Below are 284161 nucleotides of genomic sequence, written 5' to 3'. Positions count from 1 at the left end.
TGGGAGGGTTCTTGTCCTTGGGTACCACCTGCACGTTGTTGGCGGCGTACCACTCCATGGCCTTTTTACCGTAATAGCAAGATGCCAAATCCGGCCAAAACAGTACGGAACAACCGTGTTTCTTCAGGAAAGGCAGCAGACGTTTATTCAAACACTCTTTCACGTAAATTTCTTGGTTGACAGTCCCGGAAGCTATGAAAATGCTGCTTGCACAGGTACAGATGGCTTCCCAAACCAGATATTTCTTCACGAACTTTGACAGTTCCATGTGCTTGAAAATATCTGCTACCTTTCCCCTTCCTTTTTCCGTATAAAACTTCTGTGCCGGAAGCTGCTTGTAGTCGGCTTTGACGTAGGTTTCGTCGTCCATTACCACGCAGTCAAACTTCGTCAGCATCGTCGTGTACAGCCTCCGGGATCGCGCTTTGGCCGTCGTATTTTGTTTATCATCGCGATTTGGAGTCACTACCTTCTTGTAAGTCGATAGCCCGGCTCGTTTTTTGGCTCGATACACGGTTGTAGACGATACACCCAGCTTATTTGCGGCATCTCGGAGAGAGAGGTTAGGGTTTCGCTTGAAACTACCGGCAACTCTCTTTGACTCCAGACTTCCTGGCTGTCGACAAACGTTTCCCAAACACTTTTATTGCATTTGTAACGGTTGATTTGGCAACTTTTAGCGATTTTTCCAGCTTTGCGTGCGAGTAGCTTGGATTATCGCGATGCGCAAGCAAAATTTTGATATGCTGCTCTTCTTCCTTGGACGGCATTTTGACAACTGAAGAGAGAATTCCAAAATCAAAATAGGAGCAACATTCTACACACACACACCTTCAAAATGAGGGGTGTTCAGGTTTTTTAAATGCAAAATTGAAAGAAATACGTCAAGTTGATATTGACCAAATTTTGACCGTATCACCCTTTATTGAATTTCTTCGCGGTTTATAAACTGTTTTCTTCATTGTGCGCCGTCTTAGCGGATTAAGGCTTTACGGATTGAATAAATTATTGAAAACTTCTTAGCTATTCGAAAACAAAGTTTGAAACTAAAATTTTATATTTTTATCCAGTTTAGTAGAAGATGACCGGACTGTTTCCAAATTTTGTATTAAATATTCTGGTAAACCCTGATAAAACTGGGCGATCTGGCAACCTTACTATAGACCCAGTGTTATAGTAAAGTGAATACCGAAACGAATATGTAACAACAACAATGTATAAAAGTTTTAAATTTAATTTCATGAACTTCAAATTTAATTTGTTCTATATGTACAGTGAATGAAAAATAATCAAACTTAGTAGTAGAGAAAATTTTTACTCAATAATAATTGATTTTTTAAGCTCTTTCTTTCAACAGAAATCTGTCAGGAGATGAAACTAATTCCCTAAAAAACGTTCATTTTCTTAGAATGCAAACTACTATTGATAAATTATTAAAGACAATCTATCTGCTTGACCCTATAAAAGTTTTCTCACGGCATCTTTTGTGTTGTTTCATATTTCTTGAGAAACTTGAGCACCATAAACAAAATCATAGAGGTAGAACTCGAGGTAGAACAAGATTTAAAGCAGATTAAAACGAGAAAGATGTAGATTAAGCTCCTCTGTGCCGTAAACAAATTTCTGGATTATGAAAATTAGATTAGAGTTTTTATGGATGATTGAAATTTTTCCGAAATTGAGGGATCTGAATAAATAAATATTAATTCAGTTTCAAATATTTTTTTTTTACTTTAAAAGCTCAATCAACATTTTTCTATAAACGTCAATCTAAAAGCTAAGAATATTCGCCTTCATTTTATCCACTTCAGCATACATACTCACAAATGGTCGAGACCAATTTACCTGGCAGGAATTAAGCTAACAAGCTGCAGAAAGCGATCGCATTTAGGTGGTGCTCCTGTTTCTAAGTAGGTATGCAGAATCAGCTCAAGAATATTGCCTTCGGAATGAGGTAGTTGGACAGTGAGCAAATCTATATTGGATTTTTGCAAAAAGAAGTTATTTTAATCAACATTACTCATAATCAGCTACATTTTCTTTTGTATGTAATTCATGATTCATGATAATTAAAGTCAATATCCAACAGTACTCACATTGCAAGATTTAGACATAAACTTGAACGTATAATCAGTAAGAAACCAGAAAGAATACCCGACAAGATACAATTTTGTTTTGAATTTCGATACATACAAAAAGTAGAAGAAACAATTAAACGACAAGAAAAAATTTCAGCTTACCAACTGTGAAGCATTTTCTGGCAGCAACACGATCGGGAAGAATCTTATCTGGATGAAGATATGCTAATACCCACTCACGGCGTGCTCGTGCCAAATGAAATACGTGATTTTCGCATGAAACTCCAACCGGCGGCAGCCATCGGCTTTTTTTTTTTTTGTCTAAGAAGACTTTTCCCAAATCAGTGAACGGAGTCAAGGAAAGCGGAAGCTTCCTATTTTTGGGTGGCGAGGTAAATTTAGAGGTGAAATACTACAAAAGCCCACCCTTTTTCTCGAGGAATTTCTTCCAATGTTAGGAATGAGAGCCAACCTTTTAAGCGAAAAGTTCCGGCACGGTTCTCGGTTGGATTTTCCGGGGCTCCTAGCTGAAGGGGTCCGTTCTGGAGTGTAATCACTATCGAGTGGATTGGTGTAAACGTCTTGATAATTGTGTGCATCTCAACCGTTTTTGTTTTTGCTGTTGCTGTTGATGGTACCCTCGCTTTACCGGAAGAAGTTTGGAATAATTAATAACTGAATGAGAATGCACACAAATCTTTCGACAATTTTGGATCGTGATAAAGGATGGAATTTGTTCGAGAGTAGATTCTTGGGGAGAGATTTTCAGATCCAAAGCTCAGCTGGAGAAGATGACTAATGGATCCTGTAGTTGTAGTTAAAATTCACTTGAAACTGATGAAGACTGACACCGAAACTTGAAGCCATAAACTTTTGAAATTAAAATAATAAGATAAATAGATAAGAAGAAAATTTTTGGTTCTAAAACAAAGAATGATGTTTCTGATAAGTGATTCGAAAGGAAACAAGTTTTTTTTTCAAATATTCCCATATGATTTGGAATTCAAAATATTCCGAAGAATTAAAACGCAGGGGAACATCATTTTGTGCCAGTGTCCAAAATCTTCCTGGACTCTTTGAGTACCCCAACTTTTCGCCAGATCAACTTCTGCTTCATAAACTCTGCTAGACCTCTGCTTCATAAACGAAAGCTACAGGAATCTGATTATAAATTTAGCCCCTGCTCCTCTCGTTAAAGTAGGTTCTCATCACCTAGCTTTAGTGGTTTCACTCGACGATGTCACTAGAACTAAGGCTCCCAAAGAGGAAACCGTTCCCTTGTACCAGGACTTCAAAATCGTCAACTACGAAGATATCTCCCTTGTCCTGGATTCTATCGAATGAGAGAACGAGCTCGTTATATCAAATCTCGATGCAGCCGCTGCGCCTTTTTAAAAGATACCGAACTACAAAATCGACCACTATGTTCCGAAAAGAAGCTTACCTGACAACCCACGAGCTCGCTGGGTGAGCAACTTTGACAACTTCGAAACTATAGTAAGCACCAGTCCCTCTGCATAATAGAAAAATACCGCAAGCTGAACACGGCATACAAAAAAAAACAGTAGGCGTTGCTAAAAGAACTATCTCCACCGGCTTCAGTGCAATTTCAAGACCAATCGGAGATTTATCTGCAAGTACGTCAAAAGTCAGCGGACAGAATTCGGGCTTCCGTTTCAAATGTGTTCGCTACACTGCGAACACCCATCCCGAAATATGCTATCTTTTTGCTAAGAAATTTTATAGCGTTTTCACAACTTGGTCGATTTCCTCAGAGCAACTGGATATGGCCGTAGGAATTATCTCACCTCTAGATTCTTCATTAACACGTTCGTCGCTACGCTCATTTCGGTAGTTTTACTAGCCGGGCCCTAAGATTTCTTCGGAGCGAGATAGTAAAGAGGGAGAAATCCAAGAATTGTAACATTTGGCTAAACTAAGCGGTTAACTTGAGTAAGAGAGCGTTACACGTTTTTGATGTGACGGGGCCTCCCAGGAAATACACCCCCCCACCCGGGTGGGACCCGTGGCGACGAACGTGTTAAACGGTATTCCCTTCGATGACGCAGCCATTTTAAAGGTGACAGCAAAGCTCAAAAAGCTATCTTCTTGAAACGTTTTATGCAATATTTGCAAATATGGATGCCGGCAATCCAATCGACACGATATATACCGACATTTACGTGGCATTTGATTCTGTAAACCACGATATTCTTCTGAAAAAATCGCATCGATTGGAGTTTTCCGAACGATTGTGTGTGTGGATCAGAAGCTACGCTAGAAGATCGTCGATTGGCTGTGAAAATTGGTTCAGCTGAATCCTCTGACTTCATTTTAAAGTCTGGGGTACCCCAAGGCAGCAATTTGGGTCCTTTGTTGTTTACGCTGATTTGTTACGACATTAACTTGTTAATGGGTGTGGAGCTCTCCTGTATACGAACAACTTAAGCGTATTTTTGAGAAATAATGGCATGGGCCATCTTTCCCCTTGAATACCAAAATTGGTCGTAATAGTTTGATAGTTTTTTGCTATTTTTTTAATAAATAATATGTTACGATTTTGAATTTTGATTGACTTTTTTTACTCATATGGTTACTTACGTTTGTCTCACTAAAATTTGGCGTTGAAAAATCAAAAATGGGTCAAACACAGGTGTTAACTTTGGTTTTTCAGAAAAGTAATGTCATGGTAGTCTCAAATGACTCAAATAGGATCAGTCTTTGACATTTTGTACATATGTATGACATTCGTGAGCATAATTAATGTGATTTTGTTTTTATTGGGAATGAGTCCATCAGAAGTGGTTAGAATGACAGAGAAGTTAAAGAAAATGAAAAAAAAACTTATTATTTGGAAAATGTTGAAAAAATTGCTGACTGCAATGTACAGGATTTGAACCCGTAATCTTCGGCTTTCTAGGACAACGCATTACCGACTATTTTATATGAGTCTGTATTTTACCCAGTGAATTCGGGGCAGAGCGTCAATCTTGTCCAGCAGAAAAATTTACTGAACAGGAGCAGTCAGTAATTTTTTTGACATTTTCCAAATATTTTATTTTTTATTTTCCTTCCCTTCTCTGTTAACCTTACCTTACCTGATTGATGGGCTCATTCCCAAATGAGAAAATACTAGGACTTTTATTATAGTCGTTAAATAAAATATAGATTTTGTTGAATGTTCATCGTTTCTAACTTTTGTGACTTACTGTACTTTCTTTTTCTCCAAGCTGTCTTTAATTCATCATTAGATAACCCAAGCGGAAAAATTCACCTTCAATCATTCTATAGAGTAGTCGACATTTGAAAATCTTTCATACTTGGATCAACCTTACATAAGGCTATGATCATTTAGAATCCGGGCAGTTAGAAACGTGTGTATTTTAAAAACTATTCATTTGATCGAAAAACTTTCTATGGAGAAAATGAAAGTGTAAATATGATATTTAATGTGGAAATAAAAAAAATTAAATTGTCGTTGATTACAAAATATACTTCTACTTTTTCATTAAATCTCTTTTTTTATCTTTGTACACATTTTTCAGTCATGAACTGAATAATTTTTACCTCAGAAGCAACACTTTTGCAAAATCATAATATTCTACACAAATTTAGTCGGAAAACCCAATTGGAATCTGTTTGGAACCTCTTCATGAGTAGGCATCTCGTAGAATTCGACCTCTTGAATTAGGATTTAACATGAATTTCTTTGTCCATCAGAGCTTTCATTTTCTTTTTTTTTTCTTTTTCTGGGATTTTCATCCTGTGCGGATGATTCATTCCTTATAATAGTGAGCATAATGACGATAGTTATTTACTTGGTATCTACGAGTCTGGCAACACTTTTTAGCTGCCGGAAGCGGATTTACTGCATTGTTAAGACTGGGGTAGGGTCTAACGGGTAAAAAAAACACAATTTTCACGATTTTTTCTAGAGCTATCGTTCAAACTAATGTATTCAAATTTTTGCATTATACAAAGCATTGTTAAAAGAACATTTAGTAATTTTTTCGTAGAAAAATATAGAAAAATGAACCGGTGACGGAGCACTTTCGAGGATGCCTGTTAGAAAACAGGATTTGCGGTGGACACTGTATCTCAGCACAGAATCATCTGAAGTCAAAAAATCAGAGCAATATATTTTTAATAGATGTTTTTCTGGACCCCAACGTTTTTATTTAACTTAAAAAAATTTATGAAATTTTTGTGGCTGTTTGAAGTAAAAACTAAGATTTTTCACGAAAAAATTCGCCATTTCTTATCTGTAAAATCTCCACAAAGTAAAAAAAACAAAAAAGATAAACGTTGGGGTCTGGTATTTTATATGTAGAAAATATGTTCCAAATTTGAAAAGAATCGGATAAGTAGTTTTCAAATGACGATGTCCGCGGACTTTAAAAATGTGCTTTCGAGAAAAACGCGTTTGAAGTTTCTGCTCTTGCTTTCTTGCAGTATTAGATAGGAGGAGATAAAGACCTATAATTTCTACAGTTTTGCTTCAATTGATTTGAAAATTAGACACAACATTCTTGAAATGTTTTACAATAAGAAAATAAAAAAATAAAAAATCGATTTTTTGAAAGTGTTAGATCCTAACCTCCCCCCCCCCCCCTAAAGGAGTCTGCATTCAGTTATCCCCAATAACCATAGATTTTTAACCATAGAGTTGAGATCAAGGGTTCCACTCCGATGCTTGGTTTGAACTTCGTGAGCATTCTAGGGTAGCTCTTTATATTTCTTGATAATTTGGGCAATAATAATTCAGAAAAAAACCAACAGTTCATGATTTTTCAAATCCGACAATAAAAAATTTCCTAGGCGATTGTGCAAAAATATTTTTACCTTGTCTTTTTGCATCGTAAATACCTATCTCAAATACACGTTAATTAAAAAATCTGAAAAAATAGGCAAGACAACACGCTAAAGTTTTGCATATCCGAGGTCTTGTAACGTAGCTATCACCGAAGTAAAGTGCCCGGATACTAAATGATCATAGCCTTAATTGCTGATTTAGCTTAAAAATCGATGCTTTTTCACGAAAACGAGAAATAGATTTATATATCACATGAAACGTGAATGTTCAAAATAAAAGTATTTATTGGTAGCTTGGTAATATGACATATTAAATCCAGTCAAAATTTTGAAAAAAAACCGCTCAACTGGATAACAAAAACAAGTGTCACAATCAGGGAAAATTCATTTGTTAAATTGAATTCCACAAAAGTTGTACAAGTTTAAAGTTGTTCCCGGGAGTAAAGCCATTGATCAGCAACTATCTGTGAATGAAGTGAATGCTGCTGTAATATTTTGTTTTGAAACAAAACTTTACAAAAAAATTCAAAGTCCTTGAATATCTAATTTTTCCAACGTTGTCTAATGGGTATCAAGTTGGAAATTTTACACGCACGCTTCACTGGATGTCAATTTAATCCCCTCAAGTCAATAGGCGAATGAGTTAAGCTTTTCTCGGATGCAATTCCTTATCCCGCACTCGGTTCCGTTCATTGATTCTTTTCCTTTTGCACCAATAACCGTCCGGTGGTACAGTACGAGGTAATGGCCGAACAGCTTTCACAACTCGTGGAAATGAACCTTTTCAAACAGAACAAGTTGCTAAACTAGTTGAGTTCCGGGCAGGAAGTTTTTTGCTGAGCAAAATGGTACTAACTGCAAAATCAATAAAAAAAAAGACTATACGGGAAAAACTATAAACAAGGAGGTCCACATGTGTCCTTTGTTGGTAACTGAGCTGGAAGAACTATCTGTTTCACCTTGCATCCGGAGGAATAAACTATCGGATAACTAGGTGTAGAAGTGGATTTACTTTGCTTTTTTTTGCTCTGCACTCTATCTCTGCTGCTGCCTCTCTAATGCGGAAACCTCTTGCAGGAAAGTTGTTCTTCGGCTGATTGAAATAGTAGAGGACAGGAAATATAAATAAATTATCATCAGGTGTTCGGTTGATGGTCCAGCACCGGATGAAAATGTGAACCGTTTTCTGGTCGATTTATGGGCGTCGTTTTACTTCCATTAAGTAAAAGCGTTTTGTTGTTCCAAGCAAGTTGAGATGGAAGATTTAATGATCCATTTGAAAGAAGAAAAAAAAAGATCGAAAAGAACGAAAAGAACGAAAAAAATGAAAAGAACGAAAAGAACGAAAAGAACGAAAAGAACGAAAAGAACGAAAAGAACGAAAAGAACGAAAAGAACGAAAAGAACGAAAAGAACGAAAAGAACGAAAAGAACGAAAAGAACGAAAAGAACGAAAAGAACGAAAAGAACGAAAAGAACGAAAAGAACGAAAAGAACGAAAAGAACGAAAAGAACGAAAAGAACGAAAAGAACGAAAAGAACGAAAAGAACGAAAAGAACGAAAAGAACGAAAAGAACGAAAAGAACGAAAAGAACGAAAAGAACGAAAAGAACGAAAAGAACGAAAAGAACGAAAAGAACGAAAAGAACGAAAAGAACGAAAAGAACGAAATGAACGAAAAGAACGAAAAGAACGAAAAGAACGAAAAGAACGAAAAGAACGAAAAGAACGAAAAGAACGAAAAGAACGAAAAGAACGAAAAGAACGAAAAGAACGAAAAGAACGAAAAGAACGAAAAGAACGAAAAGAACGAAAAGAACGAAAAGAACGAAAAGAACGAAAAGAACGAAAAGAACGAAAAGAACGAAAAGAACGAAAAGAACGAAAAGAACGAAAAGAACGAAAAGAACGAAAAGAACGAAAAGAACGAAAAGAACGAAAAGAACGAAAAGAACGAAAAGAACGAAAAGAACGAAAAGAACGAAAAGAACGAAAAGAACGAAAAGAACGAAAAGAACGAAAAGAACGAAAAGAACGAAAAGAACGAAAAGAACGAAAAGAACGAAAAGAACGAAAAGAACGGAAAGAATGAAAATAACGAAAAGAACGAAAAGAACGAAAAGAACGAAAAGAACGAAAAGAACGAAAAGAACGAAAAGAACGAAAAGAACGAAAAGAACGAAAAGAACGAAAAGAACGAAAAGAACGAAAAGAACGAAAAGAACGAAAAGAACGAAAAGAACGAAAAGAACGAAAAGAACGAAAAGAACGAAAAGAACGAAAAGAACGAAAAGAACGAAAAGAACGAAAAGAACGAAAAGAACGAAAAGAACGAAAAGAACGAAAAGAACGAAAAGAACGAAAAGAACGAAAAGAACGAAAAGAACGAAAAGAACGAAAAGAACGAAAAGAACGAAAAGAACGAAAAGAACGAAAAGAACGAAAAGAACGAAAAGAACGAAAAGAACGAAAAGAACGAAAAGAACGAAAAGAACGAAAAGATGGAAAAGAACGAAAAGAACGAAAAGAACGAAAAGAACGAAAAGAACGAAAAGAACGAAAAGAACGAAAAGAACGAAAAGAACGAAAAGAACGAAAAGTACGAAAAGAACGAAAAGAACGAAAAGAACGAAAAGAACGAAAAGAACGAAAAGATGGAAAAGAACGAAAAGAACGAAAAGAACGAAAAGAACGAAAAGAACGAAAAGAACGAAAAGAACGAAAAGAACGAAAAGTACGAAAAGAACGAAAAGAACGAAAAGAACGAAAAGAACGAAAAGAATGAAAAGAACGAAAAGAACGAAAAGAACGAAAAGAACGAAAAGAACGAAAAGAACGAAAAGAACGAAAAGAACGAAAAGAACGAAAAGAACGAAAAGAACGAAAAGAACGAAAAGAACGAAAAGAACGAAAAGAACGAAAAGAACGAAAAGAACGAAAAGAACGAAAAGAACGAAAAGAACGAAAAGAACGAAAAGAACGAAAAGAACGAAAAGAACGAAAAGAACGAAAAGAACGAAAAGAACGAAAAGAACGAAAAGAACGAAAAGAACGAAAAGAACGAAAAGAACGAAAAGAACGAAAAGAACGAAAAGAACGAAAAGAACGAAAAGAACGAAAAGAACGAAAAGAACGAAAAGAACGAAAAGAACGAAAAGAACGAAAAGAACGAAAAGAACGAAAAGAACGAAAAGAACGAAAAGAACGAAAAGAACGAAAAGAACGAAAAGAACGAAAAGAACGAAAAGAACGAAAAGAACGAAAAGAACGAAAAGAACGAAAAGAACGAAAAGAACGAAAAGAACGAAAAGAACGAAAAGAACGAAAAGAACGAAAAGAACGAAAAGAACGAAAAGAACGAAAAGAACGAAAAGAACGAAAAGAACGAAAAGAACGAAAAGAACGAAAAGAACGAAAAGAACGAAAAGAACGAAAAGAACGAAAAGAACGAAAAGAACGAAAAGAACGAAAAGAACGAAAAGAACGAAAAGAACGAAAAGAACGAAAAGAACGAAAAGAACGAAAAGAACGAAAAGAACGAAAAGAACGAAAAGAACGAAAAGAACGAAAAGAACGAAAAGAACGAAAAGAATGAAAAGAACGAACCCAAGTAACCAAAAGTTCCATAAAACAGGTTCTTAAAAGCTTACTCAGCTTTGTTAAACGAATGAGTAGCATTCTACTCAGCCTCAAATTTAAGTTCTTATCGATACTTCTAAAGTTCATAATAGAAGCTGAGTAGAAGGCTATTCAGCCTCCACATGAGACCTAAAAAAAGATTAATGAAAAAAGAAAAAAACCCTTTTCTTGCTATGGTTTTTATACCTTTTAATATTAGTCTGATGTTGCTTTGAATGTGAATGAGTTTCATACTTACTTTAAAAATTTTCATGCTTGGAGATTTGAACCTGAACCAGCGGGGTGAAAACTGAACACGCTACCTCTGTACCATGGCCAATGCTTAGATTGCTGTTATTTTAAACATCAATATGAAATAAACTTAGAATTATCGGCTTTTCAAAGCAGGCGATAATTAAAAATGTAAACATTCGTACTTGATCACCAAAGGATGTTTCAACTTTTTCCAAAACAAACTAGGAGGAATTGAAATTGAACGTGAGTATTTTTATGTTTTAAGTTGTTTTTTTTGTGATTAATTTTCTTTCTATATGTTTTCTATTTTAGTTTCAAAAATGGAGAGCGTTTAATTCCTCACCAAGAGTTCTCCCAACCACGATAATGAAACTTTGCGGACCTTGTTCAACTATAAAAAAGGCATACAGAAATTTTGAACCCTGCTTATCCTATTAAAGAATAAATTGCCGCTAGTTGCAAGAGGCTACCGCCGATACAAGCCGGTAATAACGTTGCTCCAGGTGCAAGAAGAAAAATCGAATTGTAAACGAAAAGATGTGTTTTTCGGTTAGTTAAATATGAATATTCTTTAAAATGCAAAACAATGTGAAAAATATATAAGATTTATGTCATTTTTCCATTTTGATTAAAATAGTTGATTTATTTGTGGGTTAAATTCGTTGTTCTTGTAGAGACGAACCAGCTAAAGGCTGAATAATAAAGACAAAAAAATCGTTGCTCGTTCATTCGAAGTTCTGATATTCTGTTATTCACTCTTGTAAAAAATCTCAACGCTAACGTTTGTATTGAAGTTCTATATAAGTTCCTCATGGAACCAAAAAGCTCGTAACAAGTTCTGTTTGGAACCAAAAAGTTCGTAAGAAGTTCTGCATTGAACCAACAAATTCGTAAGAAGTTCGTAACGAAGCACGATGAGCCTTATTGAATTCTGGATTTTTTAAGGTACTTGGAACGCACAAAAATGTTCTATGCTACTTGTTTAGACTTTTTATGTTCGGTCAGAAGTCCAAATAAAGCACCTATTTTTATTTCTCTTGAGTACCTTTTACTCAGCCAAATGTGAACTTCTAATGCACAGGATTAAGTATCTATGTGACTTTTGGTTACTTGGGAAGATTTGAGGAACTGTTTCAAATATAGAAAAGGAACAGAGAAATTTAGAGTCAAGTTCATCCTTTTGAAGAATATATTGCTAACAGCTGCGAAAAGCTACCGTCGATACTAGCTGGTAATAAATTTGCTCTAGATGCTGGAGGTTTTCCAGCTTCAGCTGTTTTTTTCAGTTTGTTAGATATGAATATTGTGAAAATAAAATAAAAGTGAAATATATGTTAGATTTATGCCGTCTATCCATTTTGATTTCAACAGTGGATTTATTTTAGGGTTTAATTCGTTGTTCATATATTCGTAGCTCTGATATTTTGTTATTCACTCTTGGAAAAACCTTAACGCTAACGTTTCCATTGAAGTTCTATAGAAGTTCCTCATGGAACCAAAAAGTTCGTATCAAGTTCTGCATGGACCCAAAAAGTTCGTAAGAAGTTCTCTATGGAACCAAAAAATTCGTTAAAAGTTCGTAACGAAGCACGCTAAGCCAAATTGAATCCTGGATTTTTTAAGGTACTTGCAACGCATACAAATGTTCTATGCTACTTGTTTGAACTTTTTATGTTCGTTAAAAATCCCAAAACCAGCACTTATTTTCATTTCTCTCGAGTACCTTTTATCCAGCCAAATGTGAACTTTTGATGCACAAAATTAAGTATCTATGCGACTTTTGGTTACTTGGGGAAAATACTGATATCCAGTACCAATATCAATTAAATAATTGCAGCCAATTTAAAAATGATGGCTCCTAAAGCAATTTAGCTAACAACATTTTAGCAAAAAAAAAATCCTAATCCTTGCAAAAGCAATTCCATATCGACTTACCAAGTACCCTTAAAAGTTTTTCAATCAAAATCAAACATATTTAGCACATGGAACAACGACGCTGAATAAATTAACACTTGGTCATGTCCACCGGCATCAAAAGTCGGGAAATGGGTTAGGTTTGGCTTTATTTATGATGCAAATCTATATAAACCAGCCAGTAGTAGCAGCAGCATGGCAAAAAGCGAATGAATCGGCTTTGGTACTGGGAAAATGCAATGTGTATCATATGTAAATGCAAATTTGCTCAACCGACTCGAAAACCAATTTTGTAAATTAGCCTCTCCAGCCGGTTGTGAATGGAAGCAGGAAAATAAAACACTGGAAAAGATTTCATAATCAAACACACGCACAACCCTGCTGTGGTGACTATTTATGAATCAAAACAGCGGAAAGAGGCTTAGTTAGTTGGGGGTTTCTGGTGTATGTGTGCTCTATGGGATAATCATGCTGTTTAGTGGTAAGCTTCGGCTCGGAAGTTACTTAGTAGGTTTGTAGAAATTTAAACAGTTTGTGTTTGAAAAAAAAATTATAATTCAAAAAGCAAATCAGTGCATAGGTTTTTGGCTTTGCAGATATTCTTATGATTTTTTCAATCTCCAGTATTCACCATTTTTATCAACTACACTTTATTCGAAGAAATGGTGGTGCCTCACTTGAAGATCAAAAACATCTCGAATAAAATTTTAATTTTAAATTTAATTTCTAGACCTCCTGCAATAGCTGAAAGCCCTATACATCAAGGATCACCATAAAAGATAATTTTCTTTACTTCCAGATTAGTTTCCACAATCTTGGAGGACATTTTAATGGATATATCCCGATTAATCCAACGATAAGTGGACCTAACAATGTTTTGTTAAATGTGTCACCGTTCATGGCAGTTTGAATTGATTGTTTTCCCCCTTCTCATCAAAACCATGCTGATAGAGTTCTTCACCAAATTTCACTTCACTTAAAGACAAGTCTCATAACTATTTGTAGCAAGGCCGTGCAAACGGGGGGGGGGGGGTGGGGTTTAGGGGGGGGACCCCCCCTCCATGAAGATTTTTTTCAAGTAAAATTTTCACCGTAGTATCGGAAAATGACTTGATCTTAAAGTGTAAACAAGCAAGTCAAAAATTTTGCTCGCCTCCGGCGGAATTTAATCTTGAATCACCCTTGGCTTGAGACATTTCATTCTACGACACTTCATGACGTTCACAATTTGAAATTAATTTTTCATAGTAAATTTTGATTTGCGATTCAATTAACCTTTTGTATTGAAACTCTTAACTTGACAAACAAAAACCCTAAACTTCGTCTTAAGAATGGGTTTTTATTAAGAATTGTAACTGTATAAAAAAGAGCTCGAAACGAACCATTTTAACTTTGAAATTAATTTATCGAGTACTACTTTTATACATCGAAAAGTTGAAAACCACAATGATCAACAGAACAAGCAAAAAATAACAATCTTAAATCTAATATTATTTTATTCTAACAATTGCAATTTCAATACCTTTTTTCGGTAGAAAAAAATCACGATTTTTTGTTCAGTGCAAAACGATCTGATTATCTAGAACCAGCCTCGAGCAAAACTCTTTTGAGTCTATATTTTTGTATAAGGTACTTAGGACGGGCACTTCAAAACCTTGACCCTTTTTACTCTTATAGGTGTTTTAAAAATGTTTTAATGGGATTTATTTAACTAATCGTTGTTTTATAACGAAGCCTTGAAGTACCCTTTCAGTTTCCAATAAAACTAAAATTGTTACTTGAGAATATCCTCTACCTTATTACTTAAATTTTGATTTAATAAAATCGTTTATTTCATTAAAAATGTTATGCTGAAATAAAATATTCTTCAAGAAACCAATTTCAGTCTTAATTACATTTTGTATTCCTTGTTCTTGCTCAACATCAGATTTAAAAACGAACACACACATATAGGATCTCCGTGAAACTTTATGTTTCTTTGAAGAGATCTAAATTCTACTTAAGACTTAAGCGTAGATCTTTCAAGGATATAATGGCTAGCATTTTACTAATGCTTACACCACCAACCCACAGAAAAAGTACTATGTTTGCCGTGACCAAGACTTGATCTCATGACCTCTGGCTTAGAAGACTTGAACGCTATCCTCTAGGCCACGGTCGGCGGCTAAAAAAAATTTTTTTTTATTTGAAAAGGTTATGATAAATAACACAAGACCACAAAATCTACATTTTTCCAAGGTAAATGAATTTAAAAAAGTAATTTTGTCTAACTTGAGAACCCTGAATCTAAATATGCAATCTTTTTATCAGTGATCAGCTGTTATTGAAATAATTTTTCGAAATAGGTTAAAATCTTTTAAGGAAGTTCTGGACTTTTTTTGAAAAACTTGAATACAACAAAAAAAAACATATTAAAATTAAAGTTTTAAATGATTAAACAATTTTCTTCAAGACTTTAATTAATTTAGAGTTCTATTTGTTTACTTTTCTCATTTAACGAATTTTTAAAGAAATTTGAACCAATTTTTTTAACTTTTATGCAGCAATGTCAAAAATACTTGTAATGATATCTTTATTTATTTTATTTTAAAAATCATGCATCATCATCATCATCGTCAAATATTATTCCTTAATTGAATGAAGTATTATAAAAGAAATCAGAACCAGATTTTTCTTAAATGTAGGTTTAATAGTTAATCAGTTATCAATGATTGATTTCACTTAAAACTGACACATTTTAAAAACAAAATATGGTAGTTCAAACTTAACAAAAGGTTGGAGTTCAGGGCGCTAAAATCTACCAAATAAATCATTAAAATATAGGCACCAAAATGCTTCTCCCTTGAGTTTTCAATTACATTTCTTAAATAAGTTTAATAATGGTGAGACGTCATTATAGAAAAAAAATCCTTTTTAAACTTATCTTTTTCGTCTTAATATTTTGTTTCAATTTTGTGTTTTAAAACACAAACCTGAATTCTTGTGTTTTAAAACATAAACCTTAAACTTTTTTTCCTAATCAAAATTTCACTTTTTAAAATCTCGATTAATAAAATCATGGATATTTTTTTTACCAGATCTGACATTTATTTATTGGACATTATTCGAATTAGGATTTATTTTCAGAGTAAGGAATTAATTTAAAACTTTGATTGTAATTTGTTTTTAAAAGATTGATTCATTTTATCACTACAACTTTTTATTTTTTGAGTTTGTGTGGAAATAAAGAGTGAGGAAATGATGTTAGAAATCAATTTCCTTCTTCATTGTGAAGCTTGGTATTGATATTATTTATAGCTAAATTTTAATTTCGAAAACCAGTGATGCCAAAACAACACCATGACATGAAATTTAGCGAGTTTTTTATGCTTTGAATAACTTAAATTTATTCAAACAACATAAAGTGAAATGAATTTACACTTGTTTTTACAAAACAAATCAAGGAACGTTTTGAAGAAACAAATAATGTGCAGATTGCTTGATATTTGGATCACAACAATTTTTCCCATTTGTATCCCGATTTACCTATTTGTCCCAATTCACCCCACTTAACGGTATTATATATTTTGTTTTTATTTATTTATTTGAACATCATTTAAGGGGCATCAACACATATTTTTTGATGTACTTAAACCTTTTCTGATAAAAAAAAACCGTTCGATTTCCACAGATGTGCCGAAATCGAACCGTACCAAAATCGAGAGGTAGAAGGCTTTTAAAAGATTGAATCTAATATATGTACCTATGTGTATAGTAATAATTATATAATAATAATTATAATAATAATTTGAAACCATTTAAAAACAAATAATACTTAGAATTTAGAGATGTATATATGTATGTAGAAAATCCACCATGGGTGTACGGGTTCACCGCAGTTTTACCAAAGTATGAACACTTCAGCATTCTTTATTTTCAAAGTTTCTAAACATTTTTTCAATGCAGTGTAGGACATACCCGGTGTGTTATTCGTGTTATCTGTTATGGCGGAGTGTGTTTCTTGAAGCTGTTTGATTGTATATAGGAAGAATGTTTCAATAACTTCCACAACCAGATAAAAATTTATTAAAATAGACAATTTTATAAGTTTACTACAGCTATCTCGGCATTCGTGAATGTACCTGGTCAGCGTGCAGGCGATTGATCATTCGATTTTTGTCATTTATCAATTTAGAAAGCATTTCAAATACACTTGGACCTCTTACCTTGTTACCGTATTTTTCTTTATTTCACTTCCTAAATTCAAATTCGTTTTTGGTTACCTTACTTATTTTACATTTCAGTGACAAACGACTGGTTTCAGTAATACTTCAATCTGCTCACTTTCACAGTCTTAAAAAAAAACTCTTCAATTTCTCACTAACACACAACATACACCTCATTCCACAAATTTGCCACCGCACATAATTTTTATTTGACATTTCAAACACTGTTTGCCTAGCAGAACCTAGAAACACTAATTCCATTTTTCACTTTTTTATTTACAGAAGCGAATCTACCAAGCCTCTCCAATTAAATAAATTGAATTAAATTATTTCACATTCACATTCATTATTTTTCCCTACCACCACTTGCTTTCCCGCACCACATCACAAAAAGTGCCGAAGTGACAAATTTATGTACTTTATAATTTATTTTATTGTTCCTATTCACTCTAAAGGCATGCTGAAATTTTTACTCCATTGATTTTATGTAACCCATCATTTATGTAGCAAACATGAAATCGTATCAGAAATGCTAACTTAAGTCGTTTAAAATAATGTTGCGAATCACAATTCCAACTGCAAAGTGTAGATCGTATAAAATATCATCTGAATTTAGTTTTTATCGGATGTGACATTAAGTCCATTATGTTTGTAAATGATTTTGCTCCCAACCAAGCTTCAAGTGAGAAAATTATCATCATGTTCTCTCTGCAACCAGCAGTGCATCCAGATGGCTGAAAATAAGATTAGAATTGGGTAATATTGACCAAAGAGAGAAGTAGAAAATATTGTCGCTGGCAACGATTTGAAGACTATGAGAGCGAAATCTAGCGCTCTTTTGCACTCTTCCGATAAAGGGTGTTCACGATGAAATTGCCACACATAAAATTGATTCGCAAATTCGAGTTTTCATCCGATTGCCATCAAATTTTCAGGGATTGAAGAATGACTATTAAACTTCATTTTACCATTTTTCTCATATTTTATTCACAGTCCATACGCAAATTCCAGCACATTGGCCTTAACCCCGGCCATAAGATTCTGCACAACCTGTGAATCAACCGTTTTTTTGCATGTAAACTAGAGTGCCCCAAATGACCCGAATTTTGAAAATGTTATGCGCTGCAGGCTAAAATTGATCCAAGGTCAAGTACAAGATCCCATGCCAAATTTGGGCTACATCGAAACACGGGAAGATGTCGCTCAACGAGCCTGAAGTTTGAATGGGATTTTGAGACATTTTGTTCGGGAGAAATATGAAAAACAAGTTTTTCATCAATAACTTTGGTTCCTGTCGGCCTATTTCTTTCAAAAACGGTTTTTCTTAAAGCTTAAACTATGAAAAATATTTCATCCGAAGACTGGCATTTCGATAAGAGTTAAGATAAAACAAGTTATTGGGCTTCAAAAAATGGGATAGCCTGCAGCGCATAACATTTCACAAGTTTTGAATTTCCCATTTGAGGCATTCTAATGTAAACCCATACTTTCCTCCGACTCCTCGACTGTCTTCACTACCGTTTAAGAAAGTGCAGCTTCATATTCGCCCAGTTCCAGAAGGTCAAAACTAAGGGTGGGTTTCGAACGTTCAAGGTACAAAAGGCCCCTAATCGCGACGAAAAGCAGAACAAGTCCGCCAAACCAGGAATTTCTTCGCAAATTTGGAAATCTTCTGAGTGTGGACATGCTACGGAACGCTGAACTTATCCTTGGCCGTAAAAAACAGGTTGCCGGGGATCTGTTTGAAGTCGACCTTCACATATATTTCGTCGTCCATGATGCATCATTCAACTTTCGTCAGCATGCTGAGGTACAACTTCCTGGCACGGGGTTTCTCGGACTTGTTCTGCTTCTCGTCGCGATAAGGGGCCTTTTGTACCTTGAACGTTCGAAGTCCAGCCTTAGTTTTGTCCTTCCGGAACTGGACGATGGACTGGAGGAAGCAGCACCTTCTTAAACGACCTAAGGTAGTGAAGACAGTCGAGGATCTGAAGAAAGTACAAGTTTACATGCAAAAAAAGGGTTGATTCACAGGTTGTGCAGAATATGGCAGGCTAATGTGCTGGCATTTGCGTATGGACTGTGAATAAAATATGAGAAAAATGGTAAAATGAAGTTTAATAGTCATTCTTAAATTCCTGAAAATTTGATGGCAGTCGGATGAAAACTCTAATTTTGCGAATCAATTTTATGTGTGGCAATTTCATCGTGGACACATTGGTGTAGTTTTCATCGCTTTAGAAAGAAATAAAATTCATGTATGATATTGCCCCCACTTTGGTAAGTTAGTGCTGTTTTTTCAATTTTCGTCATTCTATGATGTATGTATATGGAACGTATATTAAAACAGCATAAGAATATAGCTACAAAAATGTAAGCTAAGAACATTCCACGCAGGTATTAATTCTTCGATAAAACATAGAATTTGAAGATTATTATATGATAGATTATTCAAAAAACAAAATTTATTTCAAAATTCAAATAAAAACGATGGATGAAACTGGAAGATTTTTAAAGGGTGCCTAATCAGGATAGTGCATGGCATCTTCGCAAACAAACGAATTTCTAATCAAATCATCATTAAAAATCAATCAAATTCAAAAAATCCAATATCTAATACTGCCTCAAACTTTTTCTTGGCACGACTTGCGTTTCGGTTTCAATTTTGAGTATGTAATGATCATTATTAATGTAAGGTAAAGTGCGCGAGAAATGTCAAAAACAATTTTATTAGGATACATTGACAGTTCTTTAACAAACTACCTTACCGAAAGCCCTTAGCCCTAACTTCTAAACAAGCGTGGAATCGAATAATTTTATGAAAAGGACGATTTTCAAAGACAAAATTGTCGTATTCGTCCCTTCGAGAAACCGGTAGAATTTCCAATGTTTTGATTTTGAATGCTACCCAGTGGAGCCTATTAAAATAATTTTTCAATATTCGACCTGATATTTTTGTTTAATCTCATCTGAATATCATTATGAAAACAGGAACACGAATTGAATCAAAGCAATCGAAAGATTCCTTTTAATTCAACCACGGTAAATGAAAAGTTCATATACCAGTATTTCGATAGCAACTTACTACCTTCTTCAGTGAACGTTTTCGATTGATCAATCGAAAACGTTCACTGAAGGAAGAAGGTAGTAAGTTGCTATCGAAATACTGGTATATGAACTTTTCATTTACCGTGGTTGAATTAAAAGGAATCTTTCGATTGCTTTGATTCAGTTGAATCATTCAACCAAGTAGGCTCATACCACAACAGAGGAACACGAAGTTGCGAGCAGGTAGTCGGTCAGGCAGGAATTAATACCCCCGACATTCTGGTAGTAAAGGGTTACGGAATCTGAATTCACAGGTTGGCGAAGGGGTTCTCCAGCCTGTGAATTCAGATTCCGTAACCCTTTACTACCAGAATGTCGGGGGTATTAATTCCTGCCTGACCGACTACCTGCTCGCAACTTCGTGTTCCTGCTATGACATCATCGCCTTCACGGAAACATGGCTGAATGACCGCACACTATCAAGTCAGATCTTCTGCCCTGATTACGCAGTGTTCCGCTGTGACCGCAGTTCCCGTAACAGCAAAAAGTCCAGTGGAGGCGGGGTGCTACTTGCCGTGAAGTCGAATCTCCCAGCGCAGCTCATCGACAACAAATCCTGGTACGATCTGGAACTTGTGTGGATTCGCATTGACCTCGCTGACCGGAAACTGTACGTATGTGTATTTTACCTGCCACCCGATCGCTCAAGAGATGTTGCCCTCGCTGAGTCGTTTTCTCGCTGCATCGTCGAAGTTAGCTCTTTCTGCGCTCCAGAAGATGACTCACTTGTCATTGGCGACTTCAATATGCCCGGTTTGAAGTGGTGCTCTCACCATGGTAGCTCTCTGTATCCGGACCCTGCCTGCTCTACTTTTTCGGCGCCTTCAAACATCATATTGGACTCCTTGAGTACAGCGACCTTGCGCCAGATTAACGGCGTGGTGAACGAATACGGTCGTACGCTGGACCTTTGCTTTGCCAATGACGGATCTCGATTACCGTTCATCGAACTCGCTCCTGCACCGCTAGTTAAAGTAGTCCCACATCACCCTGCTCTACTGGCATCACTTGAAATAACTACGCCGATCGCTACAGTAGGAAAACCAGCGACCTTCTACCTCGACTTCAAAAACGCCAACTTCGATGACATCTCTCACATTCTTGCAACTATCGACTGGGTATCTGAGCTTGATCTGTCAAATCCTAACGCCGCTGCTGATACCTTCTCACACATTCTGAATTATGTCATCGATCGCCACGTTCCAAAACGCTCTAGCAGCGGAAATACGCGAATCCCCTGGATCACGACTGAACTGCGACAACTGAAGACTGCTAAAAGGTGTGCTCTTCGAAATTACAAGAAGCAAAAATCATCCTACACTAAGGATATATACCGTAAACTTAACTCCGTTTATAAAAAAGCCAGCGAACGTTGTTACCATAACTACCTACGTCGCGTACAACGTAACCTCAAGTCTTGCCCAAAATCTTTTTGGAAACACGTAAAGAGTCAGCGTAAGGAACCTGGTATACCTTCAAACAAGTTTTTGGACGACATCACGGCGAACTCTGATCGTGGTATCTGCGATCTCTTCGCCCAAAAATTTTCCAGTATCTTCACTTCAGCTTTAACATCCCCAGAACATTTAGCTAGTGCTGTCAGGAACGTTTCGCCAGTGGGCTTTTCAATAAATGGTTTTGAAATCGAGAAGGCAGTCATCTCTAAAGCAGCAGCGAAGCTCAAGAATTCCTTTTCTACAGGTCCGGACGGGATACCAGCTGCTTTTTTGAAAAGTTTCATGCCTGTTGTGCTGACCCCTATTCGGCTCATTTTTCAAGCTTCGCTTGATAGAGCCATCTTCCCTCTACTATGGAAGGAAGCTTACATGTTCCCGGTTCATAAAAAAAGGAGATAGGAGAGATATTAACAATTACCGCGGAATCTCTGCTTTATGTTCTATTGCCAAATTATTTGAATTGGTGATCTTGGATCCTTTTTTCACGTCCTGCAAAAATTACATCTCCAATGATCAGCACGGATTCATGCCCAAACGCTCTACAACAAGTAACTTGCTAACGTTTACTTCTGTTGTGCATGAAAGTTTTGCTGCCAAATCTCAAACTGATGCAATCTACACCGATCTGTCCGCTGCATTCGACAAGGTGAACCATGAGATTGCCATCGGAAAACTCGAACGCTTAGGATTCTGTGGCACGCTACTGGGCTGGTTCCGCAGTTACTTAACCGGTTGTAAATTGATTGTTCGAACGGGTGACACCTTTTCCAGGCAGTTCCCAGCCACCTCTGGTGTGCCCCAAGGTAGCCATCTAGGACCGATCATTTTCCTAATTTATTTCAACGATGTGTTGTCACTCCTCGACGTCCCCAAACTCTGCTATGCCGATGACCTAAAACTATTTTACACCATAAACGACCACGACGACATAAATTTTCTGCAATGTCAATTTAACCTCTTCGCTGATTGGTGCGACCTTAACTGTCTGCCATTAAACCGCAACAAATGTGCAGTCATCAGCTTTTCTCGTAAGCGGCAACCTTTAATCGCGGAGTACTTCCTAGGAGACGGACCCATCTCACGTGTGAACCACGTTAACGATCTTGGCGTAATCTTAGATCAGCGCTTGGAATTCAAGGCACACACCAACTACGTGATTGACAAAGCATCTAGAAGTCTCGGTTTCATTTTTAGAGTGGCGAAGGACTTCAAGGATGTGTATTGCCTGAAAAGCCTATACTGCAGCATCGTTCGTTCCATCCTTGAATACGCATCAGTTGTCTGGTGTCCCTACTACCAGAACGGTGTCGATCGGCTCGAGGCTATCCAGCGGCGATTCTTGCGATACGCCCTTAGACACCTGAACTGGCAAGACCATTTTCGCTTACCTAGCTACGAAAATCGATGCCGCCTCATAGATATCGATACTCTTCAAGCTCGCAGACTATTTATTAGAAATGAAAAATAAAGAAAAAAGTATAATTGCAAACAATTGGAAAAACTCTGTTGTAGGGCAACAGGCTAAAAAATTTATCCAACCAAGTATTAAAAAATCAGAAATAGCTCTTAGCTTATCTAAGAAAGACCTTAAAATGTTTAAAGGGCTCGTTACAGGTCACTGTGAATGCAGATATCACATGAAAAAAATTGGCAGATTAAACTCTGACGAGTGTCGTTTCTGCAGTATGGAGAAGGAATCGTCAGAGCATCTTCTTTGCGAATGTCCTTCTCTTATATCGAAACGGATTAAAATAATCGGCTGTGGTATATTAGATCCCTCCGAAGTTTTTTCAATTGGTCCTAAAAAGGTGAACAGCTTCATAAGAGCGGTTATACCAGATTGGGAAAATGCTAAATCTCAAGATAGGGACACTATCTAATATATGAAAGTGATCTTCCTTGACTTAGCATACATTAAACAGGGGACATATTACAATAGATCAACTAACTGGTCGCAGTGATAGGTACCCAACAAAAAAAAAAAAAAAGCTCGCAGACAAGCAACACGTGCCTCATTCGTCGCCGACCTCCTGTCATCGCGAATCGACTGTCCCACGCTACTGGAGGCTATTCCGCTTAGTGTACGACCCCATGGTCTTAGAAATCTGGATCTTCAGTTGTACATTCCCCTTCGAATGAACAATTACGGAGCTAACAGCGCCCTCATCGGCGCAATGAGATCGTTCAACCGTTCTCGGCGCATTTTGACTTCGACGTTTCGAGGGACGTTTTCCGAAGAAAAGTGATACGGGCCTTGAGAACCCCATAGTTAGACTTAATGTTATGTTTTTAATTTTTAATTTTAAGTAATCATTTGGATCAACATGTGATCCGTTGATAAGAAATAAATAACAAATAAAAAATAACAAATAACAAAACCGTAAGTTAAAGCAAATTTTACAACGTTTTGAAAAGTCCTCTTCATAGCTCAGTGCAAGTAATAAATTTAACTTAAAACCTATACATCCCAAGTAACACAGATTAAGTCAACTAAGAGTCGGAATTTTTCTATGGTTTTATTACGGCATTTTTTTGTGCTGCTAGTTTTATTTTAGTCATGAAAAATGCTTATATTCTTGTTTCAACCATTTGATTTCAGGTAGTATATTTTAAAACGCTTATTTACTGAATATACTGTTTAGATTGTTTTAAAAGAGTTATGAATGCTGCTCTGTTTTTATTGCTACTTCTTTACTTGAAACGGCGCATACGCCAAACTCGTTTTTGTTTGTTGCTCTCTAAAAACTACAATAAAACACAAACTTCGAAGTTTGCCCCAAGCTTTCTTCTGCTCTTTTGATAATTGCACTCAATGCTTGATTATTAAATCGCCATGAAACTTAGTGACAATTCTCAATCAAGATATCAATACAGGACACGCTTAGGTTAGATTGCACATATTTGAATTGGTTATCTAATTTTGATCGCCGCTGGGATATATTCTTATTTTAAGTTTATGGCATATCGGCAAATTTTAATTCTAATTAGATAGTAATTAAGACAGAAATGAAAATTGATAGGTGAGAAGGTCAAAGCTAGAGAGCTTTGGGTAAAAGAAACGAATAGATGGTGAAAATGTGAGTTAGGGCACTGTGTTTTCGACAGCTTTAAAATACTTATGTGATTATTGAAAATGATAGGTATGAATATCTCTACAATATGAGTATTGAGTGAAAGGGCCCAACTAGTAGGAAAAAAAATTGTTTCTTGATGCCATCATTAATCCAAGATGGCGGCTTCCACTTTTATTTTCAAAGTTGTAAATAAATGAAAATCTCAATGCTAGAAATCATTGAATATTGCATGAAACGTTCAAAATATTGGTATTAGTTAATTGGGAGCAAGAAGAAGTTAAATTTCGCTATTTGATGCCATCTTGAAATCCTAGATGGCGGCTTAAGCTGAACTTAAAAATACTGTGGATGACTGAAATCTCTCGAAACCCCCAAAATATGGGTATTGTATGGAAGGGCTAAACTAGTTAAAGTCGTATTTCTATACTGAAGCCGTCTTGAAATCCAAGATGGCGGCTTACGTACTCGAAAATGCTGTTAATGACTGAAAATCGCATTAAACAACCACAACGATTGGAAACAAAACAGACGTAGTAAGCATTTAGAAGTAAACGGAAACCTCCATTTTGGATTGACCTGTTTTTTTTTTAATTTTTTACCTTCTTTTATCTTGTATTTTAGTTTTAATCCTGTTTTATTTGGTTTAATATTTTTTATAACTTAATTTTTCTCCAGGGTTGGTCTTGTTAATATTGTTTTATCTTGCTTTTTTTGATTTCACCTTCTTACGTATTTTTTTTTAACTTCGTTTGAACTTCTTTCGTCTTTTTTGATATTGTTTTATTATGTTGTTTTCGTTTTTGGGTTGTTCTATCCGGTACAATTTTGTTTAGTTTGGAAAAATCCAGTTTTTTTTTCATGATGTTCTGTTATGCATTTTATAGTTGTCTATCGTTGTGTAATGTTTTATATTGTTCTTTTTTTATCACTTTATTCAACATTGTAAAAAATTTTATTGGTTGTTCCTGGTTTTTATCCAATTTGATTTAATTTGAATTTTTCTTCAATATTTTGTTATATTTTTTTCTTGCTTCACTTTGTTTCACATTTTTCTGAATAGTTTATTTAATTTCAATGAGATTTTAGAACATTTACAGCGTTTTAAATATCAGCGGAAGTTACCATCTTGGGTGGCGTCAGATAGCTAAATTTGACTTCTACTCGTTGATCCCTTTCAACTTATACCGATATTGTGGGGTTTTGTGCGATTTTTAGTCATTTACAGTATTTTCAAGTTGAGCAGAAGCCGACATCTTGGATTTAAAGATGGCGTCAGACAACACAGTTTTGGTGACCAAAATATTGAAGTATAATGATTTTAGCGAAGCATAACAAATTGATCATGATGACGTTTCTTGGGGATCAAACAGCCAGATTTAAGCTTTATTAGAGTTCTGGTGATGCATTGAATGCGCTTTAGCTTTTTATGAAGATTCTTACTAGAGTCCTATCAGATATCAGGTATCAGAATGGGGGTAGGCTTAATAGCGGCACGTTATCCAAACATACGGGAAAATTGTGCCTAGCCATTTTTTATCCAAGATTTCATCATTTACCTGAGAAACCTGAAAAACCTATAAAAGGAAGAAATAAATTCAATCTGTTTAAGATGGCATAAAGCCTATCCACTAGGGATTATTAGCATTAAAGCTCTTTTCTACATTCAGTAAGGAATGATAGCATGTCTTTTCAGTTGATTTTCTTAAACTCAGATTCGCATATAGCGTAAGATCCCAGAGTACGAAAACATAGACTGGCAAATGAGGGACAGTTACATTTAAGTGTAGAGATAGGCGATTAATAATAAAGAAAATAAAACTGAAATTAAACATAGCACAATAAGACTATGAAGTAGAAGTCATTCGAAAACCCACTAAAATCACACAGATTTATGGCTATATCTCCTTCGTTTGCTTGAATAACTATGTAAATGTTTGTAATTTACAACCCTGTTAATAAGGGATTTACCTAAACGAACAATTCATCACAAAACAAACATTGATTTAAGTGTGATTTTGAAGAAAAGTTTAATTTTGGGTATAAAATTCTTCAAAAGTTGGTTGGTTTCGTAAGAGCTCTGAGATGGTGTTCACTATCACGGACATCTCTTCGATAGTTCATGTCAGAGCACACTTTGGAAGATATTCTTGTGACGGTTTTTCATAACCAGTGATAAAGTGAATAAAGATGGAGACGCAGACGAAGAAGGAAGCCCCGGGTCCCTCTGCCAAAAGGGATAATCCAACCACCATCACCACAACCAAGAAGGAAGCGCCGGGTCGAAGCAGCGGTTCGAAAATCGAACCAAAACTGACAGCTTTGAAGAAGGTGGTTGCCCGCAAGCTGGTCGGGGTCAGAACGTTGCGATAATGGTTCAGCAGTTTTCACTGCTGCCATTAAATCATACAACATCTTGAATTGGCTAAGCAATTGTTACTAAAACGAAATCACCAGGTTACGACAATAAGATGGAAGGAATCTTCCACATCTGATTCACAACTACCACATACTGGAGATTCAGCACGCTGAACGTTGTGCATGTGATAGTTGAGTTTACAATGACCGGAGAGTGCTCTGATCAGGATGCTGCAATAAGATTTACTTAAAGTTAACAAGTAACTCGATATGATTTGGGATGGTTTTTCTAAAAATAATTTAGTTTGACGACAAGTGTCCAACTCTTCCCAGTATCGTTTATGCTGGTTAGAGGACCAAGTTTGAATTTGGTTTCTGAACCAACATGGCGATATTGGGACAGCCGGCTCTTGTCCGTAAAATTCCTTTTCCGATCCAGCTCTAGCGAGTTCGTCAGCGCATTCGTTTCCAAAAATTCCCTTATGTCCGGGTACCCATAGAAGGTTTAATTCATTGCCTTCAGCAAGTTCTTCGATTACTTTCCGGCATGCGATTACCAGTTTTGATCTAGAACTGGAAGCACTAAATGATTTGATAGCTTCTTAGCTTACTGAACAGAAATAAATTGTTCTGAACATAATTTTCTTCTGAAGTGCAATTTGCACTCCATACATAAAAGCATATATGTAGCTCAGCCTGAAAGACTGTGTACAATATTTTCCTAGAGATTGAGCATGTTCTATGTTCATCTCATGACAGTAAATTCCTGCACCTGCACGGCCGTTTGATAATGAACCGTCAGTAAAGCATACAATATGAGAGGACATTTGGTCCTCTACGAGACCTGGTAACCATTCTTGAGGAGAAGGAAATTTGACTTTAAACCCCCTATAAGGAAAACTACTCGAGAGTGTTAAATCATTTGGCGCTAAATTAAACTTGTTTCTAACTAATTCAGGCCACACATTTGTATGACTCGATGATCTTTCGATATTTCCTGACAGCCAGAGACCAACTGCCAGTAGACGAAAAGCACATGAGAAGGCTTCCTGTTTTAGGAACAATTCTAGAGGTTTGTGTAGAGGTTTGAATGCGCTATAGCTTTTTATGGAGATTCTTACTAGAGTCCTAACGATGTAATGCTGATCATAATAAAGCTAAAATTGTTACTTGGGATGTGCAGTAGAAACTTTATTACCCAAGTCTGTATTCAAATTCTTTAGGTTTGTGATCGTTACTTGTTTGAAAACATCCTGCCGCAATTAATTTGAAATATGCACATACTTCTTGTAATTTGTAGTGAATGAACCGTAATATGCATCATTTTCTCCATCACTTACTACTGCCTAAAAACCCAAATTTTACAAGGATATTAGGCTTAGAAATTTCTTTATCTACTGAAATTAAGGTTTTGCATTCGCAAGGTGCGTAGATGACTTTTAAAAATCTGCAAAGTTGTAAACAAATGTGTAGGAAATGTTGTTATTTGAAAATTGAGTTGATATATTCGAGAAATCAAAAGCGAGCAAATATTCATTTTTGTCAAAACAACCTGGCAATTCTGATGAGATCATGTCCAAATCAAGTCTCAAGGTTATGGCTGAGGCCAACCAGCCATCAATACCATCGATCGTATATATTTACCCTTATTGTTTTCTAGTTTTTTTCATATTATCGAAAAAAAAATCGATTCGTAGGTTTTGTGCAATGTAGATAGTATACAATTTGGTAGAATATATCTTTTGTGAAATATATTCCAATTGACATGTTATTATCTTGTGATGTTTGAATTCCGAGTGACAAAAGTAAAATTTCAATTTTTTTTGCGGCCTGATTCTGTATAAAAAATTCCTTTTGTTTTGGTAATTCGTTACAAAATAAAACTCTGATTAACCGTTTACCGATGAATGTTTAAATCATAATAATTTTATAATAATTATTTTTGTAATGTTCACCACTTTAAATTTAAATTCAATTTCAATGGTTTTGCATTGAAAATTCTCGTTTCAGTATTTAAGTTTTTCGAAATTTTTCTTTTTTTAAGCAATTTATGGCGAATCTGCTCTTAACTCGCTTTACGACAAATGACTTATAAGACCTTTTCAAAACTTCACAATTTCAGTAATTTGTGAATACAGCATTACATTGTAATTCAGTGAAATTGAAAAATCGCATATCATCTGTTCAAACTATTTTATGAAAATCTTACTTCACCCAGAGACCAAACAACACACTTTTTTTTGCAAAGATCAATTAATTCTGATGAAACAATGAATGATTAAAAAATAAAGTCATTCAAACTTCACTTGATGCAAAATTTGAGGAATAACACCATAACACCTAGCAACTTGTTTTGTATGACTTTCGAATGACGTTTTTTTAAGAATAACTCAACCAGAACGTAACTTTTCACAAAGGTATCTTCATTTCATGTACTATTACCTACACAAATGTTTTTCTTCGATTTTACACTGCGTTTGGTTTTCAAACTAAGCGTTCATATCACGTCTATTTAAATAAATATTTTAACACAAAACCCTACAAATAACACAAAAAATCACGCAAAGTTTCTTTCAGTGGTTATGTTTCACCACAGTCACAACGGATTCTTTCTTCACCCGTTTGCCCGAACTTTTCCCGCCTCCGTTCTTCGATTTCTGGTTCTGCGACTTTGATTGGTTCGAAGTTTTCTCGACGAACATCGGCTTCTCGATGTACACCGGATATGGTTTGGGTACATGCACAGGGAAGGGTTTCGGCACCTCGACCGCCACTTTATGGAACACCGGCACTTCGATTGGCAGTGGATAGGGAACCGGTCGATCAACCTGAACTGGCACCGGTTTCTCTACGTAGACCGGAATCTTGCGTTCCCAAACGATGGGGATCTTGTTCTGAACCGGAACCGGAACCGGAAACGGGATTTGCACCGGCACGGCCACATGCCTTTCGACCTTCACCGGAAAGGGCACCGGGATTCCTTTGGTAATTGTGACCTCTTTGAAGTGCTTGTTACCGTATTGATTGGTATCCTGTGATTGAGTGTCGAATACGTGAGAGGACTCCAGATGTTCCGTTGTCACCGGAGCCAGATGCCGTTTGAAGTGCCGATGAAACATCAGGGGAATGGGGATGTGCAATTGACCTGCCGCCCATCCAAAGTAAGTGACACACACTGCCAGCGCCACCAGTGCAGCATTCTGTAAGACACTTGGAAGCGATTAGTTGGACCGAACCAAGTCTCCAGAACGTTGTTGAGAACCCTAAACTAGAACACCAATTCACCTTCATATCGCTCCAGCAGATAATTTTCTTCACAGAAAGTAAAAGTGAAAAACTTTTTCCCACTTCAAAGGGTGGCAGGGAAATGATGGTTGCTTAACAGGCTCATGTTGTATTTATATTTTTCGAGCTAACTAATTGAATGAGCTGTTTTGTTTTGAACATCACGTTACACTTACTGTTACTCATCCGTAGCGAAAGCCGAGTCTCGCGCAGCTCGCTTTTGCTTATTTTCTGCACGCTTCAAGCAGTAGATTCATTGACGGTTTGGCAATGAGGGAATAGAAATAATTGTTAACTTATTGGTTTTTAACTTGAAGTGATCATTGAAGGTCTCTGGAGCATAGGTGGTAGCGGGATGTTACGTATTAATTAAACTGTCAAAAACTAATCTGGTAAGCTTGTGGCAGGTTGAGACTAATCACAATTTGTGTACGATTAATATCGATTGGTGCGTGGCAGCAGAACTTAGTCCTACAACGAAAGAAAAGGTTGCAGAATTTCAATGCCAATCAAAGCTAACTACACCCAAAGAAGAGGTTGCTTAATTTCATTGCCGATCGGAATTAACTATGTGCCAAAAATGCATTGAAATATGCGTTGCGCCAAAGATGATATCATTGCTTTCCCGTTATTGGCATAAGGACTCGAGCTCTCGGGCAAAATGATGCAGGAACTCTACATACAAACTATCAAGCGAAACAAGATACACATTTTATGGGATCTTTCCTATTGGTTATCAAATATATCATCCTTGTATCATCCCAGAAACAAGAAAAAAAAATCCAGAATTGAACTTACATCCATTTACTACCTTCATCTTGCGCATCTAATAGCCTAACCATTCTAACCCTCTGAGAAAGACGGAGATCGAGGGTTATTTGTTATATATATACACACTACGACAATAAAATTGTAACATTACATCACATATGATGTAAATATAAAAAGGCATAAAATATGACGTGATTTTCAGTGTGAGTTGAATACAATACGCCTGTAAAAATTGTCAGACTTGTAAAATAAAAGTTATGTAAATTTCCATATCACTGAGGCATGTTAATGATTAAAAAGTCATTCATAATGTTTATGTCATCGAAGAAGAAGAAGTGACATCATCGGATGCTCAATCTTAAAGGCGCCCAAGAAAATACAAAAAGAAAACAATTTGGAAGACATACCCGTAATATACTTGACCGCTTTGTTGAATCGCTCGGCATAGCTGGGGTCCCAGAAAACTAGAATGGTTTGGTAAACGTTCATAAATACCAGGTATTTATGCACTAATTAACTTTAAAAAACCCGAACAAACTTACAGAAAAGATAATTTGCGGCCGCCGAATCAGGGTAGAGAACAAGAAAGAATTCATTGGCAAGCATGATCTCCCAAAATATCGTCAAACGGGGCATCACGCAAAAGCAGGCTTAGATGCAACATTTGAATACCACAACAATCATTCAATTTTTATTTCAATATACTGTAATTAAGTTATCATTGAATGATAACAAACTGATGATGACATAATTTTTAACATCGTGAAAAAGTTTTTAAAAGTTCTTGATTCTCATAAAAAAATTAAAAAATCGAGTAATAGATGAACAAATTTTTACATTTTTCGATGCCGTAAAAAACTGTACCCAGTATGACGGATTGGCTTAATGATATCACCTACAAACTTTATTGCTTTCATTATCCTATACCAACACTGTTGGTGAAAAAATATTTTTCGGACAATCACCAAATTTTTTTTAATAAAAATTTTTATAATTCAGTTACCTGCCTGGGGCAAAATGCAACAAAATGCAAATCAGAACTAAATCCCATAAATCGCGTTTTTCATATGCTGGGATATGATTGTTTTGCATTATGCGTTTGTCAACTAAAATTTCATCCATCCTAAGATTTATTTTCATAATTTAAGCTTATAGAATAGTATGACATCACAAATCTATTAAAAACTATATGTTTTCAAACGTTTTCATTTGATTTTTCATTAATTACAGAGTTTGTTGCAACTTACCCCTTTTTCTTAGTAGGGTGAAAACCGCATGTTTTTGTAAATTTAAAAATAACTGATAAAATCAATAATTTTTCTGATTATGTCAATTTGGTGTCCCATTTACCTTAAAACTTTTGATGTACAAGAGGGATGATTTTCAGTAAGCATTGAGATTATAGAAGCCATTGAAGTTAAAAAGTGTTGCATGTTGCCCCAGTTGACGGTACCTAACAATAAGCCGAACTTTGCTAACTATTTTGTTAACAGGGTCGACAATTGTTGTTATTTCACTTATTTCACTCATAAGGCTCTCATTTTCAATCGATAAAAGTGATGTTAGTCTTCAACCATTTTCTGAAGCTTAATACTTTCTAAAATTCTCATTCGCCGCTATAGGGGAGATAAGGGCATAATGGCCACCTTCAGGAGGACGCTTATTTATCCATAGAAAACAGCTATAATATGTGACTTACATCATTGTTTTGTGTTCAGGCACTAAAAAAGTCTATTTCCAAACTGGATTATACTTGAAAAAGTAGATAAAAACCTTCAAAAATGCCTTTTAAATTTTTTTGCAGAAAGCTGAAAGTCGTCGTCGCAGTCGTCGTAGGGGCAAAATGTGAACCCTCACTGGGGCAGTATAAGCAACATTCATCGGGGCACGATAAGCGTTTTCTGCCGTGGAATCTAGCAGCGAATTTCACTCAATGAAGTCAACTGAATTATAGAGCTACAGCTTGACTAGTTTGGCCTATTAGTTAAAGTCTGCTTCATTTAATATTGGAACAAATTCTTTTGCTCATTGTGGCGCTCCTAGTGGACGGATTTGGAAACTTTTTTCACCCACGTGTCGGGAAATTCATTACCTTTCACCATGTATTTATGTCATAACACCAAACGATAGCATTTTGTAAACAACCGCCATGGAAGCCGAACAGAGAGATCAAATTGTGCACAGTTTTCTTGAAAATCCATTGTTGTCGGCATCGAAGCTAGCTAAACAGCTTAAAATGCCCAGAAATACCGTATGGCGTGTTATCAAGCAGTACAAGGAAACATTGACGACGGCTCGGAAGCCGCATTCGAAGCGTCGGAGTGGAACTGTCGACCGGAAACTGCGTGGGAAAGTCATCAAGGCCGTCAAGAGGAATCCCAATCTTTCAGACCGCGATTTGGCCAATAAGTTCCAGGCCGCTCACAGTACGGTGCGACGAATTCGTCTCCGGGAAGGAATAAGGTCATTCCGAGCCAGCAAACAGCCAAATCGGACGCTGAAGCAGAACAATGTGGCCAGAATCCGTGCTCGAAAGCTGTACGACCAAGTGCTGACCAAGTTCGACGGATGTAAAGTCTGCTTCATTTAATTTTGGAACACAAACAATTGCGTGTAGTTCAGTCATTTATTAACGAATTCATAATTTGTTTTTCATACAAATGAAGCATTTTCTTTCCTACTCTTTCATAAAAAAAAAATTAAAAAAATTATTCATTGCTGTTTCGAAGAAATTCTCGTACTCGTACTCGTAAGAAAACTGTGCACAATTTGATCTCTCCGTTCGGCTTCCATGGCGGTTGTTTACAAAATGCTATCGTTTGGTGTTATGACATAAATACATGGTGAAAGGTAATGAATTTCCCGACACGTGGGTGAAAAAAGTTTCCAAATCCGTTCACTAGGAGCGCCACAATGAGCAAAAGAATTTGTTCCAATATTAAATGAAGCAGACTTTAGATGTCGGAGAGGTAATCAGTAGGCTCGAGTTCGATTCCTGTTCAATGTGATTTTTTTTTCATTTACCATTCATGATCGAACGGTGAGGCGTCGATCCATCAAACAAAGCAATACTAAAACAATGTATTTATGACTTTTTGTAGAATACAAGCAATTCACACACACTCATACATTATGTTATTAGTGCTGTGCATCACCCACCAAGATGCTACTAGTCATGAAATGCAACAATAAGAATAATCGATCATGAAGGGTAAATGAAAAAAAAACTCTCCTTGAACAGGAATCGAACACCAGAACTAATTACCTCTCCGGCATTTAACCAATAGGCCAAATCGTCAGATGTAAACTGGTGAAGCTATAGCTCTATCATTCAGTTGACTAAATCAAGTTGAACTCGCTGCTAGATGCTACGGCAGACAACGCTTATCGTGCCCCGATTCAACAAATTAAAGTAAAAACGCGTTTTTAAATTAATTTAATTGAAAAACCAAAAAATTAATAATGGTAAAAATTGAGAAACTATGTGTATATAATATTGCAGTGCGTATATTATTGAGCAAGATGATTCAAAGATCATTAAAGCTTATTTCCTGGTGCTTGAAAATTATAATATTTTCGTCACGTGAGAACCTAGATGTTTTTGTTAAAATATTTCTGTAAAGATGATAATATGATTTCTTTTTTGGTGAAAAATTAATATTATAGGAAGTAAAGAAACTATTCCTCATGAAAATTTATTTAACCCTCCAAAGCTGTTCGGGTCAATATGACCCGAAACGCAAATTTCAAACATCTTTATCATCATTCCAATATACTGATGAACTGGTAATTTTGACAGATCAAGTATGTTCTATGAAAAGAATGACCAAACTAACGACAAAAAACTAAAATTTGGGTTTTGAAAATCGGTTCATTGGGTAATGAAATACAGCTAAGCAACGCCAAAGTTGGATGTCGTTTTTTTTAAGTAAGATTTTTTTTCTACCTGAAGATCTGTGATAGCGGTCAAAACTTTCATTGGCTCCCAACATATCTATACCTTGTCGAATAGATGGAATCTTGACAATTTCAAACATCAATGAAACACACAAATACAGAAAAGCTGTCAGAAGTTATGAGCATTTTAAAAATAAAATTGATTTTTCGGACTTTTTACATTCTGAACCACTTTCTGATTACTTGGTAATACATATCGACTTTATTTTAAAATGTTGAGTAATTGAAATAAATTACCTACACAATGAATATAATATCATCAAAATCGGACAGCCAGGAGAACGAAATCAAACTACAGCTCAAATTTCCCCGAAACGGATATTTAGCAAACGGCTTTGGAAGGTTAAGAAAATGCATACTTTTGTAGAAAAGAGAATTGTTTACTATGCCCCGGGTGCGCGTTATGCCCTTATCTCCCCTATATCATATTCAATTGACATCAATAATCTATTCCATACTTTTCTTGTGAGAATTTTTTTTCCTGTTGGGGAGAGAGTCCACAGCGACCGTTAAGTTGATCTATTGTGATATTACCCCGCCTTATTATTTTTACTTTGCTATGCTACTTGACACCCCTGAACTTAAAAAAATCCATCTACATGCATGATGCATGTGCTGCATCATTGAGGCGTACAATTCCAAGGTATACCCAGCTAGCATTTTACTAATGCTAAATAAAACCGTCAACCTTCATCATGTGTGCCAGGTTATGTCACGACCGGGATTCGATCTCATGAACGTTGGGTTAGAAGACAAGGGTGCTATCCTCTAGGCCACGATCTGCTGGCTTCTTGTGAGATTAAAGGGCTCCAAATATCATTCATTTCTCTGCACTAAACAGAAGTGAAACCAGAAAAAAAACGAAGAAAAAATATAAATTATTAAATTTGGTCGATTTTATGTAAACGATTTGACAAAATGTTTGGCAATGTAGGGTGTCCTTAGAACAGGCAGCATTTTCTCAGCTGTAAAAGAACACACGCATACTAACGAAAATACGCCGAAGCGATTTAAAAAAAAATTTGCGATTGCTTTGATTGAAATAAAATGTGATAAAATAATCGGCAATAAATGCAGGTAAAAACCTATAGCCCCATTAGCATTTTGCTTATAAAATGCAATAAAAGTAGTGGTGATATTTAAAAAAAAATGTCCTATCGGAACTGGCTCATCCGGGTTTTGATTTTCATTCTCAATCATTCAGCCGCTCGCTTGCTGTGGAACTTCCGTGTTGTAACTTCATAGCACTCGCTCTTCGTAGTACATACCTACTGCTCAGTTTTCTTTCATCAAACCAGATTTTTCTTTTTTCGTTTTGCTAGATTAACTTTGTACTCCCCACACTTATTTTTTCATTCTGTTCCTCACTTATTCACTTCGCATATTTTCTGAATTTTCATAATTTTATTGATATTCACTTATCACACAAAATTATCATTCGACACAGAATACAACTGGCCCCGGGAAAAAATAAATTTCAAAAAGATTCCCCGAACTTCGCCAAAAAGCTTAAAAAAATTCCGTTCAGCCAAGCAATCACATTCGGTAAATCTTCTCGCTGACGGACAGTCATGCGATCGTATGGTAATTGAAAAATAAATTGTAATACCGTTATAAGAAGTTTGGATTGAATTGCAGGAATTTTGCAGGAATTCAACAGTTAAATCTTCCGGAACCTTTCAACGTTTCCATCGCTGAGAGAACTGAAAAACACCAAACGGCATTTTGTAATAGTGGATGATTGTGTTTATTAAAGTGTATTTTATGAATTTAATATAGTTTAGAATGTGAATAAATGTCCTTAATATAAATAAACGTGTTTTTATCATTCATTTCAAACACTTCTTTCTTTCATAAAAGCATCAGTGAAACAAGGTTGAAAATGTAAATATACAGTAAACAATCAACATGAATGAGGCTGAAGATTTACATGCAATGATCAGTATTCATACATCATGTGGTCGGAAAATCGCTCAAGAAAAGCAATCAGGAATGGTTTCTAGCTAGAATGATGCTACCTCCGAGTGCTGTGATACACACGTGGTAAAAGTACCCATTGAATATATGTCGAAAATCAACACTAACTTGATACAAGAAGATATACCATGCCCCACCGGAGGCTACCGTTGCTATTCGTCACGTGGCTAATCGACGGTGATCGACATACTTGGTGATACATTTTGAACGTCGCTCCCTCAATCATTCCCGAACGTCTATCGTCGCATCATTGTTGATAATGCTCGTTATTGATAGACGATCATTAATGTTTCAAAAGGAAAAATCTGAATAAATACCAGGACCACATGTTCAAAAAAGCTGTAGCACATGCTGGACAGTTCATTGCGGTTACCTAGTCATGATTTTGTCCTTCTAGGCAAAACGAAAAATAAAAAATCATCTGATAGCCTACATAGATCGCTCAGAACTGATACATATCAGTTATGATCCTAAAGGTTGAAAGTCGTTAGGGGAAGGAAATCAGCATCGAGACGTTCGTTGCTGATAGTCTGCGTCCTTTTTTACCTCATCATGTATCGCAAAAGTGTTTCAAATACAGAAGCGTCGTTGTCATGCATGATTGTTTGTATGATTTGGTTGAAGAAGGAAAATTTGACTGCTTTGATTTTTTGGCTCTGAGTGTAGTCAAGCATGGCTCAGTGAAAATGATTGATTTTCGGAAGCATACATACATGTAAATACCCAATTCTCTTCTTAATACCCATGCGGTTGCATGCAAAATGCCGTGAATATTTATAAGTGTGCACTTGAACTTTCAGTTAATGGAAACATTATAAGGAATGAGATGCCGATGCCTTCAACACCTTCTTTAGTGGCATAGGACCCCAGCTTGCCTCCACTATTATGAGTCAGCGGAATCCTAATCGATTTGGACCTTGACTCGAAGGAAAGTGCAGGACCTGATGGAATACCAACACACCACATCAAACCCCATTTTAGCTTCTTCTCTAAATTAATGTGGGATGATTTTGTCTATGTACTAGAAAATATCCGGACTGTTCGAAGGCTGCAAAAGTCTTCCCGATCCAAAAAGCGGGATCCAATGTCGATGTGAACAACTTCCGGCCCATCTCAATTCTTTCAGCCTTCAGCAAAATCCTAAAAAAATATTGGTTTCGAGGATTACAACGTTGCTATGTGATTGTCAATATGGATTTCTAGAAGGATCTAGCACAGCATCAGCTACTTGTGAACTTTTTTTAGATGATGTTTACAAACCCTTAGATTAAAAAACCCTGTAAGACTTGTTTTCCTCAACCTTAAAATAGCATTTGACACCATAGACCACGAAATGTTACTCGAAAAATAAGCATTCTATGGCATAGAGGTAAATCACTAGAATTATTGAAAAGTTTCCTTACCAATAGAAGCCAATATGTGTCTATGAACGGAGTTCGAAGCTGATACCAATCGTTGAGAGTTGGAATAATTCAAGGCAGTAGCCTCGATCCACTCATTTTTCTGGTGTACATTAACGAGCTACCTAATCTCTATTTAAATGGTGAACCACGTAAATTCACCGACGAAACTTTTTTGTTTTACTGTGGGAATGATGAGAACCAAATAGCATCCTAGTCACCAACGAATTAACTCATAAACATAGAAAGTCTGTTTTCTTTACAAACGACGCTTTTCAGCATCGAACGTACAACAAGTCAAAAAAGTGAAATAGTTATTAAGATAAAACAAAGGTTAATATAGAAATGTAAGTCTTTAATGTATCTGTATATAGAATTTAATAAATAAATAAAAAAAATAAATAAATGAAAAAAAAAATAAAAAAAATAAAAAAAAACGACGCATACCTAGTTTGTTTTCCTTCCCCTCTTTAGTGATCAGTTATTTTCTGAGTTGCTATCGGTAACCATAAATGAAAACATTGCGCGTAGACGGCGTCTAATTATTCGACATCTACTCGACTCGCTGACGATTATGCTTCGGCGCGAACGCGTCACGAAGCAACACGATTTAATTTTAGGAACGCAAAAGGTGTCCAAAAATCAAATCTATGCCAATATTGGCTTATTTTCCTTCCAAGTTTGGTTAATTATTAATCAAACATGGGTCTTAATCTTTATCCCGGGAGTGATCTTAAAGGCTTAAAGGCCTATAGTAGCATTCTTCCTTAAAGGTCTGAGTCTGGGCATGAATCAGCACCGTCATCAACTCGCGCCGAATCAACTCGACAACGAAGTGATTCAGTTGCAAAGCAAATGATTGCTGGAGTAAACAGAACGAAAAATCAGTGGGGGAGAATGAGGATACTTGATCCCTGGGGATACTTGATTCCTTAGCTATATCTCGTAACTGGAATATCTTACAAGGATCAAATGTTCTAGAAAATGTACCAAATGGAGCAAAACCACAATGCATAAAGCTCAATAAATTCTAACAAAATAATTGTTTGAGTTATTGAACTTTTTTCCTTACATAAAAAAATTATAACAAAAATATTTATTCCAACATATCAATCGTTAGAGTATAATATGAACTTCATTATTTCATATTTTCAAAGCAATGGAAAACTCTCAACTTAAAAAAAAAAGGTTTCTAAAATGTTGATTATGGGTACATTTGATCCCTAGAGTTCAAAATGGTAAATTCTTCTTCTGAATGGATCGTCATCAATGCGGATTACGAGATTACTAATATTTATCCAATAACTAATATTTATCCAACACTGTCTGAAGAAAACGGCCGAAATAATTAATTTTACTCTTAATTATAGAAAATAGCGCCTTTAAGTATGCAATATTGATCTTTTAATCGAAAGAATAAACTCTTTTTTGAGTGCCAATAATGTTCTCTACAATCATCAGTATGGGTTCAAATCGGGTTCAAGTACTCTTACAACTATTTGTGAACTTTTAGATTCAACAATTGATAACATTGACTAGAAAATAAAGTTGGTGGCCTATTTTTAGATCTCAAAAAAGCTTTTGATACTTAAGACCATGAAATACTTCTAAAAAAAACTCGAATGTTATGGCCTCAGAGGTATCACAAAAAAAACTTGATTCGCAGTTATCTATCAGAAAGAAAACAATTTGTCCGCATTGATGAGGTATGAAGTTCCTTAAGGAGAATTGAAGTCGGCGTTCCGCAAGGTAGCAACATTGGAACAATCCTATTTCTTTTGTACATCAATGATATTAGTAACCTGCCATTGCATGGAATACCAAGACTTTTTGTGGACGACACGGCACTTTTTCACCCAGGAAAAAGTCCTAATGTAATTATTAAAAACATGGAAGATGATCTCAACATTCTGCATAAATATTTTAACTCCAATCTTCTCACTTTACACATAATACATGTTATTCCAGTCATCTACAAAAACGATCCAATCCCACAACAGTCTAAAAATAGTAAATAATGATTTGGAAAAAGTATATAATTTCAAGTATTTGGGAATAACACTTAATGATACCCTGTCATGGAAATCGCATATTAATAACTTACACTAAAAGATATTGTCGTTTAGTGGCGTTTTATGGAGAGTGAAACATTTTGTACCGACGCAGTCACAACGAGCAACAAAACACGATCGAAAACGAAGAAACATCAATGAAATACAAATCGAATGAAAAAATATTTAATTACGAATGTAAAGTGAAATAATCATAAGGGAAGAAATGATCTGTAAATAGCATACACAAATCATAAATTTCACCCAACATAATTTCACACGACAGAACACAACACAAAACACATTAAATGAATTTCCAACACTGCACACTCATACATAGATATAAGAAGTGAGAAACATCTGACGAGAAAGTGATACGTGAACTCAAACGCGCTAGAATTTAAGTGACATGTATTTATTTATACTTCAATAAAGATCACTTTGAAAACCTAATCGCGCGCAACGGACGTGTTTTCTGCATCCCGAAAGTTCATCAGTTCTCGGTCTTTGTTCTGCTCCGCCATCGCTGGTCGATTGATGACCATTGTTGCTTCCTGCTCAACCGTTTTCGTCAGCCGTTTGGGACCCAATTCGTGGGACACTAAAAATGGAATCCTGCGTCCGTACACATAGAATATTTGATTTTAACTTGTTTGTCTGTAGTTTAGTTTAATTTTAACTTAGTTTATTTTATTTTAATTTATTTAAATTTTTTTAACTTGTTAATACTCTTGAATTTCTTCAATCTAGAAGTGGATCTCTTAAAAGGAAAACTTTTTTCCACTGAGATTCACTGTATTTGTTTACTTTTTATTACATTCTTCCGCGCTTAAAAGTTAGTATATATTGTGTTCTCAGCATGCGTAAATTTTGTATTTCTGCTGTCAGACATGCTGAGAACTGAAGTGTCCATAACCTAGGGGCTCTTTCGAGCTTTTTGGTGTGACGGAGTGTGACGGGCCAAAAAAATCATTAGGGTTGAGTTAAAGTTACAGAATGTTCTTTTTCAGACAGTTATAAATTGAGAAAAGAGAAACAAACATGAACAAAATAGCCAATTGATACTCTTTTTTGGTGTTTTGTTTGATTTTTTCCAAGCATTTGAGCTTTCTGAATAAAAGATCAAGTCGCCTTCAATAGAGGATTAAATCTCCCTTAACTTAAAAAATATCGCAGTTTTTTTACTCCCACGAAAATGCTTCTAGTTCACAAATTCAAGAATCGTTCTAATTTTTGGATCATAGATACTTGAAGTTACACGCTGTTGGAAAATGTAAAAGGGCGTGAGTTGCTAAATTGTTCCAAAAAGAAATGGTGAAAATAAGAAAAGGGGATCAAGTATCCCCACTCTTCCCTATAGTTCACTAAGACGGTAGCTCTTCTGTTGCCTGTTTTGATTCGTTAGCGAGTAAATGATAAACATGCGTCGTTATTGTAGTTGCATCGGAACGATTGGAAATTTTGAGGCAAACGAAGCGAATATCAGTAAGCCTGATCGTATCAACAATCAACATCCAGGGGATCACACGATGATTTGACTGTTAACTTCATACCAATTAAAAGAGTTAATACTTAACATATCTAGGACTCAACATTGACAATAGACTAAAATGGACGAAGTGCATAGAGAAACTACGTAAAGAAGTTAGTGCAACGTGTGGTTTGTTGTGGAAAATTAAAAGGTTTTGCATCAGCGGATATCCATTTGAAAAAACTCGAAGCTGCGTAAAATCGATGTTTGAAAGCTGTCTACAACCGGTATGTATGTATGTACCCAATACGCCTCCTATACTCAGAAGCTTTGAACTCAACGCTCCCAATAATAGTTTTGTTTCCTTCAGTCATTTGCAATGCGGTTGCGCTGGGAGGCTAATGCCGGCGGTATTAACTCGGATAATCGCCGCTTTTGGGTGTAGATATACCTATAATCTGTTTACTGCACGCAGATCTTAGTCGTGCCACATGTTAAATGCTACGCAAATCTTTTCATGTAAGTTTAATAATTTGAAATTTCTAATTGCCCAGAAAAATGTTAACGACAACATCTTAAATTCATATGAATGGCTAAGTGATTTTATTAGACGGTTCTTTGTTTTTGACACTTCTAGCTCCCATTGTGTAGTTCTTATAAACAAATCTCTAAAACTTTCGCATTGATCAAAAACCTGCCAACCACTTGTCAATGGTAATTCGTGAAATTTGTTGACACAGGATATAAGCACTGGGATTACCGGGCATAATCCCAGCGAATTTTCCGGGGCGGCGCAGTCGAATCATGAAAATGACAGCGCGTGTGTCGTTCTGGATACCCCGGGCGGAAGGAAGGTGCCGATAAAAAATGATGTAGCACGGTGGGAATTTTCATCGAACTCATTCGACAACCACAACGGCCCAAAGCTATGAACTCCCTCTATTATTTTTTTTTCTTTAGTTTAAATCGAACATCACCAGCAGCAGCTGAGCACAAAACTGTTCACCAGGATGCAATTCATCGAGCGGCAACTTTTTGCCGTCATCGGGTGGTTTACACCGAAGGACTTTATGATCTAGGTTTTATTTTCTTTATCCGGTGGAAGTCCTCGGGATTTCCCAATTCCCACCAAAGTGCAATCTAAGAAATGGCACTCAGTTTTGGAGAGGGAAAAATGTGCGAGCAAGGATTTTCTAGTCTCCGCGCCCCGTCCTCGTCTTCAACTGGTTATTGGAAAATTTATCGTTCAAAGTTTGAAATCCTTCTTGGGTGCATCGAGTTCGGGAACAGCTTTGGAACATTTTTATCATTTTTCTTCCGGAATTGGTGTCGTTTTTATCTCCTCCTGATCACAATTCTCTCCTCCGCAGCTGGCTGACTTGCAAAATAGTAAGTTATTTCCACCGTCAACTTTAATATTCTAACCGAATAAATCAGCCGAATCATATCTCTTGTGATGGATACGAGTTTGGAGGGTTTGAAAAAATAATTTCAGATATGATCAAACTGGTGGGGGAAAGGAAAATTGAACGAAAGTTTTAAATAAAAGATGTAATCGTAATAGTAGGTTTTCATTAGTAATTTCAAACAAACTTCTATTTTATAAGTGTTAAACTTACACGGATGCATTCTCGAACTTTTCAACCATTGATTAAACACATGATCCGAAAACTCGAATACCCTAAAGATCTAACAATCATTCTATAACGAAATTGTGGCCGATTGCCATTTTTATTGATAATTTTCGACAGGACAACTTGTGCTTTGAATCCTATCAGCCTTACACAAAATGCGACATTCCTAAATGTGAACCCATCGAATCCTGTTCAACACTCACATTCACCGAGTTTCACAATTTTCCACCATTTCGGTGCTGCACAAATTAAGATATAGTTTATTGGTGGAATTATGGTCGTTTCAATAACAATCGATAATTAATGCCGCATATGAGAGTTGAAAACCAACTTGCAGAAGAGCGACCGAAAATGGGTACCATGAAAGCATGGATGTAATGAATTAAATTAGCTGACATATTTTGCGATTAAAACCGGAATCTGCTCATGTGTGCTGTGTGTGCGCGGGAGGAAGCAGTAAGCTGATGCTAGCTACCGGCTGCTTGCCTGGATTAGAATTAATATTGCCAATAGGCAGGGATTCTCAACCACGATGTAAAGTTGAATTTAATTTTAATTCTTTCGATATTATAAAATAACAACGTTCAAAACCCTAGCACACATTCTTTCAAAGTTTAAGGTACCGTCAAACGGGGCATCATGCAACAGCGGGGTTAGATGCAACATTTATATAACACCACACTGATTCAATTTTTAAATTAATGTAATGTAATGAAGTTATTTTTAATGATTACAAAATGATGTTGACATAATTTCTTGCATCCTAAGATAGTTTTTTTAAGTTTTTGATTTTCATTATGTTTATTTATTTTATTTACATAGTATACCGTCTCACGACATAACTTGACGAACATGATTCCTATAAATCACTCGGTCCATGGCAACCGTTCTCCAATTCCTCGGGCACCCCACGTTCGCCAGATCACGCTCCACTTGGTCTAACCACCTCGCTCGTTGCGCCCCCGCTCGTCTTGTTCTAACCGGATTCGTAGCAAACACCTGTTTTGCAGGACAGTCGTCCGGCATTCTCGCAACATTTCCTGCCCAGCGTATCCGGCCAGCCTTCACCACCTTCTGGATACTGGGTTCGCCGTAGAGTCGCGCGAGCTCGTGGTTCATCCTTCGCCTCCGCACTCCGTCCTCCTGTACGCCGCCAAAGATGGTTCTTAACACTCGTCGCTCGAATACTCCGAGTGTACGCAGGTCCTCCTCGAGCAATATCCATGTCTCATGCCCGTAGAGGACAACCGGTCTAATGAGCGTCATATACAGGTTACAGGTTGGCGGTTTAGATTTTCATATATAATTTGAAAAATCGAACAATAAATGTACAATTTTTAACATTTTTCGATGCCGTAAAAAACTTTATCCAGTACGACGGAGAGGCTTAATAAAATCACCTACAAACTTTATACAGGTTTCCTCATCCTATCTATACCAACACTGTTGATGTAAAAATATTTTTTGAACAATCACTCAACTTTTTAATTCAGTTACCAGACTGGGGTAAAATGCAACAAAATGCAAATCAAAGAAAAACCTTGTAAATCTCATTTCTATATGCTGGAATATGATTGTTTTGCATCACGCTTTTGTCAACATCGAACAAACATTATTTGTTATGATTTCGGCTTTAACTATTTTTAGTATTATTGTTTACCCCTGAATGTATGCAGCACCTTTATTTTCATAAAAAATTGAAAAAAAGTTTTCACAAAACAAAAAATCACTGCAAATGGTGTTTTCTGCGTAATGATCTTAAAGCCGTTGCAAATTTATCAAAAACTATTCATTTTCATACGTTTTCATAAGGTTTTTCGTCAAAATATAGTTTGTTGCAAGTTTCCCCATTTTCTGAGGAGGATGAAAATCGCATGTTTTTAGAAAATTAAAAATAACCAGAAACCAATAACTTTTCTGACTACGTCAATTTGATGTCTCATCAACCTTAAAACTTTTGATGCATAAGGGGTGTGATTAACTGTGAACATAAAGTTTTTAGAAGCCATTGAAATTGAAAATTGTTGCATGTTGCCTTAGTTGACGGTACCAGATATCAGAAAAAGGGTAGGCTTAATATATTGTTCCTACCCTGTTTCGCAAATTTCAATTTGAATCAGGGCCGTAGGAAGAACCGACTCAAAGGGGGGGGGGGGGGGGGGGGTTTCGGTGACTGACTTTTATATATGATTTTTTGCTCAACTATGCACGAATACAAAAAAAATTAGAAGGAAATATGTTTGTAGCTTTATGGTTATTCCTTTTTAAGTACTTTTTCTTAAAAACTTTTCGTCGTAACTTTAGAATATGGGTTCTAAACTTCGAAGTTGAGCAAAATTCGCATTCATCGAAGGTTAAGATCATTGAACTCGTTTAAGAGTCTGGTCAAAATTGATTTGAGCAAAAATAAGCTTTTATAAGGAGAGCCTTCCATTTGTTAGAAAAAAAATTATTCTATACTCGAATCAAACGCAAGTCCAATCTTCCAAACTATTCTGCAAATTCAAAGATTTTAAACTTAGATTAAAATAACTCAAATTAAAAAAAAGTAAGAGGCTCAAATCATCATATTTATGGATCAAATTTGATTGATGCAAACTTGAACCAAACTAAAAAATTTAGTTTGAAATTTGGCTTTAAAACTTCAATATTAACACATTGCGGACCATTCAAAGGCATAATTCATAGTTTTGAATCTTATAATGAAATCTCATTCCATAACATTTAATACTTCCCGTAACTTCCCGTTACTCAAATAAATTAAATTAGCAGAATTTTGTCTATTAGTTTCTGAAATATATAATGCCGAATTTCGGTGTCCTAATTGCAAATGTTTAACAATATACCAAAAAAAATATTGAATTTTGTTTTGAAGTTTTGAAGTTAACATGTTTCTTTAACAGCAAATATTTTTAATCAATTCCAAGAATCAATTCCATAATGAAAATCCTGTAGATGATTTTTTTTTCAAATAAAATGATTTTACCTTTGAAAAAAAAAGCAAAAATAATACTTAGCTCCGAATTTTATTGGACTTCCTAAAGTTTTACAGTTTTATAGACTTTCTTCATCTTAATTCTGCAACTTTTCTTCCGAATGTCTCTTATATGGTTGTTTATTGTTTATTTGTGTAAAAACATCAACGGATCACATGTGGATCCTAATGAGAGCTTAATAGAATAATGAATTACAAACAAGTTAAAAAACTACCTTAATTTACACAGTCCTCGATACCTTTAAAATTTTTCTTCGGAAAGTGGCCCTTGAAACGTCGAAATCGAAGTACTCGGCAAAGCATTGAAAAGTTCTTAAAATTCCTTTTAGAGCGCTGTTGGCTCCGTAGTTGTTCCCTCGGGTTGGGACATAGAGCTGCAGATTTTGGTTCCTTAATCCTCCGGGTGGCACACTGAGGGGAAAATTGACCGGAGAAAGTTGAGATTCATCCTTTTCCGTCAGCATTTTTCTTCAAACAAAAAGTATCCTTTCTCCGGGAATTTTTTTTTAATTATTGATAAGACGAATAACTCAATTTGTTTCAAATTTTTAAACATCTATAATAACTTGCAACTACTACTCTATCATTGTAAAAAAAAGAATTGACTTTTTATCTAAATATCTTAGCAAATACACAGGTCTACTAGTTTAACCTTTTTCATCGACGTAAAGAATTTCAGAGCTGATTTTGGAAAACTAGGAGGTGCTGAATTCAAATATGAAACTAGTTTTTCTCAGACAGTTTATATTTTTGAAAGTCAAGGGTTATTTTTTAAAACAGCAAAACTCGAAAAAACTGATAACATGTTTTCATGAACTGTAGTAAGTTGTAATTGTATTGATGCTAAATTATGGTATGATATCATATGATATGATATGATATAATATGATAATTTATGATAATTTTTGAAGTTGAATGAAAAATTTCAATGTCTGATTTTATGTAAGAATTCTTTTAAATATGAGGAATTTCATTTTTCTTGATAGCTTTGTTTTTAAACCATAACTACTAGATATCATTAAAATACTGGAATTAATTAAAAATAAAACACTACCAAGAATTATAAAACAAATATTGATAGGGTTGATTCTTCTATGAACTCATCATTCATAAAATAAGCAAGGAACAACCTTAAAAGTCAATAACTTTTTATTTAAAAAACGATATTCATAAACGAGAAAACTATAGTGATAGTTTGTTGTAATTCTATTCATTTTTCTTAGAAACCTAAACGTTAAACATAACATAAACTATTTATACGCCATGATTATTTACTACCTTTTTTCAACAACAATTAAATCTCAACTTAGTTTATATACTCGAAAGAACTAAGTCAACACAATTTTCTGATATATTTGTACACTCAGGCAAATTCTCATAAGATGCATCTTATGAACCGCATTTTGAAGCGCAAAATTAGTCAGTTATTAGTTTTCCCTTAAGAGTTGAATGTCATTGTGATCTTTCTGATTAGTAAGTTTGAGTTGATGTTCTTGATGTGTACGCTTAACTTATTTGTAAACTACAACATATTATTTTTTGTTTATTTTTCAGTATGTTGACTGGCAAAAAACGCAAGGTCGAAGAATCGCATGCGGCAAAAAAAAACTTCGTTGGAACCGGGGTATTGATGTGCTGCTGATGACTACCGTCAACTGGGGCAACATGCAACAATTTTCAACTTCAATGGCTTCTAAAAAACTTATGTTCACAATTAATCCTACCCTTTATGCATCAAAAGTTTTAAGGATGCTGGGGTATCAAATTGGCGTAGTTAGAAAAATTATAGGTTTCTTCAGTTTTTTTTTAATTTTCTAAAAACATGCGATTTTCACCCTCCTTAGAAAATGGGGTAACTTGCAACAAACTTTGTTTTTAATGAAAAATCTTATGAACACGTGCGAAAATTTATAGTTTTTAATATATTAGCGATGCCTTAAAGATCATTACGCATGACAACACCAATTGCAGTAGTTTTTGGGTCTGTAATAACTAATTTTCACATTTTTTTTTGAAAATGAAGATGCTGCATACATTTAGGGGTTAAATAATACTACGAAAAATTCTAAAAGCTGAAATCATTAAAATAAATGTTTGTATGAATGAAATTCCAATGTTAACAAACGCGTGATGCAAAACATTCATATTCCAACACATGGAAACGAGATTTACAAGGTATTTGTTTGATTTGTATTTTGTTGCATTTAACCCCAGACACCTAACGTAATTTTAAAAATATTTATTTAAAAAAATTGGGTGATTGTTCGAAAAATATTTTTACACCAACAATGTTGGTATAACATGAGGAAACCAGTAAAAAGTTTGTAGGTAATATTATCAAGCCGTTCCGTCATACTGGGTAAAGTTTTTTTCGGCATAAAAAAATGTTAAAATTTGTACATTTATTGCTCGATTTTTCAAATTTCACATAGAAATAAAAAACTTAAGAAAACTAGCTTAAGATGTGAGAAATTATGTCATCATCATTGTGTGATCATTAAAAGATAACTTTATTACAATACATTAAATAAAAAATTGATTTAATGTAGTGTTATATAAATGTTGCATCGAACCCCGCTGTTGCATGATGCCCCGTTTGACGGTACTACATGCATGATTGATTTCATTTGGAACAAATTCGGAAAACAATAAAGTGAATGTTTTCCACGTGAAATCTTAAATTATTTTTGTTTGAATTGACTTTCTGTTTCCATAAGAGCCTCTTATGAAATGCTACAAACCCTCATTGGATTAGGTATTCATCTTCAGAATTCGTTTGCGTCAGAAGGCAATCTTAGGAATTTCAATGATTTTTCTTATTGCGCCACTTCATAAGAGAATATTATGGCATGCATAATAGTATTTTTCTGGGTGAAATAATTCAAATCTTTGAATGTTACACACTACATGCATGTATTGAAAATCGATATTTTTTTATCTTTAACACAATGTTCCAAATCTGTTATGCAAACGCTAACTGACTTCATCTTAACGAATACTTTTGACCCATTATTCAATAAGACTGAGAGGACTCCTTTTTTTGGATAAAGCCCCTTTACCCATTAAGGAGTACGATTGATAACGCTTGTAGCGGATGAAAACTACCTGTTTTTTTTAAACTCACAGCTGACAGAAATTACCCCTTGTTTCAAACGATCGCACCTATTTGAGAAATATGTCATGCATGGAGTTCTTAAGAAAAATAAAATGAAATATTATCGATTTTATGTATCATTTTTTATAAGATTCGAAAAAAAATCGAATGGTTTATACATAATTACCGGTCCATTTTCTGTAACGTCCCGAATCATTTTGTTCGGTGTTTCCTGCCCAGAAGTCGTATTTTATTTTACAGATTATATCGTATAGAATGTTATTTAAACTCATTCTCGTATATCTGCACCTACAATGTGCGGCCCATGCATATTCTTTATCGTATTTGAATGCATTGCTGGATTTTATTACGACAAGAAGAGAGACTCGTATTTATGTACATATGAACTCGACCTTTGTTTTCGAAAATTCGCAAAAAAAATCTGTGAAACGACCGACGTACGATGATCAGCCGTGATTGACAGATTTTGTCGTGTTATGCATAAAATAATTCTCAAATAAGATTTTTTTAACATGAAATACGATTTATATTATCAAAACAACCATGTGTTAGATCTTAGCAGAATGTACATTTTTCTATTAAACAAGATTGCTAAAATGAGAGATTATATTTTAAAAAGAAAAATATAAAATGTTGGAAGATTGGTATATAGAGTTGATTAGTTCAGCGATACAAAAGTACTAAGGTATCTGCTGGTAATCAAAGTTCTTCCCAGAATGTTCACATTGATCGCGGCAGCGAAACATTTCTAATGTTTCAAAAGCATTACTCACTCTGTGATAGCATAAATGTTTGCTCTAATATTTATTTGACTTTCGTGAATATATTTTTGACTGAAACGATTACATTTTTCTTTATTAAAACAAAACTTGTAAACTGAAAAACAAAAAATAAGCTCGCAACTCTGCTTGCCACTTGGAGATATATGCTATTCAATCGTATATAACTGCATTGATTCGTAATAATGTGCATGCAATCGTATACCTATGCAAATAAATTCGCATGTCTGAATTTCGTAAAACGCTTTTACTGGCAATCGTAAAGAATTCAAGTAAGATCATAAAAATCGTTCATGATAATGAGATATAGATGATTGGAATCGTTATTAAGGAGGTTTCAAAATGTTGGTCTATTTTTAGATCATCGATGACGTGTTCTACGATTTAAAAGATTTTAGTTGTATAAATTTACGATTTGCTTTTGGTTTAATACCTTGGAAGCAAATCCTCTTGAATTTATATATTCCAGATAGCGTCGAGGACCCATCATGAGCTGCAGATCGTATCGTCAGGGGATCAATTCCAGTTACTACAATAACTTCATGAACGTTGAAAAAATTCAGCAAACCGGCAAATAATAAATTGTACGATATAAAATTGAATTTGACAGCAAAAAACGCATTTCTTTGAAATAATCATATTTTTATTCAACTGACGGAAAATGAGAACTCTGCACTTAAGTCGCAGAAGACGACCAAATAAGTCGTCAAACTTTCCATATTGTTTCGAAAAATGTCGTATATGAAGATATTCCCAATCGCATATTGAGCGAAGAACTGCAAGATCACAACCTCAATCATCTATATGATGATGTGAATTGTCATAGTACATTCCAAAAAGAATCAGGGTAGTCGTAAATGATTCGCATGACAAATCGTGCAAATCGTAGTTCAATACAATCCAAATCAAGAATATGTACCTATATGGCCTCCAAAATTATACGTACATACTGGTTTTGCTGCATTATATACGATTTGTTTACACGTATATTTGCACGTATATTTGTGTTGCAAATTCGAAATACCCACCAAATGGTTGTCTGGGTGGACCTTTTCCTTGTCGAATTGCAATGACCAAAACTGAAAAAAGTAAACTTTAGATAACTTGAAACCACTCAATAGATCGATTAAAAAAAAACTTACGATCAAATCCGTCGAAGGTCGCTGAGGGAACTGCCGATTTGAAGCCACCTTTGTGCTACAGAGTAGATTGTGAAATATCAGGACAAAAACTTCCAGAATTATCTGTTCTGAGAATAATTATTTTTGTAACACAATTTCAACGAATATCATTTTAATAATAAAATATAAGGGGTAATATTGATCCGACAAAATTACCCGGAGGTTCTCAATAACGGGACAGTTTTACGTCTTTACACATTTTTTCAAATAAGTTTCCTTGTTCGTAATAAATATTTGTTTTTTCATTATTAAAAAATAACTTTTACCTTTTTTAATCAATTTAGTTGAAGTTTAAATGTTTCAAAACACAATTTTTTGTGTGTTTTTTTTTTATTTTTATTATTTTCTGACATTTTTTTTGGAATTGTTACGGGTGGATTGTTAATCACCGCACCAACACCGTTGTTGCAATTATGCCTTTCGTTCAGTAACGGCTCCGATGACACTACACCAGGGCCAGGAGGAATGACTTTTCGAATCTCTTCAAAGTAGCGATTATCATTTTGCGAGACCCTGTATAACCGAAATCCTGTTTAATGCAAACGATCTAATCTAATCCTGATGTTATATGTCCGGCACTAGGCGGAATGAGTCTCCGGAAATCGGTACCAAATTGTGGCCATTTTTCCGGACATCGACCGCTTCCCCCACGGGAGACTCTGCGTTCCCCAGTGGCTTCCGGTTTGGCTACGGAGCTAACCAATTTCAATCGACTGTGACACAGACACAATGTCTCTATATCTTGCTCACACACACATATGAATATTAGGTATGTGAAACAGAAGTTAAAATGAGGTCCTCCAGCGTGCTAGTCTTTTGATTTTATGACTCGCCCTATAAAATGTTATAAGTGGGATTATAGAATTGGGTGATGTCGGTGCTTGTAGTGAAATAATTTTGCATTCATAATGGCTAACCGTAGCCGTAAGTTGTTTATGTCGATAAGCAGAGTATTATAAAGTACATATTTTATTAAAAATTCTTCAATAGAGTGCCTTTCAATTTTAACGCTTTAAAACTTGGTCAGAAACCGCTCTTCAACAATTTAATTGAGTACATTTTAAAGTCCATTTTACACGTATCGGTGCGTTTAAATAATTACTACAATTATTTATGTTCGTCATCGCGTCGGAACTTGACCGAAGGGTTCCGTGCCTATTTTTCAAGTTTTGGCTTGGAAAGGCTGCACAAATGAACGCACGATGCACCCACGTTGCAGATAGGTATGCCAATCCAATATTGAATGGTAGCAACTAATAATCGATGGTTACGTCTATCGAGCTCAATTAGCAAGAGTTCGAAAGGTATTCGTTAAAAACAAACTGCCGACGCCTACACGCTTGTTGGCCATTTTGTTATAGTTTTGGTTTTAGCGGACTTAACTTAATGTTTTCCTTAAATGATACAGTTAGCACACACATACCTAAGTATGAATATTCCGAGAAAATCAAGTTTTATTATTTGTGTAATCTTTAATTTTATTTTATTTTTGCGATATAGTCTTTTTATTAGTTCGACATTTTATAAGAACAAGCTCTTCTTTAAGAGTTATTTTATGAATCAATGAAGTTGTAAAATAAGTATATCTATGTTGGAAGCTCATTTTTTTAAATGTAGAATTGATTTATGCTTGGTATAAGAATTATTTTGTCAGCTTAGAATATATGAAATATCATCATTATTCAAGATCAAGATTAATTGCAGCACGGTGCTCCGGTTGGGGTGGTCGAACACTACCAGTGCATAATGCAGAAAAAAGTGTATAAACCGCGAAGAAATTCAATATCTTCCCTCCTTCATGAACCATATCTATGAAAATGTCCGGAAAATCTATTGAACAAAGTTTCAAAAACACACGAGAATAAACGGAGATATAGTTCCTTTTGAACCCCTAATTCCCCTATATTTTGTAAACAACCTAGGAAAACACTGATTTAGACTGAATTTGATCAGAAATAGACCTATCTTGTGTGATTTTTTTTTCCAAGGAATCAAATTAAGGTTATTTGAGCTACCACACGCTTCTGAAAATCGAGTTTCAATTAATTATGAAAAAAGTAAGTTAAGACTTGATAATTTTAAAGTTTTTATCTTCGGATCTTCGTTTATTTTCTTGATTTCTTTTATAACTTTTTCACTCAACTTTTGTACATCTGAAGTAAAACGAATCTTTTTCAAATTTCGAATTGAAATTTTTCTCAATGAAAAACGATCTAAACTCCTGGCTTCATGATACTAGGAGGAATAATAAATTTCAAAATTTTTAAATTTTATTCCGAATTTTCTTGCTTTTTCTCATTAATGTTCATGTTTTGGCTTTAGGAATATTTAATTTAATTTTTTTTTACGTTGATTCAATAATTCAATTTTCATTGATATCCATGTACCTATATAAAAATGAATTTCTGACTGTCTGTTCGCTATAGACTCGAAAACTAATGAACCGATTTTCGTGAAACTTGGTCGATGGGGGTATTCGAGGCCGGGGAAGGTTCCTATAAAAGTTTGAGACACTTCCCTACCCCTGGAAGGGGGCGGGGATCTCTCAAATAAATGTAGTAAGTTTCCATATATCGAGAGCTGATCATCAGACTGAGTCGATTTGGAGTCATTTTTGAATTTCTCAACCCCTGGGGTCTAAAATGCTTTTTTTTTGGTTCAAAACTCATCTATGATTTTTTGCAGAGTTTTTAAGTGACGTTTACATTAGAAAATTGTAATGAAATTTGAATATTTTGTTCTGAAAAATGGTTTATGGTTTTTGTGCCAATTTATAAATTTTCCAAAGTAATTTTTTCGCTAAATAACTTTGCCCAAGACCTTAACTTTGTATCTCATTAGCGAAAAAGTTATTAGCTGTTACAGGGGTTTGTCTTTTGGCATTGATAAACAAAAAATGCAATTGACATCACAGTTATCAAATTAATTATGGAACCATATTCGAGTGCGAGAAATGTTTTTTTTTATGTTTCGAGACCCTTCCCTCTCTAACGGGAAGACGGGAAGGAGGAGAGATGTTGTCATACAATATTTTTGGATCTCTCGAAAACTTATTATTCATATAATATAGCAGAAGGTATTTCAGATTTTAAGGCAGGGCCGTAGGAAGAACCGCCTCTCGGGGGGGGTTTAGGCTGCCCATTTTTCTATATGATATTTTTGCTCAAACCATGCATGAATAATACAAATTAAAAAGAGTTGTTTTTATACTCTTTGGAACAAAATAGGAAACTTGAAATATTTGAATTAACTTGGAAATTAGGTAAATTAAGCTTATTCGATTTCAATTTTTTTTTTTAAGAAAGCCTTCATGATGAACCAAGCTTTAAAAAATTGAAGAAATTGATTAACTTTTAAACAAATGACTTTTTTTTCAAAAATGAGAATTGCAGTTAAAAAAACCACGCGTTTTTGAAACATTTGAATTTTGATTAGTGTTGTTTTGAAACAACACTATGCATTAAAGGGTCAAAATTCTACGGTTGAAATCTGATTCTTGCTAAAGTATTCCAAATTCAAATTTTTTTTTTTGAAATTTGGCTTTTGAAAAAACTGGAATATAGACAATGTTAATGATCTCTCGAAAACTTATCATTCATATAATATAGCAGAAGGTATTTCTGATTTTAAGGCAGGGCCGTAGGAAGAACGGCCTTTCGGGGGGGGGGGGGGGGGTGTTTTAGGCTACCCATTTTCTGTATGATTCTACGGTTGAAATCTGATTCTTGCTAAAGTATTCCAAATTCAAATTTATGAAATTTGGCTTTTGAAAATTGGAATATAGACAATGTTAAACAATACACCAACCATTTTGAATCCTTTGCAATTTGTTATACTGAAAAATTTTTAGAAAATATTTGCCATTGAAAATCAATTCCATAATTTAAATCCTGTGGATTATTTTTTTAAATAGGTATACAGCGTGCGCCAACAGGATGTATCCGATTTCAACGTCGAATAACTCTTCCATTTTTCAGCCGATTTTGACAAATGAACACACTGCAGTTTCGAATGAGTCGATACACACTTAAAAATGCGCTTAACCCTCATCCGCATTAGAGTGTCATTTTGACACTATTTCAAGTTTGAATGCTTGTAACTTTTTTCAGAAGCTTTAAAAAACAAAAATTTCTTCGGGGACCCTAAATGAATTCAAAAGTTCTTTAATTTTGCATCTTTACTTTATTTATGGACGAACCCTGGAAGCCTGGACAAAAAAACTCCCTTTTCCGACTTAGAGTGTCATTTTGACACTCCAAAAGTAAAATACATTTTAGTCGTTTGAATTATTATGAACGTCATATAAAACTTATATCATTAGAAACCTTGTAATGTCAGTAAAATATGTATAGAACATTATATATAGCTAAAGCCTGTAGTTTTCTCGTTATTCAGCATGAAAAAAAATCCGAAAAAATATGCCTCAGGAGAACACCTGTAGTTCATATATTACACGTCCAAAAAAAAATTTGCTTTATACATATGAAAGCTGAAGTTAATGTCTACATCATGAAACAAAGAAATATTGTTTTTAATTTTTTTTAATGAAATGGTCACAAAAAGTTCAAAAAAGTGGTCTGAAAAACCTACTTTTCATTCGATTGCTTGTAAATACTGTTTGAGCGATGGTAGAGTGTTTTAAAAAATATTACTACAAACTTTATCGAAATTCAAACATTTTGCTGTCTTTAGATTTTCGATGCAACAAAACTTGAATTTACTGGAATTTTTCAAAGTTGGCTACTTTGCGCGATTTTTTCACTTATTGAAATTTCATCTGTTTTTGTGGTCCTCCGTCAGGTTGTACCCGGATTTTCAGTGCTTTCTCGCCTACAAGCAGCGCGTCCAGCAAAACGTGTTTGTTTGCTCTCCCAGTAGGTACGGTGGGTGGTGATTCGGGCAGAGAGCGGAGCCGACAGATGAAGAATTACACGACACGCATCGTTATGCCGCTAAATGACAGAACAGGTCAGTTATTGACCGATCGAACAGATCAGCTCAAACGATGGACTAAGCACTTCGAACAACTCTTCCGAGTCACGAATAGCGATGGCCAACAGAACCCGCAGCTCGAAGCGCCAACAGTAAGTCGCATTAATGGCGTCAACTCGGGAGCGCCCTTGCGGGCTGAAATAGAAGCGGCAATCAAAGACATGAAATCTGAATAAGTGCCTGGGATCGCTTGCATCCCTTCTGAAATGCTAAAAGCCGAGCCTGCCTTGGCAACACAAGTTTTGGGATCCTGCAACATTCCCGGCCGGCTGGATGCTGGATACCCTCGTAAAGGTCCCGAAGAAAGGAGACCTGACAGAGTGCGGTAACTGGCGAGGCATAACGTTGATCTGTACAACCCTCAAAGTACTCTGCAAAGTGATGCTGAACAGGATCCAGGAGAAAATTGACGCTACATTCCGACAGCAACAAGCTGGATTCCGATCCGGACGATCATGTGTGGACCACATCACAACGCTACGAATCATACTGGAATAGTTGATTTATTCCAGTATGATTCGTAGCGTTGTGATGTGGTCCACTCATGATCGTCCATTCCATGACTCTTCTGCTGGTGCTCATTAATTCTTAAAAAGCATTCGATCGACTGAACCACGAGAACATCTGGGTGGCTCTAAGGCGACGAGGAGTCCCAAAGCAACTAGTCCATCTCATCGAAACACAGTACGAGGCTCTACTGGAGTGAGACAAGGATGTATCTTATCACCGCTACTTTTTCTAATCGTAATGGATGCGATTCTGACTGGATCGATCGACTGTGCACCGAACCGAGGATAGCCGTGGAATCCTTCAACAATAGAACAACTGAGCGACGTTGACCTGTCAGACGATATTGTTTTGCTCCCCAAAGATAACAAGATATGCAGATCAAAATGCAGAACGACCTCACCGAAAGCACCCGAAAGCTCCAAGGCAGCAGGTCTCAAAGTCAATGTCGGAAAGACCAAGTCGATGGAAAGCAATACAGGAAATCGCTCCTGTTTCATGGTAGCTGGGCCACAAGTTGAGAAATTGGAGTGTTTCCAGTATTTTGGTAGCCAGCCAGAGTAAGCCTGATGGTGGTACCAAGAAAGACATCGAAACCCGGATCAGAAAAGCCCGATTTGCGTTGCGAGTCTCTGGAACATCAGGCGCTCACGTCTCTACGATATCTCTACGAACGAAAACTCGAATCTTTAACTCAAACCTCAAATCCGTATTGCTGTACGGGTGCAAAACTTGGGTAAACCGCTGCCAGCGGAATACCATCCACGCTTGGTGGCCTGGCAACTGGATCTCAAATGAGGAACTGCATCGCCGGTGTCATCAAAGGGCGAATCACGAGCGTTTCTTATCACCAGGGATGCTTTTTTCCAGCAATCTAAATCTCTGGAATGAAAAACCCACCTTCCACCTTCATCCAGTCACTTGGGTAGAGATTAAGTTTCCACATTACATCGACTGATGCAAAAACTTCATTCATCGCCGTTCGTATGTCGACATTTTGTACATTTATTTGTCCTCGAGAATTTGCAACTGAATAGTTTTTTCCACAAACAACGAGATTTGTTTCTATTCCGGTGCAGGAAAAATCCCTCCAAACCATCGGTGTGCAGTGTGAAAACCGATAACGCTGTCACCTCTAATCGCATATCAAACTTCATACAGAAACAGAACATAATTTATGGCCCTGGGCTGTGTTGGGACGAAATTACAGAAACAACAACGACAACACGGTGAAGAAACGATGCTGAGAATATGTCACCAGGATACACGCGACCGACCGATGATGTCCTGCAAAATGTTTTCGCCCGGATTAGCCGTTCTTCAGAACTCGTGTCTTTAGCGTGAGGTACAAGTTGGATCGAAGTCTATCAGAAGTTTGATTTATTGCTATCAAGCGCGTTTTTACTCCAGGAACCGGAAGCGGACGATATGGCCGGACATCAGCAGCCATGTGTATCATCCCGGTTTATTGTGAAACACACCGCAGAGTAGTAGAAGTAATCTCTGGAGTTCGTTTGGCATCGACCGGATACCATATCCACCACTGATGACGGACGGAGCTTATTTGACGAAGCGAATAGGTCATTAAATCCATGAATCATTTTCCGTTAGAATAGATGAGCTCGCGCGCGATAATGGTGCGATAAAATCTACCAAACCATCAATGAGAGTGAACATCATGAATCAACGAGCACGATTGCGTCTGGGTCGCATTTTCCAGGATTCGGTTCTAAAACTGAATAGAACATTAAAGTTTTTCGTTGTGCCATGAAATACTTACTGAACAAAAACGATGATGAATTGCATGGTGAGGTTTCGTGGGAAGGACACGTCACAATACAAAAAAAGCACAATAAATAAGGAAACTGATTTCTAAAATCATTTTCATACTCATAACCATCACATAACTCCAAAAAATAATAAACTTTATTTATACGATTCAAAATAAAACAGAAATAAAGTTTCAAATCAATTTTAGTTCCGTTAAGTTATAAATAAATTATTAAAAACGATCATTCTCTGAATTTGAAGAAAATTTTAAATTTGGTCCGAAATCAACAGCGATTCAAAATTGTTAATGACTGGTAATTATCAATTATAGAATGAGCGAAACAAGAAAAGTATTACTTATATTTTGACAAAAATCATGATTATTTCTTAAAATTTGGGGGATAAATTTTTTAACATTACTTGTAAAATTGAAGTTAAAAAACAAACGAAATTTTGCTTTCATTTAATGTTCTAGGGCCCCGCACTATTTCTCTTTAATTTTTTCTTTCAAACTTTACCATTAGATAGGGTTTCGAGTGTTTTGTCCAAGATCGGTTTACTCTTAGAAAACGTCTTATTTTAAAAATATCAATTTACTTCAAAATACAACAAAAACTACACCAAAACTGTAAATTTATTAAGGAAAAAAGTTAAACTGTCACCACATATATCAACCTGCTGACTCTAAACGCTTTGATTTCATCAGGAAAGGTGTTTGTTTGCAAACCTTCGAAAAAGTAGATATTTCAAGATTTTGAAATAATATTTTTAATAACATTTGAAATTTTCAAAAAAAAAACCAAGTTTTTCCCAATTTGAAACTTAAAATGTAGGGTTTTCATCGTGGAAAAAAGTTTTTAGATATTTTTTCTTCAGACTTAGTTATTGATGATTATGTGGAAAAATGTCATGTTGATCAAAGCTACACCGGTGATCAATATTACTCCGTTTTACGGTACTATATTAATTTAACGGTATGTACTGTATTAATTTGAATTTCTTTTCTTCATTCTCAATTGAAGGTTTAATTGAAAATTCTTCAACGCTATCTTAAATTTGAAATAATTTTTATTCATGGAATGTGAATTATCGAGAAGGACAAAAAATATCCTTTTTGAACTTTGGAGAATTAATTCTAAACTAGTTGATGATTATTGAATTTATTTTGAAGAAGAAAGCATTCAATTTTATTTCAAGAGTGCTAGTGGTCAAAGCCTGAGATAAAATTCTTTTATGTTAAATTCTATCAGTTACCAAAATAAACGGCGAAAAAAGTTCATGTTTGAGGGAGGTCACAAAAATTACTTTATATATTTTAAATACATCAAGCTAAATTCATCACCAATGACAAAGTACAGTTTAAAAAAACAGGTGATTTCTAGAATGATAAAACACGAAACTGATTAAAGTAAAAATAAGGAATTTCAAGATGTGTTGTAAATATTTAGATTACACAGGAAATATTAATTAAGGGTTAGTTGCCCTACTTTGGACCCTTTAAGGAGCGGTTTTAAAATAAACATGTTTTCGCAAGGTGTATTTTTTAAAGGAAATTTATTTATAGTTCATGATCTAATCTGCAAGTTTCAATGAAAAATTTTCAACATATGTTTCACCGTTATTGAAAGATTTACAAAGATATGGATGATCGAAATTTCCATCTTTGAACCTACTGTTCCTATTTTGGTACTGAACTGGTTCCTTTCATTGGTCCCAGATCTAAAATTCCTTTAAAAAGTATGATTTTTCGAAAATAAATAAACAAATTCCGAAAATAAATTAACAATTGCCCTAGTTAAAAATTCGCACCATTGTTGATTTGTGGGTATTGAAACAAAGTTTGGTGATTGTCAGGTCTAAAAATTGAACATCAAAGTCAAAAGTCTCCTATTTTTGGACTCTTTACAAATTTTCCGGGTTTTCCATTTTTTACGAAAAATAGATAGTACGGTTCATATTCTTAACAGTGGAAGTGAATTCCCTTTTAAATTTGGCTTCGACAGTAAAACAATATTTTTCCTTATTCAATATGATTTCTGAAACCGCGCCCCACTATGTGAGCTGTCTGATTAACCACTGATTAGAAGGTACATTCTCAAAAACGTTGAAAATTTTATCATGAAGACTTTTTATGGCAAAAAACGGTATGGTAGGATTCGGGAAGAATAAGAGTCCATTGTGTGCATAGGAGTATCTTTATCCTATGCTAGCAATATGAATGATTAACAATTTGCGGCATTTTAGGACTAACATAGGCTCTAGGCCCAAAGTAGGAGCACTAACCCTAGTTTACATTAAGATTGCCAGAATTGTTTCTAGCACGTCTCCGGGCCGCACAAATCCGTGCTATTTTATCTAAAAACAACTGGCAAAATCAGTTGATTTCAAATTTGTCGACCAAAAATCCGGGCAATATCCAGGTAAATTGTTCAAAATCCAAGAATAACTCAACAAAACAAAAAGCTTGAACAATTTTTTTCAGCAGATTTTAAATCTTATTTTAGGCGTCCAAAAAACCTTTCATAGATTTTTTTTTAAACTCGCTCAAAAGTTTCGTGTTAGACGGTTGAATAAAAAACATGCATCAGATTTTTTCGTTTGATTTAGTAAATAAAGTGAATAAATCCGGCATTTTCAATGAAATTCGGGCAACCGGGCTGGACCAGACTTTTCCCTAATTTTGTATAAAATATCTGGGCAAACCTGGATAGAATACATTGCGCTTTCAAGTTAAGCTTCGTTAGGCTTAAGTACTTCGAATCATTTTTTGAATATTTCATAGCATATTTTAAAATCATGATCAATTCAAAAAAATATGAATAAAATTGATAAACAAGTGAAATATTTAGATTCAAATTTTTAAACGCAGTTATAGTTCAAAATCTCACGGTTTAAATATTTTGTCATCTTCAATTGAAATATTGAGTCCTGGAAAGGGCAAAAGCAAGAATCTTTATTTTTCTTATTAAACATTAGGATTTTTTTTCCAAGAGGATTATTTTTTAAGAACACAATAACTTAGAGTTGAAATAAAAAAAAAAAGTTATAATGAAAATATGTTCCAAGACAAACAAATTGATTACATGTGATTAAACTAATTCAAATCTAATTTTAATCGCTCATTTTCAATATCCATTCATTTCTTCTTACTTCCCTATTCCCTTTTATTTTCATAATCTTGAAAAGTTCTTACTATAAGAACATAACTTTCACCAATAAGGTCGAAAATGTGATATGAAGATGAAAAAGATAATTTTTAAACATTTTAGAATGAAACTTTTTTCAACAACAACGTCTTATCATTTAAAACACTTATTAGAATTTAATTGATATTCTATCGACAGCATTTTAGTGCCTTTGTTTTTAAGATTGCTTCAGTAGATTTTTTTTGTCATTAACTCGATTCTTTTGTCAGATTCTGTCTATCACCTCTCGTTTTGGTGATATGGAATTTTTAAGTTTGAAAATTAATCAGTGTTGAGTGAAATCAATCATTGATAACTGATGAACTTACAAATCTACACGAAAGAAGAAAAACTAGTACTGAATTTGTTTTTCATACTCTATTTAATTAATTTTTGATGATGATGATGAATGATTCAATAAAGTCAAATTCCGTAGTTTAAAAAAATGCAAAGACAAGTATTTCTGACATAAATGAAGAAAGTTGGCAAAAACATAAATGTTATTTTATTGAAGAGCAAGTTCACTGGTGTTGGGATAAAGTGGTAGAAATTTTGACACTTACGGCACATTTTGAAAATTTTGCCATGCAAAAACATTTTCAAGATCTGTGGCCTTCTAGTTTTTTTACACTTGTTGTATTTTCGCATGCTGTGATGCAAAAATAGCAATATATCTATCACATACGGCTGGAATAGAAACAGTGTTGTAAAAAAATACAACGCCCTAAGATCTTGAAAATATTTTTGCATGGTAAAATTTTCAAAATGTCAAAATTTCTACCACTTTTTCCCAACACCAGTGTACTTGCTCTAACAGTTTTGTTGAAGTTCTCCTAACCGATTTTATTTTTTCTTTAAAAAATATCTTTAATTCATCAATGTAGTAAATACTTCTTTAAAAATTCGTCCAAAATTTACTATTTTACTGACTTGGGAACATAAAACATCAAAAAAGTTTAAAAAAACTTTTATTTCATTTTTTTTTGTAATATTTAACCTTCCAAAGCTGTTCGGGTCAATATGAGCCGAAGTGCAGATTCAAAACATCATTCCAATATACTGAAGAACTGAGATGTTTTAGAGACCAAGAATGTTCTGTGAAAATGATAATCAAATTAACGAAGGAAAACTAAAACGGAAACAAACTCGTAGACTGTCCCACCAACCGATAAATATCAAATTTAAAAATGACATAAAAATACTTAGCTCATGATAAAATAGATTTTTTGCAAATTCTTGTGCATCTTCAAAATGTCGAAATCTCTGGCGGTATCCATTGGAAAAACGATAGCATTCTCTTCGGCTTCCTTTTAAGATTCTAACGTATGCGGACCGTTTTCAAAACTGATGGAGGGCAGACTGCTACTAATGTGCACTAAACTTTACAGGATCATTGTATTTTTCATATTGTATTACAAAACATTAAACTAATTTTACAAATTTTGGCCGGAGAAATATTTTTTTCGCTGCTGGCTAAACCAAGGCCTACTTCGAACTTATAACAAATCTACTTAATTTAGAATTATTGAAATACTTTGAATATTGAAACACAATGAATCTGATTCATCAAAATCGGTGAATATTTACGCCCTGGAATATCAACAATCTACAAGTCTCATTTCCCCGGAACGGATATTTTGCGAACAGCTTTGGAGGGTTATAAGTTTTCCTCAAATAATTTTCAACCCATTTAAAAAAAATGCACCAAAATTAAACAAAATAAGTTGTTAAATTCTTTTCACCTAGAAAATCTAGTGTTGAGCTTTTAGAAAATCAAGAAAACCTAAATAAAATCGAGGCTGAAATTGGTTTATTGAAGAATATTTCATCGATGCATACATTTGTAATGACAAAAACGATGTTTTTAATCTAAGTGATTTGTAAAACAACAATGGATGAACTTGTTAAATACACTTCCTAATGAAAAATAATATTAAAGATGAGGTAGGGCTTTTGTGTGTCAAGACTTGCGTTTCAATACAAAAAGTTTATTAAATTGCAACTTGAAATTGGCAATTATAAATTAGTTTCAAATTGTGAGCGTCATAGAGTGTCGTAGAATGGAATATCTCAGGTCTAGAGTAGGTCTAAATACCGCCGGAGGTGAGACCATTTTCTGAAACGTTAGCTAACATTTATTTGCTTTCCCCTCTCACGTTACTTCATTTCTTGAACTGGAAATTTTACTTGGGGAAAATCTCCATGAGGGGGGAGGTGGGTTGAAATAGGATATAATGCTCCTATTAATCCTCATTCGTTCAAGAATTTTAACCAATACAAGTTCTAGGAGCCGCATCGTAGCGTCAATGTAATTTTTCCACTAAACCTGGTTTGATATTTCTCTTAATACAAATATATTTCAAAAATCTTGCGTTAAAATACACAAAATCCGTTGCAAATTGAGTTTAGGTGTTAAAGTAATCTGTGAAAATGCAAATTGACAAAAAAAATCCAGAACAGCTAATTAATTTAAACTTTAAATCTTTGTTCTTTTCATGTTCTTTTTAAGATAACGATTGGCATTTGTAAAAAAAACAGCTATGTTAAACGAACATTTGTTTTTGTTTTTGCATGAAAATATAAATCCTCCTCAACACAGCGAATTTGATTCATACATTGGATCCAGAGCAATCTAATTGTAAAACCAATGATTAATAATTGTTCACATTTTTCTGCCATATTAAAACACACGCGAGGTTGAGTGGAATTCGAATAGGTATTATGCCTTTTCGGATGCATTATTCAACCAATGGATATTATATCCAATCACAGACTCACGAAAACGATTAATTCTATCCTAGAAAGTTTTGATGGATTCCACGACATGCGGTGAAATTTTAATGTACTTCAACACTTCCTGCTGGATATTTTATTTTGTTGATGCGAAATTTCGTACATAAAGTACACGTCAGCTCGTAATATGATTTTGAACAATTGTTGCTAACTTAAAATCAACTTATTTCATTCCATTTAATTTCCTCCAATTCATTTTTTTTTTTTTTTTATTGTAGCGGCCCACCACACTCCCCCACACCAAAAGGCTCAATTGAGCCCCCTGGTAATGGACGCTACTGTTCTCAGCATGTCTGGCAGCAAGGAATAATAAAAGTTAACGCGAGCAAATTTTAATCATGCTGAGAACACAAAATTGTTTAATGTCGTGCGAGGAAATGTATTATTTAACTAAATTGACAACAATATGAATCTCAATGGAAAATAATTTCCTTTGAAGAGATTCATTATACTATATTTACTATTACACTAATTATATTTACTAATTTTATCAAGTTATGTTCAATAATTTAATAAGATAAAAATACAAACTACAATTTTTTAAAGAATAATAATATTAGAAATTAACGCTACAAATATGCAAAAGGTAAGCAAAACAAAGACTGGTTGATGATCGACTGTTTTAATGGTTCAATTTTTCTTTCAAAAGCTGTATCACTTTGGTTTTGAACATGGAACGATTGGTTATGTTTTTAATATCAGTTGGTAAGGTGTTGTATTTAGTAGGTCCAATAAACGAAATTCTTTTTTGCCCTAATGATGTTGTGGATCGGCTTCGTTGCAAGAAATCTGACTGGCGAGTGTTATGAGTTCGCAACCCCGTAGTAAAATGGAGGTTTTGAATATTTTCAGTTGAGTGTAGATTATCATAGATATATATAACAGTTTGCAAATCACAGAGTTCAGATATTGGAAGAACGTTATGCGTTCTTAAAGAGTATAGCTGAAAGGTAGGGAATAACAAAGGGAGTTTTAAGATGTTTTTCAAGCATCTATTCTGGAGCGTTTGAAGTTTCTGTAAGTGAGACAAAGAAGCTCTTCCCCATATCATAACAAGGTAGTTCAAATGAGAGTGAATAAGCGCAAAATAAAATTTAAAGAGAACATGTTGGGGAACAAAATTTCTCAGTTTCCAAAGAACACCGCAAAGAGGAGTAATTTTTTTTTCCAGGTGTTCAATTTGACGATTCCATGAAAGAGTTTCATCTAAGTAAATTCCTAAGTATTTGAAACAACTAACTCTCTCAATCGTATTACCATTCATAGCTGGGTCATTAGTACGAGGCAGTTTTTTATGTGAAGAACGAAACAACATGTATTTGGTTTTTGTATAATTAAGTGAAAGTAGGTTTGAATTGAAATATTTTGAAAGCAGTTTTAGGTCGTCTTCAATGTGCTGAATTATAATATCAGGTGAAGTTTCTGAATAAAAAATTGCTGTATCATCGGCAAATAAACGTGCTGTGCCTTTAAGTTGAAGGTTACATAAATCATTTACATATAAGAGGAAAAGTAATGGCCCGATATTACTCCCTTGTGGTACACCGATATCAATATTTCTTAATTCGCTTCTTGTATTTTCAATAGCCACAAACTGCTTGCGATCTTCTAGGTAGCTACGAAGGATATTATTTGCTGTTCCTCTTATCCCGTATTTATGCAATTTGGACAATAATATGTCATGATTTAGAGTGTCGAAAGCTTTTTTGAGATCCAAAAACAATGCCCCAACAACATTTTTTGACTCTATTTTACATATGATAGATTCCACTAATTCTGAGATGGCAATTTGAGTGCTCGAGCCTGATCTAAATCCATATTGCAGTTTATAGAGTATATTGTTCTGATTTAGAAAGTCTACAATCCTATTAACAAGAAGCTTCTCGAACACTTTACTAAAAACGCTTAAGGTCGAGATAGGACGATAGTTATTGACGTCAAGCGAATCGCCAGCCTTAAAAACAGGGATAACTTTCGCAATTTTTAGACAGTTCGGGAAAACTCCTGACTCTAATATTTGGTTAAAATATTGTGTGAGTATGTACGAGAATGTTTCATGGTTGTTTTTTAGGACATTAACAGGGAAGCCATCTGGTCCATGACCCTTTTTATTTTTAAGTGAAAAAATAACTAATCGAACCTCGTTTACATTAGCGGGTCGTAAGAAGATTGTATTTTCTACCTGTGCGATATGAGACAAATGATCATTTTCAGTGTCTATTGGAATCTCTTTAGCCAGGTTCTTTCCAATTGTGGAAAAATGTTTGTTAAATTTCTCACAAATCTGTGTACTATTGGTTATAACACCTCTTTCATCTGAAAGGTTGATTGAGGAAGTCGTTTTAGATTTACCTAAGAGCGTATTTATGTTTTTCCAGAGCTTAGAATGCGGAGAATTATTTAATAAGCGCTCGTAATAGAGCCTTTTACATTCTTGTTTTTTTGCACTCACTTTTTTATTTAAATGAATTAACATCTCTTTCAAATTGTTATCATTAGGATGCTTTTTTGATCGTTTTAAATAATTATCTTTTATTTTGATGAGTGTCCACAGGTCAAATGTCATCCACGGACAGCAATTACCTTTAAGTTTTACCCTTTTATTAAGTGTACGAGTAGAAACTTTCACAAAGCGATTGTAAGTTGATGTGATTTCTTGTAGGCCTTCATCAACACTTTCTGGTAGTTGAATACTGTTTAAATAATTCACAAATAAGCTGTTTAGTTTAGCGTAGTCAACTATCTCTTTTCTTAGAATTGTTACATTTTTATCACCTAATAAATTGAAGGACGTGAGTATTTGTAGATGGTCACTAACATCAGAAAAGATTGTATCATTTTTCAATCGATCTAAGTCAATTTGCTTCGATATTACGTGATCTAGAATATTCCGAGTTGTTGGCCTAGTAGGAAATGTGTTTGTACAAGCGTATCCAAAAGATTCTAAGATAGATCTATATTTTGCTACGGTATTCAAATTAACCAGATTCACAGGAACGTTTAAATCACCTACAATAAAGCAGGAGTGATTATCAGCAACAGACGTTAGAAGAGATTCAATTTGATCACAAAACTTGTTAAACGAAAATGCAGGGGGTCTATATACGCCATGAACACAAATTACTTGACCACTTGTACAGATTTCGACACTTATTCGGTGAAAGCCATCAAAAGTTATATTTTCAGTAGTTTTAAAATTCAAATTTGTTTTTATATACATAGCTAGGCCTCCATATGGTTGATCACGGCAAGAGAAAATAGATGTATATCCCGGAATGTTGTAAATACAACAGTTATCTTTACCAAGCCAAGTTTCACAAATAACAATAACATCGATACAAACATTAAAATGATCAATAGTTTGTAATATGCAATCAAATTTATCTAAATTATTCATACTACGTACATTCCATTGCAAAATTCTAAAGGATCTTGAATCATTATTAAAACTACTTAAATTAAAATCTTCTACATTTTCGTGGTATCTATTAATTAAACTATCCATTGAATAAAATATATAAAAGTTTCAAACAGTTGTAGATTTAAGATCTTATTTTGATCGTGGATCAGCATTGTTCCTTTTTCGTTTGGGTGAAGGACTTTCATTTGGAATCGTAGATGTGTTATTTCCTTGCTGAGTGACATGCATGCTCATATAACGATTCATTTCGAGTTTAGTTTTAATTATATCAGGTTTTGAATTTTCTGTTTGTTTGACCAGAATGGCACCATTTCTTCCGGGCCAGATGTATTTGGCTCCAATTAAATCTTGATATTCGCGCAATTCAGTTAGAATTTCCATAGATAAGGGCGTCAATTCATCCCTTATTGTGACGTTAAGCGCTTTACCATCAACTACTAATAAAGGATCTAATTCCTGCGAAGCCTCTATCGCAGTAGTAACTGATCTCATATCTGTTTTGATTGAGGTCAATTCATGTGAAACCACATTATAAACGGTCGTTTCAATTTTAGTATGGATATTTTCGATAATAGTTTCATGATCTTTCCGTAAACTTATTATTTTGGCGTAAATACATGCACAGTTGGCATCGCAAAAGTATTGCTGCGCTTTCATTTTGCGAGCTGCACTGCCAATCAAATTTTTGCACCGAAGATGAACGCTCTTGAAACAATATGCACAAGTAAGTATTTTATCAAGATTATTTTCAGTATTATTACACTCTATACAGATAACTTCATCATCACATTCCATGTTCGCCATCGCCATAATACAACGATTAAAAGCTAAAAGGAACTAACTCGTTTGATGAAACGCACAACTAAAGCTAGAAATTATTAAAATTAAGAAATAAGAGACTTATAAATTTATTTTTAATAAATGCACAACTAAAACTAGGATTATTTAAGAAAACAACACAATAAATATTAAAAAGGAAAGACTGTTATGAAAAGAGGAACAAAAATTTAATTAAAAAAACCCTAAGCTATCTTAAATTATATGTATGTACGGAGATGAGAACTATTTAATTAAAAGCGTTATTTAAAAGGGTTCAATGTCAAAATCGCAACTCAAATTAAATTTTAAGGACAAAGACAAACCTAAATAATGTGTGTGTACGAAATTAAAGATAATGTAATTTAAAGCGCTTGAAATAAAAAAAAAATTGATTACATAATATTAAACGCACAAAAAAAAAATCTAATAAAAATCTAATTTTAAAACAAAAGAAAAATCATTGCTTTCCAAAAAGAACAATTTTCAAGTTTATGTTGCACTGTGTACGACTATCAAGAATACAAGTGACGAGTCACCATTAAAACCAGCACACGCTAGTTCCAACAATGTGTGCTACTGACGGAAGCAACAATACTTTCGTACCTACTCATGTGCGCTGGCTGCGTTTGCCTAATCTTCACCGCTAGCGATCGAGATTGACTAACAAGCTAGCAAGTGTAAGAAACACAACCCTTTGAAGTGCGCTAATAACAGAGACACACACTTTCGCACTACTTGCAAGTGCCCCGAGGTTGGCCAAATACTACACCGCTCAGCGACGAGATTTACTAACAGCTGAGCAAATGATAGAACCACAAGAAGTTGAACAGCGGCAGTTTTTTTTACTCAGATAGACCGACAAACGGTGGACGCATGCAGATACGGTTGAGATATATGCTTGGTCAACGATTTGTTGCTGTGCAATATACTCTTGAGAATGTTAGTTGTGAAAAGTAATAAGAAAGAAAGTTCACTTTACTCACCAACCTAGAGGAGTGACTTTCAATACACAGCTCACTACACGAATGCTTGGGGTATGTTTTTTTTTACGTGTTACGGCACAAAGGAAAACTCAATTTTAACACATTTAGGACAATTTAAAGTAGAAAATCATAGTACGGTTTTGCACACTGAACACTAAATAACGCCACTTAAACTCATCACAGATTAAAAAATACGTATTTCTAGTAAATATTTCAATAAAACTGCGGGACAATAAAACAAGACGGTCGATCAAAAACCAGCGCTGCCAGAAGGAATGCAAGTGTTTCCCGAACTGAATGATTTCATGAAATCATTAATTTTAATTTCCCAGCCCAACATTAATAAAGACATCGTCGAATAGTTTGAATAACCGAGAAGCTGTTTGAAGTTCCAGAAGACCGAATTCGGTGCTAATGATAGCAAGTAGTTGGCAGCAATATTAGAATGCATAGTTTGGCAAGCACAGAAAAAAACCACACAAGAAAGGATCTCATTAAGTTTTATATTCTTCGGATAGAGAGCTCGTCCCGGGAAATCTACCGCAAACTGTCGGTTCGATTCATTGGTTGTTGGCATCGGTTCCCTGGTCGTTCCCCCAGGAGGAGGGACACAGTCTCATTGAGAGCACCGTCAGTTAAGAGTCTCAGTCGTCGGGACGCGAAGGAGTTGGTTGGCAAACCAGGAGGTTCACCCACCACCTGGGACAGGTGTGCTCTTTAATTAACTTATTGATTTTTAATTAAACTACCAGCATCAGCAGCACTGTCTCCGAACGGGGTTTGGTTCTGGGCTCGGAACATTGACACACATCTACTTCCGGCTATAAATTTGTTTTATAATCCAATTATATTTTATGATTTCCAATTGCCGAAGAGCGACATCGCGTATAATGGTCAATATGTTGGAATGGAACTCTTCCGCCCGCTTCAGGATACCAATGTTAGTTCCATGCATCGGTTATCCAATAACTAGCAGTCCAAAAATTTGAAAAAATATCGAATGGTTTCAAGAGCACTTGTAAGTACAATCCTTTTTTTTAACAAGTTTTGATATTTTTTTTAAAACAGTTGACTGTGTGGTCCTAGAGCCTGTGACTGTGAATATTGTCATTATTTTAAGACTTTAAAGTACAATTAGGAACATAATTACCCAAGTTAATATTTCGGCTATATTATCTGAATCAAAGCAATCGAAAGGTTCCTTTTAATTCAACCACGGTAAATTAAAAGTTCATATACCGGTATTTCGATAACAACTTACTACCTTATCTTTTCCAATTTTGTCCCCCACTGCTTGAAGAAGGTAGGCTGATCTACCCGGCTCGCGTTTACATAAATTTTTAATAGAAAGAAAAAGATTCGCAAATTAGAATTTATTGCAGATTGTACTTTATGGAGATAGAATTTTGAAAACCGATCAAAAGCGTGAATCGGGACAGTTTTTTGAGTATATCCCTAATATTCTGTATTATGAGCACTTCCAGCTCCTGATTAGCTTTAGATGGTGTATTTTATGGAGCTGAAAAAATATAGAAATTTGAAAAAAATCGATGAAAAGGATTTTTTAAAACAACTATCAAACAACTTTTTTTCACAATCCTCGCCATTCGAAGCAGTTTGATTATCTATCCTTTTTGTGCCAAAATTTTGTCAAAAAATGTTTCGCCATGTGCCAACATTACAGCTTGAAATTTTCCCAAACAGCACTTGACATGATATGAAAATTATCAATTTTATATAGTGCAAATTTCTTTTTTTTAAATAAATTTATTCAAGCAAAAAATATAAATATTTAAAAGAAATATCAGCTGCATCACTAAATAAATTTTCAGCGTTTTTTTTATTTTCTCTTTGAAAGTCAAATATGTTCCAAGTCAAATATGTATTCCCTCACTTTTGGTCAATAAAAGTAAATTTATTTCACTGGTACCTTTCACTTATGCAGTCAGTCCCAGGCCCGTGCGAAGGACTTGTCCATGGAGGGGGTTTCGAAATTCAAATTCAGCCAAAATTAAAAACAAACTCAGAAAATAATGAAATTTTGCGAAAAAATTTTAACACCATTTTCAAATGAATCAGAATGAATGTTACAAATCAATCCTATTTCTGTAAGTCATTTATAAATTATTAAAAATGATGTACCTTGTTCTGAGCTAGAAATTTGCTTAGAAATAAATTTTTAGCAGTCTGGTTATAAAATTTGAAATCCATATTTCCGAAACACCAGGAAAAGAATGCAAATCAAAATTTTGAATATAGTTTCGGACATAAGAATTAATGCACAGAAATAGAATACATAAAAGATTTAAAAAACCTCTGAATTCTCCAATAAATGTCCGATCACGTTAAAAATTAACCATGATTAAAAATTGTTAGAAAAATGTAAATGGTTGTTATTTATTATTCATCTTATTTTAAATTTGTTTTCTTCATTATCAATGAGAGGATTGATTAAAAAAAGCGCTGTAGTGTCTTGAATTTGGAAAAAAATTATCACGATTAGAAATTTTAATTCTCGATTAGGAAAAAAAATGAGGTTAGGGGAATTTATTCGATAGTTGATAATTGAATTTTATTTGATAAAGAGAAGAAAATATTTATTTTTATTTCAAGACTGCCAGTGATCAAATTCAAAGATAAATACCTGTTCTATATTAAAATTCCAGTTATTAAAACAAAAGACCAAAAAAGTTCTAAAATTCAAAATAATAACTTTTTATTTATAATACGACATGTTCAATCAAACTGACAAATTACAGCTTGGGAAATAATCTCATAAAATAAAAATGAAAATTATTAATAACAAGTTTAATTGTAAATAGTGAAAGCACACAGATAATTCAAATTATGTTAATAATGCGCATTAAAATTTAACTTTAAAGTTGCTATATGAATTATAGATAAGATAAAAAAAAACATTATTGATTAAAAACACGACTTAATAAACGCTTATAAATTTTCAATCGAAGGTTTCAAAGTTTTAAATTTCAAGATCTGAATACTTTGTCGCAATCAATTGGAATATTAGGTCCTAAAAAGGACAGAAGGTGGAAACTTTGTTTTTCTTATGGAAAAATTATTTTCAAAGGCAGAAGATTATGTTTTCAAAACACAAAAATTCTGAATTGAAAAACAAAGACAAACTTATGAATAGTATTTCATATAATTCAAATAATTTTACTTTAAAATTCGGCAAATTTATTTGAAAATTAAAACAAAATATGACTATGTAAAAGATAAGTTTTTTAATGTTTTAGAAGAATTTTTTTCAATAAACACTTCTAATTATTTTTAAAAAAAGTAAAAAAGAAATTAAATTGATTATTTAAAAGAACAGCATTTTGTTGCATATGATTGAATGATTGATTTGATAGATTAATGCGTTCTGAACTCGAATCTTTTGTCAAATTTTGTCTATCATCTTGCGTTATGGTGATATGGAGTTTATAGTCTTTAAAATAGATCAGTTTTAAGATAAATCAATCATTAATTACTGATGAAGTAACAAATTTACGGTTACAGAAACAAAAACTGATTCTGAATTTGTTTATTATACCTATTTAATTCAATTAAGAAATAATATTTCAAAGATGATGGTGCATGATCTAAAAAAGTTAAATTCTAATAAAATTTTGGAATGATATCGTTACAAGTATTTCTGACATTACTGAATAAAGTATCAAAAATGAACTTATTTAAAAAAAATTGTTCAAATTTGCAAAACGATTGGATTTTTGCTTTAAAAACATCTTAAATTCGATTTGGTTTAAAACTTCATTAAAAATGGGAAAAAATACACAAATCTAATACCTCTATAACTATAAGGAAAGATGATAATTGATTTATATCTTAATTTTTTAATCTTGTGTATTTGTTTTAAAGTTTTGTAGAAAAATGCAGAAATTTTTTAAATGATTATGAAAAATTTGCAAAAGTTATTAAAAAAACAAAAGCTGAATAAAAAATTGTATATTTAGATCCAAGGCCCCCAAATCAGTCAAAATTAGCTTTAAAATTCTTAGCACCACGAAGGATGTTAATTTTGTGGACTTTTGTAATTTAGCAGAACGTTTTTGAATGCAATTTTTGGTGTTTAGAAGAACAAGAAACACAAAATAAAATTTAGACTAAAATAATGTAGAAGATACTGGATTTTAAATTTTGATGTATAAAATTAGTATTCGATGAATTAATTTTGAAATTAAAATGGTTGGTTTTTGAATTTGTTTGGTTACACTTCTGAATAAAAACCTATTCTAAAGGCGAGGTAGGGTTTTTGTATGTCAAGTTTAGAGTTTAAATGCCAAAGGTTGAATGAATTTCAAATCTAAATTTATAATTAAAAATTAGTTTTTTCAATTCGTGAACGGCATAAAGGTAAGTAACAATAAAATACAATAAAATGTCTCTAGCCTTAGGTGATTGAAGAATAATTTCTAACATTCTTGTTACTAACTTTTGAACACCTTTGAAGATCAAGTCATTTCTTTTTACTACTTCAAAAATTTTACTTTGAAAAAATCTTCATCTTCTTAAACCCCAAGAATCCACCACCCCCCCCCCCCCTCCCTCACCCCCTGTTCGCACGGCCTTGGTCAGTCCTATCTCAACTGATTTACAGAAAAGGCTCTTGATCAGTTATATGTGGGATCGGATTTTTTCATCTTCTTTAAATTTAAATGGCGCTTGATAAAACTTCTGTTAAGTACATTTTTTCATGTTCAACAAAATGTTTCCGATCTACCTCTATAGAAAACATCTTATTCATATTTCTGTTATCAATTTGATTCAAAAATAACCATGTAGGCGAAATGGGTTAAAAAATTGTATGTAAATTTTTTACTTTCTGTATATTTTTTTCAATTGTCCGCAAAGTGTCATACCATTATTTCATTAGCATCAGAACTAAATTTATATTTTTTAGATAGCCAATGCTACATACATTAACACGAACTAAATATGGAAGTATTTTTGCAAATCTTTCAATTGGTTATGATTCGATTGATAAAATACTAATCTGTGTCACATCTAGGCGTCATTTATTTCTACGTGCTGTGTACAATTAAGGAAGGTTGCATATCGCCCTCACGTGCATAAGAAATATAGGTACTTGGTTGAGAAACAGGCGCCTAATTAGTAAATTTTTCCAGCGATCAATGAACAGTATGTTTTGGTTACTATCCAATTGCGACGACGTTTGCTTGATCATAGAGACAAAAAACAAACCCCTTCAAAGAAAAGAAAAACTCTAAAAATGTATGCCATGATATCAATTTCAGATTTTGACAAAAAAAAAAGTATACCTATGTTTTATTCGATCGGTAAAATGTCAATCTGGGTCACATCTAGGCATCATTCAGAAACATATGCTGTACAAATGAGTAGAAATAAAATCACATCAAGGCTTCATATCGCCACCCCTTGCATTGAAAATATGCTTGGTTGAGAAATACGCGCCAAAATATTCCCACTGATCAGTAAGCTTTGTCATGGTTATTATCCTCTGGCGACGTTGGCTCGCGACGCCTGGAGACGAAAAACAAATCGCCCAACGGAAAGAAAAACTTGTTTCGAAAAACTACAAATTTTGTATGGAAACCCCTCCTCCCTTAAGTTGGATAGGGTTTTAACTATTATAGAAACCATCTCCGGCCCCAAAAACCCTCAGATGCCAATTTTAACGATGATCGGTTCAGTTGTTTCCGAGTCTATAGGGAGCAGACAGACAGACACACATTCATTTTTATATATATACAGTGAGCGAAATAAGAATAGCACCACTATGTGTTTTGCTTGTAAATATTTGAATGATTGAAAATTACGAAAATTTTCTTCCACAGTTTGTTCTGAATTGCTTAACGGATAAATCAAGAATAAGTTTACTTTTTTTGGACGTAGCAATTGGCGTTGAGGACCAAAAATGTGAAAAAGGGTGCGAAATAAGAATAGCACCACTTAAGTTTTTCAACAAAAACAAGATTATTTTTAAAAATTTACTGTGTAAAAGTGAATAATAGTGCTTCTACGAATTATTTGAATAGATAACTGCATTTTAAGGAGTTTTCCAGAATTCCAAAGGTTTTCAAAGGTTTTAAAAGGGTTTTAAGAGATGCTCCTCTAGCGTTAAGGAATTTGATATTTGAGCTGTAATTCTTTTCCAAACTACTTACTTTCATCATTAAAATGACGAGAAATGGTGAAACAAATATTCTGGATTAACTTTGAATCAGAAAAAATAGTTTGAAAAAAAAACTTTGATTTTGTTAAGTAAACCACACTTTTTCAAGTTTCAAGTCGTAGATAGCAGCACTATCTTGCAGTTAAAACCAAATTGAGTATCAATATTGATTTTTCAGGTTTATTTAGGCCCATATTCATAATTTAGAGGTATTTTCGAATCACAGTTTTGTGGATGTTCACGCTGCAGAAAGCTTTTCCGGATTTGCAAAAGCACAAAAATGTACAACCGCCAAAATTCCTGCTCATCTCAACTTTCGATTCAATTGCAAATAATACCAAGAATACTGCTAGCCGTCTGGTTCATCAAGCTCCATCACAAAGTATAACTATATTCTGATAATCGGTCCAAAAAATTCACTTTTGGGGACCTTTATGCTATTCTTATTTTTTGGATTTAGTGATCTTAGAATTTCCAAAGCGTTCACAAGGTACATGTATTTATTTCTTGACCAAAATCATCCAGCACTCCTTAATTAATCCCGGATATTCAAAAATGGGCAAGAATTTGGTTAAATGGCAAGATAGTGCTGCCATCTATGACTTAAAACTAGAGAAATATGTTGATGTTTGAATGTTTGACTATTAAAAAACATTTGTGTTTTTGAATTCCAACCTGCTTTTTGTATTTAAACTCAGCCTCAAATTTATGTTTCATCATTTTGCATCATACTTATGAATGTTAATAAAGAAATTAAGCAGTTAGATAAAGTTTTATAGCTCAAATATCAAATTCCTTAACGCTAAAGGAGCATCTCTTAAAACCCCCTTTTAAAACCTTTAAAAACCTTTGGAATTCTGGAAAACTCCTAAAATGCAGTTGTCTTTTCAAATAATTCGTAGAAGCGTTTTATTTACTTTTACACAGTAAATTTTTAAAAATAATCTTGTTTTTGTTGAAAAACTCAAGTGGTGCTATTTTTATTTCGCACCCTTTTTTCACATTTTTGGTCCTCATATCTTATTTCGCTCACTGTAGATATATTCGGGAAAAAACATCGTACTTTTAGATTACATACCACTTCAAGTACCTACGTACTTAACATGAAAAAGTGTTTTTGTGCTACATGACTGCATAAAAGAGACTTTTGATCCGCTTCCTTTTTTCTAAAGTGAGACTTTAGAACTGATATTCAACTGGAAGCAAAATTTTTATGAGAAATTTTTAATATACTTTTAAAGTGTTCAAAACAATATTCCCTCCTGTCAACTTACACGGTGGGGCAAACGTCAAACTTTTAAGAAATTCATCTTCAAAATGATTCAATATGTTGGAAAGACCAGAAGAGATATTCCGAATGTTGAAACTGAAGCGGACATTTAAAATTCTTAAATGTTTTTGTAAATGAAGGTCATTTGCTTTGAACAGCATTCGTTAAAAGTGGAGTAACAACCATAAATTTATACTGCAGAAATACTGCAGATATATCAATGGAAATTGATAAAACAAACAAACAGATATACGTATTAAATCCATTTTGAAGCCGTTACTCTGACGCATCTGAAAATAAGCTTTACATTTACACTTACCCCAATATACGAGACAAATGTTAACTTAGAAATTTGTTTTTGCCAACATTTTTGTATATTTGACTTTCAAAAAGAAAATAAAAAACGCGGGGAAATTATTTAGTGATGCAACTGTTATTTTTTGCTTTAATAAATTTATTCAAAAAAAGAAATTTGCACTGTATAAAATCGAAAATTTTCATACCATGATTAGTGTTGTTTGGGAAAACTTCAAGTTATTATGTCTCATGTCCACGATTTTGGCATATGGCGAAACATTTTTTAACATATTTTCGGCGCAAAAAGGATAGATATTCAAACTGCTGCGAAGGGCGAGGATGGTGAAAAAGCTTTTCAAAGAAGGGACCATATTTTAAAAGAAGATTTTTTTTTGCGTACGGATATTTGACATAACTCATAAACAGATATGACAAATGTTTTAATGGACGTTCGTAACTTCCCACTTTGGGAAAAAAAGGTGGAAAATCTATAAATATTGACATTATTTGAGTCATTATGAAGCTTTTTAAAAACAGAGTACAAATTTCAGATCTTGAAAAACAAGTTTAGAGATCAAGCTTCTGTAAATAATATATACATATCATCTTTGAATTGCAATTCGGAACTCCAGCTGCAGCTCTCATTTCAAAGTTGTTGGTTCTAAACTAAGGTTGCCAGATTGCTCGGTTTTATCCGGGTTTGCCCGGATATTTGTTACTAAATTTGAGAACAGTCGGGCCCGGCCCGGTTGCCCGGATTCCATTGAAAAATGCCCGGATTTTGCCCAGATTTATTCACTTTATTTGCAAATTAAACAAAAAAAAAATACCTCCAAAACGAAATTTTTTGAGCAAGTTTTTTAAAAATAATCATGAAAGGTTTTTGGAAGCCTAAAATACGGTTCAATTTTTTTTTGTATTTTTTTCTCGGTTTTTGTTGAGAAATTTCTGAGTTTTGACAAAATTTGCCCGGATATTGCCCGGATTATTGGTCGTCAATTTGAAATCGAATGCTCGGATTTTGCTAGGTTTTTATATAAAAATTGCCTGGTTTGTCCGGCCTGGAAAAATTCTGGCAACCTTATTCTAAACCATGATGAGGTTTGATTAAAAAAATGCTTACAAAAATCTAAATATGAATAAATTTTTACAAATTACATTTATTTTTGCAAGGTCTAGCAATGCACACCGGGTCAGCTAGTATTTTATAAAATTAAATCCGAAAAATCAGATGACCAAAATTATCTCCAAATTTCGAAAATTAACTTCCTTCCAGTCCAAAGTGAAAACCCGAATGACGGAGCTCGGTAAACGGTAAACGGTTGCACCTTTGTACATTGGTTTGAACTTTCCTAGGAAAAGTTGGTTCTAACCTGTCGTCTTGTTGCTGTGGCTGCGACATTCACGCAATCCATCACCTGCAGATGCCCTGAAATGATGTGCAAACATATTTGACCCAGAACGAATCAATTTTGCCAACAGGATGGATGCATTTTGGCGCATTTTCGCAAGTTAGATTCTAATTTTATTATGCACCGAATTGCGCACACCGTAGCGAAAGTTCTCCCTCTTCCGAGAAGCACCTAAATATCTAGCCTAGTAGGTACCTATAGCAGAAATTTATGAAAGAGCCTGCATCTGATTTTGGTTACGCTTTGCAAAATATGATGATGTTGTTGCTGTTGATCATGATGATGGCAACAACTTCAGCCACCTAGTTCTATGTAGGTACTAGGTATGTAGTTATGCTACAATTCAGTCAGACTAGCACAGCACTTGCGATGATGCTCGAATCGACTCTCCTACTCGACTCAACTGAACTGCTGATGCTGATGATGATGATGTTGATGTTGATGGTGCAATACTCCATTAAAATATTGTAAATGCTTTTACAGAGATTGCCAGAGATGCATAAATTCAGGCTGATGCAGGCTGCCACCAGGCTGCACAATTGGAGCGATGAAACTGACAAAGCTGACGATGCTGCTGGGGCAAGATCTATCATGATGGCTCATGGCATGGCAGCCGAGCGAATGTACATACATATATGGGCACATCATATCTAACACCGATGATAAATATTGAGAATTCTTGCTGGCATGGTGTAAAAGTGAAGGTTATGATTTGAATGGTTATTAAAGTTGTTTCGATGAATTTGGAAATGAAAATAATTTTGCCTGCAAAATACCAATATGATTTTTACATGATATCATAAAAGTGATAGAACTATTGAAATATCGTCAAGAGCATTCATTAGATGTAATCAAACGACAAAATCAATCACGATAGATTGCCACATTTATACAATCGAAAAAAAAAATAGAAAAAGGCAATACAGATACAATTGATTAGTTATGGAAATAAAACTAAAAAAAACTTAAAAAAGAACACCAAAAATTTAAACAAACTTATTCCTTAAAGAAATATTGAACAATGATCACTAAATCAAGATTTAAGATTCATATTTCTCGTCAAAAACTATCCCAGTGAATCCAAAGATTCCCCAATAAGCTTCAATATCTATTGCAAATATAATCCACTGATGATTAGATTCGGCAGCACGAATTGTGGCAAAGCGCATTTGGTTTTCCTGTGTGACAGTCAGGAATCGTGTGCCGATGGAAGACCCTTTGAAAGCAATCCTTCTTTCATAAAATGGACAACTACTAGCGAATTTATCTCCATACAAGTGGTATTTAAAATAACTACCTTTTTATGTTCTTGATAAATAACGAATAATTCTATTTATTTTAAAATTTATTTACTCAAATTTAAGAATTTAAAAAAAAATGCAATAAACCTTTCATTTTTTTCCAAATTGTTCAAAAATCTCTCCACACGACGGATTGGAAGTGCTTCTTCGATGTTGTAGCTTCATTAAACTTTTACCCACTTAGCTCCAAGTATATGCAGTGGTGTGCAAAAGCTTCCAGCGCCACTAAATTCTACGCAAGTACTTTTAATCACGTAAATTTAATTCATTAGTATATAATTTGATATGCGTGTGTGTTAGTATGGCGGTCAAATGATTCAGGTCGAATTTCGAAATCCGTCCATATTCATTTTGTAGATTGACCCAAAAAACTGTTAAAATCCTCTATAAATAAACAAAATAGAACAGAATAGACCCAAAAAAAAACTGACCTATGCAAAATTTAAGCACAATCGGATATAATTTGGGGGTACCTCAAAGCGCCCAAAGTTTCGGGTTTTGAACCTCAAAAATCACCAAAGGGGAGACCAAAGTAAAAAAATCGAAATTTTAATTTTTAAGCTATAAGACTTCGAAATGCATGGGATGTCAAAATCTGGTGCTATCTCGAAAAAAAAATTCCACCAAAAAATCTACTTCTGAGACTTTCTGGATTTTTTTCCAAACGATTAAATCATGAAATACTCTCCATACATCCATTGCCACCCTAGTGTGTGCGTGGTAAAAAGAGTAATATTATGGATTTTTATTTTCGAATGGTTATACATTTTTAAATTGTTTTATGAAAAAAAAAATTGTTTACCGGTGTTCGAAATAATTGCAGCGTAGAATAAAAAGGGAACAAAAAATCCAAAAATAATTTGTTTTACATGTGATTGTTGAATAGTGTCTTAGAATGGTTGAAAAAAGCATTGAATAAAAGTTTTGATAAATCCGTCAAAGCATAAAACCATGTTTGTAAAAGCTAGTACAAAATTTTCCTTCATCAAAATTTTGGTACTGTTTTTGTAAAATAACGGGTGTTAAATAAAAAATGAGATTTATTTCAATCACATATAAAAAAATTGTTTTTTTTTCATCGATTTCAGTATTTTTTATTAATAACCTAATGTATTTTCTTCAAAAAAATGTCAGTGAATGTTTGAGTAAGGGCCGTGGTCTGATGTTCGACGCAACTTTGTCGCGATGCTCTCTCAAGAACGTTGTACGGCACTTACGTCCATTTTCCGGATACAATTCCGAATTCTTGTAGTCAGTTGCTTCATGTCCTTGGCCCTCCAATTGTTTGTTACACTATGTTGCACTAGGGCCCTGAGTGAGCCTAAGAAATCCTCTATTGGGCGGCACTGGGGCAAGTTTGTTGGGTTACGATCTTTCGGCACGAACGGTATCTTTTTCTCCTCAAGGTACGCCAGCCAGCCAGAACGAATGACGTCCCGCGGTACTTTTTGGTCATCCACCGACACTGTGATTTAACCGTCTCAATCTGCTCCTCCGTGTACTCCGGCGACCTCGTCTTCTTCCTGCAGACGATTCCTTCCATCTTGAGGGTACGATGGATCAATAAGTGGGAGCAGCCATATTTCCGACCGGCGTCACGCAGGCTGGTTGCGTCCTTGTTGTCAAACAGCTTCTTTAACGATGTCTTCATCTGCTTCGTCATTATTGTCACCGGACCACTTCCGACCTTCCGCTCTACGTTCAGGGAACCCAGGATACGATATACCGTAGGGGAGAGGAAGGCTATATGCGCATATTAAGGAAAGCACTCATTTTCTCCTATACTCCAAACGATAGGAGTCTGAAAACTATATGCACATGAGCGGACATCTGTTTTATATACGTTAGTGAAATTTTTCTGTTAAAATCTGTTACAGTTTTTGTGAAAATAATTTTATAATAAAAAAAGTCAAAATAGCCGATTTCCGAAACTGGCGGGTTAAATGCGCATATTTATGTTTTTAGCTATATTTCATTACCGCTTGCAATACTTTGATAGTATTTAATTGAAAATGGTAGAAACGGATGTTAAGCATACGTCAAGGCCGAAATTTTGGTGAAATTTTTCACATCACTAGTTCTTTTGCATGAAACATAGTTAAGTATGCCATATGGCCATATTTCAGGGTAATATTTTTTCCATATTGTATTTTTATCGGATCAGTAGGAAGTTCTTCTTTTTTCGCTGTAAGATCGTGATTTGAGCGTAGTGTTCATGTTTATATGATAGAAAGTAAAAAATTTATAAGACTAATCTATTTTTCTTGATATAGGCATTTAACCTGCCTTGATATGGGCATTCAGAACCTGTCTCTTATTCCAATATCTTATCATTTACAACTTTGCCAAAAGCTTCGATTTGTTGAATTTCCGATTTCCAGATGAACAAGAAAGAAAAACCACTAAAATTTTTGTTCGCAGTATCTATATGCACAATAATTAAAGCTCAATATATTATAACAAAACTGACAAAAATCTTGTTTGAATTTTTAAATTTTTTCGACTTTATATAATAATTTTTTTTTTTTATGCCATGTGTTAAAAGCGTATTACCCTCCAACTGCACTAATTAGATATGATGAATCTCCAGCCATATCGTCAATCGGCTGTATGCGCATATTACCCAATATGCGCATATAGGAACACTTCCCCCTACTGATAGGTACATTTTCTTCCTGAAAATGTGCCACCGTGAACTTTTTTCCTTGCTGGAAATGCGTTTCGTAGAACCGTACAATGCGTTCGCGGAGCACGTGCTGTTTCGACGCCATCTTTGCTTTGACTAAATTCAAACTAGCAAAACCAAACACGCCTACTGACACGCCTACGGAGCCCAAAAAGCAATTTTCTTGGAGAAAGAAAATTTTACGCTCTTTATTTGAGTTACTGAAAGGTATTGAAAACATTCTCATTTTTTATTCAACACTTGTTGGTGCCAGGTTATTGCACATATTATATTAATTCTTTTATCGGCATTGTTGAACCATTCCAATTTGCGATGATCGACTGAAATTTTGTTTATGCTAAAGGATGTTTAAAAGATTATATAGGAATAATTTATGAAATCATAAAAAAATAGCTTGAAAATTATCCAATACTGTAGGTACATATTTTTTCAAATGAGTAATACAATTCTTAAATTTTATAATTTAAATAAAAAGCGCATCTCAGAGAAATAAAATGTAAATTTATTTCTGAATTTAAAAAAAAAAATCATACAAAATAAGCACTTGTATATCGACTTGAATAAAAAACATGAAGGCTTAAATGGCTCAATTTTTGGCGACATTTTCCTATATTTCCAAGTAATTAAACTTGGAAAAGTTTTTTTTAATATAAAGATTGCAAGCCTATACCATAAAAACCAATAGTGCCGTTAAAACCTTATTTTTCGCACCAATTTTTATCAAACACATTAATTAATTATCTAGTTTCTCAGGAAACAATTTGAAATCCACGAAAAGTTATCATTTTATGGCATTTTGCTAATTTTATTATTTTAAAGTAAGTAGCACAATACATTAAAGTAATTGTTTAAAAGCATTCAGCATTATTCACTAAACTTTGTCACATATGCAAAATAATTGATAAGTATTAACCCTACTATCTCTTGTAACTAAGAAAAATCCCGTCAAGCTGGTGTAACGCAGCGAAAAGGCGAAGCGAATTGAGGATCGGAATGGGGCGATATAACGGTGACGTCTAAGAACTTTCTACGCGGCTACAGGGTCAAAGACCTGCCGAAAATCAGCCATTTTCAGTACCATTGACTTAAAAAGCACATCGTAGACAGCGTGTCGAAAACAGTGTCTAGTAGTGAAGAATAGAATTCCGGAATACACCGATTATCGGAATATCAGTAGAGGTAAACACGAACCCTTACTACCCAAGTAACCATAAGCATTAAGCCATAACCCTTAATCAGCATTAAATCAACATTTCTAATGCATGTTAGCATTATTTCAACATTCATAATGCTTTTTAGTTTTATATAAGCATTATTAATGCATAGAAGCAATAACAAAAATTAGCAATAATGATGGCACTATATGCACATATAAAGCTTTTATAAAGCGTAGAAACGTCAAACCCTCGAAAAGTAAACAAGAGTGATTTTCTCATTTGCTGCATGTGAGCAAGCAAGACAGCAAACTAAAACAATCAGAGCGGGCAGTTGCACTTGTCTTCTCCCGAAATTTTCCAATACATTTCCAAACTTTCTCACACATACATTGTCTATGAAGTTGTGTGACCCGAACAGTGCTTGAAGTTTGGGTTTTTTCACCTACCTTATCAGCATCAAGAATGACCGAAATGGTACAGGCGCAAGGAAAGAAAAAGGCTGCTGCGGGATCCTCGGTTCGAGACTCATCAAAAGTAATTCATAATTCAATTAAAATCACTTTTCATTTCAAAGAACACTTCATTAAGCAAGCATAATCCTTCATTCGGCAGGTTGATTGATGTTGTAGAAAATGATTTTATTTTTTAATTTTTGTTCATTTTAATATATCAAAGAATAATTTCCTATTTTGAATTTCCGTTTCACATCAATCATGATCAATCAATAAAAAGGTGTTCTAAGTATGCATTATTAATGCTTTTATACGGCTGGCTAAAAATGACGTTTTGAAGGTGCTCTAATTCAGCATTTGTAATGCTTATTAAAAGCTATGTCGTGATAGCATTTATTCAGCCCGCTTTTTCGCCTTTTTAGCACTTAATATGCATTATATACGCATATAGTGCAAAACAAGCATTAATTCAGAGTTATATATGGGAATATAGTGCTGATTAAGGGCTATGTTTTAGTGCTTATGGTTACTTGGGTAGGGTTTAGTGCTACAGTCTTAATGCTTGTTAACTTAATATAGTAGCTCTATATGTGCATATAGTGCTATCATTAGTGCTAATTTTTTTATTGCTTCTATGCATTAATAATGCTTATATAAAACTAAAAAGCATTATGAATGTTGATATAATGCTAACTTGCATTAGAAATGTTGATTTAATGCTGATTAAGGATTATGGCTTAATGCTTATGGTTACTTGGGTAGAGTTGTCTTGGGAAACTGCCAGCCGGCAGCCAATTCAGTGCTGAATGATGCAACACCTGTAACCTGCACGATCACCGAGCCACGTTGTGGACGGCTACTATGCAGACGCTATTTATCGCTTAAATACAGATCACCTCGCACGATGCTTGCTGTCAAAACAGTGCAGCACTATCATCAAATTGGAATCTCACCTATGAGCGATGCATTCGGCAAATCATGTTGGTCTAGGATATGGAATGAATGGTTCAGGCAGTAAGTGAGTGATACATGCAACCGATTATTAGCAAATATTGTATGATTTTAAACGTAGCCAATTAATAAATTTATTTGATTTTATAGCGTTATATCACATCAGTAAGAACAAAATCAAATAGTAGGGGAGATGAGGGCATAATGGGCACCTTAAGGAAAATGCTTATTTGACCATAGATAACAGCTGTAATATGTGAATTACATCATTGTTTCGTGTTCCGACACTCAAATAGTCTATTGTCTAATTGGATGAAACTTGAAAAAGTAGATAAAAACGTTTAAAAATGCATTTTAAAAAATTTTGCCGAAAGCTGAAAATCAGTCACTGTAGAGGCATAATGAGAAACCTCCCGAGGCAGTATGAGCACCATTAATGAAGGCATAATGAGCATTTTCTGCCGGGGAATCTAGCAGCGAATTCGACTCGATGAAGTCTATTGACTAATAGAGCTACAGCTCAACTTGTATCGTCTGACGATTTGGCCTATTGGTTAGATGTCGGAGAGATAATCAGTAGGCTCGAGTTCGATTCCTGGTGGAGGTAATTTTTTTTTCTTCATTTATCATTTATGATCATGATTGCACTAAACGGTGAGGCGTAGATTCATCAAACAAAGCAAAAACAAAATAATCTAGGTTTGTTTGTAGAATTCAAAGAATTAACACATGTTCATACATTATGTTTCTGGTGTTTTGTTTGACGGATGATGCTTTGATGCTATTAGCCGTATAATGTATCAATAAAAAAAAATCAATCATGAATGGTATGTGCAAAAAAAAATCCCCTCAGACAGGAATCGAACTCGAGTCTACTGATTATCTCTCCGACATCTAACCAATAGGCCAAATCGTCAGACGATACAAGTTAAGCTGTAGCTCTATTATTCAGTTGACTTCATCGAGTTGAATTCGCTGCTAGATTCTCCGGCAGAAAATGCTCAATATGCCTTCATTGAAAGTGCTCTGTTCGCCTCTAGTGAACAAATTAAAGTAAAAACGCATTTTACAATTGATTAAAGTGAAAAATCAAAAATTTTATGGTGCTGAAAATTTAGAAACAATGTGTAGATCATGTTGCAGTGCATACATTTCAGATCAAGATGATTTAAAGGTCATAAAAGCTTATTTGGTGGTGCTCAAAAATTATAATATTTTCGTCACTTGAGAACCTAGCTGGTTATTATTTAATATTTCTGTAAATATGAAAAGGATATTCCTTTTTTGGTGAAAAATTGATACTATAGGTAGTACGAAGCAAGTCCTCATGAAAATTTGTTTAAGAAAATACGTACTTATGTAGAAAAATGGACTTCTCATTATGCCTCGGGTGCTCGTTATGCCCTCATCTCCCCTAGTTATGTTTGTGAGGGAAAAATGATCACTTTCGTCATGTTTATAATTTTTACAACCTCTTTTAATATATTGTCGTCCGTAACGTTTAAATTATTGGCAATCTATGGTGTCCCGCAAAAAAAAATTGAATTACAAATAATTAAGGCAGATACTGAGTGAGCGAAATTCAGAATAGATCAGTTTGTATCTCACTCATCTCTGATAGGCGATGTTTGCAAAACCGATGATTCTGAATGATGCGACTCGGTTGGCATTACTGACTGGAGCGCTAATCGAGATTGCATTCCAGTCGGGCGAAGCAGTTGCAAGAAGCGCTTTACTATTAGGTATACAATCAGAATGTTTCAAATAAGAAACGTATCCTGAGTGTTTGTTTTGATTGATTTTCGGAACACTGGTTGAACCCCAACCCGTTAACCCTTAGTTGGCGCTAGTGTGATGTCGCCAAAATTTCAGGGAAGCCGATATGATCTGACCAAACAGAGCATGCCTTATCTATAAAACAATAGTTTTGTTGATTTTGTTTGACTCCGGCACGAGCTTCTATCATAAACGATTACAACGCTTTTCAAAAAGTGCTCAGTTTTTTTGCTGAAAAGAAAAAAATGCTGCAGAAAAATTCAATTAGCCCTTGGCCTACTGAACTGAATAAAAAAATAACAAACCTGCGAATGACAGAAATCTCGCTATTAATAAGTTTCGCAAGTAAAACTGTCGCTTTCGGTTCGGTGCTGTACACAAAATACCATCGTCATAACATTCGCAACTTTATATCAACGTTTCGGTTGGTGGATAGTTGTTGAAAAACTTATCCGGTACAACTGTGTTCGATTTTTACTCTTGGGCTCGAACTCGCGGACATTGGCTCAGGAGGAAACTGACTTCCCAACTGAGCTATATCACAAATCCAATTTTTCAAAAATAGTTGTGCTAACTGAGCTACTGGCTGCTAATGTGGAGAGAACACTCCGTTTAGCTCACACACACATTGTTGCCCCACACAATAGTGTTAGTAATTTTTTGGAAAAATACCTTGATATCTTGAAAATAAGTACCTTCGTATCATATCATTAGAAAAAAAGCACAATGGCTTTCTTACTGTCCCCTAGAAAAGTAACAGACCAACCATTTCCGAATGGACCGCACACAAGTCGCGATAATCCGCGTAATCCAGGAACAATCTTTTCCGAGGCCAAATGGCAACAGGCAGCAGCAGTCTCCAGGAGGTTTCTCCAGATCTTGGCTCTTCTTGAGAAGTTTCTGTCACGCGAATATATGAAAACCAAAGAAAATTTCCCTTTCCTCCCCAGCTGCAGAAGTAGTTCTCGGTTGCCCGAATCGCTCCCACCCTCCGGGGACCTATTCGACTTGCGTCCATCGCTTCGACGACGGCAAAATGGAAAAGTGGCATCCCGATGAAATCTGGAACCGGGCGATTCTCATCGGCAACAGAAGGAAAAATCCGTCCTCCCGAATGGAGAAATACATGTATACATTTTCAGTTCCGAAAGCTAATCTCTGAAAGGAGATATTCGCTTAGCCAGGAAGTAGGTATAGTAGAGAAAAGCGGGTATGATTCCGCTCACGAATCCTGTGTAAACTACACCACGTGAAAGTAACGGGGAAGAAGCTTGGCGTATTCAGGAAAACCGGATTTGCACGATTGCTTCTCAAGTTCCGCCCCTTCTTCAGTCCGCATCAAGCAGCGATTGCTTTTAGAGCATTCACACAAAATAGTGGATTTTATTTGCTTCTTTTCAGCATCCCTCCGATGATTTTTTGTTGGCTTTGTGCGAGCTATTTTCTAATATTGCTGTTCGCTTAAGGGTTTCATTCTTTCTTTTCGACTCGTAGTCTTGGAGGCTGAAATACGAATCAATCAGCTGCTAGGTGCATCTTTTGGATGTAAATCATATTCACTTCATCGTTCTTACTCCCTCGAAGTTGAGAGTACATGCACTCATCTCTTTTGAATCATAAATTATCTATGGGATCAACTCACTTCATACTTATTGGATCTTTTTGAGAATTTTACGATTTTATCTTTAAAAAAAATGAAGGCCGATTCGAAGAATTCTAACTCAATAAAGAGAAACCTGTTACAAAAATGCACATCCAATGCTAAATATATTTGAAAGTACATGATTCAACTGTAAAATTATCACATTCCGGTGGTTCGCTTCAACTTTTTTTTATATGCTTTTTGTTCTCGTTTACATTTTATTAAGTGCAATAATCCCCCTAAGTCTAAGTAGTTTCCTAATTGATCCTTGATACTTGTACTTGTGGCTTGTGTTGTTGATATATTTCGATATGTTCCTAGTTTCAGTTTTGGAAATGCTTTTTCACTTGTATTGCTATGATTTTTTGTTTAATTTTGATTTTCTTTTATTTTTGTTAAGATTTCAACAGTACTATCCAGCAGTCTATCGATTAAATCAAACAAAATATTTGCAACAATCATATCAAAACCTGATTCGTTCGAGAAAGGGTGTAGAAAAAAATCTTTAAACATCTTACATTCAAACTGTTTTCAAACGGCAAGTTTTTGGCACTCTATTCACATGCATTTCCTCTAGTTATCTCAAAATATCGACTATAAGACGTGTGATACACCTAATGGAATAAGGAATAAATAGTTGTCTTTATGTAGATTCGTTAACCGCTTCGCATTTTCCGTTTCAGGGACCAGAAGCCGACTATCTTGATGGCCACAAACTGGATCGCCAGCATGATCACGTTGAACTCGTAGTTGGCTGGGGTCATTCCGAGGTCCCGCAGGATCGTGGTCGCTTTGCTAAAAGGTGAAATTATGGAAATTAGTTGAATTTCTCCAAAGAAAGAAGTTTCTACTAAAACATAATAATTATACTGGAAACTTTAGTTTGAAAGATTATTGATCTAAACGAGATTTATTTTATCTCAAACGTGTAAGGTTTTAGTAAATTTCCTAATTTCAGGAGTACAAAAATGGGATTGGCTCAGAAAGACTTATCTTGTTCAAGTGTTGGTCTTTTGTCACTTTTTTTTTGGAATCTAAATCCATAATTGATAATAATATTTATAACAGTTCAACTAAATGAACTAACAAATTTGAAGTCATAATGTTTCCGGCATTGCTTTAAATTGTGTCACATTTGAGATAAAGTTTTTAACGGTACTGATGAATCAAGAAACAGCCGTTTAATTTTGTACCTCAAGAAGGCAAACTTTCGTTAGCCCTCACATCAGCATCACCTATTTATATTTTCCCGAACAAACCACATCAACTCCCACGCCAACCACCCATAAGCAGCAATAATTAAGCAACAACTCACACGTAGTGACAGTACATCTCGTCCTCGGGGCAAACCATATTGGTCCGGCCGTTGTCGTACATGGCCAGCACCAGTCCCTCCAGCCCGTATCGGAGCGTCGAAAGATAGCTGAAGGCCTTCATAACCTCGGACATGTGCGAGAACATAATCAGGAAACCGCAAAACACCAGCATGTAACAGGTGGTGATGGCTCCGATGAAGGTGCCGTTCTGTGGAAAGTAGACGAGAGAAGAAGAAGACGGTGAGAAAATACACAAATTACCTACCTTACAGCTAACGTTTTCTTATCGTAAACACACCATAGTTCCTAAATACCACACGGTGTCTCTTTTGAATAGTTTTATGTTAAAAATTCTTATTTGTGATTTTTTTCTTATTTGAAAAAGTGATTTTCCTCTGTCTGTGTATTGAACTTTTATACGTTTGTATGTATGTATGTTGGTTATCCACCATAGGTGCACGGATTCACCGCAGTTTCTGCCTAAGTATGTGCTCACATGCATTCTTTAGATTATTAAGTTCGACAAATCTCCAATGCAGCGCGTTCACCATACCCGGACCCCATGGCTTCGTATGAACTGTTATGAAATTAATGTATTGTGTTAATGTAAGGCAAAGGGTGATACGGTCAAAATTTGGTCAATATCAACTTGACGTATTTCTTTCAATTTTGCATTTTCCGTTATCAAAATGCCGTCCAAGGAAGAAGAGCAGCGTATCAAAATTTTGCTCGCGCATCGCGAAAATCCGAGCTACTCGCACGCAAAGCTGGCAAAATCGCTAAAAGTTGCCAAATCAACCGTTACAAATGTAATTAAAGTGTTTGGGGAACGTTTGTCGACAGCCTGGGTCGGGGAGAAATCAAAAACCGGAAGCCGCTGAGACGACAAAAAGAGTTGGGGAAAGGTAGCAGATATTTTCAAGCACATGAAACTGTCAAAGTTCGCGAATAAATATCTGGTTTGGCAAGCCATCTGTACCTGTGGCTTGAAAAGCAGCATTTTCATAGCTTCCGGGACTGTCAACCAAGAAATTTACGTGAAAGAGTGTTTGAATAAACGTCAGCTGCTTTTCCTGATAAAAAAAACGGTTGTTCCGTACTTTTTTGGCCGGATTTGGCATCTTGCCATTACGGTAAAAAGGCCATGGAGTGGTACGCCGCCAACAACGTGCAGGTGGTTCCCAAGGACAAGAACCCTCCCAACACGCCAGAGTTCCGCCCAATTGAGAAATACTGGGCTATAGTCAAGCGGAACCTAAAGAAGACCAAAAAAACTGCTAAGGACGAGCAGCAGTTCAAGGAAAACTGGCTTTCTGCGGCGAAGAAGGTGGACAAGGTGGCTGTACAAAATCTGATGGCAGGGGTTAAGCGTAAGGCCCGGCAATTCGGATTTGGAAAAGCGGAAGCATAACTGAATATTTTTCCTGAATTTTATACTAATTAAACTTTAAAAAGAAATTTAATTTGATTTTTTAAAGAAACGATTTCACCGATTTACACGCGTTTTCCTTTGACCAAATTTTGACCGTATTACCCTTTAAAATTGCTTTAAGACAATATACATCCTCAAACTCAACAGTGTTTCTACAAATACAGCCAAAAATGGCAAAGGTTTTTGCGGTTTCTGACGGCTATGTGTTATGAAAAACTTAGTTTCTGATCAAAAATAACTCCGAGATCTTTAATCGAAACTACTCGTTCCATTGCTGTGTGCATTTTGTATGCAAAACGGAGTGGAGTTCTAGCTCTGCAGAAAGTTATACATGGCATTAGCTTCCATCCCATGAGACTTGCACCAGTCCAAAAGTGTCGAAATGTCGACTTGAAGTGCTGCACAGTCCACTGGTGATTCGATTTTCCGGTAAATCTTAAGGTCATCTGAGTACATCAATTTAGAGGATTGCAGTAAACAAGCAAGATCGTTAACAAAAAGGATAAAGATTAGTGGTCCTATGTGGCTGCCCTGGGAAACACCGGAAGGGACGTCAAATGGCTAAGATCTGATTCCTCGTAGATTCACAAATGCTCGTCGGTTCGTAAAGTAGGAGTAAAGCCATTTTGTAGACCATGATGGAAAGCCGTAGCGTTCTATTTTCCTGATGGCGATTTCATGTGGAACTTTATCAAATGCTTTTGAGAAATCTATGTAAATGGCATCTGCTTGTTGCTTTTTGCTGATAGCGGTATGGAGTGTGGCAGAATAGCTCATCAGATTTGAGACCGTTGATCTTTTATTCATGAAACCATGTTGGTGTTCGGTTATTATTGGTTTAGCAGCGTTGTAAAGTCTCTCGTAGATAATTGACTCAAAAACCTTTGACAAGCAACAGAGAATCGAAATAGGTCTGTAGTTCTCCACGCTATGATTGTTTCCCGATTTGTGTATTGGTGTTATAGCGGCCGTCTTCCAAATGCTAGGGAAAATACCTTCGTTAAGTGACCGATTAAAAATGATTTGCAGTGGTTCGGCAAGTGATTCCGCAATGCCCAGTATAAGACACGGCGGGATGCCATCTGGACCTGGTCCTTTCGACGGATCGATAGTTTTCAGAGCTGTCAAGACTTCATGCTGGGTTAGAAGCGGCTGAGGAAGGTTGATGTCAAATGCAGGCAATGTTGCGAAGTTTTCGTTAATAGCAGGTGGCATTTGTGTTGAATAAACGCTGTTAAAAAAATCTGCAAAAAGGTTTGCAGATTCACAGGCAGTTTCGGAGGAGCGCCCGTCAAACGATATTCGCGATGGAAAGCTGCTGGTACGACGTCTAGACTTGATAAATTTCCAGAATTCAGAAGGATTGCCTTTCACTTCCCTCTCCATATCATTGGCGTATCTCCTGAAAAGAGTGTTGCGTAACGCTGAGTAATCAGCTTCCGTTGATGCTAGATCGGCTTTATTTGCTGCTGTTTTATTCAAGAAGTATCGTTTGCGTATCTTGCGTAGTCTGTTTCTTAAACGACGAAGGTCGGCGTTCCACCAAGGTTGCTTGTACGACTGATGTTGGAAAGGTCGTTTCTTTGGAGTGTGAAGCGCGACTATTCTTAGCAACTGTTCGTAGAAGATCGAGACAGCTTCATCGGGATAAAGGCTGCCAATAAGCTGTGACCAATCTATGGATGCTAGTGCTTCTATTACGAGGGGAAAATTACATCTTCTGAAATCGAGGTCGAGATGATATTCGTCTTCGATTACAACATTTTCTTCAAAGCAATCGAGTAAAACAACATGCGGTTGGTGATGGCGGTCAGTTGGCAAGATAGAATTCGGGGGATCCACAATCTCGGCTATCTCAGGTCTGTTTGTAAAGATCAAGTCAAGAACTCTACCGTTTGCGTTTTCTCTTGAGCACATTTGAGATAGTCCAGCAGCTAGAGTCGTCTCGACAACTGTCAACTCTGATTCGGTGGATGCGTTCATAGGAAGATACCCGTTCGTGATTTCATCAAAGCTCCACGTAAGATTCGGAAGATTATAGTCTCCAGCAACGATAACAACATCATTTTCGGACATAATTCTCATAATTCCTTCGATGGCTGTGCAGTGTGTCGCATAAGTAGATACGTCAGTATAAGGACGGAAATAAGCACAGCAGAGATACAAATTTCTTCGGTGTTGTTTGATTTTCACGAGTACTTGCTCTAGGCATTCGCAATTGTCAACAGTAAATGTAGTTGCTTCGATACCTTGCTTGACGGCAATGAGCACTCCACCGCCACGTTGCAAATGACTTGTCTGTGAGTTACGGTCACATCGATAAATATTATAATTATTAGTCAGCTCGGAGTTAGCAATGTCTTCTCGCAACCATGTTTCTGTTATCATTATAATATCGTAATCGGAGGTCATCAGTGCAAGAAGGAAATCATTAGTTTTGGTGCGCATGCCACCAGCGTTCTGATAAAAAACGGTAAATCGGCGGTTCGACTGCTGTTGGTAGGAAGCACTTGATGCCGAAGCTGCGAAGTTTAGTGATTCGGGTATAGCTTGAAATGTGGAACCGGGCGAATTGTTTATTGGGCTGGAGAAGCGTATGGGGTGGATTCTTGTTGAGTGGATATGGTTCGGGAAGACTGCGATAGTGGAGCTGCTCGGTGATTCTGGGGTATAGTAAGTTGTATTTGGGGTGGAGCGAGTTGAGGGGAGAACTTCAGAAAATCCTGCCTAGGTTTCGTATCAATGAATTCGCGAAATCGAATACCAGCGGGCCATGTTTCAGTTGACAGTGCCTTTGGTTTCAAATCCATTGGTATGCCCACTTTATATGACATGAACGATAACGAACGAACGTCTTTTCCCTTGGGAATCAATTTTGCGAGCATCACTTCTTGAACACCCAAATGGGCACGGACCATTGCCAAAACTCGTTCTTCAGGAGCTGAGGGGAGAATGCCAGAGAGATACAAACAGAAAAGTGAGGAATCCTGTATACCTCCCTGAGTCTCACGTGAACGCACTGAAATTTCCAGGTCAGATTGGTTGGTGCCGATTGCGCACAACTTTGGAGTGGGACGAATACTTGCAGAATTTCCAACGATGCTGTCGATTCGACGTCTTTTACTCGTGGAGGATGGGGTCGCTAAGTAACAATTTTCCAGGTTCGGTTTCGGTGTGCTGCAAAGCTTTACAGAATTCAGGCTGGTTCTGATTTCCTGACGAATTTCCTGAAGAATGCTTCCCTTCATTTCCGATTTGAAAGAGTCGATGAGCGCTTCATTCGACGCATTCAAGGACACCATAGCGTTTTGGAACCGGGCTTTAGACAATAAAGTTTTGCAGAACAAGCACAACCAGGTAATATGAGTATTCGAGGCGATCATTTCTTGATAATTTTCTGTCATTCCTGAGCATTGGAGACAGAAAATGGCTCTGTAAAATGACCTTCAAACTCTTTACCGCACTTTTCGCACAAATGTTTAGCCATGATGATTTCTTATACTAGTTTTGTTACCTTAGTGACAAAGAGATGGCGCTGTGATCGGCAAAACGACGAAATAAGAAATCTATTGGCTCGGGATGGCACCACGGTAACGAGATGACGTCTGTTGTTTACCTGCGATGTGTGACGAGGACAGCGATTGTTATCGAGTGTTCTTCGATGATGCCGGGGTTAAAGCGGGACGGGCGATTATGGTGATCGTGATCGGGTCGAAATAATAACACAGCAGAACTGGGCAGATTTATTTCGATGCTTGTGTACAGGAATGGATAATCAAATATCACACAATGGTCGGCAACAACTCGGAGGAAATTAGCTGTTTTATAATCGGCAGCGGGAGTTTGCAGTTGGCGGGAGCTTAGTGGCGAGCGATAGCGGTTTCAGGAAGGTAGGTTGCGGGGCGAGGTGAGATAGCAAATGGAAGCGAACAAATGCTGTGATCAATCACTCTCTAGCCGAGCGCGCAGGTAATTTTATTTCACCTTTACCTGCGTATGCAACGGCAAGCGGTACGGCTCGGTATGTTTCGTGGTCTTGGATGTCGGGAGATGATTGTGCGATGCGATATTGGTGGTTCGGTGTCGGATTGCAGCCTTAAAACGGGTTAAATCTGGGAGCAGAAATCAGGATGTAAACAAACACAGCAGAGTTGCCAAATTATTGATCAACTTCAGTCAGTTTTCTATAGATCGTATGAGCTGCTTAGCATGCTTCGCTGTTGAAGTTTCGTTGAAGTCCATTTTACTGAGACATTATTGGATTGATTTTTTGTGAGTTCATATACGATTACGCCTTTTCGAAAACTGGCCACTTTAAAGTTGATTTGTAACTTTTGAACGGTGCAATAGAGGGCACTGTTTGTATTCAATTTGTAATGCATTTTTTTGGTGATAGCATTTGAAATTTTACACACTTTTTTGTTCGAGCTTGTACGTCCGTTCTCTTTGCTATTTAGACAGATCTGTCGTCTGCATTTGATAAAGTGAACCACGAGATTAATCTCGCAAAGATATGTCGCTTGGGCTTCTGTGCATCTTTATTGGAGTGGTTTCGAAGTAACTCAACGGATCGAGATAGTTCTTTGGTTCTTCCGGAGTGCCGCAAGGAAGCCATTTAGGACCAATAATTTTTGTTATCTATTTAAATAATGTTCTCTCGGTACTCGATGGCCCAAAACTCGCTTATGCCGATGATTTGAAACTTTATCACCCTTCGACACCTGAACTGACAAGGTCCTCTTTGTATACCCCGTTATGAAAATCGTTGACGCCTGATGGACTTGGACACGCTTCAAATCCGAAGAACGTGCGACCGCGAGGATTGAGAAATCAGAATTTACAACTCTACGTCCCCGTTCGGCTGAATAATATATGGGGCTAACAGCGGTCTTATAGGTATCTTAAAAACCTTCAACCGTCTTTCGGAATACTTCGACTTTAGCGTTCCCAGAAATGTCTTCCGTAGAAAAATATTAATCAAGTCAAGATCCATTTGAATTTATGTAAATTTCTATTGGTAACCTAAAGTCTGTTTCACATAGAATCCGGTCAAATCTTTTCATTTACTTCAGCGCCCCTAGTTGTCAAATCGCGAATCTATTGACAGTGTTTTGATCCAGATGGTTTGTTTACTTAGTGGTGAAAATTTCATCAAGATTGAAGCAGAAGCGAAGATTGCAAGGAAAATAAAAAAATGGAAAATTTACCGAGATAGCAAGGTGAATGCTCGCGAAAGCCAAAAAGGTAACTTCTACTTCTTCGAGGTGAAACTCACCTCACAGCGAGGTACAATTTACCTGAATCGAGGTTGGAAAAAAGATACAGTTCACCTAGAAAAAAGGTGAATTAATTATATAATATAATATAATTCACCTAGGAAGAAAGGTAAATCCAAATAAGGTAAAACTTACCTCGTAGCGAGGTGAAGTTGACCTGGATTGAGCTTAACAAAACGGTACAATTCATCTCGAAAAAAGTAACTATCTGCCGAATCCGTTTATTGAGGTTAAGCTGTTTTGTCGTTTAGGAACGAGTTTTGCTTCGTGCCCAATATCGGAAAAAAATGGTAAGTGTTATCTTAGATATCATTTAGTTGTGCTGGTTCTCTTCATAATACTTTGCTTTTGTTTCACATCGGCCCATAGAGTTTCGTGTTGTACGTCAGCCTCCAGATATTATTCCGGAAAAGCCGGACCTCACAAGCTTGGCGAAGAAAGAACTTACCTCAACTTATTGAACACGGTGATATATTTTAAAAAATAAATATTTGGTAACAATCCCTATTTATTTCAAATAAATACCAACTTTTCCATGAATTGTGTTTTTTTTTTAATTCATTTTTATTGAAGAAACCAATCAAACTAACTAGCATTTACCTTTTAAATCAGTGAATGGGAAAACGGTATTATTTACTATTTTGCTAAGTGAATTCGAAAAAGGTAAAATCTACCTTTTTTGCTAAGTGAATTAGAAAAAGGTAGAATTTACCTTTTTGCTAGGTGAATGAAAAAAAGGTAAAATTTACCTCGAAAGAGGGGTGAAAAAAAATCAACTCGCAAAAAGGTAAATTTTACCTTTTTTTAAGATCAATAAAACGGCACGGAAGAGCAATTTGCGTCAACTCACTCACTTTAGAGGAAGCAACGTTTCGTTAACTAATTGTCAGCTGCCGTGCTGAAAATGTAGCAACCGCGAGAAAAGCGATACCAGAAGAAGACAATCAATCCGTTTGAAGTGAATACGGTCCTGGGACAAGTTCCGGATGAAGTAACTCTGGCGGAATAGTTCATAAACATAAAAAAACAGACATCTCCGGTATTTTGCGAGGTGCGTCAAAATAAAAAACTCAAGGCAAACCCAAGAAAGAAATGGTCTGCTAAAACCACCGACAATCACATATGGCCATCCTGGACAATTGTTCCTCGGCGCCGGAAGAGTTATAATTTGACTAATGTTGTGAAGAAAGTTACGTTTACATGCACTCTTCCAAGCGCCAGTAACGAACCCGAAGCAGTTTGCAGAGTTTTTCTTGTACATGCTGGGATGTCGCGAAAACAGTGACACTTTCCCCTCTTTTTATCTCCATGATCCCCTCGACCATCAAGGACACGTATGCCAAGTTTGGTGAAAATCTATTTAGACGTTCCGAAGTTACAATACGTTTATTTCTTGACCGTGACAAATATGCGTCCAATCGTCTCAGTGTGACAGTTATGCGTCCATTTGTCCCATTGTGACAAATGTACTTTGAATTTTTCTTGAAACCTCTAGAATAAACTTTATGTTTCGACAAAGAATTTCAATAATACGTATCAAATTATGACGATTGGCATCAAAAAGTCAAAAACGTCGAAATGTCACATGTGACAGTTATGCATCCAACGGCAGTACACTACTGATATCATTCACAAGATGATAAGCAACAGATTCTTCGTGTGTATAAGGCAAACAGTACATATTAAGCCCAACAGATCCGCAATAATAACTCGTAAGGGGCCGTTCACAAACCACGTGAACAACTTAGGGGGAGGGTTTGGGTCATGGCCACGCGGACATACTTAACTCATGAATGTTTTCGAAAATTTCATAAATATTATGTTTTAACTGAAAAACCAAAATTGCTTGAACTTAAGTAAAAATTAAATGCAAAAAACTAGCACATTTTAAGCAATTTAAAATATAAAATTTCTACTTCAAAAACGAATTCTAGCTAAATGTTCAGGATTCAATGATTTCATTACTTTACACAAAATATGTTCGCTCAAGCAAAACAATAATTTTCGTTTATTTATTTTGAGCAAATTGAAGTTGTTCTTCGTGATTATTTTAAAGTTTATGGAAAATTTGGCACACATTCACCTAAATTTTTTAAAAAGTCTCAAACTCTCGAGGTGTGACTGGAAAATCATGCCCCCCAGGTGACAAGTTTCATCGCTATGTTCAACTGAATGATCGCATTTAACTTTGAAGTTTTTGTTATAATTTTTTTCGGAAACAAGACACCGTGACCTAGCTAGCTTGGCTTAGTGGCGATAAATTCCACCAGGCAAACGTCACACACTTACAATTTGGTTAAGGAAAGTCCCCAGAAACACGCCGTAACCATCGGCCACAATAGTGTTCAGGATCAGGACGGCCAGGAACATCAGAAATCGGTCCGACTCGAGCGGCTGCTGGGTTAGCATGAACACTATCGAGCTGTAAACTATTGCGAAGAAAATCTGCAAACGAAAGATCGGTTAATCATACTTCATTCTTCTCTCACCTACTAGCTACGAGGGTTAGTTAGTGGGTTAGGGCTTCTTTTGTCAACAACAACGACCAGTTTGTTTAACCGGAAGCTGTGTCTTTGGCTGTGCCGATGTGTCTCTCACCTGGACCGGTAGGGCCGTCAACATGGTGGCGATGAAGTACGTGCGGATTTTGTACCAATTGTTGAATGATTCCTTCTTGAGAATTTTCATTTCGGACGGAACTGCAACAGGATGTTAATTACTATTTGACCCATGGAAGGTGAATGTAATTGGTGGCTTTGGTGTGAAGGTGGAAGTGACTTACATTTCAAAACCCCCGGCATCAGGGTCGTGTACCATAGGTAGAGAATGTGCACCACAAACGAGGCCACGTTGGACACACTTTTGGTTCCGTTGACGCCGGAATCACCAAATAGGAGACCAACCACGACGGCACACACGATGTGGAAAAACAGCTTCAGGTGGGTGACGGTCTGGGAGAGTAAATTAGAAAATACGTTAAAACCATTGCGAACTGCATTTCCTATCATTAGAATCGTTACGAGTTCCAACGATTTCCGCTCTGATTTTAGACGGAAATGATTTCTCTAAATACCAAAACTAAAACCAACGAAGAGTGGCGTTGCAAAAATGTGTGCATTCTGATAACATTTCATTGAAAAAACGGTAAAAAAATACTTGAACAGTTAATGATTAACTGCTTCGTACAGCGCTTTAGCTATTTCAGAACACATTATTTAAAATATACCACGCCTTATTTCAACTTAGTTTCGAGGACTGCAAATCTTTGCGAACCTTCAACGTTCCAGATGAAAAAAAAACTAATTTGTCAAGTTCATTTTTAATTTTATCGTTTTTCCTTTCTTGTAGAGCACTGGGACTTGTTCATCAAAGTTGTGTGATAAACAACTTTGTAGACGGTATCGAAGTCGAAAACCAACAATTTTGTGAGCAGTGGTAAAAGATTACTCAAATGCATAATCAAGGCATGAGCAAAATGCCATTTGATATCAGAACGAATTAAAGCACTGCGATTTGAGCGCTCGAAGCGAATTCTGTTTAAGTTGAAGAAGATGATCGTCGTGTTCTCAGGCGAGAAATATTTTTCGATTGATCTAGTATCCAATTCACGTACGGATAGGTATATTTCACCGCTGAAGGCTGAGTTATAAAAGTTTGTTTCTTACACATTAAGCTACCATTTGGAGGTTGAGCCCCCAGAATTCCAGACATAAGGCAATTTTGGGCCACCCTATTGAGTATGTTCCAGAGAACATGAAATTAAATTTCCCGTCTAAGTCATAGTATTTGGAATGGATACTTTTAATGTATTCAAGATGTCCCTGTGTTCAAGGTGCCCATGCCACCTCGAAACAGACCTAAACATGTCTGGAGGAGTATATGAAGTTTTAGCTGAAGGTTCTTTGGATGCGTCGGTCAATCGGCGCCGGACCCTTAGGTAGGTAGGATCTTTGGACTCGGAGCAGTCCAGATTTGAACCCTACTGCCTCTTGGATATGGCCGTATGTGCAAGCGAAGGCCAGTGGATCCTCTCACATCAAGCCCGCAAATTGAGCGAAATCGTCATAATAATCTGCAAACATTGTGGACTTTTCATCATATCCGATTAGAATCGAACAGACTTCAAGTTACCATTTTTACGAAATTTAACCGATTTGGGAGGGATTGTGACTAGCAGTAGCGTTGTTCACGACTTGAGCTATCATTTCTAATGCGATTTCATGTTTGCTGGATTTATTAGATATCATTGTAAATCTCGATGGAAAAATTGACAAAAAAAATAAGGCTTATCTTTGGGATCATGGAGTTAAACTCTAGTCCCAACTCATCTTCGCTGCACAGTTGACAACAGCGTTTCTTCAAACTTTTTATTAAAACTGTTTTTTACGGTATCACACTTACTAATAAACTTTCTAATGAATGAAGGGATCACTTTCAGTAATACCATAATTTACAGAAATTTTTGTGCAAATGCTCAACAGCTTTTTCATTACAAATTCAGCTCTTTTCCAGATAGTCTGGTTTTACACGGATATGCCGGGAACTTGATATAAAGTTTCAGAGAAGCCCGGATTTTGTTGATTAAAGCTTAGATTTTTAACTGATGACTTTGTTTGCGCAAACCAACAAAAAAAAACTTAAATTAATTTATCAGAATTTCAGATAATTCTGGATTTCAATTGAAATTTCAACTATCATGAAGATCACGAAATAAAAAAAAACATACATAGCCTGATGAATCAAAGATCTTGAGTTCGAGTATTAGGGCAAGTTCACTGGTGTTGGGAAAAAGTGGTAGAAATTTTAACATTTTGAAAATATTACCATGCAAAAATGTTTTCAAGATCCTTGGGCTTTGTATTTTTTCACAACACTGTTTCTATTTCAGCCGTTTGTGATAGAAATATTGCTATTTTTGCATCACAGCATGCGAAACTAGGGTAGATACTCTAGATTTCGACAGGAGCTAGTTTTCGACAAAATTTTAATGAAAGGCTTATCTTTCTGTTTGGTGAGTCAAGCTATCTATCTTCATATATTTCTATTTTTGCTCTCCCACTGTAGTATACCTTGAATATACAAATTCCTCTAAATAAGTTATTGAATAGTTGTAAAAAAATAATTTAAAAGTAACATTCTAAATCACCTGTTAAATTCAATTCCAGCGACCAAATAATAATGATTTTGAATCACGAAAACCCCCCTTTTATTTGATTAAAAGCAACATAAAAGGAATCAATGGAAAGGTTAAGGTTCTGAGATCAATCTTTTCGGTAATTTATTGAATTTTTTTGCTAACATTTAATAAATTTCAACTGTTTTTTGAGCTGTCGAAAACTAGCGCTGAAAATTCTCCCAATAATCTATTTTTCGACACCCATCTTCTTCTGTATGTTTATACTGTTTCCATGGTGTATGGGTTTTGGTCAATAAAAAAGGTAAGAATGAAGAAAAAAAATCTGATTCATATAACCAATAACATTTGAAATGAAAAACTTTAGTCAAAAAGTTTATTTACATGGTTTTTCTGACAAATCAAGCCAAAACTGTCGAAATCTAGGTATTTTACCCTACAACACGTGCTGTTAAAAAACTTGAAGGCCACAGATCTTGAAATGTTTTTGCATGGCAAAATTTTCAAAATGTGCAAAAAGTGACAAAATTTCTACCACTTTTTCCCAACACCAGTGAACTTGCTCTTAGCTAGATTTTTTTCTTCATTTTGAAATTGAAAATAATCTATATCTTAAATATCTCTAATTTCAACGACTTTAACTTATGTAAGTCCTAGTATTTTTTTCATGGGAAATAAGTTAATTTTTATTGGAAACTGGCTGATCCGGTATAAACTTCGTTTCGTAAACAATTATTAAAATGTGATAAAATATGGTGATGTTTTTCAAACAAAGTAAAATGTTACTTACACTAAATAAAAAAATACCTTTTCAGTAAGAACTAGTTCACTTGTGTTGGGAAAAAGTGATAGAAATTTTGACACTTGTTGCACATTTTGAAAACTTTACCATGTAGTTATTTTATCGGCTATATCGGTGAAATTTTATATTCTTTGAATAAGAATATTGGTGGTTGGTACAATTCTATCCGCTATCAACCACTGCAAGGTAGTAGACCCGTGAGGACAAAACGATGAAATGTGATGAAAAGTTTTTTAAATCAAAATTACCCTTCCGCTCATTTTCAAATATCTTTCACTTTATTCTAATCTTCTATCCGTCTATAATCTTTTAATTCTTAAATATTTTTTCTCAAAGAATATAAAATTTCACCGATATACACGCTTATTCTCGTTTTCCATCGAACGACATTCGTTCGAAAGTTTCCCCAATTCGTATTCTTGTTTTCGTTCGAACGTGTTAGAATAGTTCGATCTTTCGAACATCGTTCGTTCGAACGAATTGTTGCATTCTCGTTTTCGATCGAAAGTAATTTTACTACCACCTGACAAACGCGAGTCAAATGCTGCTAATCACCAGCGTTTGAATGAAAAGCTCTTAATCGTTGTAAACATATTCTGTGTGAAATTAACAGGAATTTGGAGAAAAAATAAAGAAAGTTCGAAACTAATCAGAGAGAAATTCCGATCCAGTACGATTTGAGCCAATTGTCGCGGGAATTTTCGACAATTTATAAAATTAGGGGTTTGAAATTTTAATTTTCTCGGGATTAATTTTACAATTTTTTCACTTCAAAATCACGAAGTATTGTTGATTAGGATAAATTTTTATTTCTTCATAATCGTAACTTGTCAATAGTGATTTTATTTATGATACTTAAATTTTCCCTTGCGGGGCAACTTTTCGGCGGCACAACAGCAGCAGCAGCGATAGCTTCACCAAAACCGGCTAGTAAATATCGGCTTCGACTCGTTGCTCATCTTACCAATTGGTTTTGTTGGCGATCAGATCCGTTTCGTTGAAAAATGTCCTTTTTCCTTGATCTCCGGTTCGTATGCTGTGATACAAAATCACAAAAGTATGACTTCTGTTTACATTCAATTGGCTGGCGAGTAACGTCATCCGGGCTTCGAAATTTCTAACCCGATCGGGTAACACCAACTTCGAACGTATCGCGTTCGAACGAAAACAAGGATAACCTTTTCGAATTCGTTCGAAAGTATTCGTTCGATCGAAACTCAGATACGCCGTAAACAAGAATAAGGGTTATAGTCGATAAAATAATTTCATAAAAAATAAATTTACGGTGATTAACTCTTCATTTCAAAAATCTTTACCATGTACCTAGGTAAAAAAATTTTCAAGATCTGCGACCTTCAAGTTTTTTTTACAACACGTGTTATATTTTTCGCATGCTGTGATGTAAAACTAGGTAGCTCGATTTCTATCACACACGGCTGAAAAAGAAACAGTGTTGTAAAAAAAATTCAACGGTCAAGGATCTTGACAAAATTTCTGCATTGTAAAGTTTTCAAAATGTGCTACAAGTGTAAAAATTTCTACCACTTTTTCCCAACACGAGTTAACTTGCTCTAAGAGATGGAAAAATACTCCCATTAACAAGTTTCTTTCCAAATTTCGTTTTTCAATTCGTATGTTTATTCGTACAATTCCCACAAAAATGTCACGGAAACTGTTGCTGGTTCGTGAGTATGGCCCTTTTTCGTTGCATGATTATCCGAAATTGAATACTCAAAATTCACGAAAAATAACTATGCAAAAGTTTTTGTCATCGATCCTAAACAAGAAGCATTAAACTTCTATGCCCTTAACTCACAATTCCACAATATGGATTGATTCGTATTACCTGAAAAAACCCCGTATGCTTATTTTTACATTCATATAATTGTATGTCTCTTAAATCCCTGATGTAGAATTTTTAGTTCCAATCCGATGCATTATAACGTCAATATCTAAAAACCATAAACAGTTAGCACAGACACGAATGCCATAAGAACGGTAAAATATATTTTATAAAAATAATAATCATAATGATAATAAACAGTTAATATAGACAACCCCTTGTCAAGACCCTTTACATCAAATTTGATACCTGAAATCGATTTTCCGTCCCTTTAACTTTCTGTTAAGCTATTTTAATCCAAATTTTATGAATAATAACGTCAAAATAGCAAAAAAAAAAACATTGATAAGGTAACATAGTCGCCACTTTTTTCCGACCCCTATCCCGAAATTGGATAATTGGAATCAATTACTCGTGCTTAAAAACTCCCGTGTGCCAACTAACACCTGAATCCGGTGTAAAATAACTTCAATGTCGCAAAAAACAGTGAACAGGTAATATGAACGACCCATTTGGCCGACCGCTTTAACAAAATTTTATTCCTGAAATCGGCTGTCCATCTTTTAAAACCCACGTGCTTGATTTTTCACAGCAATCCTATTTTAAATAACGTCAGTTTGCAACAACAGTCAACGGGTAATATGGACGACCACTTACACCAAATTTGATACCTGAAATCGATTATCCGTTCCTGAAAACTTCCGTGTGCTGAAATAGCAAAACAGTGATTAGGTAATATGGACAACCCCTTTTGCCGAATGCTGATCCAAATTTTTATAATTGGAATCAATTTCTCGTTCCTACAAACCCCCGCGTGCCAACTACCATCTCAATCCGTTGTCAATATTGCTAGAACAGTGAAAAAGTAATATGGACGAGTCTCTTTGCTGACCCTTGACCCAAAGTTAGAAACCTGAAAGCAAATAGAATGTCCATCAAAACTCCTACGTAGAAATTTTCGTCTCAATTTAATGTATAATCACGTCAATATCTCAAAAACATAAAACAGTTGATATGGACGACCCCTTTGGCTGATCCCTGACCTTAAAGTTGATATCTGGAATCGATTGTCCGGCCCTCAAAATATTCATGTGCCAATTTAATAACGTCAATATTGTCAAAACAGTATTTGTGTTTTATGGACGACCCCTTTTGTCGACCTTCGACCCCAAATTTGATTCTTGAAATCAATTACCCGTCCCTTGGACTCTCATGGACAAAGTCCCATCTGAATCCTATGTATTTCAGCATTGATATCGCTTAAATAGTGAATTGTTAATTTGACGTCCACTTTGGTTGACCCCTGCCCCTAAATTTAATACTTTATTTTTTTTGTATTTAATACCTGGAATCAATTGCTCGTCCCTTAAAACACTCATTTGCAATTTTTTATCACAATCCGATGTTAAATAACACCAATATCGATAAACCAATATTTTTGTTGTATCGACGACCCCCTTCAAAAGGGGTCATCCGAAAATCTGAAAATATTTTTCAACATTCCTGGGCCTAATGAGAATCCACGCAAAATTTCAACTCTCTAGATCTTAAGGCGGCTAAGCATATAGAGGACAATCAAACGATCACGAACCGTTCCATGTAGCGTTCATGCCTTATGTCACCCTTACGTCGAAAATGCCCGAAAGGCTCTTGTAATTGTTCGAAAATTCGTTTTTTTTTAACTTGTAGTATAGAGGTAATAAAATTCCCATTTTTGACAGTTTTGTTTTGCTCATATAATTGTAAAAAAATCAATCAATTTATCGAATTTATCGGAATGAAATACTTGAAACTTTATTTAGGACGTTTCAAAAGAAGAAGTTGATATTTGTTCTGGCCTTAATGTTGGTCAACAGTTATCGATTATCCCTTTGAGCTTAAAACAAAGGGATACATTTTTCGGTACCTTTAGCGTATTTAATTGGCAATCGCTAACTTTGAATGAGTTAGCGATTTAATTAGCGGCGCTTATTTTTCGATTAGCGATGCCGAACGCTGTAATTAAGTAATCTAAAGATTTTAAAAGGTTCGTCGCTCTGTTTTTCTATGGAAAATTACTGAAAAATTGAACATGTTTTAAGGAAAGTGTTGCAAGTGCATATTGCTAATTTTTTTTTCTGAAATGGATTCCGGAGAATTATGCATTTAAGCTACTCACCCAATCCCGGTACAGCTGCACGTTGCACCGTTTCATAAGAATCAACAGTTTGGTAAATTCGGACGGGCTTCGTAGCTTTAGTTGTTGTTCCGGCTTCAGTGGTGGTTGGCTAGTCTGCAGAAGCGCGAACTCCAACGGATCTAGCCCGGATGGCTTCCGGTCGTTGCCGGGGTCAGTCTTGTGTGGGAGGGGGGACACAGTAGTTTGATAAACGGGTGTCATCTCACAGCCACCGCCACCGATGTCCGTCGTCGCGGAACCATCGTTATGATTCCGATCATACTGCAGGTAGTGTGGAGCCGTGGTACTGGCCAAAATCCTAGGGAGCGGATCAATCTTCCGCCAGTGGCAATCGATGGCCGCTTTCGAGAGGGCGTTGATGAAATTTCCGTACTCGTTGTTCGCCACTTCAAGTACTGAAAGATAAATATTCAAATAAATTTACTAGTTTTTTTTTAAATTTTATTAAAATTTACAATAATCAGCTGCATTGTGATACTGGGGACACTGCAGCCCGACGCTGCTCAAATAGGGCACCGTATTCAGGGCCGATCCCTGGTACACGCAGTGGCCTCCGGCAAGGGCATACACGTGATCAAACATCTCGTAAACGGTGGCCGAAGGTTGATGGATGGTACAGACGATGGTTCGACCCTCCCTGGCCAGACCCTGAAGCAGTTTGATGGTGTACAGCGATGACGAGCTGTCCAGGCCTCTGTTGGTTGAAGGATGGCAGGAAGTTGGTGGCGGTCCGTTCCAGTTCCCAATTTGACACCGGATGATGATATTTTGGCAATTCGATTCGGCAGTGCAGTTGCCCTCGGGAAGTAATTTAAACATCCACCCATTCGATTCGAGTTGCGATGATGTCATTTGTTTTGGGAAACCGGAAGGACATGCAACAAAATAGTAAAATGTTGTTATTTGATACTTTCAATGATTTAAATGAAAAATGATCATAAATGCGTTCTGATAAAGTTTGAAAATACTGAAGTAAATAAGGTGAGGTTTATATTATTTTTATAAAAATATTTCTAACTGACAAATTAAAACCTAGTAAATTAATCATTTTATTTTTAAACAAGGCTAAACTTGCACAAAAATTACAACTTCTTTCAATTTGAAATCTGATTTAATAGGTACGAATCATATCCAAGAAACATCATTTCAAAATTAAATCAAATTTAAAATCAAAATTTTACAATCTTACATCCTCAAAAAATTCGCTGCAACAATCCATTTATCTTTTATTTTTAAGAATTGTATTGAAAAACGTGTGTAATTTTTTATTTTCTTTAAAATTTTCTATACGAAATCGATCTTCGTTCATCTAGTTCAGCTAGTACTACCATTTTTATCTTATTGCATCACATACTTTCAGGCGTTTACTTCGACCTCAGTTGAGGCTTGCTATAAAAATCCCAATGCGATAACGAGTTTTCCATTTGCATTTTTCAAAGCTTCAATTAACAGTGCGTTTGTGGAAATGGATCGTTATGCACAAGTTTTTTTTCCCACTGGAAACTGGAAGCAAACGCACGAGCTCCACTCAAAAAACAACTGCTTCCAAATGCCAAACAAAGAACACTCTTGGCAAGTTGATTTTTTCCTCCACAGCTTAAATGCGGATGAAACAGGGCAAAGATTTAGAAAGGCCGATCGGTAGCACTTATTCTTGGGCGAACTGGACAATGATGACGTGAATAAACTTGTCCTCTTGACACATTCTCGATAGATAAAGGCTCAGAGAAGCTCTTCTTGGACTTCCAATAACGTCGGCTCATTTTCCTATGGGGCGCTTCTGCCGCTCCGTATTCGAGTAGGTGCAAAACGGTGCTCGAAACTTAACCGTCCGTGAAAACCAATTTTTCACTGCACTGTGGGTTCGAAGAACAAAATTCTAAAAATTTTCAACATAGTTTTTGATTCTAGATAAATCACTTCAGACACATTTCAACGAAATTGTACTACTCACAAGTGATTTTAATTCGTTCTAGAATCTTAAAATTTCAAAATTGAATTGTTTCGATATTTAAAATTACAAAAACCCATCAGAAAAAAAAACTTTTTTTAAACATTTTTTATGTAGTTTGGAATATCATTTTATTTCAAAGATATATTGTAAATTTTGACGACTTTTGCTACATTGTGTACCTACTAAGAAAAAGAGAATTTGTTTATATTCAATGAAGTTGTTTTGAAAAGTGATCAAAACAGTCGCAAATGAGTGGAATCACGTCACAAAAAATAGAAAATTTTTAATTTTACGATGAAACTTTTACATTTTCTAACAAAAATAATATAAATCTCCTTCGAAAAAGACGAGGCGATTCTGAAACACAAAATTTTATAGAAATTCAGGTGAGTTACAACAGGATGAAAAAGTGAACTCACGTCACAAAATTTGATTTTATGTAAAAATTTCTTTGCGAAATATGCCCTGAAAGCTGTCTTGAATCTCCAGATGGCCGGATTTATACAAATCGAACATTATTTGACTTTTTTTTAAATAATTCATAATTTATAGACAAAATTATTTTTTGGGAAAAACAAATAAAAAAAAAATATTGTGAATATTTAAATGTAGATTGTGCAAATCGCAGTAGTTACTTTAACGCATAATTCCTCAATATGTTGTTATGTAAGTGCGAATCAAAATAAGGAAAAAGTTAGAAAAATATAAAATTAAAGATTAAACAAGTTGACATAACATTATATCACTTTAATAAGTGTACACATAATTTTAAGCTTATATAGAATGGTTCAGAACAGCTGCAAATCCCGTGACCATGATGTGTTTAAACTGAGTTAATTCATGTCACAACTACAAAGACTACTACAATATCAAATTATGAGTAATTAATTCGTATACAACTTGTTCTGAAATATTGATATTCTATTTCCTCAGGGAGAACAGGAAATTATGTACTGAAGTCAAAAACGATCAATTCTAACGTGAATTTATGTCACAAAAGTAATCGAGCAGTTGTTTATTAACCAAATCATACTCATTTGAAAAAGAATTTAATTTGCGACGTTTTGCTACTATTTTTTCCATTCTATAGTAAATTGGTAGACTTCAAGAATGATAAAAAATCAGAAAAGTCCGGGAAATTCAATTCACTTCATGGTGGGGCTCTCAACTAAAGTCACATTTACACTTTACGTGTTTATTATCACGTGATCATTAATGAACGTGAAAGATCATATTTCGTCAACAACTCAACAACGCGGCGAAATTAGGTTTTGTAACATAGTGGAATCGATGGGAAACGGTTGAATGATGAAATTCCAGCCGGACTCGATCTTAAAACCTGATTGAACTGTTTTTATTCCGACTCCCCTGCCATGACGAAATTTACGCGGTGAAAACCATGGGAATCAATTCTAGAAAGAACAAGTCTGGCTGGAATTTCATCTTTCAAAAATTCCTCATCGATTCCACCATGTTACACTTGGTAGTTGTTAGCGTTTTTGGGTTATTGATAAAATGAGATTTTTCACGTTTATTTCCAATCGAACTGTAAACCGGGTTTTACAATAACAACAATGTTTTTGGGTAAATGAATGTGAGGCAGTTACACAAAATCAACTTTTTTCTGGCACTTAATTAATAACATTAATAAACAACACCACTCTTGTTGGCTTATTAAAAACGATTTACTCGTGGTTTCAAATGTGATAATACAGTTTCAATTGCATCTGTTAAAATTTCTATAAAAAAATCAAAAGCCTTTTCTTTGTAAAGTCTTACGAGATTCCCTCTTTTTTATTATTTCTAAAAAACAAATTAAAGATGCATTTTTTTTTACACAAATTGAAGTACACCACTCGAGTCAAGGGACATTTTTACATTAAAAAGCATAATTAATTGGACTTATTATATTGAATTTGATTGCTTCAATAGGAAAAACTGTAAACCTGGATAAATTTGATTTGCATCTTTTCTGCCACTAACACTTACACTGCACTATGGGGTTTGAGGCGGCAAAAAGTTAAAAATACACTTTATCGTAATGATATTTGTTATATACCAGTTCGTTGCTTTATATCTAACTAAGAAGGCATCCATTTATTACGTAAAGCTCTTAAGGGGGAGGGGGGGGGGAGCTCTAGCGTCACGAATCGTGACATAGGGAAGGGGGGAGGTATGCCCAACGTTACGTAACAATTTCTTTTATTCAAAGATTCCCTTTCTGCTCGCAGCTATTTTGCAGTAACGCCAATTTCATGCAATGTTAAGCCAATTCTAATAAACCCGAAATGTTGAGCAAACCAAAGTCAGTTATAAAGCTCAAAATTTGAACAACTTTTAAGCTGGTTTGTACTCCAATAATTTTACAAGAGATAAATTTTTCTTCTTTGAAAAATATAACAATTATTTCAATTTTACAAGGTCAACAAAAACTTGTAAAGAATGAGTAATTTTATGGTTTACTACAAGGTTTTAAACATTTTAGTTTCTAGAGCTATGATAAAAACAAAAAATCTTTAAAAAAAAATCTCTAAAACAAAAAACCTCTTAAATATTTCTTGTTTACACATAACTCAAAAATATTCACGCAATTCTGAAATAATTTGATTAAAATTAGTATTGATTCAAAACTACATATATGCAAAACCAGAGTTGAAAATTATTTATATTAGTTGTTCAATGCATACAAACCATATCATCTTCAAAAAAGTTCAGAAAAAGCAAAGATATATTTTTGCGGCCCTTTGTAGGGGGGTTCCCCCATAGTGCACTTATATAAGTATTCGACCTTATATTTATTTATTTATTTATTTATTTATTTATTTATTTATTTATTTATTTATTTATTTATTTATTTATTTATTTATTTATTTATTTATTTATTTATTTATTTTTTAAGTTTCCATTGTTTCTATATCTTAATTCTTGACCTATAAATATTCCAAACTATTCAAGAAATTGTCTCACATGTCTATATGACCCAAACTTTTCCTTCTTGATGCGTTAACGGAACGGAACGGTTGAAACTAGATTAGGGTTGTCAGATTGCCCAGTTTTATCCGGGTTTGCCTAGGTATCTAATACGAAATTCGACAAAGTCCGGTCTGGTCCGTTTCCCAGATTTTATTAAATAAAGCCCAAATTGTGCCCGGATTTTATTCACTTGATTTGCCAAAACAAACAAAAAGAAATTTTTATTCTTGCGTTCAAAACAAAATTTTTGAAAAACATTTATAAAAATAATCATGAAAGGTTTATGAAAACCTAAAATACGATTTATTGTTATATTATTTTAATCGCCGTAATTTGTATGATTATAATTGTAATGGCATGTGCGGCGGAATGAAAACTAGAGAGAATTTATTTTATAAAATTTGAAAGAAAGGTGGATAGACAGGCATTAGTGCGCCAATAGGAGAAAGCTTGATAGGTGTTGAAATTTTAGGCTAGAGGGCATGTTGATGAAAAACTTCCATGAATTGACCCGTCTTTGCTCTACACTAGCTAACTATACATGAGAAACTCAGAAAGAGAATTCCCATGTATAGCGAGCCCAATGGTTTGAGAGCGTGTTTTTACGCACACTTCAAACGAGCCTCAATTTTTTTAGCTTAGCTTAGCTTAGCTTGATTGACTACTCACATCCACCCTAAATCATTGAACTCGAAATGCAACCAGAGAAATGATCAAGACCAATATTTTTTAATGAGCAAAGCAAACTTGGTTGATGGTTTTTTATTTTTTCAATTATGAGAATCTTTTCAAAACACACACATTTCGAATTCCATGATCGCAGGCGTGGCTCAGTAGAATGAATTCCACATCGCCAATGGTTGCTACTCCGTGATTGACCGAGGCCATCAATTTTGCCCAGAGGTGAAAAGAATGGTGTCTGGGATTGACAGCACATTCGCAATGAACAAAATTGATGCTCTCTCTTTAAACATCAATAACGGCGCCGGCCACTTCCTAGTAGTCAATAGATAGATTTTGAAAAAGAGAGAAAGGGATAAAAGAACAATTTTATGCTTTAGGACCGAGGTCACCTCTGCATCCTAGCAAATAATTATTTTTGGAGGATGGGTAAAGGGATATGATCAGGAGACACTTTTGACTAGTGTAAAGATCCGGCAAAACAATTGAAATTAGCTTACGTACCTAAAGATTTTTTAAAAGAATAACAAACCGTTACCAAACTTTAAATGTTTCTTTTATTATTTGCAATCAGAGACACACAAACGGATGAGTTGATTTTTTATTTTTAAATTAATCAGAAATAAAATAACAGAAGGAATTTTACTTTTTGTTATACAACTCATTGTGTTTTATTATTTTATGAAACTAACCAAAACGCATAGGATTTGAAAAAAAAAAGTTTACATTACCAATAGGATGTTTCAATTTATAGTCTTTAAATTTTTACTTTAAACCGACGCTCCATTACTGTTGTGGATTGGCATAACGAATTTAAAAAACGAATTTAAAAAAGATTCCAATCGACTTAAATCAGGCAGTGATTTTTACTTCCACAATGATTGCCAAAATTTAGAATCATATGATGAGAGAGATTTGCTGATCGATAAAGATTAATGAACTTATTGAAAATCGTTGAAAGTTTTTTTTTCGATATGGTTTGATGATAAAAAAGAACCCTTGTGAAATCGATGGGTTTTAATTATACGAATGAATCGTTGCATGTCACATACTCGAATTTTACTTTTCGCTTCGCTCGCTATTTTTCAATAAACTATTATGAAGCTCCAATGTCTCTGTTATGCACCATCAAGGTTAGAAATGATTATTAATTTTTTTGTCAAGCTGGGCTGTGAAAAGGTCCAACTTCAACTTCTTAGTTAACTAAAAATTTAACCATCATTCTTTGAGAGTCTAAATTAAATGGATATTTATCTGTTCTTCTTGAGATTTTCTAAAGATTTAAGTTAAAAATGTTAACAAGGTTATTTCATATGATAATCTGAATTTTTGTACCAATTCTTTCATTTTATACTTTAAAATATTTTATTTTACTCGAAAACGTGTTTGATGTTAACTTATTTCCCTAATTTCATGTAACGTTGGACTTAACATGTTCTAGGATTAATAATATTTCAACCAATCTGTACAGGCTGTACTTGTTGGTAAATGTATATATCCAGAGCTTGGTGTAATGTTAAATTTTAATTTAGGGTTTCAAAAAAGACGTAATGAAATCTTCAAATTTTTATGCAAAGATCCGATAGTATAATAATGAATATTATTGTACATGGAATTGAGGGTTTCTCAATTTTGTTGATTTCATGTTTTAAATTTTTATCATTTTGCCTATTTAGTGCGAGTTTATATTTAGGTAAAATTAAAACAGTGGATACTTTAATGAATACGATCAGGCGATTGTAGGGCAAACGGGAATATTAGCTGTTATGATAGGTCGACACTTGTAAATTTGATCGCACACTAGAGGGGCTAGTCTTTTCGATAAAATTTTATATTTGTGTTCCAATGATTATGTTTCCTTCCATTTATGTGCATTACAAGTGGTAAACTAGACCTCAAATGATTTGTAGAAACTGATAGACTCCTCTAATGAATATGAAAATTTCAATAGAAATCACTGCTTTGGGCAGAGTTGAAACAGGAAAATAAGTTGATACTTAGCTTCGGTCCATTTTCCGTTCAGACCATCCCGGATCCTGAATAATCTTGAGCTACTTCCTACTTGAATACCGGTAAACATTTGTTTTCGCCTTTGTTTTGATCTGCATTTGATCTGGGGCAGTAAGTTTGCTTTCTCGACCCACATTTTCCAGGTTTTTCATAGTAATTTGCCAAAACATTTTCTTCATGTTTACCTGTTACGTTTCACTTCCTACTCACGAAAAACTATTTTCCTTCCCCTCTCACTTCTACACCACCTTAGATTGCCTAGTGCTAGTTTATAAATATTGCGCACCTATGCCAATCAAAATTCATTAATTTCACAATGGCTGGCAAATAGTTCATCATTCTCAAATTCCCTCATTTCACAACGATCATTTTCCAACCCCGTCACTTTAACAGGACCCTTCCCACATAAATTACACATAAAAGAAAGAATCTTCACTAGTTTACGAGTTGGAAGCTTACGACGAGATTTAAATAAACGAAAGTCACTTCTGCATCCTGCACGTGTTTCTTCCAAGAACCATTTTTTTCTATTTTTCCTGAAATTTTCACCGTTTTTAGAACACGAAATTCATGATTTTGTCTGAAAACTGGTGGCGACATTATCACTGGATCCCGGTTATTCGGTAATAACATTTTTTCACTGGTTTTACTTTTATTTATTAATCAAATTCAGAAATTTTGCGGACTCACTTCAAACGAGCCTCAATTTTTTTGCTGAAAAAATCTTGCAACCTCAAGACAGATACATAAAATGTTCTGACTTCTCCTAGAATGAGAAGCTCTACAATTTCTCATTTTAGATATTTGAATAAGGTTACCAGAGCCACCCAGAAAGAAAGGACAACTAGCCGGTTAGGGTCATATGGAACCGGATTGCTGTTTTGAATATAATACAATACTATTGAGCCGATTTTTATAAACTGTACCATTTTGAAATTTTCTTAATTTCTGCAGTCTGCTATCACATACTTTTCAAAAAATTTTGATACTTTCTTTGTTGTTTTCAAAAATCAACCTTAAAGTTAAAACAAACACTAAAAATGGGTGTTTTGCAACAAATATAACTCGTTTTGCATAAGTCGTATTAAAAAAACTTTTGAGTGATATGATTTCAAATACATTAAAAGCTCATATTCAAAAGTATTTGGTTTTACAGACCAAAGCTGGTTTTTCGAAGAGTTCCTGGAAAGTTTTTAAACTATATTTTTATAACTATAATTTTATGAGAATTATGTTATTTTTAATGAAAAATTGATTTTCTTTTCAATTACATTAATTCCTAATCAAAAGTGATAAATTTACTGATGACAAATTTGAGTGCTAAATAAATCATAGAACTTCAACATATTGGGGACCACTTGTGAGGTATATCGATTTTTGCTTTACGCTTTTTGTCACACTGCGCACAGCTTCTCTAAAACTCTAAATTTATTTTTTAAATAATATCATTAGAATTTATAATCGTCCTTTGATTAATTTAAGAATATAAAATCTTCACATTTGGTTCCTTTTATGTTGAAATAAGGCACGGCGTGCTCCGGAAATCTCCCATTGTGTTTTTTTAAATGTGATAAAAAATCACAAAAAAAAAAAGATTTCTAAAAGAAATCCTTTGATTTTTATTTCCATTTATGGCTTATCGCAGGAGCGAGCCTAGGTCAGGCAAATAGAAATTTTGCTGCAGCATTTTTACAGCATTTTTTACTTTTCGATAGAACAATTAGCAAATTAGCAGATGAGGCATTCTCAGTTTGGTGAAACTTGTAAACTTATCCAATGCAAAACTCTCTCAACGACTTGAAAACAAGTTTTAAGAATGGTCATTCTAATGAAACAAAATTTGATCAATGAGACATTTGAGCGCTTTTTTTATTTTCTCTTCTGTTTTCCACCCCTGGGAGCGAGCAACCTTTTGTATCAATAGGCCAATTCTAATTTGAAAACTATCCGGCGGGCCACACTCAAATAAATTTTGCCCCTGGAGTTAGGCATCAAGAGCTAACATTTTTTTCATTGATTTGCTTTTATAATAATAGAAATTACAATGAATGCATTTTCAATGTTGTACAGTTCTCGAGCCAAGTTTCTCAATTAATGAGTAAATGTCACTATTAACCCCCAATGAAAGGAAGGGGGATAAACTAAAATTTCTGTTTAAAATTAGGTAGTAAAAACCTTTGCTACTTTTTCCTTTAATTCAGTTCAGTTCAGGCTCATTAAATATACCATCATAACACATTGCGGACCAACTACGAGATGTCTCGTTTTTTCACTCTTTTTGTGCTCTTTTTTGGAAGCATAACTAGAATGTGATACATTTGATATAGAAACTTCATTCTACAAAATTGGAAAAAATACTAAATTTGTAAAATTTGGAACAGTGGTTTCTGAGAGATAGAACGCCAAATTTTGGTGTTTTCGGGCTTAGATTTCTTTGCGGTCCTTAATGTGTTAAGCAAAAAGAGCTGTTTTTGACAGAAACATTACGAAAATAGTCCAAAAATTGTCCCGATTTACCGCATTTTACAGTTTTGTAATTTTTATGCAAGGTGAATAATATAAACCGAAATTGAATATAGGCATCACTAAATATTGATCAATTTAAAATAATTTAAAATTTTGAATTGATTGAAACTTTCTTTTACCCAGTCTTCATTATTTCAGCTGTCAATATTCCAGAACGAAAATATTTCACTTGTTAACGGGTTTTTGTTTTCTTTTTATTATTCCGAATAAGCCTTTTACAAATTTAATGGAATAATAAAATTTAAATTAAATTACCTGCTCAGCATATTCATCATGCAAGTGTACCTTTTCTTGAAACGAAAAAAAAATTGTTTTTGTTTCGATTATAGTCGTTTTACCATCATTATGGCATTCGCGACTTTATCAACGTTGCAGTTGGCAGATCGTTATTGAAAAACTTATCCGGTTCAACAGTGTTCGATGTTTACTCTTGGGCTCGAACTCGCGGACATCGGCTCAGGAGACAACAGACTTGCCAACTGAGCTATATCACAAGCCACTACGAAAAAAAATGATCTCACTTACGGGTTTAGAAACGCCTTTGACCATATGTAGCCTTCAATTTTTTTTTTGTTTGCTCTCCTGATCCGCTTTTATGAATTTAAATTTTTAAAATGGTAGATAAATAGTAATTAGGAAAAATGTAATCTGACTAAAAAAAACACCAATATTACGTTTTGCTAATCAATAAGAGTGCATGAATGCATTTAAAGAACACATCAAGATTATCAATCTATCGTTAAAGAAAATCGTGCAATAAATTCAATTTAAGAAAAGCTTCGCGGGCCGCACAATCATGCCTAGAGGGGGCTGCTTGTTGCATATCCCTGGCTTATGGTATTGGAAACTAAAAACTTTTGTTACTTTTAATGAATCTTTAAATCAGTTTAAATTTAGTTGACATTGTGAAATATCATTATTCGAAATTATCACGGTTTTTGTTGTAAAAACGTCATCTTTTTTTACCATTTTATTTTTTGACACAATTTTTAGACGCCACCAAAATTAATATGATAATTTCTGCATGAAGAGATAGTGAACACGTGGACGATTACAAAATGGTATAATTTCTGAAAATCTGTTCAGTAGTTTTTAAGATACATTCAAAATAGCAATCCGGGTCTATATGACCCAAATCGGTTTACTGTTTTGTTTTTAACCGTTAAGCATGGTTAAAATAAATGCAAACAATTAACATGGGTCAAATATTTTTGTCCATCAGTGTGTGTGTTCGAAAAATCTTAATAGTCCCGCATAAATTAAATAAAGGGTGAAAATTGTTAACAAAACTTTCCGAAATTTTTAACCGTTTGGAAAGTATCCATTGAAATTTATTTTGGGGATATTTGCTGTAATGAGCTGAATGAATAATCTTAGGATTTGTCAAGAATATATCTATCCACGGCTGAGTTAGAGTACTTAAAACTTAAGGATACCAGTTACCATCGTTACCTAACCGATATCCAACGTAAATTCAAAAATGATCCTTCATCTTTTTGGAGCTATGTAAGAAACAAACAAGGTAATTCTGGTCTTCCTCTGAATCTGTCGTATGGAAATCGTCAATCAACTGACATGACTGAGGCAGTCCAACTGTGCACAGAGTTTTTTAAAACCACTTTCGTTGACCACAACAATATCGTTGGTACTCAACATTTGACTGCAGTAAAATCGTTCAATATCAGCATTCCCGAAATAAAAGTTACCCGAAGCGACGTGACAAAGGCGTTTAAAGAATTAAACGAGCGTAAGGGAGCTGGACCAGATGGTCTGCCCCCGCTATTTATTAAACGATGATGTAACTCTTTGGCACTCCCAGTAAGCATCATTTTTAATAAATCCTTGGAATCATCAACCTTCCCAAAAGCCTGGAAAACTGCTGCAATAACACCTATCCATAAATCTGGGAATATTCACCTCGTAGAGAATTACCGTGGAATTTCTATATTAAATTGCTTGGCAAAGGTTTTCGAACTATTGATCTTTAACGCAATGAGCACAGTTGCATCTCATATCATTGATGAATGTCAGCACGGTTTTAGAAAAAATACAGATCAACATTGTCAAACCTGATGGTTTATGTCCCCTTTGTTAGCAGTTCTTTGGCAAATAAGACGCAAGTGGATGCAATCTACGTGGACTTCTCAAAGCTTTCGATCGACTACCCCACAAGCACCTGATTGATAAACTGGATAAAATGGGATTCCCTACTTGACTGGTGAAATGGCTTGAATCATATCTTCAAGGCAGAACTGCTTTCGTCAGACAAGGTCACATCAAATCCCGAAACATTATGGTTCCATCCGGTGTTCCTCAAGGCAGCCATCTGGGTCCACTTTCGTTCAACCTCTTCATGAACGACCTTTGTGAACTTATCGATTCCGAATTAGTTTTCTATGCAGACGATCTCGAAATGTATCGTTCAATAGCTCTCTACACAGACTGCCTGTCACTACAGCAGGACCTCGATAAGCTTATGCTTTGGTGCAAAGTGAATATGATGGAAGCGAATCTTAAAAAATGTAAGATTATTACGTTCACCAGAAGTAGGGTTGTAATTTCGCATCAATACACGTGGCTATTGAAAAAGTTGAGTCTATTCGAGATATCGGTGTTATTGTGGATAAGTCCCTATCATTCAAGGAACATTTAGCTGTAACGGTAGCAAAAGCAAAAGCAAAAAAAAAGCAAAAACAGTCCTAGGATTTTTGGTCAGGAATACCAAAGGATTCAATGACACTACAACTCTCAAAGCTTTATATTGCTCGCTTGTTCGCTGTGGATTGGAGTACAATATTCAAGTCTGGGCACCAAACACGATCGAAGTCAGTTCAAAAGCGATTCCTGAGATACGCACTGCCTAACCAACCATGGAACGAACCTCAACGCCTACCACATTACCATGCTCGATGTGGAATTTTAAACATCGAACCGATTGGTTCACGTATTACACTACTTCGTCGTCTGTTTATATTCGACGTCATATCCGGTAATATTGATAGTGCTAGCCTCGTGGAAATGATACCGTTTCATGTCCCCTCTCGTTCCTTACGGGGTTTTGAGCCTCTGAGACTGAACAACTATGGTAGAAACGAATTTTATAACCCGTTTGACATATCTTGTAAATTGCTCAACCAAGTGTATGTATATTTTGATTTCAATGTAAGTAAGGATAGTTTTAAGGTAAGATTAAGTAATAAGTCTGTATGACATTAAATTGCCGTAGACAGTGACCAATAAATAAAATAAATAAACATGTTTGTTCTAAAAGAATTTTGTTTTGACCGCTATCCCGAACCATCCCGGGAAAAGAAAAATTAATTTCAAATAAAAACAAGAAAGTAAATATTCGTAAAATCCGAAATAATTATCAAATAATAACAAAGTAAACACAAAAACTATATTTGCGTAAAATTTTAAGAAGTTTAACTCCAACGTAAATCAAACTGTTTACCGTTTCGTTCCAAGTGCTTAAACTTGATCTGGAAAAGGGTTTCTTGCCGACCTTTGGAATAACTGTTTTTAAATTGCAAATTTAAAGTTTTAAAACAACAAAAAAATGCTAAAATAATAAATTGGATTAACTTAATGCGCGATATAAAAAAATTTAAATGATGCAAAAAATTATAAGATTACGGTACCTTATACCTTTTTGCATCATTTCAATTTTTGGGGAACATTGATCACTTTTTTTATTTCATTTTCGAATATTGTGGAAGGGGTTGCTTATTTGGAACACTAAAAAGTTTCAAAATATTGACTGAGGTAAGAAGTATAAAGCATGATCATTGATATCAGAAAATTCACGGTTTATGGTATATGTTAAAAATACTTATATATTGTACTATTGATGCTTTCGTATAAATGGGATTGGATTGGATTGGATTTTGTTTATTTAAAGAGGATTTTAACCATCTTGGTAATTCTTCCTCTTTCTTATAAATTTCATATTGTGAATTATTTAAAATTTAACTAAAAAAATTAACTTCTTGTCAGTCAATTTTTAGATAATTAACCTAATTGTTATCCTTAAAATCCTAATTAAAATAAAAAATAAACTTTATCTGGATACTATATCAATAATATGATCTCCTCCATAGTCCCTTAGTTCCTATTATAATGGCACGAGCTGTAATCGAACCTGAGCTGGTTTTCTGTTCGGCAAGGTGAAGTAGAACACTCTCTGTGATTGGATATAGGGTGATTCGTAAATTCTATTATTGTTCAAAGTTTGAAGTTTTCAAAGTTAGAAGTTTTCAAAATAAAACCAAATGAATTTTCTGTTATTCTAAACTTGCAGTCTAAGGTTAAATTAACTAACCCGAAGAAATTCCTGGTTTGTATTTAATAAGATAATAGACGACCGTGGCATAGTCTTTTGAGCAAATAGATTTAGGTTTAAATATCGAAATAAATAACTGGAAATTGTTTTCCATTAATTCCTAACACTATTTGAAACAGTTTTGATAAACAAAAATTCATGAAATTTTTGATAAATTTTATGTGAGTTTTTGGATTGAAAGTAAACATTTTTTCCGAACTTGCCTAACTTGTCTATAGAGTGTGACAAAACGTTAAAAAAAAAACTCACGTGGTCGGTTCGTCCAGGAAGAGCACCGGCGGATTGTCGATAAGCTCCAGCGCAATTGATAGGCGCTTCTTTTGGCCACCGGAGAGATTTCCGCACCGTGTCAGTTTGGTGAACTTGAGATGCAAAGTATCCAGGATGTTGTCGATCTGCATGAGAAGGGTAGTGATTTTTTTTTCTCTCGTTAAATTGATGTGACTAGCTAGCAGATGGGAAACGTTGCCAGTTCTAAACTATACCAATTAACTCTTTTATGGAAATTAAATCCTTTTCAAGTGCCCCCTTATTCTAATAAAGTTGATACATATTCAGCATGCCTCATTTAGTCATCTCTTCAGTTTGGATGACAACTTTTCGTCGACAGAATGTTGAATAGGCATTAACATCCCACACTAAAAAATAGCGAAAGGCGTTCATTAAAATGGCAGTCACCCACTTACCAGCCTCTGTTTGTCGCCCTGCTTCAAGCATCCGGATGAAATCTTCAAATCGCACGCCATCGTCATGATCTCCTGAACGGTGAAGTACGGATGTAGGTTGTCCTCCTGCAGGATGTAGCTGCACAGCTTCTGGCCACCTATACTTCCGGTGCCGGAGCCGATATTTAGCGAACCCTTGACGCCGGTCGTTCTGTAGAGCGAGAAAGAGGATTTTTTTCAGCCAAACAAGACAATCGGAAGCAGATCGGAAATTCAATTTAGACTTAGTTGGTACGCGTGTTGATGGTTTGATTGGTTGGGGAGGATTATTAACGGTGGGAAGCAAAAATTGAAAAATCGGTTTGGTTTGCGGATGCAGAGACAATACAGTATTTTCGAAAGAAACAAAATATTTCGAATGTAGCCCTTAACTTTCAAAGTTATGAAACCAGAAAATGCTTCTGGACCTTATTCAAACAAGAGTTGAAATATACCACTGTTGGATGTTAAATGGCTTATTTATTTCTCCAGAAAATTCCAAGATATACTAATTTTACTGGAACCAATAAGGCTGGAACAAATATCAATTTCTTCCTTTGTCAACCTTCAAACTATGATTCTGGAATAACGTAGTTTTGCGTTGAAGAGAAAAAAATGCTTCAGTGAAATAATTGTATTGAGAAGCTAAAAGTTTAAAATGGTAGATAATCAGGATGGGATTAGGCCATCGAGGGGCCCAGGGCAATTTTTCTCAGAGGGCCCCTTGACTCGATTTATTTTTAAATGCTATCCCAAAGAATATAAAACATTTTAAACGTGTAAAGGAACTGGAGATGAGTTCAGTATACTGGCTTGAAATAGTTATTTTGTCTGCGTAGAAGATAGTTTCTGGTATCTTCAAATACAAATTGTTAATGATTCACCTAGAAACATTGTGGAAGCGTTTAGAAATTTTTCAAAAATGAAAGCTCTGATTTGAGCAGCAAATTGAAATATTTATTTCTCATTTTTTAAATACTTTCATCACCAACTAATATTCTCCAATTCAGAGAAATGACCGGATATTTCTCATGACCGGATTATTCATCTCATCATTGCACGTCTGATTTGTGCTTTTTCGAAAAATGATTACCAAATGATAAATCGGAGGTAAAATGATGATTTGAAACATAAAATACAAGATTCAAAAAAATTAACAAAATAAATAAATTTAAAATCCATGGAGATACAGATATAAGAGTTTATGAATTCAAAACTTCAAATCTGGTTACATTCAAAACCACAATTCACTGTCTCAAATCTAAATTCTAATTTCAAATCAAGTTTTAAGAAACAAAATGTGAATAAAAAATATGATATGAAAAAAAGAAATCTGAATTGAGATTAATGAGATTATAACACAGAATCAGTTTTCATTGAATAACATGAGGTAAGGAATCCATATTAGTTTAGTACTTTAAACAAAGATCCAGAGTTCTCAAAACTCAGAAAAACCATGAGACCACCACCACCACCATGAAAAACTAACTTCAGTAACTGAAGAAACAAAACTGCAGTCAATTTGCTCTAAGAGTTTAGTGGCAACAAACGTTATAATTCTACTCTTTTATTTAAAAAGCCTCCTTCTTCGTTGTCATCAGAACTTATTTTATACTGCTTTCTATCTCTTTTTCACTTCCTTCTTACGCTCGACACCGTTAAAGCAAGTACCGATATGATTTATTGTTATCTTTTCCTTCTTCATACTCAAACTCATTTTCAATTTAAACGGTACATGTAGTGCATTCAATTTGTTTTGTTAATTTATTTATTGATTTCTTTCAGAACGTATATTCATTAATTTTACGGTTTTTTTTTGTAGATCATATTTTCAAAATATAGGGAGGGAAAGGGTTTTGATTTATAAACCAACGAAAATTTCAATAATAATTATTGAAAAGTCAAAAGTTTGAATAATACCCGGTATCAATCCGGATATTGCACACAGGGGTAAATGAACCTAATAAGCGATCAAAATTATTTGCGGACAAACGGTAAACGATAGACATTTGATGTCTTCGCAACATTTTTATATTTTTTGATGATCTATCAAATTCTTGAAAGAAAAAAGTGATTTTTTCATCTGGAAGGGAGATAAAAAAAATATTTCTTGAAATAATTAGTTTAGCGTCTTGATGTCTTCACAAAAGTTGTAGATCTTATTATTTTAAGCAACTTTGTTGAAGACATCATAAAGATCGCATGAAATTCAAAAAAGTTACGAGCATTTAAAAAATAACGAGAATTTTAACAAGTAATTTTGAGTTTTCATTTAATATCTTTTTAAGTATACGATTTACAAAACTTGGTATATTTGAGAAAGTTGTTCAAATTGTTAAAACACACAATTTAAATACATATTTCAACTAAGAAAGGAGATATACTGCAAAATATCCAAAATAATGCCTTTTTTCAGTAAGTTATAACCTTAAGAGTTCGGACGAGTTCGGATAATTTTTTGAGTGGATTTTGTTGGTGAAGTTATTGGCTTTCCATTGATATATAAATTAAACATTAGTTTTGAATAGATATTCTGCAAACTAGCAATCAATAATGAGCTTTTTCCTTTAGAAACACTTAAAATTCGAAGAAAAAAACCTCAATTTTTCCTGTTTTTAGAGGAAAAAGCTCATTTTTGATTGCTTGTTTGAACAAAATCTATTCAAAACTAATGTTTAATTTATATATCAATGAAAAGCAAATAACTTGACCAACAAATCCCACTTAAAAAATTATCCGAACTCGTCCGAACTCTTAAGGTTATAACTTACTGAAAAAAGGCATTATTTTGGATATTTTGCAGTTTATCTCCTTTCTTAGTTGAAATATGTATTTAAAATGTTCTACAAAATTGTGTGTTTTAACAATTTGAACAACTTTCTCAAATATACCAAGTTTGTAAATCGTGTACTTAAAAAGATATTAAATAAAAACTCAAAATTACTTGTTGAAATTCTCGTTATTTTTTAAATGCTCGTTACTTTTTTGAATATCATGCGATCTTTATGATGTCTTCAACAAAGTTGCTTAAAATAATAAGATCTACAACTTTTGTGAAGACATCAAGACACTAAACTAATTATTTCAAGAAATATTTTTTTTATCTCCCTTCCAGATGAAAAAATCACTTTTTTCTTTCAAGAATTTGATAGATCATCAAAAAATATAAAAATGTTGCGAAGACATCAAATGTCTATCGTTTACCGTTTGTCCGCAAATAATTTTGATCGCTTATTAGGTTCATTTACCCCTGTGTGTATTGCCCGGATAAAATTCTGAAATGTTAATTATAAAGACTTTAAGTTTGGTTAAATAAACGAGAATTTATTCATAATTTGCATATTTATAAAATTACTAGAAAAAAATGTAAAAGTTCAACCCAAGAAACCATAAGCACTAACGACTTGTCAAAATGATATTCAACAACAGCTTTAGAGCTTCTCTATTCTCTCTTAGCACCTTAGCTCTGAGAGTCAGTTTTGGCGAAAATAGCTGCTTTTTAAGTGCAGTAAGCATTACTTGGAAAGTTCACGTAATAATAATCCTTATTATTGTGCTAGATGTTTTTATGTAATGAAAATGAGGATATGTTTTTCTTTAATTTTCCTATTCTGTACTGAATATCCTGACCAGGCCCGATGGATGAAATAAAAAAAATAAATTTTACTGATAAAATAAATCGAAACTTCCAAAACAAATCACTATGAAAGCTTCAAATCAATTATATTTTCGGTAAGTCATTGATACATTTTTCAAAATGATGTTTCTTAACCATAGATCATAGACAAACTTATCAAAAATATGTCTGAAAAATTAAATAGTATAACTGTAATATTCGGTACATTGAATTATTTTGTGTATGGAGATCGACTGAATATAATGTTTTTCCAATGGGAATTCCGGCTTGCAGTTTGTTTAAACCCTCATCCGCATTAGATTTCATTACCCTAATCAGCACTAGGAGTGTCAATTTAACACTCCAAGCTAAAATCGTCATAACTCTTTTTATATCTAACTGATTACAATGAAGCTTATATCATTAAAAACCTTGTGATGTCAGTAAAATATGTTTAGAACATTATATATAGCTAAAGATTCTAGTTTTCTCGTTATTCAGCATGAAAGAAAAAAAATCCGAAAAAACATGCCTCAGGAAAACTGCTGTAGTTCATATATTTCACGTCCAAAAAAATATTTGCTTTATGCATATGAAAGCTGAAGTTAATGTCTACATCATGAAGCCAAGAAATATTTTTTTTAATTTTTTTTTAATGAAATGGTCACAACAAGTTCAAAAAGTGGTCTGAAAAACCTACTTTTCATTAGTTTGCTAGTAAAAACTGTTTGAGCGGTGGTAGAGCTTTTGTAAAAATATCATTACAAATTTTATTCTAATTCTGACATTTTGTTGTCTTCAGATTTTTGATGCAACAAAAATTGAATTTACTAGAATTTTTCAAATTTGACTTCTTTGCGCGATTTTTTCACAAGTTGAAATTTCATCTGTTTTTATGGTCCACCGTCAGGTTGTACCCGGATTTTCAGTGCTTTTACTATGCTTGGACCAATAAAAAGTATATTCATTGGAAATCAAATTTAATTTACTTTCTAGTGAGGTGCAACAATTCACGCTGTGAGATTTCACAAAAATATGAAAATTATAAACGTAAAATCATTCCTGAATTTATAGAACCACAAGCAGCGCGTCCAGCAAAACGTGTTTGTTAGCTCTCCGAGTAGGTACGGTGGGTGGTGATTTGGGAAGAGAGCCAAGCCGAGAGACGAAATAATGAGGCGTACAGCAGTTTTCCTGAAGCATGTTTTTCGGATTTTTTTCTTTCATAACGGATTTTTTTCTTTGAATAACGAGAAAACTAGAAGCTTTAGCCATATATAATGTTCTAAACATATTTGACTGACATTACAAGGTTTCTATTGATATAAGTTTTATATGAAATTCATAATAACTCAAACGACTTAAATAGATTTTACTTTTGGAGTGTCAAAATGACACTCTAAGTCGGAAAAGGGAGTTTTTTAGTCCAGGCTTCCAGGGCTCGTCCATAGATAAAGTAAAGATGCAATATTAAAGAACTTTTGAATTCATTTAGGGTACCCGAAAAAATATTTGTTTTTAAAGCTTCCGAAAAAAGTTACAAGCCTTCAAACTTGCAATAGTGTCAAAATGACACTCTAATGCGTATGAAGGTTAAAGCAAAACGATTTTTGATTTTATAAATCTAACGTTTCAATCCGTTTTAGATCTTCTTCAGGGACTGAAAATGTGCCGATTACGAATGTGTGAAATTTACCTTAAAAGTTTCGTTTTCTTGTTGAGGTCGACTCGGCTGTTTTTAAATGTTAACGAATTCAATCGTGTTTTGTTATCACAAAAGTGTTGTGTTTAAATTACTGTGAATAGATTTTCATGGAAAAAATCCGTTTGTCTGGTGTTCCTGGGATAGTTTTTCCTCATCATCAGAATATGCACAGTATTTACTTTTCACTTTTTGTTTTGTTGTTTTTAAATGTCAGCTTGTTGTGTTTTTTGTTTTGGGTGGTGTGTTTTATTTTGTTTTCTGTGTTTTTAATCTTCAATTACTGATTGTATAGTTTTGAAAACGTTAGAATATGTGGGGTGGATGTTTTCAGTATCTTTTTAATGTTTATGGCGTTTTTTTTTGTTGTTTTTAATGTGGCAGCTTTCCAGTATTCGTAAATATCCTTGGTTGTCTCCCCTGTCGATGATCCGAACTCCATCCAAAATACAGAAAAATACATTAACCGTTCTCTAAAAATATCGAAAACCTTACAACACAAATTATTTAAACATTGCACTCAGATTATAAAATTTCTCTATTTCCCTATTTCCAATTGTAAAAGACAAAACACCATATGACGAAAACACCAGTGTCATATACAAAATCAAATGTAAAGGAACATGAAAAAATAATGATGAGAATCAAGAGGAAGACACTCAAGAAGAAAGTGGTGATAAATGCAAGGCATGCTATATAGGTCTCACAAGCGTGAAACAAAAACAACGAATGTCACAACACCGCTGCCAAACTAACGAACTAAAACGCTTGTGTGACCTAGGATACATAAAAACAGATTACCCAATAGCAACACTTCGACAACAAACTGCACTTTTGGACCACGAGATAGCTATGAACCACCTGTTCGAAATTGTTGGAGTTCGGATCATCGACAGGGGAGACAACCAAGGAAAATTACAAATGCTAGAAAGGTGCCACATTAAAACAACAAAAAACGCCTTAAACATTAAAAAGATACTGAAAACATCCACCCCACATTATTATTATATATTATATAACATTTAAACAAAAAAAAACACCACCCAAAACAAAAAACACAAGTTGACATTTAAAAACAACAGAACAAAAAGTGAAAAGTGAAGACTGTGCATATTCTGATGCTGAGGAAAAACTATCCAAGAAACACCAGACAAACGGATTTTTCCATGAAAATCTATTCACAGTAAGTTAAACACAACACCTTTGTTATAACAAAACACGATTTAATTCATTAACATTTAAAAACAGCCGAGTCGACCTCAACAAGAAAACGAAACTTTTTAGGTAAATTTCACATATTTGTAATTGGCAAAATACCTCATAAAAATACATTTTCAATCTCTGAAGAAGATCCAAAACGGATTGAAACGTTGGATTTATAAAAACAAAAATCGTTTCAGCTTTAAATAGACTGCAAGCCGGGATTCCGAAAGAAAAAAGTAAATTTAATTAAAAATTGAAAAAACTGTACTTTAAAATTCAGTAAAATCATTTTAAAATTAAAACACAATATGAAAATAAAAAAGACAAATTTTTAACCATTTATGGAGGATTTTTTTCAATAAACACGACTACCATTATAAAAAAAAACTTATTTATTGATTTTAATTGATAACTCAATGGAGAAGCATTTTGGTGTATTTGTTTCAATGATTGATATGGTCGATTTTTGCGTCCTGAACTCGATCTTTTGTCAAATTGGGACTATCACATTTAGTTTTGGTGCAGGGGGCAGCAATGATAAAGGATTTGTCTTTGTATCGTGTGACCAAGGTGAACAACATCTATTTGCAAAGTGTTAGTGAATCTCGTTTTAAAGCATTTTGTTTGCCTTGAAAGCATAGGAGATGGAAGCTTAAATCTGAAGAAGAAAGCTTAAATCTGAGGCAAAAAAGCTTAAATCTTAGAGATGTGCTCCACACTGATTGTATACAAAAATGTAAAAATAATTAGATTTGAAAGTTTAATGGCTCAAAATACTCTTTCAGTAGACCGCTGCAAAAAATGACTTGTTGCTCCCATTTGTTTTTTCGATGCCTTTTAGGTCACCAAGCATCAGTGTAAAATTTGAGATGATTTGGTTGATTTCTGAGTTAGCACAACGCGTTTCAATTTTGCATGGAAATTTGTATGGAAGAAGAAATTTTTGCACATTAAATCATCCAGAAAATTCAAATAAAGTTGGTCTTTGATTTTTGTTTTTGTCTATTCTTAATCTTCATTTTTTGCTGACATGACAAGCAGTTAAACATTTCATGAAAGCAGTTATAGCCATTTCAAAATAAAAAATCTGAATCCATTGAAAAGTATTAAAAAATAGCAGACTTTGCTTGCTGGAGCTTTTAATAATTTCATGAAATGTTTTTGCGAAGGTTATATAAATCACTGAATTCGCTGGCTATGCAAAGCAGTTTTTTTGGACTTTTTGTTCTCATCCTACAGTTACATTCCTTTCAAATAAGCAGTCAAAAACGCTTAGATAAAATAATTAAGTTTTAATTTTTTTTATAATATCGAATATCTTTCCTGGGGTAGAAGTCAGGTGTGTTTTGAATGAAAAAATTTGTTTTCCCATACAAATTTCCATACAAAAATAAAACTCGTTGCGCTAACTCAGGACTGGATGTATCGCTTTCAAAATATTTTTGATTATTTCTGGCAACACAAACAACCGAAAAAAGTTATGGGAGGTGTGAAAATTTGAGAATTTGAAGTTACCATACAAAGCTTGCAGCGGTCTTCTCTTTCAGTTTATGCCGAGACGTTGTAAAGTCAATGGCTTCACATGATATTTAAATAAGATTAAAAATTATAAAATCTGGGTTAAAATTATTGAATCAAGAATTTAATTTTGTAGATAGTTGCTTTAAATATGTGAAATTCAACATTTTTCTGTGATTTCGACAATTTTGTTCAACATCTCAATGCAATGATCCAATGCAGAACTTCAATTTAATAAACGGGTTTTTGACCATTTTGAGGAAAAAAAATCTAGGCTTTGAGGACAAGTTTTAATTGTGGAAAAAATCATTGAAAGCCAATTAGCGATTCAATGTCCACCGCTAAAAAGACGGTGATTTCTTTGAATATATATTTTCCACACTTTTAGTTATCACTGTGGTAAGCTTCAGAAGATTTTTAAAAGAAAGCGATGAAGAATAGTACCATCGGTTTCAACAAAAATGTTGTAAGAACAAATGATCGCCAAGAAGTACTATTAAAACATTAAAAGAATTTAATATCGAAAGTTGATGATACCACTTGGGCATCAAGGTTGATAAGACTTCAAATTAACGTAGTCAGAAAAAGTATTGGTTTCACAAATTCTGCAAATTTTCTAAAAACATGCGATTTTCCTGAATCAAAGCAACTGAAAAATTGCTCGAATTGATCAATCGAAAACCCCCACTGAAGAAGATTCAAGTTACTATAAAAATACCGGTATTTGAACCTCTCTTATACCGTGGTTGAATTAAAGGGAATCTTTCGATTGCTTTGATTCAGTAGAATTATTCAACCAAGTGAGTTCACAACACATATATGTAAGAATGTGATTTTCACCTAACAAAGAAAACACCATTTTCAGGAAATTTTGTTTTTTTTCGAATTAAATTTATTTTTTTTTTCAGCAAAAATGTTTTTATAAGAAAAAGCATACATGTTCTGCATATATCTAGGAGTACAAAATAATTCAAAAAATTCTACTAATAATAAAAATAAATGTTAGGAAGGATATATTTGATATAAACAACTGCTGTATGCAAAATAATCATATTCCAGCATATGGAAACCAGATTTATAAGTTGTCGAGTTCATTTGCATTTTGTTGCATCTTACCCTTTACTGGTGACTGAATTTCAAGAAAAAAATTTAAATAATTTGATGATTTTCCGACAAATATTTTTACACCAACAGTGTTGGTTAATAAAACCAAAAAAAATTTTTAAGTGATATCATATCATTGAGCCAACCCGTCATACTAAGTGAAGTTTTTACGACATTGAAAAATGTTAGAATTTGTGCATCTTTTGCTCAATTTTATATCAGAATCAAAAACTTTTAAAAACTATCTCACGATGTGAAAAACTATGTCATTCAATGGATTGGTTTAAACTTTGCACGATGCAAAGTTTTCGAGCAAATTTAGTCCAAAGTGACATTTAAGGTCACAATAGAAGTTGTGCTTAATTTTACTAAATCTGGAAACTGCTCTACAGACAAGAGACAAGTCACTAAATTCACATGTATGTTAAAATGTTTTATTTTTTATTAAGATTAAATTATTTCTTTTTAGTCACATCGAAATTAAATATTATATACGGCGGTAAACAGGAAATGAAATCTAAAATAAGATTAGGTTTGAAAAAAGTCTCAAACACATTTTGTTTTACTAAAACTTAAAGCGCCCATCTTGCCTCGTGTGGCGCTCGTTCCCTCGTTCAAAAATTATTCTCATCTCAATATCAAAAACTGTCGATAATAAAATGCCGTTAATTGATATCACCATCATTCCATAGTCATAGAACTCCTGTTAGATTTCTCGAGAAAACATGACGGGAGCATTTTTTTAATTGTTAACAACACATCAAACTAACGATCACTCGAGACAATGATAGTTGTGAGAAAACGAAACTCATTTCATGATCAGCATATTTACTCGAACCAGTTCTGATATATGATAAGCTAGATCCCTAGAACTCTTGTATCGATTGAATTCTGGAATTACCTTCCCAAGTAGCGTTAAAATTTCTTGCAAATGTTCGATAGAACTTTTATGCGTTACTTAGGTAGTTTTGTATGATCATCGATTGATGGATCCCGCTATCGACTCATCAAATCATCTGCCTGATATTTCAAATGATAATTCAAATAGCAAACATGGATGCCGGTAAATTCAAGAAGCAGCTCAAGTGGAGCAATTGGAATAAAGTTCAGTGTTCTTAACGGATACCGGCCACTTCTTAATCCGGTATGCGATCAACATCAATAAAATCTTTATCGAAGTGCCATCATTGTTTCATTGAGCAAATATTTTTGATTTGATTTTCCATGTATATTTGCGAATTATTCTGAACTATTTGGCTATTGGCTTAAGCATCTCAATTCGTGATTGAAGGTATTTTGAAATCCGTTTCTATGGTTTTAGAAGTTATTATTGCTGCTATTTCAAATTAAACCAAATTTAATCAAATTAGCTGGAGTGCAAAAATAATTGAAATGTCTCCTCGAAAACTGTGCTTCACTGCATTCGTACCAACCAACAGAGAACCACCCTGGAAAAGCTTCTTACGTATATCCAGTGAGAATGTTCAGCAGCGAGGATTTCCCAGCACCCGATGGACCCATTATGGCCGTCAGCTCTCCTCCGTTGAACTTTCCGGAGACTCCATTGAGAACGGTTTTTTTGTCTGGAAGGAAGAAAAAAAAACACACGTTTAGTAATCCAATAATTTTGTATCTTTTTTTTTCATCTCGCAAAAATTCGTACACAAATCCTAATTGATGTTGATTGATTTATCGTCTGGAAGAAAACCACACGTGGGAAAAGCTTATTCCATTTTCCAGCTTCCTAACTTTTTTCTCGATTTTTTTCCAGCTCGAGTGATTCACTCGCTATGATGAGACACGATAATTCAGATCCCCCCTGTTTGTTTAAACTTAATTCGCATTTGCGAAATTGTCACTCGGCGCATTTCAATTATTCAAATGAATGCAAATGATACCGAGCAAGCAAACTCATTTGATCCGATTTGTTCTAAGACGTCTTCACAGAGAAACAGCAGCAAAAGTTAGCTCGCGAAGGAAATGTCATAACTGTTTAAGACATCGAACCACATACACACGCTTACATCTTCGAACGATATGGATGGTTTTATTTAAGAAACAATATGATATCATGCGTGGGAAAATTTTAAAAAGTTAATAAAATTTACATTAGAATTTCAAAGTTTTAGAATTTATGTTAAGTGTGTTCCAAATTTAAGTCACAATATAGTTTATTTAAATTATTGAATCTTCGATAAGCTCTATGAAACTTATTATTTTGTTTTTAAATCTACACGTTTATGTTGTTCATAATTATATATTATTCGTTCAAAATGACAAGAAACAAGTTTTTGAAATCTGAGAATTGAAAAAAGTAAAGAATATATCATTCCACAATATTCAATGATTTTCAATTGTCGTATTAATTGCAATCATTTTTGTCTTTTTCAGTAAATGTACGAATCCAAAACAACTACTCTTTATATTCCGGCTTTTTTTCTATTAACTTTTCCATACACCCATAGAAGAGGTTGCAAAAATCCAATGCCTATTTAGTAAATCTCTGTGCTCTGAAAAGCGCACTGTAACAAAGATGATATGGTTGGAGAAGCATCACTGCGCAGTGGTCCGAAAGGGCAAAAAGTGGAACTTTTTTCCTAGCGCATTTGTCTTTCATTTCATCTTTTAATTTTCTTCAGAACATTTGCTCCTTTAAACATGCTTCATAATTTGAAAGCATATAAAAAATTAGACAAGATCTACTATGAAAAAATTAAAAATTATAACTTTTTTTTCAATAGATATAGCTTTATTATATACTACAAAGTTGTAAAATGCGTAATAATATGGAATTTTGTTGAAAACATCTAAACTCTATTACTTTTAAGAGCAGAGTAATAGAGGTTTGGTTTTGCAAGTTATTTAAATGTTTCTCAGAGAAGTAGTATTTTTCAACTTAAAAATCTATAGTTAGATGAGCATTTACATGAATGAAATGTTCTAAAAATTTGATGAGCCATTCAAATCACACGTTTTGCACAAGATTTCTACATTCTACGACGTTTCCTAGAAAACACACAAGCGTTTATTGCAAAAACGTACAAGTGGATTTTTAAAACTAATATATCACGTTGAAGCTTGAGCTACGTGCAGTAAATATGTGTTGGCGCCATTTGTCTTCACGCGCTCATATTTGAACACAACAAGCATATACTTGATGTGTTTTGCGTGCTTCCATACAAAAATGATTTTCAACTGCCTTCTGTTTTCGACTAATTTTTTATGCTTTCAAGTTATGAATCATATTTAAAGGTTTAAATGTTCTGAAGACACTTAAGAGATTAAATGAAAGGCAGAGGTGCTAGAAAAAAAGATTAGTAAGAATCGAACTCACAACAACATCTCATCACGGCTTGCCAGTCCGATATCTTACCCAGTGCACCATCTGAGTCTGTTAGCGAACGAAAGTTTATTGTCATACTTAGTCTTTCTGCCACCGCCGATTACCAAAAAAAAAAAAACGTACTGCATTGGTCGTCTGCCGTTTGGCCGGTGTATTTTTTCTTCCTCCTTTGTTTTTGAGGGGAAAGAGATGAGAGTGGATGAGGAAATTCAAGTAAATCAAGTCGAACATGTAGGATTAGATGACACAAATGCCACGAAGATAGTAAAGTGTCACTAACAAAACAGAATAATAATAATGTAGGATTAAAAATCAATTTAAAAAGAGTTTTTTTTTATTGCGAAAGACCACTTTTATGGGTTCACATACCCAAACGCCACCCCCCCCCCCCCCTAGATTAAAATTTTTAAATTTTAATGCTATTTCCAAGTAACCAAACGTTCCATAAAATAGATTCTTAATAGCTTATTCAGCTTTGTAACGAATGTATAGCATTCTACTCAGCTTAAAATTTAAGTTCTTATCGTACTTTCATAGTCGAAGCTGAGTAGAAGGCTATTCAGCCTCTGCATGAGACGAATAAAAAGATTTATATAAAAGAAACATAGTTTTCTCGTCCTTGTCTTTGGATTTTATTACCTATTCAACTCAATCAATGTTTTTTTTTAACTGTTATTAAGAAGAGAATGTTATTAGACTGAGTCGATTTGAGGTCATTTTTGAATTTCTCAAACCCTGGGGTCTTTAAAGCTTCGTCTTGGTCAAAAACACATCCATGATTTTTTGTAGAATTTTTTAGTAACGTTCAAATTCAATTGACACCACTGCTGGAGCCTCGCGAAGTATTGCAGGAAAAGTAGTCATGCAATACCTCGCTAGGCTCCCTGCAGGGATGTCAATTGAATTTATTGTTTGTCAATACGAAAAAACATACCTCTGTAAAATAGCTAATAACTTTTTTGTCTAATAAGATATGAAGTTACGGTCTTGGATAAAGTTGTTCAGCGGAAAATTTCCTTAAGGAATTTTATAAATTGGCACACAATCTGTCAGCTGGCTTGGTTCCACAAAAGAAACAAAAATTATGTTGATTTTTCAGTACAAAATATTCAATTTTCCCATACAAACCTAAAAGTTCAAATCTACTCAAGTTAACGATACTTGAAAATTCTACAAAAAAAAATCATGGATGAGTTTTTGATCAAGACGAAGCTTTTAAGACCCCAGGGTTTAAGAAATTAAAAAATGACCCCAAATCGACTCAGTCTTATGTTATATACCTACTTGAAAAATTTGCATCCTTGAAGATTTGAACCTGAACCATCGAGGTGAGCACTGAACACGCCACCTCTGTACCATGGCCAATGCTTAGATTGTTGTTATTTTAAACATCAATATAAAATAAACTTAGAATGATCACCCTTTCAAAGCAGGCGAAATTTTAAAAAAAAATGCAAACATTCGTACCTATTCAACAAAGCTTGCAAACGCTTTTCCAAAACAAACAAGTAGGCATTGAAATTGAACGTGAGTGATCTTAGGTTTTATTTGTTTTTTTTTTTAAGTTTTAAACACGAAAAGCGTTTCCGCCAAGGTTTTTCCCAAACATTTCAACTATGGAGATTTGTGGAACTATTTCAACTACAGAAAATAAATAGAGAAATTTTGCTACTCGAAACAGGTGCATAACAAAAAGTTGGTTTTACTTTTATTTCTTTTATGCCACTAAAAAAATTAATTTACTTTAGATTCTTGTGAAACCTTGAATCACAATTTCTCTACATGGATATCCTCAGTTCTGCAGAACTAAATAAATTTTTTAGTCCAGCTCATATAAAAGAATAAATTGCTGCTAGTGCGTGCTCTGGGCGCCGGACGTTCCCCTACTTCGGTTGTAACAATTACTCCGCAATAAAGAAAATAAAAGAAAAATCTGATTGTCAACGAGGACATGTGATTCGGTTTGTTAGCGCTAGCGGTGGAGCGCTAGTAATCAAAGCAGCTTTGCCTACTAGCGACACGTAGCATACGTAGCGACGTTGAAATTAATAACGACGCATCGCGAGTTTCCTAGGAAACTTGAAGCATGTGATTGACGACCTAGGGAAAATGTACAGTAAATAACATAAACAATGTTCGAGTACTACATTGAAATCGCCTACTGGACTGAAAAAAGAATAACAAACCTGCGAATGACAGGAATCTCGCTAGTAAAAAAGCGTCGCTAGTCCTGCTGTCGCTATTCGGTTTGGTGCTATACACAGAATATAAATATTGTCAAATTTAAAAAAACAATGCACAGTGGTCCAGAACGGGAATTTAGCGAGACAAAATTAATACCGCAGAAACTATAAAATTCAGACTAACTAAAGGTGTCTTCAGTAAAGATGCTCATCAAATTATGGGATTTAATTTTACAGCATCAAATATTAGGACGTGTCATTTTTCACATGATTATTGGCTATTTAATTCCCATTTGGGTCTTCACCCCATACGCTTCTTTTGAAGTGGAAGCGACATTTTACCCTCAGGATAATTTGACTTAACATTAAATTAAATATTCTTTTTCTGTATGACTTTTGCGTCTTACTCCCGCATACGTTTAGAACTGTAAAATTTAATGTCTCATTCTTCTTAACCAACTTCGGTTGATTTTTTTTTTCAAATGATCTATCAACATCTTTTTTACGTTTAAGGCTACATATTTGTATTTTTTCTGGACTAAAAACTTTAAAAACAATGTTTTCTTAGTCTTCGCCATTCTCCCGTTTTATTGGTTTTCCAGTTTCTTCTTAGCAATAGCGAATGCCACCCGCATGTCAAACAGCTGTCACCATTACGGAATCTTAGAACCACATATTTTTAATCATTTTGCTAATAAAAACTATTAACTGGGCTGCATAATTTAAATGATTTTTATCTTAAAAAAATGGATTTTAATTCTCTTAAAAAAATGATTTTAAAAAAAATTATCATCATCTTATATATAAAAATGGAGGCGTTTTCTTTGTAACACCATCACGAATAAACGGTCGGTCGGAATGAAGTAAAATTTGGTATCCGAAGGTTTCTTAAGTCAGAGATGGTTTGTATAATAGTTTCAAGAATCTCACTTTTTACGGAAGAGGGGTCCTATACAAAATCAACTAAAAACGGGACAAAACTCGAACAACTTGAAGGCGATTTTCATGAAAACTGATTCACAAGCACGAAGAAGTTAAAGAACTGTAAACATTTTCCAACGATTTATTAAGTAACGGGTAAAACGAAGTTTACCGGGTCAGCTAGTTATATTATAAAATGATCAATTCAAAAAACGTGCTCATTTGGCTTGCTAACAATATCCAGCAATCATAAGCGACAACATTTACTGCCGTATATTGTTATTAAAGCATAATTTGTTTTAAAGTTTGGTGTGTTGTTCAGTTCACCTGTTGACCGATCCAGATTCAAAAAATTTGGGCTTAAGCTAGGGTTGCCATCCGTCCCATAAAAGCGGCACATATCACGCTTGCCTAGAGAATGTCCCGCCGTCCCGCTTTTTTCTCAAAATGTCCCGCTTTTTTCTGAGAAACGTTTTGTTGTAGATTCAACCCTTTTCAGATTACCACTTCAAAATAGTTGGTTCGTACTTGATGAAAACGATCATATTCAACTCCTGTCATTTTTATCTAATCGTTTTTTTATCCATTAATGATTTTGAAAAATAGAAATAATCCTACTTAAATATCATGGCATTCACCGAAAGGCACTGGAAAAACCTTAGCTTCAATTGAAATTTATTGGCTCAACACAACCAATCATTCAAACATGATTTTTTTGAATTTTGTTTTCTCAAAATTAGCACCATTTTTTATATAAGACTAGAATAAATAACTCGTTTGGTTCTTAGGATTTAAGGTTGCCAGAATATTAACCAGACATATTTGGACCGGACGAATACTGGTAATTTTACCCAAAAACCTGGCAAAATTCGGGCATCAGATTTCAAAATTTTTAAACCAAAATAAGGTCAATATTCCAGCAAGTTTGGTCAAACCAAGGAATTATTTAATGAAAAAAAAATCATTTCAAAATATATTTAAACATCAAAACACATCAGCAGGTTTTTAAATCGTATTTTAGGCTTCCTTAAGTTGTTCATGATTATTCATATTAAACTTGTTTTAAGCTCAATTTAAGTTTTTTTAGTTGTGGAAACAATGAGAATAAATCAGTGCAAAATCTAGACTAAATTCTACAGAATTCGGGCAACCGGGCCGGACCGAACTTTTCCTAAATTTTGTGTCAAATATCCGGGCAAGTCCGGGTAAAACCGGGCGATCAGACAAGTGAGGACGAATGACCAAGTTGGTTAAAATCCACTATAAATAAAAAAAAATATAGAAAAGAATAGAATAGATCAGACACGCTTATCTTAGCATCACCATATCAATCTGGTTCAGTCAAGCGTTCTTTGAGCACGTTCTAGCGATGTTAATATTTTCGATTGAAAAAATATTATTTAAGTTGCTTCCAAATGATGATGGCTCCAGATGTTTCTCCGAAATCCTAGCAGAATACCTTGAATGTGAAGCTTAAAAAACAAATTCCGGATAATATATAACGGGAAACACTATTTTCAATCATACAATGAATTAATGGACGAGTTAAGTTAATTAAACTTGGTAGATGGTAAAAAACGACTGTTTAAAAATATAAAAACATTCTTCAAATTTTGGATTTTAAATCCCTCTGAACTATTAAGACTAAGTTTTCACAGTATACAAAGATAAAAGTTTTTCTGTGAATTCAGTTTTTTTAACCAATTTCAGTTACCCATTTTTTATTACTTTCTAAGAAATCTTTTAGCTGAAGGAACACCTACATATGTTTAGGAATGATAAAAAAATGTTTTTAAGAGTTTCTAAAATGTCCCGCTTTTTTGGCGATTTCCCGCTTTTTTTCGTGAAATGTCCCGCTATTTTCTGAAAGAATCTGGTAAGCCCCCTTTTCATAGTAACATTTATATAAATATGCTGTATTTATCTCAAGCTTTCTATTTTTTTTTTTCAAACGTATCCGGGCATCGGGTTTGAAAATTTTCAACTCAAAAACGGGCCAAATCCGTCAAAAATGCAGGTATTCCTCAAAATAATTCATTGACAAAATTGCAAGACAATCACTTGAAATTTTTTTTAGCAAGATACATCGACAGCCTTGTATTCTGACTTTGAAAATTCAAAAGTTCCTTTTAATGAAGCAAGACCATATAATTTGATGTTTTACTCAAAAATCATAAATGAGGCCTTCAGAGCCATAGGGGGGAAATACGAAATTTATCGATATTGAGTTAATAAAACTCTATTTGGTGATTTTTTTTATCATTTTTTTTTTAATATTTTAACATACTTTTTAAATTTTTAAGGAAAATACAAAATTTCTAACAAATAAAAATATGGAGAAAAGTCGAATACAACATGCTTAAAGCGTCTTTTTGCTATAGCTGTTATGCACTTATACCATTTTGGCTCCATGATGTGAGATTTTGGTTTTGAAGGATGAATTCGGAAAAATTCATGCTACTCTCTTCGTTATCGGGACAATCGGGCCAGACAGGGCTTTTCTTGATTTTTTTAACCGGACAAGCACTGAAAAAACGGTAAATCTGGAATACTCAATATATCCACATTAGACAGCTGCAAAATGCAGTCAAATTTTTAGATTTTTTTTGTTGTTGTTTTACAGCAAAAATATTCTTGTAAACTGCAATTCATTCATTCTTGATTTAGCGCAACGAGATATCAAATTTTATTTGACAAACACTTTTTTTCCAAATTAAAACAAAATCTCTAGATCACGGTAACGGAAAAAAAACATTTACTTATAATAAATTGAAATTGAAATCAGAATACAATGAAATAAGCAAATCAGCAAATATTTATAAGGTCATTTTATGTCTAAAATAAAATTTTAACATCGAATAAACTTCCACAAGATTATATATTGTTGTTAGAAATTGAAATGCATTTCAAAGATTTCGCATGAATAAGTCACTTACATAAAAATGCACAAAATCATACAAACAAAACTTCCATATTGAGAGGAAAAATAATATAAACGAACTTGCGGGAACGCGCCTCGAACATTCGAACTAGAATATTCAAACCAACATTAAGATCTACAAATATAGATCACAGATAAAAAAAGGAACGAGTTGCAGATGAAGATCATGGACCTCAACTAGTTACGTTCCTTTTTTTCATCTCGTTGGACTAGTTTTTGTTTTCACTAATGAGAGTTATTATTCGAGTCGCTGCGGAGGCTTGGCTTGAGAAGGTTTTCATCAGGATTGCAGGGTGACGATCTGCGGTTTGCAATTTTCAACATTGCAAGAACGTCTCGGTATCATATGCTTTATCTATTCCGGTTAATCCAGCTTTTTTTAACGAATAATTTACAGGAAGGTACAAGTCGATGGGAGCATTCTTTCATGCAATTAAAAGTAAAGGCGCCAATTTTGTATTGAGATTTGGCACAACTAGTAAAGCACCGACAGGAAATTAAATTAAATCAAACTTTTGTCAAGGTAAAGATGATGATTTATAAAAAATATTCAGAAGCTGCGCTCAGCTCTAATTGGATTTCATTAAATATCAAGCATAATAGGTCAACTCACCTTAAGCCCATCAGCGCATTGAGTAATATGCACTCAACGAGTTGGGTAACGTTTCGTTTTCGTCGTTTCGGTCAACAAACTTTCCAAAACTAGTCAGCAAAAATGCGAGGAACGTCACATTATCCAATTTCCTAACGAGTTATACTTGTTTTATAGAAATAGCAATGATAGGTAAACTAAATCAAGTGATTTGTATCATGATCAATTTTCCATGAATGCTTTTTTATCCTCCTGTTGTTCAGTGCCACATCACTCATTCGTCAGTCAGAAAACCAAATCGAAAACCGAATTATAACCCGGAAAAAAGTTTAACACATGCACCTATGTAACAAAATAAATAAAAATAAAATGCTAAAAAAATATAAATGATATATAATTCTATTTTGACTATTTGCTAAGTAAAGCATCTCTTCGAGATAGTAAATCCCTTCTCAATAGACACTTTGTAAAGATCCAAGCTGGCAACGCTTCGCAATCCCCAAATAATCATTAAGTCAAAATATATCACACCATCAAAGTGTTGAACAAGCACTTATAGTGGCTAGTTAAGCCAAGTCGAGTTAAGCATCGATCTTAACTAGAAAATGCCCACAACTGCTCGCTGAAGCTGGGTTGATGGTCGTCGACCATAGTTTTAATAGAGCCATCAAGAGCAACCAACATCATCGTCGGTGTGGCAGATGCAAATTTGCTGCTAATCAGCATTATTTTGATTTCATACAACGTTTAGGTATCTACCTCGGGATAACACTTTCCCTGGAGTATGTTCTTGAGAAGCGGTTGTGGTTCGTTCGTTGGTTTAGCTCTTATCGACTCGTTTGCGTTACGGGAAAAAGTCTTCAACGACGATTTTGCCTATCCTATCAGCAACCAACTAGAAAATGCCTTTCCCACTCATTGAAAGCTACGAGGATGTTATTGCATATTAAGTGCATATTCAGATTCAGGGATTGATTAATCAAAATTTATTTTTAACACTGCATTTTTTCATTTGTAGGTAAAAAGTATTTTTTTCAGATTTTCCATTTACATCGAAACTGGATAAGCGAGGAACCTCTGTAAGTTCTTCAAGACCCGTCGTATTTTTAACCAAAAACCTATATAAGCAAAAGTAATGTAGCAGAAAACTCAAGGAAGTTTTAAAGATTAGCACTGCTAAACTAGATTTTCCAAACCATAATGTTATTCCGTTTCAAACTAACATAGAGGTTTCAACAGAAACTCATGTTGTGGTACCTAAATATAGTATTTTTTACTTTTATATTTATTTATTCTTGTAACTTAAAACAAAATCTGTCCCATGTGTTACAATTAAGGTAGGCTTACCAAATGGTTTCCAAAAAAAAGGGGGACATTTTGAGAAAAAAGCGGGAAATTTTTTAAAATGTTCTAGACAAAGTCATGAAGGTCATGTATTTATGTATGTTTCTTTTAGAGTAAAAAAGTGTGGAGCTTTTTACTTGAATACAAAGTTTTATAAATCAACAACATAGGTCAATTGGTAAAACACCTGCTTTTCGAGTCAACGTCCATGATTTCAAAACCAGGAGTGAACGTAGAACAAAGTATAAGTTTTTCCGTGCTTTTCAGCCAAATGTATCGCAATTAAACAAGAGAGAATGACACAAAGATGTTATTAAAATTGTCAAGTTATTTGAAACTCAAAAAATTCAATGATGAAAATATTACAAGCATTATAAGCAGTTTTTTTTAATTTCAGAATATTTTCATGGTTTTCACCATAGTTGCTCAAGAATATTATGAGAAAAAATAGCTTAGATAAGCTCCCATTTTCAATCAAGCTTAAATTTCGTTGTAATACAAAAGTTTTTTCATAATTAAATTTATGTTTTCGGTCGTGATTGATGTTGTATGGAAATTTTGACTAATTTTTGGTCTAGGGATTCAGCCAAACAACTTAGCTTTTGAAATGCCAGACGTTTCGACCATTTTTGGTGGTCTTTCTCAAGAGAATGTTCTGTTCATTGTTATTGTAAATTTAGTTTTTGTCTAACGTTTAGGAGTCCAGTGTTCGCTACTCTAGAATTTAATCAGTGAAAAATAAAAATTGGAAAAAAACTGAATTGACATTAACAACGGACAGATAATTCCCTTGAGAAAGACCACCAAAAATGGTCGAAACGTCGAGCATTTTCAAAAGCTAAGTTGTTTGATCGAATCCCTAGACCAAAAAATAGCCAAGTTTTGCATAATTTTATTTGACTTATATGTAAACGGTGTTTTTGATGAAAGTCGTAGACCAAATCCAGAATTTTAAGGTTTGTTAAAAACTCTTTTTTGTTTAATTTATTAGCATGGGTATTACTTCGTTATATAAATCATATATGTCTCGTTTTAAGATTTAGAGCGTCTCAAAATTGTGGGAATTTCTATACCAATCAATTTAACCATTTGGGTTCTAAAATGTTTATATCAAGGCCGTTTTTTAAAAATATTGTTCAAATATCGAATATGCATTTGAAAACTGATTTAAAAATTTCGAACAGTTTCGAATATTGGAAACAACATAAGCGAAATTCCCGTAACATAATAAAATGGAGCTCCACACAAAATCTATGAAAAATATTGTATAGAAACACTAGAAATATTTTTCAATGCACTAGAAAAAATTTTATTAAAAAAAAGCGGGACATTTTGACTAAAAAGCGGGACGGCTGGATATTTTCGAAAAATGCCGATGGCAACCCTAAATTAGGGTTCATTTTGATTTCCATTTCAACCAACTAACTACAGGAAGTTTCTGATGATTTTCATATCGACTATTACTTCTACTATCTGATTGTTAGTTTATTCATGCAAACCTTACTAGTACCGCTTTCTTGAATTCTGATCACGTTGGGTAGAAACAAAAATTATATATGCAAAGATACCTAGCTCTTGAAATTGTTCATATAAATGCCAACAGACAATCTTTTAACAAACCTTAACACCATCTGCTGACAGAAATGGTCAACAATTCTCGATAATTGAATTTTTCACTTGTTTCCCTCGTTCCGGGGGGTTTAAAATGCACTCTAATATGCTTTTGTTCAATTTTGGAATACATTTGCAAAATGCACTCTGACATACTTTCACCAATTTTTGAAGAAAAGCTATGCCACTGACTCAATTTTATTAAGAACCTCACTCGTTTTTGTGCATTCAGATTCCTCGATAAAAAAAATATCTTCGATTAAAACAGATATCTAATTAGTATTGCTTATCTCGTTGAGCCTGATCATTGGTTTCAAATTCCACGGAACAGTGCTGAGGCTATTGCGATTAAGGGTTTTGATGATGTGGCCAAGTATTTATTTTGATTGGGATCCTGATTTATGATATGTAACAGATTTGTTCCCAAGGTTTTAGTTTAATTTAGTTTAATTCATTCAAATGCTGATCAATTTTATCTAGTTTTATTAAGATGTTTAAATCAAAATCTTAAATTTTCAAAGCTTTCCAGTTTAAGTAAAACTAGTAGCCACTTGAAAGCATGTGATAAATATGATAATTTAGAAATTTGAAACATTTAAAATTATATTATATCAGGAAGTGCTAATTCGTTTTTTTTAACCAAATCAGCCAAAAAAAACAGAAAGTATTGTTTTTTAACTGTCAAGTTAGATTTTGCAAAAAAAATCAAACCTGTCCACGTGGACATCCGGGGTTTGCAAAATGTCCACGCTTGTCCACGGAGGTGGAGGAGGGGGTTATAAATCTCATTTTTTAACGGCCCGCAAGGAAAAAAAGGTTTGAACAGCAAATGACGACTCTGATACCGAAAAACCGTGCTAATTCTGGAGAGCCAAGACCACGTAGAGAAAGACCTCAGTGTGTTTGTTGTGCAAATGAACCCTCAAACTTCTAGTTATTTCCGACCGTATAATATAAATTGGGTTTTTCCTTAGCGTGTTTCACTGAATAGTTGCATTTCTGCCGCAGCATTTGATGGTGGCGCTTTTGGTTTTTGTCCGTCGATTTCCGCAAGAGTTCCGAATCTTGTAATGAATAATTTTTGGTAGAAAGATTTTTCCAGATCGAGATCACTTCAATGAGAAAACGAATTGTTGTAATAAACAGAAAAATGCGAAAGGATAATAAAATTGATAGTTCTAGAATTCTTTTTGCTTCATTTTCAATTTAAGGCTTGATTGCAAAATTTAACTGTAATAACTGTAACTGTAATAATCACGATTTTAAATGTTGATGATGATGTAGTTGATGATTGAGTTTGATTTGATAAAAAAGAAGAAAATATTTTGTATTACTTTAAGAGTGCCAGTAATCAAAGTGAAGAACAAAACCTTTTTCTACAATAGAATTCTTAGAATTTTCAAAACAAAAGGCAAAAAGGTTCATATTTGAAGTTCAAATGAAATTCTTCATATCATGTTCAATTATATTGACAAAGTACATGTCACGTCACGAATTATCGATACGAAACTGATCGAAAAAATTAAGGAATTTTATTGTTTTATTGTAAATATTTGAAGCACAAAGCAAATTCAAATTTAATAAACTTTGTTCTCCAAAAAATAGTTCTAAAAACTTCGAATCTATTTTCGAATTCTTAAAGATAATTTCAATTATCATGTACGAATAAAAACGTGATTTTATATCCTAATAAAAATAAATGGAAAGTTAATAAAATTTCAATCGCAGGTATTAAAATTTAAAATTTCAAGCTCAGAAGATTTTGTCACTTTCAATTGAAATATTGGGTCCTGGAAAGAAGAGAAGGTAGAAACTATGTTTTTCTTATAAAAATTTAGATCCAAAGGCTAATGTTATCAATACACAAAAATTCAGCATAGAAAAACAAAGACAAATTTCTTAAAATTATTTCTTAAAATTTAAATTGTTTTACTTTAAAGTTAAAATAAAATAATAACATTAAAGAAGGATTTTTTATTTTCAGTTTACACGTCTAACGTCAATGTTTTAACGATTGATTTGGTATCTTTAGACAAATTTGTTCGATCACCTTTAGTTTAGGTGATAGGAAGTTTATAATTTTTAAAATGTGTAAGTTTTAAGTGAAATCATAAATAACTGATTGATTAGCATATCTACATTTTAGAGAAAATCTTATTCTGAATTTGTTTTTTATACTTCACTCAATTAATAAATAATATTTTGCTGGTGATTTTACGGTTTTTCAAATTTGGAAAGATATCATAATAAGTATTTCTGATATTACTGCAGAAACTTAAAAAACGATTAGATTTATGCTTTAAAAATTAGCAAAAATTCAATTTGGTTTAAAACTTCTTTGAAAAGTTGTTAAATTTGGATAAATAGTCAAATAGAAAACTCTATAGCTTTTTTCACAGAACTAAAAATTACAAAGTCTTGACGAAAGTTGATAATTGATTTTAAACTTTTATTTCAAAATTTTATGTTTTAACTTTCCTTTCAAAAAAGTGCAGGAATTTCTTAAATGATTTAAACTTATTTTCAAAAGTTATTTCAATAACAAAAGTTTATAGGAAAATTGCATATTTAGATTCAGGGCAGCCATAAAAGTCAAAATAAGCTTTCAATTATTTGCACCTCGGAAGAATGTGAATTTTGTGGACTTGTGTAATTTATCAAAACCTTTTAAAATGAGATATTGAGCAACTAAGAAAAAACAAGAAACACATAATAAAATGATACTGAGATTGGTTTTTTGAAGAACATATCATATCAGCTAATGTCATAAACGATAGTAAATCAAAATTTTTAGTAATAAAGAAGAAGATACTAGGTTTTAGATTTTTGTTTTGCTTATTCTGATGACTATCGTCAATGGTAAACAGCTGTTATATTTAAAATTTATACCAAAACATACATATCTCAAATTTTTTCAACTGATGTTGGATAATTTATTGAATATTCAAAGGTAATGTTGAAAAACCTTCAAAATCATCAAAAACTTATGGTTTCAGTTAGATGTATCCGTGTATTTTTTACTGTAGATAGCTTTATAATTTGATTAACGTTTATTCCAAAAGAATTCGAGAAAAGTAAAATCTGGCCGGAATGGCCACATTTTTTTTTTAACTTTCCAGATTTTAGCTAGGTTTATTCAGATTTGTTGCTAAATCAAATGAAAAAATCAAATATCTCTTTGCAACTTTTCAAATTTTCTGTTACAAAACAATTTTTTAGAGTAAATTTATTCAAAAGCTACGATTTAAACACTGCTGTTGTAATTTGATGAAAACTTTTAATTTCAAGTAATTTTATTTCTTTTTCATCTTGTATGTTTGAGAATAATGCCTAGTTTCTATTCAGATTTTCCCCTTTTTTAACAAGTTTTTCAAAAAATCGATCAAACCCGGCCTTGTGGATACGTGTCGTAGAAAGTTCTGTATGCTTAAGGTTTCATCGTTCTTTTTGGCAACTCTTTTGAGGACATCTACCAAAAATTGGATTTTCATCTAATTCCATATTAAAAAGCAATTTCAAATAGCTTAACACCTGTTTTGACAAGTTTTGTCCCAGATTTCACTGGAATCCAATCTCTTTTGTGATAAACGTCCTAGGAACGACAAGTCATCTGATGTACTTTCAGCTATGGGTGACATTTTGAAAATCAATAAGACCTCTACTTTAAAAAAAGATCTGATACATCGGATTGGAAATAATCGACTTAAAAATATGAAGGACATTAAGATGGCAGAAATAGAAGATTTTTATTAGAAATAGCATTAGAAATAGAAGTATTTCTATTGAAAACTCAACAGATTATTCGACCGAATATTCGTTTGGCCGAATAGTTGAAAAGGTCAATATTCGGTATTCGATACATCTCTAATAAAAACCCATTCTAAAGACGAGATTGGGATTTTGTATGTCAAGTTTAGAGTTTCAATACAGAAGGTTGATTGAATTGCAAATCGAAATTTACAATCAAAAATTAATTTCAATTCGTTAACGTCATATAGAGTGAAATGAAATGTCTCAAGTCTACAGTAATTTTAGACGAAATTTCGCCGGATTTGCTTCCCAAGTAACACAGATTAAGCTAACTGCATTAGAATCTATTACAGAGAGATACGGTCAAAATTTGGTCAATATCAACTTGACGTATTTCTTTCAATTTTGCATTTAAAAAACCTGAACTCCCCTCATTTTGAAGGTGTGTGTGCGTAGAATGTTGCTCCTATTTTGATTTTGGAATTCACTCTTCAGTTGTCAAAATGCCGTCCAAGGAAGAAGAGCAGCATATCAAAATTTTTCTCGAGCATCGCGAAAATCCGAGCTACTCGCACGCAAAGCTGGCAAAATCGCTAAATGTTGCCAAATCAACAGTTACAAATGTAATTAAAGTGTTTGGGGAACGTTTGTCGATAGCCAGAAAGTCTGGATCGGGGGGAAATCGAAAACCGGAAGCCGCTGAGACGACAAAGCGAGTTGCCGGTAGTTTCAAGCGAAACCCTAACCTCTCTCTCCGAGATGCCGCAAATCAGCTGGGTATATCGTCTACAACCGTGCATCAAAATACGACGGCCAAAGCGCTATCCCGGAGGCTGTACACGACGATGCTGACGAAGTTTGACTGCGTGGTAATGGACGACGAAACCTACGTCAAAGCCGACTACAAGCAGCTTCCGGTACAGGAGTTTTATGCGGCAAAAGGATGGGGGAAGGTAGCAGATATTTTCAAGCACGTGAAACTGTCAAAGTTCGCGAAGAAATATCTGGTTTGGCAAGCCATCTGTACCCGTGGCTTGAAAAGCAGCATTTTCATAGCTTCCGGCACTGTCAACCAAGAAATTTACGTGAAAGAGTGTTTGAATAAACGTCTGCTGCCTTTCCTGAAGAAACACGGTTGTTCCGTACTGTTTTGGCCGGATTTGAAATCTTGCCATTGCGGAAAAAAGGCCATGGAGTGGTACGCCGACAACAACGTGCAGAACCCTCCCAACACGCCAGAGCTCTGCCCAATTGAGAAATACTGGGCTATTGTCAAGCAGAACCTAAAGAAGACCAAAAAACTGCTAAGGACGAGCAGCAGTTCAAGGCAAACTGGCTTTCTGCGGCGAAGAAGGTGGACAAGGTGGCGGTACAAAATCTGATGGCAGGGGTTAAGCGTAAGGCCCGGAAATTCGTATTTGGAAAAGCGGAAGCCTAACTGAATATTTTTCCTGAATTTTATATTAATTAATCTTGAAAAAGAAATTTAATTTGAGTTTTTAAATAAACGATTTCACCGATTTACACGCGTTTTCCCTTGACCAAATTTTGACCGTATCACCCTTTATTTCGAATAGTTTTTTGCACAACAAAATTTTGAACTCACTCCATTATCCTTGAGAGCAGTCGTGGGATGCTTCGAGCATACTGACAGGTGAACGATGAATCTACGCCTCAAAATTGCTCTAGCTCAGATCCGGTAAGCAAGTAGATACAAAACTTACAACTAGCTACTTGTTGACCTTAGATCACTGCATTTGCTAGCATAGTGTTGGTAACTCTAAGAAATTAAGCAAACAGCCCGGTTGCCCGGATTCCTTTAAGAAAAAACTCAAGTTGAGTAATTTTTTTTTTGATTTTGCTTTATTTAATTAATCTTGTACGGGGTTTGGAAGCTTTAATACATGCTGATCTGCATTGATGAAAAAAAATTTTATGACTTTCTCCTTGATAATTATTGAATAATTCTGTGGTTTGACCAAATTTGGCTGGATAAGTATTGCCAGGATTTAAGGATTTAAAATTTTGAAATCTATTGGTTGGATTTTGTCAGGTGTTTGGATAAAATTTCCCGGATTTGCCCGGTTCCTAACATACGGGTCAGGTGCATGATTCATTTATTAGGGTTACAGCAAACCAACAGCAAAACAGTTATCTTAGAAATGCAGAACAATTAAGTCTGGAATGCAAACATGTGTCCAAGTAGCGCCGGTGAACTTCAATATAGATGGTTTGACACGGTCCCACACATTTATTTTACCTTCAACTTAAACTTGGCAGCAGCTGTCAGTAGTCAGTAGTAACTAGTGGTAGTGTGTAATAATTTATTGCAATTTTTCTATCTCACTCAGCCGATCCCAGGGCAATCATGAACCAGCTTGTAAGTTCATGTTGATCTGACACTTTATCATCGCGTTTTGTTGCTGTTCACATTACGTACGACAGGATAAGGTCCTACCTGAAACGAGAGAAAAAAAAGGATTTTGTTAGAAAATATTGAGGATTTTTTAAGTAAACTAGCACAACTTAAGCGAGCATAAACCTAATTACATCCCAAAATATCCCTAAATATCGATTCAAGCTATAATCCAGCTACCGAGTCATTATAAACTGGTATAGTGAAATAACATAAATCTTACGCATGAACAACCTCTATTGAGAGGTCATCTGATCAACTCCCTGGATGCGATCTTCTAAAACACATGCCTTGCAGCTTCTATCGCTGAAATTACCTGCAATTTTCGAATCTTGTTCACATTCAAGCATGTAAACAAAAAGCATTTGATGAGGTGTATTGAAACTTTGAAAAAATACTTTGTATGGATTTAACACAAACATGGATGATGAATGGTTTCCGAAAAGTTGGTTGTTGCTTAATTTTAACTTTAGCTGATGATTATTTCATTTGACTCCATCAATGAAAATTTAAAATTTTATAGTTTAAGAAAATAAAATTTCGATGTTAAACACCAGCTGAACACAAATAAGAACAACTCAAAAAGGTGCCTATTAAAATATTAGGTTCAGAAACCCGTTCAAACTAATCACTTTAAAATTCTGATAATTGTTTGGCGACATACATTGTCGTCACTCGCAGCTGCTGCACTAAGGTCATCTAACTAGTAGGTACCTTCCACCAGGCCTAAGATGTAATCTGTAATGACGGTGGTAATCAACTTCGCTAGAATTACCTGTTATTTTCGAGTCTGTTTCACTTTCAACGAGAATATTTGCTCGCTAACGCAACCGAACAAATTACATTTCCTCTCTTGGGATACTCTATTATGTCACAGCTGCGAGATAACTGCTGGTTAACTTAGGTACTATATCAAAGAGTTAATGGAATGATGCACCATTGAAGAATTTTTAAACATCTTGTGTATTCGATTTAATTAATGAATCGATAAGTACATACATATGTAAACACTCCGATAGACGAAATCTTGTTTCATAGAACTTGATTACATGTTTCGGGAATACTTGGATTACATTTTTTTTTATTACAATTCGTGATACTAATTTCTTACGGTGAATAGATAGAGTATAGAAATGATCTTCAAGGATATACATCTTTCGAAGTAACTTTGCTGAACATATCCAAGTCGTGCATTAAAACTATATAGAGATCTTCATTTTTTTTTCAAGAATAAAAAATAGAGCGTGTCTACAAATATGGGTTTTCGCTTATAACTTTTTTTTTCATAGAATCTGTACAAGTTTGATGTGTTCTAAACACATTATCAACACAACAAACCACCTTTTTTCTCGAAGACTGTGCATGGCAGACTGCCATGGCTATCTTATCCAAGTAACCAAAAGTCGCATAGATACTTAATCCTGTGCATTAAAAGTTCACATTTGGCTGAATAAAAGGTACTTGAGAGAAATGAACATAAGTGCTTAATTTGGACTTCAGAACGAACATAAAAAGTCTAAACAAGTAGCATAGAACATTTTTGTGCGTTCCAAGTAACTTATAGAATCCAGAATTCAATTAGGCCTATCGTGCTTCGTTACGAACTTCTTACGATTTTTTTTTTGGTTCAATACAGAACTTCTTACGAACTTTTTGGTTCCATGCAGAACTCGTTACGAACTTTTTGGTTTCATAAGGAACTTCTATAGAACTTCAATGCAAACGTGAGCGTTAAAATTTTTCACAAGAGAGAATAACAAGATATCAGAACTTCGAATATACGAACAACGAATTAAACCCACAAAGAAATCAACTGTTTTAATCGGAATGAGAAAATGACATAAATCTTATATGTATTTCAAATTGTTTTTCAATTTTAACAAGATTCATATCTAACAATCCGAAACAACAAAACACATCTTCACTTTTACAATTCGATTTTTCTTCCTGCACCTAGAGCGACTCAATTACTGGCTTGTATCGACGGTAGCTTCTCGCATCTATTATTATTTTTTTATTCAATAGGATAAGCTGGGTTCGAAATTTCACAGGTCCGCAAATTTTCATTGTCGTGATTGGGGAAACCCTTGATGAGCAATGAAGCGCTTTCCATTTTTGAAACTGAAATAAGAAACAGATAGAAAAAAATTAATCACAAAAAATAACATTAAATATAAAAACACTCACGTTCAATTTTAGTTCCTCCTAGTTTGTTTTGAAAAAAAGTTGATACATCCTTTGGTAAATAAAGGGTGATACGGTCAAAATTTGGTCAAGGGAAAACGCGTGTAAATCGGTGAAATCGTTTATTTAAAAAATCCAATTAAATTTCTTTTTCAAGTTTAATTAGTATAAAATTCAGAAAATATATTCAGTTAGGCTTCCGTTTATCCAAATTCGAATTGCCGGACCTTACGCTTAACCCCTGCCATCAGATTTTGTACAGCCACCTTGTCCACCTTCTTCGCCGCAGAAAGCCAGTTTGCCTTGAACTGCTGCTCGTACTTAGCAGTTTTTTTGGTCTTATTTAGGTCCGCTTGACAATAGCCCAGTATTTCTCAATTGGGCGGAGCTCTGGCGTCCCAGCAAACATTTTTGTAGGTATATTTCTTAACAACTTTGATATACGTTTCATATACATTATAAAATGATCGTATGAAACTCGAAAAAACAGCATTTACCTTCCAAAGTAGAGGCAATATGCAGACAAAGATAGAATGCAAGAGAGTACAAGTTTTTTTCTCTCAGCGCATGCAAACTGTTGCCAACGACAATATTTGCTGCTTCTGTCATTGGGCAATTCTTGCAAATACACCATCTGATTTTTATCAATCTGGTTATACTGCTGGTCACAAAGAGAACATGAAAGATGTTCTCTCACTTGTCCCACGCGGGAGAAAAAAAGGAACAAAATCGTCTTCAAAATCTGCAAACATGGCGAACTTTTTATCATATCCGATTTAAACCATTTAATCCAAATTCGAGTAACGATTTTTACGACCTTTTACTTGCGCTAGTTGGAATAACGATTCGCAGTAACGTTTTTAATGACTTGAGTTATCATTTTTAATGCGATTTCATGTTTGCTGGGGTGTTGGGAGGGTTCTTGTGTTTGGGAACCACTTGCACGTTGTTGGCGGCGTACCACCAATGGCAAAATCCATGGCCAATGGCAAGATGCCAAATCCGGCCAAAACAGTACGGAACAACCGTGTTTCTTCAGGAGGGCAGAACACGTTTATTCAAACACTCTTTCATGTAAATTTCTTGGTTGACAGTCCCGGAAGCTATGAAAATGCTGCTTTTCAAGCCACAGGTACAGATGGCTTGCCAAACCAGATATTTCTTCGCGAACTTTGACAGTTTCATGTGCTAAAAATCTGCTACCTTTCCCCTTCCTTTTGCCGTAGAAAACTCCTGTCCCGGAAGCTGCTTGTAGTCGGCTTTGACGTAGGTTTCGTCGTCCATTACCACGCAGTCAAACTTCGTCAGCATCGCCGTGTACAGCCTCCGGGATCGAGCTTTGGCCGTCGTATTTTGTTTTTCATCGCGATTTGGAGTCACTACCTTCTTGTAAGTCGATAGTCCGGCTCGTTTTTTGGCTCGATGCACGGTTGTAGACGATACACCCAGCTTATTTGCGGCATCTCGGAGAGAGAGGTTAGCGTTTCGCTTGAAACTACCGGCAACTCTCTTTGTCGTTTCAGTGGCTTCCGGTTTTCGATTTCCCCCCGATCCAGACCTCCTGGTTGTCGACAAACGTTCCCCAAACACTTCAATTACATTTGTTACGGTTGATTTGGCAACTTTTAGCGATTTTGCCAGCTTTGCGTGCGAGTAGCTCGAATTTTCGCGATGCGCGAGCAAAATTTTGATACGCTGCTCTTCTTCCTTGGACGGCATTTTGACAACTGAAGAGTGAATTCCGAAATCAAAATAGGAGCAACATTCTACACACACACATCTTCAAAATGAGGGGTGTTCAGGTTTTTTAAATGCAAAATTGAAAGAAATACGTCAAGTTGATATTGGCCAAATTTTGACCGTATCACCCTTTAGGTACGAATGTTTACATTTTTCAATATCGCCTGCTTCGAAAAGTCGATAATTCCAAGTTTATTTCATATTGATGTTTTAAAAAGCAGCAATCTAAGCATGGTACAGAAATAGCGTTTCAGTTCTCACCTCGTTGGTTCAGGTTCAAATCTTCAAGCATGCAAATTTTTCCAGTAAGTATAAAACTCATTCACAGTTAAATCAACATCAAATTAACATAAATAGGTATAAAATCCAAAGCAAGAAAAACATGATTCTTTTTCATTAACCTTTTTTTTCGAGGTCTCATGTGTAGGCTGAATAGCCTTCTACTCAGCTTCAACTATGGACTTTGAAAGTATCGATAAGAACTTAAATTTAAGGCTGAGTAGAATGCTATTCATTTGTTAAACAAAGCTGAGAAAGCTTCTAAGAGCCTGTTTTGTGAAACTTTTGGTTACTTGGGTTATTGTCTTTTGAGCTAGGAGCATTATTGTTTGAAAATTAATCAATTTTTGAGCATCGTTATCCCCAATTGAGGCAAAAAAAATCAGGCTCTTGTTACATCAACTAGGTAGTAACACAAATATTAGATAGCTAAAACGGGGTAACATTGATCACCGGGGTAGCTTTGATCAACATGAAATTTTCCCACATGATCATCAATAACTCAGTCTAAAGTTAAAATATCTTAAAACTTGTTTCTACGTTTAAAAACCTACATGTTGAGTTTCAAATTGGGGAAAACTTGGTTTGTTTTTGAAAATGTAAGAAAAAAAAAGTTATTTTAAAATTTTTAAAATTCTATTTTTTTCGAAAGCTCGCAAACAAACACCCTTCCAGATGAAATCAAAGCGTTTAGAAGCAGCAGGTTGATTTATGTGGCAGTTCAACTTTCTTCCTCGATAAATTTATAGTTTTGGTGTAGTTTTTGTTCTATTTTGAGGTAAATTTTAGATATTTTAAATATCATAGGGACGTTTTCCAAGAGTAAGCCAGTCTAAGACAAAAGGCTAAAAACCCTATCAAATGGTAGAGTTTGAAGAAAAAAAATAAAAGGAGAATAGTGCGAGGACCTAGAGTATTGAATGAAGGCAAAATTTCATTTTTTACGTAGTTAAAATTTTATAAGTATGTAGTGATAAAAAATTTAGCCCCTTAATTTATGCAGCATCATTGTCCTTATTTCGATTTTAATTGTTGTTCGGCCTTAACACACGAACTTTCTTAGAATATCAATTACTAGCATTTGTAAATATTATGAAGGTGTTTTGTATCCTTTATGATCAAGAAAACTCGTTAAAACCAAAATAGAGACTGATCAATGTTATCCCAAAGCATCAAATTCTAAACAAAGACGAAATCGATTTTCAAATCAACTTTTAAGTAATTTAATAAATTTCTGAAACCATGTTTTACGTTCATTGGAGTCCAGTACTGGTTTGCCATGCCACATTGAAACATGCCACATTCCCCTTAACAGAAAAAATAGTCGAAAAATATTGAAAAAGTGATCAATCTTACCCCGTTTTACGGTACTGGTAAAACTGCTCATTAAATATCAGGTATAATTTTGCCATGAAAGTCTGCTCGGGAACTTCCATTCCGTGTGATCGAATAGATCTCTAAAATCAAACTCGCCAAACATGGCATACAAAGTAATACGCCTGATTTGCGCTTTCAGAGACCATATCTGCAAAAAAAAACAAAAATCTTTTCAAAACTTTCAAAGCCGAAAACATCGGGAGTGTAAGAAGAGGATTTGATATTTTCTTTTGAAAAAAAAGTGAAAACAAAAAGTATTCAAAAATCATAACCCGAGTTAAACAAAAAACGCTTCTCCAGTTTTTTCAGTGTCTAATATATGTGCTACAATCTAGTTGATGCAATGATACGAAGATTTTTCCTTTTGCCCTAATTGGAAATATAGATGCTCAAAAATTGTTTCATTTTTACACTATAAGTCTCCTACCCAGCCAACTTAAAATCGTAAAAGAAATCATCGCCAAACACGTATATGGATGCAACTCAAATCGTAATCATAAATGTGTGTACTTAACATTTGACAGTATTGTATAATCATCGCAAAAGATGATAAAAACAAATGAAATACGACTTAGTTACGATACTTCGGATGAAATCGTATTTAGTACGACCGATGTCAAATGAAATCGCATTTTATTCGTACATGAATAACTCTCTTATCGAAATCGTAAATGAATTCTGAAAGAATCGTAAATAATCACGCACAATCATCGTTTTTCATCACTTTTGTGTATTTCAATCTTTCATTACATAAAGCGACAATTCAATTCAATTCAGTATCGCATTTATAAGAATAATTCATGAGTAGGGGAGATAAGGGCACAATGGCCACCTTAAGCAAAACGCTTTTTTAACCTTAGAAAAATGCTATAATATGTGAATTACATCATTGTTTCGTGTTCAGACACTAAAATAGTCTGTTGCCTAACTGGGTTATACTTGAAAAAGAAGATAAAGCATGGATCATCCAAAATCTGGACGCACTGTTTATTATACCATAGCGCTCCTAGTTGTCGGATCTGGAATGTTTTGACAGTACTTTGTTCCTCTATCATCCTGGCTTTCTGGCCAAAAATTTAACAAATCCATTGGTCGGGGTGATGTCTCCGCCAAGTTCAAACTCGTTTTTGCCGATAAGCTGGAAAGAAAGTGTTTGATCTGGCAAGGTATTTGCAGCTGCGGACAAAAAACCCCGGTTTTTGTAAAAAACAAGACAATGGACTCCGAAATGTACAAGGAGGAGTGCATTAAAAAAACGTTTTTTTTTTCGTAAATAAGATCTCAAAAAGGACCAGAAAAGTTTTCGCCAGATTTCGCGAGCTGCCCCTACAGCTAAGAGGTACTACAGTGGTATTGGGCCAACGGGTGGATTTTGTCGAAAAGGACATCAACCCAAATTTTGAGCAATGACCAAGCAGAAGATGAAGAAGAATGGTAGGACGACTCGGGATGCAACAGAGATGAAGAGATTGTGGAACAAAATGGCCGCTGAGGTCAGCGAATAGGTTGTCCAAACTATGATGAGTGGTACTCGACAAAAAGTTCTAAATTACATCAAAACAACATCGGAAATTTTTTTTAAATTATTTTTCCTTAAAAGTGCAGTAAAAACCCTACAATTTGAGTACATCCTGGTGGATTGGACCGGATTCAAAGTACTGTCAGTCGGTCAACTGTAACCGAGCAATTTATGTGCCTGATAAGAAAGGAATGTTTTTAATAGCGCTGATGTGGTCTAGTGGATAGGCTCACGCGAGTCCAACCCAGGCGTACTGGGTTCGATTCCCGGTATCGGCAAGAAAAACTTTTGGGTTCGAATCTCATAAATTTCCGACAGGTAAGATGTGTTGAATTGTATAAATATACTAAATATTTCAGAGGGAATGCATCTGGGGATAATCTGAAGCATTGCAAGCGAAGTGGATTGCCAACCATTGTAGGTCTCTGAAGGTTGGATGCCTTCCCTCGAAGAACCATCGGCCGTGGAAGCTTGAGAAGCAGTTCGAAGGCCAAGCCACACAGACATAGGCTGAACCTTGCTACCGATAGGGAACCACACATACACACATACATACATACATACAACTGGCAAACGTAATTTGTTACTTGGCTAGAACACTTTTATCAATTCAACCACTATAAAAACAGCAGTTAGACAAAAGACATGGTAAATCACTTGAAATTTTCGAGTTTCATTAAAACACAATGCCATAGAAGTCATCAGATATTTGGTCAATTTATTCAAGTTTTACAAGAATATACTTCGAACTTTTCAAGTGTTTTTGTCAAAAGCGTTTGACAGAAGACTCCAATTTAATTTTAATTGGACCATTAAAATTTTAAACAATTTTTTAGGTAGAAATATTTTGAAAATTTAAACATTAACTAAAAGCGTTCCGCATCCGTATTCTCGCCAGCCGTAGCATTGGCTCCACCTTCTCGCTGAAACAGGCTCTTGGTTTTCTCGACAAGCGTTTTTGCTAGATCAACCACCGTATCCAACATGTTGTTGAACCAGCTCTTGATCTCAGTTGATGTCTGCTCCGGAGTTGCATCACGTCGCTTACGAGCTGCGGGCGCCACCGTTGTCACCGATGATCCTCCTCCTCTCCTTCCTCCACAAGGCGAACGTTTGGCACGATCTAGCTCTGATTGCGATTCGGTTTCACGTTTTTTCCTAGCGGCTACCGTCGTTGGTGTTTTTTCTCCGCAAGGCGAACGTTTGTTTCGATTTAGGGAGGATTCTAGGTCCGATTGTTGGATTTCGTTAGTTGAGGGTTCTAACTCTGTTTCTCGTTTCTTACGAGCGGCCACTGTTGTCGGAGTTTTACCTCCACATGGCGAACGTTTGTTACGTTCGAGCTCCGTGTCACGTTTTTTACGAGCGGCCACTGTTGTCGGAGTTTTTCCTCCACAGGGTGAGCGTTTGCTTCGTTCCCATGGTAATTGCAATTCAGACTGTTGTATCCCATTAACTGCTGCATCCAATTCAGTTTCTCGTTTTTTTCGGGCGGCTACTGTTGTCGGAGTTTTACCTCCACATGGCGAACGTTTGTTGCGTTCAAACTCTGTGTCACGTTTCTTACGGGCGGCCACTGTTGTCGGGGTTTTTCCTCCACAGGGCGAACGTTTGAACCTTTCCCATGGTAATTGCAATCCAGACTGTTGGACCTCATTAAAAGTTGCTTCCAATTCAGTTTCTCGTTTCTTTCGGGCGGCTACCGTGGTTGGAGTTTTACCACCACAGGGAGAACGTTTGTATCTTGAATCCAAATTAACCTGATCATTGGTTTCACGCTTCTTCCTTGCAGCAACCGTAGTAGGCGTTTTTCCTCCGCAAGGAGACCGCTTTTCCCTTGCAAAATCACTTTCAAGGGCTCCTCTTTTGCGTCTTGCTGCAACGGTTGTGGTTCCCTTACCACAGGGAGATCTTTTGTTCCGCAAAACGTCCAATCGGTCATCAACGTCAGCTGGTTTAAGTCCTAGGAACTCAGATACAGATTGACGTTTTCTTCTAGCGGCCACCGTTGTTGTTCCTCGTCCACATGGAGATCGCTTTTCACGCTGCGATGTGAGGGCAGAAATTATTTCCGACATCGCATCCCGCTTTTTCCTAGCAGCCACAGTTGTTGTTCTTCCGCCTCCACATGGGGAACGCTTTACTCGTTCGTCTGCTAAATCACTGGAAATATCTCGTCTTTTTCTTGCGGCAACCGTTGTTGTTCCACGACCACAGGGAGATCTTTTTTCACGAAACACTTCATCGAAATCGGCAAAAATATCACGCTTCTTTCTAGCTGCTACAGTAGTAGTTTGGCCACGACCACACGGTGATCGTTTGCGACGATTGGCTGCTGTCGTCTCCTTTGAATCTTCTTCTGAATTCGAATCGCTATCGGAGCCACTGCCAGATTCGTTTTGTCCAGCCTCTGCTACTTTATTTGCTGGCGAGGGATTAGCTTGAACTGCACGCTTTGCCCTGTTAGTTTCTGTCGACGATTCTTGCTGATTACCTCCTTCTCCTGGAGGTGGAGGACCCCTTCCATTTGGACCGCCTTGACCATCAGGTGGAGGTCCACGACCTCCTGGACCACCAGGTGGAGGGCCACAACCTCCTGGGCCACCTTTCGGCGGACCACCTCTAGGGCCACCTTCAGTGCTCGATTCTTCCTGAGGAGATCGTTGTGATCGCTGTAGTGGCATCATCTGTTCGGGAAGCAGCTCATCAATTGAGTTTTTGCCATCAGGGTTAATTGTCTTTCCATTTATACTAACAGTCTTCGCGTTTGCGTTAATCGACTCTACAACAGCATGAGTTTTCAAGGGACCACCACGTTTCATCTCGGACTTGATGTTTGCCTCCGTCTTCTTTTCTTCAAAAGATTTCAGGACAACTGTACCTGTTGGACCTGCCCCTCGTCTATAGCTTTTCTTATTTTTGCCTCCATTGATTGTGATTTCTTTCAATGTCCCCTCATGCGTCTCCTGTACTTTGTTGGATTTTATCAAACCCTCGGGCGATACTTCAGTATCACTAACCATTACCGTCATTTTCTCCTCAATTTTTCCATACTCTACTGGAACGCCTGCCCGCAGGGCACCTTGAATACCTTCGCTCAACCGTGCTCTACGAGCAAGCAATGATGCTGATGAAGCAGCCGGTGTGGATCCAAAATTGTTCACCGTCTTAATTTTAACGACGTTGATATTGGTGCCGGAGTTGGTATTTGTGATCAACTGTGCCGATCGTTTCTTACGAGCGAGATCATCTTCGGCACTGCTTGGCTGAGCAACTGCATCTCCAAATCCAGTCTTCACTCCAATGTTAGTTTCCAATTTGCTGCCGAAGAAATCTTGACGATAAAATAACAACAACGTTAAAAAAAAGTCAAAAAATTCAAACGAAAAAGTACACCGAACTAACCGATGCTTTGCATGCGCTCCGATTTGACGCCTACGCCTCGGTCCAGAATTTCCTTGCCCCTGGCCACTGCGTTAGTCAGGATGGCAAGACCCCGATCGATGATGTTGCTACTTTCGGCCGCCGCATAGTGGGACTGGAAGCAGAGGATTGTAACGATTGAGATTAAGTACGACAAAATATCTAGATTTTTCGAGTTTTATGTAAATGTCATAATAAGTATATTGCCCCTACTCGCATAACAGTCCCATATTGTTCGCGTTTCCTATCCATATGGGACTGTTATGCGAGTGTAAAGCAGTATATGGCTTGTGACTCAGTTGGCAAGTCAGTTGCCTCCAGAACCGATGTCCTCGAGTTCGAGCCCTAGAGTAAACATTGAACACAGATGAAGTTAAGTTTTTCTATAACTCTCCGCCAACTGCAACGTTGATATTAAGTCGCGAGATTAGAGATTAAGTGGCTGGTCCACTAGTTGCAGGGGTTTCTGTTGACACACATCAAGACCTGGGTACCGAAATTGATGGTGCTCTTGCAGAGTGCCCTCAAGGAACAGACTGAGCTAATTCGGAGAGCCGCGGTAGCTGTTTTGGTAGCTTCTAAGCGATTAAAGGAGAGTAAAAATTAATAAAAATCAATTGGCATAGAAACGCCTTAACCTTCCAAAGCCGTTCGCAAAATATCCGTTTCGGGGAAATTTGAGTTGTTGTTTGATTTTGTTCTCCTGGCTGTAAATGTTAACCGATTTTAATGATATTATATTCATTGAGAAGGTAATTTAGTCTTCTTACTCAACATTCTAAAATAAAGTCGAAAACTATTACCAGGTTATCAGAAACTGGTTCAGAAAGTAAAAAGTCCGGAAAATCAATTTTATTTTTAAAATACTCATAACTCTTGATAGCTTCTCTGTATTTAAGTGTTTCTTTGATGTTTGAAATCGTGAAGAATCCATCTATCCGACAATGTATAGATATGTTGGGGTCCAATGAAAGTTTTGATCGTTATCTTAGATCTTCCGGTAGAAAAAAAAACTTACTTTAAAAAAACGACGTTTAGTTTTGGCTTTGCTTAGCTGTATTTCACTTACCAATGAATCGATTTTCAAAACTCAAATTTTAATTTCTTGTCGTTAATTTAATCATTATTTTCATAGAACATACTTGGTTTGTCAAAATTCCCAGTTCTTCAGTATATTGGAATGATGATAAAGAGGTTTGAAATGTGAGCTTCGGGTCATATTGACCCGAACAGCTTTGGAGGGTTAAGAATGCCTTATCCTCATTATTGGGGGTACCTTCTCATTTTTGAAGCGACAGAAGGTTTTACAACGTGCGCAAAGTTGCTCCGAAACTATATGCATATGGTGATAGCGTAACCCAAAAAAGAAGCTAATAAAAAGACTAGCTGCTTCCAGTGGAAAAGAGTGTGAAGCCAGCAGTAGTTAGACGAAAGCCAAAAAAAGTAACGATGGTCTAAGTTCTATCACAGGTGTCAGTGGGGCACCTAAAAACCGCGCCTAAGATATCGAAGTAGATGCAGCGCTATTTCCGGTCAAAGAGCTGTCCGAAATGTACCTTCGCCCGAAAATTTCATTGGCAATCAAAAGTATACGATGCAAGCAGATGGATGATAATGTTCACGAAACTATAGTGCATGAGGCCGAAATCCTGTGGTCCTAAGGCAGCAACTGGTCCAGGTATTTACGGAGATGAAAGACCAAATTTTTCGACAAATATGTCTGTGTCGAAGCTTTAAACCTGCACGGAGTATCTCATTTCTAAAACGCCGAAAAGCTCACGTTAGACAGATATGAACTTCAGAAGTCCTCGAGCTTAGCGCTAGTTGTCTGAAATTCAGCAGATGAACCCAAAAAGCATGTAACGGCATAGTTAAAGTTATGAGAGGTCTACCGCAAATCATGAGTAGTCCTCAAGTGGGTTAATAGGACTAGATAGGTAAATCGATACAGAAAGCTGTGCCAAAGTGTGGACGACAAACCATCGTGTCATATGTATACAATTTTACTGACGAGATAAGGATCTGCATAATAGGTGTACGGGAACTACCGGACAGATACTTTGGTTGTTTGGTCTTGTCGATAGTTCCACCTTCTCGTGATTTAGAGCGGAAATTTATCTCTCTTACAAATATAGGACCAAGAGCATTACACTCGCCACCATCACTTTGATACCGCACCAGGCGTTAGTATACGGGTAAACAAGACCGGTTCTTTGCCGACGGGACCGACAAAAGCAGGTTATGGGCCCTGATACGTCTGGATTGGAAGAAAGGGTTAGCACGAGAGGGGTACTCTCAAGACTTGCGAGTAGCGAGTGTACCAGCAGCGCCCATGGCAGAGGATTTGGTCAGCCACAGAAGCCAACCAGCGAAAAGATCATCCAGCGGTGCCACTGAAGTTCGAATTCGGCAAGGCGGTTTTCGAGACGATTACTTTCGATGCCGTCTCGAGCTACGCTGGGAATAGTAGCATAAGTTCTTTGCTGACGACCGGGAGGTGGACTTTCAGGATCCGAAGCCGAGATTGGTCAGCGCAGGGAGAAGTGGTCCAGTCCAGCTGGAGGATTAGCCGGAGCGGAGCTTGGATGAAGCTAATCGCCGAGAGGGTTACTGTCATGGTATTGTGCTACGTTGCAGTCAGTATGTGCAAGCTCGCATCCAAGTGCTGGAAGGTATTCAGGCACTATGGAGAAGGTTGTTTGGGCGACGGACGGTCAGTTACCAGCCTCACATCATTGCCAACGCCAGAGCCAAGCTGGACAACGACTTCTGCCGGGGATCAAAATTGGAAGAAGATGCTCCGCTGATAGAGTTTATCTTGCGATATTCAGCTACGCTGCGGTTAGCATGTGTCTGCAGATTGCTGGAAGAAGTTGTTGGTGTGTTGCGGGAAGATCGACATCGCCGATGCTCTTCAACATTCTCGATCTGCAAATCGAGGGAAGGTGTTGAAATCCACAATTGGCAATTCACGTATTAACAATCGCTAGAGTAGAGTGCAGCGATGTATGGTCCTTACTGAGATAGTAAATAAAATATTTCTCTATTCCACAACTGAAACAAGCGTTTTCAACAAGTGCCAATTGGAAGGTCTGAGGAGTCGAAATCACTCTCCTGAATGGTTGAACAATACGCTAGAAGAAACACTATTTCCCGTAGCAATGGAAGCGAAAAAACAATTCAGGAGTGGTCTTGGCAGGTGCTCACTAGACCGCTGCAAAAAATGAATTCGGTAGTGAATTTTGAATAGGGCGAATACGCCAAACGTAAACAAATGGAGTTATCAGCTGGGTGATAAAGTACATTCAGAGCATTACATTTTGAATGCACAACGTTAACTGAAGGATATTTGCTTTTCGAAAAACGGAGAAAACAAAATAAAATTTTTGCTGGGAGCTTGTGGAGCTGTCAAACTTTGAACGCGTTTTTCTCGAAACAGTGATGTTGGCGCATTCGCCGTATTGAAAATTCGATACCGAATTTTTACCCCCATATGTTTTGACGCCTTTTAGGTCACCAAGCATCAGTGTAAAATTTGAGATGATTTGGCTGATTCCTGCTTTGGCGCAAGGCGTTTCGATTTTGTATGGAAATTTATATGGAAGAAGACATTTTTGCATATTAAATCGTCCAGAAAATTCAAATAAGCTGAAAATAAAGTCTGTCTATAATTACTAGTTTTGCTTATTCTTGAGCTTCAATTTTTGCTCACATGAGAAGAAACTAAGTTTTTTAATGAAAAAAAAAATATAGCCATTTTTAAAAATAAAAAAATCTGAATCCAATGAAAAATTTTGATATTTTTTATTTCATTCGCAGTCATTTCATTAGCAATCAAAAACGCTAAAATTCAAAAAAAAAATTTAAAAAATAGTTTTTGTTCAACTTCGAATATCTTTTCTGGAGTAATAGTGATGTTTGTGGTTTGTTCACATGAAATGTACTGCAATAATCAAAAAACAATTAAATTCCAAAGTTGTAGTTTGTTAAAACATTCAATAAATTTTTGGTGATTTCTGAATGAATAATTTTGCTTTCCCATACAAAGTTAAAACTCGTTGCGCTAATTCAGGACTGAACGAATTGCTTCCTAAATTTTCTTAACTTTTTCTGATAGTTAGAAACAACCCAAAAAAGTTATGGAAGGTGTAAGGATTCATACATTTGAAATTTTCATACAAAGCTTGCAGCGGTCTAACACTCACTTTGCTATTACACCTCAGAACATGAAATCGTATCAGAAATGATGGCTCAAGACGTTAACAATGGTGTTGTTTACTAAATAGTAAATCCTGTGAGAACAGTGAGAACAGTCACCTGAAGTCGGGTTGAAGCGAATTTGATTAGAAGTCTATGAAGATTCAGATACAAACAGATAATATTCGGTTTCTAGTCTTTATACTCAATGTTTGAATGTTTCAAATTAGAATTCCATCAACAAATTGTAATTTTCGATTTCAAAATGGATAAATATAAAAAAAATAACTTAAGAACCATGGTAAAATTTCATATGATTTCACTATGTTATCAGAAACTTTTTAAGGAATCTGTTATTCAAAAGAGAATTGTAAGCAGAGCAAAGTTGGACTACTTCAAAAACACTATTCAGAATTTCACTTTAGAGCACCTCGTGTGTGCTTTCATGCTGTCAGTGTTTAACTAAGCTTTCCAGATTGACCGGTTTTATCCGAGTTAGCCCGGATATTAAATATCCACCAAATTTTAGAAAAGTCCGGCCGGCCCGGTTGCCAAGATTCCTTTAGAAAAAGGACCGGATTTTGCCCCGTTTTAGTGACTTTATTTTCCAAATCAAATAAAAAAAAAAACAATATGTGTTGTCTGTTTTTTTTATAATTATGCGTTCAAAATGAAATTTTTTGAGCGAGTTTATAAAAATTATCAAGTTTTTTTGAAAGCCTGAATACAATTAAAAATCAGATCATGAGTGTTGATGAAAAAATTATTATTTTAGTTTTTTTTTCTTGATCTTTGTTCAGTATGTACGGGATTTTGAACAAATTTTCCTGGATAATACTTGGATTTTTAGATGATTACTTTGAAATCAAATGCTCGGATTTTTCCAGGATTTCATATAAAACAGGACGGATTTTTCATGCCCGGATACGTGTTGAAATAATTGTGGCAACCTTATTATAAACATTTCACTCACTTCACACAAAATCCCACAAACAAGCACTAAGGCTATCAGAAGAGTTTTCATCTTGCAATCAAAACTCCTCTAAGATTATTTAAAATTTCGTTCACTGTTCCCAACCGTAGTTTAAACAAATTTCGTTCACTCTAGGTTGACAAAATCGACCCAACTAAACTCATCCCTCATTGGGTGGGTGAAATTTATAAACACCATACGGCGACACGATCGCGATCGAACCCGGTCAACGCGACTCATCTTGATCAATTTTACCAAATCCGGAAGCTGTAACGGGTCCATAATATTCCGGGAAAGTGTCAATTACCAGCGCACAGAAAATATAATATCTGTATTGCCTGTTGTTCCGGTATTAAGATAACTGTCACCCATAAAGTGAATCGAAAAGCTGATAGCGCCCTGCAGAGGGATTTGGGATAATAAACAATAAACAACAGCTCGTGTGTGCGATTGAAGTATGTTCGATTAAAATTTGCTGTGACGTAATAGTGGTATAATTGTATAAAAATTTGTAGATTCTACACCAGGATAAATTATCTTTTATCATCTTAAGGAAATTTAAGTGTTACAGCACTGACATTCATTCAGGCATCTCGTGTCGGCTTTCATAAATAAGTTGTATCTCGTGTATTCGGCAATTTTGAACGAATGCTATGCTATAGTGCAGTAGATCTAGTAAGTAAAAAGCTAGTTGTTATTACTAGATTCACAGAAGTGAATTGTTCAAACCATTTGCAACTAGTTGCCATCAAATTTTTGAATGTATCAATTATTTTATTAGCTATTGAGTTACAGAGTTCAGTTCAAACCTGGAATGTCTTTGTCCCTTTTGAACAGTAGACATATAAAAAATCTAATAAATTTTATTAATTTTTTATTAATAAATTTATTAAAGGAAGATATGAGGCTTTGAGACAACCACAATACACCGTCAGAATTTATAATGATTCGGGATTCCCAGCTTCCATCTACCTGATTCCCGAGAAGGTATTCTTTATATGCATATACCTCAATTTATAGAACAAAGATCATGCATTGACCCCTCGGCCATCATCACATTCCTCGTATTATTTGTCATAAAGCCTATGTTTGCGCGTTATTGATTCCCTAGCAAACAAAACCATAAATCCAAATCCGTCATGCTCTTTATTGATAGGGACAAATCTCACCGTCTAGAGACTTTGGCTTTAACACGGCAGGTGAACCAGGCACCAGCAGCAGTGGTTTGGTGACATGCCATCTCGCGTCGTGTGTTTATTCTTGACCGCGATGAGTTTCCGCTGAATTGACAGTAGTAAAGTTAATGTTATACCTACCTCTACACATTTCACAGTTACACATCACTTGCCAATTGATTGCTAATTTCCTTAAGCACCGTGGGATAAACTTGGCAAAAAATGCACTTTTTTTCATTTGTTGAGGGCATTTTTTTTATTTATTAAATTAAGGAAGAATGGAAATAAAAAATGAAAGATTTTCCGGGATTAATAAACCGAATTGGCTTAAAATCCCGTGAAAAAATCAAAGATCTCAGAGAAGTCACTCATTTTTAAGCTAAGAGAAGTCGTTTATCCCAGTGTACATTAATAAACAGTATATAATTTGAAAATTGTATTGAATCCAATAGCAGCAATCACTGGATCGACGATTACACGTGTCACTTAAATCACCGGTGATGTGTCCTCCCTCATACCCGGTCATTTAAGACGAAATGGTTAACATCAAGGGCCATTACTTTTTATAGCCTCCGATTTCGGTACTTGATTGTTAATGAATTATCAATTTATACAATTCTAAATACGCAAAAAAAATTATTATTCCTTGATCTGGCAAAGGAAGAATTAGGAATAAGCTTCATTTGGTTTGGTAGTTGATTTTCTCCAAGACAATAATTGTAAAACATGAAATAATGACATCGCAAACATAATGTTGATAGAAAATAGGCCTGAGAAAATATTTTCAAATACTAGACATTGTGAATCCATCAACATAGCGTTATTTTGTGTCATTTGATTTTGCACCCAACATGGCGTTAGTCAATTCAATGCTAAATAGTTTTCTTATCGTCAGATAAATGGCTAATTAGTTTTATAACGGTTTTATGACACATTTTAGTGGGTTGTACAAATGGGAGAACTTTTACTTATTTTAATGAGTCATATAAATAGCTAAAATTTGACGTTTCTCTCGAAGGCAACCAATTACACGCGTTGAGGCATGAGGAACTCATCATTTCTGAGTTGTTAATTATGAGTACAGCAAATGAGGACAGGTTTGCTGTATATAATATACCGGTGGAATGAAGTCTAATTTCGTTGTCTGGCACCATCTTGAAATCCAAGATGGCGGCTTCCGCTTATTTTTGAAATTCTGTAAATGACTTAAAATCGCATGAAATCCCCACAATATTGGTATTGGGTGAAACGGTTAAACTAGAAGAAGTCAATTTTTTCTTTCTGACGCCATCATGAAATCCAAGATGGCGACTCCCAATTAACTCAAAAGTGCTGTAAACGACTATAAATTACATAAAACACCCACAATATGGGTATTAGGTGAAAGGACTAAACGAGTAGAAGTGAAATTTCGCAATCAAAAATTTTCAATATTGGTTTTGAATTTCGCTCCAATTAAAAATTTGCACCTTTGTAATAAAATATTATCATATTTGTTGATACTTACGGTTTTTCGGAATAATCAGCTGAGGAAATCTGCCGCTCCGTCGGCGAAACCAAAACAGTTTGTTTTGGTTCCGCATGCTTTGAGTCAATTCGCAATTGAAACAATAGCGGTGATGATTGATGATGACAGCTACACGGTACAAATGTTTACATCATCACACTGTGAAGCCAAACAACTCAATTTAGGTTCGTGATAACTCACCAGTGTTGCTAGATAGCTCAGAATATCACACGAAAATGAGAAAACTAATAAATGAGGATATCACTTCAGTGAATAATGTAAATAGCTATCGCTTATGTTATAAGTAGTTATTTAAGGACTTGACGAACAAAACGAATAAAGATTAACTCTATTCCACCAATGAAACCTGCGTTTTCAACGGGTTATGGGCCCAGATACGTCTGGAGAATCGGAAAATTAGTTAGTGAGAGGGGTACTCTCAATGCTTGCGGTTAGCAAGTTTATCAGCGACCAGTGCAGAAGGACCAGCCAGGTCGAGGGGCCAGCCACCCACCAGAGGACCACCGAAGAGGGCCAGCCAGCTGATGGAGCATTATCCAGCGCAGCGCCGAGACGAGCCAACCTAGGGTCCCCGAGCCAGCGGAGATGGACCAGCCAGGTCAGAGGCCAGGCAGCCAAAAGTCCACGGCTAGCCAGGAGGTACTGCCAGAGCCCGGGCGGGTTTGCGGGTTGAGAGGGTTACTCTCGATGCCGTCACGAGTCACGTTGCGGTTAGCAAGCGTGAGCTCACGACCGACGGCCGGGAGGAGTCCCAGGATCCGCAACCGAGATGGTTCAGCGTGAAGGTCGGTAGGTCCACCCCGGAAAATGAATAAACTTGTTTAGATACATTTCTTTCAAAAAAACCTATTTCAAAGACAAGATAGGGTTTTATTTTAAATTGTAAATCGAAATTGAAAGTTATAAACTAGTTCCAATTCGTAAATGTTCTTACTGTTGCAGAATCGAATGTCTTAAGTCTAGAGTTATAATGGAATTAAAAACCGCCGAGGCGAGAAAATTTTGCGACATGTTTGTTTACACTTATTCATAAACACGTTTTGGCATGAAATAATTTGCCGTTACTATGGTAAATTCATTTATTGAACTGAAAAATTATGCTTTGAAAAAATCTCCATGGGGGGGTTAAACCTCTAAAGCCCCACCCTTACCCCCCAACCGTTCGCGCGGCCTTGCCGTGCACCCAAGGTGGCTACCATACATACATAAATATAATTAAAGATTCGCTCCTTCGTTGATTTGATAGTATTGAAACAACATTTTGGTGATATTAGGTCTGAAAATGGAACATCATAGTCGAAAGTCTCCTATTTAATTTTTAATTTTTCCATATTCCTTAAAACGCGTCCTACTTATTGAGCTGTCTGATTTACCACTGTTGAGGGGTTTTAAAAGGGGTGAAAATTTTAACAGAAAGACTTTTTACAGCAAAAAACGGTATGGAAAAAAAAGAGTTCATTGTGAGCATAGGAATATCTTCATCCTATGCTAGCAAAATAAATTATTTGCGATTTTTGGCATTTTAGGACTAAAATAGGCTCTAGGTCCTAAGTGGAAGCACTCACCCTATTACATAGATTTTTAATTGCTTTTTATTTAACTAAAAAAACACAACTTATCAAAAATGTGTAAAAATGGGAATTTCAATTCAAATATGTGCAATCTAGCATGAGCGTGTCCTGTTTTGGCATCTTGCTTGATCGAGAACACGTCAGAACACTGATAAATCATTTCACACATATTGTAAAAAAATTTCACACATTATCGGCAAATATATGGAGCTTTCAAACCGGTTTGTAATTTTTACACACCATGCAGATTCGAATTTTACAGTACTCGTTGGACACTTGTCGCGTGCGGTCGTGTTATTCAATCGCGGGTGCTTAATTCACGTGCAATAGTGGAGAGCGGTTTGGTTAAATAAAGTTTTATTGCAATGTTCAGGACTGTTTAAGTATTGAGAAACTGTTATGGAGTGAAAGGAGGGTTTAGCGAGGATTTATCCTGAAGTTCAAGCAGCAGTTGTGCCGGGGCAACAGTTAACAGCTACGGAAAGGAGAAAATCGAGCCTCGTCCCGGAGGAGAGTCGGGCTTCGCCCCAGGGCTTACTTGCAAATGTGTGTGTGTGTGAACTATGAAAGCGACAGGTCAAGGCATGCTGTGTTGCTCGGGAATAAATTGCGTTGTGATGGGTGGAAGAAAGAAATTATGTGTATCGTCAAAAAAGTGTTCCTTTAGTTTGCTTTAAATTTTGCAGTACGGTAGGGTTGTTTCACCGCAAAATGTGCTATTTATGATGATGGGGTGTCAAGTTTTATCTAAACAGCATTAACGGCCTTCTATGAGAACCGGGAATATGTATGGGTGTATTTTTCTCATGTTAGCATATCGCGATGAAAGTGAACGTTTTCTTTGAATTCTATGCGTTGACTTTTGTGATACGGTGATTGGAGCGCGTTCAGAAGCACACATCAGCTAGCAGCAGAACTCATTCATGCTGACAGGAAACTTATTCCAAATGTTTAATTATGAAGACGAGGCTAATTGGGTCGATGAGACAAAATATTGTGTTCGTTATACTCTCATCGAACTAACTTTTTGTTTATACAGTTTTCCAAGGTTTTATCGTGAAGAAATTATTTTTATTTGACTGACAGGACTAATCAGTAAATTCTGGAAAAAATACGAATTTCTCAAAACCACTTTTACAATTTATTTTTGGTTCAAAAAATTTATGATTTAATTTAACATTATAATAAACCTCACAAATCACGATAAATAATCTAGAATAGAATGAAGTTCAAAATATTATGGAGTGTCATAAATCTATTTTTCAAAGGTTTATTTAAACCGGCTACATTTCATATTAACAGTTTTTAAATTTTCAGCTCAATCAGCAGGTATTTATTTGAAATTATTCCATATATATTCTATGGTTCATATTTAGCATTTATATTTCATTTAGGCTGGAACAAATATCAATTTCTTCTTTTGTCACCCCCCCTTCGAAACTTCCAAAAACCCGAAGGGAGAAATAAATAAAGTTTGAAGTAATTTATGTTGATTCCAATAAAAAATTCCAATATCTGAAAGTCTACAAGACTAAAAATAAAATTTAAGAAGATGGGAGTTATTTCACCTTTTGTTTTCTCGATTTCATTGAATTATTCGATAAAAAATTACTTGATTTATAGGTTTTGTGCAACAATATAATATGAAATTTTGTTGCATACAAGCTTCCGTGCAATTTATTCCAATTTATTTGTTTTTCGCATTATTTTTTATTGTCCCCCCCCCCCCCCCCTCGCGATGTTGCAACTCCGAGTGACAAAAGAAGGATTTGAAATTTGTTCCGGCCTTATTATATTATTATATGTTACTTTATTCTTACTATATTTACCAGAGGGAATGCATCTGGGGATAACCTGAGGGAACTATTACAAGCGGAGTGGAGTGCCAACCATTGTAGGATTCTGAGGGTTGGATGCCTTTCCTCGACGAACCATCGGCCGTGGAAGCCCTAGAAGTCAATTCGAAGGCCAAGCCACACAGACATAGGCTGGACCTTGCTACCGATGGGGGAACCATACATACATACATACCATGCAGATTCGAATTTTACACATTATTCGGATCAGTCTAGATAAGATAAAAGTGTCAGTGTGTTAATCTATTTGGTGTCAGACATGTACAAACAAATACGGCTGAATCGTCGTAACGAGCCAAATGTAAGTTGCCTCCATTATTTAAATCTTTAAGCCTTAATCTATTCATTTATTATATTTCTTTTTTCTAGATTTTGGATTCAGCCAACTGCTCACTGTCGGTGCCATTTGGAGGATGTTTGGCAGAAACTGAATAGGAGTTTTCGGAAAAAAAAAACAAAACTTTATTTGGAATCCTCATTTCAATAAATAAAACCACTTAAAAACCCACCAGCATTTCATTCGGTTCCAATCATTCATAAAAAATAGCGGCCTTCTTCCATATCTCTTGATTTTACACATTTTCCACCTAAGCGCCACATTATTTCACACATTTTCCCGTTTTAATCGCTTTTTGCATAATGTGTTGTGAAACGCTCACATTTCATTCCTTAAGCGGTGTTCAACATCAATGTGCAGCAGTACCTTCACACATTTAATGTCTACTGGTCTACTGGTCTACACATTTAATGGTCTACTTATTCCCAAAATGTGTGTAATTTCACAAACTAATGTGTGAAATGTTTTGTCAGTGAACTACCTGAAAACAAATGGCTGAATCCAGGATAGCTAGATTCCTTAGGTATACTATTTCGTTGCTTGCACATGCATGAATAGTCCAACCAAAAATAGTTCTAAAAACTCCACAGAAATGTATGGAAAATTTTAAAAATATTTGTTTTCTAGAAAAAACTACTTATTTTAAAATTCTGCAAAAAATATCAAAGTGTTCACCAAAGTATTTACAATGCATATGCGGATGAAAAAAAAACTTTTTACGTAGATTTTTTTATCGAGTCAAAAAAATTACTTATCGACAAATTCCTTACTACTAAAATATTTTTATTTTTTGAAAGATCTAAAATAAATTTGCATTCATTAAAAGTTGCAACTTGTCATATTTTAAGCATATTTTCATAACTACATTTGGAAAAATGCTTTCCAAAATTCGAAGATATTGCTGAAATACTGCAAACTGTCTATATTGAAAATTTTTGAAAATAAATTTTGTGAATTGCTACACAAGTTATTTCAAAGAATGCGACTGAAAACTAATGTGAACAAGAAGACCTCTCAACTTTCCATAAATTTTAATTTTCTTTGTAATCTTTTACATATCGTTCGAAATTTCATAACTATTTCTAGAGTTTGTTTTGATTAGGACGTATGAACCAATATAAACAAACTTGAGTTATTAACTGAAAATGATTGATAAAGTTGTATTCAATGTTTGGTAAAAACTTGGTTTCATTTGATCAATGAATAACTTTACCAAAATGATTTGAATTTAGGACGTATGATGACTTTCTCATTTTTGAGTGCAATTTGGTTATTGCGTCGTTTTGCTCTGCAGTGCATTCCCGTGGTGCAAAACGACGCAAAATAAACAGTTCGGCGTAGTGGTTTTACGACGTTATGCATCATCGCGAAAAGTGCTTCGATAAGAGTGGAAAATTTAAGGGAAAAGGACAGGAAACTCTCTGATGAAGTGGTCTTTAGCGATCATAGCGATCCTAGCAAGGTAAGACGCTGCAAATTGGTGTCAGGTGAGTACAAAATGCTTCACTTTTCCATGTGTGAATAGCTAGTATTATTTTTGGTCATTACAGAGGCAGCCATAATAGTTGAAAGCGATTTCTCACTCCTCGAACGGCCAGCGGCGCCTCAGGTTGTAGCTAGAAATGTCCAGGTGGATTACAACTGGTCACTCCAGAAAACCAATAATTCCAGGTGTCCTTGGAAGGTAATTCCCGTGGATAGGATAGACAGGATTATTGTCTGAAGCTTTTCTACAATCAACTCCGAATGAATTACTAATGATTTCAGTTAAATTAATCAGTTTTAGGACTCAAACTTATCGATTGACCATAAGGACGTTTGCGCCAAATGAGAAATGCATTAAGTCGTAAGTACATCTTCATTCATAGAAACCTAATTTATGACATTTCCGAATATAGTAGCATGTTCTGCGTCCCATTTTACGTTGCCTTGAACATTTTCAGACAAACTAGACCGGCATTCATAAAATGAGAATTGAAAAAGTGATTCAGAACTCTAACATTGATTTTCTCAAAACATATCGAGTGGCTCATAAATACGACTTAATCAAAACTAGCTCTAGATTTTTGACCCTGCGTTTACACGGCTTTGTCAATTGAGGTTGAGCGCAATGTTATACCTTTTCATCTACATAGCTTGGGATGAAACAAAATTTTAAGCATTTTTTATGGCCATAATAGAACAGTTATAAAACTAGCTGCATATAAAATGCCATAATAAAACCAGTTATAGAACTAGCTGCATATAAAATGCCATAATAAAACCATAATCATCATCTAGAGAATGTTTACCGCGTGAAAGCCATGATGGACCATGTTCACGGAAGCCGGGAGGTGGAAAGCTACGGTCTGTAAAATGGTCTGTAAACGCACTGTAAAATTGGTGAAATCGATCAAGAGGAAATAAAGCGGAATCTAGTAAGAACAATTTGGGAGTTTGATAAGGTAGCAAATATTTAGAATTCTTCTAGGCAACGATTGGTCAAATATGACTTAAATCAAATATAGCAAAATAAATATACCTCACTATCAACCTTCTCATACATCTCATCAAGGAAACGCTTGTCAGCAACACCTACTGACGAAAGTTCCTACTAAAGCCACTGCTACGTTAAAAAAGTAGCAACTGATCGTCGTGTTATCAGACTAGAACCTTTTTCTTGTTTGGTACCGTAAACTGGGAACTTTGATCACTTTTTAATTCATTTTCGAATATTTTGGAAGGGGTTGCATTTTTGGAAAGCATGACCATATAAAGCAGAATATTCAAAAGACATTAGTGGCTATAATTAAATGTTTGTAAGAATACCAGATTCCATGTTTCGGGGTAACTTTTATCACTATGCTTTTTACCTAGCTCAACATCTTAAAAAATACTGTTTTGATGCCATGTAGCATTTAAAGCTTAAAACAACAGTAATTTTTTGTTTGGACTCAATTGAAGTTTTCAACGTTTTCTTTCAAAAACAAATGTACTCAAAAGATGGACAATGTTGCTGCATACATTGTGAGGTAAAAATTAGAAACATTTAAAAAAGAAAAACTTTCACATCAATTAACCCATTTGCTTCTAAATGCTATCATTCGATCAGAAGAGGTGTTTGTTTGTAAGTCTTTAAAAAACCAGATATTTTGAAACTTGAAAATTACATTATAAGTAATATAAAATACCTCAGACTACAAACCAAATTTAGCCTATTTGAAACTCAATTTATAGGCTTTCAAACGTATTAAACAGTTCCCAGATATTTTAACATCAGACTTAGTTAATGATGTTTATCTGCAAAATTTTTATGTTGATCAAAGTTACCCCGGTGATCAATTTTTTGTTAAGAGACTATCTCTAGACAAGTTCAAGATGTAAGTTTTAAGGTCATTGAAGTCGCGTAGTGTTTTGGAACCTCGTTATTCGATCGATTCGGTTGACTTAAAAGCGCTATTTCTCCTTCAGCATCAGTCAACTCGTAACATTGAATAGTCACAAGGTGTCTCGCCAGTATTTTCAATTTGACGATGCTTATTCGATAATCGGCTTAGTTCTTAGTAGACGACATTCATAGGTTTGTAAACAAAAATCACAGCTGTCCAGAAGGTATATCAAAATCGGGATGTTTCGTTCTAATCTAGTATGAACGCGAGTTAGCCGTAAAAGTTATGTTAGTCGAACTTACTCATAATGGGACCGGTTTTTCGATTGTCAAACAGTAATTAGACAAGATAAGTGGTTCAAAATAAGCTCCAACTTTATGCCTAAACATGGCAATGAATCTATGTATCAAACCACTTTAAATCAATCAAAAGTTAGACTAAATAATGACAAAAAAAATTTACAACCATTGAATTCAATCAACCAATTTTCGCAGTTTTTCAATTAATTTACGTTTAACACATCAAAGCATGCCTGCCTAGCTCTACCAGATTAACAATAAAAAAAATCTTATAAACATAAATCACACGCATAAACGCGGGCACAATGTCGCCGACGCACCGGTTGGTGTCGTCATGGTGACGGCGTTCTTCTCTGTCTCTCTACCGGTGTTATGGTCAAGGTGAAGTTTGTTTATATAATTTGTCTTTTCTCTGTGTAGCGGTTCTGCCATTTTTTTTTTCTGCTTCACTTCTCCATATGGAACTCGTTGGAGGCTCAACTCAACCAATGCTGACTAACGAGAAGGTGGATACCTACAGGTGCCAGTGACTGACTCGTTTGGACTATATGGCGATCTATTTTTGGCAGCTATGGCACATTTATTTGTTTTGATTATGGTTTTTTTGGCTTTATGTTATTTTCTTTTGGCGATCGTTTGTTTACGTTTTAGGTAGACGATTAAAGAAATGGAGTCCAATCATTCTGTTGGAGCTAGAATTCCATTGGCTTCAATTTCCAGCTTAGGATGTTTTATCAAGATGATACAATCGAAAATAAGAAACTTACAAATTTTTAACATAGAATTTCTAAATTTATATATAAATGATATGCAGGTCATATAATCTTCGTTACTGGACCATCAAAGGAGCTATCTATAAAGTGCTATATTTTATGTAATTATTAAACTTTTCTGGAGGATTGCTACTAATGGACTTTTAATAAAAAAGCAACTAATCGAAAAGCCTAAGCCTAATGAATTGAATACCCCATAAAAAAAATTAAGCCACCAATTAGAAAACCAAGCTTTTTTCAATCTTCGGAAGCTTCAAACATGACGGTACCCATCGGCTCGAATTCGCACGACAAGCTCTTGATTCCGATTTGTTAATTACATGCCTAACATCCGTTTCATCTGGTGTTGATGGATGGATGATTGACTGATCAGAGGCCACCATGCTTGTATCGTTTGGCGGCATTAATCGTATTCTCTCCAAGTAATTCAAGCCAATATCAATATTGAGCTCGAAGAACCTGTTTCATTGCGCATTGTGATTTGCGGTAATTGGAATAACAATTTTTTTATCGTAGCTTTTATTTCTACCGATCCAGATCGTTCAGGATTCTAATCAGTACGAGTTTGTGGGAAATTGTTCATACTGGATCAAAATGATAATATAAGATTTTATTATTTTAAAAATACCTTCCTATACTTACCTGAAGTAGTTCTAATTACCTGTAAGGTTAAAATATAAGCTACAATTCTTTTGAGGACCGCATATCTTTAATGATGACATTGATTTTGAAGAAGCTTTAAAGAAACTCAAAAACAGTGCTCAAATTTTGTGGTTTAAAGTTTCATAGTTGAATCAAATTACAAATTAAAATCGTTTTACAAAATGGTTGAATTAGATTTATCCTCTTCCACAGCAAATAATTTAATAAAAAATGAAGTACATCTTTCGCGACCACATTAAATTATTTTTTTTTAACATGAAATCGACTGACAACTCTAGCAATGACGTCACATTCGGAAGCCAACGATCTAGAGCCACGCGACACAATCCGGATGAATATAATTATCATCATCAACACGACCGGATCGATGTTCGAATAATGAACCTAACGTGACCAAACGAGTTTCAATTATCAACAAAATACATTATTCATTAAAATTCAGCAGCCGGAATTATCTTCCATCTAGTTCTATTCCGACCATTAATGGTAAAGTCGTTTAATTTTTGAGGGAATCACACCAATTTTTGTTACTTACCAACTGAAACTATTAAAAGAGTTGTCACATCATGAATCACATACCTGAAAAAGACAATTGACCAATTAGTTACTCCGAAGACTCATCTAACCTAACAAGCTAAGGGTTGAATTTTGTTGAATTAACTTGCTACAGTTCATCGGGCGAAAAGAAAAATGTCGTCATTCTCCTGGTTCTAGAGATAAACAACATTCCACAGCCTTTGACGTGTTACCGACTCCCCTGAATGGCTCGATGCGCCATGAAAACAATCGCCCGATCGGCTCTTTCGACGTAAATTTCCATAATTATCAATAAAAATCGAGAGCCACTGGGGTCACTGTTATATTGGCGACATGCAAATTTTCAGGCACCCGAACGAGCGAACATTAAGCGAATTTGCTATTTTTAAGCACATTCGTATGACGAATTTGTTTTTCGATGTTGCCTTCTTCGGCTGATAACGATATTCTGGAAGCAAATCGGATTTTTTATTTAAATTTTCTATAGGTATTTTAGGAAAATTTTAAATTAAAAGTTTCCATTGCTCAATTGGTACATATATGACCTTTCCTTGTATAGACTAAGGAACTGTGCTATTTTCCTGCTCGGGTGCTTAAGAAAATCGGTTCAAGTGCGTTCCACCAATAAGTCGTAGGATTTCCGCATTATTGTCTATCCTATGTTTTGCGATAGAAAGCCAAAGCCCCCGTTTTAATCTGCTGAACTGATAAGCCAGCTTGTCCAGTTTGTTCTTCGTAAGGTTGCGGTGCATCTAGACAACACATGATGCGTCCGAGCTGAATAATCGTTGAAGTTATATAAATTATTCATTTCAGTTTTCCCCCTATTAACCTATTGATGATTTATCAACAGCACACGTGTCATTAGAATTGACACATTGGATTTATTTCTTCAAAGTTGCCATTTGATCAAAGCAAAATATGTATGTTTGTAAGTGCTTTGAAAAATTTCTAGGCTTACTTTTAATCAGAAATAGATTGATTCGCATTTGAAAGATAATTCAGCTCTTTCGTGGGCAATCTGTATAAATATCATTGGTCAGCATTTCGGTCTTAATAACGGTTATTTTTGCTCGTATTTTAGCTTAAAGTTTGTCAAAACTCTCCGGTTTTCTGCGTATACTTTAGTTTCTTAGTTTCCTCTAAGAAAAAAAATTAGTACCGTTAAATCCGGAGAACGAGAAGGCCTGTCCAAACCAACTTTTTTGGCACATTCACACTTTTTCACCCTATTCACAACTGAATGATTGTTTGCGATGTATGTGAAGAACTACTACATTTTCAGCTCGTTTTTTTGGTGTGTACCAACTCATAGCGATAATGACACTCAAATGACGTTTCTTAAATGTATTCATCTGTCAAAATCTGTTGGAAAATGACGTTTCATAAATTATCCAAAATCATATGAAAAATTTGACAAGTCTGTAATCATATAAATTGAATTAACAAATATTTGGCCTATTCGGCAGAATACATATATAGCTCAACTATTCGGTGAGCCGAATATGCGGCTTAAAGGTTTTTTGGAGATAAAAGGCAGAAACACAATACAGCGTCGGTCGTCGCGTCACGTCAGCGGTCAACGCTGTCGATAAGTACTAAAACGCGGACGCGACGCACCCGACGATTTTTGCATCACAATTCAGCGTCAAGAGACGTCTTAGATGTCTCTTGACGCTGAATTGTGATGCAAAAATCGTCGGGTGCGTCGCGTCCGCGTTTTAGTACTTATCGACAGCGTTGACCGCTGACGTGACGCGACGACCGACGCTGTATTGTGTTTCTGCCTAAAGGGTGATACGGTCAAAATTTGGTCAAGGGAAAACGCGTGTAAATCGGTGAAATCGTTTATTAAAAAAATCACATTAAATTTCATTTTCAAGTTTAATTAGGGGGCCGTTCAGATACCACGTGGACAGAAAAATGAGATTTGTGACCCCCCTCCTCCCCCTCCGTGGACAAGCGTGGACATTTGGCAAACCCCTACCCCCCTCCCCGGGTGTCCACGTGGACAGATTTGAAATAGTTTTTTCAATACCTATAATTTGACAGTTAGAAAACACCTATTTTTGCCATTTTGTAATTGACATGGCTGATTTAAAAAAAAAACTAAGTTGTCCATGTGGTATGTGGACGGCCCCTAGTATAAAATTCAGGAAAAATATTCAGTTAGGCTTTCGCTTTTCCAAATCCGAATTGCCGGGCCTTACGCTTAACCCATGCCATCGGATTTTGTACAGCCACCTTGTCCACCTTCTTCGCCGCAGAAAGCCAGTTTGCCTTGAACTGCTGCTCGTCCTTAGCAGTTTTTCTGGTCTTCTTCAGGTTCCGCTTGACAATAGCCCAGTATTTCTCAATTGGGTGGAGCTCTGGCGTATTGGGAGGGTTCTTGTCCTTGGGAACCACCTGCACGTTGTTGGCGGCGTACCACCCCATGGCCTTTTTACCGTAATGACAAGATGCCAAATCCGGCCAAACAGTACGGACAAACCGTGTTTCTTCAGGAAAGGCAGCAGACGTTTATTCAAACACTCTTTCACGTAAATTTCTTGGTTGACAGTCCCGGAAGCTATGAAAATGCTGCTTTTCAAGCCACAGGTACAGATGGCTTGCCAAACCAGATATTTTTTCGCGAACTTTGACAGTTTCATGTGCTTGAAAATATCTGCTACCTTTCCCCTTCCATTTGCCGTATAAAACTCCTGTCCCGGAAGCTGCTTGTAGTCGGCTTTGACGTAGGTTTCGTCGTCCATTACCACGCAGTCAAACTTCGTCAGCATCGTCGTGAACAGCCTCCGGAATCGCGCTTTAGCCGTCGTATTTTGTTTATCATCGCGATTTGGAGTCACTACCTTCTTGTAAGTCGATAGTCCGGCTCGTTTTTTGGCTCGATGCACGGTTGTAGACGATACACCCAGCTTATTTGCGGCATCTCGGAGAGAGAGGTTAGGGTTTCGCTTGAAACTACCGGTAACTCTCTTTGTCGTCTCAGCAGCTTCCGGTTTTCGATTTTCCCCCGATCCAGACTTCCTGGCTGTCGACAAACGTTCCCCAAACACTTTAATTACATTTGTTACGGTTGATTTGGCAACTATTGGCAACTTGCGAGTAGCTCGGATTTTCGCGATGCGCGAGCAAAATTTTGATACGCTGCTCTTCTTCCTTGGACGGCATTTTGACAACTAAAGAGTGAATTCCAAAATCAAAATAGGAGCAACATTCTACACACACACACACACCTTCAAAATGAGGGGTGTTCAGGTTTTTCAAATGCAAAATTGAAAGAAATACGTCAAGTTGATATTGACCAAATTTTGACCGTATCACCCTTTATTCGGCGTCGAATATACGTCCGACCAAATATTTGCTACATCTCTACTTGATTCCTTAGCTGTATCTCGAAACTTCAAAGTTTTACAAAGATCAAATATTCTAGAAAAAAGTGTCCAATGGAGCAAAGCAGCTATGCAATATGCCATAAACCAAAAAACAAAACAATTTTTTTGTGAGTTATTGCATTTTGTTTGAAAAATTAACAAAAATATTCATTTAAATATGTAAATCGTTAGAGTATAATATAAACTTTATAATGCCATATTTTCGAAGCGATTTTCGACTCTCAATTATTGTCCAGAAAAAGTTTTGTTGCTTATTGTGGGTTCAATTGATCCGTAGAGGCTTGCCAGATATTTTCAGAAAAAAGCGGATCATTTCACAACAAAAAAGCGGACACAGCTGAAAAAGCGGAACATTAAAGAAACCTTAATTGTATTGCCAAACATTAACGTATACAATCAGTCAAAGTTATTCATAGAAAGTCGCTAACATTTTTTTTACGTGGATTAATTTTGCTCAGTTTTTTTTCATACATGATTTCTAATGTATGGAAAATGGCCAAACACATCAGTTCAAAAGCGTGTTTTCTCGAAATAAGCTTTTATGCACTTATACCTTTTTGGCTCTCTTAAATATGCCGTTTACATATGAACCCCTATATGTAAACGGCATATTTAATATCGTCTTAAAAACCTTTGTGCAATAACAAATATATTTCTAAATTGTTTAAAAAATTTGAAACTCAAGGAATTGAATGAATACCTAAAATTAAAAAACAATTTAGCAACCAAAAGCCCCATGAAACAGGTGCAAAAATCCTATCTCTATCTCAATTCCACCCTTTGCATCGGTTCATATCACCTTCTCTTGATTAAATAACTATGATCAGTAGGGGAGAAAATGTGACTAGACGATCTTTTTTCATCGCTTTAAAATGTTCCTTGCATGAAAAAATTATGGAAAAATTTTTTATTCCAATATATCAATCGTTAGAGTATAATATGAACTTCATTATGCCATATTTTCGAAACAATGGAATACTCTCAACTTTTTTCAGAAAAAGTTTTCCAAAATGTTGATTATGGGTACATTTGATCCCTAGAGCTCAAAAAGAGCTGCCAGAAGAAAATGGCTGAAAAAATAAGGTTTTCTCTTAATTATAGAAAATAGCGCCTTTAAGTATGCAATGTCGTAAGGATTGAGATACGTTATAGATTTTTTTTTTTCTTCTGACAGTTATAAATTGAGAAATGAGAATAAACATGACCAAAATAGTCCATTGACATTCTATCTTGGGGTTTTGTTTGATTTTTTCCCAAAGATTAGAGCTTCCTGTATAAAGGATCAAGTCTCGTTCAATAGAGGATCAAGTCTCCCTTAACCTAAAAAAATCGCAATTTTTTTACTCCCACGAAAATGCTTCTAGTTCATCTACGGATTCAAGTATCGTTCTTATTTATGGAGCATAGAAACTTGAAGTTGCACGTTGTCGGAAAATGTAAAAGGGTGCGAGTTTCTAATTTTTTTCAAAAAGATATCGTGAAAATAAAAAAGGGGATCAAGTATCCTCACTCTCCCCTACATGGTGCCGCCATTATGCCACGCGCCGGTATCCAAAATTCGACAAATTGCTCAATTGCTTTTTCCACTATTTCCTACATGATCACTCAAGGACCAAATTAATTATTGAAAAAAACTTACCCGACTTGGGGATCGAACCACGACCTTCGTAGTGAGAATCGAACACGATACCACAAGACCACGTCTAGATTTTGTTCTAACTGAAACTAAAACTCGAAGAGGTAATGTGATTTTAAAAGGACCTCAATGCACTTTTTGTGACTTCGTAAACACTGTTTTGAGCACTTTATGCCCTTTATGTGACTTAGGTTCCTTACAACGTACATATAAATAACTTTTGCAACTTTCAAGTTCATTAATGAGTACATAAAGTTCACTCAAGGGAATTGGGCAGTCCCAAGTATCAATTTAAGTTTTATTCCAACCTTAACAGTCCGCTTAAGACTGTTTGACATTTTGTTAACGTTTTTAAAGCTTATTCTATACGCTATAATAAAACATCCAACAGAATAGTTTTATTTGATCTTATAGACAAAGCCTTAAGAAACCTTTCAAAGCTCTTTTAAGACTATCCACAGCTCCTTGAAAACTACGTCAAGAAATCTGATAGGAATTTTACTGTGGGAGCTGTGAAATTTGATAGATACTCTACTGTGGGAGCTTTCTGTTCCGTTTTTTCTCGTGTTATCACTTCCTGTCCCAAATATTTGGTGATTGGTGATGATTGCATTTAAATTATTTTAAAAATATTTTCATTTTCATTTTTAATATGTCTTGGCATAAAACTTCCTGCAACCTAAGATTTCTGGTGAAATATTTACGAAATAGCATCAAAACATATGATCGCTTCAAAGAAAATCAAGGTTGATACAATTTTAAGATTTTTTTTAATTAAATAATAATAATTTAAGTAACATTAAAATTTGCTCAAATTATACAATTTTTATTTTGCATTGAGGTTATGTATTGGCTTTTCGGTCTTATCAGGTCAATTATAACACTTTTTATATGTGCTTCATCCAACGTTTCGAATTATATTAATTCTTTATCAAGGAACTTGATACTGCCGCAGTTCCCGGATGCTGGGCCCCCGTCATATACAGTTCCAACAAACACCGTAGGCACCTAGAGGTACTCGAAATGTGCTACATACAAAGTACCCCGAATACCGTCAACATCCAGAGCGACACAGACGGGAGAGCAATCTCGTACGGCGGAGTGTTTCACTCTCTCGCAAACACTCTCAAGCACTCATGGACGCCGGGTTCTGGCGGTAAAGAAAACGCTACGAAAACTCAAACAATAATAACAAACAGTGAGTCGAGTGATAGAAGTTTTGCTACGGATGTGTTCCAAAACGACGGAGTAGGCGCCGACGCCCTGGCCGATACCAGAATATTGGGCACGTAAGTCACACGCAAGCTTTCCTCCTCACTTCCGACATGAAATGAGAATTCAAATTCAAAATTTATAGCCAGAATCCCGACGATTGATGAACGCTGTAGGAGTGCATCTGCTTTGGACAATAACACGAATGTCCGAGTGAGTAATTAATGTTAATATTAATTATAAGAAAATATGTTTTATGCTCCTGTATTTAATTTTAGTTCCTTGATAAAGAATTAATATAATTCGAAACGTTGGATGAAGCACATATAAAAAGTGTTATAATTGACCTGATAAGACCGAAAAGCCAATACCTAACCTCAAAATTATTTTGCATTGAAATACATTACATATACAACAAATAGTACCGCAAACATTGTCAAATTTGTTGAATATGTCTAGTTTTTAGTATTATAGTATTATTTCCAGCAAGATGGCGTCAGTAAATTCGATTCAATTTCACAATCAACATGGAGTTCAGTAAGTTAATGTTGAACATCTTAAGGCAGTTGTAAAACAGTTTTGAAGTTGTTTTTTGCCAGTTTGAAAAATGTTGTAATAAAACAATTTCAACAAACAGTTTTAAAATGGTTTTAAGAGACCTTGAATCACAGCTTCGTTTGACGTTTCTCTAAATGGAATACACGCTCATGATGGATTTATCAATTTTTGAGTAAGATAAGTTTGTCGCAATAAATGAGATCATTTCAATTTGTTGCTTGGCAAAAGGCATTCATGAAACTTTTCGTTTTGTTTCCTTTTGACTATGATTAGAGGATGGTCAATTACCTTTAAATAACAAGTAGGTATTGATATCAAATAATCTCAGACTGTTTAGAAATAGATCATTTTCTGTAATCAAAAACCTGGTCTTAAAGCTTAATAATAACCCGTATAATTGAGGATTATAACCAAACGATTTCTTAAATCGACAAATGACGATTTGATGAAGCGTAATAACACGTTTAGCAAACGATTATAGAAATCGTGAAATACATTGCCTGAATCGTAAATTCAGAAATAATTGTATTTTGAATATGTAGTTAGGTTATGTAACTGTTAAAAACTGTTAAAATAGTTGTATGGAAGAACTTTTCTGCAAACAGTATGCTAACGATTTAGGTAACGATATTATTAATAGTATGCAACATTTAAAACTATAATGGTTATTGTTGCAATTGGAAGCGATAAAACGATTTTATAAAACGTGCATCGGATATTTTGCTTACGATAATCAAAACTACGTTACGCTTCAAATAAATCGTAATTTTCAATGATCGGCAATTGCTAGTAGTCTGCATCCTGACTATTTATATCATTTGAAACTTGTTGAGGCTGATGAAAGTATAGAATGAGCATTTTCACTTGTAATAAAGCTCAATTTCTCCATCTTTGCTGAGGAGAAGCCGGTGGCTCCAGTCTTCTAGAACTTTTCAAGAGTGGTTGATCCGGAAAGAATTTAGTTAACTCTTGATTGGATGACGTAATTATAGATTGAATTCGCATTGAGAGACAGGGACGGATAAATAAAACAAGTGAGTACTTTATTCGGCATACTTCTAAATTAATTGTCTTATAGTTTATTCTTATCGATTCTAAAAAAAAACGTTCATTCACAGTGTGCTTTTATTCGAACCCTAAGAATTGAGCGAATATCGATTTGCGGTTTTGAAATTTGAATACGAATACAACAAATTTGTTTTTAATTTTCAGATGAATTTAGCAGGGTTAATTTAAATCATTTTGGTAGAACGTTTTTCTCAATTTTGAGTGATAATCCTTTCAAAACAGGTTATGCTCAGTGTTCGGCACTAAAGCGCTAATCCGCTAATCGCTAATTAGTCCGCTAACTTTTTGATAGCGGTTTAATTTTGCCGCTAAATTTTGATTGAGCTAGCGAATTATAAAGTTCCGCAATTTTTTGGTTCCGCTAATTGTAGACCGCTATCTGCCATATATTTGTATTAATCTCACGAACTATTACTTAAAAAAATATACTTTTTGTTATTTAGCATGTTAGAAACGAACACAAACACTTACAGGATCTCAATGAAACTTGAATGAATGCTCTAGCGTACATTCGAGGATTCTTACAAATACCTCAAACACCAACCACAGGAAGTTTACTATATTTGTCGTGATCGAGATTCGATCTCATGACCGTTTGCTCAGAAGACTTGAAGGGTATCCTCTACACCACGGGCTGCGGCATTTGACATTGGGTATCATTCTTACTCCAATGGCGAAAATTGACACTTAGAAAGGTCTCAGTGTATTCAGCGAAAGAGGGAGTTTTGGTTCACCTCAAACCACCGCCACCGGCCTCACAGATTAAATATTTTTCCTCTTTTTAGCACTAATTTTTGCAATCTTCAAAAAAGAAGAATACAGCTAAAGGTTTTAAAAATTTTCATATCATGTTGAAAAAATAAAAGGAGAGTACTGTAAATCCACACAACATAAGGTCAAAAAAATATAAATGATTTTTGGGTTAACTTTACTGTAGATGCACTGTTAGCGAATAGCGATTAGCGCTTTGAGCATGAAGCGATAGCTATTTCAGCTCATTTAGCGTATTTAGTTAGCGATCGCTAACTTTGAATGAGTTAGCGATTTAATTAGCGGCGCTACCTTCTCAGTTAGCGATGCCGAACACTGGTTATGCTATCTCAAAAAGAGGTAAACAAGTTTAAGCGTGTATACGTTCTTCTCGATTGTCAAATCATCTGTCACTTAGTTTTATCATGCCTACATCCAATGTTCCATTAAAACAGTTTTTCAAGTTGGCTTGAACGCTAGTTTTAAAAGCGCATTGAGCGCATTATTAAAACTGGTACCAAAGCTCTAATAATAACAGGAAAGTATGTGCTTTATTAAATCTTTAGCAATACTTTTGCAACATTATTACAACACTCTTAAGATAGTGTTTTATTCAAGCTTTAGCAAAACTTTCAGGGCTCTTTTGAAACACACGATAAATGAAGCATTTCCTATGTTACAATAAAACCGTTTTATAAAGTGGATACCATCGAAAAGTCTTCATAAAACAATATTAAAACTCAAAAAGCCAATTGGCTTGATCTGTGTTTCTTGGGAGTTGATTCTCTTTGTCAGCCAAAATGTAACTTTGGATGGATGGCAACCCTACTCGGGAGTTCAAAAAAAAATTTTTTTCATTTGAATAGAGCGTGATCACTGCTAAGTACGGAATTTAGTTACGGAACTAGTACTTTTCCGATTCGTAAAAAGGTTTAAAAAAATTGATTTTCACTAAAAATTAGAATATAGCGCCTTAAAGTATCCAAGTACTATAGGGTTGAAGATAAACATTTTCGAATATTTTTTTCTGGCACTTTGAAAATTTATATGTATCAAAACAGTCAATGGACACAAATTTAAGTTGTGGAAAAACTTCTCGAAAGTTTTCCTCGAAAAAACAAAAAATAAAAGGAAATAAATTTCAAAAATGATGTAACGTTCAACACTTAGAAGTCAGGGATTTCCTAAAAAAAAAGTTATTCTAACTATAAGCTATTGCTGGGATATGAACCTCTACATGGAAGTGATGACAAATCGTACCAACGCACAGCGGGGATTATTTTTTATCAAAAAAATATAACTATTCGCCTAAACTGTTCTAAATTCTGGACAACTATCATTTCTTATGAAAAACAAGACGTATCGAATGATCTACACAGCTGTCTTATAAAATGTCGCTATTGCCTCATTTGCTCGATTTCCCTTACTTTTTGGCAAATCTGTTGTCTCCTGAGCCGATGTCCGCGAGTTCGAGCCGAAGAGCAAACATCGAACGCAGTTGTACCGGATAAGTTTTTCAATAACGATCCGCCAACTGCAACGTTGATAAAGTCGCGAATGCCATGAAGATGGTAAAACGACTATAATCGAAAAAAAAGTATGGTTTATATGACTGTTTTGTAGCAAGGTAGATTGCTGCAAGTGAAATTCTATCATTACACCTAAAAAAAACGTTCAGAATAATTTTTTCAGAAAGCATTGTAGACCAATCGATTCCTCGTGTTTATTTACATAAATAATGATTGTTTTTTTAAGCGAGACGCGATCTTGATTGAATTGGGAACCTTTTTTGGCTCGAAAATTCCCACTGTGCATCGCTTTGAACTATAACGTATTTTTTTTTCAGAATACAGGTAACAAGTTTTTATGAACCGTTGGAAAACCTTCAAAACTGTCGTTTTGGATAACGAAGGGAAGCAGCAAATCATGGCTCTATGAATGTTAGCGAAAGAGTTCAAACCAATTTTCATTAAATCGACTGAGTCGACACTAGACTGAGTGAATTTGGGGTTATTTTTGAATTTTTTAATCCCTGTAGTCTAAAAACCTACGTTTAGGTTCAAAACTCACCCATGTTTTTTTGCAGAATTTTTAAGTAATGTTTACATGAGTAACTTTGTATTTTAAGGTTTGTATGGGAAAATTGAATATTTTGTATTAAAAAATCAACATCATTTTTTTTTCTTCTGTGGAACCTAGCCTGCTTATGTGTATTGTTCTAATTTTTAAATTCTCTAAAGGAAATTTTCCGCCAAACGTTCCCATAACTATAACGATTATTCGAAAATGATTAATTGCATCTAGAATCTAAGTAACTAAGAAAGTGCTAGATTGCTGTACATCACTTTCGAGAAGTTTCAAGACAAAGCAAATCAAACCTTCAGTGTACCTCAGTATAAGAACCTTGAACAGCTGTGAATCATCTCCTTCTCCTAGAGAAATCTTAATCATTCATTATCATTTTTGTGTTAATATTCAAATCAGGTACAGACGTAACACTGACCTCGCGCAATCGCGTAATGAATCCGAGCTGTGCGTTTTGTGTTCTTTCTTCGTGCGTTGTCATTGTTATTATGTGAAGCTGGTTGTCAATTGAATTGTGAGTGTGAGAAGAATTTCAAAAAGCTTAATTGAGAGAAAGTTAAGATTATCAGTGCCTCGAAACAATGCTTTTTGTGATTGTAGAAATGACTCTCGAAATAACATAAATCAGCCTGTCATTTAATCGTTAAACATAGATAACGGATTTTTTTTTCGAATTATTCAATGTTTCAAATGTAGCAATAATTTTAGATGTCATGAAAAAATATCTCGGGACGGTTCCAGCAAACAACATTTAAACTTTCCCTTGAAACAACCTTCTTGGGTATTTAAAAGTTCATTCTGTCGTTAAATCCCGTTTGTCAGCAATTAACAGAACCCATCCAACAATTATTGTTACTTAATCTCGGACATACTGTCTGGATGCAGCAAAATCTAGGTTAATGAGCGCAATTTTAAGTAATCGAGCTACGTCTTTCTGTCATTTGCATTTCATCTGAGTCATGCGCTTTGATTATTGAAAAGGAGCCTCACTATCTGAGTCATCGGGTTAAAAACAATCTTGAATATCTTCTTTGGAAATAGGAAAAATATAAAATAAGAAAATTGACAGTTCAAAATTTTAAAAAATTACAACAACAAAATATCAGAAATCACACGCTAAAAGCGAATTTTTATACATAATAAACCCACCAAGAGGATTTAACAATGAGTTTTCTGAAAGATCTCACTAAACCCTCCATTAAAATGATAAAAATTCTTCACGAAAACCTTATTATAAAATAATAAAAGCTTGGCTTCAATCCCACCTTGTTTGAGAAGTGTTAAGATAATAGAATGTTAATGGATCTATTGAAAATGTTTCCAAATTACTCACAATAATTTCAACGTACCCATCTCTTCAAACGGCTGCATTGCATGTTCGAGAATCTGATTATCGGTTAAGTTCCGCTGAACATGAAACTCGTAGTAACGTAACATACGAATCGAGGTTTGCGCACAGGAAAAAAAATTACCTTTAAGAGTTCACCCGGTAGATAAACGACTGTTATGAAAGTTCAATTGAGCTTCTGGCGTAATGATTGCCTTGAAATAGCGGAAGATCCCACTGAAATTATGGATCACATTCTGTACGGTAATGATAAAACTAGTAGTACATTTTCCCTAGGTATGCTATTAAACTGCGAACGCATTAATGAGATCCGTAAAATAATAGGGAATGATCCTATTAGTTTCGAAAATAGATGCCCTAGATAGGTCAATCGAGGGCAGGTTCATCAGTTTTTTTTTTCTAAATTGTACATCAAATAGGAATAGCTTTTACCTAGATGATGTTTACGACCAATTACGCATAAAGCTTAGTTCTTTTAGAAATGGGACACTTTCATTTGCTAATAGCTCGTTAACTAGTTATTGGATATTAAAAATTTGAACAGCATTTTGTTGCCTGTAAAAAGTACTATTCGACCTATTTTTTTCAAAATTTAAAATTTACGCGTTTTTGAGATATGTACGATGCTTGAGAAAAAGAAAAAAAAAATTTTGCACAGATTCCTTTAAAATTCGTCATTATCAAATTGATAGCTGAAAAAACCGTTGATTATTCAAAGAATTACTGAGTTTATGTGGTGGATAAGTATGCAAACACTGTCAATAATGTCCACAAAGTTCAAATCAAGCATTGGAGTGAAGCAGATGATCGGCAACAACGGTTAAGGATCATCAAGGAATGCAAGTCTCATACCAGCATTTTTAATTTTCAATAAACGAAAAGCTAAGGGTAGATCGCTGAAATGTCCAAAACAATTTTCTCCGATAAGCTGAAAGTGTTGCCTAGTGATGACTCATTGAAATCCAACCTCAAACAGCCATTTTTTGATAGTTCCAAAGCTCTTAAGCTGTAAAACCGGTACCGAAAAAAAAAACGTTCAAAAATGTGATAAAAAATAACCAAATTTGTTCATTTCGAAACAACTGTATCCACTAAAATGCTTCCAGTTTCCAGTTTCCAGAGAAGTATTGGACCAAAAAGTATCAGAAATTGAAGAAGGAAGGTGAAGCCACCTAAAATATAGATTTTACAAAGTATAAGTTGGAGAAACTGATCAATACCATGACAGAAAAAAGTGTGCGCCGGCCAATGGGAGACACCAAGAATAAAGTAGAAATTTCTTTTACAAAAAACGGTAAATATTTTTTTTCAAATTTTTTCATGAAATATCATAACATTGCCTACTTTTCCTTCATAGAAAGTATTTCGTTCAAACGAATGGTTTTTGAGATACAGGCATTTGTAACTGTCCCATTTCTAAAAGAACTAAGCTTTATTCCAGAGAAAACCTTAAAGTTTCGATAGGTGAAATAAATAAGTTCCAAATAGGTATAAACTAATGGTGAGAGAGATGAAAACAAACAACTCAAACGCTCATTATCTATTCAGATTCCTGGACAATGAAACATTCATTTCAAACGCTCATCTTTAGTGGCGCGTGCCAGTCGATAAGTGAAGCTGGTTCCTTAGAACTCGGATTTAGCTCGGAATCTTCAAGTATAAAATACTCAAATGTTTAGTAAAAATTGGATTCATTGTTTAACTTTCAAAAACAAATCTTCAATTTTATTAGCATCTGATTCACGCCCGTCTTCAATGCATTTCACAAACCTCATTGGGTGCCACGTGCCTAGGGAAAAGAAAATGCAAACAATTATTCATTGTCTCATGCGGGTCGATGAGTTCGAATAAATAATGCGATTTGAAGTTATTTGATTTAATCTCGTCTAAACAACAATGCGCACTCATTCGGAGCGGATTGTCTAAACAAGTTCTGGAAAGATTGACTGCCTCCCTGGTTTATGTAATTTGTAATCAATTTATATAGTAACCTGTTGCTTTTTTATTCTATTGTTAAATCACGCAAAAGAATTATAGCTTGAAATGATCTACTCCTATGTACAGTATCAAGTTGAATGGAATCAGCCTGTTTTTTTCATGGGACTCATTGAAGCTTTTCAGTTCATTGATATAAAGAGAAATGTATGTAGGTAATCAATGCTTAAAAGGCAGACAGGTGTTAAGAAAATAAAGATTTCGTTTATACGGAGACTTGGAGAACCACATTGAAAGCATCATTGACAATTGCCTTATGCCTTAGACTGAGTCGATTTGGGGTCAATTTAAAATTTCTTAAGCCCTGGGGTCTAAAAAGATTCGTTTCGGTTTAAAACTAATCCATGGGTTTTGCACAATTTTTAAGTACGTTTACTTGAGTAAATTTGAACTTTTAAGGTTTGTATGGCAAAATTGAATATTTTGTACTGAAAAACCAACATCGTTTTTGTTTCTTCTGGGGAGCCGTGCTTGCCAATGGTTTATGTGCCAATTTAAGAACCGTAATCGTCAAGAATCCATCTATTCGACAATGTATAGACAAGTTGGGGTTCAATGAAAGTTTTGACCGCTATCTCAGATCTTCCGGTAGAAAAAATCATACTTTTAAAAAACGACATCCTGTTTTGGCTTTGCTTAGCTGTACAGTAGTTTTTCGATTTTATCACGGTCAAAAAAAATTTTACCGTGAATATGGCGAAACTGTGAATTTGGCGAAACTAAAAATTAAAGTGGAAAAAAGTATTTTTATTGTCTTTAATCAATAATTTATCATGTTTTTAGTAGTGGAAATGTTTTGTATCAATACATTTTGATCACAAGATATAATTATCAAAGATTATTAAACACAAGGATCGATTCCAGTTCAAATTATTCTTCTCTATAGCTATTTTAAATATTTTTTCTTGAGATAAAACCATGTTGAAAATAAATTTCAAAGTCTACAAATAATTAAAGTTTATAATTCAGCTTTTATGGAAATATAATAGTCTTTATCTCTTATATCGATTTTTAAAAGAGTTCAAAGAAAAATGCATCACAAAAATGTCTTCTGCAAATATCAAATTTCACACCTTTAATTCACTAAAAAGTATACGTTTTCGTTAAACTTTGCTCAACTTTGACTTTAAAAATGTGTTTTTCGAAATTTTCTTTATGGGCAGATAATCCTTTGATTTTCATAAGTCGAAAAACAGAAATCTTAGTCCTTTTAACATATTTTAAGGCAAAGCATGCAGAATTTGACTTTGATCTTCCAAAATTATCCATTCAGACAATACTTAAGGCTGTACAATAAGGATTGAGCACGCCACCCTTTCAAATAAACAAATTAAACAAAGAAATCATTGACCTTATTTATTGTCAAAAACGCTTAAATCCACCCACATCTTTACATGATTCACATAACCAAAAAGTTTACTCTTTAGAGCGGCTAACCAAGCACAAATAACAACACTAGTATTAGCGTGACATTAAGATACTTATGTCTATTATTACAAGTGTTTTTAAAATCCAAATGACGATTTTAAAAACTAAGCAGCTAAAGTAAGCAGTTTAATGGCATTTTCATATTATTGAATACCTATACATCATAACAGAAACCATACAAATTATCATGAACAAAGATGCTCTACGCTTTTGATCAAAAATTAAGGTCCTAGAAATGGTTTCTGAATGATTTATAAAAAAGCGTGATAAAATCGAAACCATAACCGTGATAAAATCGAGCGTGAATTTGGCGAGTATTGATAAAATCGAGCAGTGATAAAATCGAAAAACTACTGTATTTCAATTCCCAATGAACCGATTTTCGAAACTCAAATTTTAATTATTTGTCGTTAACTTGATCATTATTTACATAGAACATACATACTTGGTCTGTCAAAATACCCAGTTCTTCAGTATATTGGAATGATGATAAAGTTGTTTAAAATGAGCGCTTCGGGTCTTATTGACCCGAACAGCTTTGGAGGGTAAATGCATTAAAGTCTGGACATGACCCTATGAGGTCATTAACAGCATTAATACACAAGCCAATATGATTTGAACTTCCCGAAAGTTCATGGCTATGAATTGGTGACTTTGAAAGGTTTGGTTTGAAAATATAACCAAATCCGTCAGAAAAAGTTAATGACTTTTCCTTACTCGCTGATCCATGCGCTGTTAGCCAGTTATGTATGTGAGCCCCGATGTTTTAACGACTTGCGATAATTGCTAGTTTAAGCTCATACTACTCGTTGGTTCTAATGTTCGTTAGCTCTCTTCTCTAAAGACTCTCGTTGCTGAAGTTGGTGCTCGTGGGGAAAATATGAAACGTCAACCTGGCACTAAAACTCAGGAAGGTACCATAGTACATGGAAAATAACAGGTAGGCCATTGCGCTTAACCTCACTTGAAAGCTCCGTGTATGTACACAGCATGCTTGCATACCAACAAAAATAGTTATGAAAATTTGGCAATTTTATATAGAATGGCAATCAAAATTATCAATTTCTCCGTCGATAGCCATTCGATTCCTTTTAAAAGGGCCTCAGATGAAAGATTGATTCTTCAGGCTCATCGGAAACTATTTTTTGCTTTGGATTTTCGGATCTGAACCACAAATAATGGACATTCAAAAGAAATTTTTATCACTGTCCCTCTTTTTTGAGAGTAAATGATTAAATATTTTCTTCTTTCTATGTTCAAAATTCGATAAAGATGTAAAATACTTCATATTTCTGTGATAAAAAATCAATTTGTTTGAATTTCTGTTCATACTGCACAAGAAAAAGACCACACAAGGCAAAATAATCACCATATTTTAGTTTTAAATCGACCAAAAGCCCGTTGCATATTACTTTTACCGATTTTGAAAAGCCAAATATTGTTCGTTGCATTAAAATGCATCAATGCATATTTTTGTCATAATTTTAATGATTGTCAATTTTAAGAAAAAAAAGATTTTCTGAAAAATTCCATACATTTGCCCGTTTTTTCCATAACTATTTTTTGGGGCCTCTACCAATACGTTGAAAGAGAGTGGAATAGCCTACCTTGTATATTTCAAAGTACTATGGGTAGGTACCTCCTTTTTGAAGTTCAAAACATTTCAATGTCAATGTTTGACCTGGAGCTTTACAGTGCTTTGCGAAAAAATATCAGCGCGATCAAATAATTCGTATAGATGCTTTTTATTCTTGTACACTTGGCACATTATAACAAAAACTATATGGGTGAGTGGAGGAGAATAAGAAAATTATAATTTTTTTTTCTAATTATTGAACGGGAGAGTGGGGTATCATGGGTCACTTTTTTTCTTTGCTCTTTGCATTCTGTATTTTTTGACATAGATAAATTTTATGGTTTTTGGCAATAAAAACATTTTTTGATATTAAAAGTTGTGAGGAATTGTAGACCTCTAAGTCCAAAATGACCAAATAGCATGCAAGGCAGGGCCGTAGGAAGAACCGGCTCATGGGGAGGGGGGGTTTGATGACAATTTTTTTCCTATAACATTTTTGCTTCAACAAGTGAAAAAATGTACATATACATATGTTTTAAGTACTAATTATTCAGATTAAAGCTGTTTTGCATTAAAAGTTTTTTTTTAAATAAGTCCTAGGAGTTGTCAATATTTTTTTCGTTAAGCTTTGAAAAGTATTGAGCTTTGTAATATAACTCAGTTGGTGAGTCTATTGCCTCCTGAAATTATGTCTGTGAGTTCGGGCCCAAGAGTAAACATCTAACACAATTGGTCCAGATAAGTTATTTAATGACTGTTGCGCCAACTGCATCTTTGAAAAAGTTCCAAGTGACACAATGATGTAGAAAAAAAGATTTTGAATGCTTCATTTAAAAAAAAACTTTTTTACTCATTTAAATTAGCAAGCTAATTCTGTTGAACCACAAACATGACCATTTTAAGCATGAGTGCAAATGTATCAAATATTCAGAAATGAAAGTAAAAAGTTAGGTTTACGGTTCAAATAAGGTTAATTTTCTACTCTTGTAAACTCTGATTTTAGTTGATGTAAAGATTTTAGTTAGAACTTTTGATTTTGAAGAATCTGCAATATATGTGTAATTAAATTTCCAGCAGAATTTTTACCTGAATATAAAAAACAAGTTCAAAATTATCATTTATTATATTTCATAATTTAAATCCTGTGATTAAAGTTTTCAAAATTTAAATTTAGATTAAAAAAAAACAAATTAAAATGAATCCAGTTCATATTTTTTATATTTTCACCAGTTTTCTGTTTCTAAACTGATGTTTAAATTTAAAATATTAATTTTAAATAAAAAATCAAAGTTATAAAACTGCGATTTGATTCTTTAATGAAATTTTATTATTGATTTTAAAACATAAATTTAAGCTAAATTTGATTACGATTTTAGTTCCAAGTCTGAATTCTGCACTTTGAACCCAAATTCAAAACCTGAATCAAAATTCCAGATAAGAAATCCTATCAATTTCAAAACGAAAAGGGAAATTTGTATAAGAACCTTTAACGAGAAATCTTTTATTTGATTCTGAATTTATGGTTTTCAATATACATTTTTTTCCAATTGAACTTGGGAATTAAAATAAAATTGTTAATGATGAAATTGTTTCACATTTTTCAATTCAGGACTCATGAAACTTTCTTATGTTTCAACTTAACTGGATACTTACTAAATATTCTTCGGCAAGTATCGAGATTGGGCAAATCCAGGCAATGTTATCCTAAAACCTTGCGAAATAAGGGTATATTGTTTCAAAATTTTCCCCAAAATCCGATCATTTCGCAGGAAAATTTCGGAATCTTTCGATTAAAATCAAGATGTTAAATACGTGGAAAACTGTTTTTATTTTATTGAAACACATCAGCCGATTCAGAATCATATTTAAGGCTTCCAAAAAATCGTTTGTGTTTATTTTGACAAAATTTATTTAAAAAAAAAATCATTTGAATGCAAGATACATAATTCTAAGGACTTCACTGATAAATCATTTCACACATTTTGCAAAATAGTTTCACACATTATCAGCAAATGTATGGAGCTGTCAAACTGGTTTGCGATTTTCACACCATGCATATTCGAAATTTACACATTATCTGAATCAGTCTGGATAAGAAAAAAGTGTGTTAAATCCCCCTTGTTGTTTTTCTGTATCAATTTCAGCCATATGCAAAACTACGTCAAAGAATTTTTACGGATGATTCGTCGTAACAAATGGGATGTAAGTTGGTCATTATTTAAACTTTAAACATCAACGTTCTAATTAATTATGTTTCTTTTTTCTAGATTTCTGATTCAGCCAGCTGATTGCTGGTGGTGCCAATGGGGAAATTACTTGGCAAAAACTGAGGAGGAGTAATGAATAAAATTAGTTTAGAAAACCACCAGCAAATGTGTGAAATTTTACACACTAATGTGTGAGATGTTTTGTCAGTGAAAACTGAAATTTTCGTTTGACTTTGCGTATAGAGTGAGAAAATCTAATCAAAATCCGGACAAAATGGTAAGCTTAGTGTTGGGGTTCAATATTTGGAACTGAATTACTAACAACAAGTGAAATTTTTTTTTACTGTTGAAGAATTGTATGCAGTCCTGGAATGAAATTTTGAGGTTTTGGAGTTGAAATTGTTGCACTATTAATACTCTTGAATAATTTCAATTGTTCATCAAAATTTGATTGGAAATTTCAAATTTTATGTTTAGCAAACAAAATTCACTTGGCATTTTTCAACCTTCATGGGGGTGTTTAACCCCTAGCCCCCCACCCCCCTCACCCCCTCTCTTTCACTGTGCCATTTCCTAGCCTTAATCCGCTCTTGGGTACCAATATAACAGTATTGGAAGTTTGGCGGCGTGTAACTTTATTCAATGAATTCTTGAAATCTTTAATTTTGCATCATTAGGGGAGAATGAGGATACTTGATCCCTGGGGATACTTGATTCCTTAGCTATATCTCCAAACTGGAATGTCGTACAAAGATCAAATGTTCTAGAAAAATGTGCCAAATGGAACAAACCAGCAATGGTTGAAGCTCAAAAAATATTAACAATATTAATTTTTGGGTTATTGAATTTTGTTTGAAAAATTTCACAAAATGTGACTTGAAGATCTTTTTTCATCATTTTAAAATGTTCCTTACATGGAAGTATTATAACAAAAATATTTATTCCAATACATCAATCTTTTGAGTGTAAAATGAACTTCAAAATACAATATTTTCAAAGCGATGGAAAATTCCCAACTTCTTTCAGAAAAAGTTTTCTAAAATGTTGATTTTGGGTACAATTGATCCCTAATATATGGGTACAATTGATCCCGGTATATTCTTCTTCTCAATTGATCGTTGTCATTGCTGATTACAAGATTACTAATATTAATCCAATAGCTAATATTCATCCATCAATTATCTAAAGAAAAGGGCTAAAATAATTGATTTTCTCTTGTTTATAAAAAATTGCGCCCGTAAGTATGCAATGTCATAAGGGTTGGGAATACGCTATAGATTTTTTTCTGGCAATTATAGATTGTGAAATGAGAACAAACATGACCAAGTCAATTAACATTCTATTTTGGGGTCAAATTTTTAGTTGAATGTCACTAACCCACATTATTTGCTAAAAACCATGCTCTATTTTTGGTTTCCCAAAAATAAGATTCAATTTGATGAATCTGTTGAGCGAAACTCATAAACGTACGGTTTGGGCCGTTGGCTTCGATGTCCGTGTTTCAGAAAAAGTTGTACGTATATCAAAATAAGATATAATCATTTTATTTTAGGACAATCCGAAAAAAATCTTGATCATTGAAAATGAGCTCAACCCCATTCAAGTCTGTCAATCAGAATAAGATATAATTCAGATTGGACAAACTTAAAATCGAAAATTTGTAGTACTTTATTATAACTGAATCAGATGTAAATATCTTGGTGAGATACGCTTGAGTTATTATTTTGATATGCTCTCCTGATCGGGGACATTGTTTACAATTACAGTTGTTCCTGAATCACGCAATTTAGTCAAAGATTGGTGATAATTCATGTCTGTTCAGAATGTGACTGACACTCAAAACTGTGCCGGTCAGATTTTGAGCCCCAAAGTTGAACTTTTTTGTTTGGGTTTCTTTCTTACTGCCAATTTTGAAGAATGATTCTAATGGTTTTGTTGAATTGAAGAATTGCTTACCTTTTTTCCCAACGGAAACGGTGTAGTATACGTTATCGAAGGTGATATCCATAGTTGAGCTTCCGAGAATAACGTCACCTCAAAGTACACAATTCAAACAGCTTCCACGTCGAAAGATACTAAATAATGCCCAGCAGTTGTACACGAAAATCTAATCAAATCAAACTATAAGCTAATCCCATTGCTTCAATCACAGAAATCACACGCGCCGAATCTAATTTATTCGAACTGGCATCAGAACAGAACTAGAAGGAAAAAAGACGGCTGGCAAATCAGTAGCTATCACTTTACAATTAGGTAGGTACTAAGACTGCGACTATTTAAGTAAGCTGCTGGCTGTTGTTGTTGCAGTGTTTCATCATTATCACCCACCGGCGGCCATCAATCGGTTCAGGTAAGGCTCAGAAATTCCACGTGATGGTTGGAGGTCACAATCAATATCTGACTTCCGAAGGGTTCCTCGGGAGATGACTAATTAATGATCTTGTTGCTGCAGCTGCTGGACTATTAGTCGGTCTCTGTTAAACATCGGGCGGTACATTTGCACACTCAAATTCAAACACACATCAGAGCTTCTGGGTCGTTATTTACCCTATTTAACCGTTAACTGTTTAGTTGATTGAGGCCTGGAAACATAAAGAAACGAAACCAAATTAGAAACAATGATACGGCACGATTTGGCAGATTACTTTAAATGACGAAATAAACGACTTCAATGCTAAAATTATACCCATTCCTAGAAAGGTTTTGAGACTAACTCGGGAGATAAAGATCACTGTTGAGGAAAAATGCACATTCGTTACTCATTTTAATCTGCCTATCAGCAAATGCCTCATTCGGCTGAGTGTGTTAAATAATGAATGACTTCAAACACCCTCGTTCCTTCTAGAGGTGAATCTTTCATTCCCATTTGGGGATTCATTTTTCCCAAAGCAGTGTTCTAAAAGCATTGGGAGATTCCGATTGGCTGAGATGCTGCCATCAATGAGTTTCGAATGAATAGATTGAAATTCAAGATTGCAAAAAAAAATTAAAAATAATTGTGTTGCTTTCTTTCATTTTAAAATAAACAGAAGATTGATTAGCATTCGTCAGCACATGGGTCACATTTAAATCCATTTCAATTCCATTATCATAGACAACGAGACCCATCATAATCAAACACGCATAACGCCACACTTAATCGCAATCGTTTGGCGTAAATCAAGGGAGCTGATGAATTATTCATACGCGTGCTCTATCATAAAAACTTTTGTTATTGCCACAATAGTGTTCTACTACCTATGTATATCCAATAGTTTACAGTCTTTCGCGTGAATTTCATAAAACAAATTCTCCAGCAGCGGAACCGGTGTCGACAGAATTTCTCAGATAATATGATCTGCCATCTGCCAAATCTCGACGCCCTGATCTGCATGACAAATGATAGGTCTACGTAGTCGCGACTATTTTAGCCACAGTTGACGAGTGAGGAACGACTTTTTTTTCGATTTTCCAGCAGCAGATGATTAACACTTCTGGTTCGTCCGAACGGTCGAAAATAGCAAAACTTTTTATCACCCAGCAGGCGCCCTAAAACCGCTAACTTTTTTTTAACGGATTCTGGCAAAAACTGAGTTTGATCTGTCTATTGTAATTTTCGTTGAAAACAAGGCAGTTTAAAAACAGGTTTGTTTCTACAACTCCACAGATTTTTTTCCTATTGATTTTGTTTATATCCAGGCACCTACACCAAGGGCTCACTAACTTTATGACTGCCTTCTGATATATTATAAGAGGAGAAAATAAATACATATGCTGCCTGAAATAACATTTTAAGGTACACGAGAATTTTCACTCATCGCTTCAACTATTTTCTTTCCCAACGGTGTTGCATACAATTATCCTCAATTTGTATTTGGGTGAATTTTCCGGTTAAACGAGCTTGTAGACAAGACAAGAGAGCCGAAGAGGGAGAAAGAGCCGCCGCCATTGGAGATATCCGATAATTGACTGTATGACATTTCTCGCCGCCTAAGTGGTGCAAGGGCTAATGCAAGAATGCCGTTGAAAGACCGAGTAGGTCAGCTGTTAACAGATCGAACAGTTCAGCTCAAACGTTGGACTGAGCCTTTTGAACTACTCTTCCGAGTCTCAAATAGTGATTGCCAATAGAATTCGCAGCTTGAAGCGCCAGTCACATTAATGGCGTCAACTCTGAAGCGCCCTCGCTGGCTAAAATAGAAGCGGCAATCAAAGACATCAAATTCAACAAAGCGCCTGGAATCGATTGCATTCCTGCTGGCATGCTCAAAGCCGACCCTGCCTTGTCGGCAGAAATGTTGCGCCGTCTTTTCGCTGACATCTCGGATACTGCAACATTACCGGCCGACTGGAAGCAGGGTATCCTCGTGAAGGTCCCGAAGAAAGGAGACCTGACCGAGTGCGGTGACTGGCGAAGCATGACTTTGATCTGTTCAACTCTCAAAGTACTCTACAAAGTGATCCTGAACAGGATTCAGAAGAAGATTAATGCCATACTCCGAATGAAACAAGCTGGATTCCGATCCGGGTGATCATGTTTAGATCACATCACAACTGCATCAATTGACTGTAGTAGATGGAACCGAGGATTGCCGAGGAATTCTTCAACAATGGAGCAACTGAACGACTTTGACCTGGTTGACGATATTGTTTTGCTCGCTTAAAGACATCAAGACATGTATAGAAAACTCGACGATCTAACCGAAAGCTGAAAGTCTTAAAGTCAATGTCGGAAAGACCAAGTCTATGAAAATCAACACAGAAAATCGTTCCAATTTCGTGGTAGCTGGGAAACAGGTTTAAAAAGTGTAGTGCTTCCAGTATCTTGCAACCAGATAAGACCTGATGTATCAAAAAAGACATCGGAACCCGGATCAGAAAAGCCCGATTTGCGTTTGCTAGTCTCCGAATCATCTGGCGTTTACGCCAGATCTCTCTACGAACAAAAATCCGAATTTTCAACTCAAATGTCAAATCCGTATTATTGTACGGGTGCGAAACTTGGTGCACATATGCGGTGACGATCATCGATGTCATCAATTCTATACTAATTTCGTCAGCAACTTTACCGGGTTACCAGCATCGAAGGACAATTATGTACGTGGTGCCGATTCCACAGTTGCATCTTCTGGGTCGCGCCTCAAAGAATTTGGTGAATCAACAGTATATTTTAACTTACAAACGTGAAAAGTTCTTCAAAAGAACTTTAGCGTAACATTTCATAAGGGCGAAACAACCAAATGTAAACATATCGAGTTAACGGTCATTCTGGATGTACGCGGTTGCACTTTACTCAATAACGCGGTTTTATCTTAAAATCACCTAAAACTTAGAAAAAAATGATAAAATTTAATTGGGCGAAACTTCCTGTTGATGCATTTTTGTTGGAACGTGAAGTTACGCCTATTCAAAATAGGGTTAATTTTTCTATTCGTGTAGGGCCAATGGCATAACATGAGTCAACCGTCTGTGATAAAACGGCCTTATTAGTTTTTGCGTGTAGGACCAAAGGACGTAACTTAAAAACCAAAACAAAACAGTAGCCCAACTGAGTGAAACTGGCAGGCGCAACTGGAATAGAAAACAAGAAAAAACAAAACTCGAAAATATTTGAAATTTAGTGGAAAAAGTCAAAGTTATTGATAACCAAGGCACAATATAATTAATATTTCTTGATTTTATGGAACAAAAAGTGGTCGATTGTTTTAAAATATGGTTTGATTAGATGTTCTAAAATTTCAAACTAATGCTTATTTCGCCCTTACGAAAAGTAATGCTAGAACTTTCGACAAATTGTTTTGGTTCACGATTTGACTCAGCGCTTTGTTTACTTTTGTGTGAGTCAGTTTTGACTGGCTGTATTTTTTACATGATATATTTTGTTCAGTGCTATGTTATATCCATTTGATTAAAATTTAATGTCATTATTACATTCCACGTCATGTAATTTTAAGAGAATTCTCATTCAGTGCTGTTGAGAATTCTGTGTTACCAAAGAAAATTGTAAAATTACATCACATATTATGTAACGAAAACGAAGCATCACATATCATGGAATTTTTAGTGCGCAGTGTAAACTTCAACAAACATGTAAAATTATGTAAAATATTTAAGAAGTGTAATATTAAATTTTCACTGATAATTCTGCCGTAATAGGTGATGCTTCTTTTTATTTACATCATATGCTATAGAAATTTACATCAAATAGACCCGTTCCGTGTCAAGTTACATTTGTTTCATTAGAATTCAGTGCTGTTAAGAATTCAACTTATTTAAATCTGTAAATTTGTATTGATAAATCGCGTTCTAAGTCATGTAATATTAAAGGTTTTTAATTTAAGTGTTGTTAAGGATTCAGATATTTTTTGATGTGTAGCGTAGAGTATATAACATTGAGCTAAAATAGCATAGCATAGCATTAGGTGACTACACACACCCAGACAACCATTTGGTGGGTATTTCGAATTTGTAACGCAAATATACGTGTAAACATATCGTTTATAATGTAGCAAAACCAGTATATACGTATCATTTTGGAGGCCATATAGGGACATTAACAAACATATTCTTGATTTGGATTGCATTAAATTACGATTTGCACGACTTGTCATGCGCATCATTTACGACTACCCTGATTCTTTTTGGAATATACTATGACAATTTACATCATCATACAGATGATTGAGGTTGTAATATACGATATTTTTCGTAACAATATGGAAAGTTTGACGACTTATTTGGTCGTCTTTTGCGACTTGAGTGCAGGGCTCTCATTTTCCGTCAGTTGAATAAAAATAAGTTTATTATTTTTTTTGTACTTTAAACGAATTGGTTTATTCATCCCTAAAAATAATAAAAATAAGATTATTTCAAAGAAATGCGTCTTTTGCTGTCAAATTATTTGCCTGATTGCCTATTATTTGCCTGATTTCAACGTTAATGAAGTTATTGTTAGTACCTGGACTTGATCCCCTGACGATACGATCTGTAGCTCAGAATGGTTCCTCGACGCTATCTGGAATATATAAATTCAAGAGGATTTGGTTCAAAGGCATTAAACCAAAAGCAAATCGTATATTTCTATAAGTAAAATCTTTTAAATCGTAGAACACGTCATCGATGATCTAAAAATATATCAGCATTTTGAAGCCTCCTTAAATACAAGTCTAATCATCGATGTCATATTATCATAAACGATTTTATTGAACTTATTTGTATTCTTTTAAGATTGCTAGCAAATGCGTTTTACGAAAATCAGACATGCGAATTAATTTGCATAGGTAGAGTAAGGTGGGGTAAAAGTACGAGTCGGGTAAAAGTACGTTTTGGGATTATCACAAACCGAGAACAGTAAAATTCAAAACTCTGGCGTGGATTGATAGTGATCTGGACTACCAACAACTAGCATTATTTTTATTTTGTAGAAATTGAAAATATTCTGACAAATGAGGTCAAGTAGCTTTTTTGCTTGAATGATGTTATATTTCAAATAACGGCAAACATGTTTGTGCAATCAAAAGTCCGGCTTTCAATGAAAGTTTTAATGTGTCTTTTTAGTTGTTTTTAATCACTATCAAATGCCGAAGAAAGAATTTAATTAATATGTCTCTGTACTGCACAATAAACTGTGAATCTTAAGAAACCTTGAAGGGGCTAAAGTACGAACTGCAAATGGGGCAAAAGTACGAAGGGTTTACTAAAGTAAATTTGAACGGAAAATTAGAACTTCTTTTTAAAATGCTCTGGAAACATCAGCGCATATTTTTGTTTCTATAAGACTTGCTCGCGCGAAAAATTGCTCAAATACGATGAGAACTGGATTTCGAAAACCTGCTGAATATGGAAAGTTAGTGGAGAACTCCAAATTCGCCCAGGTTGTTTGCCCCTGTGAGGCCGTTCAGATACCACGTGGACAGAAAAATGAGATTCTTGACTCCCTCCTCCCCTTCCGTGGACAAGCGTGGACATTTGGTAAACCCCTACCCCCCTCCCCGGATGTCCACGTGGACAAATTTGAAAATGTTTTTATTTTAAATAAATATAATTTGACAGTTAGAAAACACCACTTTTTGCCTTTTTGTTATAGAAATGGCTGACTTTGTAAAACCGAATTAAAATTTCCTGATGTAAAAAAAAATTAAAAAATTTAAAATTTCTTAATTATCATATTTATTACTTGCTCACTGTTTAAACTTAAACTGGAAAGGTATGCCACTTTAAGACTTTGATTTAAACATCTTAATATTTATTCACCTTTAGAAAATATGTTGATAGTAAGTATGTCCACGTGGACGTGGAAACACCACTTTTTGCCTTTTTGTTATAGAAATGGCTGACTTTGTAAAACCGAATTAAAATTTCCTGATGTAAAAAAAAATTAAAAAATTTAAAATTTCTTAATTATCATATTTATTACTTGCTCACTGTTTAAACTTAAACTGGAAAGGTATGCCACTTTAAGACTTTGATTTAAACATCTTAATATTTATTCACCTTTAGAAAATATTTTGATAGTAAGTATGTCCACGTGGACATGACCCAAACCCTTACCCCCCTCTCCGTGGACAAGCGTGGACATTTCCATATCCCCCTCCCCACCCCTAAATTGTCCACGTGGTATGTGAACGGCCCCTGTATAGAATTTGTATCATAAGCGAACAAAGAAGCTGCTGCTGTAAGCAGAGATTAATACAAAATAATTTTCCTGTTGACTTCATGCAGAATTGTGGAATTTTGAATGGTCGTACTTTCACCCCACATCATTCGAACTTTTGCCCCAGAGGTGGGGTAAGAGTACGTTTCGATAGCAGTTAGGCATTTTCACTACTGCTACCAAATGCGTCGATCGATTCTTTTCGTAATTTTGGAGAAGAGAGGTAAAAGTCTAAAGAATCAAATGCTGTTATTGGTTTTTTGGAAAACGACCGGCATGGTTTTCTAAAAATAGGATAGCACTAAGGTCGTACTTTTACCCCACCATACTCTATACGATTGCATGTACATTATTACGAATCAATGCAGTTATATACGATTTTATAGCATATATCTCCAAGTGGAAAGAAAAGTTGCGAGATTATTTTAATTTCGAATAGTTTTATGCATAGCACGACAAAATATGTCAATCATGGCTGATCATCGTCCCAGACATCCATTTGGTGGGTATTTCGAATTTGCAACACAAATATACGTGCAAATATACGTGTAAACATATCGCATATAATACAGCAAAACCAGTATATACATATTATTAGGCAGTCCATATAGGTACATTAGCACACAATTTCTTGATTTGGATTGTATTGTCGTAAAAAAATCATGCAATGTATTCAAATACGATAAAGAATATGCATGGGCCGCACATTGTAGGTGCAGATCAACGAAAATGAGGTTAAATTACATTGTATACGATATAATCTGTAAAATAAAATACGACTTCTGGTTGTCTGTACACAAAGGTCGAGTTCATATGTACATAAATATGAGTCTCTCTTCTTGTCGTAATAAAATAATGCAATGCATCTTAATACGATAAAGAAATGCATGGGCCGCACATTGTAGGTACAGATATACGAAAATGAGTTTAAATAACATTCTATACGATATAATTTATAAAATAAAATACGACTTCTGGTTGTCTGGGCATTGGCTGATACTCCAAGTACAACTTAATCATCAAAAGAAACAATAGATGCCAACAAGAGTATCTGGATTCAATATTCGTTCCAAGTGTTGGTTTTAAAAATACCTAAGTGTAGCACAAAATGCACTTCGTGAAAAGTCAATGTACATAATCATAATGGGGATGTTACAGCAAAAATAAAACTTTTCAGATGCAGAGAACTTATACGATCCAGGGTGCTGTATTCAGATAGGAAGAAGAAGGAATATTTATATGGGAAATCCTACTTGACAAATAGGACTGATAAGCATTAAATATCCAAAAAGAAACGATCTCACCATTATTTTTATTTACATAGTATTCCGTCTCACGACATATTCGATCGACATATAACGATCTCACCAATGTCCATTAAAAGGTATTGAAGGTTTGGGCCGGTGCTATCTCCCAATTCTTCCTGATTTGAGTCAACTGAAACGGGTTACAACCAAGGTTGCCGAAATCACAAAAAAATCTGTAATTGCACAGAATTTTGAGCAAATTTTTATTACAGAAACTGTGCCACAGAACACAGAATTTTGAAAAATTCACAGATTTCACAGAATTTTTGAATTTTGAATGGATTTCCAAAATTATGATTTTTAAGCCAATAGAAAATTTAGATTTTTGCGTTTGAATTATAAAAAGTATGATAAGATAAATTTTTTTTGATTGATTTTACCAAACTTAAAATATGAAAAAGACCCAATTTATCATTAATTTTCTATGAAATTAAAGGAAAAAGCGTCACAGAAAATCATCACAGAATTTTGGGTAAAATCACAGAAATTCAGAATTTTTTTTCGGCAACCTTGGTTACAACCAAATATTTTTGAAAATATCTGTCGCCTACAAGCAACGCGTATCACAGCAATCAGAAAAAAGAACCGCATTTTTCTGCCTATCGTGTATTTTTTTTTTGCTTTTTTCTCTTTCTGTGCCCTAAAAATTGGGCTGCGAAATACATTGCTGTTTTTTCAAATTTTTCAGATGACTATGTCTATTAACAATTCTTTCTTAACTTCACTAGTAATCGACCAATAAGCACATTTTTAAATCCGAAAATACGCTTGTGATTCGCAATCGTTAAATTTGGCACTGCATAAGTGAAAATCAGATCACACCGACAGCCATTTTTCATGCCACGATTTTTAAAATCACATTTACACATCCCGGGAAGCAGCTTTCCAAATTTCGCAAATCATTACATTATACTTTACATCAACTTTGCAATGTAAAGAAATTTGAAGTATCTACAATCCATAATTATATATTTTAAGTATGAGAACGAAGACGGAAAGTGCTACCGAAAAAAAACACAACCGTACTCGTCCAAGGCCAACTGCGAAATCCAGTATTTAACAGTGCGCTGAAATTTGAATAAAAGTGAAGATGATTGAATCCATGGAGGCAAAGAATTGATCAATTGTAAGTAGAGTTTTTATCAAGAGCTTTCCAAAAATTACGATTGGGGAAATGATTCAAAAAAAAAATCGACTGGATCGTCTAGCTGAATAATGAACAGGCCTTCATTTGTGCAAGGTAAAATGGCTGCTCACCGATAGATTAAACAAAATACGGTGGTCAAATCGTACGCAGAACATTTGGACTGCTAGTGGGTAAATATTTTGAAAAAAATCGTAATGGACAGCCAAATGAACTCTTTAACTGGCACCTGACAGGTTTCTGATTTACTGAGATAAACAAGAAAAAAATTGAAAAAATTAATGTCTAGCTCTAGAGCAGGCTGACGACCTGTGGAATTTGCAAATCAGCCTGTGTTACATAACGAATGCGACAATGAATGGATAGAAATACAGAGAAGACCGCCTCGAAATGTGACCGTTCTCCATGCAAAGCACTTCAATAGGTCCCGCAAAGTTGATAATCTGTTTAGGTTGTATCTGGAATCATGCAATAACAGGAAAACTGTGAATACTGTGAAGGAGTGAAAAAAGTTAAATATTTTGTTTTTGTGTCAAAGAATGCCAATCCGCTAAATGTACCGTAATTAGGATTAAATTAAAAGTTTTGAGTAATTTTGAAGGTCTAAGCTCAAAGTAATAGTAAACAATTTAAAAAATGACTTGATTTGGAAAAAGTCGCACGTGCCACCCAAAAATTAAAGTAGATGAAATTCTTCATTGGACGCTATCTCAAAAATCGCTTCACAGAACATCACATGAATTTGCAAAGATAAACTTTATATTAAAAGCAGCTTTAGTGAAAATTTTAACAATTTTCATTCATGCGTCCAAACGTAATTCACAAAACAAAGTGTTGCTTTTTTTCTCGGAAACACTCCTTGTGGTTTAATTTTTTTTCACTCAGAAATATTATAATCATTACTTCGTGACGGTCGATTGGAGTTAATAAGAATATTTCACGTGAGATAAGTATTTTTGCCATTACTTTAGCTTTTGGCTTCGATTTTTTTTGTGATTTTGCATCCAAATTTTCTCCCTGTGCAACGTTTTAAAACTGTTTTTCTCATGTCTGATAAACTAGACTTAACAAAAATTTCAAAACAACCAAATCTTCCAAATTAACAAGATGGGCTATCGGATTGGGGAGGCGCCAGTTTCTCGTTCTCGCATGAATATTGCCAGTTCCGGAAGATTTGGCAAATTGATCTACAAGGTCGATCGCACCGGTTGAAAAATGGTGACAACAACCTGTACGCGTCGCCGGGAGCCGCTAATTGATTCGAATTCCAACGAAATTCGGCACACATGGCGAAGGTTTCATTCGATCGTAGGGCCGAGTGATTCGAGAATATCATAACTCTCAAGATTGTAAACTTTAACATCGCGTTCTCATCGGTAGAATATGTAGATTTATGAACTGTGCCGGGGAGATCAACGTTGAACTAGGAGTATGCAAATACTTCCATTCCATATCGATGAGGCTGATGAGAGCTGTTTGGTGTTTGTTTTATTTGTTAGACTTCACAATAACAGATGTTTTTCGCCGCTAAGTCAATAATCGCTATTGTCGATAGTGTTTTTTTTTTTTTTTTTTAAGCGTGCCGATGATTCAGAACGGCAAATATTAGGTAATTACAATTTATAAGTCGCTCATTGCGTTCAAATCGTTATCAGTGATCTTTGCGTAAGAATTCAATAGAGAAGCTCATGCAGTTTGGAACGTGCCGAAGTTCCCATATACATATTCGTGTAAGTAAAAAATGAAAGAGATGTATTAAGCGCATGAGCATGTGTTTTTTTACAATCCCATGAAGATAACATCGCGATTCTTTGTTGATATTTTCTTATGTTCAATTTTTTCTTTGACTTAAGCCAGAAAAATAATGTGATATTACGAGAAGTGTGTTAAAAAATGTGCTTCGGCATATGTTTACACTTTTGTCAAAGATTACTATCTTCGATACGGAATATATCAAAAGGGAATAGCTTTTTTGTGACAATGTTTTAATAACTGAAATTGATAGATTTTGGCATGCTGAATTCAAATCATTCGTCTATTGTATGTAAAAATTTCAAAATTGATGATAGATAACTAATATACTAATAAACCTACATAAAATTTAAAAACTGATTTTAAATTTATTTATTAGCTTTTATTCAACTAAGGATCCAGATCATGTTTAGATGTTTCAATTTCAGAAATTCTACGGTTAACAAAATCATTAACATCATTATTGAAATTTAAATGGATTACTACAATTCTTGACAGCATTCCATTCTCTATTTTCATCATATTTCTTATATGTTGCAGAAACGGCAAAAATAGACAAACTGATAACTTTTGTTTTCTGAGAAGTCAAAATTACTCGCGGACATCAGAAAGTTGTTCATTGAATTTTAACCTTTCCTTAACCTTAACCGTTTCAAAGTTTTGCTGAAAACTAGCAAAAATTTATTCAATAATTTTTATCTATTTTAAAAATTTATCTTTAAACACCAAAACTGATAGAAAAAAACTGAAACTGTGGATCCCTGAATCCGAGAAATAAGCTTCTAAATTCTCAACACCTCAGAAAAATTTGAATTTTATTGCATCGTGTATTCTTTAACATGAACAATTTCTATTAAAGCTGAGTCCTTCACCCAAAGCATTGTAAATAAGTAGGCTGTATAATCAAAGTTACTGAAGCTGTTAATCCAACAGCAATCCTGATGAAATTTCCCGCTTCAAGCTCAGGGTTCAACTTTATAATTGTCACCGCTCTCTCTAATCGAGCTGAGTGAAATAAGCGACTGATACAACTATTTACTTGATCATGTAGTTCACCTCAGTTAGTTGAAGTGCGCTCACAGCAGCAACAGTAGCTAAATAAAAGCAGTTGAACTTAGGAGCGAACTTGACCATAAAATAGTTGCGCTTGTTGATCGATTGATACCCACTGATGACTTTGCGTCGATGTGATGCTTATAATAAGTGACTTGTCGGGTTTGACTTTGAAATTGCTTAACTAGATAGAGCGTCTCCAGAAATTCTATATTGACTTGTTTTTGACGGTTCTTACGCTGACTTGCTCACGTGTATGGATGAAGATGGGGAAAATAATATCCAAAAACATTTGTATGGCAATTAACGACCCCATAATCAAAGTGAACTTAAAAACGACTATTTTCGAAAAGACATTTGGTCCAAGAAATGAATGCAATTTTAAATTAATATGAACTCAGATACGTAGATCATTTGAAATGATAAAAATACATCGGTTTGGATAGCAATTATATCACCTTGGACCACAATATATAAATTTTTAAATTTCATCAAAATCAATAAATTTTGATCAACTAAAAAGTTTTATTCTAATCCAAGATCCATTTCTAATTCAATCAGGAGGATATCGTCAAATGATGCAATATTTGTATATGTACCACAACATGCATTCAATTTTTATTTTGATATAACGTAGTGAAGTTATCATTTAATGATAACAAAATGATGATGATATAGTTTTTCACATCGTTAAATAGTTTAAAATGTTTTTGATTTTCATAGAAAATGTAAAAATCCAACCTGGTAGGTGTACGGGGTACCTAATTTTTTTTACATTTTTCGATGCCGTAAAAAACTTTTCGCTATATAAGCGATAGGCTTAATTATATCATCTACAATCTTCATATTGCACCAACACTATTGGTGTAAAAATATTCTTCGGACAATCTCCATTTTTTTTAAATAAATATTTCTCTTATTCAGTTACCAGTCTGGGCATCAAAATGCAAATAAATGATTCTACATTTAAATCTAGTTTCCATATGCTGGAACATAAGTTTTTTTGCATCACGCGTTTGTTAATTTCAAAATTTCATCTATACAAACATATTTTTTTTATATCAGTTAAAGGAATTTTTTGAAGTATTTTTTTTACCCCTAAATGTATTCAACAATCTTACGTTTTATCTTTAAAAACATTTTTAACAAAAAAAAAACAACAAATGGGCCAAATTTTAGAAATAAGATTGGCTAGCGGGCCAATCAATTTCGTTGACAACAAAGCAAAAAATAACAGATTTTTAGGACACTATAAAAGAATATATACGCCTGGGTTACCTGAAGTATAGATTCATCTTGATGAGAAATTATTGTTGCTTCTTTCTGCGATTGCGATTCTCTATGGACAACAATTAATTAAAAATATTTCTAAAAAACAACTTGAAAAATTGCTGTTGAGTTCACAGAAAAGAATCAAACATTTAAATTAAAGCTCAAAATGAACAAAAGCCCGCTGCAAGGTTTAGCTTAGCTTAGCTTAGCTTGGTTGACTACTCATATCCACCTTAAATCATTGAACTGGAAATGCTGTGCAAATATTTTTATAAAGCCTAGCTCACTTAGAAATGGGACAGTTACGAATGCGTGTATCTCAAAAACCATTTGTTTGATCTAAATACTTTATATGAAGGAAATGAAGGTAATTTTATGATTATTCATGAAAAAAATTGAAAAAAAATAGTTATTGTTTTTTGTAAGAAAAAATTCTACTATATTCTTGGTACCTTCTATCGGCCAGCGCACACTTTTTCCAGTCATGATATTGATCAGTTTTTCAAAGTTACACTTCGTCAAATCTGTATTTTAGGTAGCTGCATCCTCTATCTTCAATTTCTGATACTTTTTGGTCTAATAATTCTATTTTAAAAGAAACTGAGGGCAATTTAGTTCAAAATTAACAAAACTTGATTATTTTTGAGCCACTTTCATGCGTTTTGAATAGAATTTCTGCTGGCAAAATCTGACAATAACGAAGTAAAACCATCCCGAGATTAAACTTAAAATATCATCGGTTAGTATAGATCGTAGGTTGCGAAAGGTACATACAAGATTACTCTTTTTAAGCTTTAAAAAACAACGAAAACCAAAGTTTTCGTTTTGAAAATTGTTGGTTTTTTCCACAGGAGCAGAATTTTGGCAAATCATTACTTTATACAAAACAACCAGTAGATTCATACTTTAATATGCTCGGGACCTTGCCACAAGCAGAGATGGTATAGGATTCAAACGCTGGAATTGGTTTGAAATAGGGTATTTCATAAGTTTCGTCTTTCATCAGAAATCATCTGTCCCATTGCCTCGGTTCCGGCTATACAGTTTACGAGCTCTGGAACTAGCAAAAAATTGTTGTTTGAGGTTTGGTATGAATGACTCATTACTAGGCAACACTTTTAGCTTATCGGAGAAAACAAATTCGGACATTTCAGCGATCTACCCTGAACAAAAGCCCGCTGCAAGGTTTGTATGAAAATTGTAAAATCATACATTTTTAAACCTCCCATAAAATTTTTTTTGGTTGTTTTACAGCCAATAAATTCCTGAAATTTGTTAAAGCAAGTCATTCATTAAGTCCTGATTTAGCACAACAAGCTTTAATATGTTATGGTAAAACGAAAATTTTCATTTGAAAATGATCAGAGATGTATTGAAAGTCCAAAAATATTTAACTTTAAGCGAAAATTGTTGATTTTTTCAGTAGGTACATAACTTAAATACAATAAACCATGATCCAAATTTGAACTTCAAGGGAAATATTAAAAGTTGTACAAAAATAAAATTTCAAAATATTTTGTTTTTTTTTTGCACGTTTTTGGCCGCCTTTCCTAAGGTGATTTACCATGGGATAAAAAAATTCCCAAAAAATAATAGCGTTTATTTGCTAATAGAAACTTGGCAAAAAAATATTCAAAACGTTAACCAGCTAAACTTAAGTTTTTTAGCAACATTAAATTAGATTCAGAATTTTTATTTTATAATTATCCAACTTTTTCCATAAAAAAAACTTAGCTTCTAATTATACAAGCGTAAACTGGAGATAAAGAACAGCAAAAACCAATAGTTAAAAGATACCTATTCTGTCTCGAGCCTTTTTTAAGTTTCCTTGTTTGCAAGAGATATTTGTTCACATAAAATTTGCAAACAAAAATAAAACTTGATGCCCAAAATAAACAATTAACAATTGATTCTTACATTTATATTGTTTATTTCTTAGTACCTAATCACATTGTTTAAAAATTTTAAGAAAACATTTTTCAATTTTTCATAATTTTGATTTGAGATGTATTTCGGGAAAACTATCCATAAACTAATTGAAAACTAAAAAACACTTTGCAAGTGGTCATGAAAAAAAATTCAGAGCTATTTTTTTAAGTGATCGTGTATCGTGTAGACTAAAAACTAAAACTAAAAAACTAAAACGTCGGGCGTCCCTATGCGCTACTTTCTATTATTTTTCGTTTTGAAAAAGAAAAAAAATCGATACTTACATTTTCTATAAACAAATCAACAAAATAAGTAATTTTTAAAAGTGATGTCTGAAAATAACTTTTTCAACAGTGTAAATATTTTTTTAAATAATAAAAAAATAAGAACTGAGGAAACTGGGGATGGGCATTTGAACTTTTTTAAATAAAATATATTACTTTGGAAAAATATATTCTCAAATAAGTCGTCTTTCTTAAGAAATTTACAGTACTATAACTGGTTCTCGTTGAAATCTGGAAAATCAATGATTTTTTTTTTTTGTTTTAATAACCATACTAATGTCTATTGAAGTTAAACAAAAAATAATATAAAATTTAATATATTTCCAGAGCAGAGTTTCTTTACTTTAAAATAATTTGCAAAGTTATAAATGTTGCTGGATAGTCAAAGTTTATCAGAATTCAGAAAAGAATTCAAGTTACTACCTACACTGAGAAGAGTATCTTTAAAACTTTGGAATTTATTATAAACCTTTTTTTTTTAAATTTAACACTATGACTAACAAAAGATGACTATAATCGAAACAAATAAAAACTTGGTTAGTTATAACTTTTCCATTTAATACAATTTGCAATGAAAAATTCAAGTTAAGTAACTTGCTTTAATTCTAGTCCCATTAATATGTCCAATATTTGAGCCCTCTTTGAATTGTAAAGTTAGAATTTGAAGTTTGGTTTTGAGTTTTACTAATTTTTAATAGAAGGGATTTAGCTTTTGATTAAATTTCATTCTTCTCTGTTTTCTCAGATTTTGGCTTCGGTTGTATGTTGTATGTAACATTTTGACTTCTTGTTAAACTTTTTTTCCTCTGAAGAACATCTAATATATAAAGATGAGTTATGTATTTGGACCATGGTAAGGTTTTAGTAATAGTTTTGAGCCCCTCCCATCTAAGAAAAGGGACCCTCCCATACAACATTCGTTTTTTCTTCCACGAACCAAAAGTCATGTCACCATTTTGTCGACCGATTTTCGTTTCCTTTGGCGGGGTTGTTTTCACCACCCCCATGGGCTGGGCGTTAGAAACAACCATCCAGAGTTCACGTGTACTGGATAGAAAATCAAAGCTTGCTGAGCATTCAAATTTAGAAAGGGAAAATTTTGGCGGGTGTTTTTTGTCATTCTACTTCAAAGCACGTGAAACTGGTACGAGATATTTGGATGCAATAATATGCCTACAATTTGAATTGAAAAATCTAACTAGCCTGTTAGGAATATAGATATTGACAAGCATTGTACATAGTGTTTATCAAAGCTCTTTACCGCCGCTGGGGGGCTTGGAAAGTCTACAAAAACATACAGTGAACTGAATAGTGAACAATGAATTGACCTTTTCAGCTGAACAACTATTTGGACTGAGTGTTGAAAAACTTATGAACCGATTTTCATAATTTCCAGCTTTTAAGAGTCAACCATTTTAATATTTATGGGATTTTTCATAGAGAAAGAAAAAAATTATTACATTCAGCTTTCAGCCTCTTAGATAGCCTTCGAGGAATTCAAACGGGGGTTTAGAAAATTGATTAAGAAATTAAATCTAAGGTTTTGAGTACTATACAATTCAATTTCATTGGTAAATTTCTAACTTTTGAGTCATTTTTGGTCATCAATGTGACTTGACAACATTGATCACTTTTCACAATAATTAATGGGATGATTGTGTCCAACAATAGAAGCATTGAAATATAACTCAAAATAAATCTATTTCATAGCATAATAATAGTAACTTCGGTTCAGAGATAGTTTGTTCTCGATAACTTCAAAAAACTATTTTTTGAACTTTTTTGAAAATTTCTAAGTAACCAAAACTTGAATATACCATTGTACAGGGAGATCATGTAACTTGAAAAGTGGAATGATTTCCAAAAGAAGTTTTTATTAAATGGGGGATGTGAAAGTAAAAAAAACAGTTTTATCAGCTGAAAATAGCAAGTAAATGCTTTTCAAGCTTCCTTGGAAATGGTGGGTGAAAAATTTTTTTTGTTATGATAGGATGAACAAGCATTCAAGGAAAATAGTTTTAATTTTATTTCAACACAAACAAGTTTTTATTTATGAAAACGAGAAAAACAATAAATAATCTCAATCAAAACATAAAAAAACTAACAAAACTTACATGGCCAAAAATTGGCGAAATTTCTTATATCTAATGATGAATACAAAGCTTCCAAAATTTTGAAAAGTCCAAAGACTCATTTTGATTTATATTTTATGCGAACCCGAGCAACGCCGGGTAAAATCAGCTAGTTTTTTATGATTTTGATTTCAATTCCACAATAATATTTAAACTTAGCTTACCAGATAGCCCAGTTTTACCCGGACTTCGGATATGCCCGATCCGGCCCGGATACCCGGATGATGGAAAAAACTGGTCAGAGATAAGTGCTTGCAACCAAAGTGAGATTTCTGGTTTCAAATTTCCATAGTTCAACGTACTAATCCAGCTAACAGCTGTGAAATTTTGCAAAACCTTATATCTTCAGCTACAGAACATAAATTTTAAATCTTTTTTTTTTTTTGTTTATTGTATGTATATTGTAAAAGAACCACAAGTTGTGGTATGGCAAGATTGAAATATAAGAAATCTTACGCGTTTCAGAATAAAAGTGATCATTGAATGATAATATGGTCGCATGCAAAAAATTATCAGATATTTTGCTCAGGAATAACGTGAAAAAAAGTTTAAATGACTTTTTTTGAATACTGGAGGGGATTTTTTTTTATTATCTGACAATATGCGCCGGGGGTCTTCAGATTTTCCCTAAAATTGAAAATTTGGTTCATTTTTGCGACTTAAAAACACATGTATTTTTTCAGGTTTCTTACATTTTTATTTTTTGAGTTAGCTTCGGTTAGATTTTTTTGTCTATAAAAAATAACCATTTTTCAAAGCTACATAACTCTGTTATTTTTCAACGGAAATTATAAAATAAGACATCAAAATGCATTGAAATTTTATCAGCTTTCCAAATAAAATAGTTGAGAAAAAATAAATAAAGACCTTCAATATGAAAAGTTGTAAATAAACTTTGAATGGCGTCTAAAAGTACCGTCTGCACCACCGAATATTTTGCAAAAAACACCATTGAATAGCTCAATTTATGATGCAACTTTCGTCTGAAGACACCAAAGTGGGCCATCAACTCCTTGAAGAGTTATGAAAGAAATAATGACGATAAATCTCTTTTTTTGCGACGAAAACAAACAATGGTCGAACAACTCCACTCACATATGGAGGTAGCGTGCACTTCTAACAACATGGAAACAAAAGAACTTACCAAAGCAGGTAAAAAACACTACTTTTTCGTGCTTTGAAGAGTGTTTGCAGCATAACTGACTTTAAATTTTAACCAAAATTCTTAGTATCGTATTGTTAATGAGATATAACAAATAATGGAAATATTGCTTTTACAACCTGGTTATATGCTATATAACTTATTAACTTTTCGATCAAAGATCATTGTGAAGCATAATCAATGCCAATAGTAGAAGGTTCAGTCCCTGTGTTTGGGATCGCAAAAATGTGATTAAAAAATGAAATATAGACGTGCTTTACATAGTTTTTATATCGGGAGCTAAGCACCGGACACCAAAATCCTCTCCCATTGATCAAAAACAAAGAGTGTGGCACAAATGTAGAAATAATCGAAGAGCTCAGTATGACCAGCCCAGGCTGTAAAAAGCATCATTCCCATTGTAGGTAATATGACATTGAAAATATGATACTTTTACCAAATTCGTTTTCTCCATTCGCCCAGTTTTGAGGTTTACCATACTAAAACGAACATAATTCGTCGTCAGTGTTTTGCTACCTCGATCGCTCACAAACGAATCTTCAGTGTTCCACCGTCCATTTTAAATCAAATCTGGAGAATTACGGATGCGAAACTGAGCGCATAAACTTCTAAAAATGACAGCAAAATTTGCAAAACTTGTTGTGACCTGGTGCAAAACTGGATACATTCGAATACGTTATTAGATTTTTGAATATAACATGAAGTCAGTTTAGCTACAACACTCTACCGCCCCTACTTTCATAACAGTCCCATATGCAAAAGCAAGCAAGCGAGAAAATCAGCTTTTCCTGTATCTAGGTTGTCATAATAAATCGTAAGACCTGAAATTTTCGAAATTGGGTTATTGGTAAGGTCGAGAGCACCATTTTTATTCATTATGGGACTGTAAATCGACCATATTTGAAACCTTTTTCAAATCGACTCGCATAACAGTCCCATACAGAATATTTTTTTCCTCACCAAGCTACTTTCTAAGACTTAAATTTGATCATTATTGAACTTCTAAATGCAAATTTCAGAAAAAGAAACATACAAAATATCGTAAATTCCACATTGTAATTTGAATCTTTTTACGATTTTTGATTGCATCCGATAGTTTTTCGCTCAGGAAGTCATTTCTAAGGAAGTCAGACCTGCCTTCGAAAACTCGTGTGCATCATTCGACATCAAGTGAGTTTTTTTTTTTCAAATGATTCAAAGCAATAAATCAAAGACTATTTCGCCGAAAAAAGCATTGAACATATTGAACTGTTATTCGGGTATATTTCATATAGGACAGCCACAAATTGATATTTTTTTTCGAAATTCGTAGAACAAAACCTCTTTTTTTAGTGTTTTATTTTGAATCCCTATGTTGACTTAAAATGACGAAAATTCATATGGGACTGATATGTGATTAAAGGCATTCTACAAAGCACGAAAAAGTAGTGTTTTTTACCTGCTTTGATAAGTTCTTTTGTTTCCATGTTGTTAGAAGTGCGCGCTATCTCCATATGTGAATGCAGTTGTTCGACCATTGTTTGTTTCCGATGCAAAAAAAGAGATTTGTTGTCATTATTTCTTTCATAACTTTTCAAGGAGTTGATGGCCCACTTTGGTGTCTTCAGACGAAAGTTGCATCATAAATTGAGCTATTCAATGGTGTTTTTTGCAAAATATTCGGTGGTGCAGATGGTACTTTTAGACGCCATTCAAAGTTTATTTACAACTTTTCATATTGAAGGTCTTTATTTATTTTTTCTCAACTATTTTATTTGGAAAGCTGATAAAATTTCAATGCATTTTGATGTGCTATTTTATAGTTTCCGTTGAATAATAACAGAGTTATGTAGCTTTGAAAAATGGTTATTTTTTATTGACAAAAAAATCTAACCGAAGCTAACTCAAAAAATAAAAATGTTAGAAACCTGAAAAAATACATGTGTTTTTAAGTCGCAAAAATGAACCAAATTTTCAATTTTGGGGAAAATCTGAAGACCCCCGGCGCAAACCCGTCAGATAATAAAAAAAATCCCCTGGTCTATTATCCATTATCTATTAATGTTGGTTTTCTAAAAGCTTAAATCGGGACAAATATTTCACCCCCAGGCTACATCACGATAAGATTTTATTCAATCTTTAAACCGTCAACACTTTTTTAAATAGTTGGAAAAAATTACAAAATCAGTGATAAAATTGATTTAAAAAAAAAAATTGACAATAAAAAAAAACACAAATATCAACAGCTTTGCTATTCTTACCAAAAAAAAAAGTAGAGATGACCAATAGTAAATTTTTCAGTTTACCTAACATGAGACAATTGTTTAAAGATTGTTTGTAACAGTTATTTTTTTGTTTCGATGATAGTTTTACCATCTTTACCATCTTTATTAACGAAGCAGTTGCACTCTGGGGCAGTTCCATACAATGAGGTGGCACTCTTTTGTAAATTTGAATTTTTTTTTATGAAAATGACTTTTTTCACCAATTTTAGACAAATGCATGCAAAAATTGTTTTTAAACAACTTATTTTTTTATTTTTATATTATTTACATAGTATTCCGTCTCACGACATAACTTGACGAACATAATTCCTAAAATTCACTCGGTCCATAGCAACCGTTCTCCAATTCCTCGGGCACATCACGTTCGCCAGATCATGTTCCACTTGTTCCACTTAGTTTAAAACAACTTATAAAATAGGATGATTGGTGTCATTTTCGACCCTAATTTTTATTTCTTTTGGAAGCCGTTTATTGGACTACTTGGTAATTAAAAGAGAAATATTATCAAAGCATTTCATGAAACTCGGGAGAAAAATGTGTGAAATGATTGATTTGTCATGAGAAAAGAATTTTTTTGACAACTCATCATACATTTTGACATACTCATCAATGGGTGAAAATTACCCAATTTTCATCATAGATTAAGTGTGTAAAAATTTTAAACGGTTCAAATGAAAGTTTTTAATATAAGCTTTCTTATGGTGTACTTTAAACTTAAGAAAAAAAATCCTTAGAAAGATATGTATCGTCAACTGGGGCAACATGCAAAAATTTTCAAATTTAATGGTTTCTTAAAAACTTATGTTCACAGTTAATCCTACCCCTTATGCATCAAAAGTTTTAAGGATGATGGGACATCAAATTGGCGTAAATAGATAGAAAAATTATTGGTTTTGTTAATAATTTTCAATTTTCTAAAAACATGCGATTTTCACCCTCCTTGGGAAATGGGGTGAGTTGCAACCAACTTGGTTTTTAATGAAAAAATCTTATGAACACGTATGAAAATCTATCGTTTTTAATATATTTGCGATGCCTTTAAGGCCATTAAACATGAAAACACCAATTGCAGTAATGTTTTGTTCTGTAAAAACGAATTTTCACAATATTTCTGAAAATAAGGATGCTGCGTACATTTAGGGCAGGGGTCGGGGAACTTTTTGAATCATTTATTTAAACTGATATTACCCCACGACGAAGAGCAAAAAAACGAAATCGAAATTTTTTCAGCATCTTCATATCATGCACCAACAAATTCATAAAACTGCAAAATGAAAATATACACTTTTCACTCACAAAATATTCACTGTTTCCCCCCCAAGAATTTTACTTTTACCCCATTTGGGGTAATTTACCTCGGTTCCCCGACCGCTGATTTAGGGGTTCATTAATACTAAGGAAAATTCTACAAGCTAAAATCATAAAAATAAATGTATGGATGAATGGAATTTCTATGTTAACAAACGCGTGATGCAAAACATTCCTGTCCCAGCACATGGAAACGAGATTTACAAGGTGTTTCTTTGATTTTCATTTTGTTGCATTTTACCCCAGACACCTAACTGAATTTAAAAAAAAAATTGATTTGAAAAAATTGAGTGATTGTTCGAAAAATATTTTTATATCAACAGTGTTGGTATAAGCATGAGGAAACCAGTAAAAAGTTTGTAGGTAATATTATCAAGCCAATCCGTCATACTGGGTAAAGTTTTTTACGGTGTCGAAAAATGTTAAAATTTGTACATTTATTGCTCGATTTTTCAGATTTTGTATAAATATTAATAAAAATTAAAAAAACTAGCTGAGGATGCGAGGAATTACGTCATCTTCATTTTGTAATCATTAAAAGATAACTTTATTACGATACATTAAATTAAAAATTGATTCAATGTGGTGTTATATAAATGTTGCATCTAACCCCGCTGTTGCATGATGCCCCGTTTGACGGTTATTTAAATTTTTTTTTCTTCATCATATACATTTTTCAATATTTCAAACTCTGATGCCTGTGGTGCGTTCAGTATCCAAGATTATAAGTTAAACTGGGAATATCTTAGTCAAATATCAAGTTATTAACTAGTGAAAATAAGGAAGCGATCCGATAAAGTTCAGATTTTGACTTTTTGCCGCCTCAAACCCCATAGTGAGTTGGTGGACAGTTATTGAAAAACTTATCTGGTTCAACTGTGCTTGATGTTTACTCTTGGGCTCGAACTAGCGAACATCGGCTCAGGAGGCAACTTGCCAACTGAGCTATAATACAAGCCATTTACTGATTATGAAATTTAAATAAAACTTAAGAAAAATCTTGCTTGTGGCATAGCTGGCTTGTGGCATAGCTCAGTTTGCTAGTCAGTTGCTTCCTGAGCCGATGTAACGGGTATATTTTGTTGCTTTACTGTGAAATTTCCTTTAAACTACCCCAAACTCTAACCTTAAATTGGTTTGGTTAGCTTCCCGTGGTACACCTTTGCTAGGGTAGCCGTAACATAGTGAACGGTTGCAATCATTATGCGTTTACTTAATACACAAAATATGAGTTTAAAATGAATGAACGTGGACTGAAAGTGCCTGAAATTACAGTACTTGGAGTGAGAATACTCCAATAGATATATAATTTCTTAATAATTTAAAAAATCCCTTTGTTGACATGGTGAATCTCCAAATCAAATTATTTTTGAAACTTTTCGTTTAAAAATGTAATTTTCAATAACTATGTCAAATATTATTTTAGTAATCAATATCAAATATGTACATGGATCTCTTAAAAGGAAATATTATTTCCACTGAGATTCATGTTGCAATTAAGTTTTGTAACGTAACATCTCCTCGCACTAAGTAACTATATTATTTAAGTTCTCAGCATGAGTAAATTTTTGTGTTTTTCCTTTTGCTGTCAGACATGCTGAGAACACACGCTAGAAATTATTAAACCATTTATGATGCAAAAATAACCATTTTTGACCTTTTCCCGGGAAATGTCATTTTATGAGTTCTCCTTGAGAAGTCATAAAATGATTTCTAGGGGAGAGGTTGGAATATGGTTATTTTTCAACCGAATGGGATTCTGGTGGGGAAGTTGAAAAAATGGTTGTTTTTAAATCGTAATGCAAAATGAGGGAGAATGTTAACCTAGAAATAGTACAAACTGGGATGTTTTCGAAAAAAATAAATAAAATTTAAACAATTTTGTGTATTTCACATCTTTTCATTTAATTATATTTTTTTTGGATGTTAGATTTAGAAGTTACACTGGACACGGAAAAGCAGGAAGATGTTTTGAAGACACGTTCAGATGCTGCTCGGTGCCATGATCGCTGTGCGAATATTTGCGTATCTCCCAAATGGCCACTGGGCCTGCTGGCTCAACATTGTCAGGAAGCGACTCTTGAAGAATCGTTTCCATAGCTGGGGGCTGGCCACCGGAAGCACTAGCAAGGCACAAGTGGCTTGATTTTCTGCCATTGAACAGTCCGTACCAAGGCAAGTCCCAGATGATAAGCATCGCCTCCTTCTTTGCGATATACTTGCCCCGGTGCCGGAACCCAGCGGCTTCCAGGCGGTCTTGTTCGTTTCCCGCTTGATGTGGACCTTTAGCTCTGCCATGATGCTGATTCCTTCCAACGAGAGCTTTTCGAAGTGTCTTATTTCCTCATTTTCACCGACGGATGTGGCCAAAATTTACCAAAAACTGGCAAATATAATTTTTACTGGCTAAAAAAAACCAATAGTTACGTAAATGAAATATTGAAAAAAAAACGAATAAAAGAAAAGTTACCAGTCCATTTTTTCTGCTTCTAGTACTGAATGTACCGGGAGTTTCCTGAAACAGCTATATTGACCGCAATTCCAGCAGAGGGGGGCAGACCGACCAGCTCCAGCACCATCCAAATCACAGAAACAGATTTACCACAGACATTACTATCAAACATTCTACTCGAGCGAAAAAAGTTGAAGAGGTTGTGTATAAGACACGACCGCTAGGTAAACGTAGAATTACGAAGCAAGTGTATTCAATCTCTTTCTAGAAAAGTTTGGTGGCCCTGAAAAGGGCCATTTAATGTAGTTTGTGAACCTGAAAAGGGCCGTTTTCTGATGGTTGTTGTGTTTACAGTGCCGATCTTCGCAAAAAGTAATCCTTGAAATCGAACCAGATAGCGTTAGGCGAGCTTGGTTGTACCCTGAATTTGTTGCTTCTAAGGCGAAAAAATGAAAATATTGGACGATTACGATAAAAATATAAAAGCAACGAAAAACCCCTACGAAACAACCAGCGAACCCATCGTATTCGACAGACTGGAAAGTTTTAAAAGGCCGACGACTGCGACGAGTAAAATTCATTTCTTCGTAGCGCATTTTCCCTTCGTATGGCCGCAGTAAGCGACGGTTACTGTTCGTGGTATTATCACAGTCAACCTTATTTTAGGTAGCAATGGAGAAAGAAATTACCGGCTTGTGCAAACTTACACCACTGACGATACTTACACCGTGGAAACATTTCAAAATTCATTGAAAAGTTGAAACAAAGCTGGTTGCGCTTCGGTCTGCAGTCGGCCCTTCGAGAGTTATCTCGACAATTCCCAGCGCACGTCCTCTCACTTAAATCATTTTGCTTGCTGCTTGGTCGCATAACAAAAAACGTCGCCGCTTACTGCGACCACACGGAAGAATGTCCAACGAACGAATGAAGTTCACGTCGCATGGTGGCTGGCTTTTTAAAACCTTCCAGCTTGTCCAACACGATAAGTTTTCTGTTTGTTTCGCAGGGGTTTTTGGTTGTTGTCGCAGATTTTATTTTCGTTTCTCTCATTTCCTCCTATAATGCTGTTTATTCCGGTACTATCGAGGAACTGCTGACTGAAATTGTCGTGAATTTTGCAATGTGTATGTGTGTGTGCTTTGTGTATGCGTCACTTGGAGTGTGTGTGTGTGTGTGTGTGTGTGTGAGTGTGTGTGTTGTACGTATGCGTTGCACGGAGTGTGTATGCGTCGCTTGGAGTGTGTGTATGTTGGTATGTATGCGTCATCTTTTTTCTGGCGAAATAGAGATTCTTTTCGTCAGAAAGAAATTTTTCGTCAGAAATTGGTATTTTTGCCCCAAATCAACGCACGTTGCCAAAATACATGCATTGCAGACATGAAAATTTCCCGGTTATGTTCCGAACTTCCCGGTTTCCCGGTGACGCGATGAAATTCCATGGTACTTCCCCGTTTTTCCGGTTCGCTGGCAACCCTGTATAATTGCTGCGTTGTGTAAACTTTGAGCGTGTGGGAGAAGTATGGTATGTGCGGAGTGTGTGCTAATTATGACACGCCGTAATCATCACACACTCCACACACCATAAACTTCACAAAACACACGCACATTGATTACACAACACATCTCACATTACACAACATTGAAGTTATTCAAAGTGGGCAGGAATAACATTCGCTTCCTTTGTCTCTTTCTGCCACCGAGACCCTCCTCCACTGGAGCTCTCCACAACTGGTCGGCTCAGCCGCCGCTGATCGTCTTCGCTGCTGGCTGCTTCAGGCTGATCCATGCTGCTGCACTAGTGAACACAACTGCTTATCGATATCGGTGTAGGATTACCACTGGTGGGGTCCAAACACCGATCGAAAGAGCAGCGAACTCTGCTCACCTCGACGGGCAAAACGAAACTGAAACCGAGTCGATCAAAGAGCCCTTTGTTTTATACTTCTCGTAGGAAGGGAAAACAAAAACCCATCAAAGCAGGCGTTGGTGATGGCGTCATAATCCTTTAGATAGGATGTCTTTGAAAGAGGCGTTTTTCGTGACGCGAGATCCGTTCGCGAATTTCAATTTGCCCCCCTATAGTGTTGCCGTAAGACGTAATTCTACGTCAAAATGAAATTTTTACTAAACGCGTTCGGTTCGGTTTGCTCTATACTCCAAAATGGCGAAGAAAAGTTTTTCAACCGTTTTGTGGTTAATACACGAGAACTATCAAAATGGTTGAAATTTCGCGAAGAAAAAATCTTAAAAAATAACCATATTGATAGTTTTGGAGCAAAAACCAGAAAACGGTTATTCTGTAACCATAAATGACTAAATAAAAATGAGCGTGCAGTTAGCGTCCATTTCTAGGGGGCTCATATGAGCTTCTTGGTGTTGGGAAGTGTGGCGGGCCGCTAAGAAAAAAAAATCTGGGCTGTGTTTATATAAAAGTTTATAGGTTTATACCTTATGTTAATTCAACAACACTGTTCCTTGATCTTTGTAATGTGTTGATCTTGATTCCTAAATGATTTGTAAATCAATTTAATACAGAACTTTCAAGAGTTTTAGAGTAAAAGCAAAATACTTCTGAGAAATAATTTGTAAGGTAAAAGATGAAGTTATTTACCAGCTATCATGTTTGAATTTTTTTTTTTCGTTTCGATTATAGTCATTTTACCATCTTTATGGCACTCGCGACTTTATCAACGTTGCAGTTGGCGGACCGCTATTGAAAAACTTATCCGGTACTTTTGGGATCGAACTCACGGACATCGGTTCAGGAAGCAACCGACTTGCCAACTGAGCTATATCACAAGCTCAAATGATTAGGATGATGCAACCCTTACCCGTTGAGGAATTTCCCAATCCACACTCACTTGCTTATAAGATGGAAGATTTTGAAATCAAACCAGAAAAATCGCAAAGCGCAACATTGTAGAAAAACATCCGATAAAATTAGTTAATAAATTGACCCCTCAACAGGTGTCAGAGTCTGGAGACACTCGTAAAACAACTTACAAACCTATAGTTAGATATGCAGCGTCACGTTTACGTATATCTACATATTTGAATCCCTGAAAGGTCGGGAATTTTTACATTTCTTGTCGCACGTTCCGGTTCAACCGATTATTTACTACTACTGGTGACGTGACAGACGACGACGGCGGAAACGCAACGTCGTCGTCGTCGCGACGGACGTTTAGCAGCAAACTTCAACTGTCAACTGCTGGTCAGAATTTGAACATGGATAGACACGCGGTGACCTGAACCGGAGCTAGTTAAATAATACGTAACGCCGCTGTTCAAAACAATTGGACTCAAAGTTCAACTGTAGGCCGTGGACACGTACTTGCTGGCTGCTTCATTTGCTTTCGATGGAGTCACTTGAGAAATGATTGCTAAATCAAAATCAGAGACACAAATTTAAATTCGAAAATCGAATTTCAAAAAATTATGACTGGAAAATCAAAACGAAAAAAAATGAGGAAGACCTATTCAAATTCTCAATCCATAAATCCCATTTCATGGACCAAGGTAATTCCTGGAACATGCAAAAATTTACAATGAGTTTTTCTTTCTTGGTGACCACGCTGAAGTGATTTAGTTCCGATTGACCGCCATTGAAGGCTGTCATTCTACTCGATTATGTTTTTTTTTTCATTCTGTCTATTCATGGTTCGGTTTTGTGCTGGAGACTTGATGGCACCCCCGAAATTGAAAACGAAAAAAAAAACATCAAACAAGTAAACCCCTAATGACTTCGACGTGATAATGCACATGGTACGCGTATTGTTTTTTCCTTTGTTTGAGTTTACATATTTTGACTACCGTGTGTTGGGCCGCGGCAATTTTGGTGGTCGGTTTTATGTAGGGGAGAACTGTACAAGACGCACCAGTGAGGTAAAATGGCCCATGCCATTCTTTCTCAAAAATTCACTAACCTTTGGCTCCAAATTGTAGTTTTTCTTCATTTTTATTGTAGCAAACGAGCTTTTTCATCATTTTTTAGATAAAAAGTTCACAAAAACGACTTTAATTCTTGGAAACAGAAGGATTAATGGATTCTGCCTTAAACTTGTTATTTTTTTTGGTTCACATTTAAGGTTTTATGGTAAACCAGTCTGCGCTATCTCATCCTACTGCAGCTTTTTGTTATAACACTCGTATGCACTTTCGAATGACTATTTATATTTTATTATATTTCCCTAACTTTTCACAAATTTCAACTAAAATTAATCAGATCAAAATTGGGGCAGAATGCCCGCAAAACCACGTGTTTTAAGCTCAAATTTGGAATGCTATTAACTTTTGAGAACAACCAAATGTCAAAACAAAATGTCTTTCTTTTTACTTGCTGACTCCCAAATTACAATAAGAATACATAATTATAACAAATTTCGTCCTTCTTTGAGTTAAAAAGGTGCACCAATATTTGACTCGAAAAAAATATCAGCCGCCATGTTTGCCGCGATATCAGTCAAGAAATTGAATTTCGTTGCCTACCTGAAGGCGTTTTATCTATAAGGATATAAAAAAGTGAATTTTGAAAAACAAAATTTTCGTTAAATTAAGCAATAATAAATGATTTTTTTTCCTATGTATGGTTAGTTTGCAAAAATAGATGAACATTTAAAAAAAATTTTGAGGTTTCAATTACTATCTTCCGAATAATCATTGATCCATTTCTCACCACCCATTCGGTATGGTGCGTTCTGTCCACTAGTTTTGGCGTTCTACCCCGCGGCTTGTTTTCTGGCGGTTTAAGATTTTTACAAAAATATAACCAAAACCGTGTTTTTAACATATTATTTCTTTTTGATAAGATGTAAATGTGATCTCTGAATCGTCATGAACTTTCAATTTGGTTCATAGATGATGGGTATCGCTGAAAATAGCGATTTTGCTTAACTGGTGCGTCTTGTACAGTTTTCCCCTAATTCCGTTCTTTGGGATTGACCTTTGCCGAGGAAGCGCGGCAAATCTTCTGGTTAGTTTCTTTGCCAAACTAAAACCTACCGCGGTCGTCGACCAATATTGGCAAATCAATCAGCAACGATTGATTCTTTATAAATACCTTGACGTTAGGTGCTTTATTTTAGGTTCTTTATTTGGATGTCCAACCATTTGATCAACATTTGCCATGTCCAGAGTCAATGCCAATCAGCAGGGCAACGTTATTTCTTGTTAAACATTTGTTGAGGATTAGGTTCTTAAAAAAAGCAAAACTTTATGAGTAATAACAGAGGCATTCAAAAATAATATTTTTTTATAGCCAATGTTGAGCTATTGAAAATTATGATTTTTGAATGCCTTATAAATTGTTCTCTGTTATTACTCATTATTAAAACTCTTACTAATAAATTTAAAATAAAACTTACCCCCAAAAAAACAATGTCAAGGATCAATTTAAAATTGGAATAGTTTCGTAGGGGAAAAGCAGGCTTTATGCGCCTATTAAGTAAAAAACTGATGTTACCTTATATTTCAACAAATTTTTGCATAAACACTATTAAATTTCTTTTTCAAGTTTAATTAGTATAAAATTCAGGAAAAATATTCAGTTAGGCTTACGCTTTTCCAAATCCGAATTGCCGGGCCTTCGCTTAACCCCTCCCATAAGATTTTGTACAGCCACCTTGTCCACCTTCTTCGCCACAGAAAAGCCAGTTTGCCTTGAACTGATGCTCGTCGGTCTTCTTTAGGTTCCGCTTGACAATAGCCCAGCATTTCTCAATTGGGCGGAGCTCTTTCGTGTTGGGAGGGTTCTTGTCCTTGGGAACCACCTGCACGTTGTCGGCGGCGTACCACTCCATGGCCTACCTCTACCAGACTTTTGAGTGCGATGAGTGCTAAACTTGTTTCCATTTTTGCCACTGGTGACGCACAGATAGGTGTTGCTGTTGTTTGTTGCTATTTTCTTTGGTAAATTTTTCCTAGACACTTTAGCACTTTAGCACTTTAGAAATCTGGAGCTGATCGGAATAAACCCTCCCCCCTCCCTCCCGCTCATACCCATCGCCAAAATTTTGGTTCGGTATCAAATTTGTGATATTTTTTGTGCACTGACATGCCCAGACTTTTTTTTTCTTCAAATTCCCCAGATTTTTTATCCTCAACACCTGGCATCCCTGCCCACCCATGACAAGATGCGCATGAGAGTACTTTTCGAGCGGATAGAACAACGGTTTGCGTCTCAGCTATCCTTTGGGCACGACGGTGCAACTGCTGATCTAATCCCCATCCCCCTAATCATTCCGTGTCCTTTTTCGAATCCTTTTGGAGGACCCCCCTGAAGCCGAGAAACTAGCCGGGCAATCAACCTCGACGAGAGATCCTCATATGTGGTGGAGCTTGAATCACTCGTTTGATCAAAGCGGAAGTTGTATGGGAGACGCTGAATGCTCACGCGCGAAATCGGACGTGTTACAATTGGTCCTGTTAAAGCGAATACAATAAGATAATGTTGTTGAAAAAAACCGTTCGCATGTCGGATGTTACCAAAATCGAATGTTGCCAAAATCGAATGTAGCCAAAAACGAACAGGGTCTGTAATTATTTATGAAACAAGTTAAAAAATGCTGTATAATAACGTCGAGTCTGAAAAATCGTTTTTTTTTTAAACGAATTGCATAGACAATTTTATGCAAATTCGACCGGTTCACTAGAAAATTCATTATTTAACCTACCGGAAGCGCAATTTTACAGAGCACCGCACGTGGTCGAAAATTTCCAGTCAAGTAGGTCGTGGACTGTACTTTTGCAAGTAACAGTTGCATAATCTATGTATATAAAAAGCAATTTCTGTGGGTTTGTTTGTTTGTTTGTTTGTCCTCTATAGGCTCAGCCATCTAAAGAGCTAGAGAGCTGAAATTTGGCATGGATGCTCATTAGGACCAGGAATGATGAAAAATGTTTTCAGAATTTCGGATGACCCCTTCTGAAGGGGGTCGTCCATACAAGACAAATGTTGTTTTCGCGATATTGACGTTATTTTTCGTCGGATTGTGATGAAAATTTGCACATGAGGGTTTTGAATGACGAGCAATCGATTTCAGGCATTGCACTTCGGGTCAGGGGTCGGCAAAAGGGGTCGTCCATATCGACTGTTCATTGTTTTTGCGATATTGGCGTAATTATACATCAGATTGAGATGAAACTTTGCACATAGTAGTTTTGAATGACGAGCAATCAATTCGAGATGCTAAATGCGGAGTCAGGGATTGTCCAAAGGGGTCGTCCATATTAACTTTCAATATCTTAGTGATATTGACGTTTTCATACATCGAATTGGGATGAAAATTTGCACATAGGAGTCTTTAAGGACAAACAATAGATTTCACTTATCCAAATTAAAGTCAGGGGTCGGCCAAAGGGGTCGTCCATATTAACAATTCACTGTTAATGCGATATTGTAGTTATTATACAGCGGATTTAGATGAAAATTGGCATACGAGAGTTTTGAGGGACGGTTAATCGATTCCAGGTATTAAATACAGCGTAAGGGGTCGGCAAAGGGGGTCGTCCATATAAACCTTTCAATATTTTTGCAATATCGTCGTTATTATACATAGGATTGGGATGAAAATTTGCACACGGTAGTTTTCAGGGACGGGCAATCGATTTCAGATGTCAAATTGTCAATTAGCCGCCGCCCATGGCGTAGAGGATAGCTTTCAAGCCTTCTAAGCCAGGGGTATGAGATCGAATCCCGGTCACGGCATACATAGTGCACTTTCGGTGGGTGGTGATTGTAGCATTTGTAAGATGCTAGCCCTCATATCCTCAAAAGATGTACGCTTAGAGTTAAGAAAAAGGAATCTCTTCGAGGAAACATCATATTTCATAGAGATCCTGTATGTGTTTGTGTTCGTTTAAAAAAAAAATGTTTTGCCAGGGGTCGACGAAAGGGGTCGTCCACATTAATTAAATTTCCACTGTTTTTGACAATATTGACGATATTATGCAATGGATTGCTTAGGAAATTTGCACACGGGAGTTTTGAGGGAAGGGTAATCGATTTCAGATATCAAAGATTGTATAAGAGGTCACCAAAAGGGGTTTTTTTTGGCAATAATTGCGTTCTCTCTTCGACTCTCTCGAGTCGAAATTTATACACGGGGGTTTCCGCCACGCAATTGATTCCTGATTTCAAATGAAGTAGCAGAGGACAGAAAAGTGATCGTCTAATATTTTTGCGATTATTATTAACAATGTATTCGGAAGTGCATTTGGAAAATGCTTGGCAATTGACTTCCATACAAACTGTTTATAACATATTCCAAGTTTAAAGCGAAACAGAGTTCGTATGGGATCAGCTAGTTATCTATATATATAAAAAGCAATTTCTGTATGTTTGTTTGTTTGTTTGTTTGTTTGTTTGTTTGTTTGTTTGTTTGTTTGTTTGTTTGTTTGTTTGTTTGTTTGTCCTCTATAGACTCAGCCATCTTAAAAGCTAGAGATCTGAAATTTGGCATGGATGCTCATTAGGACCAGGAAGGATGAAAAATGTTTTCAGATTTTCAGATGACCCCTTCTGAAGGGGGTCGTCCATACAAGAGAAATAATGATTTCGCGATATTGACGTTATTTTTTGTCGGATTGTGTTGAAAATTGGCACATGAATGTTTTGAAAGACGAGCAATTGATTTCAAGTGTCAAATTTTGTGTAAGGGGTCAGCCAAAGGGGTCGTCCATATCAACTTTTCTAAATATTAGTGATATTCACGTTTTTATACGTCGGATTGGGATGAAAATTTGTACATAGGAGTTATAAGGGACAATCAATCGATTTCACTTATCCAAATTACAAACAGGGGTCAGCCAAAGGGGTCGTCCATATTACCAATTCAATGTTAATGCGATATTGTCGTTATTCTACATCGGATTCAGATGAAAATTGGTACACGAGAGTTTTGAGTGACGAGCAATGGATTTCAGGTTATAAATTCGGTGTAAGAGGCCGGCAAAACCATATTAACCTTTCAATATTTTTGCAATATCGTCGTTATTTGACATCGGATTGGGATGAAAATTTGCACACGGTAGTTTTTGGGGACGGGAAATGGATTTGAGATGTCAAATGTTTTGCCAGGGGTCGTCGAAAAGGGTCGTCCATATTAATAAATTTTTCACTGTTTTTAGCAATATTGACGTTATTATGCAATGGATTGCTTTGAAAATTTGCACACGGGAGTTTTGAGAGAAGGGCAATCGATTTCAGATATCAAAGATTGAATAAGAGGCAACCGAAAGAGGTTTAGCTTTTTGGCAATGATTGCGTTGTTATTCATCGATCGAGTTGAAATTTATAGACGGGTTTTTTTGTCACGGTTACTTGATTCTTGATTTCAAATTTAGTGGCAGATGACATAAAAAGTGATCGACCGATATTTTTAAAATTATTACTAAACAATGAATTCGGAAGTACATCTGGAAAATGCTTGGCAGTTGACTTTCATACAAACTGTTCATGACGTATTCCAAGTCACAAGAATGGTAAAATGTCTTTGATAAAAATAATAATAATAATATTCCAAGTTGAAAGCGAAACGGAGTTCGTATGGGATCAGCTAGTTATTTATACAACAAGTTGCAAAAATGGGGTTTTCACCAGATTTCTTAAATTTAAATAAATATTTATAAGACGTTTAATCCATTTCGAAGCCTAGCCGCCGAAATCTGAACTGTTGACGAGAATCTTGACTGGGACCAAGTGAAGACGCTGGTTCCGGATCGTCAACAGTGGAGGTGTTTCACCACGGCACCGGAGGATCGGCGCGGTAACTTTCAATAAATTTAAATTAATCTTTGCCAATTTTTTTTTTAAACATTCACCATACTCTTTTGAAAATTACTCAAAAACATTCACGCTGTTCCAGAAAACTTGATATGAGTTAGTGCTTAAACATAACACTCTGCACGGAATGGGTTAAATTATACTTACCGTAATCCGGGGTAAGATTGATCACTTTTTTCAATATTTTTCAATTGTTTCTTCTGTTAAGGGGAATGAGTCATGTTTCAAATTTTTGAAACCAGTACTGGACTCCTATGAACGTAAAACATGGTTGCAGAAATATATTAACCTGTTTTAAATTTGATTTCAAAATCGATTTTGTCTCTGTTCAGAATTTGTCGCTTTGGGGTGACATTGATCAGAAGTTTTTTACGAGGTTTTCTTGATCATAAAGGATTCAAAATACCTTCATAATATTTACAAATGCAAGTTTATCAATTTTAACTTGCTTTTTAACGTTTTCTTTTAACAACATTTATAATCGAAAAAAGAACAATGATGCTGCATACATTTAGGGGCAAAAATAAAAACAATTGCTAAATAGTTTAAGCTTGAAAACCCAAATGCAATTTTACCTTCACACATTCCCCTAGGCCCTCCCATTATTTCCATTTTAATTTTGTCTTCAAAGTCAATCATTTGATAGGGTTACTATCCATTTGTCTAATACGGGCTTACTCTTGGAAAATGTCCTTTTTTTTTTAATATCAAAAAATTATCATTAATTGACTATAAAAATAGCACTTTCAATATACCTATACAAAGAAAAAAGTTGCTCTTTCAAATTCAACAACCCGTTTGCTTCTAAATGCTTTTTGGTATCATCAGAAGAGCTGTTTGTTTGCTAGCCTTGGAAAAAACAGATATTTGAGGATTTTTAAATTACATTTTTACTCACAGAAAATAATATCGATTACACACCCAATTTTGCCTATTTAATACTCAATAAGGAGGCTTTCAAACGTAGAAAACAGTTTCCAAAAATTCAAACTATAGACTGAGTTATTGATGATAATGTGGAAAAATTTATTGTTGGTCAAAGTTACCCCGGTAAAGTTACCCCGTTTTACGGTACTCATTATTCTGTTATCAGAACGCCGATACAAACATTAGAAATCTCCTAGGGCTTCGACTGTGCTGTTCTACATTTTCAAGTAAAATTGGAAATGTGTGAATATTTTGAAGTGATATTCTTAGTTATTGTACTGAGCACCGTTTGTTTTTTTTTTTTCTTAAACTTCGATAAGAGATAATTTTAATAAAAGCATCGTCTTCGAACTTGTTGAAAATGATGATAATATTATTTCATAAGCAATTGCTAAAAAGGAACAGAATTCCTAACAACATTTTTTGAACGTTGAATTCCCTTTGGGGTTTCCCATCGAATTTGAATAGTTATTTATCTGAAATCGGGAATTTCCAGTGACGTCAAACGATTTGAGGATGTTTACATAACCTGGTCTCAAATGGAATCTAGTTTCCCTTTTTCTATCTATTCAAATATTTTTTGCCTATAACAGCCGTCGGCCGTGTATGAATTTGCATACGCCCTACGCATCATTTGGCGTAGCTGTTGATGCTGAATCAGTAGTGTTCCTCCAACAAATTTTTCTCAATAAATGTGTATTTTTAATACAAATTGGTATTACAAAACAATATTCAATTTAGTTGATAAAAATCTTCATTTTATTCAAAATAACTTCACAAACAAAAGGCTAAGCACACCAACGGTGAATTACTCGAGAAATACCCCGGTACCCTAAGCAAATGGAGACTAACCTGCTCAGTAGGTCAGTAGCTTTGGCTGGACACGCGACTTGCGCATCAGTTATTCAGCGCTGAAATCCATCATTTGGCGGATTTTCGGTTGGGGTGGTTTTGAATTTTTTTTTTTTTCGCCACAAGCACGTGGAAGCGCTATTAGATATTTAGATTGGAATTCCTTTCCGATTGGTGGATGTTCTAGTGCCTAGCAGTTAAGTGTTTACACTGTAGGTAGACATGTCTACTAATTAGATTGGTAGTAAGAAACGGTCAATTGATTCTAGTAATTTTGTGGTACTATTTGACATCGAATCAAACTACGGTTTAACCCGTTAGCAAAGGATCCTTCACATGACTTTTCTAAAACATACTTTTGAATTTATAGTAGCTTTCAACATTAGCCATAATATGTCTAGGCATCTTATAAAGTAGCAATGAAAGTTTTATTGCAGCACGCAATTGATACCTCCTGGCAGATATAGGGGAAAACTGTACAAGAGGCACCAGCGGGTAAGATGACCATTGTTTCTTGAAAATACGCTAAGCTTTAACTTCGAATGATGTTTTTTTTCATTTTTAATGTGGAAACGAGATTTTCTATCCTTGCTTAGGTATAAAGTTCACTGAAACGACTTCATTTCTTAGAAACAGAAGTATTAATCGATTCTACGTGAAACTTGTTATTTTTCATGTTTTATAGTCAACCAGCCTGCGCAATCTGTTAAAGATACAGCTTATCGTTTTCCACTCGTATGCACTTTCGGAAGACTATAATTATTTAGTTGAATTTCACTAACTACCCACAAATTTTCACTAAATACAATCATATCAAAATTGGGGTAGGATGCCCGCAAGACCACGTGTTATACGCTTAAATTTTGAATGCTGACAACTTTTGAGAAAAAAACCGAATATCACGACAAAATGTCATTTTTTGTATTTTCTGATTCCCAAATGACGTTAATAATGCAAAAATATAACGAATTTCGGCCATTTTCAAGTTTATTGCCTACGTTGCCTACTTGAAGGCGTAAAATGTACTCATTGCGTGTTAAATGACAATTTGCGAGCAAAACACAATCTTTGAACCGTAATAACTTTTTTGTTTTCAGTCCAATCGTATTGCAGTCTTCAGATGAAATGTTAGTCTTAGTAAAATTTAAAAAAAATTCAACATAAACGAGAAATTGATTTGCTAAGAAAAAAGTATTTGATGAAAAACCAGTTTTTAATGCTTCTTCAGAACACAATGTCTCAGAATCCCATTCACACTTGAGATACAGTGCAGCCCCTTCCCGTTATCAGATTCAATTCAAATTTTACATATGGCCTTCTGATGATTCCCTTAAATCATCTAAGTTTTTTTTTGCAAGTGTTTTTATTTTCAAGTAAGTATTTATAAAGACGAATTTAAAAATTAAATTAAAAATATCCAAAATTGTGATTTCAAATAAGGATTGAACCGTCAAAAATTCTTCACAAAATAATACTTTTGATTGCATTGATATTAAAAAAGTTTACGCTAAGTACACATTTTGGTGAGTTGAATACAAAATTTTTGGACAAAAAATTTTTTTTCTGGAAAATAGCATGCTGATTGTAAATTTTGATGCAAATTAGGTTCATTATTTTATTTTATTACGTGTAGTATTTAATTTAAACAAAATTTTAAAAAATATAAAACAAATAAATTTTGAAAAATTTGTGGACCCAGAATTAATTTAAAATCAAATCTATAGAAAGTGTACTTTTTGTAAAGATCGAATTTGCGGAACCTCAAAACATGATTTTTTTTTAGTTGGCTCCATACAAAAGTTTGTTCTTCCTAATCTGCCATTTGAAGGGTGAGCTTCCAGATACCCAGACATTATGCAATTTTGGGACACCTTAGTGGTTAGTTTACAAAAATACGGTGAACGTGTTATAAAACATTTGATGTTTCAATTATTACATTCCGTATAACCATGATTCCATTTCTTACCACCCTTTCGGTATGGTGCGTTCTGTCCATTAGTTTTGGCGTTCTACCCCGCGGTGTGTTTTCTAGATGTTTTAGTATTTTAGAAAAATATCATCAAAACCGTGTTTTATCATTGTTCTTCTTTTTAGTAAGACGTAAATCAGTTCTCTGAATCATCGTAAACGTTCAATTTGGTTTTTAAATGATTGGTATCGCTCTAAATAGCGATTAAGCTTAACTGGTACGTTTTGTACAGTTTTCCCCTATCTGTGTACTATACGAATAAACGAGTAATGAGAAGCATACTATCTGTAAAATTGATATCTGTTGACCTTGAAAAAGGTCACCACCTACGAAGATCGCTATCCAGACTTTTCCAGACACTTTTTCAAATAATCCAGACTTTTTTGAAAAAAAAAAATCATTTGGCAACTCTGTGCACAAGTAGCCCAAGGGCTTCATCAAAGAGTCGCACAGCTACGACGACGCACCTTGATGCACGAAAATGAGTTCCCACGTAAAAAACAACTCTCAACCAGTATCCGAAAAATCACATCGAGCAGCGGATAATTAAGAACTATCATCGAGTAGATTTTTTATGTAAGGAGCAATTAAATGTAACACTCCCCTTTCAATAAACACTAGTACGAACAAAGAACACTCACCCTCAGCAACAAAAAACAATTCGCATTCAGCCTCTTTAGACAACACATTACTTAATCAATTAACTCAATCATCATCACTTGAAGATTCAAATATTGGAAGTTTGTCACAAGCAATTTTAGCGCTTCGATAGTTTTCTCGGAAGTTTTTTCTACTATACCCACCCATAGAAGAGGTTGCAAAAATCCAATGCCTATTTAGCAAATCTCTGTGCCGAAAATGCGCTGAAAAGTGTATTGTACCAAAGATTATATGGTCGGAAAAGCACAACTGGCATAAAGACTCGAACACTACATTCAAGCGAAACAAGAAAAAACCATTTTTTGGGATTTTCATCGTATTGGATAATTCATCAAAACAAAATAAAGTGATGATCGAACTCATTGCAACATCTCATCTCGGCTTGCCAGTCCGATATCTTACCCAGTGCACCATATGAGTCGCCCAGACAACCAGAAGTCGTATTTCATTTTACAGATTATATTGTTAGAATGTTATTTAAACTCGTTTTCGTATATATGCACCTACAATGTGCGGCCCATCAATATTCTTCATCGTATTTACATGCATTGCATGATTTTATTACGACAATCCGTATATCTGCACCTACAATGTTCTTTATCGTATTTAAATACATTGCATGATTTTATTACGACAATACAATGCAAATCAAGAATACGTGTGCTAATGTCCTATATGGCCTCAAAAATGATATGTATATACTGGTTTTGCTGCATTATATACGATATGTTTACACGTACATATATTTACACGTATATTTGTGTTGCAAATTCGAAATACCCACCAAATGGTTGTCTGGGCGGTTAGCAAACGCAATTTAATTGTCATAGTCATTCTGCCCGCCCCGCTTTCCAAAAAACCACACTGCATTGACCGTCTGTCGTTTTGCCGGTACATTTCTTTCACCTCCTTTGTCTTTGAAGGGAAATGGATGAGAATGGGAGGGGAATGGGTGGGAATATGAAACTATTTGGAATTTATTTGGTTTCATTCAGACTTATGCAATGCGGTTGCACTGAGAGAACAATGTCAGTTACTAGAAAGCTTAATAATGCCGTTCCGGTATAGAATCTTATACCAATAATTCCACCTCCAAAGAAGTTCATTATTCGAGTAGAGTCGGATTTGTGGGTGCAGCTATGGTGAGCAACCCTTTTATTCAACGACCCAACTGTTTCGCGGGTCGCAGGCTGCTCATCCATGTAATACAATACTCGCGCTCTATATAATGGCGCTGTAGGGTGTGTCCGACTACCGAAAAAGTCCGACTACTGAAGGTGCATTGACTGTAGAATGTGTATTTCGGCCAAATCAATAATTTTTTTCACAATAATAGAAATTTATGCTTGATAGCTGATCTATAATTAGTGAGATTAGCTGAAGCGTCCCATTAGTGGAACATTTAGAAAAAGAAAAAAATGACGATTTTTTTAAATTGTTTCAAAAAAATTTCCCCGGTAGTTTCAAGCGAAACTCTAACCTCTCTCTCCGAGATGCCGCAAATAAGCTGGGTGTATCGTCTACAACCGTGCATCGAGCCAAAAAAAGAGCCGGAATATCGACTTACAAGAAGGTAGTGACTCCAAATCGCGATGATAAATAAAGTACGACGGCCAAAGCGCGATCCCGGAAGCTGTACAAGACGATGCTGACGAAGTTTGACTGCGTAGTAATGGACGACGAAACCTACGTCAAAGCCGACTACAAGCAGCCTCCGGGACAGGAGTTTTATACGGCAAAAGGAAGGGGAAAGGTAGCAGATATTTTCAAGCACATGAAACTGTCAAAGTTCGCGAAGAAATATCTGGTTTGGCAAGCCATCTGTACCTGTGGCTTGAAAAGCAGCATTTTCATAGCTTCCGGGACTGTCAACCAAGAAATTTACGTGAAAGAGTGTTTGAATAAACGTCTGCTGCCTTTTCTGAAGAAACACGGTTGTTCCGTACTGTTTTGGCCGGATTTGGCATCTTGCCATTACCGTTAAAAGGCCATGGAGTGGTACGCCGCCAACAACGTGCAGGTGGTTCCCAAGGACAAGAACCCTCCCAACACGCCAGAGCTCCGCTCAATTGAGAAATACTGGGCAAATATCAAGCGGAACCTAAAGAAAACCAAAAATACTGCTAAGGACGAGCAGCAGTTCAAGGCAAACTGGCTTCCTGCGGCAAAGAAGGTGGACAAGCTGGCTGTACAAAATCTGATGGCAGGGATGGGATGGAAAAGCGGAAGCCTAACTGAACATTTTTCCTGAATTTTTTACCTATTTAACTTGAAAAAGAAATCTAATTTGATTTTTTAAATAAACGATTTCACCGATTTACACGCGTTTTCTCTTGACCAAATTTTGACCGTATCACCCCTTAAACTTAGAATCATGTTAATTTAAAAAAGTTAAAAAAAAATAAATAAATAAATAGGATAAAAAAGTTTGAAGATTTTCAGAGAAGAGAGAGATAGAAATTTTAGAGAATTGTAGAACTGGAGATGATAAAAAGGCAAGCTGTTTTTAAAACTTTAGTGAGTTGTTGTGGAATAATGGTCAAATAAATAAAAAAATAATAATAGCTTAACTCTATTCAAGGGAATTTGTGGGGGGTTGGATAGGACATCAAACGAACGAAAAACTGAAATACAATGGGCCAGCCGGAGTATCTCGGCAAATTTGGAATTATGCGAAAGATACTAGGATACCTTTTCATAATTCTGAATTTGTTTCGAATAGTTGGAAGAGAGTTTGGTGAGTCAAACCTATCCCAAACCAGTGGTAACGGACCCCTTGGTTGTGCTGTAATTATTGTTGATGATTTAAGCATGAACAATATTTGAATGTTCTATGGAGACTTCCCGTACCGACTCGGGTCGAAAAACCTATCAGCCACTTTGTGGGTTCTCATACATACATACATACATACATACAAATAGTACTGAATTTACCTTTGAAAGAATATTTTTTGCACTCGTGAATGGCCCTCTCTCCAATAGTTCCTCTAGAGTGTCTTTGCGAAAGTTATTCTAATAAATTATTCACCAAGCACAAAGTTTTATTTCCATATAGGTACAAGTGTTCTACAATCGATTATTGCACCTATTATAAATTCTTTTCATTAAGCGATTAGAACCGGCACATGTGCCGGCCGAAGTTTGCATTCAGAAGCACCCGAAGAATGTACGAAGGCGGGCGGACGACGGCCGCCGCTTTTATGTTATGCAAAAACGAAACCATCCAACCAGCTCAACGTAATAATCGTCTGGTCCGAGAGAGACACCAAGCTACAAAAAAAAACAACAATAAGAAAAACACATAAGTAAAACATTTGCGATAGTCCATGCCATCTACCATAAATACCGTCTTATATACAGCACGTGGAATCGAACACGCGACTCCATCGCATCAAGACGCTTAATTCAATTCAAAACCTATCATTAGATTGGCGGGAAGTTCGTCATCTGTTCCGGTCGAAGCCAGTCGAACCTATGAACGAATGTATGTAGGTGCCCGTCTCACGATATCAATGTAGGTAACCTCGATTTGCGAAGAACTTGGTTCAATATGACCATTGGGAGTCTTATCAGTTGTGGCAAACGTTCTGGTTTGAATTCTGTTTCTTTGAAATATTTAATTATTCATCGATTGGTAACAGCAGAAATGTATTCAATAAATAGCTTTGATTAGAACAATATTTAAAAAAAAAATTAGTGTCATTCTGAATAAATAAAAACTCAATAAATTAACAAGAAGATCCGGAATATGATGTACAACTGTAAAGCAATTACCTCTACAATTGCTTGAAAGCTGATAAAGAATTTACCCATCTGCCAGTAGTAATTCCTTCGGAACAGGGAATCTGTATTGTTCTTGTTTGTATTATATAGCTCGTGCTTAATAACCAGATTACCCAGAATCAGGACCATGATGCGTGCTTTCGTTATCGAATACACTCGATTCGGTTTGCAAATTTCAAGTTCATTTGCTAGCAGCGTGGCTAAAGAATTCTTGCAACAGTTGAGCTGATAGATGGGGTTTTAACCCTCATCCGTCTCTGAAATTTTTACCCGTTAGAGTCCCTGGAGTTTCAATTTGACACTCCTGAATAAAACCAATATAACAACCGATTTTTACAAAATTTATAGTTTTGGCAACCTTAACCTGTAACTCAAATATGTTTTCAAGAAATTAATCACAAACAACACTTCAGTTTTCCGTTATTCAAAGTCTAAGAAAAAAATCCGAAAAAAAACATGCTTCGGAAAAAAGGCTGTAGATCATTAAGTGTCCAAAAAAGCCGAAGTTAGAAGCTAAACGTTGCACATAGGGATATATTTTTTTTAAATCATGACCACAAAAAAGGTAAAAAAAAATGGTGTAAAAACATGCTTTTTAATCAATGAACCGTCAAAATTGTTTAGGTCATACCAGAAAAATTTTGAAGTTGACGTAATTTGGCACATTTTTGAATCTCAAGATTTTCGAAGTACGAAACACAGATTTTTTTTACGAATTTTCAAAAGCAGCTGTTTTTTAAACTTTTTGTCATTTTAAAGATTTTCACCTTTTGTAAATTTCTCAGATTTTCTGAGACTTAAATTCAACTTTGCAATGGATTTTCAGTACATATAATAATGTGAGATTTCCGTCATTAATTTATATTCACCAGAAGGGTTATCAAATGCTAATTCTAGTTGTGTAATTACGTTAGCGCTACTATACTTTACAAAAATATGTTAAATATAAATGAATCTGATGAATATAAATTATTTGCGAAAATCTTGTGTGAATATACTCAAACTCCAGTGCAAAGTTTAATTTAAGTCTTAGAAAATCTTTAATATGACAAAAAGTGCTAAAAACAGCTGCCAGTGAAAATTCCTCAAAAATTCTTTATTTACGTTTTTCGAAAATCTAAAGATGCAAAAATATGCCAAATTGCGTCAACTTTCAAATCCTCTTTTCAAAATTGATCTGATATGACTTAAAGAATTTTGACGGTTCATTGATTGAAATGTGGGTTTTTATACAACTTTTTAGCATTTTTGTGGCCGTGATCTTAAAAAAAAAAAAAAATATATATCCTTATATTCAACGTTTAGCTTCTAATTTCAGCTATCTTGAACACTTAGTTAAATTTTGTTTTTGCATTCCATAGTTACCTACAGTCATGTTTCTGAAATATATTTTTTCGGATTGTTTTTATTAGACTTTAAATAACGGAAAGCTGAAGTATTGTAGGTGAATAGTTTCTGATAGATACATTATTTAAGTTATGTTACGAGGTTTTCAAAACTATATATTTTGTAAAAATTGAAATTGACACTCAAGGTATAAGAGGTATAATTTTTTTTCCTGGGCTTTCAGGGTGCGTCAGGTAATGATGCAAAATTAAAGATTTTAAGAGTTCATTGTAAAAAAAAATTGAGCATAAGAATAACCAAACGATAACTATTACATAGGGTGCGTAATAAGCTCTTACACGGTTTAATATAGTTGCTGTGGTAAAGCCGTAGCCAAACATCAAATATTTTCCATTCTAATTTTGCAGTATCATCAGACAAACCACTCCTGGTGTTGAAGAGTCCATTTTGATAATATGTTCATTTTTAATCGGGCTTTTTACATTCCAAGTACTGGTACAGGAAAAAAACAGGTTTTTTGGATTAAAATCAATGGCTCCCAGTTCACCAAATATGACTCTTTTGGCTTAATTCTCATAATCACCGATGTTGTCGAGAATTAACGCGTACGGGATACTTAAACTTGTGTCATTAGACTGAGTCGATTTGGGGTCATTTTTGAATTTCTCAAACCCTGGGGTCTTAAAAGCTTCGTTTTGGTCCAAAACTCATCCATGATTTTTTGCGGAATTTTTAAGTAACGTTTACATGAGTAAATTTGAACTTTTAGGTTTGTATGGGAAAATTGAATATTTTGTACTGAAAAATCAAGATCAATTTTGTTTCTTCTGTGGAACCGAGCCTGCTAATGGTTTTTGTGCCAATTTATAAATTTCTTTCAGGAAATTTTCCGCTGAACAACTTTGTTGAACATCATAACTTCGTATCTTTTTAGACAAAAAAGTTATTAGCTGTTTAACAGGTGTATTTCTTTTTGGATTGATAAACCATGAATTCAATTGACACCACTGCTTGTGCCCCATGAAGTATGGCATGAAAAGTGGTCTTGCAATACTTCGCTAGGCACCCAGCAGTGGTGTCAATTGAATTTCTTGTTTGTCAATGCCAAAAGACATTCACCTGTTATTGAGCTTATAACTTTTTTGTCTAAAAAGATACGAAGTTATGATATTCGACAAAGTTGTTCAGCGGAAAATTTCCTGTAAGAAATTTATAAATTGGCACAAAAACCATCAGCAGGCTCGGTTCCACAGAAGAAACAAAAATGATGTTGGTTTTTCAGTACAAAATATTCAATTTTCCCATACAAACCTAAAAGTTCAAATTTACTCATGTAATCGTTAGTTAAAAATTCTGCAAAAAATCATGGATGAGTTTCGAACCAAAACGAAGCTTTTAAGACCCCAGGGTTTGAGAAATTCAAAAATTACCACAAATCGACTCAGTCTATTGTGTCATACAAAATCTTACTGTTTCGTTTTTGGTATGAAATGTCCGAAAAGTAGTTGCGTGCCAGCTGATTTCATCAAAAAGCACATCAAAATGGTGAAGGATTTATTTCACATTATGAATAGGATATTGTCGTAGCCATTATAAATTAAAATTAAAAATCTTTTTTTCGGAAACTTATACGCGTACATCATCGCCTAAACTCGTTGATAGACTGAAAAATCCGTGTTTTTATTTTCGGCAAAAGGTATGCGTGTTTTATTTTCTTAACACACCACTACAGACGATCTAACTAAAAAGCAAACTACGCTTTGTTTCAGTCCCACTTTATTCGAGCAGTTTTATCAGGATGTACTAGAATAGATTTTTTTTTTACTAGAATTGTCTGTCTTGACGTCTGCGAATATTTTGATCAAAACAACACACATCCATTTGCTGTTGAAGAATGTTCGGTTGGTTGAAAGCAAGGTACACATCTTATTTTTATCTAATTTTATCTATAATTTTCCAATTCCAGGTTCTATCTACCACAGATATTTGCCTGTGTAACTTTGTATTAAATTTACATTTGGCATTTATGGTGCTTTCATGTATTGTTTTTTTTTTTCATCGGTCATTACACAAAAATACTGGTTATGAGAAATTTACCTCTCGTTATCACGGATAAAGTTAAAAAAAATTCAAAAACAAATGCTGTAATTGATCATTATAAAATTGTCTTCCGCTGATTCAAACCACAGTATAAGTCCTAAAACCAAGTCAAGTAAAGATTTTAACACAGATAAATTTTAATTTGAAGAGAAATATGAGGTGCTGATTTCTAAAATTATTCTGAAATTTACGAAATTAATCTTAAAATGTTTAAGGAGACATCCTTTTATAACGTAACGCTCGTAGGTGGGGGGAGGAGGAGAAAATAAACCTTTTATAAAGAGCATTCAAGTGGAGTCTAGTTTTGATATTGAGAAGTTTAAGGAGACATCCATTTATAAAGTATAAGCTTCAGAAAGGTAGTAAGATGGTATCAAAATCGTAGAAAAATCGTTAAAAAAAATCACCGAATCATATCAACATCTTAATCAGAATTATACTTCAACAACAACTTCGACCATTCGTAACTTTAATTCTATTTCAACAACCTCGTTCGTCCAATAAAATTAATTACCTTTTGCAAATTATGTTGAATATCGTAAGTTTCCTCTGTAGATAATAATATTCCCTTTTTGTTATTTTTTTATAAGCTAAAACAGATAAAGGGTATATTATTGAAAATTAAACCAAATCCCAATATATTTTTATTGGCATCGTGCTCTGTATCAATGTAAACTAAAAAATTAAAAACTTAACAGAATTTAAATTCCGGTAGTAGAATTTGGCTGCAACCGGTTTTGTACTGACAAATCTCTCAGAATTACGACTTTTTTTTAGCAAAATTTTAACTTAGAAAAGTTCAATGATTATAAAACAATCAAATTCGTGTTCATCCTGTTTATGAAAGGCTTGGGAACTGAAAGATTTGAAAATAGTTGGATTGAGTTGATGCTGAGATCCGTAAGGAGCGTTCACGAAAGAATGTGGACACCTGTTTATAATGTAAAAATAAGTTTTTGAAAAAAATTAAAATTGAACTTTTTGAAATATCATAATGAAATGAACATTTCAACAGACGTATGAGAATTCAGAACCTCACGGTTTATTTAAAGAGCGTTCGTAATTAAAAAAAACAGATTGTGAATTTTCCATGGTGTTTGCTTCTCTATTTCTCAAGCTGTTTATCGACTACGGGCCACTAGTATAATACGTGTCAGTTTAAGACACTTTCTGTAAATTTCGGTGTTCCTCGCTAAAATTTACATTTTCCTAGATCAGCTGGTAAACAGTATAAGAAGTAAAGTAATTTGCCCAAAAATGAAGTAAATTACATCCAGAGATTTTTCAATCAACATAAATGAGCCAGAAATAATAATAATAATAGATACCTATAACTTGTTCCATTAAGTGGCAACTCGTGTCAAATTCGGTAAATGTTTAATCTTCCTCCATAAGCCACAATTTTTTCTCAATTTGTTTTTAGAAAGATTTCGTACGAAAAATTTAATCTTTAACGTTATTTATTAGGTACAGCAAGCAAAAAACTGTACAATATTTCTTATAAGGCCTAACTGTTTTTTTTTTTTCATTATTCTAGCTCGATAAGCATTTTTTCAAATTTGTTGGTGTATTGTGATGACTATGAGCTTTTTTGGTAATGTCTTCTAAAAAACACGCTATTTGAGAATTAAAGAAGCAAGCAGTAGCTTCCTCTTTATTCCGGTTTCCTGATCACTTTTCCATCCAAATTTCGGTAGATTTTCAAAAAAAAACAAATTTTTTCAAAAACTTTCGTTATTTTTAATCCATTAATGGAGTATTGGCTTTTTCGCTTTTTCGGCATCGCTTAAAGGAGAGTTTAACAAAAAAAAATCAGCATGATTTTCACAATTCTAGCTAGTATATTTACTTAATAACATTAAAGAACCCACGTCCCATTTGTTTCGTGAACAGTTTCTTGCTATCAAAAATCAATATTTATGATATAACTAAAGTTCGCTGAAAAAACTATTCTTTTAAATGTCAAAAGCTCGTGAACATTTCTTTTGTGAACAATTCCATTCCACAGTATTTAATTTTTAATTTTCCTACCTATATATTTCTAAAGAGAACGGTTAACTTGAATACTTAAAAAGTGCTTATTATAGTCACGCGGTTTAACATTCTGGGATGAATAAACCGTGGAGTTTTCAAAATCCTTGAAAAGATTGATGTACATACATTATTTGATAGCAATAATTCTTTTCGTTTTGCGAAACATTTCTTCTAATTTTCAAATAGAGCAAAATTTGTAAAAATATGCCAATAAGAGAAATGCCTTATTAAGATGAATCCATAGTTGATGTGACCTAGGCAAATCTTTTTATAGCGTTTTTAAAAACCCATTATTTTTCATTATCTTTGAATATTACCGAAAATATTTTTTTGGCCCGCTATTACATCTCATTTATGAAATTTGTCCCACATGTTGAAAATGTTGGCCACCCATGCCCTAGATGAAGTTTTTTCAAATGTATTTCTCATTTTATAAACGGTTTTCTCCATATACAATTTTTACTAAAAAATCAAAGCAAAATTTCATTATTTCATAGGCATCTACAATTTTGCTGAGAAAATCAAAGCAATATTTCGAAGGGTTAACGAACCATTTAAAAATTTCTTTAATTTTGAAAAACTTCCGAAATTTTGCATTAAAATTTATCCAGAAAATTCAAATAAGTTAGAAATGAAGCCTGTCTTTAATTAGTGGCTTTGTCTATTCGTAAGTTTTTCTCATTGTTAGTTTGAAAGGAAGCTAAGTAATTCATGAAAAAAAGTTATCACCATTTCAAAATTAAAATTTGAAACAATTGAAAAGTGTTAAAAAATGGCGGTATTTCATTGCTAGGGCTTTCAATAATTTCATGAAATATTTTTGTCAAGATTATATAAATCAACAAACTTATTAGCTATGTAAAGCAGCTTATTATGTTTTTTTTTTATTTTCATTCTAAAGTAAAATAGCTTTCAAATAAGCAGTCAAAAACGCTAAAGTTAAAATTTTTTTTTGAAAAACTTGTTTTTCGTATAACATTAAACATTTTCTCAGGGTACATGTTAGGTTTGTGGTTGGTTTACATGAAATGTACTGCAAGCCAGGAATATTCAAAATGCAAAGTTACATTTTTTCTGAATTTCCAGTACATCTCTGGTGATTTTTGAATGAAAAATTTTGTTTTCCCAAACAAATTCAGGACTCAATAAATCGCCTCTAAAATTTTTATTGCTATTTTCAGTAGGCAAAACAACTAAAATAAGTTATGGGCTTGTGCAAAAATTTATAAATTGAAAACTTACATACAAGGCTTGCAGTGGCCTAATGCACATAATATATTAAAGCATGGATCACTACAAATCTGGACGCACTATTTATTTTACCATAGTGCTCCTAGTTGTCGGATCTGGAATGTTTTGGCAGCACTTTGTAGAAGAATGTTTCTTCTACCAGTGCTGAAAATTTCATTACGATTCGTTTTGTTTCAAAAAAGTTACACGTGATGGAAGCCGCGAGATGAAAATAAATTTTGAACACCCACGTCAAAAACCCGACGTGGTCGGGTTCAAAAATCGCGAAATCGTTAAAAATTGTCAAATCAACCGTGTGTAGCGTTCTCAAACGTTTCCGTGAGATGCGTACTATAGATCGGCAGGTTCATACCAAGCGTTATAGTGGACCTAAGAATCAGAAACTGCATTTGAAGGTGTTGAGAACGATCAAGGAAAACACAGGGTAGTCGGACTATGACATTGCCAAGAAATTCAACGCCGACCGCAGAATTCGTCTACGCGAAGGAATACGATCCTATCGGACCAGTAAGCAACCAAACCGGACATTGAAGCAGAATTTAGTAGCCAAAGGAAGTGCCCGCAAGTTATACAAGAAGATTCCAACGAAGTTCGACGGATGCATCCTCATGGATGACGAAACGTACGTGAAGATGGATTTTGGGTAGCTTTCTGACCAAAAATTATGTAAAGCCACTGCAGTGGTGCACTGCACTGGTCATGGTGATGTCCCCGGCAACTTCAAATTCGTTTTTGCTGATAAGTGTGCAAGAAAGTGTTTGATCTGGCAAGGTATCTGCAGCTGCGGACGAAAAATTCCAGTTTTTGTGAAAAACAAGACCATGGACTCCGAAATTTACAAGGAGGAATGCCTGAAAAACTTTTTTTTTTCGTACATTAGATCTCACAAAGGACTAGTTAAGTTTTCGCCAGATTTGGCAAGCTGCCACTACAGCTAGGAGGTTCTACAGTGGTATTGGGCCAACGGGTGGATTTTGTCGAAAAGGACATCAACCCACCCAACTGCCCTCAATTCCGCTCTATCGAAAAATTTTGGACAATTGTCAAGCAGAAGATGAAGAAGAATGGTAGGACGACTCGGGAAGCAACAGAGATGAAGAGATTGTGGAACAAAATGGCCGCTGAGGTCAGCGAATAGGGTGTTCAAACTATAATGAGTGATACTCAACCAAAAGTTCGAAAATTCATCAAAACAACATCGGAATAATTTTTTTATTATTTTTCCTCTAAAGTGCAATAAAAACCCTACATTTCAAGTACAAAACATTTTTATTTCGTTTACATAGCTCCGAGATAGACCCGTTTTAATGCGTCCAGATTTGTAGTGATCCATGCTTTATTTAAAGGAATGTCAATTTAAAATGAAAACATCTCCAAAGAAATTATTTGCAAATTTCAACAATATTATAAACCTATCCATGTAACAAACTCAGAAATGTATGACACGGTCTAATCTAAAGATAATTAAAAAATAAACGTTCGGACAACTCTGCCTCTAAAGTGTAAATTCAACGAAAAACAGTGAATAAATCTTATAAAATATTTTTTTTTACAATTTCTTTATTTGAAACGGCTCATACCTTTAGGCTTCAAGGAGCCAAAATCGATTTTGTTTGTTTACAATTGTTTGCTTAACTTAACACATTGTGAGAGAATAAAGGAAGATAGAAAGGGAAATATGAAAATAAAACAGAATTATAGACGAAGATCGATAGCTTTTAGAAAAAGGTAGATTTCGAACATAAAATAATTTTTATCGACTTTAAATTTGTTTTATCTAAAGGAATTTAACAGCAAGCTGTCATTCTTCCCAACACCCATTGGTTTTTTTTTTATTTGATCAAACAATCCTAAAATTTGCAAAATATTTGTTCAGTTCATCAACCGTAAGCAAATCCCGAACAAAGAAATTTAAATAAATAAGTATAACCTCAAATTCATCAAACAGCTGTTCAATCATGTCACAGTTCGATGAAGTGAGTCATATTGACAATTAAAAAAATATGTTTTTTGTCAAACACATGTTTTATAGACAAAATACTAGATGGTATTTGTCAAGCTCAAACTGAAATCTCACGTGAGCTTTCATAACGTTGTATAAAACAAAACGTAAACAAACAGTTTTATTACCAAAAATACTGAATCTAACATAAACTTGTTGTAACCTCGGTTCATTTAGAATATTTTTTATATTGACAACATATTCTAGAAGCGAAACACAAATTTTTAGTTTTTTTTCAAACTTTTGCAGCTATTTTCTCTCGATCCTCAAGATGTTTCATACGACGTAATGAAAATGCACGCGAGAAATATTTTAAATGCCCACTGTTTGGATCCACTTTTATCCACTGAATGTACTTTGATCGAAATGGTTACTCTTTTTAAACGCCGCCGTCTTCAATTCCAATTAAAAAAAAAACTAGGTATTTGAACAAATGTACAGAAAAAAAATGTTTATCCAACTGCAAATTTTTTTCAACTTTTAATCGAGTTGCTTTTTCAGTAGCTACACTACACATTCAGAGAAATTTGTTTCAATGAATATTCATACGGCTTCGTACCAAATATCGTTGTGACCTTAGCAGACAGTTCATCGATTACACCAAAGTTCATTCAAGTCCAAGTTCTGCCATCACACCACCCATCTTCTATCCAATTTACCTCGACAAAACTGCTTATAGTTTGCTTCGTGAATCCACATGTGTTTTCCAAGTCATCTATACTAAACTGAATCACTAAACACTACACCAACAGCTGTTTTTGTTTACTTTCGGTGTAATGCAACGAAAATGCATCCACAAGGCCCGAAAATAGAACGCAAATTGCGAATAAATTGCAACGGCCGGTCGAAAGAAATAAAAAGCAACTCACCTCAACAAACGAATGCGTTTTTCTTTTTTGCCTGGCGAAAAACTATCGCGTCTTAGTGATCTTCCACTTCCCTTCAGCGGCGGAATTGATTCTTATTTGAACGAAAAACTTTTAGTTCACCGTTTGTTGTTTTTTTTATTTCGAAAGGTCTACCACACACGTAAAGGTTTATGCAAATATCACCAAACTGGAACAAAATTTCAATTCAATTGATACCAGACGCACTTGAGCACTTCCCAGTTACCCAAACAACTTCCCTCCCTTGCACTTGGGTTCAAAATCTGAAACACATATGAGCACTTCTCGTAAATTAGAAGATTTGTGCAACACTGTTCCTTGGACTGATAACAATGTCTGAACTCGTACAGACTGAATCGCACAAAATGCCTGCCAATTTAAAAACTAATCAGAACACGTCCGGCCGGGCTCGCGTACGCACTAGAACTAAACTTTGCCAAGAATCTTCCTTAATGCCGCGCCAAACGATTCTCGTCGCGTTCACGCGCGCACTTCAAGTTTAAGTTTTTCCGAGCCCTACGACGCGACGACGGCGTATCGTACCACATACGCCTCAGAGCCAGAGACGTCCGACAAACAAGCGCGCGATCAGGCTGGAGGTGTGCTCGAGCGCTCAAGAATAAAAAAAAAAATTGCGCCAGCTAGAAGTCTACCGATCCCCATATACCTACCTCCTTTCGAAGTTGTAACGACGTTTCCGTTCCTACGCGGGTACGCGAGCCGCGATCTCAACAGAAAAAATCCTCCGCTGATGTTCGTTCATCTCGCGAAACAGCTGACTTGAAGGTAGTTTGTTTTGCGCCACCAGTCAGAACTACCGGCGTCGTCATCGGCGGGCGGCATCGCGTGTCCCACGACGCTCGCCGATTTCCTTAGAACCAGTAGATCGCAAAATACGCACTACGCGATAACAGCAGCGCATGGAAGCTCGTCGTTCACTCTCAGCTACGTTCTACGCGAGAGAACAAGTGCGACATCAATCCAGCTTTGTAGCGTTACCTGCTGTGACAACTCAGACCGGCTTACCGCGGTTCTAAGAATAAGTTCCGTTGAAACCTATCTCGTGTAAAGTTGCAGATAATTTTATTAGCTAGCCGGTAGTTGTTGCAACCATTTAGTGCAAATTGAGAGTAACCACGTGCGCGACTATGTCGATTGGGCTACTGACAGTAGCCAACTTGAATGATTTGTATTCATTTAGCGTCTTGAATTGTTGCAGATCATTCGATTTGGCACATGTTAGTCATTTTTCAGAGGTTATAATTATTTCTCAGTTTTTGGGAAAATTCTAAACCAACCGAAAATGTGAAACGGTATGGGAGAATGAGGATACTTGATTCCATTTTCTTATTTACAACATATCTTTTCAGAAAAGTTTAACAACTCGAACCCTTTTATATTTTCAGACAGCGTGTAACTTCAAGTTTCTAGGCTCCAAAAACTAGAACGATACTTGAACCGGTAGATGTACTAGAAGCATTTTCGTGGGAGTGAAAAAATGCGATATTTTTGAAGTTATGGGGGACTTGATCCTCTATTGAAGGAGACTTGATCCATTGCTCAGAAAGCTCTAATCAAAAAAATCCCATTTGTGATAGCGAGCCGAGGTGCTACGCTTGGTGGTCTACACACGAATGCCAGTGTCGCGCTCGCTGCCGACACAAGCTTGCTTGCCGAGAAGACTTGCAGCGGAGGCGTACATGTATAGGGGAGATCCCCTTTTTTTATTTTCACCATATCTTTTGGAAAAATTTAGCAACTCGCCGTCTTTGACATTTTCTGACAGCTTGTAACTTCAAGTTTCTATGCTCCAAAAATTAGAACGATACTTAAACCCGTTGATGAACTAGAAGCATTTTCGTGGGAGTAAAAAAATTGCGATTTTTCTGAAGTTAGGGGAGACTTGATCCCCTATTGAAGGAGACTTGATGTTTTATTCAGGAAGCCCTAATCCTTGTATAAAAATCAAACAAAACCCCAAGATAGAATGTTAATTGACTATTTCGGTCATGTCTGTTCATATTTCACAATTTATAGCAGACATAAGAAGAAAATTCTATAACTTTGTCTCAACGCTTAAAACATTGCATACTTAAAGGCGCTATTTTTTATAATTAAGAAAAAATTAATTATTTTTGCTCTTTTCTTCAAACAATTATTTGATAAATATAAGTTTTTGGATAAATACTAGTAATTTCGTAATCAGCAATCATAACGATCAATTCAGAAGAAGAATATGCCGTTTGGAAGGGGGATCAATAGTACCCAATTCTAGGGGATCAATTGTACCCATATTCAACATTTTAGAAAACTTTTTCTGAAAAAAGTTGAGAGTTTTCCATTGCTTTGAAAATATGACATTATGAAGTTCATTTTACGCTCGAACGATTGATATATTGGAACAAATATTTTTTTCATAATTTTCCCATGTAAGGAACATTTTAAAGTGATGAAAAAAGATCTTCAAGTTAGATTTTGTGAAATTTTTCAAACAAAGTTCAATTACTCAAACAATTATTTTGTTAAAAAATTTTAAACTGCAAGCATTGTTAATTTGCTCGTTTTGGCAAATTTTTCTAGAACATTTGATCTTTGTAAGACATTCCAGTTTCGAGATATAGCTAAGGAATCAAGTATCCCCAGGGATCAAGTATCCTCATTCTCCCCTATAGTGATATGTAATCTAACCTACAGTATGCTGCAAGTTTATGCCAACACCACACCATTAAAGAATGTTAATTTGTAATTTTGGTCATGTTTGTTCTCATTTCACAATTTTTAAGTGTCAGAAAAAGAAAATTCACAATGACATTTTTTTTGTAGCGGCCCACCACACTCCCCCACACCAAAAGGCTCGAATGAGCCCCCTGGTAATGGACGCTACTGTTCTCAGCATGTCTAGCAGCAAAAGGCATTAAAAAGCTATACGCGAGCAAAATTTCACTCATGCTGAGAACGTAATAATAGATTATTGAATGCGGGGAAATGTGACGATACTAATAAAACTAACTAAAACCATGAATCTCAATGGAAAGAATGCACCAACTATATTTTTCGAATCGTTTTCTTTGATTATAGAGTCAACTAACTAAGAGATTGCAACGAGTGTGTCAGATCCAGGTCTAAAACCGTATTGTAGTTTTTAAAGCATATTGTTTTGATCAAGAAAATTTATAATTCTTTTTACTATTAATTTCTCAAACACCTTAGGGGAGAGTGGGGATACTTGATCCCCTTTTCTTATTTTCACCATATCTTTTTGGAAAAATTTAGCAACTCGCCGTCTTTGACATTTTCTGACAGCTTGTAACTTCAAGTTTCTATGCTCCAAAAATTAGAACGATACTTAAACCCGTTGATGAACTAGAAGCATTTTCGTGGGAGTAAAAAAATTGCGATTTTTCTGAAGTTAGAGGAGACTTGATCCGCTATTGAAGGAGACTTGATCTTTTATTCAAGAAGCCCTAATCATTGTATAAAAATCAAACAAAACCCCAAGATAGAATGTTAATTGACTATTTCGGTCATGTCTGTTCATATTTCACAATTTATAGCAGACATAAGAAGAAAATTCTATAACTTTGTCTCAACGCTTAAAACATTGCATACTTAAAGGCGCTATGTTTTATAATTTAGAAAAAAATAATTATTTTTGCTTTTTCTTCAGACAATTGTTTGATAAATATTAGTTTTTGGATAAATATTAGTAATTTCGTAATCAGCAATCATAACGATCAATTCAGAAGAAGAATATGCCGTTTGGAAGGGGGATGAATTGTACCCAATTCTAGGGGATCAATTGTACCCATAATCAACATTTTAGAAAACTTTTTCCCTGAAAATTTGAGAGTTTTCCATTGCTTTGAAAATATGGCATTATGAAATTCATTTTACGCTCGAACGATTTATACATTGGAACAAATATTTTTTTCATAATTTTCCCATGTAAGGAACATTTTAAAGTGATGAAAAAAGATCTTCAAGTTAGATTTTGTGAAATTTTTCAAACAAAGTTCAATTACTCAAACAATTATTTTGTTAAAATTTTTTAAACTGCAAGCATTGTTATTTTGCTTATTTTGGCACATTTTTCTAGAACATTTGATCTTTGTAAGACATTCCAGTTTAGAGATATAGCTAAGGAATCAAGTATCCCCATTCTCCCCTACTGAAAACGCTAAGAGTTGAAATTGGCCGGTAGTTATTAGCATCATCCGAATCACCAGACTTAAAAATAGGAATAACTTTGGCTATTTTTAGGCACTCTGGAAAGCTGCCTTTTTCAATGATTAAATTGAAAATTTTTGTTAGAATATAAGAACATGGAACGTTATTATTTTTTAACACGCTTCTAGGGAAACAATCTGGTCCGCAGCTTTTTTTTTTTTGTTTTTTAGAGACAGTATGATAAGATTAACTTCATTTTCATCGGTTGGTTGTAGGAACAAAGAGTTGCACCTCGTTTATATTAGATAAAACATCAAATTCCGATTCAGTGGGAATTTCCTTGAGAATATCTGATCCAATTGAAGAAAAATCACTATTAAATTTGTCAGAAACATGTTTTTTGTCGGTTATAACTTTACCATAGATTGTAAGCTGAATTTGCGACGATTTTTTTTTATTTTCTTAAGAGTTGATTAATGTTTTTCCAAAGTTTGGTTTTGGGGTATTATTCAGAAGATTTTCAAAGTACAGCCGCTTGCATGTTTGCTTTTTGTGATGTAGTTTTTTGTTTATATGTACATACAAGCATTTCTTTGAGGTGTATATCATTGGGATGATTTCTCACACGTTTCAGATAATTATCTTTTAGCTTTATCAATGCCCAAAGATCGAATGACATCCAAGGACAATAACTGTTTTTGAGATTTATTTCTTTAGAAACTGTTTTTGTGCACTGCCTAAACATACAATTGTGTGTTGAAGTAATCTCTTGTATGTCAATATGCCTACTTAAGGGTGCTAATTTCTATTGTTCAGTGAAAATCAATTCTTTTTTACTTTTTCAAAACAATTATTGGATGAACATTAGTTATTGGATAAATATTAGTAATCTCGTAAGCAGTAATGATCACGACCCATTCAGTAGAAGAATATACCTTTTTGAACTCTAGGGATCAATTTTACCCATTATGAAAATTTAGAAAACTTTTTCTGAACATAGTTGAGAGTTTTCCATTGCTTTGAAAATATGGCATTAAAAAGTTCATATTACACTCTAACGATTTATGTATTGGAATAAATATTTTTGTTATAATTTTTTCATGTAAAAATCATTTTCATGTGCTGAAAAAAGATCTTCAAGTCACATTTTGTGAAATTATTCAATCCGTTTTTAATAATTTAAATGAAAATTTATTTGGCTCCGTTTGGCACATTTTTCTAGAACATTTGGTCTTTGTAAGACATTCCAGTTTCGAGCTGTAACCAAGGAATCAATTATGTTCGTTCTTCCCTTTAGTTTCTATTTTATACGAAAAAGTATTTACAATAACAGTTTTTCGTATAAAAAAGAAACTTTTGAAAAAACATCCTCAATTTTTTTAAATAAAAAAGAACTTAAAATTGAATAATCAAATAGTATAAAATGTTTTTGGAATTTGTATTATTCATGCATTGTTTGACCAAAAGTATCATAGCAAAAAAATGGTCACCCTATCACCGCTATATAAAGGGTGATACGGCCAAAATTTGGTCAAAGGAAAACGCGTGTAAATCGGTGAAATCGTTTATTTAAAAAATCGAATTAAATTTCTTTTTCAAGTTTAATTAGTTTAAAATTCAGGAAAAATATTCAGTTCAGTTCAGGCTTCCGCTTTTGCAAATCCGAATTGCCGGGCCTTACGCTTAACCCCTGCCATCAGATTTTGTACAGCCACCTTGTCCACCTTATTCGCCGCAGAAAGCCAGTTTGCCTTGAACTGCTGCTCGTCTTTAGCAGTTTTTTTAGGTTCCGCTTGACTTGACAATAGCCCAGTATTTCTCAATTGATCGGAGCTTTTGCGTGTTGGGAGGGTTCTTGTCCTTGGGAACCACCTGCACGTTGTTGGCGGCGTACCACTCCATGGCCTTTTTACCGTAATGGCAAGATGCCAAATCCGGCCAAAACAGTACGGAACAACCGTGTTTCTTCAGGAAAGGCAGCAGACGTTTATTCAAACACTCTTTCACGTAAATTTCTTGGTTGACAGTCCCGTAAACTATGAAAATGCTGCTTTCAAGCCACAGGTACAGATGGCTTGTCAAACCGGATATTTCTTCGCGAACTTTGACAGTTTCATGTGCTTGAAAATATTTGCTACCTTTCCCCTTCCTTTTGCCGTATAAAACTCCTGTCCCGGAAGCTGCTTGTAGTCGGCTTTGACATAGGTTTCGTCGTCCATTACCACGCAGTCAAACTTCGTCAGCATCGTCGCGATTTGGAGTCACTACCTTCTTGTAAGTCGATAGTCCGCCTCGTTTTTTGGCTCGATACACCCAGCTTATTTGCGGCATCTCGGAGAGAGAGGTTAGGGTTTCGCTTGAAACTACCGGCAACTCTCTTTGTCGTCTCAGCGGCTTCCGGTTTTCGATTTCCTCCCGATCCAGACTTCCTGGCTGTCGACAAAAGTTCCCCAAACACTTTAATTACATTTGTAACGGTTGATTTGTCAACTTTTAGCGATTTTGACAGCTTTGCGTGCGAGTAGCTCGGATTTTCGGAAAATTTTGATACACTGCTCTTCTTCCTTGGACGGCATTTTGACAACTTAAAAGTGAATTTCAAAATCAAAATAGGAGCAACATTCTACACACACACACCTTCAAAATGAGGGGTGTTCAGGTTTTTTAAATGCAAAATTGAAAGAAATATGTCAAGTTGATATTGACCAAATTTTGACCTTATCACCCTTTATTTATAGCGTCAACTGTACTACTGCATAGCAACACCCACAAAAAATTGTCAAAAACAATCCAAAACTGAGTTCTAAAAATTTTCACATATTTTTATGGGTCATACTGTATGTATTTGGTTTATTCTTTCGTGCTTCAGTGTTAGATCGAAGTTCAAGAATAGCTTCTGCTAGACTTGATTTTTCTTTAGGTACATGTAGCAAAATCTGGAAAGTAATCTGAAAACCAGATAAAATGCTCTACAACTATTCTACCCATGCCAGTAAAAATAATATTTTCGAAACTAACCTTGGCTCTGTTGTTTTGTTCTACTTTTAATCTCCAATATTGCAGCTTTAATCTAAAGCTGATTCTTTTTCTCTTATTGGAACGTTAGGTATTGATAATCTTCAACTTCTTTCTCTGATACATTTTTTCTCTTAAATGTGTCCTCTAAATATGCAAGATACGCCACCAAGGAAGACTTTTTATACTTATCTGCCAAAATATTGTACGGAGTTCGAACTGCGAACTCGAAACTAACAAATAAATTGATTGTTCTGTCCTGCTACAAACATTTTTATCAAACCCGACAGTTATCGCAACTTCAAGAATGTCAACTATGAATTTTGTTGCCCACCTTCGCCAACAGAATTATTTGTGGATATCTTATTTACATACATAATTACTACATATTTCACTGCCACATAATTATTTATTCCAAATGATTTGTCAAACCGTTATTTTTCGACAATTTTTCGATGACAAGGTGGGTTGATCAAAACTTAATTTCTTAGAAGTATTAATCCCATAATATTTAGAATATTAAAAAACAGCGCCATATACATGTAATGAATGCGTTGCCATATACATGTAATGAATTATTTGCTTAGATTATTTTCGTCTTTCCCTTGCGTTGTCAAAATAGCCTCCATGCAAAAAAGAGCGCGTTGAAAAATTTTTCACACCAAAAGCTCGATTTGTCTCAAAAGACTTTGTCTAAATTAAAGAAGACTACAAAGCAACGGAGAGGGGAAATGTGACAGACATATCTAAATCCATTAAATTGTCAAAATTCCGCATTGCGATGGCTCAGCTTGATTGAGCGCGCGCTTAGAGTGTTGAGCGGGTTTCCATCCTTAATTCCATCCTTCCCGAATTGGACGTTGTTGGCCGCATACCACTCCAGGACCTTTTTCCGTAGTGGCATGAGGGGAGATCCAACCGATATATCCCGGAACCTTACAGCAATGACAGGAGTCGTTTTGAAGGCACTCGTTGAAGTAAATTTCTTTGTTGATGGTTCCGGTTGCTCCGAAAATGCTTCTTTTCTTTTGACCTTTTATTTTTTAATTTGCACTGTAAAAGATGCTGGGTATGCTCAATATCCCTTTCCATGTTAAATAATTCAAAAAAAATACAAGTCATCATCACCACTAAGTGTAGTTGGTATGATCTGATTAACACCGAAGATCGAGTTCTGATCCACATTGAAAAACGTACTACGGCAGCTTGTCGTCCTGACCTATGGTATGCAAGCTGACTTTGCACTGACTGTTTCACATAAATCAAACATTTCTCAAATCGATTTTTAGAATCATTAAAAATAAATCACAAAAAGTAACAAGTAAATGAGAAAAAATTGCCTAAAATAACTAAATGATAAAGAAAAAATGAATCAAATCTTATGGAAGCTTTATGAATGGACGAATTAGTTCTAAATTCGAACAAAATGAAATAAATATACGCACGTTTATTCACTCCGCGCACTACCTTGCGTGGCAAAAGATTTACGCTGCCCCCAGTTCAACGTGCGTGTTTTTATTCGTGGTTTATGATGCTGAAAATATACTTAGAACTTGCGCCCCAATTGAACCGAACCTCTTCGATGCTGATAAAAGGGCTGGTAGGTTTGCATTCTGACTGCACATGACTCAAGTCGCTATGTGCTTGTGGGCACTCGACTTTGACTTAAACATGAGTATATAACCTACCTACATATTGAGATACCATGCACGTTGTGCAAATCCATACGCGATCAGCAATCCCTCGCGCGTATATCGCTGCTTAGCGTAAAGTTTGTTGTCAGATCGTCGTTGATTTGATTAAAGATAATTGAATTCGTCAAGTAGATATGAAGGTAGGTAGGTAGAAAGCCCGGGAGAATCTTTCCAAGAGCTGGATACCCATAGTAAGACTATGTCGAGAGAAACAACCAATTTGTGTGAGATTTCATTGTCGCTAAGTTGAGAAATGACCTGCAACATCAGCAGGAGCAGTAGCATGTTTTGATGTGATATTTTAAAAAATCATATCGAATGTCTCATGGTGTCTTATCATGCAAGGTTGCTGAAATCACAGAAAAATCTGTAAGTTCACAGAATTTTTAGCTAATTTCATCACAGAGTCTGTGTCACGGATCACAGAATTTTGTGAAAAATCACAAATATCACAGATTTTTGATAAACTTATTGAAATTTTCAGTGTCAGGTGTTAAGTCAAATCAAACTTCAGTCCTATTGTAGCATCTAATCATTGTTTAACACATATGAAGATCAACTTAATCGATATGGTAACAAGGATAACCAGCATTAGTTTGGAACAGTTCATGAGTTACATGTTTTAGGCTTTCCATTCATTAAAAACATGCTTAAGAATGTCTCCACATACATGTGCCCATTATAAGTAGAATTGAATCTTGTTTTGTATAGCATTCCCCTTATTATTTAAATTCAACACAAAATCATACAATGTTGACCAAAAATAACAGAATTCGAAAATTGTCATATCTTGTCTTGTCTTGTCATGTCTTGTCATGTCTTGTCATGTCTTGTCATGTCTTGTCATGTCTTGTCATGTCTTGTCATGTCTTGTCATGTCTTGTCATGTCTTGTCATGTCTTGTCATGTCTTGTCATGTCTTGTCATGTCTTGTCATGTCTTGTCATGTCTTGTCATGTCTTGTCATGTCTTGTCATGTCTTGTCATGTCTTGTCATGTCTTGTCATGTCTTGTCATGTCTTGTCATGTCTTGTCTTCTCTTATCTGCTCTTATCTTTTCGTTTTCGTTTCACATGTGAATGGAACAAGTAATAAAATGAACAATATTTACTGCCCATTTAAGTTTGAAGCTGAACTATTAAACTTGAACCGTTTATACTAACTCAGAAGCTGCTTTTAACAACCAATATTTCTCCTTTACTTGAACCGCAAAACTAGCAACTGTCGTTTTTTTTGCGGGATTGTGAAATGAGTCGTGAGCAATCCGAATGCATCTCATCCGTTGCTCGGAATGAATATGCTGGCGTATTTTATTTATCAAAGCAAGTTCTAAAGCAGTCAATCAAGATTCTTCTCAGACATTCGCACGTAGATACCTACATGCATAGGTTCAATCCGTGGGGCTTTTCAGACAGAGCACTTGGCTGGCAATGTCACTCCGATGTTTCAACTCACGAAAGGAAAACTACTGTTTGGGGTAGGTTATTAACCAATAGATTCCGACCAGATAGACTTAGGTAGCTAGGAAATAACTTTAAAGCTGAATAAATAATTCGCTATCTATCGATGCAAATTTGAATAGCGCATGCCCGGGAGATACTGGTCGTGCACGGTTGTGAATGAAAGCGATTAGAAAAATCTATGAATGGCTTATTCAGAAATAGGAGTATGGCAGTTAATTGGCATTTTTTGTTAAAATTATTAAACAGTTCCTGATCGCAAAACTTTAACACATAGCATGGCATTATCGGTCAACAACTGTGAGGATTTTTTGACAGGTTTTTCTGAAATATTTTGAATTTAATTTCCAAAGAACCTCAACAAACTACGTAAACTCGGGAAGATAATTCAGTAAAAAGCTGTCCAACATATTCCTTTTTTCATTTTTAAACATACGTTCTGAAATTTATTACAGGAAAATCAGTATCTTGTGACGACAATTGAAAAATCAATTTGAAACAATTTTTTTTTTGCAGAACTCAAATCCTGCTCATTTTTACATTTCAGAGGAGAAATATGCAGCTGTTTTCTTATCTTTACAACATTTCATACAAAAATATATTCCAGTTTTTTTTCGATATTTTACAATATCTCTCCAGCATACCGTTGTTCAGCTTTGATTTGTCCAGACATTTTGCGATGATAAAAATTTTTGTCGTCAGTATTTTTAATTCGCTATGACTGGATCCGTCTAACCTTTATGACGTAGATGTGCCCTAGAGTGTTCAAAAATTGTGCTGAAGTGGAACTGACGGACGATACAAAAAAATGACACGTTTTGTAATAATAGTTACACAAAAAAATAACATGGATGTAAGAACAAAATCAATCTATAAGTGCGTGGATTTTGAACGTTGGAAGGTAATTTGAGCAGCAAAATTTTAGTGCAATGTGAAATGAAACATGGTGAACTGTTTGTGCTGAGGAGTGTATTCGAAAAAAATGCAACACTTTGTTTTGTGAATAACTTTTGAATGCATGGATGTATTGATGAAATTTTCGGCGAAGTTACCTGGTAATGTCATGTTTAAATATATGCAAATTTATGTAATGTTCTGTAAAGTTGTTTTTTGAGATAGCGTCCAATGAAGAAATTTTTCGATTTTAATTTATGGACAGCACGTACGCCATCAATAATGCATACTATGAACTGTTTTTTTTTTCAAATCAAGGCTATTTTTGATAACGATTGCTGTTTCCTGAAACTTGACCTTTTAACCTTCTAACTCAAAAATTTGAATTTGATTTATAACGATTATCCTCCATCAGCACGAAAACAACATATTTGACTTTTTATCACTCCACCACCGTTTTTACGTAATGGCACGATTCCAGATCCAACCGAATTAGAGTATCAACATTATAAGACCTATTGAAGTGCTTTTCGCATTTATAGACAGTCTTCTTTGTATTTTTATCCATCCATCGTGTCAATCGTTTTGTAAGAATGAGTAATTTGTAGTTTGCACAGTTCGTTAGCCTTCCCAAGTACTAAACATTAAATTTTTAATTTTTTTTTTCCATGGTTATCTCCGGAAACTACAGGTGAGACTTGTCAACGAAAAGTACCTGGTAGGAAACCTGCCAGGTGAACGTTAAAGAGTTCGTTTTCCTAACCATTACGAAATTTTTCAAAATAGCTCCCCACACGACCGTATTTTTTTTACATTACCGGCTTTTCTAACCCTTGTAGAAAAGAAGTCGGGCCTATTTATAAGTCAGCTCGTCGAACCTGTCAGAAAAAAATGACTTTTTATCACTTCCTATATTCATATTTTCGGATTGAGCTTAGAAAAATCTTTCCAATTTGTCTAACTTAGATTTATGTTTTCGACCGAGAAGGTCAATTGTGTCCTTAGGGACTTCTTAAACGAGTTAACATGTGAACTCTGGTCGAATAGTTGATTTCCAGCTGTTTTTGAGTCTCCCACTGGGACTTTTCTGGATTTTTCTCGATCCTGCCCAAAAAACACACAACAAAGTGTTGCATTTTTTTCGAATACACTCCTTAAAATGTGAGATTCATGCAAGTTTTATCAAGATAAAAGTTTATAGTTTTGGAAACCAAAAATCCGATCTAATATGTGCTGATGATGTTGCAATGAAGAAACATAATATTGAAATGTTTTGCTGCTTGATATTCGTTGAATAGATTTCTGCAACATTGCCCGGATATTGCTCTCATTTTGGGTAGAACATTTTGAAATCAAATGACCGCATTTTTTCAGTTTTTAAGATGAAAAAGCCCTGATCCGTGCAGGAAAAATTCTGGCAACTTTATTCTTAATAAATACATCCCTAGCTTAGAATAACAAAAGTTGGGATAAAAATTTTGATTTTTTCCAAAAATTTTAAATTTCTTGCCTAACAAAACGAAGACTTGAATAACATCTCAGATTTAAAACTTGCTAAATTCTGGTTGACGCTTGCAGTTTTGAATATTTCAGCCTTATTTGAAATTTGACAAAGAAATGTAAACTTTTGACCTTTACTTCTTTTTTTCGAAGAACTTGAAATCAAAATTTATGTAAGCTGTCTTATTCAAGTTTTTCAGTTAATTTTAAAACTTGTGTTTTGATGTTAGGAGATGTTAAACTTTTTAAATTGATTTTCAATTCTCAGTCCGGTAGAGATGAGATGAAGGATATGCAGGAGATTCATCAAATTAGAAAAATCTGGTTGTATTCGGCATCACTGAAGATATGTAAAATAAATTTAATTTTTATTGCAACATTTTGATTGTTTGATTTTATTTGGCCTTCCGGTGAAAAAGCCGGATTGACTTAGAAAGCGCAAATATTTTAGGCTGCTGCTGCTGATTTTTTTGATTTGGCTTTCCGGTGGAAAAAGATGGATTGGTTTAGAAAGCGTAGATTTCGAAGAGATGAGATGAATAACTGCTGAAAATAAATAAAATCTTATAGATTTAAAAAGCCCGTGCTAAGAATGGATTGTAGAATTAACAGGAAGGATATTTGGATAAATAAACAACAGGTTTTGCTGAAAATGGGATGTAGAATAAAGGTGATGGATGATTGGAAAACAAAATCTTTAAAAAAAAAACAAAAGTCATTAAGTAAAAAGTTTCAACTGAGAATAGAGGCGAGAAGGAATGTAGAGATGAGATGAAGGATATGCAGGAGATTCCTCAAATTTTTTTAAAAAATGTATTCGGCATCACTAAAGATATATAAAATAAAATTAATTTCTACATATGTTATTTTGGCTACACAAGTCAAAACAAACAAAACCAAGTCAATCATTAATCTATTCATGTGAGCGACAGGCGTGTCTAAGTGAGTCTCAGAATTGAGATTCGTAAAATCACGACAAGTCCGTATTCAAATTTGCTACTTTTTGTTGCTTTAAGCCTGAAATCTAACTTTGATTCCGGAACAAGTTTCTGTTAATTTTGTTAACAGTTCTGAATCTGGATTCAAATTTTGCTCTTTAGGAACACAGTAATTTTTTTCCTCGATTTTCAGCAAAAAAATGCTAGAAATGTTCAGCAATCCAAATTTTTACTGGAAACCAGCGAACGGTTTTCTAATTGCTAGTTTTTTCAGCATTCGGTAGTTTTGTGGTCATTTTTGCTGAAAAATCAGCAATCGGTTTTCAAATTGCTGGACATCCAGCAATTGGTCTAGTTTGCTGGAAAATCAGCAACCGTGCTGTTAATTTGGAGTCTGTTTGTTTTCGCACGCTGAAGCAGGGTGAGATTCTATTTCACGAATTTTGATTAGATTAATACGATTATTTTTATTTTCCTCTATATTCTAGCTACCAGACATCAGGTCTTGAGTGAGTATTTATTGGATAAGTAGATTTTTCATGGAAGATACTTATCAAAATTCTATTTCAGGTGGCGGACGATTAACACTTTGGCACAAATCTGCCGGTATTGGAAAATTCATAATACATAAAATATTTGATAAATGGAAGAAAATATTTTTTATTCATTTCTCATCATATATACAGCCAATATTCAAATTTTAATTTCGAATTGAAGTACAAATTTCACACCGAATACTGCTGAATGTTTTGAAATAAATTGCTGGTTTCCAGCATTTTAAGGAAGGAATTTTAAGGAAGGTACTAAAGTTTTTGAAAACAAATGTCTCAACTTCAATTTCTTTTTCTAAACAAAAAGTAAGCTCAGCTTTCCTCTACTGCCCCTACCTTACCATTTGATCCTATAATATCCAAACCTTCAAGATTTTTTTTATCTTTGAAAGTTTGAAAGGCATATCTGCCTACCTAACAAAGTTGTGCTGTGTTTCTTAATTTGTAGAAATTTTTTTTTTATTTTCAAAACCTTTAGTTCCAAAGAGCTGCATGCAGCATCCATCCCAAGTTGTCGACCTCTGTGCTGGAAAGAAATTTTGTAGATGGTATTTATGAAAACTTTCGCTTGGCGACTGAACTTTGCGCAGGTCGGTTCAAGTGTTCATCGCAAAAAATGACTTCAACAACCCTATAGCAACACGTTAGGGTCAAATATATAATTAAGATGTTCATTAATCACCAACATTTTATATCTTGTGAGTAACAAAACTGCACTTAAGGAAAGTCTAAATTATAGGTTATTGATATGATGAACTCTTCGAGAATTCTTATCTTCTGATGCAAGTTTGCCATTTTCTTCAAATTCAATTTCTAAGTTACCGTAAACTGGGGGTACTTTGATCACCGGGGTAACTTTGATCAACATGAAATTTTTGCAGATAATCATCATGAACTAAGCAAAAAGTTAAAATACCTGAAAACTGTTTACTACGTTTGAAAGCCTATAAATTTATTTACGAATAAGCTAAATTTGGTTTTTATTAGAAGATTTTTGATATTCCTAATAACGTAATTTTAAAAACTTGAAATATCTGGTTTTTCGAAGGCTCACAAACAAACATCTCTCCTGATCATATTCAAGCATTTAGGAGCAAATGGGTTGTTGAATGTGAAAGTTCAACTTTTTTCTTTGTTTAGGTTTAGTTTAAGTGTTATTTTTAAGGTCATTTGGTGATAATGTTTTTATATTGGAAAAAAACGGTGTATTTCCATGAGTAACCCCGTATAGTAAAAATGGCTAAGACCCTATCAAATGTTTCAATTTGAAGAAAAAAAAAATACATGGGAACAGTGCGAGGATCTAGGGAATTGCATGAAGGTAAAATTTTATTTGTTTTTTAGGCCAAAAAAAATGAGAAATGTTTATAATTTTTACCCCTAGATGTATGCAGCAACATGGTCCATCTTTTGACTATAAATGTTTTTGAAAAAAAAAACGTTGAAAAACTGGGTATAGTCCTATCAGAAATTACTGTTATTAATGTTTATGCTTTGTGTGTTTATTGGCACCATAACAAAATTGTTGAAGATGTTGCGGTACTTAAAAACCACAGTGATCGATGTCACCCCGAAACTCGAAATCTGGTTTTGTAAGAAACATTCAATTATTACCACCAATGTCTTTTGAATTTACTACCATCAATGATCATGTTTGATACTCCTCATCTCAGTAAGGGTTTTAAAAATTTTAGATATTACGAAAAAGCAACCCCTACCAACATATTCAAAAATGAATGAAAAAAGTGATCAAAGTTCCCCCAGTTTACGGTACATATATTTATCGTTAAATTTGGACACAAGTGCGTGGAATGTGTCAGTTGGCTATGAGTGATAGTGAAACATGTAAAACATTTTTTTGAGTAAATTTACTTATTTATCTAGAACGACATCTGAAAATTTCAATTAATTTTGTGTGCATATGGAGAGCGAGAGAACATCTATCTGAAACCCAAAACAGTGCAATAGAGGTAATTATCAAAAGATTATACACGTATGGGCTTCAATCCAATCCAATATTCTTTATTGCCTTCATCATGCAACGATCATCATTTTTTACACCTGTGAGCAGCGAACCATACCCCCAGATCGCTAAGAAGTACTTAGCACCTTTTTTTTCGCTTTCGAGAGTTCAACGATTCATAGATCCTTCCGTTGACGACGAGTCATACGAATGAACCACACAATCCCTTCCTGCCTGTCTTACCGTTTGTTTTGTCCTGTCTCGTCTTGAGCCTACCATAGGAAACTACTGTACCTGTATGAAGTGAAAGTCCCTGTCTCAATGAACCGTTTACTCGTTGAGGTACTTGCAGAATGTACCGTACAGAGAGTTCCGTCCGGCAACAATGAATGACCTTGCCCGTGATCGTTCACCACCCCACAGCGCGCAACGTGATGGTCGTGATGTTTTCTATGCTGTTTTTTTTTTTGGGTAAATTGATTCCACCAGGAAAGAAGACTCTGAGAGATTGTTCATAGTTTTTTATGTTCGTTATCTTCTAGCATGGACGTCGATTTTAGCCGAGCCCTTTATTCTTTTATTTTATTCTGAACAGTTGGGCGATATCTGTAAATTTTTATTCTTTGGCACATACCAAAATGTTTATTGAAATTAGTAGTTTAATTTATTTTGATCTAAAATATTATCTATGTATAGCTTTCTTTACTTAGTAAGATAATCTGTGTTTTGAAATCTACTTTGATTTCAATGGGTGGCTTCAGCTAGTTGAGCAACTAAATGAGGTGCACTTTACTCAATCACCTGTTGATCGAGTTTGTTATTCAAACCCATTAGAAGATAGAATGAGAGCCTGGATCAGGAAACTGTAAAAACCGCAGTCGTTTACGCGGCCCAAGATCGAGGCTATTCGTTTCATGCGTGTCGTTAGCGTCGTTTTCTTGAAAATTAACTCAATTTATAGATTTCGTCTTAGGAATGGAAAATAGTTTAATCTGTCATCATTCTGAAGGTGTAACCATTTAGAAGAAAAGTTTGTATGCGAGTGGAAATCAGCAAAAAAGAGATAATATTTGAAGTGGGTTGAGCTTAAGTGTTTTGTGCACAATTTAAAATGTTTCAAATGTATTGAGAGGAACGGCTTGAAATTTCTAGGGACGAATGCCTCCTGTGGAGTTAGTTTAGTTTAGTTTAGTTTCTTTATTCAGTTTTATATACAAACATTTACATTTTTGATTTTATACTCCACTGGTTACACCGTTTTAGGAGTATATCCTATGCTAGCTAAACCCTTAAAAATCTATCTTCAACTAAAATGTTTTTATTAACGGTTTCAGAATTTAATAATTATAAAGTAAAACATTTACACAAACAAAACAAAACAAAATTTAAAATAATATTTAACAAACATTCTTCTTGATAATTGAATTTCAGAGTAAGCAAAATTATAAGGTCAAAATATCATAAGATTTAAATAGTGTTGATACTAAATGAGTTTGTAATAAGAATATCTTTAATTGCTTTTTTAACTGAACATTATTATTGAAAGGTCCACATCTTTCCTCAAAATAATTAAAAACCTTAACACCACGAAATGAGAGCGTTCACCAATTGTTGATACAATAGTAGGCCGATCGATTAAGTTTCTATTGCGTGTGAGGTATTGATGTGCAGTGAGTACTTTGAGTATAACTTTGAAAAATGAAGCTACAAATTTGAATTAAGTATAAACCTCTAACTGGAATTATATTATTGTTACTATTGTAAAGATCAGCAGTGTGACTGCAGGCAGGAAGATTGTACATAAGGCGTACACGGTAATTTTAGATTATTCAGAGACTGAATAATTTCGGTTCAGGGGTCGCATCATGTATGAAAATGAAAACAACTGAATTGATATTAATCAATATTCTGAGTTGTTTTCATCTAGCGAGTTTAAAATCCTGAGATTCAGCGAAGATGCACACTTTTTCATCCGCTGAATCCGCTGAAATCTATTCAGAGCGCCTTAAAAACCAATGCTTATTTTTTTATTTTGATGATTAAAGATATGAACAGAGTGAAGTTGGAGAAAATTTTCCAGGTTAGTATAAAATTTGATGGTTCAGTGGTTAAGTTTCATGAGAAATTAAACGAAGTTTTTCCTCCCACAGAATTCTAATCTTATCGGACGCATTTGTGGTGGTGGCGGAACTTGATTTGCACGTTCAATCAGGGCTATATTCTGCTGAGATGAACCTCCCACTTCACCTACCGGATCCAGCCGGAACACCTGCAATGGAAGCGGCATATCACGACTGGCAACTCAGCCCATATCTGGGCCCTGAGCACCTTCCGGAATAGGAAGACCGATGTTGGTGGACCCTCCATCGTAAGCGGCCCGATGTTTCCTCTTCGGAGCAGAACGAATCCTAGAAAATTTTTTTTTCTCCCGCTTCCGTTGTGAATAAATATGGATGTCTATTACTAAAACATGTATAAAAACATTTAATTTTCATTGAAATCCGAAATTCCTGTAAATTCTGCCGTAAAATTTTATAAAATTCTGAGTTGTTTTGGCTCAGACCGTTCAAACGCTCCTTTAAGATAGCTGATTGAAAATAACTCAAAATTCGCGAAAACCCTTGCAATTCATTTCTGAGTTTTACCGCTCTAATCAAAATTTGAGTTTTCCCAGTTTTGGCGCATTTTGAATTGTTTTCCTTCAAATCTGAGTCACGGAGAATTAGAGTGTAGGATTCTGTTCTGTGTGATTTGGACTTTGTTGATCTGACTATTGCATGCGTTGCCCCAGGTTGGCACCAAGTATGTCAGTAACGAATGAAAAATTGTTATTATTACATCAGTTAGTGCTCTTCTTCTAATTTTTTATACAATGCCCGTAAATCTATTTAATTTTGATAATAAGTGACTAATATGTTGGTTCCAACTTAAATGTTCATCGAGAATAATACCAAGGTATTTACATTCTTTGACAACTTTAACGCTTGGAAATGTGGATTTGGTAATAAGTAAGGAATTCGACAAAGAACGAAAACTAGATTTGAAATTTAATATGATGGATTTGTCAAGATTAAGTGTCAGTTTATTTATACGGAAGTAATCACTTAGCAGAGTCAGGTCGCTGCATACATGATGACTATCACTATGGTAAAAAGTCGATGAGTCATCAGCAAAGAGTCTTTATTCTCCTTTTAAAGGAAAAAGAGCCATTTCGTTAAGGTAGATAATAAAAAATAGTGGTCCTAAAACAGATCCTTGTGGAACACCAATATTAATAGATAGTGTTGAGCTACGGTGGGTATTCAAGCTGACAAATAATTTTAAAATATAAATCGAAGGCTGTACCGCGAACTCCAGCAGAGAAAAGTTTTTCCATAAGAATATCTCGGTTCACAGTATCAAACGCTTTGGATAAGTCTAGGAATAACCCAAGAACATTTTCTTTTTTGTCGAGGCTTAATTGAATGCTGTTAGTGAGTTCAATCACAGCGTTGGTTGTAGAAAATTTCTCTCTGAAACCGTATTGCATTGAATAAAAGAAAGAATTGTTATTTAAAAAGGAAATCAATCGTTTATAAAGTATTTTTTCAAAAAATTTCAGTTAAAAAATAAAAGAACAGCTTGATATAGCAAAATTTATGACTGCTAAGAAATCGAATCAGAATATGAAACAAAAACTCATTAGAGTTTCTAGTTTTTTTTTAATATTTCGAAAAAAATAAACTTATGAAAATGCACATGAGCTTCGAAAATTATGAATCTCATTTTGTATGCAATGCAAAACCAAATTTGAACAGCTTGTCATTCCTAAATTCTAATGTTGATACAAACTAAATATTAAAGTCGAAAAACTTCTTCATTAGACGCTACCGTCAAACGGGGCATCATGCAAAAGCAGGGTTGGATGCAACTACCATTTGTATACCACAATACTTATTCAATTTTCAATTCAATATACTGTAATAAAGTTATCATTGAACGATAACAAATTGATGGTGACATAGTTTTTAACATCATGAAAGAGTTTTTTAAAGTTTTTGATTCTCATAAAAAATTTAAAAAATCGAGAAGTAGATGTTCAAATTTTTACATTTTTTGATGCCGTACAAAACTTTACCTCGTATGCGGGTTGGCTTAATGATATCACCTACAAACTTTATATTGCTTTCATTATCCAATACCACCATTTTTGGTGTATAAATATTTTTCGGACAATCACCAAATTCTTTTAAATAAATATTTTAATAATTATATTCAGTTAGCTGAATGGGGCAAAATGATTTTGTTGCATTGCAAATCAGAACGAAATCTTATAAATTGCGTTTCCATATGCTAGGATATGATTGTTTTGCATAATGCGTTTGTTAACATTAAAATTTAATCCATCCTAAGATTTATTTACATGATTTAAGGTAATAGAATATTTTGTAGTATTTTTTACCCCTAAATGTATGCAGCAGATTTACACTTTTTTCATTAAAACATTTTTGACAGAAAAAATGTAAAATTTAATTCGAACAAAACCCACAATTACTGCAATTTGCGCTTTATGCGTTATTATATCACAAATGTATCAAAAACTTCAAATTTTCAAACATTTTCATTAGATTTTTAATGAATTACAGAGTTTGTTGCAACTTACCCCTTTTTCCTAGTAGGGTGAAAATCGCATGTTTTTGTAAATTTTAAAATAACTGGTAGAACCAATATTCTTTCTAACTACGTCAGTTTGGTGTCCCATCAACCTTAAAACTTTTGATGTACAAGAGGTATGATTATCTGTAAGCATTAAGATTTTAGAAGCCATTGAAGTTGAAAAGTGTTGCATGTTGCCCCAGTTGACGGTATCTTAAAAACCAATCTACAGAACATCACAAAAATTTGCACATATAAACATTACATTACCAGGTAGCTTTGCTCAAATTTTCATCAATTTACACCCATGTATGCAAAAGTTATTCGTAAAACAAAGTATTGCATTCTTTCCAAATACACTGAACACCACAAATGCTGAGAAAAATTCCAAAGGTGAAGGAAGTGGTGTCAATTGAGTTTATTGTTTATCAATGCAAAAACCCTGTTAAACAGCTAATAATTTGTCTAAGAGATATGGACTAAGTTGTTCTGAAGAAATGTCCTTTAGAGAATTTATAAATAGGCACAAAAACTATTAGCAGGCTCGGTTGCACAGAAGAAACATGAATTGTGTTGATTTTTCGGAACAAAATATTAGATTTTCTCATACAACCTATAAGCACTGACCACGTACCATTTTCTGTCTAATTTTTTGTTGTCAGATTTTGTAGGTTCGCAATACCGACGGTAGGTGGCGCACTCTAAAAATTTGACAAAAAATGCTCTGTAGGAAAAATGGTCCTGTTTAGCCCAATTTTATAGTAGAAATTGCGTGTTTTATTTTTAAAGTTGGGTGGCATTTCCTTACTGGGATAGCATTTCTTCAAATCCATCGATGCGCACTCTGGAATCGACATTGCGTTCTGTTAGAAAAATTATCCAGAAAACGAAATCGAGTGTTCAGTCAGTATGGTCAGTGCTAAAAGTTCAAATTTACTCATGTAAACGTTACTTAAAAGTTCTGCAAAAAATCATGGATGAGGGTTTGGGAAATTCAAAAATGACCCCAAATCTACTCAGTCTAGTGTACTATGCCTTTATGTAAAAAATGCATATATTTTGAATGCTATTCATCCCTTGGAAAAGTTGATCTAAAACACATGAAAAAGAAGCTATTTTGTTGCAAAAAAAAATCTGGAACCTAAACCGACAAATTTTTAAGGAATGAATGCCTTTTGCCATAAATCTACACCGAAAAAATTCTTCACATGACCGCTACGTGAAAATGTACATAGATTTTTGCCACCATGAAAATCATGTGAAACCTACGTGAATTTCAGGTAGCAAACAGAGCTCGCGCAGCAAGCAGATAATTCACGTAATTTTCATATGAGTTGTACGTGAATTAAACGTAGATCGAATGTGGGTAGGACTTCGTTCTGCTACGTGCAATTCACGTAGATTTCATTGTAATATTAATGTAGGGAGGTTTTTTTCGGATATTTCAAATAAAAATGCTTTGATTTCGGAAGTAAACTTTATTATACGACAAAACAACATATTTAACACTTGAACTTGCATAACACTTTTAAACTGACACTTTGTAACTCCACTCAATTCATTGAACAAAAATTCGTCGAAAAATGGAATTTGTTCTTCCTATTCAGCGGTTGCTTGGCCGTTTCAGCTGCCTCAATATCAAATCCTGTGGAAAAAAAAACAAAGATGTACATAACTACTAACCACAAAACATAATTTTATTACTCACGAAAAGAATATCAGCTTCTCCATAACCCAGTTTTTTTGTCTTTATGCACCAACTGTCGGATCTGCGCCATGTTGAAACTGGTATTCCTTCACAAAGATTTTACGTGAACGAGTCGTTCAGGTTTACGTGAACATCACATAGAATGCACCAAATCCCTCAGTACTTGGCGGATCACTGGATTTTCACGTAAAACGAATGTGTCTTTGTTTTGACGACATTCAACTATATGAATTTCACGTAAGGATCAAGTGATTTTTTATTAACTCCTAAATGGTTCACGTAGACCAAGCAAAAATTCACGTAACGAGTGGCTACGTGAAAATCCAGGTAAATTTAACGTTCCTTTTTCGGCTGAGTGTAGCATTATGAAGGGCTCTTGGAAACTTAAATGCAGTTGATCTTTGAAGCTTTCCTCCTAAAAATAGAATGGTTAATTCTAAATGCTCATTGTAATCGTTACGGGGTAGTTTAGTCTGAAAAATTAAAATGATCATAAATTAAGCAAACGGCTTGAACATGAAAAGATTTAATACTCACGGTAAGTTGATTTTTGGCAAAACTTTCTTTACGCTTCATAACCACAGCCTTCCGAACTTCTTTATTTTCGATCCCACTGTTGAATTTTGAATGATTGTTGGTTTGGTCCAACCGTTCGATCCAAAACTAGCCTTGAATACCGCAGTTATTGTCAGCTTATAAATATGGTGCCTACATGCCAGATGTAAGAGTGGTCTTTTTAATAAATTTTGAATTACAACTCAAGGCCAACTTAGTGTTTGCAGATCATTATGGTGTTTGGAAAAAGTGGTAGAAATTTTGACACTTACGGCACATTATGAAAATTTTGCCATGTAAAAACATTTTCAAGATCTGTGGCCTTCTATTTTTTTTACAACACGTGTTGTATTTGTGCATGCTGTGATGCAAAAATAGCAATATTTTTATCACGTACGGCTGAAATAGAAACAGTGTTGTAAAAGAATACAACCCCGAAGATCTTGAAAACATTTTTGCATGGTAAAATTTTTAAAATGTCTAAATTTCTACCATTTTTCCCAACACCAGTGAATTTGCTCTAAAAGTGTCGTTATCAGAACAACCTATTTTTCTACGTTTAGAAGTCACGTAAATGTACTTCAAAGTTTTCTTTGATGATTGGCAAAAATGATTTTAAAAAATATTACCAACCTATCTTTTTAGTCGATATTAAACTTTAGAAGCATGCATTTAAGAGAATGTCTGATTTTATAGTTGGGAAAGAGTGAGTCAATCAATTCTAGAATGTCCTAACACAGAGGAAAGTATTCGAATTAATCCTAGAAAACATTTATCAGGTTTCCTTGACTAAAACTCAGTTTGTTCGACACGCTCTAATCCACCACGACCGCAAGGTATCGAGAGAAAAATGATTGGAAAAATGCAATTGATTTCCCAAGTCACCAAATCCGGTTCTGCATTGCATCAAGATCGGATATGAGTTCGCTGAGCACTTGCCGTCAGTGAGTAGATAGGTACCTACTACTGTAAGATCCGACTAAAACCCCCCAACATCGACTAAGTAGGTAGCTATATTCGTACGTATCAGCTTGTATCAGACATATCAGGCCTAAGTAGAGCCTTTTTAAATATACGCGCCGCCACTAGACGATCCTTCCAAGATAGGGAAGGTCTGTTGCGTCAAGCGAGTGTGTTTTTGGATCGAGCCCCTCCTCTAATTATCCAGCTGCGCGTACATGGAGCAGAAAATATGAATGGGCAACGAAAAACTAGCCACTCATTGGCCAGAACGGAAAAGAACTCGCTCAAATTATGCGTTTTTTAGGCCAGCGCCACGCGACTGCTTGCGAACTGGAATCATGCCGAGTCTTGAGAAGAGCGAACCATTTAGATTCTCGCCCCATGAGAGACTTGGGGCCGCATGTTAAACGAAAGGTGAACAAACTTGTCTGGCATAGTTTTGTCAGTTTAGTTTTGATTTGGCAGATTGTCTGCGTATGGAAACTCGTTACAAGGTATTTTGAGAATTACCTTGCTTGGAGTCAAGTGCTTGGTCTCCGATAGGGTAGACGATGCTGCTTAATAAATTCCTAATAGAAATTTGTCAATAATTATGGTCAATAATTATTGGTTAAATTATGGTTAAATAGTCGAAGTCTCAGAAAAAAATTTTGCAATCAGTTTGCCAACATGAAATGTATTCTCTAAAGTTGAGATTTAAGTTTCGACGGGAATTTTCTAAATCATACATAAATAACACATCAAGAAAACTTCTTTCGAGTTTTGCAGATTTCGTTATTTTGTAGTTCAATTGCCATTTTGTTTTGTAAAAAAAAACAAGCTACGGAACTTAAATAACTATTGAAAGGAATTTCGAAACTTTGTTTTATTTATGTAACGTTTATGTAATTTATGTAACATTTTGTAGATTGACCCAAAAAACTGACCAGGGCAAAATTCCAGCTCAATCGATTTGATTTGGGGATGCCTCGACATAGGGCTCGAAGTTTCGGTTTTTACCCTCGAAAATCATCAGAGGGGGACCTAAGAAAATCAGAAAAATCGAAATTTCAATTTGGATGCCAAATCACTTTGAACTACATGAGGTTTTTTTTCAGGAGCTGAGAATTTAGGTTATCAAAATTTGAACAAATTTAAATAAATTTTAATTCAGTTTTCGACACATGACGCTCTCTGTATATAGGAGAAAGGAAACAAATTGGAATAATTGTTAGAGTTAAGTAGTTTAAAATAAAAGCCACATACTTTCACTTCCACGATGAAACATTGTTCGCTATTTATGGACTGCCCAAACACATTTCGAAACTACAACTGTCATTTTGCTTAGTAACGTCGTGAACTACAGGAGATTTCTGTTCTGAATGTGTTCGATTTACTGAACACTCGAAAGGGTATCCTTTCGAATTTCTGGATCAAGGGTTTTTTTTACTTTTATTAGAGACTTTTTAAACACTGAGTGCTCATTCGAGTCTATGGATCAAAGGTTTGTCCCGTGATTCGGTTAGCTATCTCCCTGTGGCCCAGGAAAATACTTATTTCTAGCAGTTTTTGAGCTGTTTTCCTGTAATTGAGAAGATCATTGTCCTGAGCGGTATAATTGCAATCTTAGCACTGAGAAATTTGATTTTTGAAGTGATGAAATGTACAAACAAAATTAAATTTGAAAACCTTAAAATAAGGTACACCGGGGTAAGTGGGGACGGTTTTTCGTATAGTTCAACTTTAAAAAATCATAAAAAAAATCAGCAGTGGATCAATTTTGATAAAATTGCATTCAATGTAATGCAGAAAATGTTGTTTACAAATGCTGAAGAGATGAGCTTGATAGACGAAAAGTGAAAAAAGTTATCACGTGAATTGTTATGGACTGCTGGTGTCTTCACTTACCCCGCTTTATAGGGTAAGTGGGGATGGTAGATTTTCCCTTTGATTTCTCAGGAAATTTTCAACAAATTTGTGTTTTCTTAGTTGAATACGTTACTTTTTGCTCAAACCGTCCAAAATTTAAAAAAAAAGTTTAAGGTACTAAATATGAGTAAAGCATTTTTCAATGATTATTGTGTATAATTTATGTCGCAGCACACGAGAACCGGTTTTATCGAAAATATATACCTACTTATTCCAGAACAAACAAGTACTTTACCCAACTTTTCTTGATCCAAATGCTAAATAGAGCTAAATTATATTGGTTTGAGGAGAGAAAATTGAAAAAATGTGTAAACATCAAGTCTGTCCACACTTACCCCAGGTGGGGTTTGGAGACAAAATTTTAGTTTTTTGAAAATAATTTCTTTTTTCTTAATTTTTAACCACCTTTTCTTTTCCTAACTGGTTGTTTCGAATGTAAGGATTGTTTCAATGTAGAGTTTTTTGTCAAGAGCCAGCTAGTTTACGAGAAATTTGCAATTGAAAAAGATGCACATCAACTCGATATCGTAGTTGAAAAATGAAAATTTCCAAGGAGCCGTTGTAAATATCCGTTATTGTCGAAATCGTATCTTTTTCACAGTTATTGGATAGATTACATGTAAATTAAATATTCTGAACTAGCTGACCCGGTGTGCTTTGCTACACCTTTCAAAAACTAATGGTATTTTCAAAAATTATTCAAATTTTAATTTTTTTGTTGGCATTATTTTAAATCAAATTAGAACATAATTCAAAAGCAACCGCTATAAAATGAGAGCTGCAGCTGGAGTTTTGAATTGCAATACAAAGATGACTGAAACTAATTTTTTGGATCTTGATCTATAAATTTGTGTTAAAGATCTGATCATTTTAACCTGTTTCTTTAAGCTTCGCCCTGAGCTGGGAGGGTCTTAAATTAATCGTACGCAAACAATCCAACTTATAAATTATGGTTATTTTTGCTTGATATGTTCTAAATTTATGCTAAGAATCTGGAAAGAAAGCCCAAATGCCAAATTTGGTTTCATTTGCTCGAATAATTCTCGAGTTATGCAAAAAAAGCATTTGTATGGAAGCCCTCCTTTTCCCCCTTTATCTATATCTTTCCGCTGAAAAAGGTAGGGCTTCAATTTATCATAGAAACAATTCTCGTATCCAAATACCCTTACAAGCCAAATATGGTTCCAATTGCTCGATCAGCTCACAGTTATACTGAAAACTGTAAGGGAGACCTCTCCTCCCCCTTTTCATAAACCTCTTTGAAAAAGTGAGGCATACCAAATATTCATAGAAACATTTCTCATACCCAAATATGATTCCATGCTAAATTTGGTTCCATTTGCTGTAGTACTTCTCGAGTTATGCAGTAAAAATTGTATGAAACTCCCCTCCCTCTTTCCTTTCTCTTCACAGGAAGAAGGAAGGGGTCTTAAACAATCATTAGAACATATCTCGTTCCCAAATACCCTTCCCTGCCAAATTTGGTTCCATTTGCTTAATTAGTTCGCCAGTTATTTTAAAAAAGGTCCCCTCCCCCTTTTGTATGTTTCTACCGGAGAGAGGAAGGGGTCTCAAATAATAATCATAGAAACATTTTAAGTACCCAAATACCCTCCCATGCCAAATTTGGTTCCATTTGCTTAATAAGTTTTCGAGTTATATAAAAACAATAAGAGGACTCCTTTATATCTTCCTACTGGAAAGAAGAAGGGTTCTCAAATAATCATAAAAAAATATGTTTCGTATCCAAATATCCTTCCATCGGAAATGTGGTTCCACTTGCTTTATTAGTTTTTGAGTTATGTTAAAAATTATAAAAGAGGCCCCCTCCCCGGGTCTCAAATAATCATGGTCAGTAATAATAATGGTCAGTTGCAAATGAGTCTACAATATAAGCTGCACACTGCTCCTCCATTCCCCATGAATTTCACTGAACAACAGGTATTTTAAAAAGGATGAAACAAGAAATGAATGAAAATAGTGAAAACTTTATCAACGTTTCTCTTTATACTCATTTCAATATCCTTCTACACAACTTACCCATCCTTTTATAAAACAACCAGCGAATCTTTAATATCCTCTACAAAAAAATGTTGATATATTTTTATTTGTAGGTATATCTGGTATTTTAAATTGTCACTTTTAGAGCGCTTTATAGAATTTCTCGGTATAAATGTTTTTTTTTTTTTCAAATGAAAAACAATACACACGTTGCTGAGAGATGAAAAAGGCCGATAAACTAATTAACAAACTAACATAAATAACGGGCGTTCAATTCTTCATTGGGGTATTTTACTGAATCGTGATTTGGAAATTTAGTATTATTATTTTCAAATTTGTAAAAAGCTTCTGGAACCTAATTTAATTTCATTTGCTATTGAATTTAAAGTTATCATTCAAAATTTTCAAATTTGATCGTACTACAACAAAAAATAATAAAAAAAAGTAATTAGTCTTTTTTACTGTTCATGTAAGGCTATGATCATTTAGTATCCGGGCACTTTATTTCGGTGATAGCTACGTTAATAGAGCTCGGATATGCAAAACTTTAGTAGCGTTGTGTTGGTTATGAAATGGATTAGGTATCTTGACTATTTTTGAACGATTTTCAAGTTAATGTGTGTTTGAGATATTTACGATGCAAAAAGACATGGTAAAATAAATTTGCACAAATTTGCTTCTTTCACGCATTTTGGGCCTCGAAAATTCTTCATTGTTGACTTGAAAGCTCATGAACTGTTGTTTTTTTCTGATTTTTTCTTCGGACCAAATGGCTAAGAAGTATAAGGAGCCACTCTATGCTCACACGAAGTTCAAACCTGCGGAGTGCAACCCTTGATCTTAAATATGATAAAAAGTCTATGGTTATTGGAGATAACTGAATGCAGACTCCTTAAATAATGCAAAAAATCCATTTCCGGTCGGCAAAAAGTGTTGCCTGACTAGTAGACACCAAGTAAATAACTAATAATGATCAGTTCCAAAGATCGCAATCTGTGCATCCGGTTTTTACGCAATATGACAGATGTGTTCTGATGGACAACAAAATTTATGTTAAAACCGGATTTAAGAGATCAAATCCTTCGACATGCCTACTCATGGAAAGGTTCCAACCAGATTCCAATTGATTTTTCCAGGTGAGTTTGTGTAAAATATCATGATTTTGCAAAGGTTTTGCTTCTGTGGTAAAGAAAAAAAACAATACATGACTGAAAAAAGTGTGCAAAGATAAAAAAGAGATTTAATGAAAAAGTAAGAGAATTTCATGAAACAGTACTCGTTGGACACTTGTCGCGTGCGGTCGTGTTATTCAATCGCGGGTGCTTAATTCACGTGCAATAGTGGAGAGCGGTTTGGTTAAATAAAGTTTTATTGCAATGTTCAGGACTGTTTAAGTATTGAGAAACTGTTATGGAGTGAAAGGAGGGTTTAGCGAGGATTTATCCTGAAGTTCAAGCAGCAGTTGTGCCGGGGCAACAGTTAACAGCTACGGAAAGGAGAAAATCGAGCCTCGTCCCGGAGGAGAGTCGGGCTTCGCCCCAGGGCTTACTTGCAAATGTGTGTGTGTGTGAACTATGAAAGCGACAGGTCAAGGCATGCTGTGTTGCTCGGGAATAAATTGCGTTGTGATGGGTGGAAGAAAGAAGTTATGTGTATCGTCAAAAAAGTGTTCCTTTAGTTTGCTTTAAATTTTGCAGTACGGTAGGGTTGTTTCACCGCAAAATGTGCTATTTATGATGATGGGGTGTCAAGTTTTATCTAAACAGCATTAACGGCCTTCTATGAGAACCGGGAATATGTATGGGTGTATTTTTCTCATGTTAGCATATCGCGATGAAAGTGAACGTTTTCTTTGAATTCTATGCGTTGACTTTTGTGATACGGTGATTGGAGCGCGTTCAGAAGCACACATCAGCTAGCAGCAGAACTCATTCATGCTGACAGGAAACTTATTCCAAATGTTTAATTATGAAGACGAGGCTAATTGGGTCGATGAGACAAAATATTGTGTTCGTTATACTCTCATCGAACTAACTTTTTGTTTATACAGTTTTCCAAGGTTTTATCGTGAAGAAATTATTTTTATTTGACTGACAGGACTAATCAGTAAATTCTGGAAAAAATACGAATTTCTCAAAACCACTTTTACAATTTATTTTTGGTTCAAAAAATTTATGATTTAATTTAACATTATAATAAACCTCACAAATCACGATAAATAATCTAGAATAGAATGAAGTTCAAAATATTATGGAGTGTCATAAATCTATTTTTCAAAGGTTTATTTAAACCGGCTACATTTCATATTAACAGTTTTTAAATTTTCAGCTCAATCAGCAGGTATTTATTTGAAATTATTCCATATATATTCTATGGTTCATATTTAGCATTTATATTTCATTTAGGCTGGAACAAATATCAATTTCTTCTTTTGTCACCCCCCCTTCGAAACTTCCAAAAACCCGAAGGGAGAAATAAATAAAGTTTGAAGTAATTTATGTTGATTCCAATAAAAAATTCCAATATCTGAAAGTCTACAAGACTAAAAATAAAATTTAAGAAGATGGGAGTTATTTCACCTTTTGTTTTCTCGATTTCATTGAATTATTCGATAAAAAATTACTTGATTTATAGGTTTTGTGCAACAATATAATATGAAATTTTGTTGCATACAAGCTTCCGTACAATTTATTCCAATTTATTTGTTTTTCGCATTATTTTTTATTGTCCCCCCCCCTCGCGATGTTGCAACTCCGAGTGACAAAAGAAGGATTTGAAATTTGTTCCGGCCTTATTATATTATTATATGTTACTTTATTCTTACTATATTTACCAGAGGGAATGCATCTGGGGATAACCTGAGGGAACTATTACAAGCGGAGTGGAGTGCCAACCATTGTAGGATTCTGAGGGTTGGATGCCTTTCCTCGACGAACCATCGGCCGTGGAAGCCCTAGAAGTCAATTCGAAGGCCAAGCCACACAGACATAGGCTGGACCTTGCTACCGATGGGGGAACCATACAAGTAAGAGAATTTCATGAAATCAATGATAAATATTTTGTTTTATATTTTTACATTAAATGTCATATTAACACCTCCATTTCCCCCATAGAAAGTATTTCGATCAAATGAATAGTTTTTAAAATACACACGTTTGTAACTGCCCGGATTCTAAATGATCATAGCCTTAGGTACCTACACATAATTCTTAATTTTTTAGAATAATTTTGAACTATAATAAAAAAAATAGATGAAGGGGTATTTCTGAAAGTTAATACTTTTCTTTAGTGAAGAGTCTCAATTATTTACAATTAAATAGCCAAGCTTTCAGATTCAGAATATCAAACCTTAAGCTTAATTTTAACTTAAAATTTCAATATTATTGTGTAGATGAGCTAAAAGCAGTATCGGTGATATAATTGCTGTAGATCTTGAAATCCAGGAGTGTTGATTAAAAATCACTAAAAGATCTTCTAACTGTTTAGCATGATAGATTGCCTTGTTGTCGAAAAATTAGTAAGATGATAAGGGGATAGTTTTAATTCACAAGGGAAAAATTAAAACTGAGTCCCAAACCCTTTTTTTGACAGATTTTTTCTCTCTCTTATTATGTTCTGGCATTTAGTAATTTTAAAACTAAGCAGTTTAGAGTGAATCGATCAATGATAATTGATGGAGTAACTAACCTACATACATGAACAAAAAAAATGTAAAATATTTTCATTATCCTTTATTTATTCAACGGTACAGATTAGAAGGGAGAATGCCAAAAAGTGACAAATTCCCTCAAAAAAAAACAATACAGATTTCGTCTGAATAATCATTCGTTTATTATAAAATGGGGAAACATACATACTTCTATAATTTTTTCTCATGGTAAATTACTCACAGTCTTCATGAAAATTGATCATTGAGCTAAAACTTTTTTTTTAAATCGTTTTGATATTTTACACTTTTGCTAGAAAGTACACATTTTTTTTCAATAAACCTTGTATTTTCAAAATTTATACCGGAAACAAGAACTGATATAAAAAAAAAATTGCATTTAGTGCTCCTAAATATCTCGAAATCAGTTTTCAAATTCTTTGCACCTCTTAAAATGTAAATTTTGTTTCCTTGTGTTATAGTTTTGAATGCAGATATTGGATTCTGGAGATGAATTAGATTCTTTATCGCCAACACAAATTCCTTCATATTGAAACAGCTTTTATAAATAATTCTTTGTTCCTCTTTGGCTCTAAAACTCATAGGGAACGTCATAACAAGTAATCTCTTTTTTCGATTTATTGTTGCTGAAATCTCTTGAGAAGATTTTTTTTTAATTTGATATTAACATGAATATTTCATTTTCGATTTCTGTTTG

At 34.8% G+C, this 284161-nt stretch overlaps 3 protein-coding genes across 6 annotated transcripts; all 3 read right to left on the bottom strand.

Annotated features, from left to right (window-relative positions):
- Window positions 1–29340: 29340 nt before the first annotated feature.
- Window positions 29341–30301, bottom strand: LOC129750040 (cyclin-dependent kinase inhibitor 1C-like). Of its 2 annotated transcripts, none has more exons than XM_055745239.1 (2): window positions 30163–30301; window positions 29341–30077 (listed from the first exon to the last, which is right to left on the bottom strand). In XM_055745239.1, exons 1-2 carry the CDS (start codon window positions 30166–30168, stop codon window positions 29451–29453), a joined length of 633 nt encoding a protein of 210 aa, XP_055601214.1. In that variant the 5' UTR covers window positions 30169–30301; the 3' UTR covers window positions 29341–29450. The 2 variants fall into 2 exon arrangements, with proteins under 2 accessions (XP_055601214.1, XP_055601216.1); XM_055745241.1 differs by having other exon boundaries at window positions 29341–30087; window positions 30163–30190.
- A 58881-nt stretch (window positions 30302–89182) lies between these two features.
- Window positions 89183–252280, bottom strand: LOC129741959 (ATP-binding cassette sub-family G member 1). 3 transcript variants are annotated; one of them, XM_055733790.1, is made up of 12 exons: window positions 251828–252280; window positions 199518–200143; window positions 132866–132983; window positions 122240–122429; window positions 121803–121948; window positions 107523–107761; window positions 107047–107462; window positions 99892–100060; window positions 99708–99808; window positions 99399–99554; window positions 90401–90609; window positions 89183–89880 (listed from the first exon to the last, which is right to left on the bottom strand). In XM_055733790.1, the coding sequence occupies exons 2-12, from the start codon at window positions 199567–199569 to the stop codon at window positions 89742–89744; spliced, it is 1935 nt and encodes a 644-aa protein (XP_055589765.1). In that variant the 5' UTR covers window positions 199570–200143; window positions 251828–252280; the 3' UTR covers window positions 89183–89741. The 3 variants fall into 3 exon arrangements, with proteins under 3 accessions (XP_055589765.1, XP_055589766.1, XP_055589767.1); XM_055733791.1 differs by lacking the exon at window positions 251828–252280 and adding an exon at window positions 251618–251636; XM_055733792.1 differs by lacking the exons at window positions 199518–200143; window positions 251828–252280 and adding an exon at window positions 150346–150477.
- Window positions 158293–166338, bottom strand: LOC129741958 (uncharacterized). The gene is made up of 3 exons (XM_055733789.1): window positions 166194–166338; window positions 161006–161138; window positions 158293–160934 (listed from the first exon to the last, which is right to left on the bottom strand). The coding sequence occupies exons 1-3, from the start codon at window positions 166242–166244 to the stop codon at window positions 158467–158469; spliced, it is 2652 nt and encodes an 883-aa protein (XP_055589764.1). The 5' UTR covers window positions 166245–166338; the 3' UTR covers window positions 158293–158466.
- Window positions 252281–284161: the final 31881 nt, after the last annotated feature.

Source organism: Uranotaenia lowii, chromosome 2, assembly GCF_029784155.1.
Source record: "Uranotaenia lowii strain MFRU-FL chromosome 2, ASM2978415v1, whole genome shotgun sequence".
Lineage (NCBI taxonomy): Eukaryota > Metazoa > Arthropoda > Insecta > Diptera > Culicidae > Uranotaenia > Uranotaenia lowii.
This window is presented reverse-complemented; position numbering and strand designations above follow the sequence as displayed.

Coding starts and splice junctions, on each gene's coding strand:
- LOC129741959 (XM_055733790.1), bottom strand. CDS start 199,569: ATGGATATCACCTTCGATAACGTATACTACACCGTTTCCGTTGGGAAA. Junction 132,984..199,517: donor CGTTTCCGTTGGGAAAAAAG/GTAAGCAATTCT, acceptor TCTTCCTTCCAG/ACAAAAAAACCGTTCTCAAT. Junction 90,610..99,398: donor GGACTTTCCTTAACCAAATT/GTAAGTGTGTGA, acceptor TACTTTCCACAG/AACGGCACCTTCATCGGAGC.
- LOC129741958 (XM_055733789.1), bottom strand. CDS start 166,244: ATGAAAACTCTTCTGATAGCCTTAGTGCTTGTTTGTGGGATTTTGTGT. Junction 161,139..166,193: donor TTTGTGGGATTTTGTGTGAA/GTGAGTGAAATG, acceptor CTCTGCTTCCAG/TCCCACTATGCGGCGGCCGA. Junction 160,935..161,005: donor GGAGCGCATGCAAAGCATCG/GTTAGTTCGGTG, acceptor TTTATCGTCAAG/ATTTCTTCGGCAGCAAATTG.